Source organism: Dama dama, chromosome 1, assembly GCF_033118175.1.
Source record: "Dama dama isolate Ldn47 chromosome 1, ASM3311817v1, whole genome shotgun sequence".
NCBI classification, from domain to species: domain Eukaryota; kingdom Metazoa; phylum Chordata; class Mammalia; order Artiodactyla; family Cervidae; genus Dama; species Dama dama.
In genome coordinates this window covers 34632653-34921010 of record NC_083681.1, presented here as the reverse complement: position 1 = coordinate 34921010, position 288358 = coordinate 34632653, and the positions used below count along the sequence as shown (strand labels likewise).

At 47.0% G+C, this 288358-nt stretch overlaps 2 protein-coding genes and 1 long non-coding RNA gene across 13 annotated transcripts; 2 read left to right on the top strand and 1 right to left on the bottom strand.

Moving 5' to 3' along the window:
* The first annotated feature begins 45275 nt into the window (after positions 1–45275).
* SCN3B (sodium voltage-gated channel beta subunit 3) lies at positions 45276–72006 on the top strand. The gene is made up of 6 exons (XM_061146393.1): positions 45276–46112; positions 54981–55144; positions 58287–58512; positions 64413–64551; positions 67664–67743; positions 68101–72006. The coding sequence occupies exons 1-5, from the start codon at positions 46058–46060 to the stop codon at positions 67725–67727; spliced, it is 648 nt and encodes a 215-aa protein (XP_061002376.1). The 5' UTR covers positions 45276–46057; the 3' UTR covers positions 67728–67743; positions 68101–72006.
* A 1103-nt stretch (positions 72007–73109) lies between these two features.
* GRAMD1B (GRAM domain containing 1B) lies at positions 73110–269151 on the bottom strand. Of its 8 annotated transcripts, none has more exons than XM_061146327.1 (21): positions 268903–269151; positions 256150–256475; positions 209938–210015; positions 121756–121966; positions 115078–115098; positions 105390–105474; positions 104709–104812; positions 102924–103019; positions 101292–101372; positions 97577–97692; positions 95703–95859; positions 94312–94501; positions 91937–92080; positions 90864–90982; positions 90508–90650; positions 88316–88419; positions 87310–87513; positions 86017–86107; positions 82135–82242; positions 81754–81871; positions 73110–74182 (listed from the first exon to the last, which is right to left on the bottom strand). In XM_061146327.1, exons 2-21 carry the CDS (start codon positions 256389–256391, stop codon positions 73844–73846), a joined length of 2751 nt encoding a protein of 916 aa, XP_061002310.1. In that variant the 5' UTR covers positions 256392–256475; positions 268903–269151; the 3' UTR covers positions 73110–73843. The 8 variants fall into 8 exon arrangements, with proteins under 8 accessions (XP_061002310.1, XP_061002336.1, XP_061002291.1 ...); XM_061146326.1 differs by lacking the exon at positions 268903–269151 and adding an exon at positions 78173–78252 and having other exon boundaries at positions 73836–74182; positions 256150–256523; XM_061146353.1 differs by lacking the exon at positions 256150–256475.
* Positions 110758–120589, top strand: LOC133059364 (uncharacterized). 4 transcript variants are annotated; one of them, XR_009693542.1, is made up of 3 exons: positions 110758–111234; positions 111573–111776; positions 117198–120589. It is a non-coding gene; the product is annotated as an uncharacterized LOC133059364 (long non-coding RNA). The 4 variants fall into 4 exon arrangements; XR_009693538.1 differs by lacking the exon at positions 117198–120589 and adding an exon at positions 114153–115071; XR_009693540.1 differs by lacking the exon at positions 117198–120589 and adding an exon at positions 112500–115071.
* Positions 269152–288358: the final 19207 nt, after the last annotated feature.

Here is a 288358-nt window from a genome sequence, read left to right as displayed (position 1 = left end):
ATCCAACCAGTGTCCCCTGCATTGCAAGGCAGATTCTTAACCACTGGACCACCAGGGAAGCCCCCCAAATCTATTCTTCTCCCTGAACTTGACCAGCCACCATCCACCTAAATCAGAAACCTGTGATTCGTCTCAGGTTCTTTCATCTTGTCTCCTCTCTGTGTCCCATCAGTAATGCTGATCCTCACATCCTTAGTGACCCACATCTGTGCCTTGCTCTCATGTCCTCTTGCCCCCATCCCCACTGCAGTGGTGCAGGCAGGCCTTATGTGCATTGCGATGGCATTCTAACAGACTTAATTGCTTCCACTGTTCCCCCTCCATAACTCGTCTTCTACATGATTGCCGCAAAACATTCAAAATATTAAATCAGCATAAATTTGCTCAGCAGCTCCCCAGCACGTTCAGGGTGGAACACGAATGCCCTAGTATGCAAGCCCTACTCTCTTTCAGCTCCTCTGTCCATTCCCAACTCTGCCCATGGCCCACTCACCTGCTGGTTCCTTTTGATTTTGAAAACTTGTGGTTCACATCCTCCCAGAAGTTTGCTCTTCTATTCCCTTCATACACTTCTCACACAGCCCTTTTGTCATTAAACTGTGTGTCGTCATCTGCTAAGTAACTTTTCTCTTAGTTTCGTTTGCTCGACAGCATAATTTCTGATACATAGTAGGAAGTCAATAAGTGGTTACTGACTATTAATGTCATGTCTGAAAAAGTGTAGGAGAATGTGTGAAAGCTGACTGATTTAGTCATAACCACTTTTGGGAGGGCTTCCCTGGTGGCTCAGAGGTAAAGAACCTGCCTGCTAATGCAGGAGACCTGAGTTCTATCCCTGGCTCAATAAGATCCCTCCGAGAAGGAAATAGCAACCCACTCCAGTATTCTTGCCTGGGAAATCCCATGGATAGAGGAGCCTGGTGGGCTACAGTCCATGGGGTCCCAAAGAGTCAGACATAACTTAGAAACTAAACAACAGGAACTAGTATAATAGAGGATAAAAAGATGGAAACATAGACTCAGACACACCAGTTTCTTGAAGATGTTATTTTGGGAAGAGGACCAGGGAATATTTCCTTTGACCAGTTATTGCATGCCACAAGTTTCTGAAGAGAGACAGAAGCAGAGAAGAAAGTAAGACGGTTAATTGAGGACTTGGCTTCGAACCCCATCACAAAACTCGAGTTAATGTGGCCGAACCCCATGTTGTACCCTCATCCCAAAGCCCACATCTGAATCTCACCTCTAGACAGTCCAACGTGAAGAAATTATGGAATATATCTGCTCACAAGAAGTACTAGAAGAGTGCTTCCCTGGTGGCTCGTGGTAAAGAATTCACCGGCCAATGCAAGAGACGTGGGTTCAGTCCTTGTTTGGGAGGATCCCATGTGCCATGGAACAAGTGAGTCCAGCACCACATCTATTGAACCTGTGCTCTAGAGCCCAGAAGCCGCAACTACTGAAGCCGGTGCGCCCTAGCGCCCACGCTCCACAGCAAGAGAAACCACTGCAATGAGAAGCCCGCACACCACAGGTAGCCCCCTCTTACTGCAACTAGAGAAAAGCCCAAGCAGCAACAGAGACCCAGCACAATCAAAAATAAATAAGTAAATAAAATTATTTTTAAAAAAGAAGTACTAGAAGAAAGGTATGAGAGACTATGCATCCCACATCCTTAGAGTGGAGCTAGTCTAAGACACCCCCACTGGCCTTTCTCAGAAGGAGGTCACCCCCAGGCCTAAGCCATCTGACAGTGTGGACGTGTCTGAGGGCCCAGGGATACCACCACATTTATAAGCCTGACAGTTCATTGCAGTGGGTGACTGAGGAGTACCAGAATTGAGAATACCTGCCCTCCACCTTAGTAGGCTTTTTGGAAAAGTGTTTTTATCTAGGACCCTTTTAGGTTAAAAGATGTTCTATGTGGAACCCTAATAAAGGCTGGAGGACTCACGTGGCCCACTGTCTGCAGGCACTCACATTCAAGGGAAAACATATCTAAATCCAAAGCCTTGAAAAATATATTTTCACTGTAGGTTTTCTTAGGGCAGTCAGGTTTTGGAGCACACACCTTGAGTTCTCAGTGCTTATAACAGTGCCGAGCACATAGTAAGTGCTCAGTAAATATCTGCTAATGATGAATTTTCTAAACATTTTTAAAACATTTTTAACATTTTATTTTAAAACATTTATTTTTAAATAAATATTTTTAAACATTTATTAACAATACTTCACTCTGATTTTTAATATCTCCATTTTATGCCTATGAACTCCTCATCTCTTGAATATACTTTAGGGTATATGCTAGCACCTGTCACAGGGCTAGAATATGGTAAGAACTGATTGACTTGTTTATGAATATGAGACGCAGCTTTTAAAAATGTAATCACTGAAGAAGTGAAAAAGGCCTCCAAGATCTGAATAGCCTTGAAGAAATTGAATGCAGAAAAAATTCATTAATTTTTAAATTTTATTATTTATTTATTTATTCATTGGCTGAGCCACATGGCATGTGGAATCTTAGTTCCCTGACCAAGGATCGAACACATACCCCCTTGCAATGGGAGAGTGGAGTCTACACCACTGGACTGCCAGGAAAGTTCCAGAAAAAACATTTTTAAATAAAATACGCAGAGGCAATGTAAAAGATCACCTAAAAAAATTCTATGTAAGGGAAAGCTCCAGGTGGTGCAGTGGTAAAGAATCCACCTGCCAGTGCAGGAGAAGTAAGAGACTTGGGTTCGGTCCCTAGGTGGGGAAGATTCCCTAGAGTAAGAAACAGCAACCCACTCCAGTGTTCTTGCCTGGAAAATTCCATGGACAGAAGAGTCTGGCATGATATACAGTCCAGGAGGTCACAAAGAGTCGGACACGACTGAGCAAACACACACAAGGGAAAGCTCAAACAGGAAGCCTAATGAATCCATCTAGCCCGCAGACTTTGCATCCTCCACTTTTAATTCACTCTAGTGACACCAGATGGCGATATTTTATCATGATAGATCGAAAGTGAACATGAAAAGTCTCCGACTCTTTGCGACTCCATGGACTGTATAGTCCATGAATTCTCCAGGCCAGAATACTGGAGTGGGTTGCTGTTCCCTTCTCCAGGGGATCCTCCCAACCCAGGGAGTGAACCCAAGTCTCCCGCATTGCAGGCGGATTCTTTACCAGCTGAGCCACAAGGGAAGCCCATGATAGATTGAGTCATGGCCATTTATTAATTTAATCAGCAAATGTCCAGTGGGAGGACTTTGCTAGGCATAAAGAATTCATAGTGAATAACACATAGACCTTGATGTCAAAAAGTTTATAATCTGTTGGGAGAGTAGTTAGCTATGCAGATAATGAAAAAGTACAATAATGATGATACAAAATAATAGCTAACATTTTGAGGGATATAAGACCTGAATAGACACTTCATGAACAAGGATGCAAATACAAAAAGTACAAAAAAGTACTTACTAGTCATCACAAAAGTGCACTTTAAAAGGTCAATGAGGACTTCCATGGTGGTCCAGTGGTTAAGAATCTGCCTGCCAATGCAGGAGACATGAGTTTGATCCCTGGTTTGGGAAGATCCCACATACCACAGGGCAACATGCCCTGCAACATAGCCACATGCCCCAAACATTGAAGCCCACACTCACTAGAGCCCATGCTTCAGACAGGAGAAGCCGGAGAACCACAACTAGAGAGTAGCCCCCACTCACCACAACTAGACAAAAGCCTGCTTGCAGCAAGAAAGACCCAGAGCAGTCAAAAGTAATTTTTAAAAGGTCAGTGAGATATTACTACATCCCAGTAAGAACGACTAAAATGAAAAGGACTTAGAAAACCAAGACGAAGAGTCTGTGGAGCATCCAGAAACCTTACACACTGCTGTGGGGAATGTGAACTCAACAACCACTTAGAGAACTGCTTGGTCCATCCACTAAAGCTAAACTGACAAACATCCTGTGACCTAACACTTCCACCTCTGGGTATAAACCAACAGAAGTGAATGCTTACATGCACCAAAGACTTGCACAGACATATTCATAGCAGGTTATTTATGATAGCAAAAAACAGAAAGAACTCAATATCCATTAATGCATGGGTGCTAAGTCAAATCAGTCATGTACAACTCTTTGCGACCCTATGGACTGTAGCCCACCAACCTCCTCTGTCCATGGGATTCTAAGGCAAGAATATTGGAGTGGGTTGCCATGCCCTCCTCCAGAGGATCTTCCCAACAGAGGGATCGAACTTGCATCTCTTATGTTTCTGTATTGGCAGGCAAGTTTTTTACCACTAGTGCCACCTGAGAACCCCCATCCATCAAGAATACAAAGTATAAATAAAGCATAATATGTGTACAACATATGCAGTAATTGGAATATCACACAGCAAGGAAGAACAAAGTACTGCTACCTATAGCAACAAGGATGAATTTCACTAAATATAATGTTGACTGAAAGAAGCTAAACCTCAAAGAGCATATACTATGTGATTACATATAGGTGATGTTCAAGAACAGGAAAACTAATCCATGAGGTTATTTGGGGGAGCAGAGTAATATTAAGAGGAAAGGGATGAAAATGAGCCATCTGTTGTACTAGAAATATTCTGCATCTTGATCAAGGCTATATACTCAGGTATATATAGATGTAAAATTTTTTTAATGTATTTATTTGGCTGCATTGTGTCTTAGTTGCAGAATGTGAACTCTTAGTTGCTACATGTGGGATCTAGTTCCCTGACCAGGGGTGGAACCCAGATCCTTGCATAGGTAGTACAGAGTCTTAGCCACTGCACCACCAGGGAAGTTCCAGATGTAAAATTTTACTGAGCTATAAAAGATTTGTGCACTTCGTCAAATATAAGTTATTCATCAATAAATAAGAAATAAATAATTAACATCACTGAATGTTTATTAGATGCAAGGCATTTTGTCAATATATGTCTTATCTCAGTCATCATAGTAATTCTTTTTCCCAGTCCTATTGAGATATAATCGACATATAACATTGTATAAATTTAAGGTATACAAGGTAAAGATTCAATATAAGTATATATTACAAAAGGATTACCACAATAAATTAGTTAGCACATCCATCATCTCACAGAGTTATCTTGTTTGTGTGTGTGTTGAGAACTTTTAGGATCTATTCTGTTAGCAACTTTCAAGTATACAATGCAGTTTTGTTAACTACAGTCACCATACTGTGTATTAGACCCCCCAGAACTTAGTCCTCTTGTAATTGGAAGTTTTTTCTCTTTGACCATAGGCTTCCCAGGTGGCTCAGTGGTAAAGGATCCGCCTGAGAATCCAGAAAATGCAAGAGACTCGTATTTGATCCCTGGGTCTGGAAGATTCCCTGTAGGAGGAAATGACAACCCACTCCAGTATTCTTGCCTGGAGAATTCCATGGGCCGAGGAACCTGGCAGGCTACAGTCATGGGGTTTCAAAGAGTTGGACACGACTGAGCACGCATGCCATGTCCATGCCATAATTGATATCACGTAGCATGTGTCTTTGTTGGACTTATTTCACTTAGCATAATGTCCTCAAGTTTCATCCATATTGTTGCAAATGGTAGGCTTTCTTTCTTTTTATGGCTAATAATGTTGTATTGTGTTCCCTTTTCTCCATATCCTTGCTAGCACTTGTTATTTCTTGTCTTTTTAACAATATACATTCTGATAGGTAAGAAGTGATCTCTTTGTGGTTTTGATTTGCACTTCCCTGATGATTAAAGTCATCACAGTATGAGCATGCTGAGTCACTTCAGTCGTGTCTGACTCGCCACAACCCTGTGGACTGTTGTCCATCAGGCTCCTCTGTCCATGAGATTCTCTAGGCAAGAATACTGGAGTAGGTTGCCATGCCCTCCTCCAGGGGATCTTCCCAACCCAGATGTAGAACCCAGTTCTCTTATGTCTCCTGCATTGGCAGGTGGGCTCTTTACCACTAGTGCCACCTGGGGAGAGGGTTGTGCAGTTACTAATCCCAGTTTACAGATCAGGAAGCTGAGACTTAGCTCAGTAACTTGTCCACGAGTGTGTAATAAGCACGTGGCAGAGAAAGAACCTAGACAGAGCTGGTTATAAAGTCCAAGGTCTAGTCCATTACTTAATGGCTTCACCACTGTACAAGGCCCAGGAGGAGGGATGAAGTCTATCTTTGGGGATGGAGATTAGCAAAGGCTTCAAGGAAAAGGGGGAAACAATTTGAACCAAACAAGTGAAGCAAAATGTTATCAGTTTCCTTGCTTCCTACTGGAACTATGGAATCCTGGGTTTGAAAGGCATAGTAATCATCTCATGTCATGAGCTCAGTCGCTCAGTCGAGTCTGACTCTTTGCGGCCCCATGGACTGGAGCCCTCTGGGATCCTCTATCTATGGAAGTTTCCAGGCAGGAATACTGGAGTGGGTTACTATTACCTACTCCAGGGGATCTTTCTGACCCAGGGATGGAACCCGAGTCTCCTATATCTCCTGCTCTGGCAAGCAGGTTCTTTACCACTAGTGCCACCTAGGCATTCATCTAGTCTAGTCCAATCTTTCATTTTTTTTTTTTTTTCTGAAGGAAATAAAGCTCAGAGTGGCAGTGACATTCATTTAATGCTAGCAAAGAATAGAGATAAGGCAAATTGGAAAATAGCTGACCTTAACCAGAGAGATTAAATTACCGTCTACAGACCCCCAGAAGTGAGTGGTGGAGCCAGTATCTGAATCCAGACAGCGTAACCGCAGAACCTGTTCTCTTTACCACTGTGCTGTATGGGGTTCTGACTCCTAGCCCTGTTCTCCACCTACTGCCTCAGCCTGCCTCCCCACAATACACTGAAAAGTCAGCACATTCAGAGAGATTAGAGTGGTCACTGTCAGCTGGAGGTGGGGAGGTAGAGAGGGAGACTGGCATGCTTGCCATTTCCAATCAGGACAGATCCAAATGCAGACAAATCAGGCAGATGGCTGAGAATCGCTGATCAAAGTCGACTTTAAGCATTAAGAAAGCAGCATTGGGAAACCACCTAACTTAAACTGACAAATGGGACTTATCACAAACTTGGTGGATTAAAACAACAGAAATTCATCACTTCTTAGTTATGGAGACCATAATTCCACACTGCAAGTTTAAAACTTCCATCTTACAAAGACCCACTCGGATCATCCTGATAATCTCCTTATTATGAGATACTTAATTTAGTCACGTGTGTTTAGTCACGTCTGACCCTGTGACTCCATGGACTGTTGCCCACCAGGCTCCTCTCCCATGAAATTTCCCAGGCAAGAATACTAGAGTGGGTTGTCTTTCCTTCTCCAGGGGATCTTCCTGACCCAGAGATCGAACCTATGTCTCCTGTGTCTCCTGAATTGCACGCAGATTCTTAACCCGCTGAGCTACTGGAGAAGCCCAATTTAGTCACGTTACCATATAAAATAGTATTCACTCTTTTTCCAAATAAAGTAATACATAAAAGTTCCAGAGATTCGAGTTTGATCTCTTTGGGTGGGCATTATTCAGCCTACTACTTTTCAAGCCCTAGAACTAGAGAAAGATAGATTTAAAAATAAAAAACCCTCTCTAACAACTCACTAAAAATATCACCACCATCAAGAAGAATTCCTCTTTTAAACTCTGTTCAATCTGGCTTTTTTCCTCACCATCTTCTGAAAATACCCTTATTTAGGCTACCAGATCCAGCAATGATGTGTCAGTTCTTTATGCTATTGCAGTAGCACTTGACACAGTTGAGCACTTCCTCCTGGAAACGGTACTCCTTCATTTCCTCCTGCTCTACTGGCTACTTCTTTTCCGTCTTCTCTCCTGTATCATCAGCTTCATACACCTCCTGAGCATCAGAGTGCCCGAGGCTCAGTCCTTGCACCTCTCTCTGTCTGTATCTATTCTTATTCCCTGAATGATATAATCCAGCCCTCCAGCTTTAAAGCCTCTGATACACTGATAATTCCCAAGCTTAAATCTCCATCGTAGTCTCCCCTCTAAACATCCAACATTAGAAGAGAATAGCTACTTGAATGTCTAACAAGGATCTCAGTCCTAGCACACCCCAAACTGACCTCTATTCTGCTCCCCTCCCCAAACCAGCTGTTCCCTCAAATGTTCCCAACCCCAGTAGAATATACGACCCATTCACTCAACCTAAGAAACTCAGGGTCATCCCTGACCTCTCTTTTCTCGTATCCTAAAGCCAATCTACCTGCAAATGTTACTGTCTCTATCGTTTTAAAAATTCTGACTCCTATTACTTCTGTCCACCTTGACCACCATCATCTCATCTAAGCCACCATCCCTTCTTGCCTGGACTGTCACAACTGGTCTCCCTGCTTTTACCAGACCTCTTGCAATCTAAATAACCACAGAGACTATTTTCAACACAAACCTCATCATGTATTTCCTTTCTCTTCTCCACATGTTCCAGTAGTCTCCCATCATATTTAAAATAAAATCCCCAATCCTTCCCATGGTCCATGATGTGTCTCCAACTTCATTCCTTGTTATTTCTGAGCTTGGCTTCCTGCTGTTCTTTGAATTTGCTGTTCCCATCCCCGCCTCTTGGCCGTGTTCTTCCTGTTCCTCTCCTGGATCACTCTTCCCCACATGTTTCCTCAGCCGTTCCTCGACTACATCCAAGTCTGTCCAGTTGTCATTTCCTCGGGGAGACCTCTCCTGACACCCTACTTAATAGCATTTCTGTCACCTCTTGCCTCATCTTATAATTTATTTTCTCTAACAAATAATATGTATAATATTAATATGTATTTCTTTGTTATAGTATGTATTATAATTACAAGACATATATGTCCTTATAATATGTATTAATTGTTACATGTATTTATTTGTCTAATTGATCTCTTTCTATCTCCCCCGCTATAATATTGGTTTTCTTAAAGCGCGGACTGTGCCTCTCTTTGTACACCACCAAATTTTCTAGTGCCTAGAACAAACCCTGACAGGATAGGAACAAGTGAGCCATTTTTAAATGAATGACTGAATGAATGAGTGAGTGAGTGATTTCAAGATTTCAGAGGGTGCCAGTTTGAACTCTCCCACCACCTTGGCTGAATGTCAGCTCTGCCCAATGGGGCAAGAGCTTCCACCCCCTACCTGAGCTTTCCAGCCAGCCTCCCGGGGAATTGGGCAGGGGGTCCTTGAAATAAAAAAAGCTACTGGAAGAGCAGAGCTAATAATGGACTGTTCTGTTACAGCAACTGCTGTGACATGCAAATGCTATGTTGTTTTTTTAAAAAAAGTAACCTATTGGTTACTTACTTTTCTTTCTTACCTATTCTTTGTAAGTTCTTTGCTTGCAAAGTTTTATTTAACGCCCACTCCAGGCAGCAGTTGAGAAAGAGCTCAGCCTCAGGGTCAGTGCTGTCTGAGTCCCTTCTAGGGGCCTCCGTGGTTCACAGGGCCAAACCTAGTGCCTTCCTTCCACTTCAGACACTACTTTGCCATCACCACCACCCCCAAAGAAATTCGGTGCTGGCCTGGGGGCCAGGAGAAACCCACAGAAAACACAGAAGCAGCTAATAAACAACCGAGCTCCCCCAGGCTGGTGAGGGGTAGCCAGAGCCCCTCCCGCTGAAGCCTGAGGGTGGGTTATGGCCCTAAGCTCAGAGTTGGGAGAGGAGGACAGAAATCTCCCACCTTGAACTGCAGCGCCCCAATTGTGCTCGCTTGGCAACCCTGGTGGGCCTCATAGATATAAAGATCACTGGACTTCAGGAAAAAAAACACCACCAAAAATTTCAAGGCAAGCCTCAATTTGAATTCCCAAAATACACTGTTGTTGTTGTTCGGTTGCTCAGTTATGTCTGACTCTCTGAGATCGCATGGACTGCAGCACGCCAGGCTTCCCTGTCCATCACCAGTTCCTGGAGCTTGCTCAAACTCATGTCCATTGAGTCGGTGATGCCATCCAACCATCTTAACCTCTGTCATCCCCTTCTCCTCCTGCCTTCAACCTTTCCCAGAATCAGTGTCTTTTCTAATGATTCAGCTCTTTGCATCAGGTGGCCAAAGTATTGGAGCTTCAGCTTCAGTATCAGTCCTTCCAATGAATATTCAGGATTGATTTCCAAAGTACATTGCTAGCTATGTATTCTTGGCAAAGTCACTTACTGAGCCTCAGATTCCCTGTCTGAAAAGTTAAGGTAATATCTGTCTCAGGCCTGTTTTGAGGTTGGAATCCTGGGATCTGGAAGATTCCCTGGAGAAGGAATTGGCAACTGACTCCAGTATTCTTACCTGGAGAATTCCATGGACAGAGGAGCCTGGTGAGTTACAGTCCATGAGGTCACAAAAGAGTCGGACACGACTGACTTGACTTAGCGAGCTTGACTTGACTTGACTTGACTTGACGGCTGACTTGACTTAGCAAGCACATGCTCTAGCCCAGCACAGTGTCTCAATGACTAGTACTCAGCACTATTACCCTTAGGCAGCCTACAGTCATGGCTGGGACACGGGACAGCCCATGACATGATTGGCACTGGAGTGTAACCAGCCCGCTCTCTCAAAGCCACAGAATCAGAGGATGATAGAGTCATAAAAGGCTTCGGAGACACTAAAGAAACAAACAGAAAACCTTACATTTTACAAAAGAAGAAATGGGCCCAGAAACATGAGCTGATTTGGGAACTTCCCTGGTGGTCCAGTGGCTAAGACTTCACCTTTCAGTGCAGGGAATGTAGGCTCCATCCTTGGTAGAGGAGCTAGGATTCCGCATGCCTTGCAGCCAAAAAATCAAAACATAAAACAAGCAATATTGTACCAAATTCAATAAAGACTTTAAAAAGGGTCCTGTTCTCCACCTCAGTCCCTTCCCTCATCCCTGTTCTCTAATTTTCCTTCCTGTATCCATTATGCTTGGGACCCCGAAGCGCCCAGCTCTCCACCCTCTCCCCACAGAACAGCTCAGCCGAGTGGTCCGTGGACCTGTCGCAGCAAATCACGTTTCCTGGAGGTGATTACAAACTGGATCTGAGGAGCCCTGTGCTTGTGTTTCCAGGTGAGACCTTTGCAGGGCCTCTGACTCCTTTCCTATCCTCTGAAGTCCTTATTTAAGCTCGTTTGTGATGCCATATAGACAAAGTATCCATAAATTGAAAACAAAAGCATACCACCCGAGATCTCTTAGGTCAAAGGCCACATGCCTGAAATTGCCTGTATACCCCTTTCATCTCTCTGCTCCTTCTCCTTTAAATGTATTTTTTTTTTTAATATCATCTCTGCTGAGCCCTTCAAATGGAGGAATCATTCTGAAGTGGGACTTAAATCCTTTGTTGACCCTCATTGGCAATGTGACCCCTCTGTGCCTCAGTTTTCTCATCTGTAAAATGGGAACCATCATATTATCTTTTCCATAGAGTTATTGTATGAGATAGTGAATTGATAAATGCAAAGTACTTATACACACATCTGGAAAAAAATAAACCCTCAGTAAATATTGTCTATTGTTATGAAGATGAAGATGGACTTCTCCCATTTTAAACATGAATCTACCATGGTACTCCAACTGTCCCACAAGTTGTATTTCTCCTTCTTTCTGTCCATAACTAAGTATATTTTAATGCATTATCTAATATAATCATCATCACTGTTGGTTCTCTTGACTAGGGGTCAATGTCTGATTTAGAGAGCAGATCCCAGCTGGGCAGGAATCAGCCCTGGTTAACTCTCTGAGCCTTTCTCCTCTCCTCTGTCTAATGGATCTAATCCCATGTGACTTGCTTAAAAGACCAATCAAAAAGCATCATAAAATAAATGATAAATAATACTGTCACTCTTATTCCTGATTATCTGTCTGTGTAACCTGACTAGTATGAGGTTCATTCTAAGAAATTGTCCTTGGACTTCCCTGGTGGTTCAGGAGTTAGGACTCCATGCCCTCACTGCTGAGGACCTGGAATGAAGATTCCACAAGCCAAGTGGTATAGCAGGAAAAAAAAGAAAGAAATTGTCCTTTTTATAGATAAAAACATTCAAATATCAGCAATTTTATGTGACTCAATCTTATAATAGTAACATTGATTGTAATGAAACCAACAATAGCAGCCAACATTTATTTAATGCTTCTGTATGCCAGGTACTGTCCTGACATGATGTGTTCACATGGATTATATCATTTAATGTCTATGACCCAGTGAGGTATACACCCTGATGTCATCCCCATACATCAAATGAGAAAGCATCCAAGGCATCTAGAATTTTAGAAAATGTTCAAAGGTAACACAGCTTGTAATGGGGCACAAGCCTAGGGTGTTAAATTCCGAGTTCACACACCCATAGATACCCTATACTGGTAGGTTTTCTGCACCCAAGACTTTACCTTGTCTTTTTCTTTTTTGGCTGAAGTATAGTTGATTTACAATGTTGCAGTGTATAATAAAGTGATTTAGTTACATTTATATATACATATATATTATTTTTCAGATTTTTTTCCATTATAAGTTATTACAAGTAGCTTGTTGTTTATTTATTTAATATATTATTATATATATTATAATTATAATATATTATTAATATATTTAATATCTCTTTAATATATAGTAGCATGAATCTGTTAATCCCAAACTCCTAATTTATCCCTCTCACTGACCTTTCTCCTTCCTTTGGTTACCATAAATTTGTTTTCTGTGTTTGTGAGTCTGTTCCTGTTTTATAAATAAGTTCATTTGTACCCTTATTTTTAGATTCCACATTAAGTGATATCGTATGGTATTTATCTTTATCTGCTTACTGCACTTAGTTATGGCCATCTCTAGGGCCATCCATGTTGCTGCCATGATTTCATCCTTTTTTTTGTGACTGGGTAATATTCCACTGTAGGTGTAGACCATGTCTTCTTTATTCATTCATCTATCAGTGGACATTTAGGTTGCTTCCATGTCTTGACTATTGTAAATTGCGCTGCTGTGAACATTGAGGTACATGTATCTTTTTGAATTACAGTTTTCTCTGAGAATATGCCCAGGAGTGGGATTACTGGGTCATATGGTCACTCTATTTTTAGTCTTTTTAAGAAACTTCCATAACTGCCCTCCACTGTGGCTGCATCAATTTACATTCCTGCCAGCAATGTTGGAGGCTTCCCTTTTCTCCACACCCTCTCCTTGTTCCCTTAGATCCATCCTTTGCTCTTCAAGGATTGGAAACCTGTCCTTTACACCCAGGTGGTGGCTAGGCTTCTGCCATCTGATGAGAAAATGCCCTGCTTCTGCCTTCTGTCTGCTGAGACCCTGAATGTGGCTTACTCCCAGATTCTCTACCACTGTGTTCTGTCTGTCCAGGGATCACTCCCCCATTGCTCCTATTGAGTCTCCCTGATGGAAACTGCTTTACAGAATTGCTCCCCATCGTATGTGCTGTCCTCTTAATTCTATGCCATGATCTGCTTACCAAATAGTACTTGCTCTTTCAGCTTCAGCTAAGTCTCCCCCATTCTAGGAGGGGCTAGTGTCAGATCCATGCCCATCCCCTCTGGCCTTCCCTGCTGTCTTAAGCAGATCATGCCTAGCCCTGCTCACGCATATGGTGCTATGGGGAGATTCCTAGAGATGGCAAGAGTTTGAGACCTGGTCTCTGCATGCGAAGGGCTTGCAATATCATCGGCAGACGGAATACAGAAAAAGCAATGCAAGCTAGTGCATGCTATGCAATGATTGAGTGGCACGGACATTCATTACGCACTAAAGACTTAGCATTAGGAAGACAGTGAAGAACTGTGGTCAGAATACAGTCCAAACAGTTCCTGTTGGCCCTCTGCACCAAGCCCAGCATCCTAGTGTTAACGGGAGCCCCATGGGATATAGGGGGAGCTCATCTAAGAGAGCCAGGTGGCAAAGCAGCTCTATGGCATGCCCCCTCACCTCCAGCTCCACGTCACTGCAGAAGTTGAATCCCACTTCTGTGCTTCACCATACAGGATCCTGAACCTCTCGTTTTCGATGAGGAGTCCAGCACCATAATTTAAATTCCTCCCAGGACCTAGTCTGACTGGGTCACAGTAAATTGCAGCCTAAAAAGCCACATTTACTTTTGTTTGTGCTCATGCGTGCTTAGTTGATCAGTCGTGTATGACTCTTTGAGACCTTATGGACCGTAGCCCACCAGGCTCCTCTGTCCATGTGATTTTCCAGGCAAGAATACTGGAGTGGGTTGCCATTTCCTCCTCCAGGGGATCTTCCCCATCCAGGGATTGAACCCGAGTCTCCTGCATTGGAGGCAGATTCTTTACCACTGCACCATCTGGGAAGCCCTTACTTTTGTTTAGAGCCACACAAACCAAGCATTTGCAGGCGATTTTTTTTTTTTTTTTTCCATTCTCCCTTCTGCTAGCTGAACAAGCTTCATTTATCTGCAGCCATTAAGTCTGTTCACAGGCAGATATGAGGCATGACCAGGAAATCAATACGAGCCAGCGAAACAAGATATTTCCTTCCTCTTTCACGCATCTAATGAGGAAAGCTTCCAATGATGCTCCGAGAACAGCTAGCTGCCCATCATCCTTTTCTCTCTGCCTTCATGGCAAACACAGGAATTATTTTCTGCCAAGGATATGGGCCAAGGCTAAATTCAAAGATTTTATTTTTATGATGAAGCCAGTCTAAAATCTCCTTCACATCTTGGAAGCTGTTATAGAATCTATTCTGGGAAAGAATGGGGAGGAGAGATCAGATATTCACCGAGTGGAGATGCATGAAATGTTCAAGCCCTCTATTTCCAGGCAGAACGACATGAGAGCCATCCATGTTTACCTCTCAAATTCTCAGGAAACTTTACTTCCAAGTCTCATTCTAAAGGTTCACATGGCGTCCAGTGGTTAAGACATTGCCTTCCAATGCAGGGGGTGAGGGTTCAAGCCCTGGTCTGGAAGCTAAGATCTCACATGCCTCACAGGTAAAAAGCCAAAATATAAAACAGAAACACTGTAGTAACAATTCAATAACAACAAAAAAAATAAAAAAGAAATTGTGTACATCGGGACTTTCTTCCCCCCTACATCCGGCTTTTATCCATCTAAGATAATTTACCACTGATGATAGCATTTTTCCTGAGCCTCTGTTGTTCAATAAGCTTTTGGAACCTGGCAGCTTTGTGACTACAGAGCAGGCTGAATTCACCATCACTGGAAGAAGTGCACGCTGGATAAAGCTGAGGAGGAAAGTGATGGGCAAGACTTAGTCGGCTTGGGCTGTCATAAAATACCATAGGCTGAGCAGCTTAAACAAGACATTTATTTTCTCACAGTTCTAGAGCCTAGAAGTCCAAGATGAAAATTCCAGCATTGTTTATTTCTGGTGAGAGCTTTCTGCCTGAGTTGGTGATGGTCACCTCCTCACTGTGAGGGCACAAATACCTCTTATCTGTGTGAGAAGAGTTCTGGCATCTCTCCTTTTAAAAATATTTATTTATTTTTGGCTGCGTGGGGTGTTAGTATGTGGCTTGCAGGTTTAGTTGGCCTGGGTCATGTAGGATCTTAGTTCCCCAACCAGGGATCAAACATGCATCCCTTGCATTAGAAGGTGGATTCTTAACCTCTGGACAACAAGGGAAATCTGTGGGGTCATTTCTTATAAGGACCTTAATCTCATCCTGAGGGCCCCAACCTCATTACCTCATCTAAATCTATTACCTCCCATTGACCTCACCTCTAAAACCATCATATGGGGGATTAGGGCTTTATGACAGGAATTGTGGGCAGAGGGGGAGTTACACTACAGGTCTGTGCTATAAAATTCAGTACAAAGCAGAGTTGTACTCTAGATACTGTCTGTTACTGTATGAACCATCCTCACCAGGGACAGAAGGGGCCATGAGGTGCAGGACCACATATTTCTGTGATGGTTTCTCCTCTGTTTTCTTAGGCAGTTGTGGTCACTGGGATGTGGTATAGTTGCTTTGTTGTGGTGTCACCTACACTGGATTTGCAGTTGCAAGAAAAGGTTTCAATCACCTCATGCCCATTAGGATGGCTACTATCAAAAACAGAAAATAGTAAGTATTGGCAAGGGTGTGTGACAATTGAAATACTCATGCAGTGTTGGTGGAATTGTTAAATGGTGCAACCACTATAGAAAACAGTGTGGTGGCTCCTCAAAAAATTAAATCTAGAATTACCACATGATTCAGAAATTCTACTTCTGGGTATATACCCAAAAGAATTGGAAGCAGGGTATTGAAGAGATATTTCTATACACTCATGTCCGTTGCAGCATTATTCGTCATAGCCAAGAGGCAGAAGCAACCCAAATGTTCATTAATGGATGAATAGATAAACAAAATATTTATTTATATACATAAAATGGAATGTCATTATGCCTTACAAGGGAAGAAAATCTTTAACATATGCTATAACATGGAAATAGCAACCCACTTCAGTATTCTTACCTGGGAAATCCCATGGACAGAAGAGCCTGGAAAGCTATAGTCCATGGAGTTGCAAGAATTGGTCACAACTTAGTGACTGAAAAAAAAAATAACACAACATGGATGCACCTTGAAAACATCATGTTAAGGGAAATAAGCCAGTCACAAAAGTCAAACACTGCATGATTCCACTTACATGAGCAATCTAAGGTAGTAAAATTCATAGAAACAAAAAGTAGAATATTGGGTCACCAGGGGCTGGGAGAGGAGAAACAGGGATGTTCTTATTTAATGGGTAAAGAATTTCAGTTTTGCAAGATGAAAAAATTCTGGAGATGTGTCACATAGCAGTGTGGATACACTTAACAGTTACTGAACTGTGCTCTTTAGAAGTGGTTAAGATGGTAAATTTGTGTTTTGTGGGGTTTTCTAAACCACATACACAAAAAAAGGTTTTAAGTCCAAACTCAAGCTGGTGCTAGCAATGAAAGAGTCACTTAAACTAAGTTTCAGTTCCTTTATCTGTGAAAAGGGGGTAATAACATTTATCTCTCAGAGTTACAGTACAACTTACATAAGATACAATGTGTGGGACAGTTGTAGGCAATCAAGTACAAGACGTGAGTTCACTAGTATTGTTGCTAGAAATTGCTCTGCCACAATTTCAATTCCAAATGCATTAGTTACCTGAAAGTATTTTAATTCTGGCCTCTATAAGAAACCTTATGCAATGTAGGAAAGGAATGGCCTCCCAATTCAATTCCCAGTTTGGGAGGTTGGTATAAGTTTTAACTGAAGTTTTGAGACTGACAATATAGCACCTTGGCAGCAGAAAACAGAACAGGTGACCTGGATCTAAAAGCATTGAGCTAGGAGTTTTCAATAGTAATATGGACTCATTAGTGATTTCTGGTTTTTAGAGAACAGTCATGAAGACTGATTCTATGTGATTCACTCCCCAGCTGCTATTCAGCAAAAGCAAGCCAGTAAAATCCATTTGTGGGCTGTGAAATACTTAATGCTCATTTGCACTGATATTTTCTCATGAGAAAAATTCATTTATAAAAAGAACACTAGGCATCAGGAAGGAGCACATATTCACACTAGCCTGCCCGTCTGTCTTCAGGAAGCTTTGCTGCCAGGTCCCTGGGTTCCGGGTAAAGACGGAGACAGAACATACACTCCCTGCTACCCACTCAGACTGGAAAGCCAAGGTTTTTCTTTTGCTAAAAAAAAAAAAAAAAAAAAAAAAACTGTTGCACTATATTAAAAAAAATTTTTTTGGCTATGCTGAGCAGCAAACAGGATCTTAGTTCCCCAACCAGGGATTGAACCCATGACAACTGCAGTGTAAGGGCAAAGTCCTAACCACTGGACTATCAGGGAATTGACCCAAGGTCCTTTTTTTTGGTTGATTTTCCTACTAAAGAACAGCCCAAACCAGAACCCATTTCCCCTTTGGACATCTTCAAAAGAGGCTAGAAAAGTATTTCAAGAGACAATCTGTGTTCCTTTATTCATAGATTGTTCCCAGAAGGGAATGGACATCAAACCACAGAGGGCCTGGTCAGCCCATACCGCTGTCCACTGTAGGTCTGTAAAGAGGGATGGGATCAGAATCAGGGTGGGCTAGATGTTAGGGACAAGGGGACAGCATATCTATAATGCATTTAACTCTCACTGATTTTGACCTCATAAAGGAGCAGAGAGAAGAGATAGGCTAAGCCCTATCAGTAGGTAATAGTCTTCAAAATTTGGGTTTGATTTTTGAATGTTGTTATTTCTTCCTTCCTTTCTTTTCTTCACAAGATCTTAGTTCCCTGACCAACAGTCAATTCTGGTGCAGTGGAAGTACAGAGTCTTAACCACTGGACTACCAGGGAAGTCGCTGATTGTTATTTCTTTTAGAAAGTTGATATAGTGGATGAAACTTAAGGGAACATTTCTCTTTAAGACCATATGGCTGGGTGTCTGACAAGCCAAATCAAAAGTATTTTTGCTGTTTCTCTAAGAAAGTCTTCGGTTTTCATTCCAGTTCATATCCTAGTAGTCTGCTTGTTATGTCAAGAATCCCAAAGTAGACAGGCAAAGGGGTATCCTGCCAACATATTGTTACAAACACACACCAACACCAAGGCCTCATTAGAATATAAATGATGAAAGGAAATTTTACTATTTTTTTTCACTGCTTTATTCCCATCACTTGGAGGCACTGGGAGCACAGGGTGGGTGTTGAATCACTATTTTCCAGATGAGCAAATGCATACTTGCTGAACATGCACTCACACACACACTTACACAACCAAGAACAATGCAACCAGTTTCGCATGCAGGGAAACACATGCATCACATAGGACAGAATATGCGATGCAGAAGGAACCTGATTCTCTCAGTAGGATGATGATGTCTAACAACGTGCAGGTGGAGAGAAGACATTTATGCCTTCTACCCAAGCACCACGTCACAGCACTGTGTGTGTGCTTAGCTGCCTGGCAATGTTTGACTCTTTGCGATCCCAGGGACTGAAGTCCTCAGGCTCCTCTGTCCATGGGATGTTTCAGGCAAGAATATTGGAGTGGGTTGCCATTTCCTCCTCCAGGGGATCTTCCCGACCCAGGGATCAAACTGCCATCTCCTGTGTCTCCTGTATTGCAGGTGGATTTTTTTACCCACTGGGCCATTGGGGAAGCGCTGTCACAACACTAAGACTATATTTGGTTCAGGGAATCTTAAAATTTGAGAAAACCAGCATGTAAGTAATGAGAACTATAGGGGACTTCCCTGGTGGTCCAGTGGTTAAGACGCCAAGCTTCCATTGGCAGGGCAAGGGTTCAATTTCTGGTCGAGAAATTAAGACCCTGCATGTTACACTGTGAGGCCAAAAAAAAGGGGAACTATAAAAACAGCTTATGTGATCTTCAGACTGAGCAAAGAATGCTAAAATCTTAAAAATTAATCATATTAAGTCAGAATAAATATTATAATTAAAAGAATAAACTATTAATTAAGTAATTAAGGCAATAAATTTAATCATATGACTGTGGACATGCCATCATCTGGTCTCTATGTATAGTTAAATGATTGTTTTATCAAATTTTCTTTCTTAGAATTAATTACAAAGATTTTACCTGACTCATTGACCTGACTCTTAATTTCTGACTTTGTTGTGAGTCCTTGCAAAATTACCCACTTTAGATTTTTAAAAAACAGTTCCAGGCACATTACACTTTCCAAAGGATCTTAAATGCATTATCAAATTAAAAACATCTTTGCAAAGACTGGGGAAGATCAAATTTCTAAAGTCCAGAAACTGGAAGCAATGATCTAGTTAAAATTTTTTCTTTCCATCCACAGCCTGCCTGTTTAGCTACTAATTGCAACATTCTGAGGCTTCCTTTTAGCACAGAGTGAAGTAAATAGAAGAGGACAGGTGGAACTGAGACTTCTTATCCTACAGGTAACTGAAATCAGGGTTCTGGATGCACATGTCCCCTCGAGTTTTTGAGGTCAGTAATGGTTCGGAATAGAACAGAAAAGTGAAAGTCAGGGCAGGTTCCAGCAGTTCCAAAGGCCTCATTCCCAAAGCTAAGCAGGGACCACCACGCATAAGAAGCTGATGAGAAAGTGTGTGTGCACGCGAGAGAAAGGGGTTGGGGGATATATTTTGTAAGTGTTATCAGACTTTGGAAGCAACACTGTTGCCCCAGCACCTCCGCATCCCCAGCGGCCACATTACTGATTCTCAGCCCTGGCTCCACACTGGAAAAATCTATTATTTACTGTTTGTGCCCATTTCAGAGATTCTGATTATTTTGACCTAGGGTAGGGTCTAGGAAGGGCTTCCCTGCTGGCTCAGTGGTAAAGATTCTACCTGCCAATACAAGAGACCTGGGTTCAACCTCCGGGTCTGGAAGGGCCCCTGGAGGAAGAAATGGCAACCCACTCTAGTATTGTTGCCTGGGAAATCCCAAGGACGGAGGAGCCTGGCAGGCTACATACGGTCCACAGGGGCAAAGAGTCGGACATGACTGAGTGACTAACACACACACACACACACAAAGAAGATTCTTGTATATAACCAGTGTTGCGAACCACTGGGTTGTGCATTCCACCAGCTTAGATGAAGTCAGATAGAATTTATCATTGATGAGTTTGTTTGGTCTTGCTTAGGAAATTTACAAGTATCATCTTCTGAGCTTTAGAAAGGAAAAAAGTCTTCAAGTAATGTATAGTGGATTAAACATGAGTTCATCTACACTCTCTCCTGGGTTCCCACTAAACTAAGAGTAAATATTTGAAACCTGTAAGGACACGCAGTACAGAGAGGAGAAACCAATAGATAAATGGTACCAGCCAAGTTTTGGAAAACAGAATGCAAACAGAGGAATAGAAGCTGAGCTCATCAAGCTAGAAAAGCTAAAACCTAAGTGTTTGCAGAGGGTAGAGTGGATGAGAGTCAAGCTGATTTGTGCTGAAGAATACTTGAAAAGGCTCAGAAATTGCTGGCACTAGATATTAAGAAAGGAAGAGGGGTGGGAGTACAAATGAGAGGATTTGGCTGAAGGTCTGTATAATAGGCAGTTAGCCCTCAGGTCCCCTCTGCCAGTGTGAGAAGTCAGGTGACTCCTCACAGTATGAGAAGTCAGGTGACTCCCTCCCTCGATCATACAAAGTCTAGGATGTGCTCAGTCACTCAGTCCTGTGACCCCATGGACTGTAGCCCGCCAGGGTCATCTGTCCATGGGATTTTCCAGAGAAGAATACTGGGGCTGGTTGCCATTTCCTACTTCAGGGGGTCTTCCCCACCTGGGGATTGAACCCATGTCTCTTGCATCTCCTGCATTGGCAGGCAAATTCTCTACCACTAGCACCACCTGGGAAGCTCCAATGTATTTTCCTGACCAAGAATCGAACCTTGGCCTCAGCGGTAAGAGCACTGAATCCTAACCACTAAACTAGCCTCCAAAGACAGACCCCAGTGAACCATGCTTCTCAGTATCCATGCCCTTTCCCACATGGAGTCTGTTGTGTCCCTGTGACTCACTCTGACCAATAAATAAGGTGGATCAGACATGATGCTGGGCCAGCTTTTGGTCTAAGCCTACAGGATACCTGCCAGCTTCTGCTTTTGGAAGACCTGAGCTTCCACGTAAAAATTCTCGGTACTCCTCTGGGGAAAGCATGGATACATCATTGGTAGAGAGAAAGGTCCTGAGACTACATGGAGAACAAGAGATCAGCCCTCCCCATGTCCTAGCTGAGCCGTCTTTCTGCCATCTGGCCAAGGCAGATGTATGGAAGAAACCAGACTGGCTATTCCAGCCCCATCTGCCCTCTGACTGAGAGGGAGAGCACATGCGAGGCTCCAAGTGAGACAGATGAACCCTAGTCAATCCATGGAATTGCGAAAAGTAATAAAATGTTCACTGCTTTAAATCATTAAGTTACAGATGGTGTGTTATGCAGCAAATATAAAATAATTGCCAAAATTTCAAAATGATTCTGAATAGCATCACACTTAACAACAACCCTGAAAGCCAAAAAATAGTTGAGTGATAGCTTGAAAAGCCAAGGAGGCGGACGTGGGTGCATGATTTCAATCTACAGTTTTACACTTAGTAAAATTAGCAATCAAGCACAAGGTTGGGTTGAAGATTTCATGCAACGCCTCAAAAATTTATATCCTATGCAACCCTTCTTAGCAAGTTATTATCAGATGTGAGTCAGTTGCATGAAGTTCTCAACTGGAGACAATTTTTGCCCTCCAGGGACTTTGAGTGACGTCTGGAGACAATCTGGGTTGTCGCAAGTGGAAGGGGACATGGCTGTGGGCATCTTGTGGGTAGAGGCCATGGATATTGCTAGATATCTTATAAAGGCAGGATAGTCTTCTACAACAAAGATTATCTGGCCCCAAGTATCAGTAGTGCAGAGGCTGATAAATCCTGGATTAAACCAAGAAAGAAGATATTTTATTAAGGGATAAGATTTAGAAAATGGTAGATTTGCAAAGGGAAGTTCTAGGCCTGCAGTTGTATTGCAAGTTTAGAGGACTGCCAGTCCAAATTGGAAAGGGGTCCAGTAGGATTAAATCAGGATATAAAGGATTTCAGTAGGAATCTACCAGGAGTAGGAAAAAAAAGAAAGATGGAACTGGAATAATACCTGATTATTTGACTATATAGAAACAGTTTATATATGTGTGCTCAGTCACGTCTTAACTCTTTTTTGACCCCATAGATTGTGGCCCACCAGGCTCCTCTGTCCATGGGAATTGTCCAGGCAAGAATACAACTGGGTTGTCGTTTCCTCCTCCAGGGGATCTTCCTGACCCAGGGATCGAACCTGAGTCCCCTGCACTGGCAGGTGGATTCTTCACCACTGAATCACCTGGAAAGCCATATCAAAACAGTATTTGAGGGGAATTGATGGTTTTGTTTTTTTGGCTGCACTGTGAGGCATGCAGAATTTCCCTGACCAAGGATAGAACCCAGGCCCCTGCAGTGGAAGTACAGAGTCTTAACCACTGAATCACCTGGGAAGTCTGATAGTTCTTTGGAAGAATGGAAAGATTCAGTGTAGGGTCATAAAAAAGTAAACAAATTCATCACATTTTCTTGACTCAGTATGAGGTTCTAACATATTAGTGACAATATAAAGACAAAGTAATGCTAATAGCGAGCAGGTACATGGCTTAGTAGAGCTTTGATCTAAGTGCTTTATCTGCATTTACTCATTTAACCCCCACAAAAATTTTACAAGCTAGTCACTATTATGATCCCTGGTAAAGGCACAGATTAATGAAGCAATTTGCCTGAGGTTGTACAGTCACCAGTAGCAGAAGTAGACTTTGAACCCAGGCAGTCTGGGTCCAGAATTTGAGCATTTTTCTACTGTCTTAGGCTGCTTCCTAATTTAGACAAACAAACAATGTAATATATATCTGATATGCACTGGTATGGCCAGGCAGGCAATGATTGTTCTGCGTGTTCTCCAGCAATTACTCTATGCCTGGAATATTATTCCTGGAACCAGAGAGAGAGGACAGAGAAGGGGAAATCTCAGGACAACCACTCAAATCTCCTTTCCCCACCCACTGTAATAGGAAATGCATATATGTATGTGTGTGTGTTTATATGTGTATTACGTAATCAGTAGTGTTTGATTCTTTGCAACCTCATGGACTGTTGCCCACCAGGCTCCTCTGTTCATGGGATTTCCCAGGCAAGAATACTGGAGCAGGTTGCCATTTCCTTCTCCAGGGGAATCTTCCTGACCTAGGGATGGAACCCTTGTCTCTTGCATCTTTGCATTGACAGGCGGATTCTTTACCACAGCACCACCTGGGAAGCCCCGTGTGTTTAAATATATATATGTCTACAATTCAGACCTAAAGGTATAGCAGCACAACCATATTGTTTTGCTATATAGAGGAAAACATCAGAAGAAACCGCTAAAGGAGATTTGAGTGGCTGCCCTGAGAGACTGGAACTTAAGAGTGGAGAGGGTGGAAAGCAGGGAAGACTCATTATTATAAGCCTTGTGGTGCTATTTGGCTTTAAAATTATGTATATTTATTACTTTGGTAAAAGAATACAACTTAATTAAAAATTTAATAAACACTTTTCGGTATAGGGTTGTAGATATTTGTCCTGCCTGAAAACAGAGGCATGATCCAGTGACTCTTAAGGTTGTTTCTGAGAATTCCCTGGCAGTCCAGTGGTTAGGACTCTGCACTTTCACTGCTGATGGCGTCAGTTCAATCCCTGGCTGGGGAACTAAGATCCAGTGGTGCAGCCAGAGGGGGAAAAGAAATGATGGCTCCTAGGCTAAGGATCGTGGAAATGGGAATATTTTGTCTCAGGGAATGGCCTAAGCTCCCCTTTAATATGTAAGACAGGAATGAAGGCAGTTGTCTTGAGCCACTTAAGACTGTAGATGATCCATTTGGGTCTGGAAGCCTCTCTACTTCCTCCACATGTGGCACTTTCATGACAGAGCTTCTGTGACATCCACGTGACCTCCTCTACAGAAAGAAAACATGGACTCACTCAGGTGGGAAGCAGTTCTTGCTGAGGAAAGTGGAAGATGGATAAACTCCGCTCTTGGATACAAAAGATGAAGGTAAATTGTACCAGAGGGAGAAAGACTGTATGAGAAAGTCAGGCTTAACTCTACTTATATTTCAAGTGAAGATTAAGTACAAAACTTAGGAGACTATTTTTGAGATTTCTTGAAACTTACCCAATGATTGGCTTATTTTTAAACTCTTTGCTCTTGCTTTCCACCAGCCCCATGCTTTGAATAGGCTCTCAGCTTCACCATCTTGGAGGCCTTGGATCACCTGTTCTAGGTCTACTCACTGTAACAACCACCTCTACCAAACAGACCGGCTTCGTGCAGCACAATGAGACAGTACTTTGCTTCAGGCCTGAGCTGGTACCACTTAGCTCTCGTCCAGGAGATTCGCTGTTGACATGGAGGTGAGAAACCACGGGACCAGTTGGGTGCTTACACTTGAGCTGCTCAGAGCACAGGAGAAAGTAATGCCGTGATAAACTCTAACCAGTGCAAGATGGGCTCCAGTGGATAAATTTTCTCTTCCTTCCCCAGAGAAAGTGAAAGTTGCTCAGTCGTGTCTGACTCTTTGTGCCTCCACGGACTATACAACCCATGGAATTCTCTAGGCCAGAATACTGGACTGGGTAGCCTTTCCCTTCTCAAGGGGATCTTTCCAACCCAGGAATCGAACCCAGGTCTCCTGCATTGCAGGCGGGTTTTTAACCAACTGAGCTATCAGGGAAGCCCCCAGAGAAACTTTCCTGAAATAGAGTTATGTACAGCTTGGGAGATCCAGTGAAATCAAACATCTAGTCCTGCTCTGTGTTAGCTGATGATCAAGTCAGTAACATGCTCTGGTGTTGCTTCATCCTCCTCCTTCTCAACTCCCCTTTCCCTCTCTCCCATTTTCTGATATTTCACCCTAACCAAATAATAGCCCATAAATTTATATCTCCAGTTCTACTTTCTAGGAAATCCAGATTTCAAACTTAAAAAACATTAAAGATATCACCTAATATAAAATAGATCATCTGAACATTATTAGAGAAATGACATTACCTGTAATTATTAAAAACATTGAAAACTTCCAGGAAGGAACTCCTCAGGCCCAGATAGTTCACTGGAGAATTCTACCAAACATTTGGAAAAAAAATTAGCATAAGTTCTACAAAATCTTTTTCAGAAACTACAAGAGGGGAAGGCATTACCCAGCTCATTTTATGAGGCTAATGTTATTCTAATACCCAAACCAGACAATTTTTCTAAAAACCATAAAACTTCGGGCTTATATTTCTCATGAGCTTAGATGCAAACATACTTTTTAAAGCTCCTAGCAGTGACTTCCCTGGTGGTCCAGTGGTTAAGAATCTGTCTTGCAATGCAAGGGCTGTGAGTTCAATCCCTCATCAGGGAACTAAGATCCCATGTGCCGCAGAGCAACTAAGCCTGCAGTTGCCACAGTTACAGAGCCTGCCCACTCCAGAGCCTGCAGGCCACAACTAGAGTCCATGCACCACATGACATAATGAAGATCCTGTGTGCTGCAACTAAGATCTGATGTAACCAAATAAATAAATACTAAAATTTAAAACTCTGCTAAAAATAAGATTTATTTTTTAAAAACCTGAAAGAGCATCAAATCCAGCAATATATTAAAAGAATTATATACCGTGACCAGTGGGGTAAGGACTGGAATAATTCAGCTAGACTGAACAATATTTAAAAATCAATTAATATAGAAAAGACATTTGACAAAATTCAACATCCATTCATGATAAAACTTCTCAGTAGATTAGGGACAAAAGGAAACTTCCTCAACTTAGCAAAGATCATCTATAAAAATCAGAAGTTAACATCATATTTAACAGTGAAATGTTATGCTTTCAAAATTTCACAGTGAAGTGAATGCTTTCCTCCTAAGATTAGGAACACAGGAATGATGTCCACACTCATTCTCCTATTCAACATAGTAGTGGAGGCCCTGGTCAAAGCAATAAGGCAACAAAAGGAAATAAGAGGTATACCAATTGGAAAAAGGGCTTCCCAAGTGGTTCAGTGGTAAAGAATCTGCCTGTCAATACAGGAGACCCTGCTTCGATTCCTGGGTCAGGAAAATCCACTGGAGAAGGGATAGACTACACATTCCAGTATTCTTGGGCTTCCCTTGTGGCTCAGCTGGTAAAGAATCCGCCTGCAAGGCGGGAGACCTGGGTTCAGTCCCTGGGTTGGGAAGATCCCCTGGAGAAGGGAAAAGCTACCCACTCCAGTATTCTGGCCTGGAGGATTCCACGAACTGTATAGCCCATGGACTTGCAAAGAGTCGGACATGACTGAGCCACTTACACTTTCACTTAAAGCACTTTTGGGGACACACAGTTTTGAGGGCATTAGCCCTCTGTGGTCCCCTTAGCCTGGCAAAGCAATAAAGCTATTCTTCAAAATCAATCAAGCAAGCAAGCAATTTCTGTCAAAATCCAAGCAAGAAATTTTGTAGACTTGGACAAGCTTCGCATACAATTTATGCGAAAAAAGCAAAGGAGTAGAATAGCTTAAATAATTTTGGAAAAAAATAAAGTAGGAAGAATCACTGTGCCTGTAATTAAATTTATTTTGTAGATGGTGTAATCCAGATGATGTGATACTGGTGAATGAATAATTATTTAAACCAGTGGAACAGAATGAAGAATTCAGAAACAGACCCACACAAACACACCCAACTAATATTTGACAAGATACAAAAGTAATTCAGTGGAGGAGGGATAGTCTTTTTGACAAATGGTGATTGAACAGTTAGACAAAATAATGTAGGCAAAATAATGAACCCTGACATAAACCTCATATCATATACAAAAATTAAATGTACATATTTAATTTTATATAATTATAAGTTAGTTATATAAATCAATTTTACATTATATACAAAATATAATTAGATTTTATATAATTACAAATTAACTTAAATAGTATATATAAGATATAATATTAAATTTTATATAATTATAAATTAATTTTAATATTATATAAACAATTACATGTATCAAAATGTATCACAGATTTAAATGTAATGTGGGGGACTCCCCTGGCTGTCCAGTGGTTAAGACTCCACCTCCATACTTCTACTGCAGCAGGCGTGGTTTTCATTCCTGGTCAGAGTACTAAGATCCCACATGCTGCGCAGCATGGCCAAATAAAGAAATAAATATAAATATAAAAATACAATATTAAAAAAATAAAAATAAATACATGAAATTTTAAAAATAAATTAAATATAATGTGAAACTAGAAAATTTTGCAAGAAACCATAGGAGACAATCTTGAGCTAGGTGAAGGCATAATTAGATATGATACCGAAAGCACAACACATAAAAGGAAAAAAATGATAAATTGGACTTCATCAGAATTAAAAACTTTTGCCTGGTGAAAAATATTTAAGAGGATGAAAGTAAAAACTACAGATCAGGAGGAAATATTTATAAACCACATATCTGACAAAGGCCTTATATCTAGATCATAGAAGAAACTCTAAAAAATAAACAATTTAAAAAAAGAACAATTATAAAATTCACAGAAGAAATGAGCAGATGTTTTACCAAGAAGAAGATATAGGTGGCAAATAAGCACATGAAAAGATGTTCAACATCACAGCAATGAACAAAATCATAAGATATCACAAGACAATTTAAAGAACATTTGTTTTTAATTGAAGGATAATTGCTTTATTGTTTGGTTTCTGTCATACGAAAATGTGAATCAGCCATAGGTATACATAGAGGCTCCCTCTAGAGCCTCCCTCCCACTCCCCACCCCATCCCACCCCTCTGGGTTAAAAAACATTTTTAAGAAGAGTCAAAATTTAAAAAAAAAATAGTGGCAGCATCAAAGCTGGCAGGGATGTAGAAAAACTGGATCACTCATAGATTGCTGGTGGGAGTGCAAGTGTTACAGCCACTCTGGGAAACCATTTGGCAGTTTCTTATAAGAGTAAACATGCAACTACCATATGATCCAGCAATTTCTGGGTCATATGACTCTTGGGCATTTATCCCAGAGAAATAAAAACTTAGGTTCACACAAAAATCTATGCACAAATGTTAATAACAACTTTATTTATGAGAACAAAATACTGGTAACAACCGGAAAGTTTTCTTTGAATAAATGATAGAACAAACTCTCATATATCCATATCACTGGAGTAGTTAGTTAGTTAAGTCGCTCAGTCGTGTCCGACTCTTTGCAACCCCGTGGACTGTACCCCACCAGGCTCCTCCGTCCATGGGATTCTCCAGACAAGAATACTGGAGTGGGTTGCCTATCACTGGAAAGTGCTTATTAATAAAAAGAAATTTGATACTTAAAATAGCCTGAACAGAATTCATGGACCGTATACTTACTGAAAAAAAGTCAATCTCAAAACGTCACCTTAATAGAGCATTCTAAAAATGACCAAAAAAAAAAAAAAAGAGAGAGAGAGATGGAGAACAGATTAACAGTTGCTAGGAAACAGGGATGGGACTGAAGTGGAGTGGGGGTGGGCATTCATACGAAGATGCAGCATAAGGGTGTTCTTTCATGGTGATGGAAGAGTTCTGGATCTTAATTGTAGGGATGGTTATACAAATCTTTACATGGGATAAAGTTGCACAGAACTATACACACACACAACCACAGAAATGAATGTAGGTTTTTAAAATGGTAAACAGTGAATAAGATCTGTAGTCTAGTTAACATTAATGTACCAATGCCAACTTGGCCGGTTTCGATATCATACTACAGCTATATACGATGTCACCATGGGAAGCTGGCTGAAGACTGACATGAGACTATTTGTACTATTTATTTTTCTTTTTAGCCCCACCACTCAGCTTTTGGGATCTAAGTTCCCTAACCAGGGATTGAACCTGTGCCCTCGGCAGTGAAAGCCCAGAGTCCTAAGCATTGGACCACCAGGAAATTCCCTATTTGTACTATTTTTGCAACTCCTGCTGAATCTATAATTGCTTCGAAATAAAACCGTTTGTTTTAAAAAAAATAGGGAAATTAAAAAATAAAAATACATTTTAGAAAATGACCTATCTCCTCAAATTTTCAAAGGCCTCTTAGTCTTCTGAAGCAGGCTAACCTGACTTCAGAGATTCTCTTCCTTATGCTGAAGGTAAGAGGCGAGTATGGAAAGAAAGCCCAAAAGGGAAGCAGCCGCTAAAGAGAATAAAGGTTGTTGTTCAGTTGCTAAGTTGTGTCCAACTCTTCGTGATTCCCAAAGGACTGCAGCCCGCCAGGCTCCTCTGTCCATGGGATTTCCCAGGCAAGAATACAGGAGTGGGTGGCCATTTCCTTCTCCAGGGGATCTTCCCGACCCAGGGATTGAACCCGCATCTCTTGCATTGGCAGGCAGATTCTTTACCACTGAGCCAACTGGGAAGCCCAAAGAGAACAGAGGTAAGGAGGTCAAATTTCTGGAATTTACGGGAGAAAAATAATATGCCTTAAGCAAGGATGTGGGCTATAATTTTAGTAGAAGGAGGCTGTGTCTTCATGTACATCCAAACATGGAGAGAATAACAGGGTCAGACAGGCTGGTGCAAATCTGGGTTTGGGGAGTCGGAATGGGAGGAGGGAACACCTCTGTGAGGGTGGATGGAGTGACACTAGAAGGAAATCATTGTGAAATGAGAACACAGAGTCTGCAGTTCGGGTGTTGCAGGGATGAACATTCAGCCTTATGAGCACTGACTGGCTCAATCATTTGATCCCTGGCTGATGAGGACTTTGCCCCCTCCTGCCCCCATAGCATGAGCTCTTCCTGCTCCCTCAGCGTCCCCCTCACCCAAACCCAAGCCATAATAATAATAGCCATCATCACAGCCTACATTAGCACAGAACCTTCTCATTTTTCTCAAAATCGTTTCACATCTATGACCTCATTTGAGCCTCACTGTTCATTTGTAAGGTTGTCAGGGAAGGTGTTTCTGAAGGTAAGAGATTTAAGAAATCTAGAAATTTCACTGACTCATGATATATGGAGTTTCATTTCAGGTCTCTGGACTGTGGCAATCAACTCTGAAATAGAAATTGTGGTCACTAGTTTCCTACTGGGTCATATCAGCTCTCAGTTTATAGCTTCCTTTGCCACCTGACATACAGGGAATAAGAAATTCAGAGAGAAAAGCTACCAGTGAAATCCTGCCTCAGAGAAAGGGATCTGCTTTTCAAGCAGCCATAATGATAAAGAAAAAGCATCAGTTCATTTGTTTGTGGGTTTTACTTTTCTTAAGAAAGGAAAAGAAAATACGCAGATTTCACTCTGACCAGTGGTTTTATGTTTTCAGGTGATTCCTGAACCTTAATCATACATGGGTCCTGGATTAATCAGAATTTATTTTTATCTCCTAACCTTTCGGCTGAAGCTTAATGTGCTGTTCTTTGCCTGCTGGGTGAGGTTGCCATAGAAACTCTTTCAGGGGAAGCAGTGTCTCCCTTTATAATGTTGTGACTGCAAGCAGGGACTAACGCAGACCAGCCACTCTGAGACTGGAGTAAGAATTCTGGAAGTGGGAAAGCGCTCATCTCCTCTACTCCAAAGATTTCCTGTGCCCTACGATGTGAAGTGTTTCCCAAACAGGTGAGTGTCTAAGCACACAAAAGGAAGTACCTTTTGTCTCTCGAGCCTGATCTTCATTGGCCACTCACCAGAGGTTGGCTGGGAAGCCCAGATTAGAATTAAGAGGAGCACTGCTATCCTGCTGTTGGTTTGTATTGGTTCACAAGACCCATGTGTCCATTTCTTCCTGATTCTATGCTCCGGGATGTCACATCAGTAGCTTGAAATTAGTCCTGAGGACTTTAGTGGTCCAGTGGTAGAGAATCCAGCTTCCAAAGCAGGGCACATGGGTTTGATCCCTGATCAGAGAACTGAGATGCCACATGCTGCAGGGCAATTAAGCTCAAGCCCCCAAACTAGAGAGTCTGTGTGCCACAACTACTGAGCCCTAGCACCAGCAGAAGATCCCGTGTGCCACAACCAAGACCCGAAGCAACCAAATAAATAAATGTATTTTAAAAAAGAAATTGGTCCCGGTAGGAGTATTTACAGAAACTGATAAACTAGGGCTTTTTACTCTTCCCAGCTCACTACCAAGAACTTATTTTTCTCAAGAACTTTAAATAGATTTAATGTCTGCCTCTGGGTATTTTGTCTTCCAAATATTCCTGGTTTATAGGTATCTCTAAAGAGACAAAGTAACTCAGTGTTAAAAAAAAAAAAAGGCAGAAAAATAAGTTTATTTAAAGAAACTGTTCTAGGATATGGTTGTTTTCACTCAGGAAGGGTTAAGTTCCTTTTTTTTAAATGACCTTAGATTCAAATGCTTTTATATTATGTCTGATCTCAGACTCTTGGAATTTGTGTTCCCTTTCTTCCTGCTCTGGGCTATCTGAAGACAACAAACATTTCTGAACCACTCTTCTCTGTCTCTGAGTGGAGGTCTACTTTTGAACTTTGGCTTCCTGGATGTGTCTCTTTCTATTAGTTGAAAGAGGAGCATGACACCATCCCGGGGTGCGGAATGGAGGAGCTGGGCAAAGACCAATGGCCAGCGGGTGCCTGGGTCAAGTGCCAGGTGAGGCGTCGTCAGGCCATCCCCTAAGGAGCATGGAGGCTTTGGTGCTGTTACGCACTCCACCTGCACAGGCAGCTCTAGCCCAGGGGAGTCTTCAGCGCCAGCCTCGTCTCGCTGGGAGCAGAGTCAGATTGAGAGCGGAGGTAACTTTGGAAGAGAGTCTAAATAAAGCTCCCCAGTCGGCAGCTGTTGCGAACGCTCATTCTTACCTCACTGGGTTGGAATGAACTCTGTGTTGCCGGGACAGGAACTTCTAGGAAAGCCATGGAAGTGCTGCCCTTCATTCCACTGGGGGCTGTCGGGTCAGCTGAGCCTGGGAGCGGACGAGTGGGGGTCGGCGCTTCTCAATTCCACGAATGAAACATCAACAGATCCTGTCAGCTGGAAAAGAGTCGTAGCTGTGGCTCTGCCTCCTTGCTGCCAGCAAAGAGAAAGAAAAGAAAAGGGAGGGAAAGAAAGAAAAGGGGGGAAAGAAAGAAAAACAAAGGAAAATGAAAATGAGACATAAATGGAAATGAAAATGGAGTGGGAGGTGGAGGGAAGTTCAAGAGAAAAGTGACATGTATATACCTATGGCTGATTCATGGTGATATACGGCAGAAACCAACATAACGTTTTAATTATCCTCCAATTAAAATTAAATAAATTTAAATTTTAAAAAAGGATATCAAAAAGAGCTGAAATCCTCCTCTCACCTTTCCATCTGGTCCTGAAGATTAAGACCCAAACAGTAGATGGTTGGTGATGAGACTGATTTTATTTAATTTTTTTTTTTTAATTTGGCTGCACAGGGTCTTAGTTGTAACATACAGGATCTTTAGTTGCGGCATTTGAACTGTTAGTTCTGGTATGTGGGATCTAGCTCCCTAACCAGGGATTGAACCCAGGCCCCCTGCATTGGCAGCTTGGAGTCTTAGCCACTGGACCACCAGGGCTAAGGAAGTCGCAGTCACCAGGAAGTCGCAGTGATGAGATTTAAAGAAAAAATAGTTTCCTTACTCCTAGTTTCTACTTCAGTTCAGTCAGTTCAGTCACTCAGTCGTGTCCGACTCTTTGCGACCCCATGGACTGCAGCACGCCATGCCTCCATGTCCATCACCAGCTCCCGGAGCTTGCTCAAACTCATGTCCATTGAGATGGTGATGCCATTCAACCATCTCATCCTCTGTCATCCCCTTTTCTTCCTGCCTTCAATCTTTCCCAGCATCAGGGTCTTTTCCAATGAGCCAGTTCTTCGCATCAGGTGACCAAACTATTGAAGTTTCAGCTTCAGTATCAGTCTTTCCAATGAATATTGAGGACTGATTTTCTTTAGGATTGACTGGTTTGATCTCCTTGCACTCCAAGGGACTCTCAAGAGTCTTCTCCAATACCACAGTTCAAAAGCATCAATTCTTTGGCACTCAGCTTTCTTTATAGTCCAACTCTCACATCCATACATGACTACTGGAAAAACCATAGCTTTGATGAGATGCATCTTTGTTGACAAAGTAATGTCTCTGCTTTTTAATATGTTTTCTAGGTTGGTCATACCTTTTCTTCCAAGGAGCAAGCATCTTTTAATTTCATGGCTGCAGTCACCATCTGCAGTGATTTTGGAGACCCCCAAAATAAAGTCTCTCACTGTTTCCATTGTTTCCCCATCTATTTGCCATGAAGTGATGGGACCGGATGCCATAATCTTAGTTTTCTGAATGTTGAGTTTTAAGCCAACTTTTTCAGTCTCTTCTTTCACTTTCATCAAGAGACTCTAGTTCTCCTTCGCTTTCTGCCATAAGGGTGGCGTTATCTGCGTAAATGAAGTTATTGATATTTCTCCTGGCAATCTTGACTCCAGCTTGTGCTTTATCCAGCCTGGTATTTCACATGATGTACTCTGCATATAAGTTAAATAACCAGGGTGACAATATTCAGCCTTGACATACTCCTTTCCTGATTTTGAACCAGTCAGTTGTTCCATGTCCAGTTCTAAGTGTTGCTTCTTGACCTGCATACAGGAGGCAGGTAAGGTGGTCTGGTATTCCCATTTCTTGGAGAATTTTCCAGTTTGTTGTGATCCACATAGTCAAAGGCTTTGGCATAATCAATAAAGCAAAAGTCGATGTTTTTCTAGAACTCTCTTGCTTTTTCGATGATCCAACGGATGTTGGCAATTTGATCTCTGGTTCCTCTGCCTTTTCTAAATCCAGCTTGAACATCTGGAAGTTCATGGTTCACATACTGTTGAAGCCTGGCTTGGAGAATTTTGAGCATTACTTTGCTAGCATGTGAGATGAATGCAATTGTGTGGTAGTTTGAACATTCTTTGGCATTGTCTTTCTTTGGGATTGGAATGAAAACTGACCTTTTCCAGTCCTGTGGCCACTGCTGAATTTTCCAAATTTGCTGGCATATTGAGTGCAGCACTTTCACAGCATCATCTTTTAAGATTTGAAATAGCTCAGCTGGAGTTTATCACCTCTACTAGCTATGTTCATAGTGATGCTTCCTAAAGCCCACCTGACTTTGCATTTCAGGATGTCTGGCTCTAGTTGAGTGATCACACCATCTTGGTTATCTGGGTCATGAAGATCTTTTTTGTATAGTTCTTCTGTGTATTCTTGCCACCTCTTCTTAGTATCCTCTGCTTCTGTTAGGTCCAAACCATTTCTGTCCTTCATTGAGCCCATCTTTGTCTGAAATGCTCCCTTGGTATCTCTGATTTTCTTGAAGAGGTCTCTAGTCTTTCCCATTCTATTGTTTATTTTTATTTCTTTGCATTGATCACTTCAGCCATTTCTCCTACACACAAAAACAAGACCAAGGGTGGGTCTCTTCTCTCCCTCATAAAAACAAAAGGCATCTTCTCTTCCCTCTGAGATCTGACTCCACCCTCAAGGCCTTTAAGGCCCTCAGAGATTGCTGGCAAGGCACAGATGCTTAATTATTTGAGTTGTATTTGGGCACCATAAGTTCCAGTGTATGCAGGAGGAATACGTTGTTATTAGAATTCATAGACTATGTTTTTATTTGTCCTTTTAGGAACAAACTTCCCCCCAATTTTGACTGTTATGTCTTTCATTTCTATTCACTGAATCTTTTCTCACTTTCTCCCTTGGCTCTCATCAGTACCAATCCTCCTGGAATCCTTTGGAAGGAGGCTGTGTGCTCCACTTACTTCTATTACCCTGGAAGAGAAGAATTCACTATCCAGGCTCCCAGTTGCCATAATGAGACCATAGTTTTATACAAATGACTCAATACAGCTCCTCCTTTATGGGGCTCATACAAGTCACTATGTCACTCTTGCAGCCTCTTCAAAGTTCTCTGCTGACTTCTTTAGTAATCATCCATCTTCCTCAGTGACCTCTCCATCTGAGAAAGGCTGTTCTCTTTTCTTGTACCACTGTTGCCTTCACAAATGTCAATAATCCATGCTGATAACTCTTCTTATATTTTGGCCTCACACATTTTCTTTCTTTTAAATTCCAGAGATCTGCAAACATCCACCAGTTTTCAATCCAGTCCAGCTGACCATTTAGTGAATTTAGTCAAGAATTGTTGATTTACTGACCTGCATATAAACTTGAAATCTCTTCCTCTGTTTCATTCCTTTGAATGCCATGACTATTGGTTTTGATTTTTTTTTTTTCTTCTGCTTTGCAGTAATGTTTGCTTGTTGGAAAAATAGTTCAAATTTGTAAATTAAAAAATCCATTATCCTGATCACCTTAACTCCAATGTCCTCTATCTACAATGTACCCTGATCGCTTAGCAGGATGCCCACCATACAGACTTGCTTATTCCTCCATGTGGCTCCATCCCAAAGAGTCCAACCCCCAGGATATCTTCTCTGGCAGTTATCTCCTGCTCTCCCTTTTCTCTCAGCTGCTTGCAACCCCTAAAATTGCTTCTTATTCTTACTGTCATCACAAGGCATTCTATGATCCTTTTTAATATTCATTTATTTGACTGTGTCGGGTCTTAGTAGCTGTGGAGCGCAGGCTTAGTTGCCCTGCGGCCAGTGGGATCTTAGTTCCCAGCCCAGGGCTTGAACTGAGTCTCCTGCATTGCAAGTTGGATTCTTAATGACTGGACCACCAGGGAAGTCCCCTTCTATGACTCCTTATTGTCCTTTTCTACTCATCTGTTTGACTTGGCATATAATTAACCATTTCACAAACATACTTACTACCACTCTAGAATGCCTCAACACTTTCAACTTCTGTTCCATCTTGTCCCTCCCAGTCTTTGGGAATAGTTGTCTATTGTTTCTGGAAAAAGCCTTGAAGTCACTGGAACTGCATCCATCACAAATCCATTATATATATATATATATATATATATATATATATATATATATATATATATATATATAAAATTTATTAATGGCCGCACTGGGTCTTCATTGCTTTGCCCGGGCTTTTCTCTAGTTGTGACGAGCAGGGGCTACTCTAGTTGCAGTGCGAGGCCTTCTCACTGTGGCGGCTTCTCTTGTTGCAGAGCACAGGCTCTAGGCGCACAGGCTTCAGTAGTTGCAGCAGAGCCCAGGCCCAGTAGTTGTACCACAAGGGCTTAATTGCTCCGAGGCGTGTGGAATACTCCCTGACCAGGAATCTCCCCTAAATCACTCCTGTTATCGTCTCTATAACTTCTAATGACATAAAAATTTTCCCCACCATTTCCACCGGTGGTCCAGTGGCTAAGACTTTGTGATCCCAATGCAGGGACCAGAGTTCAATCCTTGGTCAAAGAACTAGATCCTACATGCCACAACTAAGATGTGGCGCAGTTAAAAAAAGATATACATATAAAGTTTCCCCATTGACCATGACAAGAATGACTTTTTTCCCTTGCCCCCTATCTGTGTGTGTTAGTTGCTCACTTTAGCCCACCAGGCTCCTCTGTTCATGGGTTCTTCAGGCAAGAATACTGGAGTGAGTAGCTGTTCCCTTCTCCAGGGGATCTTCCCAACCTAGGGATTGAACCCTGGTCTCCCGCATTGGAGACAGATTCTTTAGTGTCTGAGCCACCAGGGAAGCCCAACCTCACATCTGGTCATTTGCCAAATCCAGTGTCTTTTACCTTCATATTTTCTCCAGGATCAGACCTCTCCCCCCTCACTCCCTCTTACTCCATCTTATAGCAGCCCCTCCTTCCCTCTTACTACATCTACTACAATCATTTTGCCCATTTTTCCCACTCCATGTCTCCTATTCTGCCAGATTAATTTGCCTAAACTCATTTCATATCACCTTACTCATATGCTTTGAAATCTCCAGTGACTCCCAATTACCTATCAAATTAAGTCTAGACTTTTTAAAAGGGCATTAAAGACTATTTACTTAACTTACTGTTCCAGCATTACCCACCATCATTTCTTTAAATGTGTCCAGTGTTCAGATAAACTAAATCGTTCATTTTCCTCATCTCAGATCTGAAACTTTCCTGCCTCTGAGCTTGTCCTCCATTTTGTTTTCCCATCAAGAATGTCTTGCTTTCCAATTACCTCCTGTTGAAGTCCTATCTTTGCTTTAGGAAGGTTTCAAATGTACCTCCTTCATGTTCCTTTTACTGCTTGAGATGTAAACTACCTTGCGTCTCTATATTTTACCTTTTTTTGGCCTCACATCATGGCTTGCAGAACTTCCTCACCAGGGATCAAACCCTTGCCCCCTGTAGAGGAAGCTTGGAGTCTTAACCACAGGACTGCCAGGGAGAGTACTTACTTGATCCTCTATATTTTACTCTTAAAATACTTGGTATCACAATCATTTGTGAACCTACCATGTTCTCACCACTGATGTCTTATCCTCACTCTAGATTGTGTCTTTAGTACTACTTACCAAGTACTTTGCTAGTTTCTGCAGATTCAAAGATAAATAAAAAATTTTCCTAATATCCCTGGGAAATTCAAAATGTCCTTACCCAAAAGACACTTGTATTTATGTTTCTCATCTCCCATTTCCCAGTGCAGGTTTCTCATTCAGCCAGAATTTGAGTGAGTTCCTACTTTTTCTCACACACATATACACACACAACATTTATCTAAGACCTTTCCATTGCACAATGAGTCATTACCTTTCTGACTGATCTGCACATAAAAGTGCCTTTTGATGGTGAATTTCTCATAGGAGAAGTTGAGTCCTTAAAGTTTTGGAGACAAAGAACCTTATGTTTGGGTTACAGTTCTACCATCTACAAGTTGAGTGAGCAAGTCAATTCCTCTTGTTTTTATTTCCCGCAAAAAAGAGAGAGAGAATTATAACAGTATCTACTTCTTAAGATTGTTGTGAGGATTAAATGAATTAATCCATATGAATTACAGTAGCATGGCTCTGGGCCAAAGCATGCCTTCCAATACCATCATGATAAGATACTAATGCTGATGATGGTAATGATAACCAAAGTGGTGATAATCATGAGAAGCAGATTATTCCTCATCCTGCTGCTGAAGTTAACAGCTAAGCACATCTCTGTAAGGATTAAAGAAATCATCTAAATAGGAGCCTAATACCTCTTGGTTTTATAGGACTTTACAAGATCCAAAACACATCCACACACATGATTTCATTTGTGCTCCCAGTAAATCTGAGAGGCAGACAATTAGAGACAATCAGTTCAGAGAGGTTAAATGAAAATGTCAGAACTATTCAGAGTACAACTAGGCATGCAACAGGCCTGTGTCCCAGACCTGGGCCTCATTTTGTGGTTTCTTTCTATTGTTTTTCAATAGTGTTTCTGATGCGTTCTGTCCCAAATATCAGAACAACAGTAGTATTTAGAAAAGCAGCAAAGGTGGTAATGATACTTATTTCTCCAAGAGACTTTTCTTTCCTACTTAGCTTGAGAGTTCCAGACACATGCCTGACAGAAATGCATAAAAAGTTATGCCAGGCTAACAGAAATAATTGAAAATATATTATAGGGACTTCCCTGGTAGTTCAGTGGCTAAGAATCCGCCTGCTAACGTGTGGGCACAGTGGGGGAAGGAGAAGGTGGGACAAATGGAGACAGTATCTTGGAAACATATATATTATCATATGTAAAATAGATAGCTATTGGAAATTTGCTATATAATGCAGGGAGCTCAAATCGGTGCTCTGTGACAACCTTAAGGGGTGGGGTAGGGTGGGAGGTGGGAAGGAAGTTTAAGAGGGAGGTGAGATATGTATACCTATGGCTGATTCCTGTTGGTGCATGCCAGAAACCAACACAGTATTGTAAAGCAATTATCTTTCAGTTAAAAATAACTAAAATAAAAAGAGAGAGAGAATCCACCTGCCATTGTAGGGGACATGGATTCAGTCCTTGGTCTGAGAAGATTCCACATGCCACTGGCCAACTAAGCCCATGTGCCACACCTACAGAGCTAGTACTCTGCAATAAGAGAAGCCACTGCAATAAGAAGCCCGTGCCCTGCAATTAGAGAGCAGCCCTGTATAGCTGCAACTAGAGGAAAAAAATCTGCACACAGCAACAAAAACTCAACATAACCAAAAATAAAATAAAAAGATAATTTTTTTAAGTTGGGACATAGCACTTTGAAAAAAAAAAAAAAACAACAGAAAAGAAAATACGACTTCTCTCTTCTGAGGTGAAGTACCTAATCACCAATTATATTTTCTTTTTCCCCATTCAGACGTTTGGATTACCTTAACTAATTACTGACAGCTTTCTCACTGATGTGCAACCATGGGTTTCCTGGAGATTGGTTAAGAACCGTGTGTGCATGCATACTAAGTTGCTTCAGTCCTGTCTGACTCTTTGTGATCCCATGGACTGTAGCCCACCAGGCTGCTCTGTCCATGGGATTCTCCAGGCAAGAATACTGGTGTGGGTTGCCATGTGTTCCTCCAGGGGATCTTTTTTGTACATATGGTGTATTATGAGTGGTGGAGGGAGGGGTCCTGCCGGGCATCAGGAAAGTTCTGGCTTCCCTAATGATTCAGATGAAATTCAATTCTACTTAAAAAGAAAAAATAGTTTTGACCCCATCTTACCTGCCAGGTTCTCTGCCATGCACAGTCCCAGAAAGAGATTGCATAGTCTGGTCACCATGTCACTGTTTCCTGTTCTAATCCCAAACATCCCTTGGCTGGTGACAGTAACCACACAGCTGGCAAGCTGGATAAGGGAAAGATTTGGGGAAGCGTGATATCTCTCAGTCCCATATGTGCTCTTTGGCCACAGTTTAAAATAAACAGGTTTCTCCCTCTCATCCCATGGGGTGTGCACTATTTTTCAAAATCCACTTAGAATAGCAGAAGCAGGTCACTTGACTTGCCTACACTGGGCTCTGATTTCCACATCTTGACTCTTAAGTTCAGGTATGTGTAGATCTCAAAATGCTTCCCTTGGCGTCTCTGGGTCAAGAAGGCTCCCACGGTGATTCCACACTGGCTCTTTTGTCCCCAGTTCCCCTGTCCCTCCCCACTCCCTACTCTCCTGTTTTATCAAGATTTATATGTGATATATTTGGAGAAGGAAATGGCAACCCACTCCAGTATCCTTGCCTGGAAAATCTCGTGGACAGAGGAACCTGGTGGGCTGCAGTCCATGCGGTTTCAAAGAGTCGGACACGACTGAGCGACTAACACGTGTGTGTGTGTGTGTGTGTGTATGTGTGTGTATGCATCTATTAAGATCTCAGGACTTTCCTGGTGGTCCAGCGATTAACACTCCACCTTTCCAGGGCAGGGAACCCAGGTTCGATTCCTGGTCAGGAAACTAGATCCCACATGCTGCGACTAAAGATCCCACATGCGGCAACAAAGATCCTGTGTGCTGCAACTAAAACATAATAAATGTTAAAATAATAATAATTAAACATTTTTAATTAAAAAAAGATCTCATACTCATCTTTACTCACAGGATCACTGCCACTACTGTTATTAACTCTTCCCCCATAATCTTAGTGAAATGGGTTTCTTTCCTCAGGAAGACTTAACTTCTCCATGCATATCTCAGATGTCATTTTTTTCCCGCTATCAGAATCATTCCTTCCCTCCATCTCAAAATCTCTGAAAACCTCAGGCTCGATCCGCCCCGCTCCACCTCCCCAGTCTGAGCACAGTTAGCTGAAGCCCCCTCTGTGGAGGAGTGTCTCCCAAGTCTATTAATAGAGAGCCTCTCTTCCCTCTTCTAGTGTGGCACTGTATTTTTCTGCACCTTCTCCCATTCCTTTGACTATTTATCTGTTCCCTCTATTGAGTATGGCTTCCGCTCTTCACTCTTTGCACTATCCTCTTATTCCTCCATCCACTTATTCATTCATTCAGGATTCCCAGAAGATGGAACATCCTCCTGGTACCAGTCTAGGCATAGGGATCCCACAGCAAAAAGGACAAAGTTGCTTTCATAGAATTTTGAGTTGGAAACAGAAAATAAGCAAGTACATAAATTTAAAATAAGATATATTTGGATAGTGAGAGAAGATGGGAGGAATAAGGTACAGGGTCATGAGATGAGAGTAGCTTCAGGTGGGGGTGATGGGTAGGAAGCCAGTTTAGACAGTGTGTCCAGGGAGTGTTACTCAAGAAGTCATCTGAGGCAAGAGCGGAATGATAAGAAACCAGCCACAGAATGAAGAGCGTTCTGGGTAGAGGGGACAGCTCATGCAAAGGCTCTATTATGGGAAAGAGCTTGATAAGTTTGAGGTACATATTTAAAAAGTCAAGTGTAACTGGAACACTGTGGACAAGCAAAGAATGGTAGACCTGAGTGTGAAGAGACAGGCACAGTTCAGGGCAGGGCTTGCTAGACCATGGAGAGGAGTCTAGATTTTAATTATTGTATTATCCAGTGAAATGCAACTGAAGGGCTTCAAGCAAGAAATGTGCATGGTCTCATAGGATACAAAGTGCTCTGGCTTCTGTCTGCTCTGGCTTCACCCTCAACTATCACAGGAAGATAATCATCAAGTTGGAAAAAGGTAAAAATAAATAAATAAATAAACAATACCACCAACAACAAAAAATAAAAATAGCAAAAAGGGATTGAAGCCAAAATGGCAGAAAGGAGGAAGGGATACCTTAATTTAAATGAATTGAAAACTCTTAGAACAAAGCCAGATGTACTTTAGGGAAGTAAAGGTACTTGTGAAAGTGACTGAGGCCTACTGCCAAAAATCAAAGGAAATGTCAGAAGGCTGAAAAAACCAAATGCTCCTGTTTTCAATAGAGGGGAGACAGGGGAAGTGGCTTGTGCAAACTAGAGGCAAGTACATCGTTCTTAAAATCTCATGTAAAATTCTCAACATGACTATTTAAAATGAGATTGGAAAATATTTTAAAAAGGACATTGTGATAATTAGGAATCAGCACAAACAAACATGAGACAAACTTATGTAAAATTAAGCCAATTCGTGCTGCAGTGGTGGTGATGGCTGTAGTGTAGTGGTTGATAGGATTATCAGACTGAAAACATTTCAATCACTCTATATAGTTGGGTGAGACTTTCAATAAAATCATTGAATCTCAAAGATGGTTGGAAAAATTTTCTTTAATATTTTGTTTATTTGGCTGCACTGGGTCTTAGTTGTGGCATGTGGGATCTTAGTTCCCTGATGAGGGCTCAAACCCAGGGGCCCTGTATTGAGAGGATGGAGTCTTAACCACTGGACCACCAGGAAAGTCTCTGATTGGAACTTCATCAACAATCCATACCAAATTTCTAACTTATAGAAGACTTTTTTCTACAACATCCCAGTAACTCTTTGCATAACAACTGCTTGAACATAACAAAAGGTAATTCATTTCACTCTGGAATGGTTTGAAATATATTGCTGAAAATCTGTTTCTATGTAAATGTAAACCTCTCTTATCTGGATCATTATAAGTCTGATTCCTCCCACATATACCCTTTGTTTTTTGATTGATTGATTAATTTTTTGCCTGTACCTCAAGGCATGTGGGATCTTAGTTCCCTGATTATCATTGAGATGGAACCTGTGCCCCCTGCAGTGGAAGCACAGAGTCTTAACCACCAGACCTCCAGGGAAGTCCCATATACCCTTTGTTTTAAATTTTCAGAATGTGTTATGATACAAATATGGAAAATTTGGAGATACATTTGTGTATTTGTGATTGAGCTATAATCACAATACCAATGTAATACCAAAGAAGCCTAATTAGTCAAACTAGAGTAAGGTCTCTCAAATCATGCCAAAGAACTCTTTTTTGTTTTTTCCAATCCATTAAAAAAAGTCTATATTTGGATCAAGTGATTGTCAAGCCTAAAGATGAAACAAAGCTAAAGAAAAGAGATGTTGGATACTTAAATCTGGATTCAATACAAGTATTAATAGCATGGGATAATAAACTGATAAATTTTAATAGCAATAAATACAGAAGTTTTTTTTCCCTAAGATACCCTGTATTAGTCCAAGATAACTCTGCAACAGGCTGAGTGAAAAATACTTATGAGAATTTAATTGACCATAGCTCATTATAAGTGAGATATGTGTGTTAGTCACTCAGTCATGTCCGACTCTTTGCAACCCACCAGGCTCCTCTGTCCATGAGATTTTCCAGGCAAGGATACTGGAGTGGGTTGCCATTTCCTTCTCAAGGGGAATCTTCCCAACCCAGGGATTGAACCCGGGTCTCCTGCACTGCAGGCAGATCCTTTACCGACTGAGCTACAAGGGAAGCCAACTGTAAATATAACTGGACAGACAGACACACCATCTGAAGCAAATGTGGCCATTATTCTCCTGGATTTACACTGCCCAGACCCCACAGAAAACATCAGTTCCTCTTCTGAATGTCACTTTGAGAATCATGCCGACAAACTAAAAATCCTCCTGAGACAGTGACGAGGGTAATTAAGGGCTGGAAACCGACCAGAAAATACACTGAAAGAAACTTATAAAGCTTAACCCCGAACAAAAGAGTCAGGGATGGAGTGTGGGGAAGCATAACTTTCTATTTAGGAAAACAGTTTGTGGACCACTTAATGCAGTTTGGGGAGGAAGGAAGAGTGTACAGAATTGAATAGAATATAAAAGAGAACTTTCTTAAACATTCAAAGGAACCAACTTGTGAAGTAGTAAGCTTTGGCCACTGACAAAGGCCAAGACTGTTCATCAGGAATGTCCTTGAGGGATTCAAGAATTAGAAAGGAAGTTGAATTAAGTCAACTTTAACTTCTCATCCAAGCCTAACACACTGATTCAGGGCAGGTCTTCAAAGCAAGATAGAGTTTATGGCCCGGTGGCTCCCTGCCCAGGAAGGACACTCTGTTGCTCTGTGATACGTTAGGAGGGAGAATTTCCTGCATGTGGTTCACTTACAGTCAGCTGTTACCCCGCCATTCTGTTTCGGAATATCAATGTCAAGCTTCCCCTTTTGGAAAGGGAGCAGTAGGGAATGAGAAGGGGGTGGGGTGGACGGTTCTTGTATTAACCTTTCACTGGGTTCCAAGCATTCCTAATCTATTATGTCAATTTGAGTTTATAACTAAATTTGAAGGTTCAGGTTTCCCTTCCAGAGATGGGGCGGGGCATTGAAACAGCTGCTAGGACTAGGGTAAGGCTAATAGTTGGGAGACGCCAAGCCATAATATATCTGCTTTTAAACTGGGGAGGAGGGAGTGATTAGAGCTAGAGGGCGTTACCCCACCCCCAACAGTACTGTTGAACCGACATCTGGATCACCTCCCTGGGTGAGGAGGTGAATATGGGAACAGGTGCGCCTCACTCTTACCCCATTTCTAAGCAGCGATTATTTTGCTGCGTTCGGTGTGTCCGGAGCCAACTGATCAAGTCTAGACAAAGAACACACCGGGAGAGAAGGAGGGGATGGGGTCGCGAGAGAGAAGCCCGAGTCATGTACAGGGTACATTGCAGATGACGTCACTGATCATTGCCTGCGAGAGATTTGGCCCTCCTCTTCCCGGAGCTGCAGGCTAGCACGTCTGTGCAGGAAGCCCGAGTGGGGTTGCCTGGGGGCTGTGAATGGGTGGGAGGAGGCGTGCCCCTGCTGGGGAGACGTGTGGCGATGTGAAAGGGAAACCTGGAGACAGCCGGCGAGCAGCGAAATCGCGGGGGCTGAGGTGTTTGCGCAGCTCCGAGCTCCGCCCCCGCGCCAGGCAGCCGAGATCGGCCCTGGGAGGGGCACGCCTGTTTGGGGGTGGGGAGTGTTGCACGAGGGGGTGGGTCCGTGGTGGCAGTGAGGGTGGAGAGCCGCCTGCGCATGTCAAGGCTGACTGAGCACACACGGTCTAGGGGGCCTTGGAGAAGGGCAGCTGGTCACCTGCTACCCAGGGTCGGGGCCCTTGCACGATCTTGTGGGCGAGCTCCCGGGAAGGGGTCCATCCCCCTCCCCTGCCGCCCCGCCTCTGAGATCGCCGGCCAAGCAGAAGGTTCCGCCTTCTTCTTTCTAGCCCCTTCGGATCTCCCCGGGGAGCCTCGGCGGGTGTGGACGGTACCGAGGTGGGACGAATTTTGTAGCTCAGACGGCAGCTCCTTGTTGGTTTTGGGTGTATGGGCACGCCCAGTTGGAGAAGCCGCCAGGGCGGATGAAGCCGGCGCTCCTGGGTCTGGGTGGATCCTAGTTGGAGCGTAACTGTTCGTAAGGAGGTGAGCGGTGGATTAACATGGATCCCTTCGACAGCCCAACCGCCTAGAGCCTGCCGGCTGCTCGGTTCCGAGCCAAGCTTTCCGCGACGCGCAAACACAGGAGACTGGAAGTTCCGGGGTGGGCGGGGAAGGCACTGTCCGTGGTGCTGATCCGGATCCCAGCAACGGGCTCTGGAGAGAGCGCGCCGAGCTGCAGATCCGCACCCTCGAACTGGGGCGGTCCGCTACGGTGGCTTGGAGCTGAAACCCCCGCTTGGTTCCAAAACCCCGCAGAGCCTCCTCGGTCACCGGAGCTTGGCCTTTATTTCAGTCAGAAAGTCGCTTCCTTGGGCCAGTTCGTCCCAGAGGGTTTCCTCGAAAGTCTCTGAGAGGGAGCGGTTGTTGACCCAGGGAATCTCTGTTTAGCCCCGGAAGCCACCCGCTGAAAAAAAAGATGCCTGCCTTCAACAGATTGTTTCCCCTGGCTTCCCTTCTGCTCATCTTGTGGGGTAAGTACCAGCACCCTGCCATGCGAGATGCAGATAACAGTAATAATGTTAACAATAATAACACATTGATATCGTTGGTGACAACAAGGAGCCCTGGTTGGCTTTCCTCTGTACATGTCTGCCAGACATGGGATCCAGAGGGATTCCATGAGAGCTAGGATTTTGAGATTGGCAAAAGGCCTCCCTATTCCTCTGCTGCTTTATTCCCGAACCTCCCTTGGTGGTTTCCCCACCCTTCTTCTCGTTTCCTGCTAATTACAAAGTATTTTTTTTTCCCCTTTCCTATTGCTGAAAGAGAATGCTATCACGTTCATTATAAAAAAAAAAAAAATCTTGGTTGTAGTTGCATTTCATTTCTCAATGAGTTCTTCAAATTAATTTTTATACATTAAAAAATCTGAATGTGTGCATTTTGGGAGTGAAAATACTTTAGTTGTTGATCCTGTTTAATTTTAATAAGTAAAACAAGCTTCATCCATTTGCGGTAATATATTAGATGAATAGGCACCTGGGAATTGCATCTTTTTTCTTTTTCATGAACATGGGGAACTAAGGTGCTTTGGTGTTTGGGGAGCTGGATTTTTTTGCCTTCAAGGATAAATAGGTTCTTGTTTATCTATTGTGAAGCAGTGAGGTGACCTTCTCTCTCCAAATAAAGGAGTCCTATACTTGCAACAGTAAAGCTGAGCAGAGTGGTGTTAGAGATGGGCTTGAAGTGGGGTGCCTGCGTGTGTATGGCAGAAGTTAATGAGTCTACATGATAATGTCTGCATGTGCGACTGAGTGAATGCTTTACGGTATTGATGTATATGCCTCAGCATCTGAATGTGTGTGCTAGTTTGTGTTGGAGCATGTTAGCATGGGCATCTGAATGGATTGATGAGGATGTAGTAGTCTGTGTGTGTGTGTGTGTGTGTGTGTGTGTGTGTGCATGTAGTTGTGTGTAGTTGTGTAGTTATGGGCATTCAGTCTTGCCAACTTAGATCCTCAGGTCAAATATACGTGCTCTGCTGTTGATATATTGCTTGCCATCATCTTAGCTACCTTCGTCCATGCTAAAAATCAATAACCAGGATAATTAGATGTGAGCAAGCCCACTTACCTTACTGAAACTAGGTATGTGGGATTATGCTCTATGATTGGCATGGAACTCATTCTGCCGGTGCAGTGGCAGGTATGCTGATGGGAATTGCCTCTTTACCTTATTATCTCTTTATTAAGCCTCCAGGACTAACTCTGGCTGCCAGTGTTATCTGGATTTTGCATGTGACCAGAAGCAGAGCCAAGCTTCCTGTTGAACAAAATGCCTGATGAGACAGGCTGGGAAGGACAAAGAAGGAGAGTAATGCCAGTCCCAAGGGCAGACTCACCGCCATCCATTCCCAGTAGAGTAGACCAGATCTGAACATGAAGCAGACATAATAGGTTGCCAATGATCTCACCTGTCTTGAAGACTAAAGGCTGAGATTTCCTCAGGGGAGGTGAAGACTAGGGACATGAGGCTTAGGAGAGGTTCTTCGGGCTGCGTAAGAAAGAACACGAGTAAAGCAATGACAGGTAAGGTTGTAGAGGAGCTTGGGGTGATATTCTACAAAGCCTTTCTTCCCAAACCCTAATTTAAGTTTCTAATGTCTTTGCCTGAATTATAGTGGAGGGGAGAGTATGCTATAGTCTAGGATGTTTTGACTAGGACTTACAAAGCCTGGATCAGAGTCTTAGCTCTGCCACTAGCTTTTCGTGTCATAACCTGAGAATATTTGGTTCCTCATATACGTGTATTTGGAAATATGTAAGTCTGAAAGTTAGGACAGATATCTAACATCCTAGCTAACATTTTAGCTACACAGTTGAATGGTAGGGAAATGATTTACAGAATATTGCTAAAATGGCAGAGTACCCATCTTCCTCTCCACCCCTCAATTCTCCTGCAAAAAAGAAAAAAAACCTTTGGAAGACATATATGTGTTACACCTATCCTTGTCCATCCTCAGCTTCTGAGCATGGTTCACCAAGTTGAGAAGCTACAAAAGGGAAAGAGTCACCTCACACCAGTCAGAATGGCCATCATCAAAAAATCTACAAACAATAAGTGCTGGAGAGAATATGGAGAAAGGAGAACCCTCTTGCACTGTTGGTGGGAATGTAAATTGATACAGCCACTATGGAGAACAGTGTGTGTGTGTTAGTCGCTCAGCTGTGCCTGACTCTTTGCAACCTCGTGGACTGTAGCCCGCCAGGCTGCTCTGTCCATGGGATTTTCCAGGCAAGAATACTGGAGTGGGTTGCCGTTTCCTTCTCCAAGAACAGTATGGAGATTCCTTTAAAAACTAGGAATAAAACTACCATATGATCCAGCAATCCCTCTAGTGGGCATATACCCTGGGAAAACCATTCTTGAAAATGATGCATGTACCCCACTGTTCATAGCGGTGCTGTTTACAATAGCTAGGACATGGAAGCAACCTAGATGTACATCGACAGATGAATGGATACAGGAGATATGGTACATATATTCAATGGAATATTACTCAGCCATAAAAAGAACACATTTGAGTCAGTTCCAGTGAAGTGGAAGAACCTTGAACCTTGAACAGAGTGAAGTTAAGTCAGAAAGTGAAAAACAAATATCATAGATTAATGCATATATATGGAATCTAGAAAAATGGTATTGATGAACCTATTTGCAGGGAAGGAATGGAGACTCAGATATAGAGAATGGACTTGTGGACACAGTAGGGGAAGGAGAAGGTGAGACTAATGGAGAAAATAGCATCAACATATATACAGTACCATGTTTAAAATAGATAGCTGGTGAGAAGTTACTATGTAGCACAGGGAGCCTAGTCTGGCAGTCTGTAGTGACCAGGAAGGATGGGATGGGGGAAGGGAATGAGGCTAGGGAGGGAGGGCATGTGTGTATAATTATGGCTGATTTGCATTGTTGTATGGCAGGAACCAAAACAACATTGTAAAGCAATTTCCCCCCAATTAAAAATAAATTTTAAAAAACAAATTAATTTAAAAAAGCCACACACACCTAAAAAGAGAAAGAGATAGTTCAGGAAACCTTGCCATTAAATGTTAGAGAGAAGGCCTCACTTCACAGATGCAGTCTCATTTTATTTGCATGCAATTCCAGTATTGGAAAACACTTAGCTTAGATGCAGTCACCCTTCCCAAACTGATTTGTCACATGATGCAAATGTGAATGGAATTTTCCCATTCTTTTATTTTCTGCATGAATTGAGCAAAATTCCACATTTCCTTCATTAAAGTAAATAATAATAAATCCACACTTTCCTAGTGCTTTACAGTTTACAAAGCAGTTTTCAAATGAAGATTTGGTCCCCATAGCAATCCAGTGGTGTTAGTCAGGGAAAGTAGTGTTGTTTCCAGTTTAGAGATAAGAAAATAACTGCAAGGAAGGAGAAAGGACTTGTAGAGAACTCTTATCTCATGAGTTTGGTCTTCTGGTGCTTGTTGTAGTTCTTACGGTCACACCTGCTGCTATCTATACAGGATTGCAAGGTGGGCATCTGTCCTCTCATTTCTCTTTGGAGCCACCCTTCCACCCCTCTCCCAAGCCTAGGGCCTTACTCATCACCTCCTGGTATCTTCTCAGCTCTTCCTCTCCAGGTCTAGTCTCCCAGAGTAGAGTCTGTTGTGCTGGGGAATGTTCTCCTCTTTTCCCCCAGCAACCCATTTTCATCCCATTCTCTCAAGACTTTGCTAAGTGACTGGCTAGATCTGATAGACCAAGTCATTTCAGGGTGTTCATATCTACAAATAACATCATTTATTACCACTTTCTGGAAAGTTTTACTTTCTAATCAAAGGCTTTATTTTCTTAGTACAAAGGAAAGCATTGTAGAGCAAAGTCAAGAGGGGCAATATAACCAAATAAAGAAGAGAAAGATTAGAGGAGTTGGTTACATACACATTACTATCCACTGCTTAATATAGGTGCTGCTAAGTTACTTCAGTCGTGTCCGACTCTGTGCGATCCCATAGATGGCAGCCCCCATTCCTGGGATTCTTCATTCCTGGGAGCCCCCAGGCTCCCCCATTCCTGGGATTCTCCAGGCAAAAACACTGGAGTGGGTTGCCATTTCTTTCTCCAATGCGCGAAAGTGAAAAGTGAAAGTGAAGTCTCTCAGTCGTGTCCGACTCTTCATGACCCCATGGACTGCAGCCTACCAGGCTCCTCCATCCATGGGATTTTCCAGGCAAGGGTACTGGAGTGGGGTGCCATTGCCTCCTCTGATATAGATAGATTAATGCTATTCCTTAGTTAAATATAATCATAGCCAATCTACTCTTCCTTCTCATGTTTCCATATTATTACTATGGAAACAGAAGAGAAGACCAAATGTCAAATAATTTGGCCAAGATTATTCCAGGAGTTTCTTATTTATAGTCAGCAGGGTGGGTTGAATGTCTACCATATGTATAGTCTTTTCTAGAAATCTAGAGGATTTCATGGAAAGAGAGGAAGTGATATACTGGAGACTCACAGGGTGGAGAAATATACTTTACTCTGGATGGAAGGAGTTGTTCAGTCACTAAGTTGTGTCCAACTCTTTGCGACCACATAAACTGCAGCACACCAGACTTCCTTGTCCTTCACTGTCTCCCAGAGTTTGCTCAAACTCATGTCCATTGAGTTGACGATGCCATCCAACCATCTTATCCTCTGTTACCCCCTTCTCCTCTTGCTCTCAATCTTTCCTAGCATTAGGGTCTTTTCCAAGAAGCAAGTCTTATTGCAAAGGGCAAGCGAATAAGGATGAGCGGATTTTGTGGCCATTTTTCAATGTCTTTTCTGGGACCTCATGAATTTAATTGACTTCATGAGCAGAGTTCTTTCTTAGGACTTCAGACTGGACTTTGGCAAAGAGAAGGTGATCAGTGGGACTTACTCTCTGATAATTGGATTACTCAGGGGCATCTCAGAACAAAGAGGGGCTGCTGTGCCCTGCTGACCATCCTGACTACATATATTTTGCCTTCCCCCCTTTTACTGTAAATGAACCAACAGTGTTTATAGTTAAGGCCAACTCATCCACTTGTTCCCTGGAGGACATCTCCTCACACCTATTCAAGGATGTCAGTCCAGCAAACTGCATTTTCAAGCCCAGCAGCTCTATTGCTGTCCTCATCCAAGCAGAACCATTGAACCATCTCTCAGCCTGACCCCTGTACCAGCCTTTTAAGTGTTCTGTTTGCTTCCACCCTGTCCTTCCTCACCTCTTCAGTTTATTCTTAACAGAGCAGTCAGATCGTGTCGTGCCGTCCTTCCACTCAGAACCCTCCAGCACTCACATGTCATTCAAAGCAGAAGCCAAAGTTCGAGTCATAGTCTACAAGGGCAGCCCTGATCCAGTCCTGGTTTATTTCTTCTACCTTGTCTCCTTTTATGCTCACTTGATTCCCTGTACTTTATTATTTTTAAAAAAAAAATATCTTGGGACTTCCCTGGTGGTATGGTGGATAGGAGTCCGCCTGCCCCCAATGCGGGTAATACAGGTTCCATCCCTGGTCTGGGAGGACCCCACGTGCCTCAGAGCAACTAGGCCCATGCACCACAACTACTGATCTCTCATGCAGCAACTACTGAAGCCCGCGCACCTGGAGCCTGTGCTCCGCAAGAAGAGAAACCACCGAAACAAGAAGCCCAAGCACCACAACAAAGAGCAGGCCCTGCTCACCACAACTAGAGAAAGTCCACACGCAGCAATGAAGACCCTGCGCAGCCCCCCAAAACCTTATTTTTGGCTGCATCTGGTCTTAGTTGTAGCACAAACCCGAGGCATGTGGGATCTTAGTCCCCAGACCACGGATTGAACCTGTATTCCTGGCATTGGAAAGCAGATTCTTAATCACTGGCCCCCAGGGAAGTTCCTGTTCTCTGTCGTTTATTCTGCTCCTTGCTTTTGCCAACACACTCCCATCCTCAGACTCTCGAGTTGCTTTCTCTGCACACTGTCACGCAGATATTCATAGAGCTTGCTCCCTGCCTTCTTTCCTTCGGTGCCTGCTCCTTGTCATCTTCCCAGTGAGGCACTAATGATCCTTTGTACAGAACACGTTTGTAGAAATTGTCCCATAGAGTTTTCATGGCAAATTTATTAGATATTATTTCCAGCATTTTGTTGATGAATAAACTGACCCTCAGAGAGATTAAACCGTCTATCAAACTGGGAATTCCCTAGCAGTCTAGTGGTTAGGACTTGGTGCTTTCTGGAGGGACCTGTGGTCCATCTCTGGTCGGGGATCTAAGATCCCACAAGCCACTCGGTACAGCCGGAAAAGCAAAAACACAAACAAAACAAGTCTATCAAACCCTAGCCTTCAGTTGCCCAATACATCTCCCTCCTGCCTCTATAAGTCTAACTGTACTTTACTTGGAACATTTTCCTATTTTGCTCTGAAGTCATCTTCATTGAACTAACTCATCTTTACCACATCTCATTAAATATACATGTGCCTCAAGACTCCCTGCTACGTGGGGTTTTCAATGCATATTCCCTACACCTCTATCCACTCAAAAACTTTTGCATAGACTAGGATTTCTTTAAAAAAGCAAAAACAAAAACAGGCCTATGCTCAAGACTTCAAATTCAGCACATTCTGAAAATGTTTCTGATCAGTTCTTTCTGGATAAGGACCCTCCCCCCTGTTAAAGAGATGACCCATATGCAGAAACATGTGAAATGAATTTGAAATGGCATGGATTTGAGCAAACTCCAGGAGATAGTGAAGGACAGGGTAGCCTGGAGTGCTGCGATCCATGGGGTTGCAGTCAGACACGACTGAGTGACTGAACAACAATAGATATGCAAAAGCAGGAGAGCCTCTTGCAGGCTGCCCAATAAATGCAGTCCCAGCTTGCTAAGAGTTTTAAAACTAAACCAATGAAATTTATTTTATCTCAATATGTTAAACTTTATCATAGTGCCTCTAATTTTTAAACTCTATGTCTAAAAATTAAATTTGTTCCCTTATAAGTCAGATATTTCATTTTCACTCTTAATTAATTGGTCAGTCTCATTTTAAGCTCTGAATAAAGCTTTCCTCTGCTTTTAGAAAGAACTGTTTGCCTATAGAAGAACAGACTGACCATTCACAGTGGACCAATTTTTTAAATGACAGTGTATATTATTTCATTTTCAGGGGCTCTGTTTTTATCATTAATGAGGATGAAGCCTCAGGAGGGGTTAAAAGTTCTAATATAAAAATCCTTGATGCTCATCTCACTTTTGAACCTTCTGTATAAGATGTAAACTGTCTTACCAAAGAGTCTTTTGCATTCATTAACAGCTTTAGCACCAGAAAAATATATATATTTTTAATTGAGCAGGCCTTACTTTCATGTAACTTTTGGACTGGTCAGAATCTATTTTCTCTTCCACAGAAATCTATTTTCTCGTCCTTCAAATATTTGAAGACAGATGTGTTAGTGTCCAAGCTAAGCACCCCCAGCCACCCTGCTTTGTTCTTACCAGACTTTGCCCCAGACCCTCACCATCTTGCTTTCCTCTGCACATGCAAACTTCCTTTTGTACACTGTGACACCCCGAACTGATCCTCATAGTCCAGATTTGTTCTGAGCAGCACAGAGGAACTGTTCCTCCTTTGTTCTGCAGTTACATCTGTTAACACAGCCCACATTTGCACTTGCTTTGTTGGCAGCCACATCCCACTTTTGATTCATTCTGAATTTGCAGTCTGATGGACTTACCATCTTTAATGGGCCAAAGTTTCTAGTGGGCAGGAACTATAGGTCCAGACCTCTGGGTGGTATGCAAGGCGCCCTCCAATCTGAACCCCCCTGCAGTGTTTTTCACTTCTACCACTCTGCATTTATTTTTCTGTTTTGTTTTGTATGTTTTTTGATATAGAAATAACTTACATTTAAAAATTCTCTCCCTTTAAGAAATTTGAACATGTTTGTTACTACTCTCTTCTAATTTTTTGGATGTCTTTTCTCATGTGATTCTTTTATATATTTTTGTGTGTGGTGTGAGATTTTATTGTTTCCTTTTTCATTGGGGTATAATTGCTTTACAATGTTGTGTTAGTTTCCCCCTCCTGATTTTTAATTGTGTCTCTTCTTCTGCATGAAGCATCGCCCCAGTCCCACGGTCAGCTCACCGTTCTCCTTGCCGCTCTACCCTCCACCACGCCTCAGAATTACCTACATTTCCCGTAAAACACAGATATGCTTACATCGCTCCGTGGCTTTGAAGCATATGACCCCCTCCTACTGTGCAGTGCATATAGAGGTCCCCACAACATGGGTCCCATCTCCCTTTCTGGCCTCAAGTCTCACCATCCCTGTCTTCCTCTCTCCCCAGCTCAGCCAGGAATAACTGCCCCTCCTCTGGGAACAGAGCACATTGCTAGTATGTCAGTCACTAGTCTGGTTTCATGACACTTAGGAGTATGCATTCCCTGCTAGACTATAAATGCCTTTGGGTCGTGGTGAGTGTTTTGTGCAACTTTGTATCTCAGCATCAGGCCTGTCATAGGGTAGATTTCAGCGGACGCTGGTTCACTGAAGGGGTGCATGCAGTCAATGGGTGGATGCAGAGGTACCCTGTTTCGCACCTACATGCTGAGTCTTTGAGGGCAGGGCCAGCTATGTGCTGCCCGCATCCCCACTGTTTCCGGTGAGCCTCTCGGTCAATGCCAGCTCATCCCTGCCGGTCGGGAGAGTGGGAACTTGGGGAGCTACTTACATGTGCATGCTATTTTCCAGTGTGTCTCATGATTCTTCCTTCTCTGTCTCTCCTCCCTCCCTCCTTGCTCTCCCTTCCCCCTGCCCAACACCTCCTGTCCCCTCCCTGTCTCCTGGCCTCTCTCCAGTCGGCGTCTGCTTCCCTGTGTGTGTGGAAGTGCCCTCGGAGACCGAGGCGGTTCAGGGCAACCCCATGAAGCTGCGCTGCATCTCCTGCATGAAGAGGGAGGAGGTGGAGGCCACCACGGTGGTGGAATGGTTCTACAGGCCCGAGGGCGGTAAAGATTTCCTTGTATGTCTGACTGCTGACTCTGGCCTTTCCTTTGCTGGCCTCTGCCGTTTTGCGCCTGGCTCCCGACAGTCTAGGGGAATGACGATCTGACAAACACTGGCTCTTTCTTTCCAAAGAGAGACAGCTCCTCTGCAGATAACTGACAGCCTTAGTGTAGCCCAGCCTCTGGGGAAGGGAGGGAGCCCGGCCAGCTCGGAGTACTCCTGGTTATAAACAGAATAAGGGGGGGAAAGACATAAATAGTATTTAGAGCCCACTGTGCGTCAGCCATCCCACTAGACAGGTGTTTTCATTTAATCTCTGCACCATCCTACTGGATTGATTAAATGAGTAGAAAAACTAAAGGACTTCCCTGGTGGTCTGGTGGTTAATCCACCTGCCAATCCCTGGTCTGGGAAAACCCCACATGCTGCCGGGCAGCTCAGCCCGTGCACCACATCCCCTGAAGCCCTCGAGCCCTAGAGCCTGGGCTCTACAACAAGAGAAGCCACTGCAGTGAGAAGCCGTCCTCCGCAGAGAAGAGAAGGCCCCTGTGCAGCAACGAAGACCCAACACAGCCAGAAATAATACATTTATTCTAAAAATTAAAGTAACGCTGTTATTAAATGGAATGACATAGGTTTAACTCATTTCAGTCTCACCATCTCTTCTTCTCACCCCTGAAGTAAGAATGTCAGGGGTGATCAAGGCTGATGGTCAACTGGTACACATACACCAGTGGGTAAAGTGTTTGAGTCATCCCGTAGTGGTTACTTGTGCTAAACCCCTCTAGTGGCTTCACCACCATCCTTCCCACGAGGAACCTCTGACCTCCTTGTGATCTGGGAACTGAGGGATCAGCCATGACCAATGTTAGTCTGATTGGTTGGTGCCAGTGCCAAAGCAGTGGTTATGTAATCTGAGTACCAACTTGGGGATGACAGTTATTCACACTTTCATTCTCTCTGGGGTCAGGCTGCGTGGGATTGATTCTTGACTCCACAACTTATTAACTTGTGTCCTTGGACAAATTGCTTAACCTCTCTGTGCCTCACTTTCCTCATGTCTAAAAGGGGATATAAACTACAGCTCCTTCATAGACTTGTTACCAGGACTCTTGAGCTGTAATTTTTATTTCATTTTTGGCTGTACTGTGTGGCATGTGGGATCTTAATTCCTTGAAAGTGAAAGTTGTTCAGTCGTGTCCAACCCTTTGCAACTCCATGGACTATACAGTCCATTGAATTCTCCAGGCTAGATTACTGGAGTGGGTAGCTTTTCCCTTCTCCAGGGGATCTTCCCAACCCAGGGATTGAACCCAGGTCTCCTGCATTGCAGGCAGATTCTTTATCAGCTGAGCTGCAAGGGAAGCCTCTTAATTCCCTGACCAGAGGTCAAAATCATTCCCCGTGCAGTGAAAGCGCTGAGTCTTAACTACTGGACCACCAAGGAAGCCCCATGAACTACAATTTTTAACACATTTAGAATAGTTCTGATATAGGAAACACTATGTAAGTGTTTGATTGAGAACACACACAAGCACACATACACATGTGCACATACACTCTTTGGGATCCTATGTACTGTAGCCTGACAGGCTCCTCTATCCATGGGATTCTCCAGGCAAGAATACTGGAGTGGGTTGCCATTTCCTCCTCCAGGGGATCTTTCCAACCCAGGGACTGAACCCCTGTCTCACGTGTCTCCTGCATTGGCTGGTGGATTCTTTACTGCTGAGCCACCTGGAAAGCCCAATACACATGCACACATACACACAAATGGGGCAACTGATCAAAGAAGTTTAGTTAGTAAAGAGAGCTTAGATACGAAACAGGTTGTCTGAGAGCAGATACAAAGCCTTTTTACTGTACTGTACTCATCATCTTCCTGGAGGCAAGTTTTTTCTCCACAAAGACCTAATGGAGACAACATTAGGATGAAATTGAATTTTACTTGCTTTTGTCTCTAGCTCTGTTAAAGCTGGGCTCATTTCTAATTCTAGGCTGGACATGTCATTCTGAAGTGTCTTTGCTCCAGTCAGGTGCCAGGCCTGGGACAATAGCCTTCCCAGTGCCCAGCTCAGGGCTGACCTTGACCAAGGCTAATGACCAGGAGCTAGTGTTACAGGAGCCTGGACATCTTAATCAGTGGAGAGGTCCCCATGAACCTCAAGCCTGGTTATATGCCAGCCACGTGCTCTGCTTCCAGGCCTGCCCAGAGTAAAAAGATGGCTCAGATGGAAGAAAAGAAGCTTTAAAAAATTGTGCTGGAGATACAGAGTAATGGTAATAGAAATTTTTGTGAGGATGAAAACATTCCATATTTGTGCTATCCAACTCAGTAGCCACCAGGTACAGGTGGCCCTGAACATTTGACATGGGGCTAGTGCAACTGAAAAAACAGAATTTTACATTTTATTTAATTCCTAGTAATTTGAATTTTAATGTAAGTAGCCACATGTGGCCAATAGAGATTAGATGAACTACACAGCTGTAGAGGGAAAAAAATAGGTATGTCAGAAGGTGGAAGTGTTGGAGAAAAGAAATATGGAGATCAAATCTAACTCCTCCCTCAGTGGAAGAGCTGATACGTGCATGTCACTGGCAGCTCTCTGCTCATCTGGGCCACTCGAGCAGCCTGGGTCCCCTTCTTGTGGCCTGGCCACGACTGCCCATGTCCCCTCAATGGGGATCACCTGTGAGAGTCACATTTGGAGGCCTGACCTCTCAGCTCCTTCATGACAAGTGAAGCTGCCTCTCTGCCTCCATCTCTCTCTGGTGGCCCCAGGGCACATCTTTCTCTCTTGTTCTTTTTCCTGTATCCTTCCAGCCCTTCCTTTCTATCAGTCTCCTGTATCCGTCACTCATCTTCCTCCATTCTCTTTCTTTCCACCCCCTTTCCTGCCTACCCTTTCCTTCCACGTCCATGTGCCCTGACCCCCCTGTGTGCCTTTGCCCGCCCTGCCTTTGCTCTCTTCCCCGCTCCGCCTTTGCTCTCTTCCCCGCTCCCCTCTGAGCCTCCACCCCCCTCCCACATTTTGGGAGCTCCTGGTAACATCATCCCCTTCCCCATGTCCATGCACTATCTAGTCCTTTTCTCTGCCCTGTCCTCATCTCTCCCCGTCTTTTCTCATGGCCCTCCTCCACTGCTTCTCCACGTACAGATCTACGAGTATCGGAACGGCCACCAGGAGGTGGAGAGCCCCTTCCAGGGGCGTCTGCAGTGGAACGGGAGCAAAGACTTGCAGGACGTTTCCATCACTGTGCTCAACGTCACCCTGAACGACTCCGGCCTCTACACCTGCAACGTGTCCCGGGAGTTTGAGTTCGAGGCACATCGCCCCTTCGTGAAGACCACCCGGCTGATCCCCCTCCGTGTTACCGAGGAGGGTAAGGCTAGGGCACAGGCTCTCTTAGGGGAGGGAAGACAGTGGGTCTCCACACAAATGAGCCCCTTGAAGAACGCAAACCCCCATGTATTTGGAGTGGTGAGATCTAAAGTTGCCACCACTGGCATGTCTTCCTGGAGTGGCCAGCTTCCAGCAAGCTGCCCGAGAGCTTGCCTCTTTCTGTGTCTTTCCTCAAAGCAGATAGGCTTGGAGATGATAATGCAGGAGTCTTTACCTGGTCCGTGGACTTGCACCCTCAGAGAAAAAGGACAGCCTCCGTGAAGCCTGAAACTGCCAAGTCAGCTCCATCTTCTCTGGCCTGTGTTGAATCTCTGATTCCATGGGCTTAGAGAAATCTCCTGAGGTTCCCTAGAGGTCATCTACCCTCCTATCTGTGATCCATACGAACCTCTAAACAGGTGGTGCTCAAACTTCAGCCAGCCTCAGATTTCCCTGCAAGACTTCTTAAACCCAACCTTTCTGATTCCATACACAGAGCCTGAGAATTTATGTGACTAACAAATTGTCAGGCGATACTGATGCTGCCGGGGACCACACTTTGAGAAGCAGTGCTCCAAACCAAAGTCTGACAGTCTTTGTCATCTGTCTCCCTCCACAGTAATCATATGAGCAGCCCCTTCTCCATGTGTGGTGTTCTCACTTCATGTTCAACTGGGAGAAAGGGAAAGGTGTTCAGCTCTCTAGTCTTTGCACTTTTTCATATCTCCCCCAGGTAGTATCTTGTTAGGCTGGGAAGTCCTTTCATCACTTTAACCCAAATGTTTGTTGCGATTGAGTCCAGAATCATGAAGGTGAACTTAGAACTGTTCTTGTTCTGCTTTTAATAGACTCGTGTTTGGGGCGCCGTGGCTCCTCGCCCCTCGCAAATTTTCCTTCAGGTGTCAGAAGAGTGGTATATGCATTTCCCTCTGTGTTTTGTCACCCAGGCAAAAGGATGATGCCATTGTACCTAGCTTTTCCTAGACCATCTATTTTCAGCATGTTCTCAGCACTTTGGCTGCACCCAAGATGCAGGACGGTGAACAGATGAAAGCTGTGAGGCAGGAGGGGTAGGAGAGGTCACATTAAAGCCAGGCTCTTCCTAGAAAAGAATGCCAGGAATCCTGACTTCCAGGCCACAAGCATATCATGTTATGGTGATAAAATCCATGAAGCAAAAGAGAGTGAACTGCAAGAGTGAGCGATGTCATGATTTAGCCATGATTTAGACTGGACTAAAGTGGAAGGTAGGTCAATCCTGGTGGTGCACAGAGATGCTCAGGGCACTTGGCTCAGACTTGATGAACCACTTCCTGTCTGCAAGCCCATCTCTTCTGTGTGCATGGAAGGGCTTGGGCTGAGACCTCCCTAAGGGACCCTCTTCTGTTTACACAACCTGTGCTCCCTGGGGGAAGGGAGCCTGGCGCCCTCTGCTGTTCACCATCGGGACTGTCGGCTGGTGGCTGCCAGATGCTTGGAAGCTGTCTCTGTCTCTACCTCCTGTTCTCAAAGGTTTTGCCTCCAGAGTGGTGCAGCCAGTGGAAAGTGTGGCGAAGTGGAGCCAGTCCGCCTGCCGGGCACCAGAGCCAGGCTTGGGTAGGAAGAGAAGCAGAGTAAGTTTGTTATCAGAGCCACCGAGCCCCTCGGGCTCTCTTAGGGCTGGAAGGAAGCTTGGCTTTCTTTCAATGCAGGGCTTCTAGCCAAAGAACAAGCATCGAAATCCCCCAGGGGGCTTTCCTTCGGTGTAGATGGCTCTGCACCACTGCTGCGTGTGAGTGTGAGTTCAGCTGGCGTCTGTGAGTTGGCGTATGTGAGTTGGAATGACTACCCCGGTGACTGGAGGGTGCAGCTGTGGTCCCCCATGTTGTGGCTGGGGGACAGAGCTCTGAAGAGGAAGGCTTGCCTGCACATGAAGGACCTTAGCGCCAGAAGCAGGACTGCAGTCCAGGTCTTTGCCTCCATTTGCTTTATTTCCACTGTGTCTTTCCACCCCCAGCACCATCCCATTCTCTGCCACTTTTGCTTTCTTCCCCACCCGCTGTGGCCCCTTGGCAGCCCCCTCCACTCCTCCCCCAGATATTTGCTGCTCTCATGCTTACCCCGCTCCACCATGATACACCTCCATGTCTGCTCCACCCCCGTGGCCCCAGACCCTCTCCCTTCTCTCTGCTCAAGCTGGACTGACCCTCATCTCCCAGCTCTAAGATAGAAATTTTTCTCTTCACCTAAAGGCTAATGAAGCTACTAAGGACAGCTTCCTACAGTACAACTGCTGGCTATTGCATTTTAAAAAATTATGTATTTTTCACACAGACTCAGAGGCCGCACAAAATGTGGGACCTTAGTTTCCCGACCAGGATCCAAACCTGCTTCCTCTGCCTTAGAAGGCAGATTCTTCACCACTGGACCACCAGGGAAGTCCCTGATTTCTGCACTTAAACAGAGACTGGGGACTTCCCTGGTGGTCCAGTGGTGAAGAATCTGCCTGCCAATGCAGGGACACAGGTTCCATCCTTGGACTGGGAAGGTTCCACATGCTGAGGAGCAACTAAGCCTGTGCACCAACAACTACCGAGCCCACGCTCTAGAACACTCGAGTCACAACTACTGAGTCCGAGTGCTTCAACTCCTGAAGCCTGTGCACGCTAGAGCCCATGCTATGCAAGAGAAACCACCTCAAGAAGCCTATGCACTGCAACTGAAGAGTAGTGAAGAGTAGCTCAGTTCAGTTCAGTCGCTCAGTCGTGTCTGACTCTCTGCGACCCCATGGACTGGAGCACGCCAGGCCTCCCTGTCCATCACCAATTCCTGCAGCTTACTCAAACTCATGTCCATCGAGTCAGTGATGCCATCCAACCATCTCATCCTCTGTTGTCCCCTTCTCCCACCTTCAATCTTTCCCAGCATCAGGGTCTTTTCCAGTGAGTCAGAAGTCAGGTCTTCACATCAGGTGGCCAAACTATTGGAGCTTCAGTTTCAGCATCAGTCCTTCCAATGGATATTCAGGACTGATTTCCTTTAGGATGGACCGGTTGGATCTCCTTGCAGTCCAAGGGACTCTCAAGAGTCTTCTCCAACACCACAGTTCAAAAGCATCAATTCTTCGGTGCTCAGCTTGCTTTATAGTCCAACTCTCACATCCATACATGACTACTGGAAAAACCATAGCTTTGACTAGATGGACCTTTGTTGGCAAAGTAATGTCCCTGCTTATGTTTTCTAGGTTGGTCATAGCTTTTCTTCCAAGGAGCAAGCGTCTTTTAATTTCATGGCTGCAGTTACCATCTGCACTGATTTTGGAGCCCCCCCCCCCCCAAAAAAAAAATAAGTCTCTCACTGTTTCCACTGTTTCCCCATCTATTTGCCATGAAATGGTGGGACCAGATGCCATGATCTTAGTTTTCTGAATGTTGAATTTTAAGCCAACTTTTTCACTATCCTGTTTCACTTTCATCAAGAGTAGCCCTGGCTTACCGCAACTAGAGAAAGTCCATTCGCAGCAAGGAAGACCCAGCGCAGCCAAGAAAGAGAGAGAGAGATCGGGTGCTTTAAGTTGAGCACATTGCAAATCGGGCTATAGCCAGCCCATGAGAGGACATTTGATGTGTATGGCATTCTCCTGTGCCTCCAGCTCCAGTTAGAAAACCTGGGCGCTCCTATAACACTTGGACGGCTTCTCTGAGCTGAAGGTCATGGCTGTGGCTGTGTGTGCTTTTAACGCGCAAGGCCTTGGGGATGACTTGGGTCCTACGAATAACTGAGGACTGTGAATCTAATTTGCTGCCAAGAGCTAGCAAAGGGAGATCTGAGTGCAGCCTTCCTTCCCACTAGGAAGGAATACATATCAGGACATTTGGCATGTATCATGTTTTATTTATTTTTTATTAAAAAATTTTTTTGACTGTGGCTCACAATTGTGGAATCTTAGTTCCCCAATCAGGAATTGAATGCCAGGCTATGGCATTGAATAGGCTGAGTCTTAACTGGACCACTAGGGAACCCCTGATCATGTTTTAATTGTCATTTTTGTTGGTTAGGAAACATGGAAGATCAATATTTATTTATATTCTTTCATTCAACAGATACTTATTAAATAATTCAAGTATTCCAGGATTAGACAACAGGCTGATAATTCAGAAATAAATATATTCTTAATAAGCACACAGTCAGTACAGAAGAGTGATAAATACATCACAAAACAACCTGGGAAGTGTTGTAATGGATGGAAAAGTGCCTGGAGAAGGACATGAGTGATAATTCTGCACGAGAAGTTGAGGAAGGCTTCACAGAGGTGATGGCTTCTGTGGAGCCTAGAAGAATTTTTGGGAGATTGAAAAACAGGAGGCGATGTTGACACAGAGGTAGCAGTGGGCCTTAAGATACAATCTAGGAAGAGGGAAGAGGAAGAAGAAATGTTCACAGATTCCAGAAGACCACAGCCTGTATGAGTAGAGAGGTTTTTCTGGCCAAGAGAATGGAAATGAGGCAAGGAAGTCTTCATGGTAAGTGGTCTTGAGCGCCCCTTGAGCGTTAATTGAGTCAGATCTCTGTCCTGAGGGAGATGTAGAACGCTGAACAGTTTTCAACAGGGATACAGCGGAATCAGATCTTTGTTCTGAGGTCTTCCCTGGTGGTCCAGTGGCTAAGACGCCACACTTCCAATGCAGGGGGCCCGGGGTCTGATCCCTAGTCAGGGAACAAGATCCCACATGCTGCAATGAAGACTGAAGAGCTCACATGTTGCAACTAAGACCCAGCACAGCCATGTAAATAAATAAACATTAAAAAATAATAATAAATCTGTGTTCCAGAAGTAGAACTCTGAGGACAGCCTGGTTAATACACAGAATTCTCCAATCCTCATTTCTGTTTGGATTTGGGATGACCTGAAAGGAAGCTGAACTGGGGGCGTCCTTGTTTCTAATCCAGACTTGCAGAGAGCATGGCCAGACTTGCAGATTTGGGTTGATGGCACTGGCCTTGTCCCCATTTTCTGATGCCCTGTGTCTCAGGATAAGACACTCTGCCACCCCAAGTTCAGAGGACAGAGTCCGTAGACCTAGGACCTGCACAGACCTCACGCCTGTGCAGACTTTCACATCACCCAAGATATTATTTTTAAAAATTTTATTTGTTTACTTATTTTTGTCTGTGCTGGGTCTTTGTTGCTGTGGGCTTTTCTCTAGTTGTGGTGAGCTGGGGCTACTCTCTAGTTGCAGTGCACAGGCTTCTCTTTGCAGTGGCTTTTCTTGTTGCGGAGCACAGGCTTTAGGGTATGCGGGCTTCAGTAGTTGAGCACATGGGCTCAGTAGTTGCAGCTCCCGGGCTCTAGAGCACAGGCTCAGTACTTGTGGAACATGGGTTTAGTTGGTCCAAGGCATGTGGGATCTTCCCGGACCAGGGATCAAACCCGTGTCTCCTGCATTGGCAGGCGTATTCTTTACCACTGAGCCACTAGGGAAACCCCTACATCTATCAGATATTCTTAAATACTTTAGACGATGTATGGTGTGAATTCTTATCCTTACTTTACAAATTGAGAAGCCGAGACTTAAATCAGGGAAATGACTATTCACACACCAAGAAGGAGGAAAATGGGGACTCAGCTGTGTGGTGTATGTCATCCAGTTCTAGGGTTCCTTCCACTGCTCTGCGACTTCTTCCCCAACCCATCCTTCTTCTCTCTCATCTCTCCCTCCAGAGCATATGAAGAAAGTTAGTGAGAAAGCTGACAGACACAGGAGCTGGAGGATATTAAACCTCTTTGATAACTTCTCAAGTTCCTTTAGACCATTGCTTATTTAAGACGCACCTAAAAATAGGCCTCACACATCTCGAAACTCAGTGACAGCTCTGGGTTTGTTGGATTGCGTATTCTGAGTCTCATTCTCCCCCTTGCAGCTGGAGAGGACTTCACCTCTGTGGTCTCAGAAATCATGATGTACATCCTCCTGGTCTTCCTTACTCTGTGGCTGCTTATTGAGATGATATATTGCTACAGGAAGGTCTCGAAGGCTGAAGAGGCGGCCCAAGAAAATGCGTAAGTCCAAAGATGCCAAAATAGGGATAACCTGCACCTTCAGAGTGCTTGCTGTCACGGGTGAGGTGGTGAGCGATTTACACAGTCCTCTAGTTTCCCTCACAACAACTTTTAAGGTAGGCAGCATGCATATACCCATTTTACAGATGTGAAAGTTGAGCCTGAGACCATTTGCCCCAGACCATTATAAGAAGCAAAGTAAAGTTTGACTTCATGCCTTTCACTCTTAGCCACCAAGTAAAGCCCATCAGCTGCCACCACAATCCCATAAAACTGCATTTTTATGACCATTTTCTAGATGCTGAAGCAGCTCACAGAGCCTAAGTGGTTTGCTGAGGCTGCACCTCAGCTTGAGGTGGAGAGGAGAGGCTGGAATTTGAACCAAAGCCTGTCTCATGTCCATGCTCTTCCCATCACATTCAGCTGTTTGCTGTAAACCACAGAGCTCATCAGGCTACCTGGGCACTGCCCTTTATTAGCTAAGGAGCTCCAAACATGTTCTTCCCCCTGGAGCTTGGCAGCGACCGAATATCCAGAGAAGGACTCTGCCGCTTCAGTGTTCAGAGGGTGCCCTGGCCATTTTCACCAAGGCTCCAGTATATGGAGCAAGTGATGGGATCTGAGGGGTCACGTTGGCCTGTCATTTGGAGAGAGAAAAGAGGGAAAATAAACCTCACAGATGTACATAGTTGAGGTGATAATCAAAACTATAGGCTACTGTCACCTGGAAATGCTTGATAAGATAAAGTACCATTTTTCATGATATCTATCATCTCGGGAAAGTAAAAAATTACAACTGACCAAGATATAAAGATGGAAAGAAATGATATGCTGGGGAGGTTGTCATTCCTGGTGACCTAGGCGATCAGATTTTAGTGCTTGAGCATAGTTAAGTGGCCAAACCTGGACAGGAAGTCCCACACTTGGGCAGGAAGTGGCCACCCTTGGACAGGAGGTGCCCACAGTTGGGCTGGCACAAGAAGCAGTTGGAACTGAGGTCACCAGAAGAGCTAGGATCCTCAGAGGGTTACAACTCGTGCAAAGTATTGATCACAAAATAATCAGTGCACCAGCCCAGGAAAAGCCAAGGAAACATATCTACTTGGCTTGACTCCAAGTACAATCATAAAAGATTCTTGAGAATTGACAACCACGAACCTGCTCTCACAGTGTTTGGGATTTAAATTTATACTGCCCACATGAGCCAGAAGCCTCTAAGCCGAGAAAGTCAATAAAAAAATTAGTCCCCAGACAGTGATAACTGTGTAAAAACAAATGAAAAACTATCCTGAAGGGACTCACTTTCAGTTGAGGCTTAATAGTGCTCTTCAGATAAAGCACTGCTGAATCTGATTCTACAATCTGATCCAAAACTAAAAGACACAGCAGGAAACGATTTAGCATGAGCAAGAGAAATAACAAATGGCAGGATTAAATCCCAGGAACTTCAGACACAAGAAGGATCTGGTAAAATACAGAAAATAAGTTTGTTTGAACGAATTAAAACAAAAAGAGGAGGAACCAAAGCGTAAGATTAGAATCAGTTGCTAAGAAAAAGGATCAAGCAGTTCTCTCCCAGATTAATCTGCAAATGCAGTAAAATTCCAATCACAATACCCACTGGATTGTTCAAGGAACTTGATAAGCTGATCTTAAAAGTCATACAGAGGCCCAAAGGCTAAAACTAGTTTTAAGCCAGAGGATGGCCAGGTAGTAAACATTTTAGGCTTTGCAGCCTACTGAGGGTCTCTCCACCTACTATTCTTTCATTTTGTTTGTGTACAACCCTTTAAACAAGTAACAACCATTATTAGCTCATGGGCTATCGTTTGCCTATTTCAAAGAGAAAGTTTTGGGGAAGGATAGGACTCTTCCTATCAGATACAAAGGTTACTTACAGAGTTGGACTGACATAGACATACAACACGGACAAACAGAAAAGGCAGAGAGCCCCCAAAAGGTTAATGCCTATATAATAATAATAAAACCCCATTGGAGCTTCCTTGGTGGTCCAGTGGCTAAGACTCCACGCTCCCAATGCAGGGGGCCTGGGTTCTATCCTTAGTCAGGGAAGCCACAACTAAGACCTGGTGCAGCCAAATAAATAAAGAAAATAAATAAATAAATAAATATTTTTTAAAAACTGAAGGAAGAATGAACTGCCCAGTAAATGGTATAAGGACAATTCTTTATCCATATAGAAAATAAAACAGACTAAACAAAAATAAGTTGTGAGGGGATTTCAAGACAAAATAAAATGTAAAACTATAAAATTCTATTAGGGAATGTAAGTGCCTGCATGCTATGCTGCTTCAGTTATGTCTGGCTCTTTGTGACCCCATGGACCATAGCCTGCCAGGCTCCTCTGTCTGGGATTTTCCAGGCAAGTGCAGTGGGTTGCCAAGCCCTCCTCCAGGGGTCTTCCCCACCCAAGGATCAAACTTACATCTCTTATGTCTCCTGCATTGGCAGGTGGGTTCTTTACTACTAGTGCCATCTGGGAAGCCAGAAGGGGATATAAGAAAGTTATCTTTATTACCTTAGAAGGTAGAATTTCTTAAAATACAAAAGACACAAATCAGAGAGGGGGAAAATGATAATTTTTATTATACTATAAGTAAAGACAATCAACAGACTGGGAGAAGATATTTTCAGGACATGAAACCATCAAGAAAAAAAGATAAATATCTCAGAAGAAAGCCTGGTAAAGCAAATGAACAGTCATATCATGGAAGTACACACCCACATTGCTTATAAACTTATGAAAAAGATGCTCAACATCACCAGTAGTCAGGAAAATGAAAACATCTATAAAATACAGTTTCCCATCCATCAGTTTGGCTGGTTTAATCTAACAGTACTAAGTCTTGAGAACAGTGTGGGTAAATGAGAAGACTCGTGCATTGCTTGTGGAAGGAAAAAAACAAAACTCTTGATTCTGCTCTGCTGAAAGGGCCATTCTTCTTTTCTCTTGGGTAACATGGTCAGAAGGAGATGCAGAGACCTCCTGTTCTAGAGGCATCCTTGTTTCTAGGCCCTCACTCCTTTTTCCTGTGTTTCCACCTCTGAATACATAATGCACTGATATTCTTCCCTGTCTGTCCTCCAATAGGTCTGACTACCTGGCCATCCCCTCGGAGAACAAAGAGAACTCTGCAGTCCCTGTGGAGGAATAGAAGGGGTCAACTTGAGGTGATGTATAGGGGAAGAAGGGGTAGATAAGGAGGCAGGTGCACAAGTGACCTTGTTGCGCACAAACCAAGGTGACTTGAGATTTGGTCCTTTAGATTTCTACTCTACATAGAGTCCCCATCCTCAGGGTCTATCTTAAAGTTGATGCCCAAGTCATAAAGCTCTGTGCGAGGTTCAAGTCCTTCAAACGGTGAATTGCTTTGGCCTGAGTGTTGGGGGCAACTTGAATTCCTTACACACAGTGACAGAAAGTAATTCCCCTTCTCTCTCCTATGTAAGGATCGTGGATTAGGTCAAAGTCTTTGGCTGGTATAGACTAGGCTGGCAATTCTCAGTGAGCTGTTTTATCACTGGTAGGTGGCCTGAACACCGAAGGGCTGGCTGTCCCAGGTCCAGTGATGTCAACTGCATCAGGAGGGTGCCCCAGGGACCACATCGCTTCCCTTCGTGCATCCATCCTTTCAGTTCATTCTTCATACATCCTCTCACCTCTGAACGTTCACCTCTGCCTTGCTAACTCCCTCAGACCTCTACACACCTCAAGACTTTGCCAGAACTGAGAAGCCAACATTTCTACATGACTCAATCTCAGCCTGCCCTCATTTTCAAGCAAGCGGCTCCCATGCCAACTGGACCCCTCTCCTGTGCTCCATTCAGCTTAGAACATGTGCTGGAGGTAGACATGTGCATCGGCTCCCTCTGGCTAGAGCCAGCTTACTCTCCCATTGCTGCAAGTGAATAGATGTCTTCATGGAAGGAAGCGGGAGTGATGGATTTGGGTTAAAGCAAGAGTGTCATGAAGTGGGATTTCTTGAAGGAGACTTGGGAAGTCATACAATGTGTTCATGACCCTCCTGGGGGATAACATGTGTGTGTCTTCCCAGGTGAGCACACCAACTGAGACGGCTGGGTGGTAGTGGGCACTGGGAGTGAAATCTCAAAGTTCCTCTCAAAATTTCTGTGGATCAGTATTATCACGCATTTTAGAGGAGGCACCCGAGACTCAAGATAAGACTCAACTCTAAGGGACCTTAATGGATAAACTGAAGCAGATGTAAGCCCAAGGCACTGCCCACTTTACGCTTCCCGAGATGGGATAATTTTGTGAAAAGACTTCGAAATTGAATGTGGCCATGGCCTTGTTTCTTTCATAAGCACAGAACTGGGTGGATTACCTGGCTGAGGTGAATTCTGATTCAGGTAACTAGAAACTGGCCAGAAAGGCAGAGAGGACGTGAAGTAGACTTGAAAATTCCTTTAGTGAAAAGATTTGTGAATCTGAGACATCTTCCTGAAGGACAGTGGCTCTGGGAATGGTATTGAACTAAGAAACGTGTTTTTAGTCTGAAATGGATGATGGCAAATGAGTGAAGTGAGAGGAGGCGGGCTAACCTGGGAATTCATAATGTCCAGGGTTTGTTTTTTTTTTTTCCCCTAGGTGTTAGGAGAACAGATGAACACTGCAGAAATCTTAGTCAATATCTCATATTTCACGTTGAATGACTGGTTACGTGTGATGTCCTTCGGCACTCTGTGATGGGAGGGGGAAGGATGCTTTATGGCGGTGGGGGTGAGAAGATGCAATGACTGGGATCTGATGAACAAGATATCCCCCAGATCAGGGGGAACTTCTTGGGGGGAAGATCCTGCTCCCTTGGCCTTGGGTCTCACCTGAGAAACTCAGTTCATCTCTCCCATCCCAGGGAAGAGTACCTGAAATAAGTCCTTGTTCACATATTTGAGTGTTGGATTTGATTGAAGAAAACATGTTCCATAAATTCAAGGCCCTTCTCATTGGTAATTTCCCACACAATCCCTCTGAAATAGGGGACAGAATATAGATTTTCCTTACTTTATAGTGAGGAAAATAGGCCTGGATTACTGTGAGGTTTTCCTAGTCATGTGGCTGGTGCATAGAAGCTCCTTTCGACCATGCATCTAAACTGTGATCTAGAGCGCACATTTGCCTTTTTTCCTTTTTAAAAGCCCAATTCAGTTATTCCCTGAGTGAATTTTAATGAAGTTGAATGGTACCTCTTTTTTTCTTATTTGTCCTTGCAAGTAATCTTCTCCTAATTTCTCAACTCTTCTCATCTTTAATATTTTATTAGGTTATATGATTTACCAAGCATTTTAATTTCAGTTATCTTATTTCTCCTCCATAACTAGCTCTGTGAGGTGGATACTGCAAGTACATTAACAAATGAAAGAATGGGCTGCCTGAGGCTGACAAGCTTTACCAAATCATAAATTCATACAGGTGGTAATGAACTAGTATCTGGAGAATGAATGAACCTGGAGAACTAGAATCCAGGTCTTCTGAGCTCCCTGCCCCACTCTCTTTCCATGGAGACCACAGCTGCTTCCTTTCCTCTCATCTCTTTACTTCCACCTAATCTTTGCCTCTCCCGCATGTCCTGTGATATTAAACATCTCTAATCCCTAGGCCCACTCAAGCGCTCCTCTACCACTTGGTTTCTTGAGCCATGCTAGAAACGTGTTTTCACAGCCTATCTCATTTTGCTTTTCCCCTTTTCGTTGGTTTGTACCCCATTATTTCTTCTGAGTTGCAATTTAACTCCTTCCTGGGAGACTTGATCATGACTGTATATCCACAAGATACTGTGATCACCAGCCTACTTCAAATCCTCACCCACTTCCCGTTTCACCACATATCCCTACAAAGGACTCAGATAAATGTGCACTGCTCTGAAAGTTTTACCTGGCATGCTGTTCTTACTAAAGGGCTTAGAAATGTTCTCAAGGGCTATCATTACTCTAGGAACCCCATCTGTTGTGTTGGTGCTGGATATTTCCCATGACTGATCCTTAATACCGTTCACTCATGGCCAGTTAGGCTTGGTCTGGTTTTCCCTTTCCCTAACAGCCAATGAAATTCACTGCTCCACTTGGTTGGCACTATAAGCACCTCGCCCTACTGACTTTTACCAACAGCTCAGCCTTGCCTCACAGCCCCAACTCCTGTGTGAAAATAAGCTTGACGGTCTGTTCCCATATCAGCCTTTATTTTCAGTCCATTTAAAAGCATTATCCTTCAGTGTCACCACCCCTCCAAACACACACACACACCCAGATTTCTGATTCTCTGAGTTTCCGGTTTCTCCTTAGAGGCCAAACTAGAAATGTTAGTAGGAATTTTTCAAAGCAGGAATAGGCTGGAAATATGTTATCGAGCTAAGAATGGTTAACAGGAGAGATAGCTCCTTTTCTTCCCCCCAAATTACTACATCAAAAAGGAAAATATACCCATCTCAGAATGTGACAAAAATCAGAGAGGAAAGACCATATAACTATACCTTGGCAGGAAGAAGCAAGGAGCTAGATGTGTTTCAGAATATATCTTGGTTCCCCTTCCCTTGGGGACCTTGGGCTTCCCTAGTAGCTCAGATGGTGAAGAATCTGTGTACAATGCAGGAGACCACGGTTCAATCGCTGGGTCAGGAAGATCCCTTGGAGAACATAATGGCAACCAACTCCAGTATTCTTGCCTGAGAATTCCATGGACAGACCATGGGGTTGCAGAGTCAGACATGACTGAGTGCCTAACACACCCCTTCCCAAGTTAAGTGGAAATGGAAAAATAAAAAAGCACCGTCTTCTCCCCTCCTTTTGTAAATGAAAAACCCCTCACCCTGTGAATCTTCCTAGTTACTGCAAATGTATCCACATAGTATAGTACCTGGGGCATCGTTATGCCCATCATCCATTCATTCTGCATTTCAGCACCCACTCTGCGTCGAGTACCAAGAGAGACCCTGAGTGTGCCCTGTGCTGTTAGGTTAAAAAAAAAAAAAAAATCATCACTCAGGCCTCTCCTAATCTCTAAAACTCCACCGTGGTAGATGATTCATGTCTAGCTCCCCCTCCCTCTCCTTGAGTCTGCGGTAGGACCCAGTAGATGAGCACCTGAAGCAAGTCTGAGTTGTAGATCAGACTTAACCCCTATCATGGCCCAGCTAAGCCTCAAAGCTGGTGCTATTCTTTTCTTCTCTGTTTGGCAAGAGATGCGGATGACCGGCAGTGTGTGTGACAGGGAGGGAGGCGCTGAAGGACCAGTGCTCGTAGGTTTGTGAAGCAGCCTCGGACACCATCAGCAAACACGTGTAGCCGTGGACCTGATGGAACTTGTTACCACGTTATCAGCTTTGCGTGGCTTTTTCTTGATTTTCCACAGCCAATCTTTCCCCGAACTCCAGAAATGTTGCTCCTGACCACTCAAGATTTCAACAACCTAATGCCTGTTGGTGGTGTTTTTCAGTAAACTCCTTGTTCGTCAATAAAGTGTCTCTAAACACAGCTTGCTTTGGTTTTGCTTCACGGTGTCTGCTACACACATTCTGGCTTCTACCTGCTTTCCCAGGCTGCATCAATTCTTGAACTCAAAATCACTGGATACAAGCCCAGAGAATGAAAAATACATTGAATAGTCTAAAGTTAAAAGCATCATCTCCCCATCTCCCTTCCTTCCTTATCTACCCAAATACACAGGAATTCAAGAGTCTCTGTGTTCTCACCTAAATGACATCACGCACGTTTCCTGCCAGGTGGTGGAGGGGTTCCCAGAAAGGAAGACCTAGTAAAAGGAGGGGCCCCCCCTTACCAGGTTATCTAACATAAAGAAATAAAGTTGTCTGCCAATGTCCATCTTCCTAGAAGGGCCAAGGCCCCCAAAGGGATAAGTTACACAAGAACTTGTCATTGGTATTCAGTCTATCATATGCTTCTGTAATAACAATAGTACTGATTAATAATGAAATCAATATCAAATTATCTTAGTAAAGTACTAGCCACTATACTAAGAAACATATATACATATACACCAATGTATTTTATATTATCTCTAAAATAAACTTAGGCTTGGAGTAATGGTTGGGGCCTAAGAACAAGCCTGATAAATAGTGATGCTTCAATCTGGACTCAGATCTGATTCCCAGACTTCTTCTCCATTCCACTTCATGAGGCTGCCACCCTCCCCTTGGAAGGAGGTCTTAGATGTTGAGTGGCTGGCAGTGCATCTGTGTCTGAATGAAGTGGTTCCCCAACCTTTTTGGCACCAGGGATCTGTTTCATTGAAGACAATTCTGCCATGGACTGGGTGGGGGTGATTTCAGGATGACTCAAATGCACTACATTTATTGTGCACTTTATATCTATTATTATTACATCAGCTCCATCTCAGTTCATCAAGCATTAGATCCCAGAGGCTGGGAGCCCCTGTCTGAGCTTGTCTGTAAACAGATGCCTTCCAGGCTTGCGGTGAGACCTGGGAAGACCAAAAACATCTGGGACAACGAGCACTGATGAATCAAGCAATGAACACACACACCATTTATGATTTGTAGTTCAGTATTTTTTTCTTTTAATTCATACTGTACTTCCATGGCTCTAGCTACTTTACATTAAGATTGGACCAGGAAGCCTTGAATGTTTCTAGGTACTAGCAGTAAGTTTTCAGACCTTGCGCACAGCGCCAGGCAAAGTACAGTTACAGATCCAAATGCAGATGGCCAGACAACTCGACTGCAATCAACCTGCATTCCTTCCCTTGTATGGCCCAGTGCAGGTGTCGGGGACTGGCTGCTCCCTCTGCCTCACCCCACTCCACCCCAGGTCAGGATTATCCAGGGGCCGCAGTGGCCTCTGACCCATCCCTCCCCACCTTGGAGTCCAGGTTGAGTCAGGGGGAAAGCACCATGGGTTTGGGAAGATGATATGGTCCATGCAGAGAGTGGTCTGGCCCTAGAGTGCAGGACAGAGCAATGTGGGAGCCACACACTGTTGTTGGCAACGATGGCTGCTTTTATTCAGCAATCTCGGCGCATGGCACCCCAGCCTAGGGCCTACTCCGCAGACGGAGTCAGCTGTTCCCGCCTGGAGCAGAGGCCCCCGTTTTGCTTCTGCAGCGTCTCCTCGTGTTGAGAGAAGCAGGCAGGGCCGAGGGGCAGAGGTGAAAACGTCCTTTACGCCTTCACATGTCGGGTACATCATCCGGCATCAAACTCCTCCTGGCAGGCAAGGTGCTTCTCCGCCAGCAGCCAAGGCTCCAATCCGGGCTCCCAGGCCTGCTGAGGGCCTCAAGTCACAACAGAAAACAATGCCCAAGACCCCTGAGCTTCGCACAGAACATCGGAACTGGGAGCTGGCTGGGCCCGTCACAGCCATGGCCGGAGCAGGAGTGAGGTAACGAGGTGGGCAGAGAGGTGCAGGGGGAGCTCTCTACACCGTGTGCAAGTTCCTGCTCCACGTCAGGAAAGCAGGGGCGTGAAAAGATGGGCTTCCAGAAAAATGCTCCTCCTGGACCCAAAATCGCATCTTCTGGAAGAAAACTAGAGATGGAGGGGAGTGCGGCCAGCCCTGCTGGAAGTTGGGGGATGAGGGCAGAGGATGCAAGTGGTGGATGGAGTGATTGTCCCACTGCCTAGAGACAAAGGTTGGAGGAGGACAGGGTCAGGAAGAGAGGTTCTCAAGCTTCCTAGTGGAGTGGGCAGATGCAGTCAGGGGATGCCCTGCAACCTGAGGGGAGAGAGGAGAGTGCTAGTTCTCCTGGGGCCCCTGGGAGGATGGGCTGGCCTTGGCCGCTCTGCAGAGTTAAAGATGAAGCATAGAGGGCACAGGAAAGATCCTACTGAGACCACACAGTCCAGAAAGATCCTTCCCCTAAGCCGGCCTCTAAGAGTTCACTCTAGAGATGATGCCTGCAAACTTATGGACACGGTCAAGCTTGTGTCACGGATACGGCAATGAAGAGAATCCACTTCTCTCAAAGCATTCCTCTAGGTTTCTTGGTCCTCCGCCTTCCTGGTAATCCTAGGTTCTTAGTGTCCGTGTTCCAAGACAACTCCTTACTTTAGCCAAAGCTCCATACTTAATCCAAACCCCAATGAGGTTGGAGACAAAACAGAGGTGGTCAAATCAGGAATGACTTCTCCCCACCTTTTGCTCTAGCAAAGAGAAGGAAGGATGGACAGATGAAAGGCTTCCCGGCCCAGGGATGGAAGACAAAGGTAGTCCAAGATGGTGTCCTTCTTGCCACCCTCCTCCTCTTCCCAGCTTAGAAAAGTTCAAAGGAAGGAACCCTCCGAAACTAAGACTAGGCCGACAGAGGAAGAAACACCCTCCCAGGTTAACACTGAACAACACAGCAAGCTTGAGCTCTCTTTCTCCTCTCCCTCTCCCACCCATTCATTGGACCTCCCTAGTCCTCTTAGCCCTTAGAATAAAGTTTTACTACCCTGGATTTCCTGGGAACCCAGACACTACCCTATGACTCATCTAAACACCAGAGAAGCTCTTGTCCAGAAGGTCCGTCCTCTCTTGGCAGGGCACCGTCCAAGTTTGAGAAAGCCCAGACTGGCCAGGCTCTGACTCAGCTGCCGCCAAGACCAGGTGAAAGCTAGAGCTGACCTTAGGACAGTCTAGGTCAAGCCCTGAAGCTCAGAGGGCGGGTGTGAGTGTGTGTGTGTGTGTGACTTGTCCAATGGCAGGACCAGGACTCAGGCCCAGGTCTCCCGACCCTCTGAGACCAGTGCTGTTACCGAGAGCTCCAAACTGCTGATCCTACTATCCTGCAATGTTACCCCTTTGCCCCAGGATGGGGACGGGGCAGGAGAGAGTCACAGACATGGCTGGCCTCGCCAACACCAGTCTTGTCAATTCCCCCACAGTCAGTGGGAGTGGACTGCAAACCTTACTATTCTCACCTGCCTAGAAACTGCAAAACCTTTTGCAGAAAGTGCAAGCTCTCAAATGTCTCACCACACGATGCAGAAAAACTCCTCTAAGACTGAGTTCTTATGTAGAAGAAAAAAGGCAGTTTTAATGCTCCCTTACAAGGCAGGCTGCCAGCCACGAGTTACCATGTCATTTATGTGTTTCACTCCCAGACTGATCTGCAAGGGTGAGGTCCCTTCTCTTTGACAGGTTACTGAGTAAAAGCGAACAGCTTTTGTCTGGGAGTGAGCAGAGGTGTTGGTTTTCTCCTGGTTTGAGAAAATGCCATAAATGATCCAAGAGTCTTAGAAATGAGGCAAGTCAAGAGATGCTTCCCATGGGTACACACTGTCTCCTGTGCAAATCCCCAGAAATCCAGAGGGTTCCTTGCACAGTTCCCTGTCACTGCTTCTGCCTGAGAGGGGCCTGTGTGCTGAAGCCAAAGTAAAACAATCCTGCAGAGTCAGGCCTACCTCCACCACTTTATTGCCAGCAAATAGCCCTTTTAAAGTCACCCTGAAGGTCCCAACACACTACTTTTAATAACTGAATAATTTAAATAAATAAATATGCATGGAATAAATTAGAGAATTTACCATTTGTCCTTTCAAAAGTTTCTGAGAATACTTTTGACTTCTAGCTACTCCAGCAAGAAAGTTCCTACAACCTGCACTCTTCCTTCTCCTTTGGCTTGGGTCCCATAAGCCTTGATGCTCATCAGGGTCTCCCATTCAAAGTCCTGCTCAGGGCTGATCTTGACCTGCTGGCCTGTGGGCACATGCACCCTTCACAAGGATTCCATGCAACTCCATTTCCTCGTATCTCCTTTTCTAAACGAGGGCTATCAGTTCCAGATGACACTCATGGAACCTTCTCACCCTATCTGGTTGCGGCATCTTTTGGTCTTCTCTTCCTACCCTTAGGGCAATAACAAGAACCTCTTTTTCAGACAGAATGAAAAGTTAAAAACTCTTTTAATTGCCAAAGTGGGATGCTCAGGCCAGTCCAAGAGAATATAATATAGCTCTTCTTTTTGGCTAGGTGAGTGATCAACTCTCCCTTCCCTCTGCCTGTTCCATTAAAGAGGTCTGCTAGAACAAGAAATCTGGAAGAGCTCTCCTTGCCAAATTGGTATAATCCTTTCCTGATCAAGAATATCTATAAGCTCTGCCCAGGGCTGGCAGGATTCCTTGGGTCATCACAGGAAGAAACAGCAGTTAGTGTGAAGGAGGCTAAGCATGTGCAGCAGGGCCCCATGAGGTCAGATGAATCACGGGTTCTGTAAGCCAGCCCCCCAAGGCCCTCGACGACTCACTTTCCTAACCCATGGCCTTCTGCCTACTCCTTAGGGATCTCACACCTCTCTGGGGCCAGAGGCCAGTGAAGGCTTTGCTCTTCCTGCTAGAACTTCCACTCCTAGCCCTGAGAAACAGGGTCTGGAATGGCCCACAGTGGGGCAGACTCAATTGGCTTTTTCCTGCCTAAACCCATGTACCAATGCCAAATTCATTCCCTCCAAGGCTTAGGTCTTCTTTCATGGGCAAAGTATCTCAGATAGTCGTCTCCCTTGACTAAGTTGGTTCCTCACACCGAGAGGAAATGATGCTGGCAGCCAGAAAGTGTGTGGATGTTGGTGCTCACGACTCAGAGGAGCTCTGTGGTTAGACCCTCCAATCCGTCTGTGGCTAATACATTCACCCTCTCAAACCCTGGAGGTCCTAGAACACCCTGATTCACCCTAGAAATCAAATGACAGCTCAAAGGGAAGGGGTTAGAGCCACAGACCTGACTTGCTTACAATCACTAAAAGAGAAGTTTAACAAGATCAAAAACGCTCCACCCTGACTAATAAACAATGTGCTCTTAGGGCACAGAGGAAAAATAGGGCTTTAGGCACTAAAAAGTGACACTTCACCCAGATCCAGCCTGGGAAAAGACCAGAGAGAAGGGGGTGGGGTGGGAAAGGAAGAAACCCCCACCCTTATTGGGTCCACACCCCATGCAGGTTAGAGGAAGGGGCAGGGGTAATGGAGGAGGATGCCCTTCGTCAGAACACCAGCCCTTAGGAGCCTGCAGCCACAAAGCCCAAACCCTTCAGAGACGCCTGCCCAGCCAGCCTGTGGGACCCCTCCACCGGATTCGTGGTGCGCAGTCCACGTACATGGGGTGGCCTTGTACGGTGGAGCTCAGATCGGGCTCCTGCCCTGGACGCTTCCTCATGCCCAAGAGAACACCTTGGGGGAAGCGTGGGGTAGGGAAGAAAAGATTCTCTTCTATTTTGGAAACAAACCAAAAGGGGATTCAGGAATGAAGCACCTTAAGCAATGCCCCCCTTGAGACCTCTTCTCGCGACCCCAGGGTCTTCACAGGCATAACTTTGGCTCGACATCTCCCTTCTCAGAGCCGAGAGTGGTCAGCAAGGGAAAGGGTGGGGACGACAGGATGGGGAGCAGGAGGGTCGGGGGAGGTCGGTGCTGAGAGGCGGTCCCTGCCCTCCTCGGCGCTCCGCCGGCCAGTGCAGGGGGTGGCCCTGCTCCTTCTCCCTGGTACATAGGCATTAGCTCTTTTTAAAATCTGTATATAATATATATTTATCTGTATATATATATATATATTTATATATATATTTATATGGTCTCTGTACACGTATTGCACAGGCCTCCTGCAGCCACCCCAGCTCCTGCCTTGTCAGTGGTACCGGTTTCTCTTCTCCTCGCTTTCTGACATGTAGTCTCGGGACCTGATGCCATTCTGAAGATTGATGAGTGAGTCCTTCATCTGTAAGACAAGGAAGTGCACCCCAGCCCCGGTTTGTGCCCTCAACTGGGCTTCTCCAGCCAGCAGCACCCACCGCACCTGAGCATGGGAGGTCCCCTGTCACGCCAGGGAGCTGCAGGGGGTAGGCTCCTAAAGCAGGGTGGTTCTCCAGGGACACAGTCTCAGGGCAAAGGGGGACAGCTGAACTATTAATAGCACCAGCACCCCCAGGGTAAGGGTTGCTGTGTCATTGAGACCCCAGATACCCCCATGGTCCTCGTTGCTCTGAATTAAGAATTCTCTCAAAGTTTCCATTGCTATTGGGACCTGCATACAAGGCCACAGGCTCGGTCTTCTCCTCACTCAGCTTGGCTTCCCGCTGATCCCTGGAACAGTTGCCACACTGCCACCCCAGTTTAGACACTTCTTTCTTGCCCGTCAATCTTATGCATCTACTATTTTTTTAATAAAGCTTTTTTTTTTTTCTTTGGATATGGACCACTTTAAAAGTCTTTATTGAATTTGTGACAATATTGCTTCTGGGGACTTCCCTGGTTGTCCAGTAGCTAAGACTCTGCACTCCCCATGCAGGCAGCCTGGGCTCAATCCCTGGTCAGAGAACTAGATCCTGCATGCCCCAACTAAGACCCAGCAGGGCCAAATAATTAAACAAACAAAAGTAAATATTTAAAAAAAATACATTGCTTCTGTTTTTTTTTCTTGGTTTCTGTGCCATGAGGCATGTGGGATCTTACCTCCCTGACCAGAGATCGAACCCTGTACCCCCCTGCGCTGAAAGGAAGAGTCTTAACCATTGGGCCACCAGCGAGGTCCTTCACCCATCTACTGTGAAGGCCCAGAACAAACCCAAACTCTCTCTGGCTCACAGCCATCTCTCTCTCTCCTGGCCTTTCACGTACCGCTCCCTAGGGTTCTGCACTGCAGTCATCTTTAATGCCTTTGTTTCAGGCGTGTTGAGACTACACTGTCCTATCCTTCTTTTATTCACCACGGGCGCTAAGCAGGGAGCTGAGGAGGCTCCTAGCTGTACCCATAAATCCCAACTGAATTTCTTAACTGCCTGTAAGAAACACATGCATCCCACATCATGTGATGGAGTCTACATGGGGCAATTCCAGCTAGAGGACCCTAAAATGAGGTCCACCACAATACAACATGTTTAAGCCCTGGCTCTGGATAAGTTGCTTTGTTACAGCCCAGGACAGAGAACATTTCACAGGTAAATAGTTAAGGATTTTGAGAATCTCTGATTTCTCTGCTTAATCCACCACTTTCTTCTCTTTAGTTCTCCTGTATCCTCTGCTCAGTAGGGATGAGGGGCTCCTTAATGTTCTTTTAAAGGGAATAGAATGTTGGGAATTCCCTGGCGGTCCAGTGGTTAGGATTTGGTGCTATCACTGCCAGGACCTGAGTTCAGTCCCTGGCTGGGGAACTAAGATCCTGCAAGCCACAAAGAGTGGCTAAAAAAAAGGAAAAAAAAAAAAAAAAGAGGGGAACAGAACAAGACACTGATTTTTTTTTGAAGATTTTTTGATGTGGATCATTTCTAAAGTCTTTATTGAGTTTGTTATAATATTGCTTCTGTTCTATGTCTTGGATTTTTGCCCGCAAGGCATATGGGATCTTAGTTCCTTGACCAGGAATGAAACCCATAGCCTCTGCATTTGAAGGTGAAGCCTTAACCACTGAACCTCCAGGGAATTTCCAAAACATCAACCTTACTGGTTGTAGAGTCCAGTCTGCACACATACTAAGTCGCTCAGTCATGTCCGACTCTGCAACCCCATGGATGGCAGCCCTCCAACCTCCTCTGTCTATGGGATTCTCCAGGCAAGAATAGTGGAGTGGGTTGCCATTTCCTCCTCCAGGGGATCTTCCTGACCCAGGGACTGAACCTGCATCTCTTATGTCTCCTGCACTGGAAGGCGGGTTCTTTACCACTAGCGCCACCAGGGAAGACCACAGAGTCGAGTCTACCAAGCTACAGATCTGACAGCCCCAAGCTCCTCCTGAAGGAGACCTGCCCTGAACAGGATCCACAGCTGAAGAGGATCAGGTCATCCAGTAACTTCCCCCACCCCTTTAATTCCTAAGTCCCTCACCCCATGCATCACCTCATCACCCTGGGAGCAACTTTCAGAGACGGAATCGCAGTCCTTCGAAGCAGTCCATTCCATTTCTGGGCTGCTCGAACCATAAGGAGTCTGATTCTAGTTGATGACTCAAAAATTCGATACCCTGTAGCTTCTGGCCCTAGTTCAGTCCCCTGGAGGCTCACAAGCAGTCTAACCCTTCTAGCTGTTAGACCCCAATGTTTGAAGACTATCCTCTTCTGCTCACTGAGCACATCTTTAATTCTATCAATCTTCCTGATGTGCCAGAGTTCCAGACTCCTTGCTATGCTGTCTACCCTCTTTTGATTAAAAAAACGCCCTCCTTAAATGTGGCTCCAGTGTCCTATCTAATATGTGATACTTTAAACCCACTGAGGCTTCCCAGGTGACGCAGTGGTAAAGAATTTGCCTGCCAATGCAGGAGATGCAGAAGACTCGGGTTCAATCCCCAGATGGGGAAGATCCTCTGGAGAATGAAATGGCAACCCACTCCAGCATTCTTGCATGGAAAATTCCATGGACAGAGGAGCCTGGTGGGCTACAGTCCATGGGGTCACAAAGAGTCAGACACAACTGAGCACAAGCTAAACCCATTAAACTGGATCCTGGTAGTTGAATTAAAATTCTCTCTCCTTAATTGAGAACTAAGAGACCAAACCATGAAGGAGAAAGAAAATTTAATATTAATGAGTGCCTATGTGGCATAAGAGCAAATGTGACAGCAATTTCATGAAGCAATGATTACAATTTCCATTTTATAGATGAAAAAATGGAAGGTCACTGTTACTAAATCCTTTGCTTAAGGTCAAAAAGCTAGTTAGTGGCATGGGCAGGATTCCACCTCTGTCTGATGAAATGAAATTAATGATTTCGCCCTAGGAGGACTTTCTTAAATAGATGCATCTAGTTTTCAGACAGCAGGAGGCTCTCAGAACAACCTCTGAGGAAAAGCCACATCCTGAATGCTGTGTGTTGCGTCTGTCTTGAGGGCAGTAGGTGGTGAAGGATGGATGGAACACATCCAAAGGACCAGAAAGACACGCCCTCTGGGAAGGTAAATCTCTGTAAGAAGGGAGCTATCTCTTTAAATGCCTGTCAGATGGCTATGGCTTAGCCAGAAAAAAAAAAATAGCTCTCCTTCCATCTAACCTATAGTTTTTTCCTCTTGCAAATCCACTGTGTTATTTCACTGATGTAACTTTGGGGAACCCGGGTGTTTCCAACCGCGCACTCAAGGATGGCTCTAAAATGAGACCCATGGCTGGCCTGGAGAAGAACGGATGGAGGAGAAAGTTTGGGGGATGGAGACAGTGCTCCTCTCAGAGTGCAGGGAAGATGGTCCACGTCTAGCAAACCAGGGCAAGGAGGGCACGTAGGGGCGTCTCACCTGGTCAAGAAGCATCACTGAGGATTTGATGATCTCCCTCCATTTCTGGAGCTCCGTATCATGGTACTTTTGCTGGGACTCTAAGAGCTGGGCCCACTCTGTCTGGGACTGGGGTAACCTGTGGGGTAGGAGAAGGGGTACCCCATCAGCTGGAGTTACGTCCTGTGAGCCCAGACCCCACATCAGAGCACTCTGTCCTGCAGAGGGTCTCCTGTGCCCCAAATCAGAAACAGACTAAACGACAGGGACAACTGCCAGAGCTCAGCCATGGACTCACTCCCAAGGGTTACCCAACCCCCAACAAGGGCAGCAGGGCCATCCCAGAGACTGAGAGGCAGGAGCTGAGACACGGAGGGGAGCAAGGGAAGAGGCTGGGGTTACCTTTCTTGGAGCCGGAGGCCCTGCCAGGTGGTGAGGGTCTGGGTGGTGTACTCCAGCATCCAGAGTTTGTAGAAGAGCATCATGTTGAGGATGACCAGCAGCACCAGACTGGAGGAGATTGGGGCGGGGGGCGGAAACAGCAGCCATGAGATGGAGTCCAGGAGGGCCCCCTCCCTCTCAGAGGCAGGGATGCACCCCACCCCAGAGGCCACCGTCCTTGACCACTGGGTCACCTGAAGCATCGCAGCGAGTGAGTAAGTGAGCTGGGGGAGGTGCGGGGAGGAATGCAGCAAGGGGCAGAGAGAGACAGACAGAGAGAGACACGCACTCTCGCCTGGAGGGGCCGGGGCACGGCAGGAGGACGTGGAGGGGTGTGTGGGGTGAAGGCCTCAGAAGGAGAACACATAATCACCCCGAAGTGGGTGCTGGGGGAAGAGAGGAGGATGGAGAGGAAAAGAGATGGTGAAAGAAGCGATCAGAGAGTCAGTACCTGAAACAGATCCTAATGGGAGCAAGGAAGAAAAGTGGGGAGGAGGCAGAGGTTAGAAATAGACTCGTGTGGGAAAGGGGAGGCTGTGCTTAATTTGAGCCAGAGAGACAGTGAGAAAGAAACACCAGGAGCAGAGGAAACAGAAGATGAGGACAGCGAGCGAGGAAGGGATGGGGCGGCTGTAAGTGGACCCTTGGTATCTCAAGGGAGATCAATTGAGACAAGTTTCCTCCTACCAACCCAAACCCCGGGAGGAATTTCAGGGGGGTTCCCAGCTCTGACCCCCGACACCTAACTTAGAAGTCCTATAACATCCCAGGTCTATAACATCCCAGGTGTTAGCACAGCTGCCCAAGGGCTCCCGGCTCCTCTGTGCATCTGCCAGAGCCCCGCCGGGGGCACGGGGACCAGCCGAGGCTTCGCAGGGGTAGGCCGGAGCTAGGAGGATAACTGGGGTTGGACCCAGTGGGAAATGGAGAGTCACCGAGGGCCTGAGAATTCTCTCCTCTAGGCCTCAGTGGCCTTAAGGTTCACGAGATAGAGAGATGAAGACTCTGGGACAGACAGGACGTAGACATGCAGAACTGGGCACAAAGCCTGGCTCCCGGCTTTGAGGCCTCTTAACTTCCTATCAAGTTTCCCAATGATACCCACTCTACTGGGGTGACTCTGAGCACAGAGGATGTGTACGTGAAGCCCCCCATGGAAGGGATGTATGTGAAACCCCTCATGAGGGGTGTGGTTACGTTCATTAAAGGAGGAGGTCCAGACACACAGGAAAAGGAATGACAAAAATGGGGAGATAAATAGATGGAAAAAAGACCAACAAAGAAAAGAAAATCTATGCCACGTCTCTGACCTTTCAAAATGTGTGGTACAGGTGGCATGTGTTTCCGTGTTTCTCACCCCAGCTTCCAGCACTCTGGAAGGCTGTCTTCCTTAAAGGGGCGGCTACAAATCCCTGGGGCTACTCAGCTGTGTTCTTGGGGCTCTCTGAGCTCTCCAACAAGGACTTCTAAGTGATGTACTGCATCTCAATGATACCACCTTTAATTGCACCAGACACCTGGATCTTCTGAAAGCCACCTCTTCAAGGTGTCCTACAACCACTTCAGCACCTGCATTTGGGATTGTGCTTACAGTCTGGTCTGTGCTCAGCGGAGGCCAAGGGACACCCCTCAATGTGGCTCAAGGGAAGGCCTGAGGGTGGTCTAAACAGAGAAAAGATGCGAGGGCTGGATGGCCATAGGGCATGCTTACGGTGGCCTGGGCCACTTAGACAGACACCCTGCACTATTCTCGAAGGTTCCACTTGCACGCTGGGAGCAGACCCACTGCCTGGACGCTCTAGGGTTGAAAGATGAGGTCTGAATATCCTAAACTATCAGCGCTCCAACGTGACTTAATACACTATACAATTTACTCAGGCCACCTGATCTTCTCTACTTACAATAAGACACAGAAGGAGCTGCAAGAGAGCTAACCCAAGGTTAGAGTTTTCTGTTAAGCAAACCCAACATCAGAGATTCAGTTTTAATAGTGGTAGGAACGACATTAAAATGCTGCTGCTGAATGTGGATTTTTACTGGTCTTACAGTTGTCTTTGTACTTACTTTTGTAAAAGTATGTGGGCTGCTTATGCCATAGTCATAGTCAGAAGATCTGCATCTATTTTTATGTTACATATTTAGGTACAGTGAACAAGACAGCCCCGCTCCTGACACTCACAGTCCTGCTACCTGGTCCCCAGGTCTGTCCTCAGCCCATTTCCCCTCTCACACTCCACACTCTCCGCCATGATGGTCTCGTGCACACCATGGCTTTGATGCTACTGACAAATGAGTCAGCAACTGCAGCCTAAACTCCCCCTCTAGGCTCCAGGTCCACACTGACAACTATCTATCTGTCACGTCCATTTGGACAACCTCAGAAACACGGGACTGATAGTACCTTCTGCAACATCTTTTCACTAAGTTCCAGGTTTCTGTCCACGACACAACCTTCACGGGCATGTGGACCCGAAAGTCCTCATGCTTCGCTACATAACCAGGTGGCACAAGCCTTAACCTCTGGGCCCTCATCTCAGCCTGACCAGCCCCTCTCGCTGAGATCACTGCCATCTACTCCACTGGCCTCCCTGCCTCCCATCTGTTCTTGTCTATTCTATACACAATGCTGCCATCAGGGTGATTTTTTTGATAGTGCAAATCCAGCCCTGTCAGTCCAGGGCTTCTTTCCCAGTTTCCTGGTGGGCAGAGCTGTTTGCCTGCTTCCGTGCTTCTGAAAACGCCTCAGTGAAGGCATGAAGGCTGGGCGTGGGGTGGGCGTCAAAGAGCAGGACAGGGTTGCGGACGGCCTAGTGCCCGGGGCACACCTGAGAGGCCAGCATCTGGGCAGCTCCCGAGTCCCCAGCTCCCTCCGCCGTGCCCCCACATCCCCCAGCACAGCCCCAGGCAGGAAGGGCCAGGCTGCCGGGCAGTGGCCCAACCAAAATGGGGAGCGGTCGGCACGCAGCAGCCTAAGTTGCTCCTGCCCAGGGCGGATGAGAGTCCTCAGAGCAGGCTCTGGGCTGACACTCCAGAGAGCTGTGTCCCCCCACTTTGTGAGTTAGTTACTCAGTCATGCCCGACTCTTTGCGACCCCATGGACTGTAACCGCCAGGATCCTCTGTCCATGGGATCTCCCAGGAGTGGGTAGCCATTCCCTTCTCCAGGGGATCTTCCCTACCCAGGGATCAAACCTAGGTCTCCTGCACTGCAGGCAGATTCTTTACCATCTGAGCCCCCAGGGAAGCCCTCCCACCTTACATTCTCATTTCTCTCAATGAACTTCCTGTGCAAGTTACTGAGTCCACAGTTTTATAGCTTATGGCAATGATTATACATTGCTTAAAATAAAATAAGCACACACTTCTCCTGGACTCCAGTCATCGATTGTGTCTGGCCATCCAGTCAAAGGGTGGGCCCCTAAGTGCACACTCCCAACGCCTAGCACAGAGCAGACACTCAGAACACCTATCACAAACAAAAGAATGGGCTCCTAAAATGTCTGTAGCATCTCTGTATTAGCATTTATCCGACACTGCAGTAAGCATCAATTGCTGCCCGTCTGACCCACTTGAAATTGAGTTCCTGTCATGGATGCTGTAAGCAGCGTTTTCTTCTGAGTCCTGAAGGCCTAGCACAGTAAGCACTGACTAAAACAGAAAAAAGCAGCAAAGAGGCAAGAAGTGACAGACAGAGCAACCAATCTGGAGAGAGACCAGAGGCGAAGGCAAAAACCAGGGCAGCAGCGGGGGTGTTTGGACGCCTGAGGAAGACAGATGGGGAGGAGGGGGCAGGCGAGAAAGGAAGGGGTGGGGGCGGGACTGGGGGAGAGCTGGGGTCCCTTACACACAGCTGATAACCAGCAGCAGCTTGGACACGCTCTGCAGGTGGAAACCGTTGGGGCTGTCCTCGGGGATGTGCCGCGTCTGCGTGGAACCTGTGGGGAGAAGGAAGAGGCCGTCATCACGTGGCCCGCGAGCCCGCCACCAGCCAACACGAGGCCGGTCCTGCACAGAGCTGTCCATGATGCTGCTGTCTCGGAAACCACGTGCTTCGTGGATAGCCCTCAGCCCTCTGAAACTAGAAGGGAAGTGACTGAACGGCTGAGAAAACCACCTGACTCCTGTAGCTGGGACCTGCAGATGCAGGACAAAGAGACCTGCAGCCGTGGAAGGCAAGCAGCACTGGGCTGGGCCAGAGGCAGCTTTCAGCACTGGCTTTATCCCCAACCGGCCACGTGATGCTGAGAAAGTCACGTGAATGCTGAGGGCCAGTTTATTCAAATGAGAAGTTAGTCAGAAGTTCTGTATGTAAAACACATGAATAAGATGGGAGTGTTCCAGCTGAAGCCGGTCGAGGGACACGGAAGGCTGACACCCTCCTCCTTCCCCTGCCTCTTCTCCTGCCCCAACCAGCTCTGATCAACACCCCAATATCCGGGGAGGGGGGAGCAGAGCATAGTCTGAAAAACCCCCGCTGCAGGTTTCCATGACTGAGCAAAGAAAGGAGGGTGTGAACAGCTCCATGGGAGGAGGGAGACACCTTGGGAGGAGGCGGCCACCTTGGACCCCCAGGCCTTTGTGTTACAAAGTAACACTGGGGTCTGAGCTTCAGCTTCTCCTGGAACCTTTCCTGAGAACTTGGAGCTTCAGGCTCAAGCTCATTCAGGGAGCCATGGAGCTCAGGGAACATGGAAGCAAAAACGCAAAGATACTTTTTGTTCAACAGAGCACGTACAGGGGTACAGGAGGGACTGGGGAGCTAAAGGGCAAAAGGAAATAGCAGAGCAGGAGTCCCCAACCTCTGAGATCTAATGCCTGATGATCTGAGATGGAGCTGATGTAATAACAGTAGAAATAAAGTGCACAATAACTGTAATGAGCTTGAATCATTCTGAAACCACCCCACCCTCCACCCCAGTCCATGGAAAAATTGCCTTCCACGAAACCGGTCCCTGGTACCAAAAAGGTTGAAGACCACTGCAGTACAGCATCCCGAGCCTCAGACTTCATGAGTCGTGAGCCAGGCATACCCAGTCCATCCCAGGCTGCAAGGTGAGTGTGCACGTGTGCCTGGTTCAGGCGGGGAGCTCTGCCCACAGCCCCGAGACATCCACCCCTGCCCCCACCTGGCACGCACCGGCCACGTGTTTGATCCTGTGGCCCACGTCCTCATCAGTGGGCGTGGTGACGGGGCTCATCACCTCCTCCAGGTGTGGTACCCGCAGGTGGGCATGGGGCCGTTTTCTCCTCCGCACCGTCGGGGGCTTGCTGGCCTTCTCTTTGGGAGACTGTCTGTGCATCTCCGCCAGGTAGGCGCTCTCTGTCTTGGTCAGCTCACTCTCTGTCCGGGTCAAAAGACCACGTTAAGAGGCCACGTGCCCTTGCCTCCAACCTAACATACTGCCCTCCGGAGCAGCTCTGTCCACTCCTAGCTGAATGTCCTCCAAAAGTACCATGTTCCCATACCGGACTCTGGGGCATTGCCTGGAAGGCGGGGGTCCCTCAGGGATGCCCCTGAGCCCTAGAAAGTTCTCTTGGGACCCAGCCCAGCCCAAAGCCCTCTTTCTGGGTCACTCAACAGTGTGTAGGCAAAGGCTTCCAACACACCCTCACACATGCAACTCGGGGCACGTCACACTTCCCAGTGGATGCCTTCGATGGCTATTTCCTCCTCATAACAGTATTACCACCAGTGCGTCTACATCTCAGGCTCATTCTGGGGGGGTTTCACAGATCCTTTCAATTGTGGTTTAGTCGCTAAGTTGTGTGCGACTCTTCTGTGACCCCATGGACTACAGCCCTTCAGGCTCCTTTGTCCATGGGATTTCCCAGGCAAGAATACCAAAGTGGCTTGTCATTTTCTCCTCCAGGGGATCTTCCTGACCAAGGGATCGAACCCATGTCTCCTGCATTGGCGGGTGGATTCTTTACCACTGCGCCACTAGGGAAGCCCCCCCGTCACAATTACAATCTCATAAAGGCTGCAGTCAGAGTCTCTTGAACATGCACATGTTCACATACATGGACCCATTTCTGGGCAGACTCAGGGGCCCCGTGAAGCCCCCCTCCCCCCTGCCCCCGCCTCCCACTCCCTGAACGGGGACAGAGGGACGGTTCACCCAGCAGCATCAGCAGGTGCTCACCCAGGTGGCGGAAGTAGTCCTCCAGCCCACTCCAGAAGTTCTTCTCGATGAACGTTTTCACCAGCCCCCAGGGCTGTTTCCGATAGCGCAGCTCTGTGGAGACCCTGAGGAGCAAGCCAGAACTAAGATCAGCCCCTTCCTGGGTGGACCCTCCTCTGCTGGGAACAGGAAACTTCAGGTTTAAGGTCAAAGCAGCCTCACGCTGCCCTTTACAGGTTTGCATCCATGACATCATGTGATTTCCCTGGGCATCCCGGGAGGCAGGTGAAGCTAGTGGGGTTATCCTTATTTTAGGGGTGGGAAAACTTGAGTCTGAGAATTTGTAAGCGGACCAAAGATTAAGATGAAGGGCCCTGACTCCCAGCTCAGAGCTCGCCCGTGACACCATGGGGTCTCCTCCTGGGAGGGCCCAGGGCCCTTCTCTCTGTCTCCAGAGACTTCGAGCCCAAGGCAGAGTCTTGGGCTTCATGCCTTCCACCTTTAAGAGTTTCATTGGCTGCCACCTGCCTCCTGCTTTCCACCTCCCCAGCACTTTGCCAGCTCCTGCTCTGCCCGTGGGCCTCTTGCCGCCTGGCCTCCTGAAGCATCAGCTCCTGCTCAGCCGCTGCTCTGCTCTCCTGAAGGTTCACTCTTACTGCCGACACTCCCCACATCTAAGGCTGCCGGCTCTGCCCTCACGAGGAAGAAGGGACTCCACCCAGTCCGATGTGTGCACGCCCATGGCCCCTCACCCCGCTCCCAGCAACCACTTCCTGGACTAAGGGTGGGCTCTGTGGGGGTCTAGCTGGACAAGCAGCTACCTCCAAGGGAGCTGGGCAGAAAGGACATCCAGGTGGATGACCCTCCAAGGAATCTGGAAGTGAGGAACACAGACCCTGCAGGAGAGGGAGAGAGGGGCGAGAGGGAGAGAGGGGCCAGAGGGAGGAGAAGGAAGGGAGAGGGTGGGGAGAGGGAGGAAAAAAGGAGAAGGAAGGAAGGAGAGAAGGGAGAAGAGAGGGAGGGAAAAGAGAAGAGTGGGATGGGAGGGGCTGCTCTCACAGAAGCCAAAAAGGATTTTTCTTTTTTAATTAGAAGACGAGAAAGATTCAGACCCTTTTCTGAGGTGTGGGCATTCATTTAATCTTCCTGACTCCCCAAAGACCCCTCTGCAGCCTTTTACCAAACTCCTATTCTATTTGAATGACAAGAGTGAATTTCTGCTCCTTAAAAAGATTTTGGTCTAAGATACAGGTACACGACCCAGTTATTCTCAGATGGGTGTGTGTCTTGGCTTTTCAATCCAACTACAAGCTTCTTAAAATGTCAGAGTCTAAATTTTTTCCATCCTCGAAACGCACATCACAGTGCCCCAGACAGCCATAAACAGCATCGGGCTAATCATTCAATCAACACCTTCTAACTCTGCTGTGTGCAGGCCCCATCCTGGGTGCTGGGAATAGAGTGATGGGTGGGCTGCTGCTGGCCTGGATGGCTGCCCATCAGGAAGATGCCTGGAAACTCAAAATATTCCCAGCATTCAGCAGGACAGGAGGGGCAGAGATTCGCTTCTCTGAGACCTGGGTTTCAGTGCTTTTGACTCTTGGAAAAGTTACTCATCTTGTAATGACCCTCAGTTTTCTTACCTGAAAAGTGAGGACAAACTCACCTCCTTGGGTTACTCTGAAGAATCTAGTTCATGGAGGTCAAGTAACTACACAATACTTATAAACTGCAAACAGCCACTAAATAGCAGTGGTTCTGACCCTTTTACTAAAGAGAGACACAGAGACTTCCCTGGTGGCCCAGTGGCCAAGACTCTTCCCTCTCAGTACAGGGGCCCGGGTTTGATCCCTGGTCAGGGAACTAGATCCCACATGCTGCACTTAAGAAAAGATCTTGCCTGCCACAGCTAATGATGGTGCATGATGCAACTAAGGCCTGGTGCAGCCAAATAAATATTTTAAAACAAAAGAGAGAGAGATACACAGAGGGGTTGAAGGAAACATGTGGTGGAGAAGTATGAGTTGTCAGGTTGGGGGAAGGGCGTGGGGTGGGTCTTGAAGTATTCAGAGAAAAGACAGAATAAAGAATGAGCTCACAGCCAACACACCCTGCCTCCCTCCTCCTCAGGAGCACATCAGTGCTGTCTGATGCAGGGTCCCCCAGGTGCACCAGGGGCTTGCTCTGAACCTGCCCGCCCGCAGAGACAGCACCTGAGTCGACTCTTGTTGCGGGCCACGCGGGTGAGAGTGTAGCGGTTGATGGTGTAGAAGTAGTCGTGATACGGGACGTCATGCGTGAGGACCTCGGCGTCGATCACGTAGCACTCGCTCTCCTGGCTCGCCTTGTACATGGTCTACGGGGAAGAAAGGGCGGGGGGCCAGGGCTGAAGAGGAGCAAGACTGGACAGACCCCTCCTTCCCGACGACCTCCCCCAGCCCGCTCCTGATTTGAACGGGGACCCAGGTCCGAGGCTGAACATCACTCGTGCCCAGACATTCACCCTGACGTCTCTCTCCCGAATCCTTTACAGCAAGACAGAGGCCATCCCCGCCCGACCTCAGCTCACCTGTGTCTCCCTGACAGTGGCAGTTTTGGGAGCCAGAGGGTTGGTGAGGGTGATGGTGTAAAGGATCACTCGGCTCTGGTTTCCATTCTCCTCCTTCTTCCACGGATGGAAGATGATATCTGAGGGGAGAGGGGAGCCGGGGGATGAGGGAGGGAAAAAGGCCTGCTGTTCCCACCTCTCAGTGTCTCCCTCCAGTGACCTTCTCTCGGCTGCACTGCTTGCCGACTGGCATCCCCCAAAGGAAGTCAAAGGGCCGGGGGAGGAGGCAGAGAGGAGGGGGCGTGCGAGCAGAAAGAGGCTCATTGTAGACTGGCCGAGGACCTACACAGGCTCCGGAATGCGGATTGTTCTGGGCTAGGGCAGGAGGTCCTGGGGGCCACCTACGGGGGTGCTGGCAACACTGGTGCTACTGTGATGGGGGCCTGGGATCCTTGGGAAGAAGCCCTCTCCTCTGAGGCGCGACCTCCCATTGCCCTCGGCACGCCCCTCTTCCTGGCAGAGGGCTGCGCTGGTGCCCAAGGGCTCCTCCACAGGCTCGGATGCTGAGCAGCCTTACTGGTCCCCGGGGTGCGGCAGCACAGGAGCAAGGAGATTCCGAGGTTTGAATCCTGGCTGGGCCTCTTCTCAGCTGCATGATCTTGGGCAGGTAACAGGGGTCTGAGTTCCAGGCCCCTCCCTGGTATCATGGCAACCACAATACCAGCACCCAGGGCAGACTGGAGGATTGAATGAGACAATACAGGGTCACGTGCCTGGTGGACGGCACGTGCCAACCAGGACATGGTAGCTGCTTCTCTCAGCTAGGTGGTGAGCCCTGGGGTTCCTGTTCGCTGCTGAGCCTTTGGGGTCTGACACTGAAGGTCCGGGTGCAGAGGACAAGTACAGCCACAGTGTTGTGGGGAGGAGTAGCTGGCAGGGCCCCGGGGAGCTCCAGAACTGCGTGCAGACAGAGAGGGGGCACCCTGGGCCATCAGGTGGCCGGGAAAAGGAGGGCACATGGGAGGGGAGGAGAGGAAAGCAGAGCAGACAGGGAGGGAAGGGGTGGGGGCACCAGCCTGGGGAGGCGGACAGACCTGAGAAGCGTCGCTGCTCCATGAAGTCCCGCTGGAAGGGTGAGTCGGTGAACAGGAGGTCATAGAGCTTGTCCACGCTGAAGTTGAAGACTTCGTTCACGTACTGCCGGCCACTCAAGTCCTCGTAGAAGGCCTGGACCTCCCCTGCACAGAGAGGATGAGGAGGGTAGGCAGGGAAGGTGAGGGACACCCCAGGGACACCCCCAGGGCACTTATGTCTCTGTGGCTAATATGGGAATAGCTACCAAGGCTCAAAGGAGGCCTCAGATGGGGCGGGGGAGCCCTGGCTCCACTGTTTGTGGCTTCGTGTCAATCAGCCTCCTTCCTCGGCCGGCGTGCACACTGGATGCCAATGGGACTAGCGCAATGGGACTCTAGTTGCATCCCATTCACTCATCATTTACAAAGAGCTCATGAATCCGCTATTTGCCCTTATACTTTCAAACCTTCCAAATTAAAGTGGTCTTTTAGACTAAAGTTTAAATATAATATAAATGACTACTCCCTGGGCCTGCTGGTCGGAACCCAGAGGATCAGTTATCAACTGTCTATAAGTTAAACCACAAGTGACAGCAAATGTCATCACAGCCCAGGGCACAGGTGTGTCCAGGGATGCTGATGAGTCTGTTTATATAAAAGCTTCTAGGTTGGACTACAGGGCGGAGATCTGTGATATGTGAGGTCTGCTCTCCTTCCATAAAGCAGTCTCTACCCCCATGACTCCAATAAATTTAATTTTCTACAGGAAGAAAGTTTCAGAGTACAGGTGTGTGCATACTCAGTCATGTCTGACTCTGCAATCCCATGTAGACAGAGACTATAGCCAGCCAGGCTCTTCTGTCCATGGGATTTCCCAGGCAAGAATACTGGAGTGGGTTGCCATTTCCTTCTCCAGGGGATCTTCCCGACCCAGGGATTGAACCCATGTATCTTGCATAGGCCGGCAGATTCTTTACCGCTGAGCCATGCAGGAAGCCCCTCAGAGCACAGGAGAGTTGCTCAAACCTCAGCACTCCTCCTGAGCCCTCAGCACCGCACAGGCCCTGAATGAGGGACCCGAAAGGGCTGGAGTCTGATCTCAAGCAGGACGCTGACATTTCTGGCATCCCTGTGACCCGGAGAAGTTCAGAGCATCCTGGAGGGTCCGTGCCCACGACCGTGCAGGATGAGGACTGTGGGGCACAGTTGGGAGGGACACTCACTTCTCAGTTTACAAGGGTGGCACCCCTGTTATCACACAGCGGCCACCAGTGCAGCCCGAGACGGCAGTGGCAAGCCAACCACAGGTGAGATACTGCTGTAGGTGACTCACAGGAGAGACCGTCCACAGACGGCTAAGTGAGCACTGCTGGCACAGGCTCACGTCAGACCCCGCCACCAACTCAGAGTGCTCGTCAACCACACTCACGAACACTGAGCATCTGGCCTCTCGCCCTGGAATGTAAGAGGCAGCGCGTTCCTGGGAGAGGGTGAGATGCAAACCCTCTGCAGGAGGGAAGTAAGAAGCCACCTACTTAGAAACGTCAGAGAAGCACCATCTCCACAGTCTATCTGACAGCAACAGACTAGGTCTGATACCCTCATGCTGGAGTCAAAGCAAGTGTCTATTAAAACCTAACTATTTTCCAGGGGCTTCCCTGGTGGTTCAGGTAATAAAGAATCCGCCTGCCAATGCAGGAGGTGCCAGTTTGATCCTTGGGTCCGGAAGAACCCCTGGAGGAGGAAATGGCAACCCACTCCAGTATTCTTGCCTGGGAAATCCCACGGACAGAGGAGACTGGGGGGCTACAGTCCACAGGGTCGCAAAAGAGTCGGTCATGACTGAGTGACTAACTTTCTCCATTGAGAGTGTTTTTTTTCAAGGCTGCCACCAAATCCCACAGTCAGCTCCTATGGTTGATCAGCTCTTCCTGTTTGAACGCTTTCTATTCTTAGTCTCTGGGAAAACAAGCTCTTAGGTCACAGCTGCTGCTTCTCCATCTCTTTGTTGGTCGGACACGACTTAGTGACTAAACAACAACGACGAATTTCCAGGGACAGAGGGCTGGTAGTTTGCTGGTGGCATAAGCACTGATGGGCAGAGCTGCAGGGAAGCCAGTGCCCACGTGCAGTGACAAGACTAAAGGGCCAGGATAAAGCACTAGCTGCTTAGCAAAGACAGACAAACACGAAATGACAAGGATCCTACAGTGAGTTCCCCCCAAAAGGGATATTTGCTAATAACAAGAGTATCTTTTTTGAAAAAGAGCTGTTACCCACCCACCCTTCTGCCGGAAAGTCAGACTGACTCCCGTCTCCAATATGGCAACATCTGTTAAGCCTTCAAAATGTCTGGAGAGAGGGAGGGCCACTCTGCCCCCACTGTGGACGCCCACCTTCATCGTGGGTGTCGGAAGAGTCACTGAGCTCGGTGGGGATGTCCTCGTTGTCGTTGAAGTCCAGCGAAGGGGAGTTCACGGGTGCAATGATCTCAATCTTCTCCCCGATGATGTTGTCAATGGCGAGCTCCTTCTCCAGGGACCCATCGCCCTCCAGCACCTCCTCCTCCAGGGGCAGTCCGTCAAACTGGGGTGGAGACAGAGAAGGGGCCTGCACGTTCAGAATGCTCGGGACCCGGGATGTGGGGGACAGGGTTCTCCCCAGTTCTGCTGTGGAAGACAGAACCCAGCAGGAGGCCCTGTCCTTCTCCTGACCCCAAGCCCCACATGTGGGCATAGCCAGATCCTTTAGTCCAGCTCCTCTTCTGGGCCCAGGCCTCTACCATCCTATCACCACGTGAGCCTGTCTCCACTACTGCCCTGTTTCCTGAGAGGTTCAAAAGGCTTCTTAAGCACTATTTGATTCATTCTCCCTTTAGCCCTGGGAGGGAACAGGTACACCTCTTTACATGTTAAAGTTAACCTCAGGGACTTTCCTGGTGCGCCAGTGTTAAGAATCTGCCTTCTAGTGCAGAGAATGTGGGTTCAATCCCTGGTCAGGATACTAAGCTACCACATGCCTCCTTGGAGCAGCTAAGCCCACACGCTGAAACGAGAGAGCTCCCACGCCACAACTACAGAGCCTGTAGGCTGCAACAAAGACCAGTGCAAAAAAAAAAAACAAAAAAACAAAAAAAAAAACCTCAGACACAATAACTTAAAAAACAAGTTAACTTCAAAGACAGAAAATGGAAACTAGGCATTGAATGGATGTTTTCATTCTAAGGCCAAGTGGTCTGACTCCTAAACCACTAGAACACAAGGCTCCCTTTTCTGGGAACCCTTTCTTCTACCTGCCAACTCATACCCGGACACTTCCTTCATCCAGCTTCTACTCACTCCATTACCAAGTCCCAGAGGACAGACTCCTTCTTCCACATTGCTATGTCTTTTGCAAAGTCAGCAAAGCAGGAAGGTAACCTTGAGTGTCTATACCAAGGGCTCCATCAGGATTTACGGAATGAATGAGCAGAGAGCAGTATTGCAGTCCTGTACTCATGACTTTGACTTTGGATCAAGGCAGTGAAAAGAAGACCTGGAAGAGTTCTCCACCAGCGGGCTGATCACGGCAGGCCACCAAGGGCAAAGCCATACAATGGATTTGAAATGATTCTCATCTGCTCAGAAGCCAAACAAAATCTGGTACCCGCCGCACTGAGAACCCAGCTCTGGATTCTACACTCATTTATGTGGAACCCCTCTGCATAAGCTGACCATGGTATAACCAGCCTCCCCTCTGCCTGCTCCCCGGGCTGGGGTGGCAGCAAGGCAGGGCTCCATGCCCGTACCGAGACGGGGGCCTCACTGCTCCCCGTGGACGTCAGGGTGCTGTTGGTGATGGATTTCTTGGGCAGCTGTGGACTGGCATCTGGCTTGGTCTCTATGCTGCTTTTGGATGAGCTGTCATTCACTTCATTCTCCTCTACGGGGATCTCCTCACAGTAGCTGAAAAGAGAGATAACATGCACCTATGTTAACCTTGGTGGCCAAGACGGCCAGCTCATGAGAAACTCACACTCCTAAAATTCTACGGGCTTGTCTGTTTCTCTGCTGTGTCCATGACCTTCCTCTAGCCACTACTTGCCTCTGAACTGCCCTTCTAAAACCTCCTTCTCACCTTAGCCCTCCTTCCCATGGTAAAATCTCCATCTGCAAATTCACCTTTTCCAGGCATTCTCTTAAATACGACCATTATTTGTCTTAAAATTCCTTTTTTGCCCATTGGCATCCCATCCCACCCCAACCTGACCATCTTAATCAAACATCTGTGCTCTGAACATACATGTGACTTCCCATAGTGACTAGGACAGGACTCTGAACGAGTGCCCTTTGCTGGTGCTGCCCAGATTCTGGGCAAACTTCTCTGCATCACACACTGAGGAAAAACCCTCCTTGAGATAAAGGCGGGCACCCTTCTGCGGACACCGCAGGTATGCCATTGTAGCTTCTCCCAAGGGAGAGGCCATCATCACGGTTCTCATCGGCATCTAACCTCTACACGTTACCACATCTGGATGCGTTACAACTCTGCGTAAATCATGATATGCATTTTAGAGACAATCAAGGAGATACAGAGTGAAGTGATGATACTCTTCAGTGTGAGAAGCGCTACCTGAGCGCAGGCCTAGGCACTGCACATCTGATGCTCTTTCCTTGCCGTCTATTCTTCTATGCCTCTGACACGACCACCACACCTCTCCCTCAGGCCTGCCTGCACCGCTCTAACCCATCAACAGCATGTGGTACAGCGGTAGCCCCCTCTCTTCACAACATCCTTCCCTTGGCTTCCAGGACACCAAACTCTGCGAGCATCCTCCCACCTCACTGGATGTTCTTTTGTGACTTCTTTTGCTGCCTCTTTCCCAGGCCCAGTCCCTGAGCTGCTTCTTATGTTAATTCAGTCACCTGGTGATATCAGCCACTAATTAACCTCCGAGGTTATGGCCCGAGCCCAGACCTCACCACACTCACACACATAAATACCCACGTGACATCTCCACATGGCTAACAGTCATCCCAAACTCAACTTGCCTAACATCAAGCTCCCAATTTTCCCTCACAGCTGCTCTGCTTCTAGTATTGTCCATCTCAGATCAGAACAACTCTATCCTTCCAGATGGTGGATCCTTAAAGCCACTTGTGGGTCCTTTCTGACTCATCAGCAAATCCTCCAAAATATGTCTGGCTCTATCTTCCAAATATACTCAGAAACTAACCACTTACTGCTGTTTCTACAGCTACCCTCCTGGTCCAAACCACCATCACCTCTCATCTACAGGATCTAAATTATTCAGCAGCCTCTTAGCCAGTCTGCCCTGGTTCCCCTTCAGTCTATCTTCAACCCAGGAGCCACAGTGATGTTAAAATGTTAAGTCAGGTCTCATCAATTATCTATTTGAAGCCTTCCCTGGCTTCTCATCCTCCTCTGAGGAAATCATGCTGGCCCAGTGGCCCTCAGACTCCAGCCTGACCTCCCACTTCCCACCTGGCCTTGGCTGGCTGGCCCAGCCACCCACTTCCTCCATCTGGGAGGGGCTTCCCACAGCCCCCTCCCGGGTGCCCCCCTCGCCTCCCTCAGGGCCTGACTTAGATGCCCTTCTCTGGCCATCCTCGCCCCTCTGGAAAGGCTCCCCGCAGGCAGCCGGCCCCCTGCCTCGCTCACCCCATCGTGTTGAAGTCGTCATCGGGGGGCACGTAGTCCTCGTCGTCGCTGGTCAGGCCCAGCTCGTTCCCGTAGCACTGGTGGACGAAGTGCCAGAGCTCCTTGGGGCACAGCGGCTGAGGGGACAGCGGCGAGGCTCGGGCCCGCTCTCCTCAGGGGCCCTGAGGTCAGCTGGACCCCCTCGGGGGACGAGAGGCCAAACTCCACCCTCCCTGGCTGGATAAGTGGAGAGCGGCAGCTCCACGACAATCCCACCCCTGCCTCGCCCTCTGCTCCAGATCTCAGTTTTCCCCCTAAGAACACAGCTTTTAGCAAAGCCAGGAAATTTGACCTGTTCCCTCAACTCAGGTCTGCATAGCAGGACCGATGGGCCCTTGGACTGCCTGCCTCCTGCTCCTGCAGGTGAAGCCCGGCATTAAGCAGCATAAACCAAGGTACTCTGGGGCCAAAATGATCACAGAGCTTTTGAGCTGGACTCATAATGAGTCACCTTTGAGTCAGTCTCCCCGACTCAGCAGGAATCTCCTGATAGTAACAGTGGCCTCACAGGCCCCAATGGATCAGATCCAGGAATGAGGTGTGACACCTCCAAGGTGGCCCATTCCTCAGCTGGGCAGTTCCTGTGCTTGGAAAGAAGCTGACATTCTCACAGCTTCAGGGGCCTCAAAGGTCACTGTATCCAACTCTCACTTCACTGCCTGTGATTTATCCTTAATCACAATCAGTTCGCCTACAGGTCTATGTAATAGTTCCATATATAGTTTTTCTCATTTCACTGGATGTCTACATATTCTTCTCAAAAGCACTGTCCTAAGAAAGGTTAAATCTCACTGAGGTTCAGAGTTTCAGGCAAGAGGCAACAGAATGTCAAAGAATGAAGGTCAAAGGTGGAGACCATGGATGAGTCCTGGGTTGGGGGGAGGGAGAGACATTGGGAAGGATACATATGTGAAAAAGAGAAATGTGAAGAAAAACAGAAGCAGTAAAAAATGTTCCCACCAATAGACCTGATAAGGAATTTGAGCTTTCTTTTGATGCCACCCTTCTAAGGTATGGGCTTCCCTCATAGCTCAGTAGGTGAAGAATCCACCTGCAATGCAGGAGACCCAGGTTCAATTCCTGGGTTGGGAAGATCCCCTGGAGAAGGAAATGGTAACCAACTCCAGTATTCTTGCCTGGAGAATCCCATGGACAAAGAAGCCTGGAAGGTTACAGTCCGTGGGGTCACAAGAGTCGGACACGACTTAGTAACTAAACCACCACCAGTTTTAAGGTACAGTTTAAGAAGCAGGCAGCGGGCAGGATGCCATGAGCCAGGGTTTCAGGTTTCCAGTGGAGAAATGCTCAGAATAGCAGAGTCGGAGTTCTCTCTGAGCCAGCAAGATCCAGGGTGTGTGTGTGTGTGTGTGTGTATGTGCAAGGTCCAGGGTGTGTGTGTGTGTGTGTGTGTGTGTCGGGGGGCAGCTCTCTGTGGTGTGTGTGTGTGTCGGGGGTCAGGTCTCAGGTCCAGGGTGTGTGTGTGTGTGTGTGTGTGTGTGTGTGTGTGTGTGTGTGTCGGGGGGCAGCTCTCTGTGGTGTGTGTGTGTGTCGGGGGTCAGCTCTCAGGTCCAGGGTGTGTGTGTGTGTGTGTGTGTGTGTGTGTGTGTGTGTGTGTGTGTGTGTGTGTCGGGGGGCAGCTCTCTGTGGTGTGTGTGTGTGTCGGGGGTCAGCTCTCAGTATTCGCTCTCCCGATCCCAGAGGAAGGCATTTGCTTCTCCTGTATCTGGACCTCCTCCCTCCAGCTGTCATGGACACCATCCGCCGTGCCGGGGACACACCTGCCTCGCTGCGGGACCATGCCCTCCCCTTCCTCACAGATCGCCTTCCCCACGCAGCCTTCCCTGCCTGAGTCCACCAGGCTCCACTCGTCTGACCACAGCCGGGACAGGCACAGTTGGCAGACTCTGCACATCAGGCGGAATTCTTGATTATTTTGTGAGAGTTTTTGCAAACCACATGGATGACCCTGTCTTAGAAATGACAGTGGTTGTGAGCTGAAAACTCAAACCTGCCAGTGGAGACCCAAACGCATTATCATTTTGCCACTATCTGTGGCTGATAAAGGTTGATGATCAACTCCAGTTATCAGGATTTACACGAGGGCTACAGACTTTCAGGTTAGAAGAAGCTCTAAATAACACATCTGTTCAATTTCCTTTAGATGATGGTAAGTTTGGGCTAGAGTCAAGGTAGATACACACATTATACCTAACTATATACATGTCATATATATAATTGGAATTATTATATAATCATATAACTTCCCCTCTAAGTCTCTTTCTCTGGCAGGGAGGCTGTTTCTTAACCCCCCACTTTGGCATCTGCATGGGAATTCTCTGTCACCTTCAGCCATGTCTCCTTCATCTGCATCTCCCACAAAGTCCCCTTCACTCAGGTGGTCAACTGGTGGCTGTATTAACTCTACTTTCCTACTTTCTGTATTTTTTAAAAAAGGCTTATTTTATTGAAGTATAGTTGACTCATAATATTGTGTTAATTTCCGCTGTTCAGCAAAGTGATTCACATATACATATATATCAATATATTCTTTTTCATATTCTTTTCCGGTTTGGTTTATCAGAGGATATTCAATAGAGTTCCCTGTGCTATACAGTAGGACCTTGTTGTTGATCCATTCTATATATATGATACTTTGCATTTGCTAATCATAAACTCCCAATCCTATTTTCTGTGTTTTCATGTTCTGACATCTAAGGCCTTGCTGACTGTGGAGGGCCTGACCCTTGCAGGATTAGCTAATTTCTACAGATAAAAATCACCCCACGAGGAAAAACACCTTTTCTAGGTAAAGCCTCCAAGCCAAAGCCCACACCCCCAAGGACCTCCCTTTTCTAGCTCTTACATTCCAGGCCAGTTCTCTCTTGCACTAATTATCCCTGGACGGTCTCTCTGGAGAGAAGTCTCTCTATCCTGAAGCCTGATGAAACATTCAAACTAGCCCGTCCTAAACCTGCTTAGGCTTCCCAGGTGGCTCGGCCGTAAAGAATCCACCTGCCAATGCAGGAGATGCACATTCGATCCCTGGATCAAGACGAGCCCCTGGAAAGGGAAGTGGCAAACCACTCCAAGATTCTTGCCTGGGAAACTCCATGGACAGAGGGGCCTGGTGGGCTACAGTCCATGGGGCTGCAAAAGAGTCAGATACAACTGGGCGACTAAGCAACAGCAACACTCATTCGTTCCTGTGAAATGAAGGCTCTTACTCTGCTGTCCCCTTGCTCTCTCTGCCTCCTGACTAACCTGGAGCTTCCTGTATGGTATATGCTGGGCCTCTGCTCGAGAGATCTGTGAGTATAAAAACCTCTTCCTCATGACAGTTATTCCTGTGTTTGTGTGTTTTACCACGCCTGATTGAAACCCCAGTACATTTTAAAACAGCAGAACTGAGTGTCCTAAGTCAACAGGGCCTCGCTCCAGGCAGCCAGGAGGTTGTTCACTTAAGAGGACATGCTAGTCTCGGCACCTGAGTCACCAGCAGCGGAGAACGCGTTATTGCATACTTGGAGGAATTCCGGAACCAGGGGGGAGCAGGGGTTTCCTAAGAGTAGGGCAATGCTGCAGCAACAGCAGTCACCTCAGTGGCCCCCACCAAGCGGCAGGGACATTCTAGTGCGCGTGCATCCTGAGGCCGAGGAAGGAGCCAGGCAGGACTTACCTTTTCCAGGAGGGCATTCTGCCAGAGCCGGAACATCATCATGTACGTCCTATCCCGGGCCCCGAATGAAGTGAAAAAGTGCTGGATTGAAAGAGAAAATGGCAAGAAATGTCTGTGAAGACTTACGAAATAATGGATGGAGACATGGGACTCCTTCCTTTAAAAAAGCTACTGAGGGATCTTCCTGGTGGTCCAGTGGTTAAGACTTGATGCTTCCATCACAGGGGATGTGGGTTTGATTCCTGGTCAGGGAACTAAGATCCCACATGCTGCGTGACATGGCCAAAAATTAAAAAAAAAAAAAAAAAGAAAATGTTTAAAAGCTACTTATTCCATCCTCTACTGCACCCATGAGGACAGCACAGGGCTCTGCAGTGAAAGGGGTCAGCTTGCTGAGCTACCCACTGTCTTCAAGTCCTTTGCCGTGGCCCAGGCACCCGAGACCTCTGAGTCACCTACTGTCTCTGAGTCCTTCAATGTTCATCCAACCCTGCTCAGTGCTTCTCTTTCTGGTTTGAAGTTTTCACCTCCATAAAAAGCTTCCTTTGCCTCTGTACATAGACTGGTAAGCGGTGAGCTGGGAACCAGCCCAATGGAAGGAGAAGGTAAACCCACTAGTCACCCTTTGATTCATTAATTCAGCAAACACTTGAATATCAGTGTGTGCCCTCTTCTGCATGAACATACACTAATGCACGTGCAAACACTTTTCTACATATTTTGAGCTCAACAACAAAACAGAAAGAAACTGCTGCTCTCAAGAAGCCTACACATTTGTGGGAGTCTTTTATAATATGCGGGAAGAATGCGACAGAAAACCAGATTTTACTGAAGACATTCTAGGTGCTTCACAAATACTACTTCATTTAAACCACACTAAAACCTTGGAAAATAAACTCAACTGCTAATATTCAATAAAGAGAAATAGGGTGGTGATGGTAGGTGATCCCTGTAATCACAAAGCTGCTTCATGCCAGAAGCAGAACTTGAAGCAAAGACTATCGGACCTTGAGGTCTCAGGGGGCTTGATCCTGAGGTGCCTGAGCCAAAGGGCATTGTAGACCTGTGTTCAGTCCATCTTTAGCCCTGAAAGTATCAGTCTTCAGGGCCTGGTTAAAGGTCAAAGATCACAGGGCTTTCTCCACTCTAGCTTTTATCTACTACATCTTCCCCATGGCAACAATATAGACAATCTGTTTCCTATCAGACTCCTCACTTCTTTTGATGAGCTGTCCGGATACATAATAACACAACTTAACGTTGTTTAGACCTTTACAATTTTCTGTTTTCAAATGTGGGAGGTCATTCCAAGATTCTGACAAATAGGCATCACTGGCTCCATTTCACACGTAAGAAAACTGAGGCTCAGATTACATAATGTACCTACAGCCACGGGACTCTATTTCAGGTGTTCTGGCTCTAAGTTCAACGTCCTAGCACTCCGCTCTCACGACCCTGCTAGACTCTAAGCACCTGCCCACCAGAGAGGTGGTTTCCACAACCCACATCACTTTACCACTTCTCACCCTAATCATACCGGCCTCTTCATTAATGCAACTAAAGGGTAGGAAGCCAGAAGTACGGGGACTAGGGTTTGGGGGAGTATTAAGTCCAAGGTCAGACCCTACTTACCTTTTCTGAGTCAGTGCAAACTTGGATGGCGTTGGGGATGAGGCGAGCTGTCTTTTCTTTAGTCATGGAGCAGATGTCTTTCAAACGCACAGTCAGCTGGCATCCACACAGAGACAGAGAAGGAAAACAAGCAAGAGGCAGCATTAAGAGAGTTAATTAACAGGTGAAGCGTGTTCTTCAGGCACGAGTTCACACAGAGGAAGTAGACCACAGGCTATGTGCTTCTCAACTGCTACGGAACTTCCTCAGAGATCACTTGGTTGAGTCCCTTATTTCAGAGGCTGTAGAGCAAGCCTCATTGGAAGCTCAAGGGTTTCTTGATTCTTGGTCCAGGGAGCTTGCTTTCTCATTTGTATACAGCCTGATAAACATGCACAGATCACATCACCATCTGCCACTTACAGAAACACAGAACCCTGGCACTGGATGGGACCTTATAGTCACCTGTCTAGTCATCATTTCTCACTTTATTTTGTAAGACTAGGAAACAGGCAAATGAAGAATAAAGGACTAGCTTAAAATTGCACGGCTAACTGGTTGCAGAACCCAGAGAGTACAAGCCAGTTCTGCCGAGTTGCAAGGTCAAGGTTCCTCTGACTCTACTATTCTGCTTCTGTGGTGGTGAAGAAGGAATTCATGGGGCCTGGACTCCATCTGAGGCCTGTCCGTGCTGATCGTGCTCGGCCACCTCTCCGGTGGACTCTGAACTCCCTGCTTAGTGCCTGTGGGAACGACAATGGAAGGATGAGACCCCCTCCCCCTCCAGACAGGGGAACCTCAAAGATCGTATCCAGGTTACTCATCACCTAAAGGAAACAGACACTAATCACCCCTGCCCCTGGACAGTATCTATCGGCATGTAACCACAGGCTGATAGGTTATTAACTGGTTGGAATGTAACCGTGAGCTTATTGATTATTAACTGTTTGAACACATAACACGTGAATGATGGGGTTATTGTAGTTGTATTTACCCTTCCTTTGTTTATGTAAGTTTCAAGGAATTTGGGGTGGTGGGTTTGGACACGTACACATGGGGTATAAAAGATTTTCACAAATGCTGGTCGGGGTCCTTGGCTAAGAGGAGACTCTGCCTTGGGCCCGCCGGTGTAATAAACTGCATTCCACTATCTGCATTGTCCTTCTGAGTGAGTTTGTTTCCCGGAAAGCGTGGCTATGACAGTGGTGGTGGTGGTTTAGTCACTCAGTCATGCCCAACTCTTGTGACCCCATGGACTGTATAGCCTGCCAGGCTCCTCCATCCGTGAGACTTCCCAGGCAAGAATACTGGAGTGGGTTGTCATTTCCTTCTCTTGGGGATCTTTCCTATCCAGGGATCAAATCCACGTTTCTTGTATTTCAGGTGTATTTTTTTTTTTTTTAACCACTGAGCCACCAGGGAAGCACAAATATTTACCTGCACTTGCCCAAAATCAAATGGTCTTCACACTCTCTACCATACCCAAGGAGGAGGGAAGAGGGGAAGGCATGGTAGAGAAACCTATCCTTCAAGACTCCAGCATGTGCTTTTGTGAATTATGCAAAGGCTTGGGTAGAGCACAAAGTCAACCAGAGAACAAAAGTGGAGGCCGCTTCCTCAGCCACAGCCCAGGGGACAGCCTCGGGGAGCAAGTCTCAGGTTTGTTTGTTTGTTTTCTTTATTTAGTTTTTGGCCATGCAGCTAGTGGGGAGCTTAGTTCCCTGACCAGGGATCGAACCCATTCACCCCAGCAATGGAGGCTCGGAGTCCTAACCACTGGACCACCAGGGAAGCCCCAATGTTTACCAGAGTTTCCCAGCGGAAGATGTTGCTGTAGAAGCAGATCCAGTTTTCGGAGAGGTAGAGTCGGCCCTGAAGAAGAATGTCTCTTTGGAGTGCACACGAGTAGTCTGCAGCAGAATGGGGGATGGAGCTCAGGGACTGGGAGCCTTCTCAGTAAACCGCTACAATTAAACAAGGCACTGCCCCGCCCCCCACCCCCGCCCCCTGCCCCCCCCTCCCGCACCCCCCCTCCCCCCCCCCGCCTCCCGCACCCCACCCCCCCAGCCCCAGGGAGCCCAGCTGCCCACCACAGACGAGGTGTGAGAGATACCAGCCTAGTGGCCCAGGGGGTCCCTAGCAGCTCCAATTGGGAACTTGAAGGGTGTGAAACACCCTACTGCCTGGAGGCAGAGGCATGGATGAAACCGCAGAGGAAGCAAGAATATTAGAGGCAGAAAGGCCAATACAATTCAGCTAATGCCACTCCCCCTCCGGTCCCCCGCTGGGCCATCTGCAGACACAAGAGTGGCAGCTCTGGAGGCCATCACACACATGGGGCTCAGCCCTGAGCCCCCATTACTGGGTCAGCACTCTGGATGTTTCCTCTCCCGGTTCCCAGACAGACGCTCTCACTTGGGAACCCTCTAGTCAGAGAAGCAGCCTTCCTTCCTTCCTGCCCCCACACACCCAGGTCACCCCGCTCACCAACAATGAGGCGCTCCGTGTCTGGAAGTTGCTTAAAGAGCTTTCTGAAGTCTTCATTTCTCTGCTTGTACGTGGGGCTTAACACCTGAGTGACAATGGCCAAGGTTAGTGGGATGCTGCTAGGTTCATGGGCTGGGGAGGAAGGTGCAGGAGGAGAGCCTGCTTGCATATTTCAAGGCAAAGCTGAGGTTCCAGTTAAGGCAGAGACCCTAGGAGGCCAGGCTAGGCAAAGGGGGCTCAGTGCGGAAAAACATGGTGGAGAGAATTTGAAGCTGCCAAGGGCTTTGTACCCAGTGTTACCCACTGTCCATCAGTGAGAAAATGTCAACCCTACTAAGCAGGGCTCACATAACCACATCCCAAGTGGAGAAAGGAAGAGGGGGACTGCTCCGGGCTATTGCTGTCCTGCCTTCTGCCAGCAGGAAGCACCAGCTGACAGTGAAGTAGGGGCCCAAGGGGACCCCCGATCCCCACAGCAGGACCCAGGATACATGATGGTGCCCAGTTCAGCTCTCAGAAGCTGTCATCATGAGTAATATAAGCACTTGGCTGTGTCTGAAATTTACGACAGAAGAAAAAAAAAAATCACAGAACGTAAGACCAGTACAATGTTATGTCAATTATATTGCAATAAAACTGGTGTGGGGAGGGGAAGAATTGGCCTGGATTTTTAAAAACCCATACAACTAGTACAGATAAAAGCACACAAATTGAGAATTAAAAGCCTAACTGGCAACTTGAGGTACTCAAACTTCATTTGCTCGCCATCGCTTACAAGACCATCTAATCCAACTCTTTTACATTACCATTAAGGAAACCAAGCGCAGACAGCGGTTCCTGCCCAAGGTCCCCTGGCTGCTCAGGAGCCAATCTCTGGATCCCTGGTTCCGAGCTCACCTCCCGCCACCACCTGAGCTGCCAGACATCCCTGCATCCACCAACCTTTTTGGTGCCTCAATGCAAACTCCTAATGATATACTGCCTCGGCAAATCCTTCTAGGAAATCCCATAAACCAGTTGATCAGACAGGAATTCTGCTCTTTCCAAGCTTATAATCGTGTGCCCGTAGATGAAAGGAACCCAAGGATGATACACGAAGACAAGTGCACAACCCGGGAAGGGTCAGGTATCATGATACAGACCATCTGAACTCCACTCAGGTGACCTGTTGACCTACTTATGTCAGGAGCACATACAGGTAGGCAGACTGTCCCGGTATCGCTGACGGACGCATCTTGGCCATGTACGCTTTCTCACCCACTTCCCTGGGAATCCACTAGCTGTGGCAACAATGGAGTGAGCTTCACAGCTAGTTTTTTGGCTTTTTGCAGAACTAACAGCCTGTAGCCAGGCCACCCTGGCAGCAGGTTCTGACTACCTCAGCTCAGCTGACCACCTGTGCCAGAGAGAAGAGGAGGATTTTAGGAAGCTGGAGGAGAGAACAGCACGACTTCAGTTTGGGAAGGTTTTCCACGTGAGAGAAGACAGTGCTTTCAACCACTTTGCCCATAGTTCATTTGAAATTTAAACTTCTGTTTTGGCTCATTATTAAAATGAGTTGTATTTCCAGGGGGATCCTCTGTTACTTTCCCCAAAGTAATGACATGCTGTAGAATCCCAAACTTCCGAGAATCAGGATCACTCACTGGGAGGGAAAGTCTGGAAGCCAGCCCGCCCCGTGACTTCGACAGCTAGAAAAGACTTCAGAAGACAACACTCCTCTGACCTACATGTTAGTTTCAAAACGATACAGAGATATCCAACCTCAGTGTGAGGCTCCCTGGCCTCACAGAACAAAGAGTCCACACGTTGAAAACCCTTGCCTGACCACCTGTCTAGAAGTTCCTGACCAACCTCATGGAGCTAACACGGAGTGAGGAATGACCACGCATCAAGCACTGTCCTAAGCCCTTTCACATCTTTTCGTCTGACTACAGGGTCGTTTTTATTATCCCATTTTAGACTCGAGGAAATTGAGGCACAGAGTTTAAGCAACTTGCCCGAGGCACATGGTTACAAACGAGAGTGTAACCATGTTATTAGCGTAGTGTGGTCCACAGCTCCTGGTCTGAGCCGTCACTCGGCACGGGCTTGGGGTCCTTGAGCCAAGAAGGGAGCCACCGGGAAGCCCCAGCAGAGAACAACCTTTTGGTGATGAGATAGTAACTTATGTGGAGGTCCCCACTAGCCTTCCACGCCTGCAAGTGGATCTTTTTTTGGGGGGTATAGTTTCAATTTTGCAAGTTCCAGAAATTTTACGTACAACAATGTGAACCTACTTAACACTACTGCAATATACATTTAGAAATACCTAAGATGGTAAACTTTGTGTTACATGTATTTTACCACAATTTATTTGTGTGTGTGTGTGTGTTTGCCACACCGTGAAGCCTGCAGGATCTCAGTCCTGACCAGGGATCGAACCTGGAGCCCTGGCAGTGAAAGCACTGTCTCTAACCACTGGACTGCCAGGGAACTCTCACAATTAAAAAAAAAAAACCAAAAACTAAAGTCAGTCTTTATATTTACAAAGTTCCGATATAGCCTGAGGATGAGCCTACCAGGTGGCCCCAAATCCCCCTCAGTTGAAACTGAACATCAGACATGCAGTTACCCCAGCCTGGAAGTCCTCTCGTTTCTAACGCTCTCTCCACGATGCTCTGTCACCCCTGCTTCTTTCACATCCAGTGAGGACTCAGATATCAACAGAGATGCAGGTGCAGGGAGCCGGGCCCTAATCTCCAAACCAGAGGCAAATTGAGGGAGACACCCTCTCCCCTCCTCTCCTCAAACACAGCCCTGGCTGTCAGGAGGGGAGGGCCCATCCAGCCCTGATCTTGGAGGTCAGCCAGTTCTGCGAGGGCTTCCTGGGGTGTAGGAACCCCTTAACCCAGGCCTGCAAATCAGTGGCCTGATCAGAGCAGGCTGCCAGCGTGGAAGGCAGGCCAGCTAGCCTCCCAGGGTCTAAAGTACAGAGATATTAGTCGGCTGCCACCAGCTACCTTACTGACGTGGGAGACGATGACCCACTCTCCCTGGCGTCCTTGTGCCCTTAAAGCCATCTCCTCCCACAGAAGGAGAAGCAAGGCTCATGCGTTTTCATTTTAAACGGCCAAAGAATTTTGGTCCAAGGATTGTCAAACCCGGGGCCCCCAGAGCACAGAGAAGCGAGGACATGCACTCACGGCGGGGATCTCCTCAGACCCGGGCCGGCAGCAGAATTCTGCACCAGCAGGTCCCTCCGTCAGCTTCTCCAGGTGCTGCTGCAAAGGCTGGCTGTCCTGCTCCAGCAGGAGGCTCCAGAGGACCCCCGATTCCGTCAGAGATTCCATCGCTCCCACAGGCTACCTCCCCACGGAACGCTGATCCTTGGGCTCAGATCCCTCACCGTGCCCCCAGGATGCAAACAGTCAGTCTCGCCCAGGCTGGACCTGGACGGGCGGCTTCGGGCTCCTCGGCAGAGGGTCTGTGTGACCCTCAATACCTCCTTGGCTCCCCTTGAGCCTGGTTCCCAGCGCCAAGCTTCACAGCGGGGCGGGTGTGGTCAGCATGGTTCTCGGGACAGGCTGGCCGGCCAGCTTCCCGGGGCCGGGCTCTGTTTCACCCCACTTGGCTCCCAGTGCGGCAGGTCTCTGGGCTGAGGGTGACCCAGAGGGGACGTGATGAAGCCCCTTCTCCAGGTCGTGTGGACAGCTGCTCCGAGCGGCCAGGACGCAGACGACGGGGCAGGTGCACGGGGCCGCCGGAGGCCCGCCCTGCCGCGGCTCACTCACAGCCCGGTGGCTCGTGGCAGGTCTCAAGCTCCCAGGAGGACGGATGCCCAACACCCCAGCGCTGTCTGGCCAGTCCCACAAGGCAGCCTGTTCGACATGCAATCGCTCCCCTGGGCGGGCGCTGGTGGCTGTGACTCACGGTCCTCACCCAGGCAGCGTGGCCACCGCTGGCCGAGGCACCGGGGCCTGCTCCCACCCCTACCCGTACACACCCCCTTTCCTCCCAGGCCGAGCTCCTCTCGGCTGACCAGCAAACAACTTCTTTGTTAAGAGTCATCCGTGGCAGGAGGGAGGGGGGCGGCTGGGCGGGTGAGCGGGCAGGGCCAGAGCCCTACACATGCCTCAAGTTACAGGACCTGGGTGACGGTACCGGCCAACGTCCTGCAGTAACCCCCGGCCGAGCCTGGCCTCCCCAGCAGATGTTTCCTGCAATGGAAAGTAGCTGGCCAAGGCTCCGAGTGGGGGAAGGGCCAGGAGGAGGTGCCAGGGGCACTGCTGTTATGCTGAAATCGAAAATTGAAGACGCAAAACAGCCAGGGACTTCTTGGAGACACACTCGGCCCTCACTGATCCATCCATCCATCGACCTCCCCAGAGTAGCAGCAGGAGGCTGGAAGTTGAACTCATCCCATTTCAGAGGTGCAGGTGGGGAGAAGTTGAGGTCAGCAGTTTCCAGGTCCGTCTGAGACATCTCCTTCCTTCCCGGGGACGCTGTCCTGCCTCCAGTTCTAGCAGGATGGGGATCAAGGCCAGGATGAGGATTCCCAGACAGCCGCTCAGACCTTGGCGGCCAAGGAGCCATGCTCTGAGCAGAGAGACTGGGCCAGGTCAAAAGGAGCAGGGAAGCTGAGATCTTTGGTGAGGACGGGAGCCAGGCTGATGGGAACAAGCAGGCCTCCAGAAAGAGAAGCTGGGGGCAGAGGTCAGACAGCACTGGGGCCGGGAAGGTTGGATTCCCAGGAAACGTCAGAACTTTGAGACAAACTGGGCACCTTCCTCGACCTTCCCAGCTACGTCCACCCTGCCAGGAGGGTCTCCAGGCTGCACACGATGGAGAACATTGCCTTTGTCCTATTTGGAGCAGTAACACTCAGACCTGACTATACTTAAAAATGATCTAAGAAATGTATGCAAGATACAGATTCTTGCCTCTAGATCCCCAAATTCTGATTCAGAGGAACTTGGCGTCTCCCAGTTATATGGTGCTGGAGGAAGCAGAGGAAGATTCTGAGTCCTTTCCAGGACTTGTGTTCCTATCTGTCTCTGTCCACACCCCGGATGCAGCCACCACCTCCACCCATCATATCACAGAGACTACCACTGTCTCCAGGAACATGCTACGCCTCAAACGATCTCCTCCAGCACTCAGTAGGGTGAATTTCAAGTATCAGCTGCTCAATACCTATTTACCAAATGAACGCATTCCTTATACACCTCTGACACTGTCCCTGTTGACATGGCATCTCGTGTGCACACATCCTTACACGTCCTCACTCCTATAGGCATGGCACCCCAGCGCCTAGTCTATGCCAACACTCTTCAAGCCACATATCCTAGCTTCTCTCCATGCTATCATTAGCAGTGGGACAGGAGAACCTAGCAATTCCACTTCACAGGGTGATGGGAATGCCCCTCTCCTGGGCCACCCCAGATCCGACGATCTCAGTAACCAGGACCCATGAGGGCTGAATCCTGGAAACACTTGAGTATCTCTGGAGCCAGATGAGGGGATGACTGGGCTCCAGCGGGGTGACTCAGGGACAGGACACACCCAGAAAGATAAGTCCTGGGACCCTTTGTCTCCTACACCCCCCCGCACAACTGCCACGGGGAGAGGCTCTGCCAGCTTCCAGCCTGAGGAGAGGGAAGTGACCTGGGCTAAACATTAACTCGACGGCAAACACTGGGAGCTGGGACAAAGTGGTACCCGCTCCCTGGGCAGAGCAGCAGGAGGGAGAGGGTGGAGGAGCCCAGGAGAAAAACAGATGGATTTTGGTAGAATGTTGGCCTCAGCGAGGAAGAAAGCCAATAAAGACCCTCAGAGGAAACTCTGGACTTTCAACCAAATCCAGGTAGGGAGGAGCCGGATGTGGGCTACGGGGCAGTGGCGATGGGGGAGGTGGCTGAGCAAAGGAAGGAGGGGGAGGGCGAAGGTGTAACAGAGACACAGAGGAGCAGGACTGGGAGAGGTCTCAGTTGGAGACAGGTCACTCCGCAGAGTCAAGACGGCTACTGGGGATGCGGGGGTCAGTGGGTAGATAACAGTGGGGAGATGAATGCAGGTGGAGGAAGTGGAGTCCATCTCCCCCGGAAAAAAATACCAGGCTGCCAAGGGGTCCTTGGGGATGCCTTCAGCTCTCACTCCCACTTTTCTCACCAACGCCCTAATCCAAGTTTCATTCCTACAAAGCTCTGTCCTCTTGCTCAGTCATATGTCTGCCAGACCTGCCCAGTCACTTCACAGGACCGGTGCCATCCCTCCCCCCAGACAGCCAGCATCGCCCCCACCTGGACCAGCAGGCAACTTGGGCCCCAAAGCCTGAGGGCAGCCACCAGAGGTCTGGGCTCCTTCCCTGGGTTTCCTGGAGACAACTGATCCCAGGAAACAGGCAAGGTAGGTAAGGAAACATCTCTGTCCGCCTGGAGCACCAGGAAGAGACTTCTGTGACTTGGCTTCCTCCAAGATCTGAGTCTGCTGCGTCCAACAGGGCCATCTTTGGAGGGGGGGGGGGGGGGGCAGATTATTCCCCCTCCTGCCCCCAACTCTCCCCTTTGCTCCCTGTTCAGCTTATCCCTCCGTGAACTTATCCCCCAAACTAGGCGCCTTGACTAATAAAACTGGGGTGGTCAATGGTGGGGCTGGGGGGTGGGGAGGAGAAGGGGGGAACTCAGGGGCAGTAGATGTGATCAGCCCTGGGAGGGACTCAGGGCAGCTGCTGACAGCCTCCCGCTTCAAGCCCCACTCTTTTTGGCCATGTTGCACCCCATGTGGGATCTTAGTTCCCTGACCAGGTATTGAACCCACACCCCCTTGTACTGGGAAGTGCAGAGGTCTCATCACTGGACAGCCAGAGAAGTCCCTCAAACCCCACTCTTGATCAGAAGAGCCCTTGCTGGAGACCAGAGGCTCTTGTCTCAGCCTTTCCATGTCTCCCTGGGGTCCAAACACCTCCTTCCACGGAACCCACTCTTCATAAATGCCAAGCTGGTTTGTCACCATGGTGACAGTTCCTCCCTAGCTAAATAGATAGATGAAGAAATGCAGAAGAGAAGCAGGTAGAGGCGGAGGCTGGGGCAGGGGGCAGGGAGGCATTGGGCGTGCTTCCTCTCATATCAGACCCAGGCCACACCAACGGGCTACAGACGTTCTTGCAGCAGTCAGCCCTGTCCTGTATCCGGCCAGGCACTTCTAACTGTCTCCAGGGCCGAGGACGACAAGATCTTTGCTCATCCCAAGGACTTCCAGAGCCAACGATGGAGCCTTGGGCAGCACAGCAGCTGGAGAATCACCACCGGTGTCAGGAGAGGGGCCAGGGAGGGCTGAGGGCAGACCTGAGGAGGAGACCTCGCCTCCTTCCTGATGGTCCAAGTCCCGCCGCCTCAGGGCAACGCAGAGGGGACGTGGGAGGACTGGGTAGATGGAGGAAAAAGAGCACTGGGTCAGAGCAACAGGGATGCGGCAAGGGCCTCCTGAGAAACCAGGAATGGAATGCCGGGGGGCAGTGCTGGGGAGCGGGTGTTGAAGGGAAGCTTCCTGGTGGGGCCTTGGCACGCAGGCAGGGGGACGGGGCCTGGCACGCCCGTATGCATGGGCTCAGCAGGCTGAGCTCAGGCTCCAGTGGGGGAAGCCCCCAGGACCCAGCTTCCTGATGGAGCCAGACCATCCGGCCTGGGAGCACAGCCACGCTCAGGCCGTGCCCGTGGATAAGCACACTGGTACATCGGAGTGGGCTTCCCAGGTGGCTCAATGGTGAAGAATCTACCTGCTCAGCTCTGCAATCTCTTGCTCATCTGCCAGCAGAACCCCCTGACCTCCGGGCCCCACAGGGCAGCTGGCCCGCCTCCATCATGCAGCCAAGTGGCAGCATCTATTTCTAGCCTCTCGCTCTGCTGAGGGTTCGGACACCAGGTCTTCTGAGCGGGGCGGAGGGAGAGATTAGAGGTGTAAGGGTGGGAGGGAGGAAAACCTGCTAGGATCAGGGAGAAAAGAGCCAGCTAGTCGGGATAACCTAGCCAGAAAGGAGCGGCAAGCGGAGGTGGAGAAACGAAAATGGGGGAGTTAGCCAGGAAAGGGGAGGGAAGGACTCTAGGGAAGGCAACGCAAGAAAGAATGGAAAAGCCTGCTGGAAAGAAAAGAGAGGAGCAGGGGAGAGGGAGAGCAACAGGGATGAGGCCCTGCATGTCCAAATCCGGTCGTTTGAACTGTCTCGTGGGTCTGCAAGCCACTTGTGTTTCCTGGTCCCCTGTGAGGCACTAATTTTACAATAGCCCCCCACCCCCCACCCCCGGTGGTGGAAGATTCCATGAGGGAAAGGGTGCTGGAGGTCCCACCGACTCCCAGGAAAGCATTCTCCAGCCTCAGCTCCTCCCACAGACAGCGAGCTCCCTTCTCCCCCGGGATGTCAGCCCTAAGCCACAGGGTGGCCACGAGCCCAGGTGAAGACCACAGGGGGCCCAGGGGCTGAGGGGCTGCAGCCTCAGGCAGCCTTCTCCCCCAGGTGGGCCATCTCAGCCCTCCACTCCCCTCCCACCCGCACAGCCTACCAACTTCCCCCTTGTCTGTGCCGCCGTGATGCCAAGGTGGGGATCCAATAGTCCTATCTCAGGGCCAGTCCCCTGAGCAGCAGCAGGTCGGAAGCTACAGGGCTGACTGCTGGCTGCTTGATTCTGGGGGAACTGCTGAGCCGTGTGGGAAAACACACCCACCACACACAGTGACTGACCGGAGCGTCTACATTAACCCAAGCCTCTCCCCTCCCCCCTGCACCAGAGCATCCTCCAAGTCTGCCTCCTAGCCGCCTGCTCCCACAGCTTCCCCAGGTCCACCGTGCAACCTGCCTTGGTGTCAGGGGAGCGGGGAAGATGCGTCCACATGACCGTCGGGGTCAAGCTCGGGCAAGAGCGGGCTCCGGGATGGAAGACAGTGACTGGAGACCAGTTGACGGCTGCAAACCGCCTGTCCGTCCGTCCACAGGGCAGGAGTGTGGAGTAGGACGGGGCAGGCGGCTGAGACTTCAGCCTGGGGCTCTTCAGGGGCAAGTTCGAGACCCTCGGCCCCAGCTCTGTGACCCAGAGGATGCGGCCTCTGAAGGGGCTGCTTACTCCATAATTGGCCTCCCGGCAGGAGCTCCTGGCTGGAGCCTCCCCAGGGACAGGGGATGTGTTCTGGGGGGAGCATGCTGGGGGTCAACTGAGGCGGCCCTGGGGCAGAAGTCACATCCTATTACAGAAGCCAGCCTCTGCTAAACGAAAAGGTTTCTGGCTGCTTGTTTTTTCCTCCAAATGTCTTGGTAAAAGGAAGGAAAACTTGGCCTTAAGATCAGGCCCCAGGATGGTGGTCCCCGTCCCAAGTCCTGTCTGCCCTTTGAGGGGGGGGTCTCCCCAGCCTGGTCTCCTGTCAGGGCTGGAGGGCCCTTGTCCAAGGTCCTGGGGGTCCAGGAGGTCGGGTCGGGGAGACAGTCCATCCCTGCGTGGTCTCTGGGAATTGCACCCCCCACCCCGCTTCACCAGCAGTCCTGCCCTGCTACAGAAGGTAACTGTGGTCTGGTTTTTGTGGGAGGGGTCTGGTCAGGGGTGAAGCCCACCGTTTGAGGCTCCAAGCCCACAGGAAGACCACAGTGTACCCCCATAACTCCATCCTCTAAGCAAGCCATCCCCACCAGCGTGCCCAACAAGAAGAGAAAAGGGATACTTACATTATACCAGCTCTGGCTTTTCTGAAAGAACAAAGTAAAAGAAAAGCAGTGTTAGTCGGGGGAGAGGTGACAGGAACGGCCGGAGTACTCCTGGCTCCAGGGGGAAGGTACACAGACAGCGGGCGGGGAAGAGGAATCCCAAGGCAGCTCAAGGCCCCCCATGTTGCTGCTCGGGGTGGGAGGCAGGGGTCCTCCTTTCTCAAGACAGCTCCCGAAAGGAGGCCCGGGGAGCAGTCCATGCTGGAAGCCCCCGTGGCTGGGGTGGCAGGCAGCGCAGCACCAGCGAGAGCTGGGAGGGAGTCGACCCCATCACAAGGCTCTTCGGATGGGGGCAGGGTGTGGGGGGGATGCGCTGCAGGCATCCGAGACCCAGTCCCCAATGGTCCCTGATCAGAAGCAAAGTACCCACGGAGACTCACACAGCCGTCTGCTCCACGTCAGCCCCTCGGAAAGACTGGGCGGGACCCTCTGGGGTCGGGGAGCCAAGGGATCGCTAGAAACTTCCCTCCAACTGGGCAGATTCCTCCTTCCGCCCCACTGGCTGATCGGCAAAGAGATAGTGGCCAAGGAGTGGTTGGGGCTCTGCCTTGGGAGGACGGGTGAAGCACGTAATTGCTAAAGGTCCTTCCTGACTTCATGAGACTCTAAGTCAATACCGACACGGCGGGTCTGACCCAACTCCACCATGCAGGTGCCCTCCATTCCCAGCCCTGCTAGAAGGCTGCTCAGCTTCGCAGTAATGGGAAGTTTTTTAGGGAAAGAGGAAGGATGAGTAAGATTGTGCCTGGTCCATCTTCCATCTCACAGGCCAGGACTCCCTCACACACGTCCCACTTGAAGACAGACAGACAGGCAGACAGAGATAGACAGACACACACCTGCCTAGAGGGGCTGATCCGACAGGTTCAGCTTGGGTAGACAGGAGTATTTTCAGTTTTAAAAGCTTTGCCAAGGGTGTGGTTCAGGAGGAGGATGGCTGGGTGCAAAGAAGCTTTGCCTATGGGTCCACATCTTAACTTTATACACATCTTGTTTTATTGCACTTTGAAGATATTGCATTTTTTTTTAAACAAATTGAAGGTTTATGGCAGTCCCATGTCAAGCAAGTCTATTGATGTTATTTTGCCTACAGCATTACATTTTAATTAACATTTTATTTTAAATTATAATTTAATTAAATGTACACTGCTATTTTAAACAGAATGCTATTGTATACCCGACAGACTGAAGTCCAGGGTAAACATAACTTTTATACGCACTGGGAAATGAAAAAAGCCACATGACTTGCTGCACTGTAACCTCTGCTTCACTGTGATGGTCCCTCCCCGGTACGGCTGTGCATGCAGAGGTGTGGACCCTGGGTACAGTCAGCAACCTTTATCCCATCCACCTCGTCCTATGGGGTCTGACTCATAAGGGAAAGAGGAGGCAGCCACTGTCCCAGGAGGTCTGTTGTCCAGTGTCTGGTGGAGCCCAGGGGTGAGTGTGACTGCAGAGATGAAGCCTGGTCATGCCATCGCCCCCTTTGCTGGCGACCCCATCCTGCCAGAAGAACCCCCTAGAGCCCTTCACCTTCACTCTGAAGAGTGTCAGCAGGGGAAGGAGAGGCACTGTGGGGGTGCTGCCTCTCAGGGGCTCTGCTCATCCCCACACCCTATCTCACTGGCCAGGGGGCAGGCGGCAGGGCAGGATCTCAACCCTCTTCTCTCTGCAGGATGCTCTCTGTGGTCATTTTCCAACAAAAGTTGTCCCCATGGTCCCATCTGGGAGTCACATATTCCCACTACAGCCTTGCCTTCTCCTCCAACCCAAGTCCAAATGTTCAAAACCAATGATTCCATCATTGAGGGCGTTATTGCCACAAGGGAACTGTGGACTGAAAATTAGCCTCTAGTCATCCTGGAGGAGAGAGGATGGGGCAAGGAGGCTGTGTCAGACTTTACCTTGTTGTTGCCTAGTTGCTAAGTCACGCCCAACTCTTCGTGACCCCACGGACTGGAGCTCACCAGGCTCCTCTGTCCATGGGATTTCCCAGGCAAGAATACTGGAGTGGGTTGCCATTTCCTTCTCCAGGGGATCTTCCAGACCCAGGGACTGAACCCACATTTTCTGCATTGCAGGCGGATTCTTTACCACTGAGCCACCAGGGAAGCCCTACCTGCACCTTAGGGCACCGAAATTCCTGGGTCCTGATTCTGAGCTCACACAACATGCGGCTGTGCAGTGTCCATGAGAACGCCTCTCAACAGTGGAAAGGCACACTCTAGGAGCCGCTGGCCTCAACCGCCCACAGTGTGTCCGCGTTTCACCAAACCAACCCTTCTGAATCTGTCTAAAACAACTGAGTTCAGGACAACTGAGAGCCTGCACCAGGGAAGCTGGGCCCCTCTCTTGCCTCGCTGGGTGGTACCTCTGTATGTGTTACCTGCTTGTGTAAATTGGGGTTAAGAATATGGGTTTGCAGGTACTGCCAGGTCAGATACACAGAGCAAGGACTTTTGTCCCTCTGTCTAAACCTCTGCCCCCATCCAGCACGCTCTGGGCAGCTGGTTACCCGTCACCACTGAGGGTGTCCACCCCTCTGGCCAAATCCACAGCAGCCCCTGAGAACAAGCCACATGGGCGTGAGTCCCTGAACTCCAATCAGCCTCGCAGAGGCAAGTTCAATCCCTGTGGCTGTGCTTTTGAGGACCGAGTCTTAAAGGAGCTGCTGGGCCAGGAGGGCCTGACTCACAGGGGCTGGTGGACCCGGAGGGTGTCCTCTGGAACCCAAGAGGCCACTGGCCAGCAGGTTCTCAGCCCCCCTGTCCTCCTGTGCAGAGAAGGCTGGGGGCGGGGGAAGAACAGAATGAGGGAGTGGGCAAGGGCTTTCTAACAGGTTACCTATTAGTGGATTTAGCCAGAAGGGGAGGAGGGGACATCAGGAGAACTGCCCAAAGACAGCTGCTGGGTGAGGGCTGAGCTGAGCAGGCTTCTAGGCTTTTCCTAGAAGTCTGCAGAGCAAGCCCCTCGGGGACACCAAGGCCCCTGGAAACAGCGACTTCCTTACACATCTCCCCAGTGCAAAGGCCCGGGAGTCTGGAGATGGGATGAGGGCAGGGGAGGGACAGAGGAGCGCTACAGTTCTAGGAGTAGGGAGGAAAGAACAATTTCTTACTTTGATCAGGTAAAGTCTGTCGTACTGGAAAGGAAACCACGAAAATTAGGATCGAAAAACACGGCAAGAGTCAAAAGGTTAAAGGCACACCAGAGCCACAGAGGCCGTGACACTGCACGCCCAGCGCAGGGAGCCAAGCAGGGCCGGCCTGGGTCCTACCAGACAGCCCGGTGCCCAGTTCAGGAGCTGGTGGGGCGGCGACGGCTGTGGGGCTCCCCCTGGTGGCTGCAAGCCAGCACTACAGCGTGGAAGCTGGGCGGTGGCGCCAACTAAGGGGTCCTGGATCAGAACTGGGCCCTGATGTCCAGCCCCGGGCTCTGGGCAGGGCTGCCCCAGCCAGGGTCAGACGCAGCAGGATAGCCACAGAGTCACAGGAGCGAGACCTCCCCGGCTACCTAGTCCAACTGCAACGTATTAACACACAAGGAAATGGGGGTGCGGAGAAGGGGAGACAGACACTGTGAGTGAGGTCTGGCTCCAGCAAAAAGTGGACTATCCGGCCCGTCTGAAGAACATATGAGGTCATCTCCCCGAAGAGGTGCAGGGGACACAGGGAGCGAGGTGGCCTGGCTGTGAGGACAGTGACCACAGCTCTGGCCGCCAGACCCCTCCCTGTGGACACATGTGGTCAACCTGAGAAAATGCTCCACGGGGGGAGGGGGTGTTCCCACCACCAGACCCTCCTCCTCTCTTTCTCTCCCCCTTGTAGCTTTCCCTCGCTCTCTACTCCAGGCCCTGACCTGTGCAGGACCTAATTTCTATACCGGTGTCATCTTCGAAGTCTGGCCCAGACCGACCATGGCTGCAACCACGTCCCCCTGGGGTGGCAGGGAGCCCTCTCCCCACAAGTCAGTCCTTGTTAACGGCTGGGGTGTCGGTGATGGAATGGGGTGGGGAGGCGGGGAACTCGCTCCTTCCCCCTTCAGCTCCTCAGCAGGAAAGGGGCCGGGATGCACTCTGGGTCCATGCTCAGGTCCCGGTCCCTTCCAAGGCCCCACTGTGCCCCTCCACAATCCCACTGGGAGTTCCAGCCCAGCTCTGGGCACCAGATCTCCATCTCAGACGTGAACTCTCCCCTGCCTTTGAATTCACGGAGCATCCCAACCACTCCTGTGGTCCTTAAGGTCAGGTTTGGTTTGTGGATAATCTGGGAACAAACAATGTGGATAATCTGTGTTTCTTATCTCTCTTCTCAGACTGGACACTGCCTGGGGGTGGGAATCTGGTCTTCATACTCCTTTTTGAAAGAAGATCTACCACTTACAAGTTTTAAAAATCCTCATTACTGGATGCTCCTTTCAACCCCATCACCTGACCAGGAGGCACTCTGTGAGTGCTATCGACCATAAGTGCGTGCTCTGCTCGCTGAGTGCCTTGGCAGAGGGGTAAGAGGGTGAGGAAGCTCGGAGCTTGAGCTTAGGATGGCAAAGGTGCACACCCTGTGGGCAGAGGCAGAGGAACAATAACCAGACGCCTTGTCCAGCAACATCTGCCCTCTCCCCAGCCAGCGGGGTGAGGCATTCCAGAGGGGTGGACAGAGGTCATCGCCAGACCCCGTCCGTCCCCACACAGCCCTGCCACCACTAAGCTCCCAAACCCACAGCAGACTCCTGGGGGCCTCCCCAATTCAGGCACAGTTTCCCCCTCCTGCCCACAGCCAGCAGCCATCGTTCAAAATCCTCACAGCTAAGATGAGCTTTTACCCTCAGGGTCACAGACTGCAGGATTAGCCCTGTGACCTCTTGTTCACCCCTCAGGAAGGGGAACAGCTGTTCATCCTGCTGCTCCCCAAAACAGAGGCTTTAGACTATGATGAAGTTCACCTCTCAGCTCTCTCTTCTCCAGGCAGTAGCCACCCGCTTCCCCTGTGGGTATCATTTCCTGAGTCCTGCTGTTCTGAAACACCTACTATTCACCCTCTACTCCCTCTAAGTTCTCCTCAGGCCTCTCAAATCTTGGGGTCCTGGGTAGACTCTTGGCATGGGGTCCCTGACCTGGTCCTATCTATGCAGGACCTGGCAGGGGCTGTCTATGTCCACGAGCTTCCAGTGTTGGCACCATACCCTCTGGGAGACAGTCCCCTCTGATCACGAGCCAGGATCCTAAGAACACGATGAGCCGCAGGCTGGACTGTGGGTGGAAGCAGTAAGGGGCGCTCAGGCTGAGCAAGCAGAAGGAAGGTGTGGCTAAGGTGAGCTCCTAGGGTCACTCTACTGCATCAGGGAACTCATGTAGGGGAAGCTGTGAGCCTCAATCAACTCACCTGAGCAGCGGGGATCAGGTCCCACTGCTCCACCAGATCCGGAGCCTCCCTTCCCCAAAGGAATGAAACTAAGCCCCGGCAGGACTCTGCTTCTCAACGGCACCATGTAAGGAGGGGACAGACTCCCCGCCGAGGCAGTGTTTGGGGAGCAGGCAGAGACGGGGTTAGGGGTGCGGTGGGGAGGGTGGGGGCGGGTCTGTTCTCCGACTCCGGGTGCAGTGGGAATGGTCCCTTGGTGACCTCAGCCAGCCTGCCAGGGGCAGTGGGGCCGGCCCTTCTGGGAAAGGGACCAAGCAAGACACATGGGCCAAACTAGGCGGGGGTGGGGGGCGGGGTGCGGAGCACTACAGACAGTTCAACACCAGAGGGGAGACTGAAGACAGAGACAAAAGATGGCTTACTTTTGAGAGGCGCTTGTGAGACTAAGACCATGCATGCAAAGAAGGTATTTGGGGGATGGTGGGGAAGAAGAGGAAGAACAAGAAATCAAAAGACAAATTCAGGTGGGATGCCAGCTCCCGAGCCTCCCAGAGTCTCCTCCCCTCCCCAGGGCCTGTGAGTCAAGAGGGAAGGAGAAGCTCTTTTAAGGAGCATAGAGGCAGAGACACTGTCTGCCTCCCAAAGGACTAAAGGCCGAGGCGGACGACTCTTTGTGGAAGCATAAATAGCCCAGGACCCCTTAGGCAAACGGGGGCTCGGGTGTAACAAGGACATACTCGGGAGGGGTGGACAGCCCTGTCGCTCTCTTCTTGGCCATGTGGGTACCAGGGGGGTTATTACCAAAGGTAAGGCTGGGTGATGGCCAGGGCCGAGGTTAATACAGCATTCTGCAACGGTCCCTGAGGACTCCCTTCCCGGCACTATATTTGTCCCAAATAATGTTCCCCTCTACGCCAAATTTGGAAAACGTAGCAGGCCTGAAGAGACGACCCCTCCTGATCCCCAGAGCTCCCCTCCTCCAAATCTCAAGGCTTGTGAGCCTCCCTCACCCCTAATGAGAGACAGTGGTCATGGTGGAATCCTTTTACTAGCTCCTGGGGCCTCTCTGAGGGCTAAGCTAAGATCAAGATTTAATAGGGGTTCTCCCCTGCCTCCCATTCTCACCTCACAGAACAGAGGCTCTCTCTAGGACACTAGGGCTGGTCAATCACATCAGGTCCCTCCACGAAGGGGTTCTCTACCTCACGGTTCCCCAACGCCAGCCTCCCTGCAGCCAGCTAATGAGCAAGGACAGAGTGGCAGGCGGGGTCAGGCTCACCTTGGAGTTTTTGCCACCACTGCGGCCGGACTGCGAGGAGCAGCTGCGCTGCACGCCCTGCTCCGGGGTGGACGGCGACTTGTCCGAGGAGTGATCTGAGCCCTTCTCCACCATGGTGTCTCCGTCTACGTTCTGCGGGGTTGGCGAGCGAGACCGCTTCCGGAGGATGGGGGAGCAGGCTGGCGTGCTGCGGTTGGAGTTACTGGCAGTGCTGCAGGGGCGGACGGAGAGAGGGAGTGGGGTGGACAGGGAAGGGCAGGAAAGACAAGCCGTCAGTAATTGAGGGCCAAAGACAGGTCCCAAGGAGCCAGCTCAGGGAGCCAGGGTTCTGGGCTGGGGAGAAACAGGGGCGAAGGGCCCAGCTATGGCCCACCTATGGACTGCACCGTAATACTGCTGCTGGCCAGGAGGGGGCGGTGGTGCCCACGTGAGATGGAAATAGCAGTAGGAAGGGGGTAAATAGGGCGATTAGACATTTAGAGATTCGTTCATCCAGCCATCCATCTGTCTGTCCATCCACCAAATTTTGTTAGGACCCACCCTCTCCCCCCATTAGATGCCAAGAATTGTCTAGGTAAAACGGAATATAAGAGCTGAGAGACTCATTAGAGATCATATCAATACTACCAGCTCATTTTACACATGCTGCAAAATTCAGGTTCTACATTTTCCCGCAGAGATATCCGCCCATAAAAATAACAAAAATCCCACTTTCCAAAGCATTTAAGGAATCATTTCACCAAGGTAGTAATGACAAGTGCCACAATTCCTATTTTTAAAATAAAGATCAGTGCATGGCAAAGAGGACCAAGTGTCCTCTGATCACAGAGGGCTTAGAAACGAAATCTGGGTCTTCTGACTTGTAACTCGCCCACACTTCTATTTCCTTGCAAGCTATGTTATTCCTGCTCCCCTTGCCCAGGGCAAAGGTAAACACAGCGCAAGTTCTCACATGCCATGTCCCCTCCCCCAAATTCATTTCCAACAACTACCTTATACATTCACCAAATCCCCTCATTCCAAGGCTTGCGCACTTTATAAATATTTATCTTGTGTCCTTAAAGGACTAGAGGAGATGAAGGAAGGAAGAGGAGAGGAAAACTCGATGCAGCCAAGTTCTAACAGGTGTTTGCTTTGCTCTGAGAAAATGGAGAAAGGAAAGAGATGGGGAAAGGAAAGGTTATGTAGGGAAGAGAAGGAAAACATAAAGGAGACAGACAGGAAGGCCAAAGAAGCACCAAGGGGAGGGGCTGAGAAGAAGTGGGCAGTCAGGGCAGCGTTGGGCTTTGGGCACAGCCAGATCCAGGGCCATCAGGGTCCCAGGAAACACTCTGGGCGGCTATGCCGCCCCGCCCCCGGCCACCACTCCCTAAGCAAGTGGAGTGCAGGCTGGGGAACTCTGCCATTTGCATCAAGATCCAGCTGCAACCTCAGATGGCCCACTGGACCCATTTGCAATGAAAACCATCCCCCTTGGGCAGAACCTTCCACCTGGGGATCCTTGGCAGAGAGGACAGGAAGTGAGCCCCAAAGCCCAAACCAGCAAGTGTGGGAGGAGGGCAGCAGGGGGCGAGAGCCAGCCTCTGACTCCTGGAAGGAAGCTGGTGCAGAGAAGAAACAAAAGGAAAAACAAACCACGAGAGGATGTGTGGACACACACGTGGCCCAATGTTGTGCTTTATCCCCAAAGAGAATTAGAAACTTGTTACAGTACCGACAACAACAACAAGATTTACAACAAGCGGCTCTTCCAGGTCTCACCACAGTCCCAACATCCTTACCCTCTACTTCTAAACTCATCCACTACGACAAAACCTGGAGAAAGGAAATTACGTTCCTTTCCCTCAGCTGGAAAAGCTGAACATTAAAATGGTGGCAAGTGGATTCCCGGACCCATCCAAAGAGCGGACTCAGGCGCTCATCTTCCTGGGGCAGCCCCCTTTCCCTCAAGCCAATTTTCAACCCATGGCCAAGTACTCCAGGGCTGACACCATCTCCTAGGACTGCTCTGCTTGAAGAACAGCCAGGAACTCCGCCCCTAACCTCAACCAGTGTGTTCAGAGAAGGACCTAACTAGACAGTGGATGACACCTTGCGCATGCCCATCTCAGACATGTGAACCCACAGGTGGGCGCCTGTCCTTTCCTGAGATAAGGGACATCCTCACACACAGCCATTCCAGCCTTGGGAACAGAAAGGAGATCCCTTGATCCTTCCTCAAACTCTGCATCCCTGCTGATAAGTGGCTGTTGAGGAAAGATTCAAACAATGGGTGGGCAAAAAATCCCAACCTGGAGGAAACGTACGCCAACTATCCAAAAACCTCATGACGCTCAGGCACCCAGGATGGACATGTCCATGAGATGTCCTCCACCCTTAGCGATCCCATGTCAGCTGACCCTCCATATGCCACCCAAAGATGTCACTTTCAACATGTCAATCAACAGACAATTTACATGCTCATGTGCCACTTCCGTCTCTGCGCTTATAAGGCTGCTGATCATTTGTGCTGCTCTTGAAAATCTCTCCCCTTCTTCCTGATGACACCCACCTGTCTCTTCTAGTCCTCTTCCTGTGTCAGCAATGAGTTCCACTCCTGCCTTTTTGCCGATAATTGAGTCCCTCCCCAAAGGTGGGCTCTTCACTGCCCAAGCCATTTCCTGTTTTCTGTGACTTCAACTATGCCTGGAATCAAAGGACTCTTCTACCTGCTTCTGACCCAAATCATACCTGTTAGCTTCAGCCCAACAACCTGCTGCCAGCATGACAGTTCCTGTAAACAGGTATCTCACGAGCAGCTCAGATTCAGAACTGGGCAGGTCATCTCTCCTCCCACTGCCCGTGCTCAATGGCATCACTATTTCCTAGTCTCTCAGGCTGCAAATTCACCCCTTCCATGTCCCCCCCACAAAAGTGAGTCACTGAATCCCATCAATTCCATTTCCTTAGAGTTCTGTAATGCATCCTTTCCTTCTATTCCCACGGCCCTAGTTCAAGTTCTCAATGCTTTTGCCCTAGAGTTTTGTAATAACCTTCTAAGTGGTTTTCTCCTCGCCTTCCCTCTTTTGTGACCATTCATACCTTTGTCCTTAAAAGTCTTTCTAAATAAAAGCTTGATACTATCTATCTGCCCTCTTACTGACATTCATATTAAAGTCCTAAATCCTCAGAATGGCATTCAAAGTTCTACCAAAAATCCTTTGACAGTTACCTAGACCTCAATACTTTCTCTTTGTACTCACTTAACGAGTCCCCATTGGACTTCCCTGGTGGTCCAGTGGTTAAGAATCCACCTGCCAATGCAGGGGACGTGGATTTGATCTCTGGGCTAGGAAGATTCCACGTGCCTCGAGGCCACTAAGCCCGAGAGCGGCAACTATTGAAACCCGAGCACCTAGAGCCGTGCCCTGCACCAAGAGAAGCCAGAGCGATGAGAAGCCTGCACATCACAGTAGAGAAGAGCCCCTGCTCAGGGCAACTAGAGAAAGCCTGAGTGCAGCAACAAAGACCCAGTGCAGCCAGAAAAAAACAAGAGTTCCTACCTTCCAGGCCTGCTCATCCCCGCCCAGCATGCATCCTCTTTCTGACTCCCCAAGTGTTCACCACTTGTGTGGGAAGCACACTCTCCCTTCACATCTACCCAACGGAGTCCCATTCATCCTTTCGGACCCAATTCAGCTCCACCCTCTCCAAAAGGCTTTTCTAAATCTCCCCCACTGGACTGACCAAAGCTGATGACACTCTGCCTGGTGTTAAAGTGAAGACCTGCCCACTCCTGGGGGCACGTGCCTCTGCACCTCCCTCACCGTTCACCAGGATGCTCTCCAAGTATTAACAGCCTGAGCTCAGCGAACATCTGCACCGAGTCTCCTTCCGGGGCCGGTCTCCACACCACCCACGGCTTTAACAACCCCCAGGATCACGACAGCTCCCACATTTGTACCGCCAACCTGCTACTATGAACACAAATAGCTAGGTTTATGAACGTTTATGAGCTCCTGGCATAATGGCAAGCACTTATTAAGCATTATCTAATTTAATCTTCCCAACCACCCTGCCAAGTATTCAGGGGTATTACTAGTCCTACTTCTCAGGTGCTAAATCGAACGACTGACAGAGTAAGTAGTCTGCCCAGCGTCACACAGATGGGTAAGGGGCAGGAGAGGCCTAATCAAATGTGGGCCTACTGATTACAGAGCTTGTTCTCAGAACCAAGCATTCAATAATGCTTGTTTGCTGAGTAAAGCGATAGAAGCATAGCTCACAAGGACTGATGGTGAGCTGGGTGAATGGAAAGAAAGAAGAATCAACTTTCTGCCTCCAGGCTTCCATCCATTCTCTATGTTGCTGTCAAAATGAACTTTTTACAAAAAGCAAAGCTGTCATTTTTAGCCACCCTCCCCTCTCTGGTTAAAGCCCTCTCTGGTTTTCTACCCTTCTTGGAATAACGTGAACTTCAAACTATGGTCAGAAATTCCCCAACTATCACCTCCAAGCTACCCTTGAGAGCCCCTGCTTGGCCGCTCTTCTCCGCACATGCTCTGACTCAGCCATCGAGGCCAGTCCCCAGATCCCTCCCTCACTCATCCACACTACACCAGATCTTCCCACAATGCTCACACTCAAGACAAGCCCCAAAACCATTCTTACCCCCTACCCTACGCTCCTCCTCCACTCTGATCCCTCCCTAAATGAGAAGAAAATATTTGGAGCTACTAGAGTCCTAATTCAGCAAAATCACCACTAGATTTGCTAGATTGGAAGGACTGATGCTGAAGCTGAAGCTCCAATACTTTGGCCACCTGATGCGAAGAACTGACTCATTGAAAAAGACCCTGATGCTGGGAAAGATTGAAGGCAGGAGGAGAAGGGGACGACAGAGAACAAGATGGTTGGATGGCATCACCAACTCAGTGGACATTAGTTTGAGCAATCTCCAGGAGATGGTGAAGGACAGGGAAGCCTGGCGTGCTGCAGTCCATGGGGTCACAAAGAGTCAGACACAGCTGAGCAACTGAACAGCAACAAGAAAACTCTTCTACTAAGCTCCCCTACCCCCAACTTTGGACACACTGTGCGGCTTGTAGGATCTTAGTTCCCTGACCAGAGATTGAACCCAGGCCATTCTTTACATTTGCATCTTTATTCCTGCTCTGCAAATAGGTTCTTCAGTACCATTTTTCTAGATTCCACATACATGAGTTAATACATGATATTTGTTTTTCTCTTTCTGACTTACTTCACTCTGGATGACAGACTCTAGGCTCATCCACATCATTACAAATGACCCAATTTCATTCTTTTTTTATGGCTGAGTAATATTCCAAAATCACTGCAGATGGTGATTGCAGCCATGAAACTAAAAGACGCTTACTCCTTGGAAGGAAAGTTATGACCAACCTAGATAGCAAATTAAAAAGCAGAGACATTACTTTGCCAACAAAGATCCGTCTAGTCAAAGGTATGGTTTTTCCAGTAGTCATGTATGGATGTGAGAGTTGAACTATAAAGAAAGCTGAGTGCCAAAGAATTGATGCTTTTGAACTGTGGTGTTGGAGAAGACTCTTGAGAGTCCCTTGGTCTGCAAGGAGATCCAACCAGTCCATCCTAAAGGAGATCAGTCCTGGGTGTTCATTGGAAGGACTGATGCTGAAGCTGAAACTCCAGTACTTTGGCCACCTCATGCCAAGAGTTGACTCTTTGGAAAAGACCCTGATGCTGGGAGGGATTGGGCACAGGAGGAGAAGGGGACGACAGAGGATGAGATGGTTGGATGGCATCACTGACTCGATGGACATGAGTTTGCGTAAACTCTGGGAGTTGGTGACGGACAGGGAGGCGTGGCGTGCTGCGATTCATGAGGTTGCAGAGTCGGACATGACTGAGCGACTGAACTGAACTGAATACATTATATTTCAAAACCTACAGGTTTTAAAGCTAAACATGACGTTAGAATTGCTGTAGAAAAAGAGGAAGACAAGGATTGGAGGGGCTAGTGGACTAAGAACTCCCCTTGTAGATTGTAGAATGAATATAACCAACTCTTACTTTCATGTAAGAAACCTGAGAAATAGAGGTTAAATGCCTGGCCTAGGAGACAGAACTTCTCATCTGGGTCTTCTGTTCTACAAACATACACTGAGCACCTGGCATAATCCCAGGCATTCAAGTTCAAGTTCACACTGGTGAGTGAGAAAGGGTCTTTATGCTTGGGATACTATCATCAGGAAGAGCTAGACACATGTTCCTCTCATTTTAATAAAAGCGACAAGCACTGTGACAGGAGAGAGGAAAGGAGTCTTAGACGGCGGTCCAGAAACGCTGCCTTGAAGATATGGTCCTTGGGACTTAAGCTGGGTCCTGAAAATGTGTCAGAGTGAGCCAGGTGAAGGGCATGGTAGTAGGAAGGAAGAGAATGTGCCTGAAAAATCGAAACATGTAAATAAATAAGCCAAAACATCAGCAAGAACAAAGGTATGCAAGCCTAAAATATAAAAAGAACATGGAGTACATAGCACATTACAAGAAATTCTGTGCCTCTGAAGCATGATGGACGTAAGTGAATATTTAAAAAAAGATTCTTGTCATCATCAGCTTTCCCCAATTATAGGTCAGCTGAGACGACCTCCCCTAGTCACTTTCAACCCATTACAAGGGGCCCAGAGGTGATTCACTCACTTCCCATCTCTTCTGTTTTAAAACCTCCAACAAGACTATGTCACTCCTCTCCCGGTTACCTTGCTAACAAACAGTGCTTCCTAAAGTCTGACCACAGTCCCACATGCTACAGTTTGGTCCCGGCTTCCCACAGTTAGGTCTGCCTGAAGTCCCTGAGAAACAGGGGCCCAGGGAAAGAGGACCAAGGCCCTTGGCTTTCTGTGGCGACTTTCCTGACTGCATCTCCCACTCCCACTGGAGACACAGGAGCCACAGCCCCCGTCCGCTTGGCATCCTGTTCCCATTCTCCTGCCCTGCGTGGTCGTGTGGGCCCGGGTAGACAGTGCCAGCAAGTCAGCTTCCTGATCAGCTACCCACACAGTCTCAGATCCCCGAGCAGAACAGGCCCGGTGCTCCTCATCTAGGTTCACTTGTTTGCTCGCAGTGAAGTCAACTGTTTCTACCCCAGAGATTTCAAGGTATGTACTGGCCGCCCCACCCCCAGCAGCTCCATCTGGGCTCTCTGGCCACAGAGCCTTCCAGCCCTGGCTCATCCTCAGTCAGACCCCTCCTCCCAAGCCCCAGATTCTTCATGTTCACTTTCTGGTTCCCCCTGGGCCCAGCTCTGCAAATACCTGGCTGATCAAACTTAATGGTTGTCATAGTTACAATGTGCTGTATAGGCAATTTTTTAAAAGACTGCCCGACACATTCCAGGGCACCCTAGCCTGACGCAGCGTTGGATTAGAAATTTAGAAAGCCAGTTTCAACTGAAACAGTTTGCTGAAGGCCTGCCTGGGCCCTGCAGGGTCGGGATTAATGCCAGTGTGTGGAGTCAGCAGGCTCAGGGTTGACGTCCAGCTCTACAACTTGCCGTACAAACCTGGCCCCTAAGCCTTACTCTCCTCATGGGACAAATGAAAACCATGGATACCCATCTCAGAGGACTCCTGTGTTAAATGAAATAACCCAAGTGACACAGATCTTTAGTGCAGTGCCTGATACGTAAGGAAGACTCAATAAATATTTCTGAGCTGATAGTATCAAGAAGGTTTTTGATCCTCTCTGTAAAAACTGGAATAAATTATTCTCGCCCCTTTCCCTCAGAGTGGTCTATGAACATGCTTTGAATGATCCCAAACATTACTTCCCATCAAAGTGTTAACTGCTCAATCGCGTCCAACTCTTTGCGACCCCATGGAGTGCAGCCCTCCAGGCTCCCCTGTCCATGGGATTCTTCAGGCAAAAATACTGGAGTAGGTAGCCATTCCCTTCTGCAGGGGATCTTCCTGACCCAGGGATTGAACCCAGGTCTTCTACATTGCAGGCAGATTCTTTACCGTCTGAGCCACTATGGAAGCCCTATTACTTCCCAGTGAAAGTCGTTCAGTCATGCCAGATTCTTTGTGACCCCACGGACTATACAGTCTATGGAATTCTCCAGGCCAGAATACTGGAGTGGGTAGCCTTTCCCTTCTCCAAGGGATCTTCCTAGAGTGGGGACCAAATCCAACTGGGATGTTTCCTTGAAGTGCAAAATTCCAACCGCACCCCATTCAATAAGTGACAGTTTCCAGGAAACCATCTTGTGAATCTGCATTGGAAACAAGCACCATAGCTCATTTTGACGCGCTCCAAAATTTGAGAACCAGTGTTCCCAAGGACTAATCATGTAAGTATCAAGGGCTAAATCTGCTTATAACTCTCTTTAGTATATTAGCTGTTCAGTGTCTACGGGGTGGGTGGACTCGCTGGAATAGAAAATCAGTTGAGCTTGTCAGAGGAACTGCCAGTGGAGAAGACCCCAGGGTTGCCGGGGAGTGGGCATGAAGGTGTGGTTCTCAAAATTATGGACCTCCGCAGTGGCTCAGCGGTAAAGAATCTGCCTGTCAATACAGGAGACACAGGTAAGGTCCCTGGGTTGGGAAGATCCCCTAGAAAAGAAAATGGCAATGCCTTCCAGTATTCTTGCCTGGGAAATTCCATGGACGGAGAAGCGTGGTGGGCTACAGTCCATGGAGTCACAAAGCGTCAGACACAACGTAGCGACTAACCAATAACATGACACAACACACCTTTTGGTGCAGGAGCTTGATAATTAATCATGAGATCCCCCGCCCACAGCCATACTACAAGCACCTCATCCCTCCCTGCCTTCAGGATCGAGTTAAAGCTGATTCTGATATCCAGTTGTCCCTAATTCCCAACGGCTGACTATTCTGTTAACCAGCCACGCACCTCCCATCACCACGACAAGTCGGAAGTCTCATCAGTAATCCTCCTCACTTCTTTATAATAGCACTGCAAATATCCATGCAAATTAGCCAGCTCCACTTTGAATTTTCCTATAGCACATGTTAGAGTGTCTGAGACAGGAAGGCCCACAGGTGTACTTGCATAACATTTGCACGAGATTTCCATGCTACCTGCAAATGCCTCCATTAGATCTGTCCACCTAAACTGGATCCAAATTCAGAGTTTACGAGAATTCCCTGAAGATGGTTGATTTTCGATTCTTCTCTGTGTTCCTGCTTGTCACGCAGTGGCTCTGTACCCATAAATGCACACAGCGCGGAAGATGGGAAGGGCAGACCCAATCAGAACTTTGTGGAGGAAGAAAAATGGCCCAAATCACAAATCCTAATTGGGCTCCAAGCTCCCCTTGGGCTCTCCTCCCTGGAGAGCAAAGTACCAAGTCATTTAGGAAAAAAAACCAAAAAACTTCCCAGGCCTGCTCAGTTCTTGTTACAATGTCCTGGAGCTCCTGGTCTTGGCCTCCTTTTACCCATGAAAACAAAACCACAGTCTCTGGGATGACTGTTCCAGAGAAAGAGTCAGAAGGGCTCATTTGATCCAGTCCTCTCTCTGTTATGGATGAAGCACAGAGATGTGCCTGTCCACCAAGGGGTTAACAGGAAGCTGGATGGGGTGCTCAGTAGGGGAAGTCTCCCTGGCATTCCCCCCTCCCCATGATTTTTAGGATAGCACATGCGGTGGGGTTTTGAAAGGACAGAGAATGTAGTACAGTTCCCCTAAGAGGACCGCCTGGTGACCGTGTACAGAGCTCACTCTTTGAGAGCCTAGCACTTAGAACCTAGACCTGGCGGCAGCTTTGCCACTGGGTCCAATTCCTTCTCTAAGGGAGAAAAAGCCAACGGTGCCTTGAGTGTCACACTGTGATTACCTGGTTGAAGAGAGGGGCCAGACAGCCTCCAAAGAGACGCCCTTCTGTTGCTGTTGGCACTTTTTGCTGGTCTGTTTTATTCTTGCCTGGAGAATCCCATGCACAGAAGGAGCCTGGCGGGCTACAGTCCATGGGTCACAGAGTGGGACACAACGGAAGCGACTCAGCATATACAGCATGCATTGTCTATGGCACAGAGGCTCTCTTCCCAGCTTACACTAAAGCAGGTCTCTCTCAGCCTGGTTCCAGCACACCACACTTTGGCCGGAATGTAGCATCACGCTACATTTCAGCAAGGTTAAGGATAATGCTCTTCCTTCCTATCACAGTTCATACAATGCAGCTTCAGAGCATGACACAGAACGGGTCTCCCCCCACTGCCGGAAGACCAAGGTTCTGACAGAGATGAACAGCTCGTTCCCTCTTTTCTGTTCTAGTAACTTGCTGAAATGTCCTGGGGGCTTTCCAAGTTGGGCCTTTGGGTGAAATAGACACAGTGTTCAAGGACAGGTTCTGTTTGAAATTTGGAACCAAGAACGCAGAACTAGATTGTTGCCAGATCAGACCAAGGGCAAGGACACTTTACAAACGGAAGCTCGACAATTCTCCAGACTCACAATCTGGCCAGTGGTTACCCCAATATTGGCTCAAAGGGTCCACATGGCCCAGCCCCCACCCCCTCTCTGCACTCTGTCCCTCACTGGTCCCCATCTCTGTAGCTACTGTGTAGATAATTCAGGGCACTTTTTATGGCCAACAATTTCCACTGACTCATTCTTCCATCCCTATCTTGTTCAAGTACCTATGGAAAGTTTTTTTTTTTTTTTTTTTAACCTTACAAAAGGAATGAAAGATAGCAGAGCCCATCCAAAACATCTGCAGCCAGCTGTCTAATTTAATGCCTTCTAGGTACACACTTGGAGAAGGCAATGGCACCCCACTCCAGTACTCTTGCCTGGAAAATCCCATGGACGGAGGAACCTGGTGGGCTGCCATCTATCGGGTCACTGAGAGTCGGACACGACTGAGCAACTTTACTTTCAGTTTTCACTTTCATGCACTGGAGAAGGAAATGGCAGCCCACTCCAGTGTTCTTGCCTGGAGAATCCCAGGGATGGCGGAGCCTGGTGGGCTGCCGTCTATGGGGTCGCACAGAGCCGGACACGACTGAAGTGACTTAGCAGCAGGTACACACTAGATGGGGGCCTCCCAGGTGATGCATGGTAAAGAATCCACCTGCACATGCAGGAGACTTGGGTTTGATCCCTGGATCAGGAAGGTCCCCTGGAGGAGGAAATGGCAACCCACTTCAGTATTCTTGCTGGGAAGTCCCAAGGACAGAGGAGCCTGGTGGGCTACAGTCTATGGGGTTGCAAAGAGTAGGACATGACTGAGCATGCACAGCAGGTACATATTAGATACATTCTCATTAGGGAGTTAACTTAAGTCTGGAAGAAATTACTTGTGGAGAAGATCTTAACAGTGACTTCAGTTGTTGATGAATTTATTAATTGACCAATTAATGAAAAGGCAAGGTCCATGGAAAGTCTTTGGCCAAGGAGAAAGGCCAAAGGGCCAAAGGCCAAAGAGAAAGGGTATCAGTTACCCTTTTACTGGTATTTCTGGTCCAGAGAGGTGATGGGTGAAGAAAGGGCCAGAGACTGGGCAAAGGTTGCCTGCTTTTTCCAACACAAGCCAAGGAGGACAGATTTCTCATCACAGTGGCCACAGGCTCCATCCACCCCACTCCCCCACTCCCTGGCTTTCCTGAAGCTTCTGTTCAGCTCAGAGTTTGGAATTCAATCCAGGAACAGGCATGACAAACACTATTTTTCATTTCCATGGAGACCAGGGCCTGCAATAGAACCAGGACTCCATGCCTGAAATGCCAAAACAGCCTGACCCACTTTCCCCCTTCCTACAAAAACAAAGTAAGTTCATTTGAGTCCTGCCAGAGCTGAGGGACAAGCCAGAGCTCCAGCGACTCTACAGATGTTTCAGAGGAACAAATGATGATAACCTTTGAAAACTGATGACGCTACAGAAACAGTGGACATGAATTGTTTTGCCCAAAGGGTGCACAGGATTCACCAAATTCATTCTGTGCCCTTTTCCTCACCTTCTGGAGGGATGGACTTGATGACCAGCAATCCACTCCTGGGAGCCACACTCAGGGATCTATCTACTCCCTCAACTTCTCTTGTACCACTTTCTCCTTCCCTCTGTTCTGGCCTCCTTGGACCTTTCTGTTCCTCAAACACACCAAGTTCATCCCTGCCCCAGAACTCTCACCTTACAGTTCTGAACTTTGATTCCTTTTCAGTGTTTAAGTCAAAATTCAAATGTCCCCTCCCTAGAGTAGCCTGTCTTGAAAACCACTGCATCTACTGTGCCCTCCCTGTTGCCAGGCGGTCATCCTTGCATCGTTCCATTTCCCCAGTCCATGGCACTTATCAAGAGTGGAAGTTGTCTTATTTGTTGTTGTCGTTCAGATGCTTACACTAGACTGAACACCCCATGGCGGCCGGGGCCTTGTCTATTGTGTGGTTCCCCAGTGCCTCTAGCTCAATGGGATCACAGATATGTAATGCACGAATAAAGGAATGAGCTCATTCAACAACCACTGTTCAGCTACTCCGTTAAGAGATTTCTTTCTCAAGCTTGCCCCAGATCTGCCTTCTGAGAACACCAGCCCATTGGTTCTTATTCTGATTTCTGGATCCATGAAAACTAAAATGTGACATCACTTCCAGACTTTGCTGGCCTGGTCACTTTGTCTAGACATAAGTGTACATGTCTGAGTTCAAATTCTGTGCTGTTTCGTGTACCCTTGAGAAAAGTCTCTTTATCTTTCTGTGTATCTGTGTTCCTTGCCTATTGGATGATCACAACCTAGCTTACTAGGATGGGGGACAGAAGCTTAAAAGAAAGCACATCCCCAAAGTAAAGGGGTCCCTATAATCTGTTTACAGAGGGAAAAAGGGGGTTAGAAGTAGGGAGTGAATTTCCAGCTAAGGAATTACATCCTGTTTCTACAATTCTGTCCTGTCCATGAAGCAAAGACAAGGAGTAAAAACAGAAACTGCCGCTATTCACATCTTCAGCTAGCGCCCACTTCCACAGGGCTACGAGGATAAAGGTTTAACATGAAGCAGAAAATGCTGAAATGAAACACAGGCACTTACTTGATGATGGACAATTTCCCTTCTGAGGCTATTCACAGCAGGACAAACCTAAAGTCTGGGAGACAGTCCTGCGGGTTTGCAGGCAGTGCTGGCTGAATTGATCTATAATGACAGTCTGCAGTCTGAAAGCGGCCTTAGTGGTCATGCAATCCCACCTCCCACTGGATGCAGGAGTTCCCTCTTCGAGGCCCTGACAACAGCCACCCAATCCCCACTTCAGGTTTCCAAGGAGAGAGCACCCACTAGGTGGCTGCATACATGTTAGAACAGCTCCAAAGTTTTAAGCACCATGGTCCTTAGTTCTCCACGATTCCTGGTGATCATTCTCCATCCAGCTATCTCTGAGCTTTACAGTCTTTAGAAATTAAGCTAACTTTGCTGACTGGATGTCATTAAACAAGTAATTACTGAACACCTACTGTATGTGTCTCCTACTGTGTTTTACATATTCACCCTGAGGGCCCCATGGGACAGCAACTGTGTTGTGGTTCTTTGTAGATACATAAGGATTAAATACACATTATTAAACACGATACTGAATACACAAGAGAAACTTAATACATTTACATTTGACCATCAATCTCAATCAAATATAAGTACAATCAACTCAAAATATTTCTGAAGCCTCAATACCACAAACCACTGGGACAAGGCAGGGAATTCAAATGAACAGAACTTCTAGCTTCTTCTAAGTTTGATCCACAAGGGCCCCACCCCCAACCTCTGCAAGAGAAATGCTGCTTCTAAAACTACAAGGAGCTTGTGCAGAATTCATTCGTTCCTTCATCTGTTCATCCATCCATCCATCCAATTAACAGCTGAAGAGACACACTCCAAGCCAGATAATGCTCTAGGCATGAGGGACTCAGGCTTTGCCTCTAAGGAATCCACCACCTGTGAGAGAGACAAACGTGTAATTAACTAACCCTGTGGTAAAAACTACATGGAGTCAACCAAAACAGTTCCCCCAGTCACCTGTCAAGGAAGCCAGGCAGTCCTGGTTCGGCTCCTTCCCTGTGTGTGAAGTGAAGCTCGCTCAGTCGTTGTGTCTGACTTGTTGCGACCCCATGGACTATATAGTCCATGGAATTCTCCAGGCCAGAATACTGGAGTGGGTAGCCTATCCTTTCTCCAGCGGATCTTCCTGACCCAGGAATTGAACTGGGGTCTTCTGCATTGCAGGCAGATTCTTTACCAACTTACCTATCAGGGCAGCCCTCCCTGTGCATGATCTGGGAGCAAATCCCTCCTCTCTGTACTTCGGCTTCAGCCTGTGAGAAGACTGAGTGTGAATGTGGCCTAGCCCCCCAAAGAGAAGTGGGGTGGGGGTGACAAAAAGCATATACAGGACACACTGTGAACTCCTGAGAGCAGAGTGTTCTCTGAGACAGAGGAACCCAGATCTAAATCCAGCAAAGGATCCAGAAACAGGATCCAGGCAGTCTGGTGTGTGTGTGTTAGTCCTGTCTTGACTCTTTGCAAACCTGTGGACTATAGTCCGCTAGGCTCCTCTGTCCACGAGATTTTCCAGGCCAGAATATTGGAGTGGGTTGCCAGTTCCTTCTTCAGGGGATCTTCCCAACCCAGGGATCGAACCCAGGTCTCCCACATTGCAGGCAGATTCTTTACCATCTGAGCCACCAAGCAGTCTAGGCCCCTAGTTAATTCAGCATCACCAGCTTTCCCTCTGGTCAGGGCCACACCATGGTAGGGACCAGAGGCCGGGGCTGTCTGTCAGAAGGAAGTCCCAACCAGGCAGGCAGTCCAGGGGGTGTGCAAAGTGTAGGTCCACAGGGGTACAGAGCAGCCGTCGGCACATCTTTCCCTCCTGCGGCTCCTCCCTCACGTCGCTGTCAGAGCTAAGCAAGTGGCTAAACCCCTCCAGACCCTGTGGATTCAAACCCAGTTCTGACTCACTCTCTGCTAGAGAACAAACAAAAACATAGCTGAAGAAGAATCATTACGTTGGGCTTCTCAAATGGCTCAGCGGGTGAAGAACGTGCCTGCAATGCAGGAGACACAAGAGATGCAGGTTCGATCCCTGGCTTTGGGACAATCCCCTGGAGAAAGGCATGGCAACCCACTCTAGTATCCTTGCCTGGAGAATCCCGTGGACAGAGGAGCCCAGCGGGCTGGAGTCCATCGGGTTGCAAAGAGTCAGACACAACTAAAAAGGCTGAAGCAAGTAAGATCATAGAAATTTTAGAACCAAGAGGTCTGTAGGAGGCTCAGCCAATCTGCCCATTTGCAGGCAGACATCTATGTCACACAGAGAGGCTGTACCCTCATATAAATATATTCAGAAGGGGAGTGGGAGGGGCTTCTCAGATGTTCACAATAGCTTTCTATCCTGGGGCTTGCCTGGTGGTCCAATGATGAGGACTTTGCCTTCCAATGCAGGGGGCGCAGGTTTGATCCCTGGTCAGGGAGCTAAGATCCCAGAGGCCTCATGGCCCCAAAAAACCAAAACATAAACAACAGAAGCAATGTGGCAACAGACTTTAAAAAGGGTCCACATTAAAAAAAAAAAAAATCTTAAATAAAATCTTGAGCTGGTGCTGGTTACACAGGTGTGTTTAGTTTGCAAAAATTTATCAAGCTCTATGCTTGTGATATGTGCAATTTTCTGCATATATGTGTGTGTCTATTATACTTCAATAAAAAGTTTTAAGCACACAAAATTTTAATAAAAAAATTTTTTTTTTTTTTTTGGCTGAGCCATGTGGCTTGCAAGATCTTGGCTCCTTGACCAGGGATCAAACCTGAACCATGGCAGTAGAAGTGCAGAGTCCTGATCACTGGACTGTCAAGGAATCCCAATTTAAAAAATTTTTAAAGAACATAGAAACTGAGAGATGAATGTCTGCTCTTATCAGTAGCCTTCTTTAAAATAAAATACATTTAGAGTACAAAATTCCAGGGCTTTCCTCTATGATCCTTCTCATTGTCTCCTGCAACCATCAGGAAGTTCTTTGTGATTAAAAAAAAAAAAAAAAAAAACCTTGTTATAATGCACTCAACGCCATTTTCTTTTATTCCAGCTTTCCCAGACTCGAGGTCGGTTCATTAACTACAGCACCACCTCTGTTCCTATTCTCCCTCCTTTGGATGGAATGAATCTAAGGCCTCAAACCTATTTTTAGAAGTTTAAAATCATTTCTCCTACATCTCCACCTAATCTTTGTTTAGAGTCTACCTCAAGTGACAGGGAGAGAATTAACTGATGATGTAACTCATTTCACCTTTGGACAACTGTTCTTATTTTAGGCTCAATCTGTTTCCTGTGGCTTCCCACCAAAGGTCCCATATATCTACCCCCTTGGCAGGTGTAGAATAAATCACATTTCTCTTCCAAATGCACTTTTAAAGTGGCTTTTGTGCTCCCTCAGCCTTTTCTCCTCAGACTTGCTAGTCTCTCCAGCCCACCCCTCAGCCAAGGGGTTCACTCTCCTCTGAATGAATTCCAGTTTATCTCAATCCCCCTTTAACTATGGAGCCCAGAAATGGTTGTAGAACAGCAAAGAAGTTTTCTGATGAGCTCAGAATAGAGCAGAACCATCACTCCATGTGCTCTGGAAATGAGACTGCAAACATATATTTTTGGAGTCATCTTCTGAATCAGAGGAATCTAGAATTAGTCACTAGTCTCTTATGTATCTCTGGCTACAGCCTTGGGGCTACAGAGAGTGCATGTATGCACAAAGTATGCTTGTATCCCTACAAGAGACACTCCCCATGCCCTCCATTCCTTCCCCCTACTGGACAAACTCAAGTTCTGGTGGGATGATAAAGAATCCACCCAGCTCTCAGCCCAACTCAGGTTATACTCCAATTCTGAACTGAACCTTTTACGAGCATCTCCAGGTAGGATATGAAACCACAGCAATGCTCTCAAGTGCAATGCTTGCCGCCTTTTAGTCCAAACACTTGCTCCTTGGACCCTACCTGCCTGACTTTCAGAAAAGCTGAGGTTTCGCCTGGCTGGCCAAGAGCAAAACGGTGAAGTTCCGTCTGAGGTCACTAGGAAAACTGAATTCATTCAGCCCTCTCGTCTGCTACCATATAGAAGGGGGTGTGTGTGTGTACAAACATGAGCAAGGTGAAGGCTGCTCTTTCACACTTTCCCAGCGAGGGCTCAGGTGATCATCAGGCCATTCTAATCAGGACTAATTCACAGGTTAGCAAATCATGACCCAAGGACCAAATCCAGCCCACCACTCATTTTTTGTGACCCATGAGCTAAAAATGGTTCTTAACATCTTTAAATGGTTGGGGAAAAAAAAAAAGAATAGCTTGTGATGTGTGAAAATTATATGAAATGGAAATTTCAGAGTCCATAAATGAAGCTTTATTGGGAACACAGCCATGTGCGTTTGTCCTTCTATGTCTGTGGCTGCCACTGCTGTACAAAGTACTGTTGAGTCATCGCAACGGAGCCGGCCTGGGTCACAACGCCTGAAGTATCTATGCTCCAGCGGCTTACAGAAACGGCAACCCCTGGCCGAACAGTGTGTGACCTTGAAAGATCTGTGCGGTGCATCTGCCTCTCCTCTGTCAAGCTGGGGAGGAGGCTGTGTCTGTGTCCCACCAACAAGGCACCTGTGTTTGACAACTCCGAGGCCGAGGAAGGGGGCTGCAAGGGCCAAGAAAGGGAGGAGCTTTTCTCCCAGGTAGGATGACAGAAGCTCCCACGCCTTCATTCTCTCCCAGAGGGGTACCACCGTCCACGGCCTCGACACTGACATACCACACTGACAGCCACAGCAGCTCCCTGAAACACCCCTTTCTCATCCCTTCCTCCAAGGCCAGCTCCTTCCACCCAGGTCCTAAACTTCTCCAACCCACAGAGTGTTATCCAAGGCAAAGGCGGAAGGCATGCCCACCTCCAGGCTAGCTGGGAGACAGAAGCGGAGGAGCCAGGGGGTGTCCACAGAAGCAGTTAGCTGCAAAGTGTCAGAGAAGGTAAAGAAGCGAAGATCCCTTCCCCCCAGCCCTGGCTGAGCGCCTGGCTGAGTCTCCGAGGAGACAGAGCTTCAAGTCCTCCCCCACCCTCCACTTGCCTAAATCAAGCAAATAACTAACAATGCAAGGAGGTGTGGGGGAGTAAGGCCCAGCCACTGGGTATCTATTTTCTGAAAACACATGGCAAATCTCTGAGCCAAATGCCGGCTAAGCCAAAGAATAAACAAATCCCTTTATTTCCCTGAGACTGGAGCTATCAACTTGCCCTCTCCTCCTCTCCTCCCGTTAGCCAGAGCCACCCACTGGAGAAGCAGGATCTGTCTGTATGCGAGAAGGCAGCCTCACCACTGCTCTGGTCACCTCTCCCCCACCAGGGGCACCCCAGAGTTAAGTTGGTGCCTGGAGACCTGGAGAAGCACATGGCCTGTCCACACCTCCCCCAGAAGCTCTGGCCGGGTCGCCCCAGAATGCAATCCTCTGCCCTCTTTTCTCCAAGTTACAGGACCTTGAATAAGTCTCTCTGGCCAAGGGGACTCCATCAGCCTGAACCCCACCCCTCCCTCCAGCCGCCCTGGGCCCACCCCTCCAGGCTCTACAGCTCAGCTCAGGCAGCGCTACTCTGAGGAAGGTGAGGAAGGGGGAGAGAAAAGGGCCAGGGAGGAAAAAGAATGAGGCATCTCTGCAGCATGATGTCACACCGGCTGCTTTTGGATCCCCCCCGCCATAGAACAGAAGCAAACAACATGGACTCCGGAGTTACTGTGCCTGCAAAGGTTTGTGTTCTCGGCGGTTCCGGCGGCCTGCGCCAGCTGGAATCAGCACGGCAGCCAGAGAGGCAGGCCCTCGCTCCAGCTCCCGGGGCCCACATCCGATTCCTGGGCATAGGCGCCCCCCTTCCAAAAAAAAAAAAAAAAAGCGCGGAGGAAACAAAGATGGACTGACACACACACACGCACACACACGCGTCCGCACGGGCGAGCACTAACCTGGCAGCCATTGGGAAGGTAGTGGAGCCAGTGCAGAGCTCATTCATTCATGCACTGGGCAGTGGGGGGCGGGGGCGGGGAGCGGGGGCCCTGGGGGCGCCGGAGGGCACGCACCTCCATGGCCATCCCACGGCCCTGGGGCTAACGGCGGGGGGCAGGGCGCTCACAAGCTGGGGGAGCTTCCTTTCTCTGCTGTTGCCAACCGCTCTGGAATGGTAAGCATGACTCCCCGTCAATTTCTACCCGCCCGCCTCCCCTGCGGCCGGTATTTGGCGTGGTCTTGCAGTCGAACCAGAACCACCGCCGAGCCCCTCTCTCCCGGCCCTCACTCCCCTTTCTCTCTCTCCTTCGGACTCCCTCCCAAGACAGCTGTTCCCGGATCCTGCACGCACGCGCACAGCGCACAGACACACTCAGCCACGCACCCCTCCGGCGCGCGGACACACTCGCACACACGCACGCAGACACGCGCGCGCACACACCCCGCCGCCGCCTGCCGCTTTACATAAGCAACTCTCCGGTGCAGTCAGCTTGCTCGCTCTCAATTATTCATGCCGCCCTGGAGGACGGAGCCGCTGGGGCGGCGAGCGCCGTTATTTCCTCTCCATCCCCCAATCTGACAAAACACAGGATGATGCTCCCGAGAGATTCTGCTCCCTTTGCTGCCACCAATTATTTCCCAGGTGTTGCCTATTAGGTCAACCTGTATCAAGGAGGTGATACTAAATCAAAACACAAGTGCCTGGCTCAAAATAGAGCCTTGCATCTTTCAAAGGATGACAGCTGCGCTTATTGCCCGAGCCTTGGGAACAGAGGAAGGGAAGGCAGGGCACTGGAGACCACAGAAAATGGCAGGGACTCTTCAGGGAAGCCTACCCCGGACTTCCAAGGCAGCAGGCTGTGATACCTGTGGGTCAGAGCCTTAACAGGTAAAACAGTTACATCCACGACAAAGCAGGGTCATCTCAAACTCTAAGCGGCACCTCCAAGAAAAAAAAAATTTTTTTTCTCCTGTCCATTCACTGGAATGGGGCTTCCCTGGTGGCTCAGTGGTAAAGAATCCGCCTGCCAATGCAGGAGAGATGGGTTCAATACCTGGGTTAGGAAGATCCCGCAGAGAAGCAACCCACTCTAGTATTCTTGCCTGGAGAATTCCGTGGACAGAGTAGCCTGGTGGCCTACAGTGTAGCCTGGTGGCCTCGTGGGGTCACGAGGAGCTGGACACAACTGAGTGAAGGAACAACATTCACCAGAACGCAGCACTGGTACTGAACCAGTCCAGGTGAATATTCTTTCCGATGAGAGGTACTCTATTCAGCAACGACTTTGATATTGTGAAAGTCATTTACGACTTACAAAGCACTTTCATTCACATTAATTCATTTGATTTCCACAAGAATCACCTACATAGGCTTTGTTAGGATCACAGCTAACAGGAGGATGCTGAGCCCTGGAAAGGTGGGAGGTCTCACGGCAACAAAGGCTGAGCTGGGAATCCAGGCCACCTGACCTGAAATCCCATAAAACCCCAAGGATGACTGTCAGAATTCAGAGTACCACCAGTATTTTTTGAGGGGAGGAGCAAAGGGATCCAAAACCTGGACCAAAACAAACAACAAAAGCAATGGTGACAAGCACCTCATTGTTTCTCAAACTTTAAGGATCTTCTTAAACCACAGATTTTGATGTACTAAGTCTAGGGGAGGGCCCAGGAGTCAACCGTTCTAACCAACTCCCAGATGATGTCCATGTTGCTATTCCATGGGTCACACTTTTGAGTAGCAAAGGATTGGTTTATGCATTTTCATTCTTCAGGTGTCCCTAAAGGGCAGAGTTTTGTCTGCCTGCTGCAGCTGCACAGGATGACATGCTGAAGGTGAGTAATAATTATGATCCATCGATGCCACCTGTGTCCTCACCAGACTCAATACTTCTTGGGCATCTGTTGGCAAAAAGTCTCATTCTGGGACTGCCAAGCCCTATCAGCTCATCAAGAAAGGTCTTTCTGGGATTGTTTCTACCTGCAACCTGTCGAGAGAACAGCAGCCTCACAGCATCGAGGAAACACCTAGATGTTGGACCATCTGGCCCCCACCTCATTTACCTAGAGGAATTTCACTGCCAAAGAAAGGCGTGCTGGCAATGCCTTGGGCCTCAAGCACTGCCCCAGTTCTACCTGCCTGCACTTGTCTGGTCAAGTCTGGCTTCTTCTGAAATGCTGACCACCTACCCGCCTCCCCTTCTGTTACTCCAGAAAAAGACCTCAGACTCTGGGGTCCAGTCTGCATTCAGAGCTGTGTTTTGCTGCTTTCTGGCTCTGTGACTCTCGGTTGCCCAGCTACCCTCTTCTCAGACTCATTTTCTTCATCTGCAAAAGCCAAAAACAGGTATGTCCTCTTGTACATGGTTGAAAAAAAATGATAGAATAAAGGTACGAGGAGGCTGGTTATGTCCCCCATCTCTGACTTTATAACTGTAGTACAGAATATAGAATTTAATTGTAGCTTTTGTTGTTCATGCTGTTGGTTTTATATCCCTAAGCTTGTAGGCGACTTCTTTCATGTCCCTCCAACTCGTAGGAGTACTGGGTACAAGGTATCAGTAAATATATTTGCACTGACTGTCCCATCCTCCATTAAGATAGGCAACAAAAGGGTTAGTGAGGCCAAGCTGCCCACACCCTGGTCTTACCTTCTCCACTTATTATGTGACTCTGGACAAATCATACTTTCTGGAGACTTTGCTTCTTCCACTATGAAATGCACAGATTTCGCCTTTCTTCTGAAACAGCTCTACATAGCCCAACAGTGTTAGTATCTACATGATTCAGATCAACAGCAGTGGGTTAAAAAGGCAGATGCAGAGATCAGACAAAGGTCCGTCTAGTCAAAGCTATGGTTTTTCCACTAGTCATGTAAGGGTTGGACTGTAGAGAAGGCTGAGAGCTGAAGCACTGATGCTTTCTAACTGTGTTTTTGGAGAAAACTCTTGAGAGTCCCTTGGACTGCAAAGAGATCAAACCAGTCAATCTTAAAGGAAACAAACCCTGAATACTCATTGGAGGGACTGATGCTGAAGCTCCAATACTCTGGCTAAGTGATGCAAAGAGCCAAGTCATTGGAAAAGACCCCGATGCTGGGAAAGACTGAAGACAAAAGAAGAGGATGACAGAGAATGAGATGGTTAGATAGCATCACCGACTCAATGCACATGAATCTGAGCAACTCCAGGAGACAGTGGTGGACAGAGGAGCCTGCAGTCTATGGGGTCACAAAGAGTCAGACACAACTTAGCAACTGAACAACAGTATAAGGTTAATGAACATTAGAGCATGTTTCTGAAACCTAGGCCCCCTCAGCGGAGTCCTATTCTCAACCATTAATGGTGTATGAATAGACAGCTACTGATCTGTCATGAGGCGGGAAGGGGCCTTTTCATACTCATAGTGTTTACAGATTTGCACTGCTCTGCTCATCCTTCCTGAAGTCACAGTACAAACTCCAAAGAGGCCAGCTGAACCTCAGAGAGTCATCAGTAACCTGAACAAAGCTGACCGGGCTTCCCCAGATGGAATTCCTGCCCCTGACTCAAATCTCCACATTTCAAGGGCTGAACAATTTGTTCCCTAAATTCCCAAACTGCTTTTTTGTAAATGAATTTAGGAAATTGAGGTAAGAGTAAGGTATCTTTTTCTGAATTAAACCTTTCCCTCAGAGATATGGAAAACTCACATGAGTTTCTATTTTTGAAAGGAAAAGCGGTTTCTGAGAGCCTTGTGCAGCGTCAAAAGCACTTTCCAGAGAGCACCCTGGAGGGATCGGGGGAAGAAAAAGAAGTTAAGGCATATCTGCAAATCCAACTGAACCAAGTGGTTCCATTCAATCCAGTCCCATTCAATCACATGCTATAAAAAGAAGGTCGGTGCCTACACGGTATCTGGTTCACCTCAAGTGCTTAACAGCTGTTTCAGATAGGAATGAAAGGTAGGGATGATAAAGATAAGGTCTTATCTCTGAATCCTATGCCCACCCCCAAGGAAAACAAAGAATTTTTAACATAGCAAATACTTCAAAGATTTTAACTAAATCTGAATTTATTGAATAATGGGCCATGCATGCATGCTCAGTCCCCTGAGTCCTGTCTGACTCTCTGCAATCCTATGGACTGTAGCCTGCCAGGCTCCTCTGTCCATGGAATTTTCCAGGCAAGAATACTGGAATGGGTTGCCATTTCCTCCTCCAGGGGATCTTCCCGACCCAGGGATTGAACCTGCAGCTCCTGCATTGGCAGATGGGATTCACTAGTGCTCCCCAGCCCCCGGAAGCCCCTTAATTACGGGAAGTGATAGGCTAAAGGGAGTCTGACTCTTACATCCAAAGCACATGTGCTTTTCTAAAGCATAAACAGCTAGGAGATTCTGAAATGTGTGGGGGTAAGTCAAGAAAGGAAAAGGAACAAAGATCTATAATGTTTACTGAGAATCGACCATGCACTGGTCACATATTTTATTTTATATTTTCTTATGAAACTTTAATCAAACAGATGAAGAAACTGAGTACAGAAACCCATCCTTACCCAAGATCACACAAATATTTCTAAAATCCACGTTTTCAAGCCACACCATGCTACTTCCATAAATAAACCCCTTACCATAGAAAAGGCACTTTTAAGTTCCCTGCATTTAATCATAAATGGTTATTATCACAATATTGCATTTAGTCCTCAACACAACCCTGCAAGGTAAGTTCTATTCTTCCTACTTAGGCGAGTTGTCGGTTTATTGCTCCTCAGCTCCAAATCCACCCTTCTTTGCCTCGCCTTGTGATGCTGGATCTGTACCCGCTTTGCCAGCCGCCCTGTAAGCCTCCCTGGCACCCCAGCCTGCAGTCTCTCAGGAACTTTCTGTGTCTTACGCTGGGTGACAGCCACACCCATCCAATGAGCTCTGAATCCTACTCCTGTGTTGGGGCACACTTACAAATCTGTTCCTTTGTTGGGTGTTCTGCCTCAGTCCTAGAGGCCATGCCTGCTCCCTATCTCTGTTATTCCTGCATTCGTTAGAGTCTGCTCTACTCATTTACCCATTAATGATTCTTCATATTAAATTTTCGCTGTTCAGCGTATTGGTGTGGTTTCAGTCTCCTGACTTCTCACTGCTCTTTAGGGATGAGCAAACAGCAGCTCAGAGGAGTAAGACACTGCCCTTGTCAATAATAATAAAATGGCTAAAAGCTTATAGAGCAAGGGTCCTCAGCCTCTGGGATCTAATGCCTGATGATCTGATGTGGAGCTGATATTTTATAGTAATACACGCAAAGTGCACAGTAAATGTAATTGACATGTGCTGTGCTATATGATAAATTGTTTCAGTCGTGTCCAACTCTTTGAGACCCCGTGGACTGTAGCCCACCAGGCTCCTCTGTCCATGGGATTCTCCAGGCAGGAATACTGGAGTGGGTTGCTGTGCCCTCCTCCAGGGGATCTTCCTGACCCAGGGATTGAACCGGTGTCTCTTATGGCTCCTGCATTGGCAGGCGTGTTCTTTACCACTAGTGCCACGTGGGAAGTCCCAGATATCAGTAACTGGCTGTGATCAATTATTTGCAAACACCACGGCCCTCGGACCAGCTTGAATGCATTTAAATCATCCCCAAACCATCCCCCCCACATCCCCTCCCCTGCATCTGTCCGTGGAAAAGCGGTTTTCCACGAAACCAGTCCCTGGCGTCAAAAATGTTGGGGACCATGGCTCTAGGGCATTCTAGGAGCCAAATCATTTTTATACATTTAATGTGTACTCCCTCATTTACATCACATCAACCCTCCTTTACAGATGAGGGAACTGAGGTATCTTGGAGATTAAATAATTTCCCTGGATCACACAGCAGACAGAGACCAGAGTTTCTGACCCCACCGTCCATTCTTGGCCACGCTGCCATCAGCTGGCTGTGGTCAGAGAGAAAGGGGGTCAAGGAAGCACAAGTGGGACATAGAAACACAAGAGTCTTCCACAAAGTTTGGAAGAGAAAAAGAAACTAAACTGTCAGCTGGAGAGGTCCACGTATTCTCTGAAGAATTCAAAATATGAGGAAGGACCATTAAAGGTCTTTTAAGTCAGCCTCTTAGTGTAAAAGACTTGGTGTACCCTGGTCATCAGATACCCGGGAGACCCTATTAGATATCTCTTTTGGAATGAAGGCTTGTCCATGTTTTATGAACCATTAATGTAGGAGAACGGATGATTCACAGGTCCCCACTCTGCCCTCCCTGAGGTCCCAAACTCAGACTTTAATCCAGGGAAGCTGGGTTGGGGGTTCTGAATGAGTAGATGGATTGCCTGTGACCCAGCTGTAACCCAAGACCTCTCATGAATACTGCATCTCTCACATGAGGGGCAGTGATGTCTATATAATTAAAACCTGAAGCAAGAAATGGCCAGAAGGGTGGGGAGAGGGGGATGAGGATTCAGATAGATCCAGCACCACTCACCCTACACGGCACACCAACACCTCCACTAAAACAGTGCTCACCGGTCAGACAGACTTCAGCAGGATAAAAGCTTTCCTGATAGTCAAACACACTTCAGTAGGACAAAAAGATCCATCCCCTGGCCCACTGGGAAGAGAACTTGCTGGGGATGGGGCTCCCTCTACAATGTTAGTCAAAGCCCATGTCACCACGCCTGCTGACACTACCACTTTTCTAGGTGTGTGCTCAGTCACTCAGCGGTGTCCAGCTCTTTGCAACCCCATGAACTGTAGCCTGCCAGGCTCCTCTGTCAATAGGATTCTCCAGGCAAGAATACTGAAGTGGATTGCTATGTCCTTCTTCAAGGGGATCTTCCCGACCCAGGGATTGAACCCCCACCTCCTACATTGGCAGCCAAATTCTTTACCAAGTTGCCACCAATTTTCTTGTAACTCTATCTAAATAAAATAACTGACTCCTGAGTATCACTTTCTCCTCTTCTAAATGATCCTGACCATCACTCCTAGATTTTCAGCCAGGATCAAATATAAATCCACAGAATGATCTATACCAGTGACTCCCGAACTTTACTACACCTTGTAGTTTTTACACATCCCAATGCCCAGTCCCAGTCTGTACCAATTAAATCAGCGAGTCTGGGGAGTTAAAACTGGGTTTCTGTATTTTTTTTATGATCCAAATGTGCAGCAAAGTTTAAGAATCACTGGTATATAAAATTTTAATCTCAATTCACTTTTAATGTAGTACAGACATTCTTCTGAAAGTATAGTCTAGTGATCTGTATTTTCCAAAAGTCAAACTTTTTTTTTTAAACCAAGAAATTTTCCCCTCTCTTTTTAGAATCTTCAAAATTAGAGTGGGTGCTTGGTGGTCATGGCAAAAATCTACACAAGAGAACAGTCCTTGTGTCCTGCCCCAGACAGAAAGAAAGCCCAGACCCCCACATTACACCTCACATGTGGAAAGGATTGGGGGCAAGGAACTGGAGTTGATTCCTGGGGAGAGAAAAAATGGGATTAAGGCCAATGAAGATAATCTATGATCATGATTCAATGGGAAGCAGTTGGTAAGAAGAGTCTGTGTGGATCCCAGGAAGCATTGGGAAGTGAAAGTAGAAAAAGTGAGGAGGCTAACAGATCTGATCTGCAACTCAGGGGAAGGACTTGGTCTCGCAGAAGAGGGACCATCCTTAGGCAAGTGTCCTCTTTCCTGGCGAGCTGAACTGCCCAAGCAGGAAGGCCTGCGAGGAAGAAACTGCCAGGAGGGTGGCTGGAAGTGGGGTTGGAGACCTTCAAAACACAGGCCCAGAGATAAGCTAATTATTTGATTATGCAAATGAAAGTTTAACTTGCCCACAAACCCCAGGGTTAACATGGGAGAGGATTAAATAATAATACACCTGCTCTATAAGAAGGCGATTATGAGGAAGAAGAGACTTAAGGCCAAGTGCAACATCCTCGACTACGAGACACATGTAATGACACTACAGTGCAGTGGTTATCTGCACACGGCTTCCCTTTCAGACCCAGGCACTCGTTTCCTGGCTGCCTGCCTGCAAGAAGCGCTGCCAATGGGCCACACCTGAGCTCCTCCAGGGGCCCTGCCCTTGAGAAGGCTTAAGTAAGAGGGTGGCCCCCTTCCTAAGAATGTGCTCAGTTGTTCAGTCGTGTCTGACTCTTTGCAACCCCATGACTTGTAGCTCATCAGGCTCCTCTGTCCATAGAATTTCCTAGGCAAGAACACTGGAGTGAGTTGCCATGCCCTCCTTCAGGGGATCTTCCTGACCCAGAGACTGAACCCTCATCTCCTGCTTGGCAGGTGGATTCTTTACCACCGAGTCACCAGGGAAGCCTCCCTGAGAACAGACAGAACCAAACGGCTGGTCCACTGGCAGGAGAGGGAAGCCTTCCCTTTGCCTCGGTTTGGGATGATTCAGAAGGGGCATCCAGAACCAGAGCTGTCCCTGGGACTGGCCCAGGTGCGTCAACCTTGAACTTCTCCGTCTACCCAATCTCGAGTCCCTTACCCACTTACAGGCTTGCTCCCAAGAGCACTTTCCAATAAACCTCCTGCAGGGAAATCTGTCTCTATATCTCTTCCAAGGTCTCTTTTCCACCTAAGACACATATACCAATTACCATGAAGGAATGTGCAAGTAGCGAGGTCACAGTCCTGTCACAGGACTGTCCACGGAAGTGTAAGAAAAATGCCAAATTTCAGGCTCAAGAATTCAGTACCAGTCTAGAATTTAGAGAGAGAGAGAGAGAGAGACGGACCTGGCCACTTGGGACAAACAGAAGACCATGCTATGGTTTCTACCTCTGTCCGACTCCGGGGAGACTAAGCCCCCTTCCAAACCACCTCTTTGTGGCAGTAACTGACCTCTCCTTAATCCTGGATTAAGGTCTTAGAGAGGGACGCCTGTTTGCTGGTGCCCCAGTTAAGATGTTGACACGTGGTACTTAAGGACGGATCTCGAGTCCTTCTGGCCGCTGGCCTGAGGCTAAAGTCGCATGACCAGCCCCTCCGTCTCCCTCTCCCTCCTGCCCACTCCTCCTTTAACCTAGAGAGAACCAGCCAGCTTTGGCAGCTAATAGAGCTCACACCATGGTTAGGCGCCTACACAGCACTGGGGCGGTAGGGAAGAGACGGGAGGAGCTCTGGGCTGGGGCGGGGTGTGGGGGGATGTCGGGGGATGGTGACGGAAGGATCTTAGTCACAACAACAACCCTGCCCTAGCTCGGGGTCCCTGGTGTGTGCCAGGGAGGCTGCAGTTGCCTCCTGGCCCCACTCCACACATCGTGTCTCAGGAGTTTGGTTGGTCAGTGGAATTGGGACAGAAGAAGCAAGTGGAAAGAAAGCCCAAGGGCTCACTGGTCACGCCCCCCTGACCCAGCTCCTCCTGAATTCACTGCAGACTCTCCTTTGGAGGGTAACTTCTGGAGGGTAACAGGGCGGGCTCTCACAGGGGCGCTGAGAACCCGTCCTCCATCTCCCTTTCCTTGGACCCTGGAGGTGCCACCTCCATCCAGTCTAGCTTCTGCAGGTCTGTCCAAGCAGCTCTGCAAGGCTGCAAGACCCTGCCTGGGCTCCCCGATGATGTGAGTTGCTCCCATCTGTGGACATCTTTTCCATTCACTTCTCCATACACGTCCGGCCCCGGCAGCCAGTCTGCTCAGCCACCCTCCCCAAGGGCAGCACTTGGGCTGCCCTTTTGGCCATTGTTCCCAAGACAGGCCTCCTCCTGGTTAGGGACACAGTGTATACTTGACTCTCACTGAGGACGATGCAGGCTGAGGAAGGAATTACTGACCAGCCCCAATCCCCAAACTCACTTTATGAGACAGCACTCACCTTCACCAGGTACAGGCGCCCAGAGGACACACCTTCAATGTATCCTACCTTTTCTCCAGGACTCGGGTTCCCAATTTGTTATAAGAAGCAGTTGGTCTAGGGACTTCCCTGGTGGTCCAGTGGTTAAGAATCCACCTTCCAATGCAGGAGACATGGGTCCCATCCCCAGTTGGGGAACTAAGACCCTCCATGCCTTGGAGCAACTAGGCCTATGGGCCACAGCTAAGACCCAATGCAGCCAAATAAATAAACAAATGAATATTTTTTTTTTTTTTTTTTAAAAGAAGGGGCTGGTCTAGACAACCCCCTAAGTTATTTCCTGTTCTAGAGGCCTATGACTATTCTTTACCCTCACACATCTCCAAGTGTTAATAATTTCCAAGAGAAAGAAAAAAACAAAAGAGCCCTGTGGCCACAGACTGAGGCAGAACAAGGCAGCAAGGCTGACCAGAGCAGCCAGGGCCCGTGACCAGCCATGGGGTCTGTTCTCTGTATACTTTGTCTCTTCTGAGCACATCATTGCTTCAAACCATCTGCCTCTCCGCTCCCTTCCCCTGCGTCTCCTGTCTCTCCAGAGAAGAAGAGCTAAAACGCCGTGAGGGCGGCTGTGTCTGGCAGCTGGGAGCCAAGCCTCATTAAAGAGTTTGGACCTGGCCTTGACCCTCCAGTCAAAACCTGATGAGAGCTGGAAAGGAACAGGTAAGGACCAAACTGAGAAAGTGAACAGCCACGGGGCAAGCTGGGGATGCTGACTCACCACACAGGCATATGCTGTGACATCCCGGCGTTACCATGTGATCCAACCAAAATCAAATCCAACCAACACCAGCTTCCTTTCTCACGATCCACATGCTGTTATTCATTCAGCCATGCACCCCAGGTGCTGGAGAGTCCTTGATGTCAGGCATACTGCAGAATAAGCCCTGACATACGCTAAGAGCCTTTTTCTACAAAGTCTGAAGAATATACAAGGAGAGTGGGTGAAGATCACAATGCTCAGCATGGACCAAAACGATTGGGTTGGCCAAAATGTTCATTCGGATGTTACAGGAAAACCTGAATGAACATGTTGGCCAACCCAATACAATGTGGCTGTGAGAGTAACTCAGGAGACATGGGTTCGGTCCCTGAGTCAGGAAGATCCCCTGGAGGAGGGCACAGCAACCCACTCCAGTATTCTTGCCTGGAGAACCCCACGGACAGAGGAGCCTGGCAGCTACAGTCCATGGGGTCACAAAGAGTCAGACATGACTGAAGGGACTTAGCATGTAGAGCATGCATGTGAGAGTAACTACAATACACCTGGGCTTCATCCACAGAAGCAAGTGAAGGGAGGTAACAAACCCCCTGCAAATAATACCTAGAAAGAGGACGCCTCTTTACTAGGTCCATTGTTCAGATAAGATAAATAAGACAGCGTGGGTCTTGACAGCCAGCCCTATGACAAACTGTAGAGGAACTGGGAATGTTTAGACTAAAGGAGAAATGCCTTAAAGCAAGCAGGACAGCAAATATTTGACAAAAGGAAGAGACAGAAAAAGCCAAAGGAGAGAAGAGTACTATGTTTTGTTTCTCTAGAGAGAAGTTACTAGATTGCATAACTGGGTTTGAAGGAATAGGGAGCTTTTGAAAAGTAGAGGGTGTGCTTCCAGGCAAGAGGTTGATTTCATATCCTGATCTCCATGTTGGTCCAGAAGATCTTATGAAAACTCCCAACTCTGAGACATCATCTGTGGCTGAGCAATGCCCCATCGCAGATGACACCCAGTGAGCCTACAGGGTAGGGATGAGCACAGGGCCTTCTGATTTCATCCTGGAGACCAGTAGGGAATCTCCATCTGCTCTTATTCTATCGATCCTTCTCCAGATTGAGAGGGAAGGTCGCCTCTCTCTTATAGGGGCCAGAGACATATCCACAGATTCCAAGAATCTCCAAAGCAGAAAGGCCTTTTGATCTCACTCAGCCAGATTTTTCACCCAAAGCACTGATTTCCTCTGCAGCTTCCCCGGAAGAGAAGAAAAAGAAACCAAAGGATCATTTCCATAAGCCTCCAAAATAATGAATCAATCTTGTTAACTAATGGGGTAGGTAGCCAAATCCTTCTCTCAAGAGAGGTTGATAATATGTCTCCCACAATCCCCCGAGCCCCTCCTCCTGCCCATCACTGTGGGTCTCAAGAATCATCAGAGGTACCAGAATCCCCACCAAGAACAGAAATGCGCCTGTGAAGCTTCCTGGAAACCTTGTGAGATATGCTCAAGTGGGAGTGAGTGGGCAATAGGAAAGCTCTGCCCACTGCTGGGTTCCCTGTATGCTGACATTTGTGATCAAGATGGAAAACATCCATGAGACGTGCCCCAGAGACTGGCTTGTTTTCTTCTAAATAATCTAGCATTTGACTCACCAAAAACCTTTGTATCAGGATCTATAAAATACCACCGCCTGGGTGTACAGCATTAGAATTCTCTACTAGACCAATGGCCTTTTGTCCAGCCTTGGTTATTTCCCAGAACTCCCTGGGACGGTGGGGGTGCGGGGGAGCTGGCGCAAGGTAGAAAGCAACTGCTCAATCCTGCCAGGTTGAGTGTCTCTCTCCCACCCTCCTTCAACCGCATGCCAGGCCCATAAGCAGTTGGATAAATGTGACTCCTGGATAATGAATGCAAAGAGAAATTAAAGAGCACAGGAAGAAAAAGAAGCCTTGAGCTGGATACTAAACATGGAAAAACGTAGTCCAACAGAATCGTTTTCACAAAAGTAAGGGTTGAGCAAAACCAGAAAGTTATAATAAAATCTTGGATGCGTGCTGAACGGTCCATTCTGGCTCCGTAGCACTCTGCTCCTGAGGGTGGGGCCACCCACACACCCACTACACACCCCTCCCCCCTTCGATCCCCCACGGATGCTTGTGTGTGTGTGTCCGTTCCCCCTCCTTGAGGTCAGGAAGGCTCTGCGGAGGGCTCCATTTAACTCAGGGCACAGTGCTGGGTGTGGGTAGTAATTAGCATACCTTGTATTTATGTCTAGCTATTCCTGGCCTGCAGCTTGCTTTCTCCTCCTCCAATTCCCTCTGAAGAGGTCAGTCAGCCTTACACATGTGGCTTCTGGCCTTCCTGTGCCAGGGTTCCAGTGCTCAGCAGCATCACTTTGCCCAGAGGTAGAAATCAGGCCAGGATTTTTCTCCTCACTCCACTGGCCAAGGGACAGTGAGAGCAGCTGGCAGGGCCACCTTCTCAGAGCGAGTCACACAGATGCACCTGAGAATTGCTGGTCATTTACGAAAGCATGTAAGGCTCCCTTTCCCTAGGCTAGCTTTAGCCAGGGCACGCTACCACTAAAAGACTATTCAGATCACAATCTCCTGTATGAAACTTGGATAACCAGTTTACCAACAGGAAAGATTTCACAAAAAAGTCTACTATATGGATGTGCTAGTTCTACTGTGCTATCTTTATAAATGGGCTTCTTGGTGGCTCAGTGGTAAAGAATCTGCCTGCAATGCAGGAGACAACGCAGAAGAAATGTGTTCAATCGCTGGGTTCGGAAGATCCCCTGGAGAAGGGAATGGCAACCCACTCCAGTATTCTTGCCTGGGAAATTCCATGGACAGAGAAGTGTGGAGAGCTACAGTCTGTGCGGTTGCAAAGAGTTGGACATGAGTTTGTGACTGAATCACCATCACCATTTTTGCAAATATCATTCCTTCCATCCTGTAACCACCCTATTCAGTAGGTTCTAAACTGTCCCTATTTTCACAGGTGAGAAAACCAAAGCACACAGAGGTTGAGAAACTTACCCAAGATCACAGAGATAATAGCTGGTGGGTCCCAGAGTCAAGGCCAGTGGGCCATGCCCAGGGTATCCACCCTTAACCATTAAAGAGAAGCACCCTTGCTTCAGCCCGTGGGCCTCCCGCAGATACTCTGATTCAGTGTGTTCCCACATGATCCTGAGGACCAGGCAGGTGTGGAGCTCACTAATGAAGTTAGCGGTTCTCAAACCACGGTGTGCACGTGGATATTCAGATTCCTGGGCCCCGGAAGTTCTGGAATCGGAACCAAGAACCTGCAGTTTTAACAGGCGCTTAAGACAAGGCCAGTGCAGGCGGCTCACAAAAGGCCCGTGGGCAGAACTAGTCCTGTCACCTCACTCGGCTCACCTGGGACAAGGACACGGCGCCCTGGGCCCCTCAGCGGCGCCCACGTCGATGGGTCCTTCTCCCCCAGAGCAGCCCCGGGGGAGGGGAGCAGGCGGCCGGTGAGGGATGCTCTGTTCTTTGGCCTTGGTGACGGGCTGCGTTCAGATGGTGGAGGAGCTCAGGAGGGCACTGAAGGGACCTCACCGTCCCTCTGACTTCGACAAGCTGCACATCAGAGGGGCACACGCAGTGGGGGACGGGAAAGGGAGAGAGGACTGGGCGGCCTGGGCTCCCATCTCCCGTCACCAGAACAATGGCTTCTTCAAATCCCTGGCATCTGAGCTGGCAGCTGGCCACCAGGGAAGAAAAGAGCCCGCTGTCCCTTTAAGGACGCCCTCTCTCCACAAAGGTCAGACATGCCAGCTCAGCCTGCCCGGCGGCTGCCTTTTTTACCACTTTGGTGCCCTGAGGCCCTGGGCCATGCGCCCCATTCCAGCTGGTTCTCCGGGCACCCGCTGTCTTTGGGAGAAGGCAGACCACCTGCTTGACAGCCGTGGCTCCAGGCGAGGCTCAGTGATGGAGCAGGAAGTGTCAATGCAGAGGAAACTCAAGACCTCATTTGTTTCTCAAACTCATCCTCCAGGGAGAGTTGGCCCCAAGGAAAGGGGACTTGGGGAGCCAGGTCATGGACAACTGCTGGCAGGGCGGGGGTGGGGGTGTCCAAAAAGAAAATGGATGAGGAATGGATGCTCTAAGAATATTTCATCCAAGAGAAGAAAGGCTGACAGACGACTGATCCAGAAATCAAACAGAAGCGGGATGGGGAGTGGAGGCTGGCAGGACATGCAGCGGAGTGGTTGGGGCTTCCTCCTACACTTGCCACGTGTTTAGTTGCTCGGTTATGTCCAACTCTTTGCCACTCCGTGGACTGTAGCCCACCAGGCTCCTCTGTCCATGGGATTCTCCAGGCAAGAATACTGGAGTGGGTTGCCATTTCCTATCCCAAGGGATCTTCCCGACCCAGGGATCGAATCTATGGCTCCTGCATCTACCTGCACTGGCATGTGGATTCTTTACCACTGTGCCACCATATCGAGCAATAAATAAATGTTAGAAATTAATCATGTCTGTTTTCAGAGTACTAGCCACTCAGTGTATCCTCAAGCGGCCTGAATCCCAGACCACACCACTGGTTCCAGTAAATCATCCTGCAAATGTGTACCATGAGGAAAGGGGGCCTCATTTAGGAAACTGTGTGGGCTGATGCAAATCATGACTCGCATTGGAAAACGACTCAAAATTAGTCATCTATTCATCATATAATGCCAGGGTCGGTGAACTCTTTCTGTAAGCAGCCAGAGAGTAAGACCAGACAGTCTGACAATACTACTGAACTCTGCTGCTGCAGGTTAAAGCAGCCATAGACAACATGAATGTGAGAGAACATGGCTGCGTCCCAATAAAACTTTATTTAAAATACAGAACAGGCAGCAGGCTGAAGCTGGCTGACCCCAGAAATAAAGGATGGCATTAACAGAGGAAATGATGAATGCTTATGGAGGCAGAAACCCATTTCTTGCTCTTCTCTTGGGACTGAGAGTACTGTACCCATTTACTTGATATCCAAGAACAGTTTTTAGTCAACTGCAATGACTCCCATATGCTGCTTTCCTCAGCTTCTATGCCCAGAGTTTGCCAAGTAGCTCTCTGCACGTCAGAGGTTTCTTTCCCTTGTTCTTCTGCATTTCCTCTAATGCCTGAGACTGGGAGGTCCCAGGACAGCATCTCATCCTCCGCCAGCAGATGTGGTGGGCCTGGCTGAACGGCCACCCTTCAAGGTGTCCTCTTAGGAATCCCTCATCACCAAGACACCCGCCCCTCACCCAGTTTCCCAAGCCACAGCCAGCTGGATCCTTCAAGTCTGTTCTTCATCAGCTTCCTGAACAATTGTGCATTTTAGGGAACCCATGCAGATTTTCACTCTTTCACTGATTTATTTAAATTGGGGAGCGCCCAGCATGTGCTAGGTAAATCTTGGAAAACACAAATTGCCCCTCCACTTTGACTGGAGTTGGAGAGAGGCTGTTAGGGCTGGAATCTTCTCAAAAGGCTGCTCTGAGATGTATTTATTTCCTGCTCCCCGGTGTCTTTCTACCCGAGAGCTCAAGTGCTTCAAAAATAACTTTCTCAACTGTACTAACAACTTTTAACATGAGATTTCTAAATGGCACTAAAAGCAGGAAGGGTAAGAAAAGCTGAGAACAGGGAAACAGTGAGATCCAAAGCAAAGAAGGTAGAAAGGAAAGAAGAGGGTAAAAAAATCACTATTTCAAAAAAAAAAAAAATACTGCTTGCTTACTTATATCATTTTCTCTGCATCAAATGACCTCATCCCACAAATCCAACCTATATGTTCCTAGCTTTCCTTCAAAGCTCTGCTCCCAGTGCATCTTCCCCAATTAGATTTTCCTGATAAACTACCCCCAAATCTCAAACTTTCCAGCATCCGTTGGAATTCTCCAACACTCTGTGGAATTCTCCAGCACACCTCCCACTTGCTTATATACCTTAAGTGTGGTGTATGAGAGCCTATGGACTCTGCCCTAACCCGTGGACTGTCACCTCAAAACCCCTATCAGGAGTCCTCCTCCTTCCACATTCCCCAGGGCACACTGTCAATGGCAAATGCTCTTCCTACATTGTTGCTTGGCCAAGGTCCCGCTTCAGTGGAGGAGCTGCTGCTACCTCACGGTATTCTCAGCAACCTGTCATCACTGCTCAAACCACCACAATGAATGAATGCTCATTCATTCCACAAATCTGATGTGAACTGCTCATGTGCCAAGCAGTGTGCTGTAGCTTGTCATAAATCTCATTTGCAAATTTATTTAATCCTCAAACCAGCCTACTGAGATAGGTATTATTGACATGAAACTGGCACATAATAACAGGTGATTTCAGAAAGGATGATGGAAAATGTGAGTGACGGATGGGAAGGAGGAGACTGTCATACTCTGGCAAAGAGGTCCCATCTGCCAGGGCTGGTGCTCCGATGCTAGGAAAATGAATGTGACTTATGATAGTCCCTTCTAGTCCCATGACTGAAAAATGTAGTCAGAAGTACAGTGTCAGTTTTATAGAAGCAGATACAATGTTACATGAAATGGACCAATGTATTAAATTTAAAAACAAACCACAGAAGAACTCAAAGACAGCACACATGCATATGTATATTCTAAAGGTTGGAGGGACCTTCTATGAATAATACCAAACAGGGGAAGAGAGAAGGACTTGATCACATTTGAACAAACAAACTTTAATATGCTGAAAATCAGCCTGATGTGAAAAGGCAGAAATTCCAGGGAAAGTACTGAAAACATGTATGATAAAGGGTTAATAGCCTTATTATGTTAAAGAGTTGTAAGCAAGGAGAAAGACAAATGCCTCAACAGGAAGGCGGGCAAAGAACAAAAAAGGCAATTCATAGAAGAAATATACATGGTAATAAGGAAATTAACAGCGTATCACCAATGATCAAAGAAATGCAAGTTCATGCAACCCTGAGATACCACTCGTGGAGTATCAGATTGGCAAAGACTGAAAAGAATGGTAAGGCCAGGCAGGCAAGGACAAGGGGAACAAAAGCTCTCATAACTTGGGGGCGTGGGTTGTATATTGGAACAACCTTTCCAAGGGCAACTTGGCACATGTGTTATACAGGCTGTTGACCTAGAAATCTGGCTTCTAAACTTTTATCTGAGGAATGTTAGTATGACATTATGTTTAATCCTGAAGAATTAGAAACAGGCTAAATGTCAAGTAAGAGGAGAATGGACAAATACTTGCATATTTGTAATAATACCCTTAAAAGGAATTAGGTAAATCAATGTTCATGATTACAGAGAGATCAGAAATTAAAGAACTTAAGAACAGTATATAGAATGAGCTATAAATTTCATCTATATATCTTTCTATGAAAAAGAGCTCAAAGCATATAAAGTAAAATGTTAACAGTGATTATCTCTGAGGGGTGGTACTATGAATGATATTTTTCATTTTATATTTTAAATTTTTCTACAATATCCAAAATATTTGTTCCAAGAAATAATCTAACAAGTTAAAAGGACTCATCATTTTTTCTTAAAAAATTTCTTTAATTTTGATTTTCAAAAGAGAAGACATCTATAAAAGAACTTTGAAAAGCAAATTGTAAATACAGGAATACAATCAATTATCCAGCAAGTATTTTTTTGAGCACCATGTGTAAAGCCCTGTAGAAAGTACAATGACAATCAACAAGGACCTACTGTATAGCACAAGGAACTCTACTCCGTACCCTGTAGTAACCTATATGGGAAAAGAATATGAAAAAGAATAGATATATGTATATAAAAACGATTTGCTATACACCTGAAACTAACACAATACGGTAAATCAACTATACTCCAATGTAAAATAAAAATTAAATTTAAAAAGTACAATGAAAAAATAAAACAAAAATTAGAATAATTCTCTGCTTTCAGAGAAGACAATATTATAAAGATGTCCAACCCAACACAATGTGATTATGGGAATCCTAGCAAAGTACTCAGAGAACGGAAAAGGACTAATTAACTCCTATTTGAGGATAAGATAAATCTGGGAAAGGCTTTTTTCAAGGAGGTGATGGTAAACCTGAATTTTGAAGGATGAATAGGATTTCCACATGCAGGGAGGAAAGGAGCATGATCAAAGGAGCAGTACAATCAAGACTGTAGTTCTAGGAAAAGGTATTTGAGATCTCTGTAGAGGGTAGGTATGTTAGGCTGGCAGGGACAGCAGTGATCTTGGAAGGATGGAGTGGATGACAAGGTTGGGCAGTCAGGATGGAGCCAGATTGAGAAGGCCCTGAGCGACACACCAGGGTGTCAACTGCATTCTGTAGGCAACACGGAGCCAAATTCAGCTTTTGAAGAAGAGTTGGAAATCTGACCTGCATGATAGCTGAATGAAAAATGGATCCCAGAGTTACAAAAGAGATTAGACTATTCAGCCATAAGAAAGGAATGAAGTACTGATACACGCTACAACTTGGATGAACCTTAAAAATATAATACTAAGTGGAAGAAGTCAGTCACCAAAGTATATGCATGTGAGTATATATATATATATATATATATATATATTTCACAAATGGAAAATATGTATACACATATATGTGTATACATGTACATATGCATATATGTTGTTATTGTTGTTTAGTCACGAAGTTGTGTCCAGCTTTTCTGTGACCCCATGGACTGTAGTCTATCAGGCTCCTCTGTCCATGGGATTTTCCAGGCAAGAATACTGGAGTGGTTTGCCATTTCCTTCTCCAGGGGAGCTTCCCAAGCCAGGAATCAAACTCGAGTCTTCTCCATCACAGGCGGGTTCTTTACAGCTGAGCCACTGGGGAAGCCCTGTATGTATATATACATATACCTATACTACATAAAATCCAGAACAGGGCAATCTATAGAGATAGAAAGTAGATCAGTAGTTGCCCAGGACTGGGCTGGGAGGGCTGGGGTATGCCAGCTAAAATGTATGGGGTCTCTTTTTGATGTCACGAAAATGTTCTAAAATTGGCTGTTGTGATGGTTGCACATATCTGTGAATATACTGAAAACTGAATGATACATTTTAAATGAATAAACTGTATGGTATGTGAATTACATCTCAATAAAACTGTAAAAAAAGAAGAAGAAGAAGAAGAAGAAGATCAACCAGATGGCTACTGCAACAGGCCAAGCAAGATATTCAAAGGTTCTGAATTAAGTCAGTGGCAGTAGTCACGGGAAAGACTGGAGGATGATCAGAGAGACACTACAAAGACGGAAGTAACCGTGTGGGGAGTGAGGAAGAACAAGTGAAAAAATAGCTCAGAAGTTTCCAATGCGAATGACTAAGAGAGGATGTGAGGGGAAGGCTGGATGGGAGACTGTTTTAAATTTGCTTTGCATGTTGCGAGTTTGTGGAGCTGAGCCCATTTCCAGAAGTGAGGGAACAGAAAGGGAGATGCAGATCCAGAGTTGACAGTCCTCCTCCCAGCAATGGTGGCTAAGGAAGGGTCTTTTGTGACCGGTAATGAAAATTATTAATTATATTTAGCACTGGTGGGTGGTGTGTACGAGCTCAGTTGTGTTTGACTCTTTGCAACCCCATGGACTGTAGCCTGCCAGGCTCCTCTGTCCATGGGATTTTCCAGGCAAGAGTACTGGAGAGGGTTGTCATTTCCTACTCAAGGGGATTTTCCTGACCCAGGGATTGAACTTGTGTCTCTTGAGTTTTCTGCATTGGCAGGCAAATTCTTTACCACTGAGCCACCTGGGAAGCCCATATTTAGCACTACTGACCAACTAACTTAAAAGTGGTCCTAACATGCCTACAAATATACTTAGGAGAATTCAGCCGGAGAAAGACGTTAAGATCACAGCAAGCAAGAAAAACCAATTCTATAGCTACACATACAATATTCCAAGCATTTAACAAAGCTGAGTATTTACTGCTCCACGTACAGACTTTTGTAAAAGGGAGTATAATCATTGCAGTTATAAATGTAATGGTTTATACAAAGACTACTCAAAAGCTGAATGGCAGTAGTTAGCTCCTGTTACTAATGGGCCTCACAAGGGCACAAATCTATTTTTTTGTTTGTTTGTATCAAAGAAGGCAAGACCCTGGAGTAGAAACCTAGGTTCAAAAAATCAGAGGGTTAAAAAAAATATCATTTGAACATGCCAGAGTCAACAGATGCAAAATATATAAAAATGGCCCATTTTAGACCAAAAAGATGACTAAGGAAAAATGAAGTGCAATGAGCAAAGCAAATCACCTTCTAAAGCCCAATGGTCCAGAGTTTCTATCCCCAGGCTTGTCAAGTTAAGCTGTGGAAAAACAAAGAGGTTTTGCATATCAGGTCATAATGCCACCGGATATAAACCATGGCCATTCAGTTAAGATAAAAAGTTGAGATCGCTGCAGAGAGGCTATTATGAAACAATGAGGCTCCCAGTCTCAGGAGAAAGGGTCCAAAAAAAGATCTTAACTGGAAGATAAATCTATTTGCACTACAGCAGGAGAGGCGTCTGAGTCCCTCTGTGGAATTTTCCTATAATATGCAGCGTTGGCGAGACCCTACAGGGCAGAGAGTCCAGTGCCAGCTCCCCCTCTATTTTGAGCTCCACTCCCCTGGTGGCTCAGACGGTAAAGAATCTGCCTGCAGTGTGGGAGACCTGGGTTCGATCCCTGGGTCAGGGAGATCCCCTGGAGAAGGGAACGGGCTACCTGCTCCAGTATTCTTGCCTGGAGAATTCCATGGACAGAGGAGCCTGGTGGACTACAGACCCTGGGGTCACAGAGAGTCAGACATGACTGAGCAAATCACACACACTCACACACACACACATGCTCTCCAGGGCCAGGACCCGTTCTTACTGCTCTTGTGCTCCTACCACCTAGCCCAGTGAAATGGTCATTGAGTCAACAAATGAATAAATGAATTCAAGAGAAGATAGGAAGAATCCAGTGGGAACCTGGCAAGAATTTTTTTTTTTTTAATGTGGACCACTTTTAAGGTCTTTATTGAATTTGTTATAATACTGCTTATGGTTTTCTAGATTTTGGTTTTTTTGGCCCCAAAGCATGTGGGATCCCATCTCCCTGAACAGGGATTGAACCTGTGCCCCTTGCATGGGAAGGCAAAGTCTTAACCACTACTGGACCACCAGACAACTCCCATGGGAAGAATATTAAAAGGTCCTGTACTCTAGAGATCCTGGCCTGTAGTCCATGGGGATCCAAAAGAGATAAAATCTGCTGCTCTCATCTCACCTACTGTCTTAGGCATGACGGCACTGGTGCCTTGCTGCAGGCCACACACCCAGCGAGTAGCAGAACAAGTTCCAGCCCTCGGTTAAGTATCCAAGTGACCATATCCCACCTGGCACAATAGACAGAAGAGCTCCAGCAATGAGACTAAAACACATGATTTAGGAGGTTGTTAAGTTGAAAGGAGGGGTGAAACTGACCAACAGTGGCCTAAGCAGTAGCTCCTGGGTACCCAGGGAAGATAAGGATCAGAGTTCTCTCTGTCCGTCCAAGGCATGAAAACAATCTTGGACTTTAGGTGTGGAAAGCAAAGACCATGACCAGGCTCTCTTTGAATGATGCCAAACATAGAACAAAGGAGATTTTAACAGCAGCTTAACATTTATAAGGTGGTTACAATGTGCCAGGTTTCCTTCTGAATGCATTAACAGGAATGATCTCGTGTAATCCTCCCAGTCTTTACAACAGACCTCCAAGGCAGCTATGATAAGTCCATTTTGCAAATGAGAAAACCAAGGCTTAGGGAGAGTAAGACGTTGCCTAGAATCACACAACTAGAAAACAGCAGAACCATCTGTATCTGTCCTTGGGGTCCACATTATACCCAAGTGCTTACGTTGTCCAACTCTTTGCAGCCCCATGGACTGTAACTCGCCAGGATCTTCTGTCCATGGGATTCTCCAGGCAAGAGTACTAGAATGGGTTGCCATGCCCTCCTTCTGGGGATCTTCCTAACCCAGGGATCAAACCCGAGTCTCCCACATCTCCTGCACTGCAAGCAGATTCTTTACCAACTGAGCCACCGGGAAGCCCAATGGAGCAGCCATTTATGCCAGTGTTAGAACAAAGAGGTGCCAGGTGGAAAGCAGTGCCTGGCTCCTCTGGGAAGCAAAGTCCCAAATCCAGATTCAGGAAAGCAGTCAGTGCTCCATTCCCAAGATTTGCATTTGGCTTGCCCTCCCTGCCTATGAGTATCTCCATAAATCTTACAAAAGAAACAAAATCTGAATGGCTTTCAAAGGTTTACACAATGTCCTCATGGTTAACTGGATGGTGACAAGGTTTTAAGTACTCTTCTTTGTCTTTGCGACCCACGGACTGCAGCCTGCCAGGCTCCTCTGTCCAGGGAATTCTCCAGGTAAGAATACTGCAGTGGGTAACATTCCCTTCTCCAGCAGATCTTCCCAACCCAGGGATGGAACCCATGTCTCCTGCGTTGCAGGTAGATTCTTTACTGTCTGAGCCACCAGAAAAGCCCAATGTTCTAATGGGTAACTGGCTGCTGACAACGTTTAAGTATTCTTCCTTAAGTTGTACAAATATATTAATATACTTTTTTTCACATGCATGATATACTTTATAAATAAAGAAGAAAAAAAAAATTTTTTTAAGTAAACCCTGACCTAGCCCTGAAGTGACAGCCACCAGAACAGATGATAGGATTACAGCTCACCCTGCGGGGGTGAGTGCACTGGAAAAAACTATTCTACTGCATGACAGAAGGACAGAGGGAGCACCACCACCAAGAAAGGCTGTCCCACCTGCTCTGCAAACCTCTGCTGAAATGCAAAGTGTAAAGCATTTCTACCAAATAAACACTTTTCATACCATCCTCAAGCAGTAAAGTATGGAGGTTAAGGGCACAGGCTTTAGAGCTAAGCATCTTTCATTTTATTCCAGTTCTGCCGCTTACCACGTGGTCTCAGGCCTGTGATTTAAACCTCTCTGAGATTCAGTTTCCTCACCTGTAAAATGGGATGAGTATCACCTTTCCTGTAGGGCTACGTGAAGCTTATTATGAGAATTGTTTAATGGAAAGTTCAGAGCAGTACTCTTGCTGTAATTTCTCACGCTATTCTTCACACACGCTACCAAACTTATTCCAGTTCTTGGCCCCGGAGCAGCTCACCCTCCAAGTTGGAAAATGCATTCCCATGCTTGGGTCACCCCGAGCCTGAGGGCTTCTAACAAAGTGAGACAGCAAGCCCGCAGCCTCGGCCTCTCTTTGGAGGCGGTCGGCAGGTGAGCCCCGACTTGCCTCTGAACCTTCAGCTCTGTTCTGATCTCTTCATCCATCAGGCCCTCATTCTGGTTCTGTGACCCACTTCTTGCTTCTTCCCTGCCTGAGAGACCTGCCACACCCGCTTGAGATCTCAGCGGCCTCCATCCTTCAAAGATCAACTCACATCCCACCTGCTCCATTCAGCCGTTCTCCACTGATTTTGCCCATGACTACTCTTCCCCATCTCTGTTCCTGCACATCATTAGTGCTTATAATTCATATCATTAAATGTCTTCATAAATTACCTTGTAATATTTCTCTACCTTTTCATAGGTATTAGTCTTCTTTCTTCTTATGGACAAAGACCTGTCTTCCAACTGCTTTGTAACTGGGCTCTGGAGTCAGACCGCTATCTTGAACAATTTTGGGCTGTGTGATCTTGGAACAATCATTTTACCTCTCTGTGCCTTAGTTACTCATTTGTAAAACCTACATAATAATAGTACAAAGCCCACATAACGGCCATGAGTTAATATACAGATAACACTTAGGCTCCTCTGTCCATGGGATTCTCCAGGCAAGAATACTGGAGTGAGTTGCAGTGCCCTCCTCCAGGGGATCTTCCTGATCCAGGGATCGAACCTGCATCTCTTACATCTCCTGCATTGCCAGTAGGTTCTTTACCACTAGCGCCACTTGGGAAGAATTATTATATAAGTACTAGCTATTATTCGGAGAAGGCAATGGTACCCCACTCCAGTACTCTTGCCTGGAAAATCCCATGGATAGAGGAGCCTGGTAGGCTGCAGTCCATGGGGTTGCTAAGAGTCAGACACGACTGAGCGACTTCACTTTCACTTTTCACTTTCATGCATTGGAGAAGGAAATGGCAACCCACTCCAGTGTTCTTGCCTGGAGAATCCCAGGGATGGGGGAGCCTGGTGGGCTGCCGTCTATGGGGTCGCATGGAGTCGGACACGACTGAAGCGACTTAGCAGCGGCAGCAGCAGCAGCTATTATCATTAACATCTTTACCATCATCACTATTACTATTAATGTGCTTAGAACAAGACGGCTAGCTAGGACGGAGCCAGTAAAAACATCACTTCATTGAACTTGAGTGGCATCTCTTTTTGCCTAAACTAGGGGCAAACTTTGTGTCAAGGGCCAGGTGATAATTATTTCAGTTTTGGGGGTCACAGATCTTTGTTACAACCCCTTATCTCTGATGCTAAGGCATGAAAGCAGCCACAGACAATGCATAAACAAAGCTTTATTCATGAACACTGAAATCTGAATTTCATAATTTTTACATGTCATGAAACATGACTCTTCTCTTTATTTTTTTCAACCATTTAAAAACAATTTTATGAACACCAAAAACATTCTTAGCTTGCCATCTGTGTAAAAACAGGCAGCAAGCTGAATGCAGCTCTTGGCATTCACACAAGGTCACACAGGGTCCTCCATGGTATCGCAAATTAAGGCCCTTGTTCTACAGGCGGTAAGAATACATTGTGAGGTTTTGAGCAAGCGTGCGCCCACACCCACACTCTCATAAAAACAGCTGCGGTGGGCATCACTGGTGTCAAAATACCTCTCTTGCTACCATCAGAGGCCTACATCTCCCAGCTTTCCTGCAGCCAGGCCGGGCCACGTGACCAGATCTGGCCAATGCACCAGAAGGGCAACGACAATGTATTAGCTTCCAAGGGGAAGCATTCCAGAGGCATGCTCCCTTCCCTTGCAGTGCTTGCGGAGGAGGTGCCAAGAGATTCTACAGCCTGGATCACGGAGCTAACCACACGGAGGATGGATCCCTACAGAGTTTTCCAGAATCTCCGGAGGACATGGACAGTCAAAAACTAACTTACAATGAGAGCTGAGGTGCTGAGTTTGCGGGTCGGGGGTGGGGTGGTGGTTGTCATCACGGCATAACCTAGACAATCCAGTTTAATTCGACAGCTTTCTGCAAATACCCACGGAAGAACAGCACTAAGGATAAGTAAACACAAAAACATCTAGCCAATACCTCACTTATCATATGCTTTCTTCTTGATGGCTCATTGAGGAGACCAATGCCCAGACTTCTGGACAACTGAGCAAGAGATCAGAAGTATTCTCTTCCTCAAGTTCTGTCATGAGAAACCCTAAATCATCTCTTCCAGCAGTAAGAGTCAATGATGACAAGTCTCGGAATAGCCAAGAAGAAGAGTTTCTAGCCAGCAGCAAAGACTCTCGAGTGCTCGTCATCTGATTTGTTTGACATAATCTCTGCCATCCAGAGGCTTTCATTTTAATATAGTGAATCTCTTTCTTCCTAACTAATAATGATGACAACAACAATGAAAAACCAAAACCAAAACAAACACAAGGCAAATAATGTTTGGTGCTGCTTATTTCAAGCCAGATGCAGTTTCCCAAAGTAGAAAAAAAAAAAAAAAAAACCTGGGTAAGAAGAGGTAGGAAAGGCCTATCCTTTTAGGAAATCTGCAGAGTCAGAAGATTTGGTCCTTGCCCTAAGCTCTCCTGATCACTCAAGGGATTTAATGTTTCTATGGCCAGTACTCAGTGCCCCGGAGTTACCAGACCATGGGAAAACACCAATTCTCCCATCTCACCAAGTAATAAGTAACTCTCACGCTGTTAGCAAGAGGTGTACCTGCTGGGGGATGTTTGTAAATGAATATTTAATATTTTCAAGTGCAGGTTTATTTTCAGTGTCTCCTGCTGGCTAAAGAAGTGCGCCAATGGCCCATATCACAAGTGACCTGCTCTGTGAGGACTGTGGCTGTTTTTTTAAGCCATTGGTCAAAGAAAGCTGAGAGACCCTCTAATCTGCCCCACACTGTTACTTAATCCCGCTTTCATGACGGCTACACCGGGGGCAAATGGAAGTCACCTACCAAGGTCACACAGCAGATCAAAAGGTGATGACAAGGACTTCCCTGGTGGTACAGTGGATAAGAATCTGCCTGCCAACACAGGGGACACGGGTTTGATCCCTGGTCTGGGAAGATCCAACAGTCCCATGAGCAACTAAGCCCACGCTCTAGAGCCCAGGAGCCACAACTATGCGAGCCTGCGTGCTGTAATTACTGAAGCCTGGGCGCCCAGAGCCTGTGCTCTGCAACAGGAGAAACCAAAGCAATGAGAAGCCCATGCACTGCCAGAACAGTGGCCCCCACTAACTGCAACTAGAGAAAGCCCTGTACCAGCAAAGACCTATCACAACCAAAAAATACACTAATTAAAAAAAAATTTTAAGGTGGTGACGAGATTCAGACTTCTGAGTTGGCTTTCCAGAATCTCCAGTCACTAAGCGACCCCAATCTTGACGGCAGCTCACCTCCTGGTAAACTTGAGAAGAGCTGGGAAGCTCAGTTCTAGAGGGAGTATGTCGAGGCCATGCCCAGGGTCCTCCTCCTCTACAGCAGACCTCACAGAAAAGACCTTGAAAGATAAATACACATCCTGATCATAACACTCCAGAAATTCCAAACTTTCCCTTACATCTAATTTAAATCCTCCTTGTTTCAAGCCAGCCATTTCTTCTTTCCTGGGTCTAAACCAGAGCTGAAGAAGGAACAAGGCTCTATGTGTTAAGAGATATGAAGAGAAGGCACTGGACCAGTGACCTTGTATCAAATAAAATATGGCTGGCCATGCATCGCCACGAAAGATGGAGGCATGCAAAACAGACTCCCTTCTCAGTTACCCGGTAAGAACATAAGTGACTGGATTCTCTCACATTCCTAAATAAACAGTGTGAAGCCACGTGACTGCTTGCTCACCCAACTCAAACACAGAGATGAACTTGAAGCTTCTCTCCACTGTGGACTAAGACCTGGCCACAGAAATGCTTCCCCCAGTTACACGTCAAGACCTAGGCTCTGTCTCAGCTCTGTTTTTTTTTTCACTGAATGTGATTCTTCCAGCGCACTGACTTTTCTGAAGGTCTGTCACAGCCCCTAACAGATGTGAGGACCAGGAATGTGAGGACAGAGAATCGAGACAGATGTCACTTCAGGCTGCCAAGTCCTGTGGAGGCCAAAACAATCTGTACAGAGAGCAGCCCCACCAAACTGGAGACTTTTTTTAGTGACTGAGCTCCTAAAGCTCTGCAGGAATTAGGAACAGCTTTACATCACACATAATACAAAAAAAATTAACCACCACATAGAAGCTAAGGAGGACTGGTGAAGTGGTCTTTAAATAACTTCCTTAGTTTCCAAATTGCATGTGCTGCAGTTCTGCTTGGGCACAGCCCTATCTATTTGTGTGTATACCTCCTCTCCTGGGGGGCTTCCCTGGTGGCTCAGATGGTAAAGAACCTGCCTGCAATATAGGAGACCCCGGGTTTGATCACTGGGTTCGGGAATATCACCTGGAGAAGGGAATGGCAACTCACTCCAGTATTCTTGCTGGAGAATTCCATGGACAGAGGATGCCGGCGGGCTACATTCCATGGGGCTGCAAAGAGTCAGACACAACTGAACGACTAACACACACTCCGCTCCCAATCTCCTCCATGCCAGCTTTACCTTGCTCACCAAGTTAACAGGAGATGGAATCACAGAATCATCCTTCAAGAGAGCCTAAAGCCCCTGGCCCAGGGAGAAGGAGGTTGAACTGCGGGGAGATTTCTAGCTCACGATCCAGCCACTTATCAATCACAGACATGTATCTTGATCAGCTTTGTCCAAAAGCACCCCCTGTGATAACCTCATAACTCCAATAGGTGCAGTGTCAACGTGTACAAAGGACAACATCCACTCACCTAACACTGTCTGGCCTTCACACCACCAAGCGCCAATTACTCCAAGAAGTGTCTCTGCCACCCCAGATGAAGTCAATTCCAACCTCCTCTGAGTTTCCAGAGTGCTTGATGTGCACTGCCTTAGTATTTACTGACTTGCTCTGTAGGTTGTGTGTGTGTGCATGTGTTTGTGTTGAGGGGCATCAGGTCTCATTCTACCGGTGAGGCTAAGCCACAGGAAACGTCCTTTCATTTTTTCATCCCCCACAGTACCTGGGCACAGGGCCGTGAAAACAATAATCACTTGATCAGCATTTGTAGAATGAAGGGATGGATGAATTATGAACTTACAGACCTCGGACCCTGCTCTCTAGAGAAGTGGGTCTAGCCAGATACACTGTGCTGTTGCTGTGATAGCTGCAAAACTGAAATAATGGTCAAGTAAAAAGAGCTTTCGTTCTGGCTTTTCACCAACTAGCTGCAAGAACTTAGTCCAAACCCTTTATCGCTCTGTAGCTTAGTTTCCCTAGCTTGAAAATGGAGATGCCAGCCACTTCATGGCATTATAGTAAGGACTGGATGGGATAATGCATTTCCACACACTTTTAAAAGACTAATAAACTAACAACAACAACAACACAAAAGTAAGGCAAAGAGACAGCAAAATAGAAAAAAAAAAAAACCAGCCAGTATGTGCATGCTCAGTAGCTCTCAGTCATACCCGACTCTTTGAGACCCTATGAACTGTAGGCTGCCAGGCTCCTCTGTCCATGGGATTCTCCAGGCAAGAATATGGGAGTGGGTTGCCATGCCCTCCTCCAGGGGATCTTCCTGACCCAAGGACTGAACTGGTGTCTTCTGCACCTGCTGCAATGCAGGCGGATCCTTTACCCACTGAGCCACCTGGGGAGCTCATATATTCACGTGTATATACATATAAAACAGAAGAAAGAACAAGTGAATCACTGGGGAAAATTCCTGCAAATCCAGAGCCAGACTCGTATCTGTGCATCTTGAAGCAGGTTACTTAACCTCTCTGTGTCTATTTCCCTGCTCTGTGAAGTGCGGGCCTTAATTATAATTCTACATGACTTAATACATGTAAAGTGCTTAATATGGTGCTTGACACATGGTAAGCACTCAATACGTGTTAGTTAAATCACTAACACATAGCAGGCATTTCAGAAATGTGTCGAGAAATGGTTCAAACATTAGAGAGTTAATTCATTCCATCCTCTTCCATAGACAGAGAGTGTTACCCAAAACAAGGCAGCAAAGGCATCTATCCCCTTGTTTCCGCCAAGTCCTGCCATTGGCAGAGCAGAGAGTACCCTGACACGGGATCCTACCAAAGGGAGCTGCATCTCCAGCCTAGACATCCACAGCAGAACTACAGGGTCTGGCCCCAGGGCCAAAACGGACCGATAAATCTGTACCTAATGAGATGGTGAATCACGGGGTCTGAGAGTCCCCGGGGCAGATACACACACACATGCACACCATTTCCCTATCCTGCTAACATTATACTTGGCTGAAAAGGACAAGGTTACCCCAATTATAGTTCCCAGACTAACACTGCACTCTGGTTGAAATGCATCAAAAGATACTGGAGGCAGATTTTTAAAGGCAAACATTTCTGCATGTCCCCAAGGGACCAGCCCGGGCTGGGCAGAGAAGCACTCTGTGTTAAAGTGATGTCTCATCTTGAATGACAGCCAAGCACCCCTTGGCCCCGACCCTGGCGTGCTGACAGCAGGGATGCAGGGGAGGCTGAGTGACCTCCGTGACGAGCCAGCGTCCCTGCTCTCCGGGCAGCACCCAGGCTCGCCTTGGAGGCCTCATGCAAGTCATGGGCCCAGCTCGGCTCTGCAGAGGAATACGGGGCCAGCTCTGGATGCTGACTGGGCCTGCTAACCCTGCCAACCCAGGAGGAACAGGGAACCTGGCCCCAAGAAAGCCAGGGCAGGAGAGGCACCATGGTACCCCCACCTCCCTTTCTCAAACTCAGAGGGGGCTTTCCTTGCACACAGAAGCCAATACACGAGCAAGTGAAACCAAACGCTGAGGAGCAGAAGCTACAGGCTGGGTGGTCATTGCTGTGTACCACTGCTCCAGACCTCACAGTTATGAAGGATTAAGCTGGCAGAAACTAAGATCCTCCACTTCCCTTCCACAAAGTATCTTTTCTAAAGTATCTTTTCACTGAAGGACCCTCTTGCCTAAAGGAGGAGGGCTAGCCTAGACCGACTCTTTTGGGGTTTAAGCTGGGGTAGTGGTGGTGTTGGGAGAGGGGGTGGTTCTGCAAGGCCAGATGTGGCCAAGAGCCAGACCAGGACTCTGCACTAAATAGCTCAATACCCACCCCAACTCTGACACTCACCCTCCATTCCAGAGAGGTGACCCAACACCACCCCACCCAGGACCTCTGGCCACAGGGAGCACTCCCAAGCCTTCTTCTCCTCCCACCTCCACAGCCTTCAAGGAGAAGCTCCATCTCCAGCCAGGGAGTCTTCTTCCTCGGAGCTGCACACGCCACCTTTCAGGGAATGGCGAAGTTTTCCAAGCAAAATCTCCAGTTGCTCAACCAGAGAAAAAGCCAATTCACCCACCCATCTGATTCAAAGGAGAAGAGGGAGAAGTAAGGGTTTTATTTTTAAAATGGAAGGCAAAAATATTCTGAGGACTTTGGTGGCTATAATACAGATCCCCACACCCCAAGCAAGAGGAAGAAGGGCTTGCAAAGCCCCAAGGTGTGTCCACGGTGGGCAGCAGGCACATCAGAGGTTAGAACCTGCAGCGTCCCCCTGCCCCCTGACTCTCTTCTCAGAGAGAAGCCTCTAAGAGGTCAGAGACTGCTCACCAGGGGTGAGGGTGCCCAAGGAGCAGGGGGATAAGGGCCCCCTTTCTTTACCTGTCGGGTAAAGAAAGTCTGCACCACCAGCTTAATGCGGACATACGGGATCCTGTGAAAGCTTTCTTTCTTTATCCAGTTCCCTCAGCGTTCGCCAGCCCTCGGCCCCCTCGAAGTTGGAGCCTCTTTTTTCAGCTGTAGTTTGATTCTCTCCACAGCCCCTCAACTTCCACCAAACGCCTCCCCCAGGAGGAGGCTGGCAGAAAATACTGCAGCGGTGCAGAAGCTGGGGGGTGCGCGAGAGGGCAACCCAACTTCGCAGAGTGTATGGACCCCACCTTCACCCCTCGATACCCAGCTCCAGCTCGGAAGAGGGGGCCTATCTGAAGGAGACCTCTCTTGAGGACACTGAGATGCTGGGGGAGAGCAGGGAGCTGGGGGGGGGGGGGCAGGAAACACTGGGGTGAAGAAAGACAGCGGCAGGGGGAGCTGCCTGTCCCTGCTCTACTCACCAGGACAGCTTGAATCCTTTCATTAGTACAGTCACGATAATCCACTGACCGTGTCCTTAGCATCCCGGGCACAGCTCCGAAGGTCCCAGGACATATTTGAAAAGATGACGAAGTCCCAAAAGAACAGAATCCCATGAAATGTGACTTGAACCCAGAAAGAGAAAGGCGAGAGAGAGAAACAGACACAGAGAGAGAGAGAGAGAGAGAGAGAGAGAGAGAGAGAGAGGCAGCACCAGCCAGAAGAAGTATTCCACTGTTTTCTCTCCCTCCCTGTTCCCAGCTAAAAGCTGGGCGAAAAGGCAAAGGACAGCTTCTGCAAACCCAGCCCGGGGCTGGAGCTGCCTGCCCGCCCGCCCGAGCGGCCGCTGCCACTGCCAGTTTCTGATGAGGATGGGCACGGCTGGCAAGGCTGCAAAACAAACCCTGGAGTTGCTGTCAACAGGCAGGCTGGCCAGCTACCCTCCCGCCCTCTCCTCAAGCCGGCTAGGAACAGCCTAGGGAAAGGACCCCAAGCAGAGCCCCGGGAGGAGAGCAAAAACAAGTAGAACCTGCACCTCTCTTCCCCCAGGCGGCAGCTCCCGTAGCTCCATATAATCTCCTAATCAATGCAGTACCCAAGCAAAGCCCTGCCAGCCACTTCCGCCCATTTAAAGACACAGCACACGTTTTGTCCCAGGATGGCAGGATGGGACAGAAAGTCAGGGAGAGGGTGAGGGAGAGATGTGGGTGCCGGAGAAGGAAGAGGGGAGGGCAGAAACGTCTGAGGACAAGTGCTTCCCTGGGCATCCGTCAAAGGGTTAAAATGCCCCACGCCCGGAGTGGGAGGGGGGCACGGCACCCAGGCTCTCATAAGCGCCCCGAAGCTGAAGCTGAGCCAACTTAAGAGGCCAGGTGCCTTGGTGTCCTAAGGCAGGTGAGCTGCCCAGGACCACCTTAAATATAGTCCTCACCCTTCCCCAGCAAGGCGGGGCAGGCACAGCGCTGCGAGCTCCCAGCAGTTCACAGCACTCAGAACTCTTAGTTCTCTTTCCTGCTGGGGACTTTGCCTCTCCAGGCTCAGGATGAGGCAGCTCCCTGTGGTGGCCCAGCAGCGCCCCCAGTCACCTGGGGCCAGGAAACCTTTTAAGGTGGCCACAGAGGCCTGGTGCAGGATTTAAATATTTTATCATCATACAGGGCCCCATGAAGATTCAGACAAGACCCAGCATCAAGTGAGGAGGGACTGAGATTTTTCAACATCAACTCGAACACTGGACTCCCAGGAAAAGGAGACAGAGCTCTTCTTACAATCCTCCAAGCTGAGGTCCAGGAGTTCCAGCCCCAGCAACTCCTCTGACCATGCCATTCCTTTTTGTCCTCCCCTAGATTACTGACTATCTGGGTCAGTAATGCGGATGGGTGAGAATGAACAAAGAGGAGATTAATTATGGCATAGCAACCGTCAACTGAACCATAATAAGGCTTTACCCTGTAACTTGCCCCAAAGCAATCAGGATATCCATTTGTGCTATAGGCACACCATCTACACTTGACCCTCTAAGGTGACACTTCAGAAAAACGAGAGTGCACATAATTACTTGTTCATGACCTGCCTTCCTGCTTTTGGATGATCAGCTCCATGAAGGCAGGGGAAGTATATGGGTCCAGTTGAGTAGGAATGCTTGCCCAGTAGGGGTCTGATCAGCCAATGTTTAATTGAAGTGACCTCATTCAAACCTAACTCAAGCCCTGTTGTCTCTCTCAAGCGTCCAGATGGTTCTGCAGAAATACTGGTAAAGATATCCTTGGGTGATGGAATTTCTCTCCATCCATAGTCCCCATATGGGACACCACACTGAAACACTTACAAGACTTCTGAAGACATCTGCGGTTATATTTCTTAAGCTCCTTGAGCTTGTCCCTCAGCCATACTGTCAGCCTAGATATTATAGGGATGCAGAAGATTCCAGAAGTGTATATAGTTCTCCTTTACAACCGAGATAATTATTCTGTCAAAGGACTTCCCAGGACCTGTGACCCAGTCCTTAGGCTAATGTCACTTAGAGTACTCCACGAAGATAAGAATACTCTCATTCTGCCCATCAACTGCTCTGATCGCAGGTGACACATAAAACCTGGATCAAAGCTTTCCAAGTATTACATTAGAAACACTATTGCAACATTCAAATTTTTTAGCTTTTACCCTTTACCTATTATCTTTTAAACTCCCCTTTGCTTCACAATTATTAAGTAAGACTTTATTGAGGGCAAGTATTATCTCACTGAAACCTCATACAAATTATGAAGTAGTTAACTCTCATTATTTTCCAGGTAATACAGCTAATGGAGAGGTGCAAGACAAGACCTGGTAAACTAGAGTGTAGTGTCTTGATTTGTCTAATGCCAACCAACAAGCTGCAACCTTGGGATTTGAATGCAGGCATGGCCAACTCCAACATCCAGTCTCTCGATCATAATGTATGTTGATGAAAGAAAAATCTTCTCCATCATCGGACAAGCTGATGATAAGGGCTAACGTGCTCCCAGAACAAAAAGAATCCAGGCCACAGGTAAAAAGAAGACTAAATCAAGCTAGCTTCCTCTTCCTTTAACTGGTGAGTTAGCTGGCTTGCATGTCACTGTGTGTATGTGATGTGAGGAGCACCCTGAGCTTCCTCATTCAGTATATGTTCCCTTACCTTCTCATAGAGGACAGTCTGTTTTGTATGTTTTGAAAAGTTCCCTGACAGGTAAATTGTCAGCACCAACGTAATTCTATATTAATCTGTGTATGATCAGGCAGATGCGTTAGACTCTCCTGTTTCTGCCTGACTGCAATCTGGCTGGCCACTCCTTGATATCCCATATTTCAAGAAGGGCAAGAATTAAAAAAAAAAAAAACTAAACTCAGAAGATTTCTATTTCTGGCAATATGGTAGACTAGATATCCTGATGGTCCTTCCCACTAACAACTAAAAAATGCTGCATAAAATAAAACACTAACAAAGAGAGAAAAATTCTTTTAAAAAAGCTTGATGAGCTATCAAAACAGGAATATTCAGAGGCACAAATGTAGTGAGTGCAGAAACCCATAAAATCAAGGGACGCCTTGAGGATACATTTTTAGAACCTGTGAAACTGGGCTTCAGTTCTGATGGCCTCACAGAGCACGTTGGACAAGGGACAAAGTCAAAAGCCCACTTGTGTGAGGCCATTTCCTTCTCCAGAGGCTCTTCCCGATCAGGGATCGAAGCTGGGTCTCCTGCACTGCAGGCAGATTCTTTACCACTGAGCCACCAGGGAAGCCCTACGTGAGGCCAAAAGCCTGCTAATGTGAGAGGTGCAAGAGAAGACCCAGTAAAGCAGGTCCTGCTAACTAAACTCTCACCACAAGGGTGAACTTGAAAGACACGGTGCTGCTGAGGATATAAGAGGAAAACTGTCTTCAACCTTGACAGTGAGTGAATGAGGAAGGAAAAACAATCTCCTCTGATAAGTCATCATTACAAACAGATCCTCACACAGATTGTTGCCTAAGAATTTCCTAAGCAACTCAGTAAAAAAAAAAAAAAAAAAGAAAGAAAGAAAGTCCAGAAAAGGAAGGCTGTAACCACAGTAAGATTAAGAACATATGATCATCAGCATTGACCACAGAAAAGACAAGATTTTTCAGAGGAAGACTGCATAACATATGTAATTGGACTGTGTAATAACTGGACTTAATCAGAGTTTATTTTAAAAATTCTATAAATTAATAAGAAAAAAACACAATGAGAAAAATAGACAAACGATTTGAATAAGCACTTTCAGAAGAGGAAATGATCAATAAATATATGAAATGGTGCTCAAGTTTATGAGTACTTAGGAAAATGCAAATTTAAACTTCAGTGAGATACCATCTCATACCCAGATGATTGGTAAAATTTTAAAAATCTAACAGGGACTTTCATGGTGGTCCAGAGGTTAGGACTTCACCTTCGAATGCAGAGGATGAGGATTCGATCCCTGGTTGGGGAGCTAAGATCACACATGCTTCATGACCAAAAAACCAAAACATAGAAACACTATTGAAACAAATTCAATGAAGACTTCAAAAAATGGTCCACATTAAAAAAAAAAAAAATGATCTTAATAAAATAAAAAGTCTAAGTCTAACAATATCAAGGTTGGAATATCAAGGTTGGAATAATATCAAGGTTAGTCTGATTACCTAAGACTCATACTTCACACAGCACTGAATGTGACCACATGGTTTGCAAGGACCGACCAAAACACTGGGGAAAAGTATCTATCAACAACAGGAGGGAAAATTAACTGCTGTTTTCTTGATCTGGGATAGTATAACATGCCTGCATGCTCAGCTGCATCCAACTCTTTGCAACCCCATGGACTGTATGTAGCTCGCCAGGCTCCTCTGTCCATGGAATTCTCCAGGCAAGAATACTGGAATGGGTAGCCATTCCTTTCTCCAGGAGATCTTCCCAACTGAAGGATCAAATCTGCATCTCCTGTGTCTCCTGCATTGGCAAGTGGGTTCTTTACCACTGAGTCACCTGGGAAGCCCTAGTATATAGCAATAGCATACATAAAATGTATAAATTACTGTCACATGCAAAAAAAGGGATGAATCTCAGAAACAATGTTGAACAGAGGAAGTAAATCAATGAAAAATGCCTACAGGATGATTTTATATATATAAACACATAATAGATAGATAAAAGTGAAAGTGTTAGTTTTGCCCAAGTAACACTCAGTTTTGTCCAACTCTTTGTGATCCCACGGACTGTAGCCTGCCAGGATCCTCTGTCCATGGAATTCTTCAGGCAAGAATACTAGAGTGGGTTGCCATTCCCTTCTCCAGGGGATCTTCCCAACCCAGGGTGTCTTCTGCATTGCACCAGGTCTCCTGCATTGCAGGCAGACTCTCTACCATCTGAACCACCAGGGAAGCCTGAGATAGACAGATTGAAGCCAGACATTTTATAGCCATATAGATAGAGAATTTGTATAGAGAGATACTCTGTACCCATAAAATGAAAAGTCAAGGGGATGACACGGCCAACATTTAGGGAGGTGGTCACCTCTGGAGGGTGAGAGGACAGTGTGGTCAGCAGGATGGGTAAGAGGTACCGCTGTGTTCACCTGGCACCAGCCTTCACCTATTTTTGTGAGCAGACTTGATGAAAGGGCAGGACAGTGGTGGGGGAAGGGCTGACAAAGACAACCTTTTATGTTATATGCATTTTCCAAAATCTCAGTTCAAAAAATTGATCTCCCCAGTCACAAATATTCACAAGTTGGCTGCATGCCCAAGGTTCGGTTCACAGAAGAAGAAGGTTGGTTTACATGATTCTAAGCTTCTTGCTGCCAGTGGTTCCTTCCAAATATTACTGGGTTTGGAATGAAGGCTGGAAAAAAGTTCCTTTCTGATTTCAGCTGCCCTGGCTCCCTCCTGACCCCCAGGAGCCTGAGGTCTCACCCACCCTGGTGCTGTTCCTCTGCTAACCCGACAATATCACAACTGGACTTTCTGCCTCTTCTGTGAGTCGGGACCAGAATGGTGAGAGGGGCCTTTCAACCAGAGCACACAGCTGGTGACCAATAACCGGACACCCAAGGCCCCCAGCCAAGGGACGCTTTGCATCTGTGAGCGAGAACTCAGCCCCGTGACTCCCACCTCCCCACCGGAGGCTCTTTCCTCTTTCCGGCAGCAGACGCACATGCCTCCTCACGACCTTGGGAAGTCACCGGGAGTGGAGCGTATCTGGAGCAGAAAACAGATGGACAACGTGGTCCCCGCAGGCCCGCCTTCTCTCTTGCTCTCGGATCTGCACTGCCCTCGCTCTGCCCCTGCTCCTGAGGAGTGCCGCAGTTGCAGGGTAGAGCCGCATGCCTCCAGGAGCTGGCAAAAACTGGGGCAGAGCAGTGCTGCAGTCACACGCTGGGGAAACAGAGAGCTCCGCGCTCAGGCGCCCAGAGTGTTATATTTAAGGAGCATTTTGGAGGTCAGGAAGCTAGTGGAGAGGAGCACTGGGGGGAGGGGGAGCCTCCTGAGCACTTCGACAACTAGCCTCCACACCTCTCCCTCCAGCCAGAATTCCACACTGCGGTCAACAGAGGCTGTGTGAGGGGACGGCAGATGGCCAGAGCTGCGCCCATCAGGTGCTCCCCACCACTTCCCCGTCCCTCCTCCCTTCCGCCCCGCCCCCCTCCTCCACTCCCCCCACCTCTGCCACTATTAGTCACAGGCTCTGGGGTGACGACGGTGTGGGCTGCAGGCATTGGCCTCGGCTTCTGTCTGGTCTGTCGGCACCCAGCCTGGAGCCTCTTGAGCCCGCCCCACCCCTCCGGTGCACGGACCTCTGTCCTCAAGCCCCGCGGGCCACTCTAGGGAGGGGCGGCTCAGGCCAAGGAGTAACTGGGGTGGAGAGGCTCTTGGGGAAGGTCAGCCAGGCTCTGTTTGTTTGAAGGATGCTTCCTTCTGCCTCTGCACCCCAGGGATTTGCTTAGGGTGCTGGACAGACAGACTCACCTCCCCCCACCAACCCCAGCCTTCTTTGCCCCTCCTTCACAATCTGCTAATCCAGAAGGTTCCTCCAGGCAAACAACAAGATGGACAAGGTCAAAGCCAAGCTCTGGTAGGCTTCATCCCACCCCCTCTTCATCCGGACCAGAGAGGAGGGAGGGAGACGGGATGGAGGCGGGCGGCCAGGGCTTCCACACAGGGGTGTCAGTCCATGCGAGTTTCGGACGGCCTCCCGTGCGTTAGGTCTGGGGTTCTCACAACAAGCCAGTGAGGTGTGACTAAACCACGCGGGATGGAAGGAGAAACTGAGGCCCTGGGAGGCCCTGGGAGGCCTCGTTCTCATCCTACTCCCAACCCTGAGATCAGGTGGGGGTTGGTGAAGAGAGCAAAAGCTAGGGAGCAAAGCCCTGTGCCCAGGAATCACGAAGGCCACTCTCCAGCCCAGGCCCCGCTCCCTCTCATCCAGGCCAGGACGGGAACTGCCTCCCCTGCTCTCCTGGGCAGGGAGGCCAGTTAAGCCCTCCCTCCCCGTCTGCTGAAGCAGCTCTTGACATCCCCTCTCTGTGATTACTTCCCGGCTTGATGAAAGGAGACAGGACCATCCTGGGCCCCGCTCTGTATGGCAGTGAAAAAACCCCAAAGGGGACTGGCCTCCTGCTCTTTATCCTGCCTTCCACTTTTCCTCCGAAGTCCCTCCCTGCTTCCCAAATACCTGACTGCCTGACTCGGTGCTGCTTCACCTGTACGGCTCCTTCATTAGGGGCTTCCATGGTGGCTCTACGGTAAAGAATCCACCTGCTAATGCAGGAGTCGCCAGTTCGATCCCTGGGTCGGGAAGATCTCCTGGAGAAGGAAACGGCAACCCACTCCAGGATTTTTGACTGGAGAATCCCATGGACAGAGGAGTCTGGTGGGCTTCAGTCCACGGGGTCACAAAAGAGTAGGACACAATTGAACGACTAAACAACAACTCTTTCATTAGCGGGTCCTGGATCACAACTCCTTCTGCTGCTAGACAGAAGGGCGGCCCCTAGGAGGTAAACGCCTTCCTATCGCACCTTGGAGAAACCCCACCCCCCAGGAGAGGGGAACGTGGCCTCATTTCACTCCTCATTCTAATTACACTCATAACAAAAGGAAACATGTCTGCTCCCAGATGGAAGAAACAAGGCAGATTTCTATTTACCCCCGCTGCTCCTTCCTGGTTTATTCTCTGGAGAAATTCGGGGTGACTGATGGTGTCAGGGACCCTGGAGGATGCACATAAACTCAGATTTTCTCAAGGAGGGAGCCTGAGCACCCATACACCCACAGCCAGCTGCTTCCTGCTCTCCTCCCACCAAATGGAGATTTCTCCTTTCTCAACTAAGTGACATATGAGAATTGCCATTAACAGACAGCTGAATCAAGTGTTAACTCATTTTCACAGTGGAAGTCTCCAGGCCAAGGACAAGACAAGAATCTCTTGCTGGCAGAGAAACTGCTTGCTTGCTGAGAAGGACCAGCAGAGAAAAGTTGCATTCTTAACTGACACGGGCCTGACACCAGTCCTGGAGATATGCTTTGTGGTTCAGCCCAAGGATTCTGAAACTGGGACTTGAGTTCAAATCCGTATTGAACAAGCCGCGTGACCCTGAGCAAGTTGCTTACGCCTCGGCTCTATCTATAAAAAAGCGATGATGTCAACAATCCATGACAGTGACACAACGAGTGATATAATATAGAGTAAGTGCTCAATACTTTTTAACCCTTCTTTTGATTATTCTCAACCAGGGACCGCAGACCACCACTACCCACTGCAAAAGAACCACAGGTTCCATTTCTGTGCTTCCTGATCTACTTTTTCTCCTTTGCCACAGTTTCTCACGTTTCCTATTTTTTTGGAGATGTTTGGGTTGTTTTATTTTGTGATATTTCTGTTAGGTCAGTCAGCTATTTATTTATTCAACAATAACTATACTCATTGAGTGGCTAATGTGTTCATAACCCAGGCAAACCAAGATGATATTTCAATGATCAATCCAATATCATTCTTGAGCTCTAAAAGCTCATAAGCTAGTATGGAACACAAGGCATGGGCATTAAGTAGTTATATTAAATCTAACATAAAGTTTAAAGCAATAAGTCCCATTAGAGAGACACAGCTAATCAGAATGGCAGAGTACTTCTGTTTTTCAAAATGAAGATAGGTTTGTAATCATTATGCCAATTTTTCAATCAACTAATGAGTAACGGTGAATGTTCTCAGCTAAACCTATATTAAATCTGTGATAATTATTTCTTGATTAGTATGGCCTTAAGTCAAAAGAGTTAGCCAGAAAAAGGATCCAATATTTGTCATCATCCTCTACGGAGACCAGAACTTCCTCTTTGCATGACAGGTGTCTAGAAATAGTGCTTTCGGAACATATTGCTACGATCGCTGCCAATAAATACAGGTTTATTTAGATGGAGCAGGCTGTGTCTAAAAGGATGCATTCTGAAGTTTCACTTCCTACATCAGGATATTTTCTCATTAGCATCTTAAAGTTGAAAATTAAATGTTCAAAGATGATTCAGGCCGCTATACCTACGATATTCTCGTAAGATCACGATAGACAGGAGACTGGCATAATCATGAGTGAACCTAAGAGCCCAGGTTGCAGAGGTCCTCAGGAAATGCACCTGTGTCCTCCTGTAACTCAGCCCCGAGCTATCTGTGCTGCTTCAGGAGCGCCCAAGTGCTGGTCCGCACCATGATGTATCCACGCAGATCCACAGACAAGTGAGAAAAATAAAGGCAACGTGGTTAAGCTCCCCAAAACTAAATATACTGAATTTTTAATTTTTAATAATTCATCCTTTTAAATTTTGTGTTTAAATCCTCACTAAATACTGGGTTGGCAAAAAGTTCATCTGGGTTTTTCCATAAGCTGGTACAGAAAATCCCAAACCAACCTTTTGGCCAACCCATCACAAATGGCGGTAGTGGTAGTTTCTACTTTTTAGTTCCATTTAGTCCTGTTGTTACCTTTTATGGGTTAAAAAAAAAAAAATATGTGGCAATTCTGGGTCAGTCCATCGACACTTTTCAGTTTCTCTACAAACCCCACAAAGCTCAGACTATCCTATGAAGAAGGCCTTCTCAGTTCCAAAATCTCACACTGCACTTGAAAGAGAGCCTCTGCCTCGTAACTGCTGAAAAGCTTCTCCAGTTCAATCTCCAGTCCCAGGGGGCTGTCTGGGTCACAGAGGTTCCTAATCTAGTCTTTTTTTTTTTTTTTAATTGAGATATAATTGACATATAACATTATGGTAATTTCAGAAATACAACATAATGGTTCCATGTATGTAGGTACTAAAAAAGATCATCACAGTAACTCCAGTTAACATCCATCCCCAGCCACATAGCTACAACTGTTCTTATAGGACCTAATCCAGGTCTGACTGTTTGAACAATGCCTTGGAGATAAGACTGTGCCTCCCAAATATACATGTATAAAAACTATAACCGCTCCCCTGGGCTCTCATACAAATTCCCAATTGTTCTTGAATACCTTCACCTCGATGTCCCATGGACACCTCAGAGCCAGCACCAACAAATGAAACTCCACACCATCCTTCTACATCTCCCCCTGACCATGACCTCCTGAGCCTATTGCACTAGAAGGCACCACCCAGTCAGAGACTTGGAATTCATCCCACATGGCTTCTGTCCTGCCTCCCATTTAATTAGGCATAAAGTCACATCAGTTCTGGGGCTTCCCAGGTGGTGCTAGCGGTAAAGGACCCACCTGCCAATGCAGAAGATGTCAGAGATGCGGGTTCGATACCTGGGTCGGGAAGATCCCCTGGAGGAGGGCATGGCAACCCACTCCAGCATTCTCCCCTGGAAGATCCCATGGACAGAGGAGCCTGACAGGCTATAGTCCATGGGGTCACAAAGAACTGGACCCGACTAAAACAACTTAGCATATATGAGTGGGGGAAGACAGATGTGGAAAACATAAGTGTCAGAGACAGCACAAAATGAGGAAAATTCTAATGATCTGTCTAGCTTGCAGTCAAAGAATACTTTTTCAAAAGCAGATCTGAGGCTATCTTAAATAAAGTCCTTCAACTGCTCCCAGTATTTACACAGGGCTAAGGCGGTCCTGATGGGTCAACTCCCACTTCCTTCTCCAGTTTCATCATCTGCCTCCCATCTTCCACCCTCATCCTATGCTCCGATCAGGCACAACTACTTGCGGTGACCTGGGCTTTGCCACATGCTTCTGCCTCACGACTGTTCAGTGAACATCTCTGACGTGCAGGCATTTTACTGAAAGTATTTAATCCTCACAACAGTCCTGTAGGGGGGACGATACCACCCTCATTTACAAAGGGAGAGACTGAGACTAGGAAAAGTCAGGATAACTCGCTCACGTTCACTGAGCCAGAAAGCATGGACTGCCAGCATTTGAACTCAGGCCTGTCCAGCTCCAAATTATAACCAGACCATCTCTCTCCCCTTGTCCATGCAATAAACTCCCACCCATGCCTCAGATCAAATGTCACTTCCTTTAGAAAGCTCTGATGCCTGCACAGGCAACATCCAATAGTTCTTTTGTGCTTTCCTGGTGACTTGAGCTTCTATTACAACCCTTACTACCTTTGTGCCATCATAATCTGTCTATTCATCTGTCCTCCCCAAGAACCCATGAGGAACAAAGTGCTCACAGTGATCCTGTGTTATTCATCAAAAACTTCCACATATTGAATCTCTGCGGGTGCATAATCGGCATTTAATAAACATTTGTTGAGTGAATGGATTAATGAATGCTTACCAACCTGTTTTCTCAAGGCTGAAATGGAAACTCTTAGGACACAATTTATCATCTACTTATGTTAACAGTCATGTCAGGACATCCGCTGACCCCAGTCTGAAACTGCAACCTTAGAAAAAGAGTAGCACCATCTCAATGCAATAATGCAGATTCCGAGAGATGAAGTCACACCTCTAAAAGCCTGCCTCCAGGAACTGAATATAGTCTAAACAGGCAGGGCTCTCATCAAAAGTGACCACACCTTCTACTAAAAGTTATTTCAGTGGCGGGTAATTGAACCCAAGTGTGGAGGACAGAGGAGCGTGGTGGGCTATAGACCATGGGATTGCAAAGGGTCGGACACGATTTAGCAACTTGACAACAACAATAAACTGAATCCAATATACTGGGAGCTGAAGGGATCCAGGGAACAGGATATCAGATATTACAGAGGAAAGGTAAGGGAGATGGATTTACAGCTATTTAGACATTTTAAGGTCTTCCCAGGTGGCTCAGAGGGTAAAGAACCTGCCTGCCAATCCAGGAGATGCAAGAGACTTGGGTTTGATCTCTAGGTAGGGAAGATCCCTGGAGAAGGAAATGGCTATGCACTCCAGTATTCTTGCCTGGGAAATCCATGGACAAAGGAGCCTGGTGGGCTACACTCCACGGGGTTGCAAAAGAGTTGGACACAACTTAGTGACTAAACAATAACAAGACATTTAAGAATGACATCCACATCATATTAAATCAGTTACCAGTGAGTCACATCATGAAATTTTACTCCAGGGTTCCTGCATGTGCACAACATCCTCCAGTGTCAGCGTGTCAACCACAACGTACAGGTTTTCTTTGTAGCTGGGTTGCAAAATGCAAGCAGACTCTTTATGGGAGTTAAAAGAGTTTTAAACTTTCCTGAGTTATGAGCCCTCTGAGATCTGATGAGAGCTGTGGAGATTCTTTCCAGAAAAATACAGAGATAGGAAATTCTGTCTACAAATGATTGAGGCTCCTGGACCCTCTCCTAAAGTCCATCCAAGGACCTTAATGGTTCAGGGACCCAGACTGAAAACACTTGAACTACACTCCCCCCGAAAGATTCGGGTTAGAAAAGGTTAAAGAAAAAGAATCAACGCTAGGGTTAAATGTTGTCTGTTTCCTTGACCAATCAGATTCCCTCTTGTGGTCAAGGTCTTGAACACAAATGTTAGCCTCAGGAACCGTTCGGCTCCAAGGTCTGTTTTTTCTTTTTTTTGCCTGATTAGATAATCCACAATCTAGACAAAGGAAGGACAAGAACCCGAGAAAAATGAATCCTATTCCTATTTCGTTTCTACCTCCATAGGCAAATGCAAACACAAATCTCCAAACTAACTGTGGAATCACTCCCCCACCCCCGCAAACCACACCTTTCCCAGAGCACTCACCACCACAGCCCCTTGAGAGCCGGCTGAGTGATCCCAAACCACTTACAACTGGAAGAGGTAGTTGACTAGCAGGTTTCTAAGAGGTAAGCCTGACGAGAGATGACACTTGACATCAGAGAGAGCAGCCAGACAGCAAACTGCTTGGAGCACGCTGTTTTGGATCCAAACACAGTTGCAGATGCCTGCTCCCGCGGCTGCCACAGCACACAGCTAAGGGGGTATAGCACCTTGCACTATGCATGCTCAGTGTGGCTGCTCAAATGTTTGTGGAAGGAAGGAAAGAGACAGGAAGGGTGGGGGGACTGAGGGGGGCAATGTGGTCCAGGAATCCAGGGAGGCCTGTTCTCATTCAGTTTTGCTCTTCCTAGCTCCTGTCTGCAAGAAAAAGGAAGTTTTTGACAGAATCTAAGCTCATTAAAACAACACATGCATGTCATTTTCACCATTATGCAGATGAGGAGATGAAAGCCCAGAGAGGTTAAGTAACCTGGATCAGAGCACACAGCATGTGGAAGTGGGAGGAAAAGGCTGAGAACTCAGCGGAGCTGAGACGCATCCTAGCTGCTTTAACACATTACTGCCCTCAGCATCGTTGCTGGCTGGAGCTCCTATCTCCCTCTCTCTTCCATATGCACATGGGGTACCCAACCTGCTCCAGAAGTCTGAGCCTCGTCCAATCTTCCATCTCGGAGAGAAAGGAGACCCTGCCATCGGCCAAAGAGGAAAGGCCCCCAAACCAAGCCCTGAGATGTTCTGGAAGGATCACAGGGGCTTACACACTCAGCCTCCTTAGCCCCCCATCCACCCTTAATGGCTCAAGCTCCTTGTTTGGGAAAAAAACACACAGGAAAAACAAATTGCAAATTGCAAGCAGGAGTCAGGAGAGATTAGAAAGCAATCTCAGGGACGCCCTCTAGCGCCGACAGCGTCCCCACGACACAGCAGCGGGCGTGATTCCCTAGATGCCCAGGCCCGCACTTCCATTGGGGCATCAGACGAATGGTGGGAGGGGCAGCCGCCACCTCCACCACTCAGAGCCAAACCCCTCGCCAATCCCAAGGCCAACGTTTGCTGCAGGATGACAGGCAGTCTCTGCTCTCAAGACTGTCCAGCCCACGCCGACCCCACCCGGGCCTTATACAGCAGGCCGAGGGAAGAGAGGAGCAAAGGAAGGTGAAACGAGAGAGTCGAGGTGGCACAGATGGGCTGAGACAGCACTGCGGTGCGGGGAGGAGGCAGGGAGAACCAGGGAGAAGGGTGACAGAAAAGACACAGGATAAAGGTCAAGCAAAACCGAGGCAAAGCTAACAAGATAGACAACACGCACACACACGGGTCAGCCCAATCACAGCTACAGGTCACCGCCCCCACCCGCCAGGCTTCCAGGCACACAGAGGTGGGGCGAGTGCCCTGGAGCGCCCGGCCTTCCCCCCGTCCCCAGGTCCTCACTCTCGCACCATTTCCCTCCGCTCTGATGCGGCCCCTGGATGCTCTCCCGGAGGGATGGGCTGAAGGACAGGAGGGGAGAGAAAAGTGAACCGAAGGTAGAACTCGCCAAGCGAAGCCACTTACGCACAGTGCGGCCGGCAGCATTTCCATCCTACCTTTGCTGTCGCCATATCAGCCGGCTCCATGATCGCGGCTTGGCCTAAGGGGCAGCGGCGCCGTCCAGAGAGAAAAGGCAGAGTCACAAAGGTCCACCCGGAAAGAACAGACTGCCCCTCTGAAGGTCAGGGGAAATGAGAGGCCTGTTTCCAAGCTTTGGCCCCGGGACCTCCTCCGCTGGGGGCGGAGAGCAAAGAGCCTTGGGGTACCCCCCCCCCCCCGCACGTTGGGGGCCTGCCCCTGTTCCCACAGACGCCCACTTCGGGCTGAGTCAGGGGGCCCTTCTTCCCAGGAGTTAAGTGCAGGTCTCGCCAGGGCTCCCCCTGCTGGGGGAGAGCTCACAAAGATGAAGGCCCTGCCCTCCCATCACCGGGCCGAGTGGTACCCACAGGTCAGGGCGAGGGGAGCTCGTGGAAGAGGCCAGCTGGCGGGTGCTGAGCAAGTGCTGGGGGCAGCAGGAGGGGAGAAGGCTGGGGGGGCAATGGGGCGCGGGTGTGAGAACCTCAAGAAGAAGGGACAGGCCCTCAGATGGAAGCAGAAGGTGCTGTGCAAGGAGGTGCCAGAGCCACAAAGCCAGAGCCCGGCAGGCAAGGCCGAGAATGCAGAGGGAGAGGAATACGCCCGGTGAAGCCACTCACCTTGCAATAACATTCAGACTGACTGAGGCCTACACAGGAGCCGGAGCAGGCGGCTCACACCCCCCCACTCCACTCCCAGAGACTCACAGCCTCTGTCTAAAGGTACATGAGAGCAGCCGGCAGCCGGCTGGATCTGCAGAGGCCCCTGGCTCTCTCTGGAGCAGCCTGATTGGAGGAGCAGGATGACTTCATCCGGCCCCATTCATCACTCTAGGTTTCCTGCCCAGCAGGGACAGGCCGCTCCGCTGGCAGTGACTACCGCTTCCTCTCTGGCCCATTTCACCCGGGCAACCTGGGATAGGCTGTGGCAGTCAGGACAGCCTCGGGGAGAGGGATCAGAGCGCCCCGGGCCCTAGGGGGAAAGGGGCACGGGCTTCTCGAATTTGTGGGGAAATGCAGAGCCTCTACTTAAAGCACAGTACACGTATCCATTCCTCCGAGTCTGCCAGGTGTCAGCAGCAGCAAGAATGCAAAAGAGCAGCTCCGCTTCTCGGAACCAGCAAGGAAACAAGCTTGTGTGCTCTGGTGAAGCTCCAGTCTTCCTGCTAGAGTTCAACCTAACACACTGGCATCTTTAGATCTTTCTCCCAATCAGAGAGAACCACCTACGGACAAGCAGGTCAATATCCCGGGGCATCCCTAAGTACCTCCTTCCATTATTCTACAGCAGCGCTTCTAATGCGCTAACCTGGGCTTGCTGTTAGGGACACGGATTCCTTCAAGCCTGTAATTTCAGACCTGCAAAAAGTTATAGGTGGATGAGACCTTAAAGTTTCAGCTTCTTTTTACAGAGAAGAAAACCAAGATCCAGCAAAAAAGCGAAAGGATCCAAGAAAGTTCTCCCAGCACTTGTTCCCCAATTCCACACAGATTTTCCCCCAGGGGTGGTGAGATCCTGAGAGAATTGATGCCCTCATTCCCCAACTTCTGCAACCCAGCCCCCAGAGCACAGAAAACCCAGCAAACCAAGGGTTAAAGGGAGAGATTAAAATATAGCAAATAAAAGAAGGCGGCAGTGACCCGAGGTCTCAACCCTTACCACCTGCACCTGCCCTCATTCTTTCTAGTACCTGCTTCTGTTCAAGCCTGACTTCACAAGGAATCCAAGCAGTCAGGTAACCAGCACATCAAGGAAAGAGTTTTCCAAAAGAATGATTACATCAACAATTGCCTAGTTTATTTTACCAGCATCTGTGGGTCTGGCAGGAATAATAACAGTAGCAATTCCCATTGGTACAGTGCTCCATAATTTACATGTTTGCAAATTCATTACTTCATCTGACACTTTCAGGCATCCAGTGAGGCAATATTGTTTTCCCCATTTCACAGATAATGAAACTGAGATTCAGAGGCTTTAAGTGACTTGCCCAAGGTCACACAGACAGCACAGCAGAGACTCAAACCCATGTTCACTGACTCCAAATCCCCTTCCACTAAACATTATTCTATCAAATTTCTCACCCCTCAATCTGTCCCCAACTCCTGCTTCCCAGGACTACAAACTCACATAAAACCTCAGTTAATCTGCAACTTCCCTTTGAGACTCCACCTTTCCATTGAAGATGGCAAATTAGAAAATACACTATCAAACATTAGAAGAAAAAAAATCCTGGACCCATCTAGAGGGTACTGTATAAATTTAGCAAATCTCCTGTGTCTGATGGAAACTGCTTTTAAAAAGAACCATTAATAAGGGCTTCCCTGGTGGTGCAGTGGATAAGAATCTGCCTGCCAATACAGGGGACAAGGGTTCTATTCCTGGTCCGGGAAGATTCCACATGGCTCGGGCTACTAAGCCCATGCTCTAGAGCCCTTGAGCTGCAACTACTGAGCCCATGTCCTGTAACTACTGAAGCCTGCCTGCTCTAAGGCCCTCGACCCACAACGAATGAGCCCCTGTGCTGCAACTACTGAAGCCCAACCACCATAGAGACAGCAAGTTACAACTACTGAGCCTGAGTGCTGCAATTACTGAAGACCGTTCGCCTAGCGCCTACGCTCTGCAACAAGAGAAGCCACCGCAATGAGAAGACCACCACAGCGAGAGAGTAGCCCCTGCTCTACAGAACAACAACAAAAAAAGAATCATCAAAGATTCATTCATATATAAGCAGAAAAGTAGACCAAGACACCTGACCAAATTGATTAACCATCAAGATTAAAATTAAGGAGGGAAAAAAGATGCATATCCTGGTTCCTGGAGGTACATTCTTTTCCAGCCATCATCAACACCAGACAGATCACTGCTCCCTTCCCTTTCCCATTTTAACTCTATCAGCCAAGGGCCACCAAGTTCCATAAACCTAAATGAAAAAGGACAAGGATGAGAGTAACAGAAAATCATGCAGGCCAATGAATTGTTTTTCATTAACTCATTGCCTGGTTTCCACAAGCCCTAGACTATTGTCACAGATACCTATTCAACCTGAAGTGAGAAAGAGACTTGGTCAGTATCACAGTGGTGAAATTCCATCATACTCCCACAAAAATAGCAAAGGTGTGGGGCGTGCCAGACCCACATCTGTCAGCTCTGCTCAGAGGCCAGGAATATGCCTTCTGACTCTTGCTGTGGCCCACAGGCCTTTCTGTTCCTGGGCTGACAGTCAGATGTACAAACAGATGGAGAGCAGAAGGTTGGTACCCACAAATGAGGATATTCTGTTTCATAAGAATCACACAAAAACCAGACCATGTTAATGGGACTTCACCCAGTCTCCCCAGGGACCAAACACATTCACCCACTCAGTTCTTAAAAGCATCCACTTCACACAGCCCTGGATAATGAGCTTGGAGACGGCGTTTAGAAGGTGTGCTTCACCAGAAACATTCATGTGTATTTTATAAAACAATTCACATGTCCTTAACTCAGAGGAGGGCAGAGGAGAGTGCTACTAGCTACAGAACAGACAACCTAGAAGCTGGGGCAGCAGGAGGAGATAGGGGATAGTGCTAAGCTTTAACGAGAGAGAAGAGAAGGATTGTGTCCCTGAGTCCAAAGACACCTCCCAAAAAAAAAACAAGACAGAAAAGAGAATGACAGGGAAGGGAAAAAAGGAAAGAGAAGTTAATGCAGAGTATCTAATTAAGAAGCCACTGAGTCTGCACCTCTGCTACTTAACAGCAAGAAATTGATCTGGATGATTCCTTATAGGATAAATAACTCCTCTATTCCATGCATTTGCTTTCTGAACTAGAAATCAGAAGCCCTCCGACAGCTTCATCTCCTTACATTTTGCCTAACGTTTACTGAAAATATAGACAGACCAACAGATAGATAGACAGACCGATAGGTAGACAGACAGATAGATAGGCAGAGAAAGGTTGGGGGGGAGCTCTTTATAACATCACTACAACATTTTCTCTCCAGGGCAATTACTCAAACTAATTACGTGCATGCTGCCTGCTCAGTCGCTCAGTCATATCCGACTCTTTGCAGCGCTATGGACTGTAGCCCACCAGGCTCCTCTGTCCATGGGATTCTCCAGGCAAGAATGCTGGAGTGGGTTGCCATGCCCTCCTCCAGGGGATCTTCCCAACCCAGGGATCGAACTTGCATCTCCTTCATCTCCTGCATTGGCAGGCAGGTTCTTTACCACCAGAGCCACCGGGGAGGCCCAATTACTTTACCCTAGATATTATATTCTAACTACTTAATCACCGTACTTATGTACCAAGTTAAGGAGGGAAAAACAACAACCCAGACGCTTGAAAAGAGGCAACAGCGACTCTGGGCAGGGGCTGGTTAGGGCGTTGGGTGGGGTTCCAAGCACCCAGTCTTAGAGGACAGCTCAGAGGCTGGTACTGCACCCGCTTTTTCGGAAGCACCTCCTTGGGCACCTGCCTTTGGGAGGAGGCACTGCCCGGAAGAAGCAGGACTGGCTGTTTCAGACCCTGGTCAGATGAGCCGCGCCTGCTGCACCGTGCGGTTATGGTTCCCTGAGTGAAGGGCGGCGGGGCAGCCTTGTCTGCACTGCTTATTAATGTGCAGCTGGATCACTGTGCCGTCCTGAGACCACAAGTACAGATCAGGTGCCTGTGCCAAAGAGGTGAAATCCCTTCTCTCTAGAGTCTGACTGTGAACGCAAGACGGCGAAGAAACAGGGAGAGTCTCCCAGCATGACAGACCTTGAGAGGTCGCTTGATGTGTGTTCTTCTCGTATACAGAAAACAGCAGCTTCTCTTAAGAGAAGAAGAGACAGAACAGGAAAGGGGGAGACAGAGCGCCAGTGAAAGGGGGCAGAGTGTGTGAGCTCCCACGATGGTGACTGTGTGTGTCTGATGGTTTGGAAGGTGCCAGCGCCTCTCTATCAGCTCTTCAGAGGCAGCTGAGCCTCACGGCAAGCCTGCCTCTCAAATCCTCCTCCTCAGGTCTGAATTCTGACTCAACCGCCCACCCCGCTGTGTCACCCTGGGGAAGTTACTGCCTCTCTGTGCCCCATTTCCTCATCTGTGAGACAGGGGTCACACTATCCCTCAACTCACTGGCTGCTATGAGGATTAAATGAGATAACATACGGAAGGGGATCAGAAGTGCGGGAGACCTGGGTTCTATCCCTGGGTTGGGAAGATCCCCTGGAGAAGGGAAAGGCTACCCACTCCACTATTCTGGCCTGGAGAACTCCATGGACTTTATAGTACATGGGGTCGCAAAGAGCCGGACACCACTAAGACTTTCACTTCACAGGAAACTTAAGTAAAACGTTAAGAGCTTTTAAAAAAAGGAACATTTCAGTGGTTCATTTCCTGTCTCCCTCCATCCAAACGACCTCTCCTCACCAAAGCAAACATTTTAAGACCCCTGCTGGGGTAACGATGGTGGAAGTAGACTGGACAGAAAACAACCCCCGGCTCCTACTGCTTTTTCAGTAGAATGAAGGCATTAGAGCTGTGGGGTGAGACAGTCACTAGAACAAAGGCAGAAAAGTAACAAGAAAAGACCACCCGGAGACATGTGCACGTATCGCTGAAGGGTCATGGACACTGTGGGGACACAAAGGGGAGTTCAGGGGAGAAAGCCATCAAAGAACAAGGAAAGACTCCACATGAAAATAAGAAGGGAAAGAAAGATTCATGAAGAAAATCCAGGGCTTCCCCGGCGGCTCAGTAGTCAAGAATCCACCTGTTAATGCAGAAGACATGGGTTTGATCCCTGGTCCGGGAGGATCCCACATGCCACAGAGCAATTAAGTCCATGCACGACAACTATTGAGCCTGTGATTTAGAACCTGGGAGCCGAACTACTGCACCCGCACACCCCAACTACTGAAGCCCGTGAGCCCTAGAGCCCGTGCTCTGCAACAAGAGAAGCCACCACAATGAGAAGCTGGCGCACCGCAATTAGAGAAAAGCCCATACAGCCATGGAGACTCAGCACAGCGAAAAACAACAAACAAATAAATAAAATTAGAAAAAAAGAAATAAGAAAATCAGGAAACCAATCAGACTGGAAGTGGGAGGAGAAAGGAGACTAAGCAATTCCAAACTCAAAGCGGAAATTTCCACGAGAGGGTTTAACTGAAGTGTCCGGAGGAGCCATGGCTGGAGAGAAACTGCCCAGCAAGAGGGAAACTAGGGAGCCGGCAGCTAATCCTGCCAAGTGCAAGTCTGACTTGGTCTCGTGAAGCTGAGCTGCTCCCTGGACGGCACCCTCCACTGGCTGGATGAGGGGCCATGCCAGGCCACCCACCTCCCATGGGGGCTCACTTAGGGAAACCCATAGCTCAGGCCAGACTCCGAGGTCTTTGCTAGGACCACTGTGGCTTCACATCAAAGCACGTCAGGGTACCAGACATCCAAAGGGAAGACCCACATGCCTCACCCACCAGCACTCCCCAGGACCTCACAAGCAACAGGAATATCAACAATACTGCCTGGACATCAGCCTCTAGAAGTGGACAGGGTACTGTTGCATAGTGATTAAAAACTAGAGTCAAATTATCTGGATTTCAGCCCACCACTTAGCAGTGGTGTGTTCCTATGCAAGTTCTGACACTTCCCCAAGCCTCAGTTTTCCTATCTGTATAATGGAGGCAATAGTTAATACTATTTCATAGAAAAATGGGGAACCTGACAAGAGCACAGTGACTGACACATAATAGGCACTTCCCACAAACGTCAACTAAAATAATGTCGCCTGTATGATGACTGTTTTAAGGACACTCAGGAGTTGGGAACAGCGGGAACTCCCCAAGTTCCCTCAAATCCCTAGGCCATCTGCACTTGGTGCCAACGCAAAGCTGGCACTGTCTGATCACACCACTGCTGCCCTGACTCACCATCCCCAGCGGAGTCACTCTACTTCCAGTCAGCAGCTAGTCCCTGAGCGAGACTTCCACTTGACAGATTTGTGCAAGTGCTTCAGAAAGAGGAAGGGTCAAAAATGCCTAAGGTGGGTAGTCCTCCCACTCCTCTCGCTGGAGGTTGACGCCTATGCCTGTATCCATTTTCACAAAAGGCTTCCAGCCAGCCAGGTAGCAGAGGACCTCAGAGCCCTTCCCACCAGGGTTCAGGGTGAGAGGAGATGAGAAGCCATGGGACTATCTGAGCAGGGGGGGTCAGCAGCCAGGGGAGAGGGGAGAAGGCCAATCACACTGCCTGACCTTTTTACGGTACATGTTAACGGGAGCTGCGCACGTTGCCATTGTACAACCACACACTCCACTGAGGACGGAGGCGGTGATGGTGGAAGTCAGGGTGGGAGAGCCGGGGGCCTGCCAAAGGTCACTAGGACATCCACTGGACCTGGATGCGGTACCCTCCAGCGACTACTGCTGAAACCAAGAGGAAAACAAGATAAGGAGACAGACGGAGGTCACAGATCCCTGGGAGGGCCTACTGAACAAGAGTGGCTCACTCCCCCGTTGTTGCTCTCTGCAGCTGCCAGACCAGGCCAGCGGGAGAGTTAAGGAGAAACGAGGGCAGGTCCCCAAGTCTGAGTATCCTCCTCTGGGTCCCAGGTTTCTCCTAAGGGACCGGGGTGCAGGGTGCAGACAGAGGGAGGGCTTCAAGATAGTGGAGGGGTGGGAGGCGGGGATCACCTTCCTCCCTGCAAATACATCTCCTAAGAGACTCCGAACGCAATTGAAAGTGCATATACAGAACCGCGCCAGTTCTTGGACCAGGGGCAGGGGAAGAGATGTGAGCCAGCAGCACCCGAGGGCAAACATGGAGAGCATGCCTCCGGAGCCGACCACCCGCTCCAGACTGTCCTTGGCTTTTCTTCTGAAGGTAACTGGCTCCAGTGCATCCTTGGAGCTGCCGCTGCAGCGCTTACATCCAGAAAACACACAGACCATTAAGCTATGGAAGCTGGGTAGGGTGGGAAAAGAACAACCACGGAACCATGCTATTTAAAACTCGGAGGAAGAACTCATGGGCCCCAGAGGGATCCGAGCTGAGGGTCTAAGAAGAACATACAAACCCATTTGCACAGCAACACCAACCAGCAATTCTTCCTTGGCATTGGCCGTTCCCGTCCCCAGTGTCCTCTCTCAGCTACGAGGTGGAAGGTGTCCTGCCAGGCAGACACCCCAGCCCTCCACAACTGAAGGAGTGGAGTCCAGGCCACACCCTTTGCCGTCTCTGCCTGCTGACTCACCACTGATCTCAGCCACCATTGAGGGAATCAGATGGCCACTCCCTCCTCTCCTGGGAAGTCACCACCAGCAGGGGGTGCTGGCAAGCCCAAAGGGACGTGAACTTTTGCAGGTCCTGCAGATGACCACAGGCGCTTCACCTGGTACCTGCTGGGAGGTAAGAGTAACAACAGTTCTGTTCTGCAGTTGAGGCATAATGGTGAAATGGAGAGAAAGCTGTATAAAAAGATACTGTCAGAGATGTACCGAAACTTTTGTGCATATAACTTGTTAGTTAAAATCCTAAGGCACTATGCAAAATCAGCATGGCATAGGAAGCATAGGATTCCCAGATGGCTCAGTGATGAAAAATCTGCCTGCCAGCACAAGAGAGGCAGGAGATGTATGGTTTGATCGTGGGTCGGGAAGACCTCCTGGAGGAGGAAATAGCACCCACTCAGGGAAGATCCTTTGGAGGAGGAAAAAGAAACCCACTCCGGTATTCTCAGCTTCCCTGGTGGCTCAGATGGTAAAGAGTCTGCCTGCAGTTCGGGAGACCAGGGTTCGATCCCTGGGTTGGAAGATTCCCCTGGAGAAGGAAATGGCAACCCACTCCAGTATTCTTGCCTGGAAAATCCCATGGATGGAGAAGCCTGGTGGGCTGCAGTCCATGGGGTTGCTAAGAGTTGGACACGGCTGAGCGACTTCACTTTCACTTTCCAGTATTCTTACCTGGAGAATATCATGGACAGAGGAGCCTGGTGGGCTACAGTCCACGGGGTCACAGACATGACTGTGTTGGGCATGACTGAGCATGCACGCATAGGAAGTATACTCAAAAAAAGATAAAAAAACCAAAAATCTATTTGGCCTCTGGGCATATTTAACTATTATTCAGAATTACTGTGGTCTTTTCTCTCCCTGTTTCTTGTTCTGTCTGATTTTGAAGGTTTCTGAGAGATAAACTTCATTAAAAGACTAGCTCATAACACTTCCACATCTGATTCTTCAATTCTAGGAAGTTGATAACGATAGGCCCACTAGATATAAGGAAAAGCAGAGGTCCAGAGGTTCCCTGGGCCCCCATGTGTATCCTCTTTTAAGAGGAAGTCATAAAGTGGTGCAAATAAAACTTGAGCTTTGAAGTCAAGTGGTCAGCTCTGCCACTGACAAAGAAAGACAATGGACCTTGTCTTATCTAGAAAATGGGTAGAATAGTAACTTCCCTTCCTGGTCACTATTATGATTAAATAAGAACAGCAAATGAAAAGCACAGCATTGAGCACATAATAAGCTCTCAAAATAGGAGCTATTATTAGTGATAACAAATAATACCTCAGATATTGTGCCCACAAACGAAGCACACAGACACTCTGTTGTCTTGCATTTGTTCTTCTCATTTGTAGATTTGCAGTAATTTCTTATAATTATATATTTCTTTACTGAAAAAGACCCCAATGAATGTACTTAGCCGATTTCCCATTATGGAAGTGATTCATAGAGAGGCAGATAACCACTTGACATAGATAGTGAAGAAGAAATTCATGAATTAGTAAAAAATAGAGAGTTTCTGGCCCCTCAAATTCCTTGTTAAGGGCTCTGAGGAGGTCTCTGTTCTGTACCCTTATTTACAGGGACAACTGATGTCAACTCTCAGCCAGAAGGGAATCCACCCATTGTTTAAGATGCCAGGAAAAGGAAATGTGGGTAATAGCTGCTGCACTTCCAGAGGGAAAGGAGTTGAGAAGGTGAAGTGTTCACTTTGTGGATCCCAAAGCAAGTGTGGCATGGAGCCAAACCAATAAACTAAAGAGTTTCAAAAGTCAACCCAGAATTCTACTTACTAACTCACCCATCACGCTCACACAAAGAATGACAAAGGGAGCTTTTGTGTTTGTGTGTGTGTGTGTGAGGGGGGATACTCAGACTTCGTCCACTCCCCCAGCTCCCCCAACCCCCAGGACCGGTTCCAACCAGGGCAGCAATGGGATTCTCTGCATCTCAGTGGATGAGCTGCCTCTTTTGGATTAAAGAGGACTGGCAAAGAGAGGGAGAGAGCTCAGCACTTAACTGCTTGTGGCTCCTGTATCTGAAGATAAGAAGAGGCACTGAGCAACCCGAAAAGTGATGACAGATAAGATTATGATTATGACTTCATAATCAGAATTATTCATAATTATTCCTGAATTATTCATAATTCATATTCATAATTATTTCAAATAATAATTATAAGATTATGATTTCTTATGACAGATAAGAAAATGATTAATTACACATCCCAACCCACCCTTGCTGCACAAGGGTGATTCTTGGGCTATGTAGAAGGTAAGGGAAAAACACAAGACAGACACTGACCCAGCATTCCAGGTAAAAAGGGACCAAGGGTCTGCCAGAGATTCCCTAAAACTGATGTCACCAGTCAGGACAGACACCTAGGTCCTCCCTGTTCCAGCCACACTAAATCGGATTTTTGTTTGTTTTGGCTCCTCTGGGTCTTCCTTGCAGTGCATGGGCTTTCTCTACTTTCAGAGAGCGTGGGCTCTAGGGTGTTCTAGCTTCAGTAGTTGCAGCCTACGGGCTCCACAGCCCAGCCCACAGGCTTAGTTGCCCTGCAGCATGTGAGATCTTAGCTCCCAGACAGGGGACTGAACCCATGTTCCCTGCATTGGCAGGTGTATCCTTAACCTCTGGACCACCAGGGAAGTCCCTTAAATTGGATTCTTGATACAGCTCGAAGGTTGCAAGCTACAGAGTGTGTTCTCAGAGACACTGGCATGGAAACCACTTGGGAACTATGTTATCTGTGCAAATTCCTAGGGGCTCAGAATTGGAGAGAAGGACCCAGGCATGTGAATACTGAATTAGCTCTGCAAGTGATTCTGAAACCTGTTAAAAGGATGAGGACCACTGCCTTAGAACCTGGGCTCCCAAGCTGGCTGCTCTTTATCAAGCAGATATAAACACTTCCCATGCAGTGAAGGAAGGAGATATTAGAACTTATATTTATACTTTTTAGCTCATCCTTTTAAAATGTCCACTTACTTATATAATATACAGAATACTTCAAACAGTAGTGCAAGCATACAACTTCTGTACATACATATATTCACACATGACATTGGTGATACCACTCAAAAATGTTTTACTGATGGGGTTTGCCACCAAGCTGGAGTATCAAATAATTCTAGAAACATATTGCTTCAAAACAAGTAGTGGCCTCTGCAAATAGCTGCTCTGAGCTTACAGTATTCATCAGTGTCATGTTGAGAAGAGAACCCAGGGGTTTGGGCGTCCAACTGCATTTCAGCTCTGGAGTAGAGAGGAAGACAAAGAATGCACCTCAGAGCAGGACAAGCCTGAAGGTGGGGTTCTGGCCTGAGCCCCGAGCTTCACCCACTCATATTCCTTCTTAACCCCGGCTGATAGGAGAATACCATTTTTCCCAGCAGGAGGTGGAGATGCTGGGGAACGAAATTTACTAGCCAACCTGCCAGTGGTCCAAATCTAAACCCCAGCGATGGTATCCACAGAGAGGGAGTGGTATGCTGAGCTATAATTAATAACCCCTCTTTCTCAGGCAGGAAAGGAGAAATGCTGGAGTAGGAGAAACAAGGAGCAGGTGATGGCTACACCTGCAGACAGTTCTGCTGACAGCAACAGAAGCCGCGAGAGAGGAGCTACAAACTGGGAACTTGGGCGGGGATGGGCGGTGGGGGGTGGTGCAGGCAAGCTGGAGAGCCCTGCCCCCAAAGTCAGGGCTGAGCCCAGACCTAAAATAAGGTTCCCCTTTGTGAGCCAAACGCCTCTGTGCTATCTGCCCCAGCACATCCTCTGAGTATACGCGTCTGAGGATCAGAGAAAGGGGCATGTGTGAGAGGCAGTCACAGATCAAAGCATTTTCAGGACGCCGAAACTATCACAAAGGTTAACAGATGTTAAGGGCTACAGCGGCCCTCTGTCTGGGCCACAGTCACAGAATCCCACGATCACAGAACATTAGAGCTCGCAAAAAGCTTCAGACAGGTATTCAAATTCCAGGTAGTCACGTCACAATTATTTATTGGGCACTGACCATGTGTCAGGGCTTCCCAGGTGGCGCTAGTGGTAAAGAATCTGCCTGCCAATGCAGGAGATGTAACAGACCTGAGTTCGATCCCCTGAAGGAGGAGGGCATAGCAACACACTCAGTATTCTTGCCTGGAGAATCCCATGGACAGAGGAGCCTGGTGGGCTACAGTCCATGGGGTTGCACAATGTTGGACACGACTGAAGTGACTTGGCACATAATCACATATCATGTTTCAGGCATAACACCAAGAGTTGGGTACAACTAACAAATAAAACAAACGCGGTCCCTGCTCTCATGAAGGTTAGGACAAGCTGGGGAGACAAACAACCAAGTAAACAAGTAAATACAATTATGACACCATTAGTGCCAAGATGTAAAGGAAGCTGAGCTTCACTGGCTCAGCGGTAAAGAATCTGCCTGTAATGCCGGAGATATGGGGTTCAATCCCTGAGTCAGGAAGATGCCCTGGAGAAGGGAATGGCAACCCACTCCAGTATTCTTGCCTGGAAAACCCCATGGTCAGAGAAGCCTGGAAGGCTGCAGTCCATGGGGCTGCAGAGTCAGACACACACACACATAAAGGAAGCTGGGAGGCTGAGGACTGGAATTGACTTGACTGGCTTCCCTGGGTGACTAAGGAGTCATCAAACACCACCTCTCCTAGACTCACTCTGACCAAGTCTCCAGCAACGGTTCTCTGAGCGCCAAACTGACCTTCCTGTCGGCCAAACTGTTGGCCTGAGCCGACAGCAATTCCAACAGAAGCTACCATTTCCTGCATGCTGGACACAGTACCAAGTGTTTCTCCCATTTTATTTCATTTTGATCTCCACAACCTCCATAAAGCAGGTACAGTTATCTCCATTTTCAGACAAGGAAGCAGATGCAGAGTGGATAAGATGATGCTGTAAAAGTGCCACAGTCAGTAAGTGGCAGAGTCCAGATTTAATCTGAGGTCATCCCTTCGTCTTCAAAGTGCAGTCCTGAGTCCCATGTGACCACTGGACAGAGACTGCTGTCCCTGCCACCAACACCACAGGGTTCTGCCATGGCCCACTGGGGGTCTGCCGTGCACCCACAGCACTGGGTCCTTGGTACCCGGGGAGCCTCCACCTTAGAGTGAGGACTGGGTCTCTGTTCCCCAGCCTCAAACCTCCACCTGAAAGCTCCCTGGGGAAAGCACCCTTGTCAACAGACGGCTGAACACGCGTGGGCGTCCACGCCTGAGTGCAAGTGCGTGTGGGAAAGAATCCAGACCATCACTGACCACTTCCAGCCTGTACCTACCTCCAAGACCCACTGTGCCTCTTCCTACCTTTCTTCTCCCTGTCCTCCCCTCACCCCATCTGTGCTGTCTTTCCTAGCCCTGTGCTTCTCTTCACAATTCACAACTGCCCATAAGCTTACATGACAACTCCCCTCTCTCTCCAATGCCCACCAGCCCCTGAATTTAACTCTGATCCTACAAGTTGGGACCTCTCTCCCCTCCAGAAAACCTCTCCCATCTTCCTGTCACAAAGCCCAAGGTGCAGTGTGTTTGGCAATGAGGTATCTACCTCATTGGTAGATAGGGTATCTACCTATCTACATTGGTAGATGGGGTATCTACCACCCCACGATTCTGCCAGGTTCAGGGCCCACATTAGCAAAATGAGCCACACACCTGGTTTAGGCTCGGACCTCCTCGGCAGTTTCGCAAGTGAAGTCCCCGGTGAGCAGATCTGAGGTGGGAACACACAAAGGTCCCTATGCACAGGTCCCTATCACTGGACGGAAATTAATACCCTGAAGATCCCAGAGATCGCCCCGAAATCAGGCAGAACACACCATTCTCTTTCTCACCTTTCTTTCTCTTGGGAACCCCTAGTTCTTTACCAAGTGAAGTAATTTACCATGAAAAATAACGATCCCCAGCCGGTCATGAAGAACCCAGAGAGCCAAGGAAGATCCCTGGAGACAAGGTCCACTCAAGCAACACACCCTCCGAGAAGCGCACAGCCTCATTCATTGCATCCCACATCCTTCACCTTCAGCCTCTGCCAACACACCTCACTCCTTCTTGGGGACCTGTCACCCGGCAAGGAACTGCAACATCCCCAAACACGGCAGACAACCCCACAGCGCTCCCGCCTCTGCGACGAGCCCCGGGTCACCCCAAACCAGCCAAGGGCCACGTCCATCCAGGGGCCCTGCACCTACTTGGCTCGTAGAAAGGACAGCTTCTTCCTCAAGGAGGAGACGTGGTGGTGGCAGGCCTGCTTCACAGCCGTGCTGCAGGACACCGTCTGGGAGCGCAGGTTCTGTACCATGCTGGGCTCAGGGCGGAGCCCACCACATGACCACAAGGACCTCTCGGGCTGGGGGCTCGCTCTAGGGCCGCAGCTCCTGCAGCTCCTGCAGCTGTCGACCTGGACCCTGGACCCGAGCTCTCCCCGCCCTGAGGTTCCACACAGAACACAGGCGGGTGGAGGGCCCGGGCTGGGAGGGCCTCAGGCTCCGACTTAACCAGGATGCCCCCTGCCCGCGGCCCTAGCCACAGCTCCACACCGAGCCTCCTCCACCCTCCCACATCTGGCAGCGCTCCGGGCACTTGGTGAGTCTCCTCTCCTCCTTTGTCCTCAGACAGAGAGGATGGAGCTGTACCTGCATGTGATGTCAGCTGCTGGAAGTGGGGTGGGGTGGGGGGAGCACGGGCACTGCTCCCAGAGGGCTTGTTACTCCTGGCTCTTTCCTCCCAGTGAGGGAGCTGACCGGGGAGATCACCTGAGTGTCCACGGGGCCGTGGGGAATTCGGCAGCCAGGCAGGTAGATGGGGCTAGACTGCCCTGGAGATACAGGATTTGGGAACAATTTCTGGGACAGAAACTGAAAACATCTTTCCTTTTAATAGGAGGCTAGCTATTCCGATGGCCAGACCTGAGCTGGAAGAAATGGGCTTGCTTTCTGGCCTTGCTCCAACTCCAGGGGCGCCAACTCCACCTGTGTTGGTTTCTCGTTGGTTCATTCATCCATTCCACAGACATCTGCTGCTGAGCACTTATCCTGTGCCACATATGAGATACCGTTTCTGGCCTCCAGGGTCTCCCAGGCTAGAGGGGAGATGGATAAGTGAACCAAAGAGTGCACAGCACAGGGCAAGTGTCGGGCAGAATTAACCACAGCCTGCTCAGTACCATGCCTAGAAAACAGACGTGATGAAACCTGCCTTCCCTACCTTAACTGGGAGAAGTGAGGGCAAGTTCTAGTAAGACATGCACATCTTTGAAGCTCATCAGAGAAGAAGTGATATAAGAAATCCACAAATTAACGACACCCAAGCCTCATACTACTCCCACTCCACCTTCCTTGATCGTAGGAGCTGATCTTTTTTTCCTATTACACACAGGAAAGGGGTGCTGCTGCAAGTAACCTCCTCACCTTCCTATCACATCACCTGTGAACTGGCCTGCACCCACATCCACTATCCTCTCACCTATCATCTGGTGAGATCATCCACCTATCATGGATGCGGGGCACCACTAGCCCTCTATCTATCTCACCACTAGTCCTCTCACCTCTGACCTAGATCGATCTCTTCTCACCTCCTCCAAACCCATTTCCTTATCTCTCAGCAGGGGCACCACCCAGCAGAGCACAATAGAATCCTAGGACCAACTCTGAAGACCTCCCCTCTCTCACACCCCTTGTCCAGGGCATCACAAGTTGAGGACATTTTATCCCCTAAATGTATCTAGAACTCACCTACTTTTCTCCCCCCAACAACCAGCATCCCACATCCAAGCCACCAATATCCAGTCCTTTGCCTGAACTATTCTAACAGCCTTCTAAACAGTACATCCTTTTCCCAACTTGCAATCTATCTAGATCTGACCCCGTCGGCTCCCTTCTTAAAACTTTGATGGCTTCCTAGTACTCTGAGCGTAAAGACTCAAGTCCTTGTCATGGCCAACCAAGCTCCTCTCATCTCGTCTTCTCTGCCTCCTCTCACTGCTTCTCTCCCATCTCAGACTCATCCTTCTGGCCTTAGTTCATCCACCATGCTCTTTCACCACCCCCACTTTGGTCCTGGCCCTATTTATTTGATATGCTCCCTCACGAAGCCATGTTCCCCTCCTCCAGTACACACATACAAGCTTGTATTTTCTCTGCCACACATGCACTTTGCCGACAGAGGTTCATAGAGTCAAAGGTATGATCTTTCCAGTAGTCATGTATAGTGTAAGAGCTGGATCAGAAAGAAGGCTGAGCAGTGAAGAAATGATGCTTTTGAACTGTGGTGCTGGGGAAGACTCCTGAGAGTCCCTTGGATTGCAAGGAGATCAAAGGAGTCAATCCTAAAGATAATCAACCTTGAATATTCACTGGAAGGACTGATGCTGAAGCTGAAGCTCCAGTACTTTGGCCACCTGATGGTAAGAGCCAACTCACTGGAAAAGACCCTGATGCTAGGAAAGACTGAGGTCAGGAAAAGAGAGCAGCAGAGGATGAGACGACTGGATAACATCATTGAATCAATCAGACATGAGTTTGAGCAAACTCTGGGAGATGGTGAAGGACAGGGAAGCCCGGCGTGCTGCAGTCCATGGGGTCACAAAGAGTCAGACACGACTGAGTGGCTGAGCACAATCACCTTCCTTGTCTCTCTGCTTCCAGTGTTTGTTCCTTGAATCCATCTCTCACACAAGGACCAAAAGGATTTTTCTCATAAGAATACCTGGGAGAGACCTGGGTAGCCCTTTCTCGAAGTCCCTCACTCCCTTCCCTCTTCTATAAATACAGTCCACTCCATCCTGGCAGGATGATACATGATCAGGCACCTGCCTACCTGTACAAAGATGATCTCCAGCCACTAGCTAGCTACCCCCATTCCTGGGCCATTGTTGGCATCCATACTGAAGTATTCGCCATTCCTGAGCACGCCTTGCTTTCCCACACCTCCGGCTTATGTACATCGTGTTCCCACGCCTAGGAACGCTGCCATGTGACAGACTCCTACTCCCCTTGCAGCTCTCAGCTGAAGCACAGCCCCCTCCGTGGAGTCTTTCTGGATACCACCGCCCTCTCCCTCCTTCCTCCCCCATCCTACCCTATGCGGAGGACCTACCTTATTCTATTTGGGCAAATTTCTTAACTCTACCGAGCCTAAGTTCTCTAAACTCCAATATAAAGATAATAATAGCATCTTCTGAAAGGGCTGTTGAGAGGTTTATATTTAAAAGTGTACGTAAGAGTCTCTCCACAGGTTAGGGGCATTAGTAAACAAATTCTTTAGTTCTATTACAATGAAATTCTATTAGACAAAGTGCCATCTATCAATTATTACATTATACTTTCTTTCTTACAGATATGTGTCACCGAAAGATAAGAAGGCTCCTGAGAGCAAACGTCATGCCTTATTCTATTTATCCTGAGGATCAGTGTCTGATATCTTGTAGATGATCAATACTCGACACATTCTTTCTGTCTCTGTTTCTTCAAAGACAGAAGAGCACAGATCTGCGAAGAAAGTGACAATGCTGGTGGTCCAGTGACCGAGGCTCCGTGCTCCCAGTGCAGGGGGCCTGGGTTTGATCCCTGGTCAGAGAACTAGATCCAACAAGCCAAAACTAAGACCCAGCACAGCCAAACAAATAATATTAAGAGAAAAAAACTGACAGTAAAAACTGACAATAGCCAAAACCATCAGAGTACTGGCAGCTGCCACTTACTAAGCACCTACTAAGCACCAGGCACTGAACACATAGTATCTCGTGTACTCTTTACAAGAAAAGACTTTTACAAGTGACGAAACTAAGGTTCAGAAAAGCTGAGTAAAATGCTTTTAAAAATGCACAGTCAACACAGAAGACAAAACTAGGTCTGCTGACTGAGGCTCTTGCTCTTTGCCTGCCCCTCCCAGGGCCAAGCGGCAGAGGGCCGGCATCTATTTATCCAGCAGCCTGACTATGGCAGGCTCCAGCCTCTTGTAGACACTTCACATTGGTTTGTGGCAAACAGGCCAGCATGCAGCATGGAAGGGGTACCTGAACGCATGCAACCCTGCCATGGTCCTCAGTTGCCCTCCAGCCCTGTCCACGTCTCATTTCCCTACTATGAAAAGGCTTCCTGGTTCAACTGAGATCACGTTCTGTTGAAACTAACATCCTGTACATAAACAGTCCTTAGTGAAACATCTCTTTTTTCTATGCTTGTGGCTTTGTATGAAAGGTCCTGCCACTGGGTGAAATGTACTATAAAGACTTAGTGGGGACTTCCCTGGTGGTCCAGTGGCTAAGATTCTGTGCGTCCAATGCAGGGGGCCCAGGTTCCATCCCTGGTCAGGAAACTAGATCCCATATGCTGCAATGAAAGATCTCACACGCTCTATCTAAAAGATCCTGTGTGCTGCAACTAAGACCTAGTACCAAAAAAAAAAAAGACCTAGTACACCCAAGTAAATAAATATAGCAAAAAAAATTTTTTTAAATCAATGGTGTAGTTTGAATAAGTAAACAAATAGAGAGGATTGAAAAAAAAAACAAAACAAAACTAATGACCTGGGAAACCTTTACCAACTGGTCGAGTTCGGACCTGGGAACTACTGTTTTGTAAATGCACCCCTGGCTTCTCCTTGAAGCATGAAGCTGGATCAGCATCCCAAATTCCATGGTACATATACTTTGAGGAAGCTAGATCTAGTTTTCGTTCAACCAGAAACCTAAGGGGATTATTCTTATCTCTGAGACAACCTCTGTTTCCAACAAACTGATTCTTTCCCTAAAATCAACATTTCTCCCTGCTGCATACCTGCCCAGGAAGTGACTGTCTCCCTGCAGTTACTTCCTGGCCTCGGGACTCCGCCCCCATCATGGTTCCAAAGGCTTTTTTCCTTTCTGGATAGAAGCTGATGTGAATGAGGAAAATAAATTATCAGAAGCCCTTCAGTTTGGATGCCTTATTAAGGCATTTCCGTCTTTGCAGTACACAGACTTTAAAAAAAATATTTTTATTTACCTGCTTGTTTGGCTACGCTGGGTCTTAGTTGAGGCATACGAGATCTTCAGTTGAGGCGTGTGGGATCTAGTTCCCCGACCACGGATCAAACCCAGGCCCCCTGCACTGGGAGGTTGGAGTCTTAGTCACTGGACCACCAGGCAAGTTTCATGTGGATTTTTTAAAGACTACAGTACAGTAGCTACTTTTATCTCTAAATATGATATCCATTCTAAACCTTTTACAAGAAAAAAGAAAAACCAATGTTATATTTAACCAGTGGAAAGTTATTTCATACTGAAGGATTGTAATTTTGATCCTTAAAACAGAAGAAATCAATTTTTTTTTTTTTGTCTGCTCTATGAAACAATCCTTCATTCTGCAACTGACAATGTGGTTTGCAGAATTAGGAGCAGCCACAGGAAAGGGTCCATATTACCCACTACACTGGCCAGGCAGTACACTGGCCGGTGTGGGAAACGCCATCGTAACCAGCAGGGTGCGCTGTCTATCAAACTGGGCCTAGAGCAATGAGCACAAGTCAGATTCCCTCTCCCCAGGGTTCAGATCTCACACTAGCTCTAGGCCAGCATACTACAGGCCAACATCTGAAACGCCCCAGAGAGTCTCTTAATTGGTCAGAAACCTGCTGGAGGAAGGATTAGGTGCAGGGTGTAAAGGTTTGTTCCGAGCTGCGGCTGAGTGATTAATTAGCACTCTGAAGACTTGTTCTCTCCAGGAGAACCCACTGACTGCGAAGGAAAAACCGAATTCATTCAGAAGGACCGTGGTGAGCACACGCCAGTCCTGAGTTTCCAGGGCAGGAGTCCATAGGAACCACCACAGAAGCATCTTTCAGCTCACGGCCTTCTCTGTTTCCCATCGTGCCCACAATGTGAGCTAGTGCAAAAGTATATCCAACATCCACCATGAAGAGCTCAAGGGGCTGTCAGTGGGCCAGGGATGAGGAAGAAAGGACCAGGGAAGGCATTTAGAGGATTTTTCTGAGCAGAGGTTTGGAGGAGAGATCGTCCATAACATTTCATTTGGGTTGTGGGAGGGAGCAGAGAAACAGCTAAAATATCACTTTTATCAGCGTACAATCCGAAGTACTGAACAAAAGTCAAGGCTGACTCTAGTTAGCAAGGAGCCTTGGGGAAAATGTGCTGTAGAGTCTGTGCAAGTCGGCACCTATTCATCTCTCCCAGGAACAACGCAAGCGGCAGAGATTAAAACAGAAGACTGAGGAGTTGCCGGTCAACTGAAGGCATGATCATCAGAAATGGACAGCTTCCGGAGATGCTCAGCACACAACACGGGGGAGTTGTGCTGGGGAACTCTACAGACCCTTCCAATTTTGGAAGCATGGGTTGTCGAAATCCAGAGAGCACTAAAAAGAGGGCGAAGGCCACTCTAGATGATTTCAGATGCACAAAGCAGTGAGCAGCGGCTGGAAGCGAGACCTTAATTCCCTGGTCAGGAATCAAAGCCTGGTCACCTGGGTGGAAACCAGGAATCTTAACTGATAGACCACAGGGACCAGTGGCTAGAATCTAAGTCCCCAGTCCTTGTCTACCTTGAAAGGAGAAATCAGGCAAGGAGGGAGAGGAAGTAAAGTATGTATTAGAAAGGCAGAGCACATGGGCAAACTCTAGACAGTTGCTAGAGTTGTGCCTTTGGGAGGTTTAAATCCTTTGTAAGGGGCCAGTCTTCCCGGTTTTTGTCTGCTTCTTAGGCAATCTTCTTGTTTTGACCACCCCCCACCCCCGCAGCTAATTTGTCTAGGGACCCTCCCCTAGGTGGGATCATATCGCTCAGTGAAGATGGATTTCACCCAGAGGCGTATGGGAGGCAGATGGCAAGATTTCCTATAGCCTGGCATCCCCTGCCTTTTTGGCCTGTTACACCTTTTGTGCAAGTGTAGTTTCTCCCTTGAAATGTATGACCTCTTGATCTTCTAATAGGGCTTAGTTCTGTTCCTACCATAAAAGTGTCCAATGTCACGTTATTCACCCCATTCCTGTTGTTTCTCTTATCGAGGTGTAGATCTCAACATGTAGACAGGAGCCTGGTCATAAACATGTAGCCTGGAGCCCATTTGTCTCTTGGCTCAGACAATGTAAACAGGGGACTGGGAATGAGTGTTGGACCTGCAGCCCATCTTTTTGTCACCCAGGGAAGTGTGAACAGGGGGCCAGTTGTAAATGTCTAACCTGGAGCCCATCTAATATCTCCTGCCTCATAGAGACTGAGGGAACTGCCATCAGATCATAACTGACCAAGCATCTTGCTGAGAGTGATTCGTCTTTGTCCCTTGGAGACTCCATGAAGAAAACGAAAGTGTTAGTCGCTCAGTCGTGTCCAACTCTTTGCGACCCCGTGGACTGTAGCCCATTAGGCTCCTCTGTCCATTAAACTTTCCAGGCAAGAATACTGGCGTGGGTTGCCATTTACATCTCCAGGGGAACTTTCCAACCCAGGGAGTGAACCCAGGTCTCCTGCATTACAGGCAGATTCTTTACCATCCGAGCCAGCAGGGATGCCCCATGCCTCCACCTAAATTGAGGAGCTGAACTATCAATCATGGTTAGTAATAAGCACAGAACTGAGAACTATAGCAAGAGACACAAAGCTTTATAAATCTAAAGCGAAGGTCCCAGCCTCTTAAGCATGCATGTCCTGTTGTATCTTGACTCTTTTTGTGACCCCATGGACTGTATGTAGCCTTCCAGGCTCCTCTGTTCCTGGAATTTTCCAGGCAAGAATATGGGAGTGAGTTGCCATTTTCTCCTCCAGGGGATCTTCCCACCCCAGGGATCAAACCTGAATCTCCTGTGCCTCCTGCACTGTAGGTGGATTCTTTACCACGGAGCACCCTGGGGTCCCAGGAATGGCTTTCTTGACATTAAGAGAAGCCATTCTGTGATCTAAGAAGCTTAAGAGAAGTAAGAGAAGACAGGGACAAAGGAAAATCAGTCAGGAAACAAAGCCCTAGTTCCTCCCTGTCAAGGACTACACATACTAATCTGATACAAGTCTGCAAGCTCTGCAGGAACTGAGCCCCCACCCAGGTGGAGGACGGAAGGACGATGCTGACCTTCCTGACTTCGTTCAACTAGAGCCTGAACTCTGTTGAGCTTTGTCCCAATACTGTGCTGAATTCTCCTCCGTTCAAGCGCCTTCATGAATATGCATGTATCCCTAGCTTTAGCATAAATCCCCTTCTCTGGATCTTTGGCTTGGCCCTATCTTTTGGTTGACACCCAGGAAAAGGCAAACCCAGCTTTCAGGTAGCACTCTGATGACACACACACACACCATCCCAGGCCACAACTTTTTCCTCGGGCGTGGAAACACCCTTTCCCTCCCCGGATTCACACCATTCCCAACCTTTACAGGGAACCTCAGGTCCCACTCCGACATCTTCCCAACAGACTTGGTTTCCACACACTGACTTCTCCCTCTGCTGAGCACCAAAAGCCTTTAGAACCAATCCCCTCTCAGGTCGAGGGGGTAGAGTTCTCTTTCTGACCCGTGTTGGAGCACAGAGGTCAGGCCAGCCTCTGTTTCTTTGCAGTTTATCATGGTTCTCGCTGCTGGCAGAAACTTGATCTTCCTCAAACATCTTCCCCATCCCGTCATCACTGGCCTCCCGTCCTCCCCTAGCCATGGGATCTTACCTTTCTTCCCGCACGCGAGGACTCAGGAACCTGCTGGAGTCATCGTCATGGCTGCTCTGCTGGCTGCTCTGCTGGCTGCTGAGGAAAGACAGGATGTGAACCGTTAACGTTCGCCTCCTTTCTCAACCCTGGGGGAGAGCGCGGAGACTCCAGCTCGACAGGAAAACAGGGTTACAACATTTTAAAGGTACACGTTCCCTCCCCCTGCCGTGGAAGTTGACACAGAGGGCAAAACTGGCAGGCAGTGGAATTGAGACCTTCTGAAAACCCCAACCCACGCTACCTAAAGCTCCTGGGAAGATCCTGACCTATTACCTGGCTCTTCCCAGGCCAGTGTCCTGGAGCAAGGGCCTCTGGCATTCTCTGTCCCTGGGCCTCTAGATCTGCAGGAGAGGGTAACAGTCCCATTGTTCAGCTGAGACGCACAGGTACAGGCACAGCCAATGGGGCAGGAAGGGGAGGGGTGGCAGGGGGAGAGGGGAATTCCAGCAGGAGAAAGACTTGAGACCTGATGGGGCCTGGGGCCACCTGGCAGGATTCTTTGCCTCCTGGGAGGGCCAGCAGAGGAGCAGAGGGATTAGAAGGTGAAGTCTCTCCACTACTTAAAGCCCTGGAGGCACGATGATTATGGAGCTTCAGTTCACAGAGTTCTTAAAGTGCTTACTGTGGAGCCCTATACTAAGGTCACAAGATAAAAATCTCCAGAATTACCCAAGCCCCATAGCAACTGTTGCCAGGAGCCTCCAGATCTAAACCTGCTAGTTCCTTGACCCGTAACAGGTAAAATACCCACCCTATTACCCACCCTTCCAGTAGGAATATTCTCTGCCTTATTGTTGTTCAGTTGCTAAGCTGTGTTGACTCTTTGCAGTCCTGTGACCTGCAGCACGCCAGGCCTCCCTGTCCTTCACTGTCTCTCAGAGTTTGCTCAAATTCACGTCCATTGAGTTGGTGATGCTATCTAACCATCTCAGCCTCTGACCCCCCCTTCTCCTGTCCTCAATCTTTCCCAGCTTCAGGGTCTTTTCCAATAAGTTGGCTCTTTGCTTCAGGTCAGCAAAGTCCTGGAACTTCAGCTTCAGCATCAGTCCTTCCAACGACTATTCAGGGTTGATTTCCTTTAGGATTGACTGGTTTGATCTCCTTGCTGTCCAGGGGACTCAAGTCTTTTCCACCACCACAATTCGAAAGCATCAAGGCTATAAAAACTGGCTACTAGCCTGTGAAAGGGGTCAGTTCTCCCATGAGCTGGTCGGCTGTTCAGGAGCAGTAAACTCTATTCTCTCATTATGCCTCTGTCTAGAAATTCTCTTCCAAACAGTGCACATACCATGACACTTACTTTAAAGTTATGTGGAATTCAACAGTCATTTATCTTACGCAAGAGAAAGAAAAGTTGTTTGGACATCTTATGATACTAGTCGAACCCAAAGCTGGTGATCAGTTATTTGTATTAAGTACTCCAGGTATCTAATCAAGAGTCCTTAAGCCATAGCCCCCTGGCCAAATCTGGAGCCCCTGCAGGCTAAAAATGGTGCTTGCTTTTTTAAATGGTTGGGAATTAAAAAAAAAAAAAAATTTAATGATAATAATATTTCATGACACATGAAAATTACATGAAATTCAAAATTATATTTCATAAATACAGGTTTACTGGAACACAGCCACCCTCATTCATTTACATAGTAATCAGGACTGTTCTTGCTACAAGGGCGGAGCTGTGTAGTTAAGGTATGTAGTTAAGCTGTGTAGTTAAACTGCTGAATTAAGTACAGCAAGGAGGCCATTAGTCCCACAAAGCCTAAATATTTACTGTATGACCCCTTACAGAAAATGTTAGCAAACCCCTGTTTTGTATAAATTCTAGTAATAGTAAATTGTTATTACCATACATGTCACTATAACCCAGGCCCAGGAGGACCAAAATTGTTCCCTTGTTCTGCTGGATAGTCTACAGCCATAAAAAGCACTGATCTCTACACCGCATATTCCTTAGACTAGATCCCCAGCAGACAGCAAACTCTGAGTGATCTTACAGGTAAGTGCTTGTTGTAGTGCCCGCACACTTTCCATCAAAGAAGCAAGTGATGTTATAACCATGCTCTCAAGATCCCATCTTTCAGCAAGAAGCAAATGAACTCAGAAGCAATTTACAACACATTTTCAAATACACACACATGCACACAAACACACACACAGGCCAGAAATCAGAAAAGCACCACACTAAAAAGAAAAGCACCACATAGAAGCTTCCAGTTGCCTGGCAGAACGAAATGTGTACACAGAGCACTGTTTTGGCCACTCGTTCCCTATGGAACTCGTTGAACTCGTCATTCAACTTGCCTTTTGAAAACATATACTCCACCATATATAAAATAGATAGCCAGTGGGAACTTGATGTATGACTTAGGGAGCTGAAAAAAGTGCTCTGTAACAACCTAGAGGGGTGGGATGGGGTAGGAGGTAGGAGAGGGGGACATATGTATATCTATGGCTGATTCATATTGATGTATGGCAGAAACAAACACAATACTATAAAGCAGTTATCCTTCAATTAAAAATAAGTGAATTAAAAAAAAAACATAACAAATTATACTATCATGTTGCTGACCCACTGGCCTTTTTTACATTGGGACTGATCTGTCATATGGATCAAGTATCTTCCTCTATACAACCTAGGATAGGTGTTAAGATTACAGCAGGCAACCCACAGATGACTAGAACTCAAATTCCAAAACAGACCCATTATCAAGAGAGGAATACCAAAATAATATTAAAAAGAGAGAGAGAGGAATATCAGCCTACATTTCTGGCAGTACACGTGAGGAGAAGGAGGAAGGAGGGGTGTCTGGAGCCCAGTGTTTTACACCATCTGAAACCCAAAGGGGCTCCACCAACCCAATGACCACGTCAGCACTACAGCCTCTTCATGGAAGAAATTAAACTTGACTCCATTTAAACTATAGTGGGCTGTTCCTCCTTCTCACCCTACCTTCCCTTGGGCTATCAAAACTGCTCAGTCACGTCTGATCCTTTGTGATCCCATGGACTATAACCTGCCAGGCTCCTCTGTCCATGGGATTTTCCAGGCAAGAACAGTGGAGCGGATGGCCATTTTCTCTTCCGGGGGATCTTCCTGAACCTTCCTTTCTGGCATTGGCAGATGGATTCTTTACCACTGCACCACCTGAGAAGCCCAAAAAAGGAGCTCCCAGAACTAAATGACAAGAACCAGGGTTTCAGAAAAATAATTCTGAGCTGATATTAACAAGTTATCCCACTAGATGGCACTGCCGTCTTCCAAACCAGAACCTGAAGGCAGCCAACCCATCCAGCTTCTGAAACCAAAACTAGAACCAACCTTCTGGCGCCCCCTTCCGGCCTTCCCATTGCTTAGAAAACAGTTCAGAAAGTGGAGATAAAAGCAACCATGGATCACCTTCAAACTATTTATTGGTTCTAAGCAACTAAGAAATATCAACTGCATGCATTCAACAAGTATTTATAATGCCCTCTATGTGCACATATATGAAGAAGAGGCAACATCAAGGTTAAGTGAATACCTTAGAATATTCTGCCTCAGATTATCTTTCACTTCCTACTATCACGACTCTGAGCAACTTATTGAACGGTGTTTTCCTTACCTACAAAATGAAGACAGATGTTATGACAGTTCTTAACAATCATAAGGATTAAAGAATACAAAGCTATTCTAAGAATTAAAGAAATATCAAGAACGGTGTTTGGCACACATTAACGGCTGTGTGTGTGTGTGTGTGTGTGTGTGTCGTGTCCAACTCCTTGTTACCTCATGGACTGTAGCTCACCAGGCTCCTCTGTCTGTGGGATTTTCCAGGCAAGAATACTGGAGTGAGTTGCCATTTCCTTCTCCAGGGGATCTTCCCAACCCAAGAATCAAACCCTTGTTTCTTGCATCTCCTGCGTTGGCAGCCAGGTTCTTTACTAGTCAGGCAACACTAGAAGCCCATTGACTGCTGTAAAAATGCTATTATTATGTGTAAGGCATCATTTTGTGGGTCATGGAAAATAAAGACATGAATCAGACAAGGATCTCTGTCTGATCTCAAACATCTCTCAACATGTTTACAATGTGGAAAGTAAGAGTCAATATAAACTACATTTAAAAGTAGAAAATGATAGCTCTTAGAAGTCAATATTAAATGCTACAGAAACAAAGCCCAGAGAAAGAGCATTTCCTTCGGGGGCTGGTAAGAGAAAACTGACTCAACAGCAAGGGCTTTTTGCTGACACTTGAAATTCAAACAGATTCAGGATGAGCAGAAGAGAGGGTTCTGGTTCAGTTCAACTCATCAAACGTGGACCACATATTAATTAACCCTCACTGAGTACTGCGATGCATCAATGGCCATAGGATGAAAGGACACAGGTCACAGACACTTGTGCTGGGGAATTTGAGGTGAACGTGAAATAGGAGGACAACAGGTAAATCCATGGCAACAACCACTGCAGGGTGCACAGGCTCCTTCCCCCAACAGGAGGAGCCTGGTCCTCTCTCCTCCCATTTTCAGAACATGTTTTTCCCCCACCATCTTTAAAGGTGAGATAGAGGCCAACCACTCCCATCCTCTACTCAACTCCATAAAATGATCTTTCTTGAGCAGAATTTCCAGAGATTCAGATATGGCCTCTCTCTCAAACAAAACAAAACACCTCTCAGCTCCTCTCTTATATGAGCCTTTTCAAATGATACAGGCCACCTGGACACTGGGCAGCTTGCCCTGGCCTCTACATCAATCTGCCAGGCTCCTGAGGTCATGAAGAAAAGCTACCACCACGCAGGGTGTTTACAGAGGCGTGTGGGAGGCCTGGGGCTTCCCTGGTGGCTCAGCGGTCCGTCTGCCAATGCAGGAGACGCAAAAGACAGGGGTTTGATCCCTGGGTGGGAAAGATCCCCTGGAGGAGGAAACAGCAACCCACTCCAGCATTTTTAGCCCACTACAGTCCACGGGGTCACACAGAGTCAGAAAATGACTGAAGTGACTTAGCAGGCATGCATGCACGTGGGAGGCTGGAAGGTCAAGGGCTATATCCACAGTGACTCCATTTCAGTCAAGGCCTTGGAGGGGGAGGTGACCAGTGTGGGTTCTGCCGCGTAAAGAAGGTGAGAAGAACTTGGAGGAAGGCCAGCAGAGAGTGCTCACAGATAAAAATGTTTTGTCAGAAAGCCTGATTTGGGGTGACTTAGCCTGGGCACCAGATGACCCAAAGTCAGCTTAACAATGCAAGGAAGCAAAGTTGTATAAGCAACCGCTTTTTGCCTTTTCCTCAGAAGAGCCAGAAAAGGCAGGAGGAAGACTAAAAGTCTCTCCTGTTATAAATTCAAGCTGCTGATAAAATTCACTATAGAAATTCAATTTTGAAACACCAGACGGAGTTACCAAATAAGGTGGGGGAAATGCTTCTTTACATTCCAGAATGTTCCTAAGGGAAACTAGCTGAAGTGAATCGAATCCAGAGTCCTGGTTTTGTTTCTCTGCCAGCAAGTCAGTGCTGGGAGCTTATCCTAGAAGGTCACCCTAAACCAGGAACGTTGGCTGGAAAAAATCCATTCCATCTGAGGCAGTGTACACCCCAGAGGCAGAAATTCCCAGGCTAGAGCAGGAAGCTCCTCAGTGCAGTCTGGGTAAATTCCCATGATTCCACTGGTCCCCCTTCCCCACCCATCTTCATCCCTGGGCACTGGCAGAAAGGAAGTTCAGCCTAAACACACAAGCTACCAGGAAGGTGTGCTTTTGTCCTCTACAAAGTACCGCTTCACTCTGAGGGAAATTAAATTTGGCACCTTTTTTGAGCCGGTGCTTCCTAAGTAGAAACAGCTCTTTCTTACCCAGATAACACTACTGTGACTCCTAAACCCAGAAGGGGTTTGAGAAATTCTGGAGATTCCAAGCAGTTATGGGGATGTGTGAGCTGTCATTTATTATTTCCAAAGCCTGGTGGAATCTGTACATTTACCCACACTAAGGCTGTGCCTCATTTTTTGCATTTGTTTTGGACTGTAATCAGAGCAATTTAGTGTGTTGGTACCAATTATCTTATGCTAATTAGAAGCTCTGAAAAGCTCAGAGTGGCTTTGATTGATGTATGTCTTTGATTAATAAAAGTGGGGGAAGAAATTATTTGAAGCAGTGGATGTAACAGAATTACTCTGAAAGTGAAAGTATTAGTCGCTCAGTCATGTCTCACTCTTTGCAACCCCAGACTGTAGCCTGCCAGGCTCCACTGTCCATGGGACTTCCCAGGCAAGAATACTGGAATGGGTTGTCATTCCCTTCTCCAGAGGATCTTCCCAACCCAGGGATTGAACCTGGGTCTCCCGCAGTGGCAGGCAGATTCTTTGCCATCTGAGCTACCAGGGAAGTCCAATATATATATACTATAGAGACAGACAAACCTAGGTTCACCCCCAGCTTTGTTTCTTATTGGCCCTTTAAGTTTGACAAGTCATTTACCCTCTCTCAGCCTTTTTCCCTGGAAAATAAGAATAACACACCACTTGTAGAACTGTACTGAGGATTAAGTTATGAGTAATGCAATCACAATATCTGACTTCAGGATTTGGAGTCTGGAAGATTCACGTTTTGCCACTTGGCACAGTGACGTTGGGCAAATTACTTTACTTTCCCAAGTGTCAGTCGTGGATATGACACATGACTTTAAAGACTGTAATGAGGATTAGAAATGGTAGAAACCATCTACCATTTGTAAGCATCTAGGGCCATGTTGGGCTTCTCAGGTGGCTCAGTGGTAAAGAATTCCCCTGCCAATGCAGGAGACTCAAAAGACTCGGATTCGATGGGGAAGTGGGGAAGATCCCCTGGAGTAGGAAATGACAACTCATTCCAGTATTGTTGCCTGGAAAATTCCAGTGAGGCCACAGTCCACAGGGTTGCAATGAGTCAGACACAACTGAGCACACGCATAGGTCCATGTTGGGGCCTTGGTAGGTGTACCTGAAATGTTGGACATTCACTGGACTTAATATTCACAGTTACTTTGGCAGATAAATACTTTGAAACATCCAATACATGGAAGGGAAACAGCAGAAGAGAACTTTATGGTAAAAATGTTGAGAACCACGGACTTGAAAAGTAGACTCACACCATCACTGACAAAAGACTGAGTTTTCATGTTGAATTATATGCACCTGTGAAATGACTCTGGCATCTACCATTTTAGTTTAAGCAAGAAGGGTGTCTGGGGGGAGAAAGGCAGGTAGCAAATAAGTGGAGGATAAAAGGGAATAGTTTCTGTTTGTCATCTGGCAAGCAGCTATAAGAAAGTCTAATAATAGAAAGAAAGTAAACAGATGTGATTTGAGACACTGCCAAGGACTGCCAGCTTTTTACACAACATACCTGAATATTCTCAAATATTACTTAGAAAATTACATGCTATGCATGAAAATTAATGATATGTCTGCAAAGAAAGCAGGGACTGAAAAAAAAAAAAAAAAGAAAGCAGGGACTGCTTCTGCTTAATGGCTCCCCTGGGAACAAGTAGCAAGGTGGGTAGCTGGTCAAAGATTCAGGGATTCAGAACCCAGCTAAATGTCTTTTAACTCATTACAACTCACTATACTTCTCTATTTAGGTTTTGCTGTCGCTTTTGGATGTGCTGCCCTGCTTATGAGATTTTTAATTCCCCAACCAGGGATCCAAGACTCTTGAGAGTCTCTTGGACAGCAAGGAGATCAAATCAGTCAATCTTAAAGGAAATCAACACTGAATACTCATAGGAAGGACGGATGCTAAAGTTGAAGCTCCAATACTTTGGCCACCTGATGCGAACAGCTGACTCATTGGAAAAAGACCCTGAGGCTGAGAAAGATTGAAGGCAGAAGGAGAAGAAAGCAAAAAGGATGAGGTGGTTGGATGGCATCACCGATGCAATGGACATGAACTCGAGCAAACTCTGGGGGATGCAGAGGGACAGGGAACCATGGTGGGGTGCAGTGCACGGGGTCGCAAACAGTTGGACATGACTGGGCGACTGAACAACAACCAAACCAGGGATCGAACCCACGCCCTCGGCAGTGAAAGCTCAGTCTAACCCCTGGACAGCCAGGGAATTCCCAATACTTCTCTATTTAATAGCTTTTTTGCCTCTAAACATACCCATGTCTCTAACTTTAAAAAAAAAACTCTCCCTATCTCCATTATGCTTCCTTCCTTTCCTTCAGGGCCATTTTTTAATTGAACGAACACATTATTTGGTGATTGCCGAACTTCGTCAAAACCGTCTCCCAGATTAACATCTAACATGTTGTGGTGATTAAGTAGTTATTAATAAACAAAGAAAAGATCTTTATTTCCCTATTTCAAGCATATCTCATTTATTCTGATTCTTCCAGGTAATTTAAAATTCTTCATCTTAAAACATTCAAAATATTATCACATCTAATAATGCTCCTTCGTGTGTGTGCATGTGTGCTCAGTCGTGTTCGACTCTGTGCAACTCTATGGATTGTAGCCCGCCAGCTCTTCTGTCCATGGGCTTTTCAGGCAAGAAGTCTGGAATGGGTTGTCATTTCTTCCTCCAGGGGATCTTCCCCATCCTGGGATCAAACCTGTGTCTCCTGCGTCTCCTGCATTGGCAGGTGGATTCTTTACCACTGAGTGGGAAGTTTCCATGGCCATCAATAAACTTTAAATTACTTTAAAAAAAAAATACTATCAGGATAAGCTGGGAGCTTTACTATGCAGATTCTTTGGCCCCCTCCTCCAAGTTACGAAGTCAAAGTCTGAGACTGCTCAAGCATACATATTTGTTAAAAGCTGTCCAGTGATTCTGGGGGGCAACCAAGATTGAGACCTCTGCCTCTACTTCTTCAGCACTGACTCGTGAATTAGTTGTTGCAACCTGCACCCGTACCCCGCCTTGCCATCAACCAGGACCTCTGTTACTGCCAGCCAATGACAATAGTTATTTATCTATCCTAATCTCACTTGCAGAGAAGGCAAGGGCACCCCATTCCAGTGTTCTTGCCTGGAAAATCCCATGGACAGAGGAGCCTGGTGGGCTGCCGTTTATGGGGTCGCACAGAGTCAGACACGACTGAAGTGACTTAGCAGCAGCAGCAGCAGCAACCTCACTTGACCACCTAGGCAGTTCTGCCGCTGATGATTATTCCCATTCTTTAAACTTCACCGTTCTTGCCTTCTAGGACACAACCATCTGCTGGTTCTTGGATTTTATCCTATTTATGGGTTTCTCTTCTTTTTTTAGCAAACTTCGTGGACTCTTCTGTTTGGTCCTAAAATGTTTCCAAGGACTCATTAAGCCTCTCATTTAATAAATTATCTGATACCTGCTAGGAAAGCGTTAGTGGCTCAGCTGTGTCCGACTCTTTGTGCCAGGTTCCTCTGTCCATGGAATTCTCCAGGCAAGAATACTGGAATGGGTAGCCATTCCCTTCTCCAGGGGATCTTCCTGACCCAAGGATTGAACCTGGGTCTCCTGCATTGCAGGTAGATTCTTAACCGTCAGAGCCACCAGAGAAGCCCATAATACCAACTAAAGACCAGGCATTGTTCTAGAATTTAGATACGAAATACAGAGTAGTAAACAAAACAATAGAAACCTCCATGCCTCAGTTCAATTCAGTTCAGCCGCTCAACTCTTTGCAACCCCATGGACTGCAGCACACCAGGCCTCCCTGTCCATCACCAACTCCTGGAGTTTACTCAAACTCATGTCCATTGAGTCAGTGATGCCATCTAACCATCTCATCCTCTGTCATCCCCTTCTCCTCCCGCCTTCAATCTTTCCCAGCATCAGGGTCTTTTCAAATGAGTCAGTTCTTCACATCAGGTGGCCAAAGTACTGGAGTTTCAGCTTCAGCATTAACTGATGCTTAAGCTGAAACTCCACGCCTCAAGGAGTTCACATTTTATTGGGCATCTTGCTCTTCCAAGCTTTATACCCAGGAGCCTAGGTTTTGTGGATCTATGAAATTGTTATATTACACATTCATGGGAGAGGATTTATAGCTCTCATCTGATTCTCAAATAGAGAATGTAATCCACAGGAGATTAAAATCTACTGCAATATATCTCTGGGGAAATCATATCCACATGCAAGGCTTCAATCATGATGGACACATTAATGACGCCCAAAGACAGCAGAGAGCTGAGCAGTCACTAGTCACATGTGGTTACTTCAATTCAGTAAAAATGCAGTTCCTTGGGATTCCCCTGGTGGTTCAGTGGCTGGGAGTCCATGTTCCCAGTGCTGGAGGCCCAGGTTCAATCCTTGGTCAGGAAGCTAGATCCGATATGTTGCAACCAAAGACCCTGCATGTCACAACCAAGACCCGTGAAGCCAAAGAAATAAATCAATAAATAAAATATATTTGTAAATTCAGTTCTTTAGTTGTACTAGTTACATTTCGAGAACTTGATAACTACATGTGGCTACCAATTTCCATATTAGTACAACTAGAAAGCTTTATTACACAGCTTAGAGGTTTCCAGATCAAACCTAGGATTTGAGTTCCAGCTCTGCCTCTTGTAATCTGAGTAACTCAGAGCAGCTTGTTAACCTCTCTTTACATTCTTGCCCTCTTGTCTTTTAAAATGTAAGTCACTTCACAGACCTATTGGGAGGACTGTGCAAGTTGACTGACATAAAGCACTTAACAGAAGTCTTGGCAAGTAATAAGTACCATAAAAATGTTAATAATACTTTTTAAAAATATATGTATATGTTTGTTTATGTATTTGGCCAGCATGTGGGATCTCTGATCTTCGATGTAGCCCTATGGGATTTTTAGCTGTGGCATGTGGGATCTAGCTCTCTGATCAGGGATTGAACCTAGGCCCCTGCATTGGGAGGGTGGACTCTTGGCCACTGGACCACAAGGGAAGTCCTCAGTAATACTTATTTTATTATCATACATTTGCCATGGGGCATCCCTGGTAGCTCAGCTGGTCAAGAATCCACTGCAATGCAGGAGACCCCAGTTCTTTTCCTGGGTGGGAAAGATCCCCCGGAGAAGGGATAGGCTACCCACCCCAGTTTTCTTGGGTTTCCCTTGTGGCTCAGATGGTAAAGAATCCACCTGCAATGTGGGAGACTTGGGTTCAATCCCTGGGCTGGGAAGATCCCCTAGAGGAGGGCATGGCAACCCACTCCATTATTCTTAGAGCCTGGAGAATCCCATGGTCAGAGGAGCCTGGTGGGCTGCAGTCCATGGGGTCACCAAGAGTCAGACACAACTAAGCAACGAGGCACAGCACAGCACATTTGCCGTGGTACCGGACTCTCTTGGATGCAACAGGAATCTCAAACTGAGCACGGCCAAAATGAATTCACCGTCTTTTTGTCTTCTCCCTTTGACTCCACAACTAAGGGTGCAGTCAAATTAGAAATGCACGTCCTCACCAACTTCACACCAGGTCCTGCAGATGCTACCTTACTATCCCTCAAAGGGGCTTCCCTCATAGCTTAGTTGGTAAAGAATCTGCCTGCAATGCAGGAGACCCTGGTTCGATTCCTGGGTCAGAAAGATCCCCTGGAGAAGGGATAGGCTATCCACTCCAGTATTTTTAGACTTTCCTTGTGGCTCAGCTGGTAAAGAATCATCCTGCAATGCAGGAGACCTGGGTTCGATCCCTAGGTTGGGAAGATCCCCTGGAGAAGGGAAAGGCTACCCACTCCAGTATTCTGGCCTGGAGAATTCCATGGACTGTACAGTCCATGGGGTCGAAAAGAGTCGGACACGACTGAGGGAACTACACTATCCCTCAAAGGCATCCCATCCTCCTTTCATCACTGTCACTGCATGGCCTGAGGTCAAGCTCTCATCACTCCTGGCGGGGATTACTTTACTAGGCTCCTGACTGCTTTGCCCATTGCCAACCTGGCCCTACTCCAGACTATCCTTGACACTGATACAACAGTGTTCTTCTTGAAATGCAGATTTGATCATGGCTCTTCCCAGCTTAAAATCCTTCAGGCGTCCCCTAATTTCAGAACAAAGTTCAAACTCCTTACTTCAGGCTTAAAACTAAGCTACAAAAGCCCAGTAAGCTGACTGCCATCTTCTTCCCAGTGCCCACATCTCCTGCACGCACTCCAGAATCTCACTCCCCACGCTGGTCCTTCCAGTTCTCTCTGGCTTTGCCTGTGCTCTTCCCCGGCCTAATATCAATACATCCTTTTCTTCACTCCCCTCTTGTGTCACTCATTCCTATCACTGAGGCAGCATCTTCAGGAATTAAGACTGAGGGCTCTAGTTTTATATGGTCAATGTACGGATGTGAAAGTTGGTCCATAAGGAAGGCTGAGCGCCGAAGGATGGATGCTTTTGAATTGTGGTGCTGGAGAAGACTCGAGAGTCCCGTGGACTGCAAGGAGATCAAACCAGTCCATCCTAAAGGAAATCAGTCCTGAACATTCACTGGAAGGACTGATGCTGAAGCTCCAAGTACTTTGGCCACCTGATGCAAAGAGCCGACTCATTGGAAAAGACTCTGAGGCTGGGAAAGATTGAAGGCCAGAGGAGAAAGGAGCAGTAGAGGATGAGATGTTTAGCTAGCATCACTGAGACTCAACGGACTTGAATCTGAGCAGACTCTGGGAAATAGAGGAAAGAGGAGCCTGGTGTGCTGCAGTCCATGGGGTCGCAAAGAGTTGGACATGATTTAGCAACTGAACAACAACATCCAAATCTCAACTTTTCCACCTGCTCAATTTCACCCTCTATAAAATGGGGATGATACAGGCATTACATATTCTGTTCCTGAATTTACAGTGTGGTTTGGGGTAAGTAATTTATCTTCTCCATCTCTCCCAACACACTCACTTGTTTGTGAAGTACTTTGTACTCCTTAAATAAAAGATGCTCCAAATAAAAAAAAAAAATGGGGATGATAAAAATATCTTTTTTATCGGGGTGTTATGAAAATTAAATAAATTAGTACCTACAAAATACTTAGAAAGGTATCTGGCTTTGAGTGATACTCAATATTAAAGCTATTATCATCCTCCAAAAGTAGTACCTTCCCAGGGCAAACTTCCCTGCTGGCCACCGCCCGTACAGTGGTCCTGTACCACACTGTACTTCCCTTTATCATGACACTTCTCATCCTCCCTGGGATACAGGAATTACTGATTCCGTGCCCTATACCTTCCACCACCCTGTTAGTTATTTGAGAGCAAAGATCCTATTTCATATGTTGTTTCTTTCCATCCCCAGGGCCCAGCACTGTGCTTAGCACATATTAGATGTACACCATGTGTATGATAAATTAACATGCAAGGGCTTCCCTGGTGGTACAGTGGATAGGAATCCACCGGTCAATACAGGAGACATGGATTGAGCCCTGGTCCAGGAAGATCCTACATGCCTTGGAGCAACTACGTCTGTGTGACACAACTACTGAAACCCATGGGCCTATAGCCTGTGCTCTGAAACAACAGAAGCCGTCGCAATGAGAAGCCCATGAGCCACAACTAGAGAGTATCTCCCACATGACCGAACTAGAGAAAGCCCATGCACAGCAATGGAGACCCAGCATAGCCAAAAATAAACAAATCTTTTTAAAAAATTAGCACACAAATATCTAGGCTTGTCCTTCCTTTGACATCTCCACTTCCGATGAATACTCCCCAGCCAGTCCAGAAAACACTTTGCTGAGTACAGTATTACCCACTTCCTCCACATTACAATGTGCTTCCACACGTTCATCAACCTTTCCTCAACACCAGTATTCAAAGTATCCTGCTAGGCCTTACTGGATGTGTAAGGCTCAGCCTGTGACCTCCAGAAGCCCACCAACCTATACAAATTCCTCAAGGGTCACTCATTCATTCATGCTTACAGCAGACCAAGCTTCAGGCTTTGGTGCCCTGGAGACACCAACTTGAATTAGATGCATTCGAACCTTCCACATAAAGCTGCCCCTATAAGAAAACACACGGGCGCTGGCATGGGCCTCCTAACACCAGCCCCACCTTTGTGCCAGAGCTGTGACCCAGCTCTCAGATATGTGATGTGAAGAAGCCCTATCTCATGCTTGACAGAGCTTCCATCAGAGGACAAACAGGAAAGAACATGCCCCTCCAATTAGACATCACAGGTAAACATCAGTGTGAAAAGATTTTAGAGTCCAAGCCTCCAAATTTTTGTTAACTTCTTTCCTTCTAAGATGCCATGAGTATTAAATTTTCTCTTTTTATTCAAAAATTTTACAATTTTTATATATTTTACTGAGGTATAATTGACATAAATCACTATATTAATTTCAGGTATACAACATTCGGTTTTATATGTATTGCAAAACAATCAACACAGTAAGTCTAATTAATATCCATCACCTATGTAATTACAATTCTTTTCCTGTGATAAGAACTGAACTTTTATGATTTACTCTCTCAGCACTTGCAAATACACAATATAATATTAACTACAGTCATCATGCTGTAACTTACACCCCTGTGACTTATTCATTTATAACTGAACATTAGTGCCTTTTTGGGGGGCTGACATTGGTATTCCTTTTTTTTTTTAATTGTTATTGAAGCATAGTTGATTTACAATGTTGTGTTGGTGTCTGGTATACAACAAAGTGATTCAGTTACACATATGTATATAAGTGTATCACATATATGTGTACACATATGTATTCAGTTGCATATATGTATATAAGTACATTATTTTTCTTTTCAATTATGCACATATGTACAAAAGTACATATTATTTTCCATTATAGTTTATTACACGATATTGAATATAGTTCCCTGTGCTATACGGTAGGACTGTGTTATTTACCTATTTCATATACAGTAGTTTGTACTTGCTAATCCCAAACAGTGAGTTTTAAATTTTCATGCTCATATCCAGCCCTCATGTATATAGAAAATCAAGCTTTGGTTGCAAAAAAAGTTTCTTCTCTTGAAAGCCCTGCTCGGAGATAGTTTTCACAAAGAGTAAAGAATCCCTCACCTGTGATAGAATTCTAGGCCTCTGGTCTCACATAATTAAAAGAACTACACTCACCCCATTACATCCCTCGGATGGGGCCTGAAGAGACGGGGCAAGGAGAACTTGGGTCAGCTTAAACTCTCTTCGGTTGCTCTCAGCTAAAGGAATATACTGCCTTTTTCCAGTTTCCCACATTCCAGTAGTATCTTTGGCTTCAATCACTACTTAGCTTCACAGTGAAATCTTAGGTCCTCTGAAGAGAGTAAACACAACTTCACCAGGTCTCCTAGTGGTAAACTCAGGAGGTCCCAAGGCCGACGAGTTGTTTTCCAGGACTTGAAGTCTCTGAGAATTCACTAAGACCTTGGGCAGCAGAGTCTCAAAAGCCAGCCAGCCCTCTGTGGCCCCTCCCGCCTTTAGAAAATCCCCTCCTTCCCAATCCAGTTTCAGGAAGCTGCAGAGGGCTCTCAAGCCCCAGGAGAGCCAGAAGCCATTTCGTCCACAGATAACTCCCAAATCTGATCTTCAAAAAAAATTTTTTTGCCACACCGCACAGCTTGTGGGATCTTAGTTCCCCAACAAGGGATCAAATCCAGGCCCCTGGCTATGGAAGCGTGGAGTCCTAACCACTGGACCACCAAGGAAGTCCCTTGGACAATCCTCTTGATCCTGGTCTTTTTATCTAAAGTGCTCAAAATGAGAAGCTAAAGTTCCCTCTCTGATGTCAGAGGGGTAAGTCAGATTTGTTCTGCAGATATCCCTACTTCCTCCTCACCAAGAGCCCTTACCCCACATTCTCAACTATCACATTTTGAAAGAGATAACTGATAAGAGACTATCTGTCTCCTGGCTAATTTGCATGTGTGTTTTTAGTGAAAGATACTCAACTGTCATTCAGGTCAGCACCCAATAACATGCCTCAATACCCTGGGTTGACAGAATTTGAATCAGACAATGTGTGGTTTCTATTAAGCCTCTGGATATTTTGTAGATGCCTAAAGGAATCCCACCCTCCAAGGAACCACTGACTTTGGTCATCAATATATAAACTGGGTTTGCTGGATCGCCTCTGGCTTCTCTTCTGTTGTTATTCAGTCATTCAGTTGTGTCCGACTCTTTGCGACCCCATGGACTGCAGCACTCCAGGCTTCCCCATCCTTCCCTATCTCCCAGAGTTTGCTCAAATTCATGTCCATTAAGTCAATAATGCCATTCAACCATCTCATCCTCTGTCACCCCCTTCTGCTCCTAGTCTCAATCTTACCCAGCATCAGGGTCTTTCCCAGTGAGTCAGCTCTTCACATCAGGTAGCCAAAGTACTGGAGCTTCAGCTTCAGCATCAGTCCTTTCAATGAATACTCAGGGTTGATTTCCTTCAGGATTGACAGAGTTTTGTACAGTTCCCTTCTCATCTCTACAAATTCTCTCTCAGTGATCTCATGTAAGTCCATGGCCTCAACAACCCACATGTTGATTCCCAAACCTGTACCGCCAGCTTGGATCATTACACCAAGCATCAATTCCCTGGATCCAGCTCTTTACAGAACATGACCAAAACCCTGCCTCCATGGACTCCTCAAGCAGCATGTTCAAAACTACCCTCTCCTTTCCTCACTCTCACCTCTTCTACCAAATAACTCACATCTGCCTTCCTTCACTCAGCCACCTGTACCATGATCCATCCACTTAGTTGTACAAAGAAGAAACTCAGAAATAGTTCTGGTAGTTCCCTCTCCTCCACACCCCACCTCCAAGCTGTCACTGAGTTATGCTGCTCCTACCTTTGAAACACCTACTATATCCATCCCCTCCTCCCTCTCTGTCCTGTCCTTGCCCTGGTCATACCAGACTGGTTGCATAAGAACTGACTGCAAACATTTTAAAAAATAGGTTCCCACTCCCTCACTTGCCAGGATTCTGATGCTGGGGGTCTGGGTGGAGCTTGAAGGATTTTTAAGGCACATCTTAAGTCTGCAAACCACTTAAGTCCTATCCTACTGAAATGGTTTCTTAACTGTGCTAAAAAAAATTTTTTTAACAACCAATCGGAAAAGAGACTGATTTGTATCATCTGCTGAGTTTTGTGCTGTAAATACTCCCACAGTGGCTGATTTCAAGCACCAACGTGATGTCACTAAAAAAACAAAAAATCACAATGGGGAAGCTAAGTGCACAGTTGGTAGAGGCAAGCTCATCCCGCAAAGAATGCACCTAGACCATCACCTTTATCTTCTAAAACAACCTCTTCCCAGGTTAAAGTCTTGTGAAGGTTTCCCCTAATGTCACAGATGACAGTCCAAAAATCTTTGTCACAAACAAGGTCTTACAAGACGAAACCAACTTCTTCTCAACTTACCCAACAGGAAGTTCTGCCTAAGCCCCAAAGTTCTGTTGACACAGAGTTTGTTGTGCCCCCCAAATACACCACGTCCACTTACTCCTCCAAGCTCTGTCCACATTGTCCTCTAAAGGTCTATTCTACATGAACCCACAGTGCGTTAGTCACTTGGTCATGTCCAACTCTTTGCGACCCCATGGACCACAGCACACCAGGCTCCCCTGTCCATGGAACTCTCCAGGCAAGAATACTGGAGTGGGTTGCCATTTCCTTCTCCACATGAACCCACAGACTCCACCTCAAAACTGCATTTCCCAATACTTCCTTGGTGGTCCAGTGGTTAGGACTCTGCACTTGCAACGCAAGGGGAGTAGCTTCAATCCCCAGCTCGGTAACTATGATCCCACATGCCTCGAGACATGGCCAAAAAATAAAAAATAACAATAACATTGCTGTCTCTCCAGGGTCTAGCTTGGTTTTCTCTTCTTACCTGACCCAAAGCTCTGTTCCCTTTGAGCCAAGGAGCTATGACAAGTCCAAGCCTTAGCAGTTATCGCCAGTGATAATGGTGGCCCTGCCCTAGCCTTGGAGACAATCCTTTGGCTGCATCAGAGAAACCCTTCTTTAGCACAGACACGCGGTGTTTACTCCAGTGTATTCAAGCTATTGCACACTAACATGTTGTGTGTAATACTAACGGTAATCCGTAACATTTAAACAGTGCTTTCCAGTCTACAAAGTGCTTTTTTGCACATTTTTTCATCTGACCTTTCCAACCTTATAAAGTAGATACAGTATATATATATTATATACACACACTCCGATCCTCATTTTAAAGATGAAGGGGACTTCCTTGGTGGTCCAGTAGCCAAGACTTCACACTCCCAGTGTAAGGGGCCCGGTTTGATCCCTGGTCAGGGAACTAGATCCCACAGGCTGCAACTTAGAGTTGGCATGTCACAACTAAGACAAATAAATAAATAGTTAGAAAATGCAGCCAAATAAATAAAATAATAAAATGAGTATTTTTTAAAATAAATAAAGATGATGAAAATAAGGACTCAAGGGAATATATAGATATGTCTAAGTGTAAAGAGTTGGTAAGTCAAACAGTGAAGATTTCAATCCAGGTTCTCTAACCCTGAACTCCTTATTATTTCACCTTGAGTTGGGCCATAGCTTTCACTTAAAACAGGGAAGGGGGTGGGTGGCAGGAATGACTTCAGTGATGAGACCGGGGAAGATATGAACTTGGGAGTCAGTTTGCTGGGAAGGGCCTGAATGTTCATTCTGCTGAAACTGTCCACTGTTTCTGTTCTGCAGGAGGCAGCCCTCAGCCAGAAAGCAAGGCCATCTGGGAAGTCCAATACCGCAAAAGCCTTGAAATGAGAAGTGACAAGAGTTAGCCCTAACCAGTCAATGGGCAGTGACGTGAGATGGGACAGATAACACAACTTGCCACAAGGTCTCAAGGCCACAAGTGAAACCAAAGAAATAAACAAGTGTTTGACGATACCTGAAAAATACAACTTATGCTTCAGAGTCGAGCTGTTTCATCAACCAGCTGGTGAAAAAGTCACAGGCATGCCAAATAAGCCAGAGCAACGTGCCTGGAGAAAGAGTAAGACTTCCTAGAGCCAAAGCCTGGCCCAAAGACACTTCTAGGAAGCCAGTGGAAGGTTGGCCTGAGCCCAGGGGGGAGGCTTGTAAGACCAGAAAGGCCAGGACTATCCCATTTAGGTCTGAGAGCAGGACTCAGGAGAGGCAGGCCAGCCACAGACCAGAAATGCAGGTGCCCTGAGGGCCTCTGCACAGAAATAAGCACAGAAAACGTGCCAGGGCTGCCTTGAGTCTACTGCCAGCCAAGGTAGAGAAGCTGGATTCAGGAGCCAATGTGGAGTAGACCGGGCAGCTGACGTTCCAGAAACAACTGGTGAATTCCTACAGGAATATTTCAGATTCTGCCCCCTCCCAAAAACGGAAAAGGTGGCCAGGGTTTATTTTACAGCTGATTAAAGAGCCAACTGAATTAAAAATAAATATGTTTTCAAGGCATTTTATTACTGTGGCTTCCCAACTGGCAGTTAATTTTGTCACCACCTGTTTCCCTCTAGTTAACAGAATTCAAACCCCCGAAGCTGAAAGTGTTGGGAGTCCTAAAGGTTACAGTAGGCAAGATACAGAAGCCTCGGGTTCTGCCCCAGGGACTGAGGACAGAGGCACCCAAGGGGATAAAGGACAAGGCATCTGGAAAGAAGGTCAAATTCTTGAGTCCTACAGGACAAAGGACACACGGGGGAGGAGGGGTGTTTATGCAGAAACCCTACTGCAAACAAGCGGTCAGATGCCACGTAGGGACCATGGCCTTTAAGGACAGAGGGAGGGTGTGCTCTATTCCAGATCAGTCCTTCCACTCTCCTTGTCTCCCCCTCCCTGACCCACCTCCACTACCATCCCCAATTTCATTTGTCCTTAGCTCCAGGAAAAATTGGTTCAAGGTATAACTGTCATCGTGGTTTTTTATTTTTTTATTTTTATTTTTCCAATTAGAAGAAATAAAAACAATCCTGTTTTTATTTCAGTTGTTCAGTTGTGTCCAACTCTTTGCAACCTAAGGACTGTAACCTACCAGGCTCCTCTGTTCATGGAATTCTCCAGGCAAGAATACCACCTGATGCAAAGAGCCAACTCATTGGAAAAGACCCTGAGGCTGGGAAAGATTGAGGGCAAGAGGAGAAGGGGGTGACAGAGGATGAGATGGTTGGATGGCATCACCGACTCAATGAACATGAGTCCAGGAGATAGTAGTGAAGGACAGGGAAGCCTGGTGTGCTGCAGTTCATCGAGTCACAAAGAGTCAGGACACAAATTAGCAAATGAACAACAACAACAAAAAACAGTCCTAACCAAGAACTCTTGTCATTTACCAACTCAGAGAGCCCCTCAGGGGCCTGGGAAGAAACAGCATTGACTGGACCTGGACTGGGGACACCTGGGTGGACTGGAGACGCCTGATCTGTTTGCACAAACGATTTTCCACCCAGGAGGTAATGTATATCTTTTCAGCTAAGCAGTCTTGACAACTTTCTGATAAGGTATATGCCACTCATTGCTCACTTTTTACTAGCAAGAAGGCAACAGGTACTGGAACACCTGTTATGAGAATAGTGAACAAAAAATAACAGAAGTTGAATAAATCATAAATCATTAAGTTTTCGTATAAGGATGTTAATGAAACAACCTCCCACCCCACCCATCACATCCTATCCTATATTCAATTAACCCTCTTTATTTCTGTTCACATACATAGACAAAGGCATAAAATAGATTTTGATGATCTACAAAGTGGATAATTCATTCACTCAAAATTTATTTAAAGAACTCTTTAAATGGCAGCTTGTAAACCGGGAAAAGATGAGAAAGCAGACTTTAGATGGACCAGGTACTGTGCTGAAAAGTATGGGACACAAAGTACCCTAAGACCTTACCCTCAAAAATCTTAATGTGTGCTGGGAAATGGAGCAGAAAAGTTAATGATAACTATTTATGAGACCAAAAGTTTGTCTCATAGAGGAAGGGGAAACTAACGTGTACTGAGTGTCCACTATATGCATTTTTCACATGATCTCACTTAAAAGACAGTATTTGAAGAAAATGTGTTTTAATTCAAATTCCAATCTATTCATCTTATTTATAGCAAGAAAACAAGTGTACCATTTTATGTTACCAAGTATCCCCATCTGTCCTAACTCCATTGTAACTATAACCCACCTATGACTTTTTTTATTATCCAGATTCTATTTGTGTTTCCTGGGAATTTTCATTTTTAACTTTTTATTTATTGGAGTGCAGCCAATTACCAATGTTGTAATAGTTTCAGTCGGACAGCGAAGGGACTCAGCCACACATATACATGTATCCATTCTCCCCCAAAGTCTCCTCACATCTAGGCTGCCACATATTGAACATAGTTCCATGTGCTATCCTGTAGGTCCTTGTTGGTTATCTACTTTAAATATAGCAGAGGTGGCGCAATGGTGAAGAATCTCCCTACCAATGGAGGAGCTAAGGGTTCAATCCCTGGGTTGGGAAGATCCCCTGGAGGAGGAAATGGCAACCCACTCCAGTATTCTTGCCTGGAGAATCCCACGGACAGAGGAGCCTGGCAGGCTACAGTCCATGGGGTCGCAAAGAGTCAGACATGACTGAAGCAACTTAGCAGGTACACTGACACATAAATATTTTAAGTTGGTTCTTTTCTGAGAAACAGCAGTCCTGGGAAGGACTCTAAAAACCAACTAGAAGTTGCCCTTTTGAAAGAGACACTGACATCTGTAAGAGATTTCTCCATCTACAAGGTTATCTCTGTCATCACCTGGAAGAGAAGTAGAGCAAATCTCTAGAAACTCTTACTAGCGGAGAAGAAAACAACTTAAATCTACACCACCATTACCCTTGTTCACTGTGCCTTTCTTTCCTGGTTACCTCCCAGAACTGACTCTCCCACCCTCAGCATCTTCTGTCTTTAGATGAGGGTAGTATTTATGGAGAGGCCTTGGGGCCACTGAGGCAAATTACTGTTTTCCTGAATCTCTCCCATGTGTACATGCTATTAAACTTTTGTTTGATTTTTCTCTTGGTTTAGCCTTTTTTTCTTTTTGGCTGTGCCACACAGCTTGTGGGATCCTAGTTCCCCGACCAGGGATCAAACCTGGGCCATGACAGTGAAAGCACGAAGTCCTAACCACTGGACCACCAAGGAAGTCCCTAATTTTCTCCTATTATTCTGTCTCATGTCCGTTTCATGCTTAGACCAGTCAGAAGAACCTAGAAAGATATAGGAAGTTTTTCTTCCTTCCCCAACAATGCACATCACTAGTTAAGGAGATCTGACTCAGAGATGGGGAAAAGTTACAGGAGCCCAGAGGGCTAGTCCAGAAGTTCTGCTTTCATTTTGTAATCACCCATCTGCAGAGCTGACACCTTAAAGTATCCCACCTGTACATACACACCCTATACACTCATCACTCAAAATGCTCCTATTAATTTCTGTCTTTTCTGCTCATCACCCACATTTCAGCAATAAATAGTGTGTGACGGCGGCGGGGGGCGGCTTTCCTTGTTTCATTAGCTAGGCTCCTTTAGAGCAAAAAAGCCACCTGGGGACTTCTGTGGTGGTCCAGTGGTTAAGAATCCAGCTGACAATGCAAGGGACACAAGTTTGATCCCTGGTCCAGGAAGATCCCACATGCCACAGAATAACCAAGTCCATGCATCACAACCACTGAACTAGCGTGCCACAGGTACTTAAGCCCGAATGCCTAGAGCCTGAGCTCTGCAACAAGAGAAGCCACCACAATAAGAAGCCCGCGTACAACTAGAGAGTAGTCACAACTAGAGAAAGCCCGCACACAGCAATGAAGACCCAGTATGGCTATAAATAAATAAAGTAAGTAAGTAAAAGGCCACCTGCTCCAGACTCTGTTTTATGTCCAGTTTCTTCTTCAGGCAATTTTAGTAAGAAGGTAATGAGTGATACTGCATGGGCAGGCTCCATTCCTGACTCAACTAAGAGAGTCTCATTTGCATAAGTTGGTATCCCGTTGCCCCCAAGAAGGCCAATATTCACCCCGAATGGCTCAGACTATTTTGGTTTCATCATACTTTTTGAAGTTACCACATTTTCCCTTTGATTATCCCCCTCTCCTAATTGGTGGTCTCTACCAGCTGTATTCACTTCCTCTCTATTCACTTCACCCCACTATCAAGCTTCTAATTCTACCGCTTGATACAAACTGTTCTCTTATCAAAGGTCACCAATGACTGCCTCGTGGCCTTTTTTCCTATCTCAATTCTTTCTGACATTTTTACAACATCTGGAATCACTATTCCTTCCTGGGGTAAAAAGTATCCTTGGCTTCATTTCAGTATTTAGTGAAATAACATTGTGCATTCAAAGTGGCATTTCCAGGGCACCTACTATGTGCCAGGCTCCATTTGAGGGAGAACACCAAAATTAAAAAGGAAAAAGATACAGTCCATCCTTAAGGAATTTACCACCTAATAGAGAAACAGACAGTCCACCAGATACTGAGATCACACACAATAACTGTTGCAAGCAGGCAGGGTGCGGGAAGTGTGTGTTCAAAGTTCAGGACCCACAACCACACAAAGAACACCTGGGGTGGCATGGGAACATGAACAGCGCTTCACAAAGAAGGAAGCATTTGAGCTGACATTTGACAGACGAGTAAAATTTTACGAGCAGACCATACTCCAAATGGAGAGGTTGGCACGGGGCAAGAAATTGATGCAAGCTCAGTCAAGGACCTTGACTTCATCACGAGCTCCATACTGGTGGAGATGGAAGAGGAGATGGGAATGGCCAGAGATGAACATGACCAAGTAAGCGGGGTCTGCATCATGAGGGGCCTTGTCTGTCCCAGAAACAGGATGAAATTTCATCTTGTAGGTCGGGAGTCCCCAACCTCCAGAATCTAATGCCTAAAGATATACGGAAGAGCTGATGTGATAATCATAGAAATAACATGCACAATAAATGGAATGTGCTTCAATCATTCCAAAATCATCCTTCTCTAACCCCCATCTGTGGAAAAATTGTCTTCCACAAAACCAGTCCCCTGGCTAGTGAAAGTGTTAGACTCTCAGTCGTGTCCAACTCTTTGTGACCCCATGGACTGTAGCTGCCAAGCTCCTCAGTCCATGGGATTCTCCAGGCAAGAATACTGGAGTGGATTGCCATTTCCTTTTCCAGGAGATCTTCCTGACTCAGGGATCAAACCTGGGTCTCCTGAATTCCAGGCGGATTCTTTACCGTTTGAGCTGCATGGGAAGCCCCCATGGGTCCCTGGTGCCTAAAATGTTGGGAACCATTGCTGTAGGTGACAAAGGGCACTGAAGGGATCTGAAGAGGGGAGAGATTTGTTTATTAGAGGAAAAGTAGAGGGTTACACGGGAGGCCTATAAAGAAGCCCTCTCGGAGTTCCCTGGTGGACAGCGGTTAAGACTCCATGCTTCCAATGCAAGGAGTGTGGGTTCAATCCCTGGTTGGGTAAGTAAGATCCCACATGCTGCATAGCTCAGCAAAAAATAAAAATAAAAAAGGAAGCCCTCTCAAAAAAGCAGAGGGGATGAAGGCTCAAGCTAAAGAGATGATGATGGAGAGAACTGATGAGCAGGGAGAGATGCAGGAGGTGCCTGACTGCAGGTGATGGGAGCAGGAGTGGGAGAAATCTAGGAGGCCTTGTTTCCTCTGCCTGTCAGACCTTGGGGGCACTTCTAGCTTCTTCTGGGGCATTCCCACCACTTTAGCACAGGGCAAAACAAATGTGAGGCAAGCAATACATACCTGCTGACTAGTTCACTACTACCACCTTCATCAACTAAAGGTAAGGTAAAGTGAAAAAGTCTAAGTGAAAGTTGTTCAGTTGTGTCCAACTCTTTGCAATCCCATGAACTATACAGTCCATGGAATTCTCCAGGCCAGAATATTGGAATGGGTAGCCTTTCCCTTCTCCAGGGGAATCTTCCCACCCCAGGGATTGAATCCAGCTCTCCCGCATTGCGGGCAGATTCTTTATCAGCTGAGCCACAAGAAAAGCCCAAAGGTAAGGTAAGTCTGTAGCAAATCTTCGGTGATCCTTGTAGCAAGGGTGAGAGCAGGATGACTGCTAAAGTGGATTATAAAAAGACTTCAGAGCACCTGACTGGGTTCTCTAGAGCATCCACATATACTCATCTTGAAGTCATGTGTAAAGAAACACTCACCTCTCAAAAATAAAAACACATGGAAGACACTGCAAGCAGAGTGGAGCAACAGCTCTGGAGCTGGTCTCAGAAGTCTGGGTCCAGCTCAGGCTCCCTGACTCGGCAGCACACACAGCAAGGAGCATCACTGTTCTGAACCTTGATTTGCTGACTGTGTTGGGTGACCACCATGGACCCTTCTGGCCTTAAACATGCAATGAAGCTAAAGTTGGGCTTCCCTAGTAGCTCAGCTGGCAAAGAATCTGCCTGCAATGCAGGAGACCCCAGTTCAATTCTTGGATAGGGAAGATCCCCTGGAGAAGGGATAGGCTACCCACTCCAATATTCTTGGGCTTCCCCGGTAGCTCAGGTGGTAAATCTGCCTGCAATGTGGGAGATGTGGGTTCGATCTCTGGGTTGGGAAGATCCTCTAGAGAAGGCTAAGGTTTAAGTAAGGAAGGAAATGTGCAGGGAAAATCAGCTTGAAAGCTCAGTGAATGGCAGAGAAGGGAGCTGCATGAACTGAACCAGGAGGGCGAGGCGGCCTAGGCTATACAGCAGGGAGCCGAGGACCAGAGTCACTCAGATACCTGGAGTGGCAATTCCCAGGCAGAGAGAGAAACCTGCCATCCTGGCTCACTTCTGCGGACTTCTATTAAGCCCCGCTTCCTTTCACTGTCTCTCTGTCTCCAGCTTATCATTTTATCATCGTCTATAATTCTATTAATAAACCCATGGACCAATTCTTACAGCAAGAAGAGGCCGAAAAGATGATCTTGCCTCCTCCTTTCCCCTTCAGGATAGGAAACCAAAGGCCAAAGAAGTTAAGGGACGTGTATAAAGCCACAGAGCTATCTAATAGCATTGCAAAAAATAACACTCCAGTTGGTCTAAGAGCAGAGTTCTGCCCACAGCTGCCCTTCAAGTCTGAGAGTATAAACTCCTGGAGCAAAGAGGAGGTATTTTACTTTTTTTCTTCACCCTTCAGTGTTCTCACTCATAATGAGGATTAACTTACTAACCGCTGTTCGTTCCATAAAATGTGGGCACTGTGCGCTCTTTGAGTGTTTTCTTGGTACCAGCTCAGTTCTAACCAGAGACATAACCCTGCTCCTAAACACCTTAGATTCTAATGGTTCAGCAGCAGGGATGCTGAGATGGGATACAGATCACCAACAAAGAGACAAATTTTAAAAAATAAGACAATTTAAAAAGTGAAAATATTATGAAGATAATAAAGCTGAGTGATGAGAGGTCTCAAAAAAGAAAAAAAATACGTCCAGGTCACATCATTATTAAGTGACAAAATTTACCAGATCAGACTTAAACGTTTGCTTTCCTACTTTCCTAAATATTAAACATCTCTCTTTTTTTTTGTGTGTGTGTAATAAAGTTTTATTAAAGTATAAAGGAGATAGAGAAAGCTTCTGACATAGGCATCAGAAGGGGGCAGAAAGAGTACCCCTAAACATCTCTCTTACACGGTACATATTCAAACAATATTTACCATTGTTGTTGATGAGGACAAAACAGATCTCAATATTCCTACTAATATAAGACTAAGTGCTCATAAAACATTCAGATATAACAAGTTACGGTGTTTCTTGAAATACAAGTTCTATAAATAAGTCTGATGAAAGATGGCACAAGCACCACAAAACCAATTCTAATCTCACAAACGCCTCATATCTTTTTTAATTTAATTTTTTTTACTTTTTATATGATTTTTAAAGGTTGCCTTCCATTTACAATTATTACAAAATATTGGCTGCATTCCCCATGTTGTACAATCCATCCTTGAGCCTATCTTACACCCGGTAGACTGTACCCACTCCATCCAAATCTCTTTTAAAAGCTGTCTTTAAATCTTACCTTGGCTCCTTCTTACAAGTTCTTCTCATTTTGCTAAGAGTTTTCTCTCTGCATCGTCTCCCTAGAACCAAAAACATCTTCTCTCCTTATTATACTTCATATCAAAGACTGTCACTCATCTCAAACTCAGAAGACAATCCTGCCCTCCATCATCTAGAGTCCTCCAGCAGAGCCCTATGGCAGCACTGATTAAGCTGAAATCACAGGTTCACGAAGCCACATCACAGGAAATTCAGTGCTGGGAAAAATACACGCAACACCTTCAGGGCTGGTTACCCGGTCCCCTCCCTTTCCTATGAGAAAGGGGATCAGGTTTCAGAAGTATACCGGGAAGTAGTGACACGGGACAGGCTGCCTGAACTGATCACACAACAGTCCAAATCACCTTCTGGACCACTATTTTTTCCAGGTCCACCACCCCAAGTGACTCAGCAAATATGCCGCAGTGACGAACAACCACAAGTCCCAGGGCCTGTCCTTCATATCAGATAGAGCTGGCCCCAAAGGACACAATAGGAAAACACCTCTTTCCCCGGAAATGAAACGGGAGGGAGATAAAGAGAAAATAATCAGAAAGTGAGCATGTACTGTGCACAGAGAGATGCTTACCTTTCTTAGTTCATCCTCAAACCCACCTTACAAGGTGGGCATTACCAGGATCCTCCATTTACAGAGGAGGAAACACAGAGCAATCTGAGGGAGGATAATTTGCTGTGGGCTGGAATTTTACCCCTTAGAAGCAGGCTGGAAATTACTCCTGGGATAAAAGTCAAAGGGAATCCCTGGAAAGCCATTTGTGTAGACACTGAGAGGAACGGTGTAGGCCTGGGAAGTTAGCAACAGTGTTTTGCAAAGAGATGACACATGCTCTTCCTCAGCTGCCCCCATCACTCTCTAATTCACAATCAGTGGCCACCCTGTGACTCCAGATGCACCATCACTCAGCTGCAGGTGGGCTTACCTGTCCTCACTCAGAACAGAGCAGGCCAAGTCTCTAAGTCTCTCTGAGGTGGATGGAACTAACTTGAATGCTGACATCAAGGCAAGGATAGTATTCAATAGGCAAATTAATTTTGTTATGTTTTGTTTTGCTGGTCAAAGCTGAGTCACCACCCCACAGACAATGAGGATTTCACTTGTTCTAGGGCAGCGGTCCCCAACTTTCTTGGCACCAGCGACCGGTTTTGTGGAAGACAATTTTTCCAAGAACGGGGGATGGGGATGGTTTTGGGATAATTCAAGTATACTACATTTATGGTGCATTTGACTTCTGTTATTATTATATTGTGAAATTTGTTGTTCAGTTACTAAATATCTGACTCTTTATGACCCCAAGGACAGCAGCATGCCAGGCTTCCCTGTCCTTCACTATCTCCTGGAGTTTTCGCAAACTCATGTCTATTGAGTCAGTGATGCTATCCAACCATCTCATCCTCTGTCACCCGCTTCTCCCGCCTTCAATCCTTCCCAGCATCAGGGTCTCTTCCTATGAGTCAGCTCTTTGCATCAGGTGGCCAGACTATTGGAGCTTCAGTTTCAGCATCAGTTCTTCCAATGAATATTCAGGGTTGATTTCCTTTAACGATTGACTGGTTTGATCTCCTTGCAGTCCAAAGGACTCTCAAGAGTCTTCTCCAGCACCACCATTTGAAAGCAACAATTCTTTAGCGCTCAGCCTTCTTTATATAACTCACCATAATGAAAATCAGGGGGAGCCCTCAGCTTGCATCCTGCAACTAGACAGTCCATCTGGGGGTGATGGGAGACAGTAACACCTCAAGTGTATTGCTAATGTCCAGCCTACTCTGTAATCTCATTTTGGTTTGCACCTCTATGAGAATCTAACACCCTCAGGTGTAATGTAAGTGATGAGGAGAGGCTGTAAAAAAAAAAAAAAAAAACTACAGATGAAGCTTCACTTGCTCACCCACTGCTCACCTCCTGCTGTGCGGCCTGGTTTCAAACAGGCCATGGACCAGTTGGGGACCCCTGCCCTAGGGAACACCCAGGGTTTAAAATTATATGTATAAAAAATAAAATAAAATTATATGTATATACAGGGAATTCCCTGTAGCTCCGATGGTAAAGAATCTGCCTGCAATGTAGGAGACTCAGGTTCGATCCCTGGGTCAGGAAGATCTTCTGGAGAAGGAAATGGCAACTCACTCCAGCATTCTTGCTGGGAGAATCCCATGGACAGAGGGGCCTGGCAGGCTATGGTCTGTGGGGTTGCAAAGAGTCAGACATGACTGAGCAACTAACACTACTACTATATAATATGTATAATTTAAAATTATAAGCAAAATTATATGTATATGTATATATTGAGTTGTTCAGTCATGTCCAGCTCTTTTGAGGCCCCATGGACTGCAGCCCACCAGGCTCCTCTGTCCATGGGATTTTCCCAGGCAAGAATCCTAGAGCGGGTTGCCATTTCCTTCTCCAGGGGATCTTCCCAACCCCAGGATTGAACCCCCGTTTCCTACATTGGCAGGTGGGTTTTTTTTTTACCACTGAGCCACCAGGGAAGCCCCTGTGTATATATACATACATACATATGTAATGTTTATATCTATTAAACATACATTTATTTTTAAAGGCTCAGTCATTCATTCATCCTCCAGTACTGATCCCACTTAACCTGGAGGAGTGAGGTTTGCAGTTTACTGCATTGTGCCAACTATTTCTTAGTAAGAAATACTAAGGACACAACTGAGCTGGTTAAGAAGTGAAAGTGACTTAACAGCACCTGTCACCCACAGGGGCCTTAATCTAGTGGAAAATGGGAGGTAGAGGCTCTAGGACTCCAGATTCTCTGTGGCTATAAGGGAGAGAAATGCATAGTTAATTAAGCCCCAAATGCCTAAGTTCTGAATCATTGCATCAATGATGCTTGTGAGAAACAGAATTTTTAGTTTTCCGTGCCCACCCTCTGCTGTAGAAACCAAATCATCAGTGGTTCCACGTCCAGTACAAAGAGGGAGGAGCAGAAAAACCCCTGGTTACCCCATGTCCACAGCCAGAATTCTCCAGCCAACAAAACACGGGCCACCTTCGCCTACTCTGAGATGGATGAGCTAGGTCCTTCGCTGAGCGGAAACCGCTTCTGCTCGCCTAAAATAAAACGCCCACTTCCTCAGGAAGACTGTCCACAGGGAGGACGTCCTTCACAGCAAGGGCTGGCCAATAACCAGGACTAACAATGGAACAGCTACTGCTGCCCCTCTGTGGAGGCACCAGTCACATTCTTAAATTTTACGTTTATTTCTATGATTGGCATTGACTGCCTAATAGATGCCCAATTAAAACCTGCTGTTGAACAAATGAGGGGACGAATAATAAATATACTAGACTGAACCCTTCAAGGGCAGAGGCCAGTCAGAGTTCAGTGGCAGGTACTCTGCAGCCAAGCTGTCAGATTTCTGCAGAATTTGGACTCTTCTCACTGTGCCAGCCTAAAGGAGGTTTAATGTGTATGTGTGTGAGTCACTCAGTTGTGTCTGCTGACCCACACCGTCAGCACATGAACATCAGCCTGGGTACAATGCCAGATGCACTTATGTTTGTACAAAATGAAAAAGGCCTGAATTAAAGGTGCCAGGACACAGCCTTTCTGAGTCAGGCTTCCATCATTACTCAACTGTACGGACGTGGGCACGTTTCAGAGCTTCAATTCCCTTAAGTCCAAGTGGGCATACTCGTTACACCCACCCCATAGGACCTGGGGACAAATGAAGTGGTAAGTTGTCATGCCAAAAGCATATTACTGAAAGGCTCGGTGTGTGCCAGGCACCGTGGCAGGTGCAGCAAATACAAAGAATAATTATATTCTGTGCCACCTCTCAGAGCTCAGGGCCTTGTAAATCACACTGAAAAGGATCAAATGCTCCCCCAGATTAAGAGATGATTACATCTCTATGACGAGCACTGTGTTCCTTCATATCCGAGTGGGCACCACTGTCTGCCGCTCTGACCGGAATCTCCCAACAGCAGGCATCAGCACCCCTTCTTTCCTCTGCACCACCCTCCTCCCCAGCTCCCAGTTCAAGGCTCCACACTCTAGGGTGCCCCAATCCATGGTATCCCTGACCTGCCTTCAAGGCTGTCAGAACTTGGCATAAAGAAGGGCCATGTGTTATATTGACCCTGCTGAAAAATAGAATATAGAATCTTTCATATGATAGGAACCAACAAGGAAACTTTCCTTTAACTCCCTTTTTACACTTTATGGTAAGGAGCAGGGGGGAAAAGGCACTTATAGATCATTTCTAGGCAAAATTGTGAAGCTAACAACCAACCTATTTCTACCTATGTGCAGTCTCTTTTGGAGAAGGCAATGGCACCCCACTCCAGTACTCTTGCCTGGAAAATCCCATGGATGGAGCAGCCTGGTGGGCTGCAGTCCGTGGGGTCCCTACGAGTCGGACACGACTGAGCGACTTCACTTTCACTTTTCACTTTCATGCATTGGAGGAGGCAATGGCAACCCACTCCAGTGTTCTTGCCTGGAGAATCCCGGGGACAGATTCTAAGTTCTGCCTGGTGGGCTGCCATCTATGGGGTCGCACAGAGTCAGACACGACTGAAGCGACTTAGCAGCAGCAGCAGTCTCTTTTATTTTACTAGAAATGGGAATCAAGGCCTCTTGAAAAGGAAAAAAAGTCACCATTCTGCATTTAGCTGTATTCATATATTGCATTTCTGTATTTTTTTTGTTTGTATCATAAAAAATTCACGTAATAAACAATGTTGTGATATAAAAAAATAAAAAAGAAGGGCCATGTGTATTGGCAGCCCTTTGGCTCTTGGCTTCCATTAACACTGAGAGGAGGAAAGAAGCAAAACACCAGGAGGACAACTGCTCTGGCAGCTAGCAGCTGCAGAGAGAGGCCCAGCTTCACAGCATGCCTCCCGAGGTTTCGGGAGAGGTCAGAGCAGCAGGTGCATCTGCATTCTAGAATTGAATGAAGTTGCACTATCACGGGCCCCAGCTCAACCCCATCATCTCTCTCTCCCAAGTGGGGTGGAAGACGCTCCTTTCATAGCTCCTGATTTTCCAGTTTTAGGAAACACGCGGATTCTTCCCCGGTGGTCCAGTGGTTAAGATCCGCCTGCCAATGCAGGCGTCATGGGTTTGACCCCTGGTCCGGAAGGATTTCACTTGCCGTGGAGCCACCAAGCCCTTGCACCACAACTACTGAGCCGCTCACAACTACTGAGCCCAAGTGGCAACCACGGGGCCCACGTGCTGCAGCTACGGAATCCGGCGCACCCAGAGCCCGAACTCTGCAGCAAGAGGAGCCGCCGCAATGAGGAGCCCGTGCAACTAGAGTAGATTCCGCTTGCCGCAGCTAGGGAAAATGGAGGCAGCAATGACAACTCAGCACAGCCAAAAATAAAGAAACTAATTAAATAACAATAATAAATAGGGATCAATGTTGTTAACAAACACATTGCTTGTTAAATTAACAAACAAATTTTTAATCTGTTTATTGCCTCTCCCTCCCCTCCCTAGGATGCCTACTCTGCTAGGGCAGAAACTGTTTCGTTCTCTATTGTTTCTGGCGTCTAGAACAGTACTTGGCATGTCCTATGTGTTCAATAAACACTGACTGAATTAAGTAGGGTCAAAAAAGGGGTAGACGGAAGGGTGCATCTGTCACAAAATCCTCCCCTCCTGCAAGTGGAACAACTGTTGTCCCGACCTGGAATTGTCCTGAGTTGTCTTGAGTCCTCTAGGACTCAGAGAAAATTAGGAAAAGGAGTATTGTATTTTCATGGCAACCACAGATCCAAAAAAAAACGAGCCTTCAAAGCTGCCACAGGTCCTCACTGGGAAAAGCCGAGTCACTATTTGTAGACTACCCGGGCCCCAGGTTGACCACAAGCCAAAACATTGTTCCCAACGTGCCCTTGCACTCTGGAGCCTTGTTTTGGGAGAGGTCGACCACTCTCCACCTCATGATGCCAAGTCTGTCTCCTGGAATAGAGACCACCCTTACAATAGCAGCCGTGTCCGGTCTGTGAGCACTTACAGTCTGAGGGAAGGCACAGCACAAAGGCAAAACCGTGAAAGAAATCAACAGGCTTAAAACAGACCCACAACACGCAGTGACCCAGATTTACATAAATGGCATACGAGGGCATAATTATTCAACTTCAAGAGGACTTCTAGCTCTATAACACGATTTCCAATAGAATTTCATGAAAACCAAATTTCCTTACAGCTCTTCATCCGTTTGACTATTCACTCTATAAGTATATGTTTACTGGGCTCCTACTAGGATCCATGCAAAGAGTTTAGCAGGCACTGCATAAAACAAGCACTGAACAAAATTAACTCAACCTTCACAGCTTCTGATCCAGTGAAGGATACAATGAGACCAAACAGTCACAACTTAAGAACACAGATTTGTAATAAATACCCCAGTAAGGAAATAATTCCCAGAGGAGAGGGTAACTGAGCTAAGATCCAAAGGAGAAGAAGGGCAGGACAGCCAAGCAGGTCAGTGTTACAAGGGAGGAATTTCGTGTGGAGGAACGATGTCTGTGAAGACCTGGAAATAAAAGGAAGCATCCTTGGGACTTCCTTGGTGATCCAGTGCTTAAGAATCTGCCTGGCCATGCAGGGGACAAGGGTTCGATCCCTGGTCAGGGAACTAAGATCCCACATGACCTGGAGCAACTAAGCCCCTGCACTAAGCACTAAGCAACTAAGCCGTTGCACTACAACGAGAAAGTTCATATACCTCAACAAAAGATCCTGCGTGATACAACTAAGAGCCGACGCAGCCAAATAAGTAAATTAATAATAAACAGGAGATAAAAGGAAGATCTCATCCACGGCACTGAATGGTTACTCTGGCTGGAGGCCGAGGACTGGGAGTGGCAATGAAGGAAGCAGGAGGGGGAGCAGAAGTGAAGTCATGAGGACCACTCTGGCTGCAGATGCCTGAAAAATCTATGTGAGAGACGGTGGTGGCCTAGGGAGCTCCAACGGTGGTAGAGATCAGAAGACAGACTTCCTTCCAGGGAAGGAAACCTGGTGAAACTGAAGGGTACCAACCCCTACCTCAAGCAACAGAGGGGAACTGGTTTGGAGGGAAAGATGAAGAGTTAAGTTATGGACTGCTTCGAAGAACATTCCAGTGGACACGTCCATCAGCCAGTTGGAGGGCTGAGCCTAAGGCTCAGGAAAGAAATGAGGTCTGAGATGTGTATGTGAGACTGGCCATTATGAGGGAAAAACTAAATTCAAAAGAGTGAATAAAATAGCCGAAGGAGAGTATGTAGATTTAGGAGGAGGAAAGAAGCAGAAGAATGAGGGGAGATAGAGGAGAAATAAACCTAGATTCAAAACCTCAAGCAGACCAACACTGAGGAGACAAGACAGCCAAGACCAGACACAAATTATAAAATCGTAAACTCATTTTCAGCACTTATTAATAGATCAGAAAAGTGACATCTCATCAAAGAAACAACAAACCACTGTTCCAGCTTACCCTAACCAGAGGAGCAGACTCAGAAGCCTCACAGACCACCAAAGAAATCTCTGTTATTAACTAATGACAAAAACAGCAACCATGATCCTTCAGACACATGTACTTAATTCTGTCTCATAAGATGAAGAAGAAACACATGCTCCATATTACGAACAAGGAAAGACACTGAGGCCCAGAGAGACTGAGTAACCTGTCTAGGCTCACACAGTAAAAAAAACAAAAATAAAAGCAGAGCCTCCACCTGCATGGTGCCTCAGACAATCCCTTGGACTGATGTGAGCGAGGGCAGTCGTCTAGGACAAACCATCATGCTGCCCCTAACAAAAGACGAGGCCAGCCAGAGCTTCCTGGATTCACTGATGAAAATATGGCTCCAACCGGAGCAAAGATGAGCTCCTTGGGACATGGAGTGGGGGGAACACACAGTAAGGTTGCAGGAGATTTCTACCCTAGAGCTATCTCTGCCACTTACCAGCCTCCTGGCCTTGGACTTTCCCAGTCTGCTCAAAGTTGAAATGACTGGAGACTTCCCTGATGGCCCAGTGGTTAAGAATCCACTTTGCAATGCAGAGGATAAGGGTTCGATCCCTGGTGGGGGAACTAAGATCCCACATGCCACAAGGCAACTACTGAGCCCATGAACTCTGGAGTCCATGTGCCACAACTACTGAGCCTGTGCACTGCAACAAAATATCCTGCATGACTCAACAAAGATTCCAAGTGTTACAGCTAAGATCTGATGCAACCATGTAAGTAAATAAATATTTTTTTAAAAAATAGATAAAATGACTGAACAAATCCCACCCACCATGAAGACTAGATTCTCTGACAGGGAAGGAGAACCACAGCTGCAGGTACTAATAGGTGGCAGCTGAGAAAAGTCTAAGCAGGAGTGAAATCTAGGTCCCAGGACCCTCCTCCCTTATCCCTCCCAGCAAATCTTTTCCTCAGACCTACTTTTCATGTTTTAGTCAGAATTCCATATCCTACTGAAATTACTTTTTGCACATTGGTCTCCCCCAAAGGCTACGAACTCCACAAGGAAGGGCCACGTGTCTCCATCTTTGTGCCCCAAGCATACAGGACGGCAGCTGATTCTCTGCACGTGTCCAAAAGTGTTTGTTGAACTTGAGAATTACTTCTCCTGAATTATCTAGTTTTTCAGCCTGAACTCCTGAACTCTCTGGTGTCGACAAACAGAGGCATCTTGGAAAGCAGTCCAGGCATGGAGTAGGCACTTCAGAGGACTATCCAGTGTTCCTAAGAACTTTCTGAATGGGCAGGCCACTTCCTGCCTTGTTCCATCTGATTCTGGCTCCGTCTTTTAACACATGTGGCCACCAGTCCCCCCACTGCACCTGCAGGGTTTCACAGCCCCCACCGGAGAATCAGTGAGGACCAAGTCACTGGTAGTGTAAACCAAGCTTCTCTTAGAATCTGCAAGCAACAGCCCGAGCTGCTAATAACAAATCTCTGAAAGAATATTCTCAAAGGACACTGACCAGATAGTCTTCTCACCTTCCCTGAGGACAAAACAAGAGAGAACGTGTTTAGGTTATACCATGGAGGATTTCAGTTAGATCTCGGCCTCGAAAACACAGAAAGAAGTAACCAAGAGAGGAGAGATGTACAACCCTCTTTCCTGGAGCTTTTTTTTTTTTAATGGGATCTTCACATGTCAGGAAGACGTGCTTCAATGCAGACACAGGGAAAATGCATGGTTATCACCCAAGCTAAGGGCAAACTGTTCTCTGGAGAAGCTCCACCCTGTTCAGGGTAACCTTTATTACTGCCATTCCATCTAATCTTGAGAATCAACAGAAAGGTCAGGAAGAGCTCTGGAGTACAATGACCCAGCTGGGAGACAAATGGTTGCCGGATCAAGGCAGATTGCTCAGAGGGGTCAGACTGGCACTCACACCAAGCCTGGGTCATGAAGAACAGGAGGACGAGATTAAACAGCATCTTTTCGATGAGAGGGCTCACATCCCCCCACTTTGGAGAAATATCTCATCCTGATGATACCTCCAGAAACAAATGCTTCAGAAATTCTTCTTTTTCCTTATTTCACAGACTTACTTGTCCTTGACCTATGGGTTTATATTCTCCCTTAACCTCCCACCAGTACAAGATACAGAAGAGCTGGTGAAAAAGAAAAGTCTCTCAGTTAAAAAGAAACTCTGAGAACTTCCCTGGTGGTCCAGCAGTTGGGAATCCACCTTCCAACGCAGGAGATATGGGTTCGATCCCTGGTCGGGGAACTAAGATCCCTCGTGCCTTGGGGCAGCTGAGCACACGAGCCACAGTGAAGAGACCACGTGCCACAACAAGGACCCAGCACAGTCAAGGATAAAATAAATAAAATTAAATCAAAAAAAAAAAAAAAAGAAACTATGAGTGAGAGAAAATACTGGGAAATAATACACCAAGCATGCTACCATTGGTTGCTTTAGCATAGTATTAATAAAATGATGAGCTCCTTTCCTTTTCCCTACTATCCAAAAGTTTTATATTAACTAGCTATTTGACTACACACAACAATCACTAACTTTTCTTCTTTCAATCTTTTGGCCAAACCATGGGGCATATGGGATATTAGTTCCTCCATGCATTGGGAGCATGAAGTCTTAACCACTGGACCACCAGGGAAATCCCTCGTTGAGTTTTATATTTAATTCACTTAATTTTGGTTGTGCTGGGTCTTCGTTGCAGCGCGAGGGCTTTCTCAAGTTGCAGCGCGAGGGCTTCTCGTTGCAGCGGCTCATTTCTAGAGCACACGGGCTTCAGCAGTGGTGGCGCACAGCTGCCCCACGGCTTGTGGAATCTTCCTGGACCAGGGCTTGAACCTGTGCCTCCTGCGTTGGCAGATTCTTAGCCACTGGACCACCAGGAAAGTCCCTAAATGACTTTAATAATGTAAAAATTCCTTTTAAGACAACAAGCTGTTAAGACGCTTAGATTCAAAAATGTATTGCTAAACTAACCGTCCATTGTCTTTCTCTATGTCCCAAGTTGCTGGAACAAACAATAAAGGGTTAACACACTCACCCCTGCCCAAATGGGGCCCCAAGGCAAATTATTTCTGCATAGTGGCAAAAGAAAAGGGAAAAACCAAGTAGGTTGTGGATTATTTTTTTCAGCCCCCTCATTTCCTGACTAAACCTGTGAAACAGAAAGAGAAAGACCAAGAAATCTCTGTGGTCAGACCATGGAGGAAGGAGGCACCAGGCTGGAAGAAGTTCCAGAGATGTGACAGATAGAAAGCAGCCCAAACTTGAGAGGTTAAAGTCAGAGGCCTGAGTTCCAGGCTGTAACCCAGATCTGCCACTGAGATGTGCCTAATCACCAGATTTCTTTATCTCATCTACAAAATCAGGGTGGAAAACCACGTTAGAGTCCGTGCAAAGGATGCAGAAGAAAGCGCTTCACAACCATCTGACCCAAAAGATGTATCAGGGCCTCAAATGAAAAAGCCATGGGTTTCCTCCCTCTCCTCTTCACCACTGGTCATAGTGAAGGCACAGCCGCATCTTCCTGGTGATGATTTTGATCAGATTATCGAAATCGAAAATTCAGACACAGGGTCTGAAAACAGGGGGGGAATATTGACACCAGGACTTTCTTTTTTTCCAAATTTTTATCTATTTACTTTTGGCCATGCTAGGTCTTAGTTGCTGCATGGGCTTTCCTCTTTGCGACAAGCAGGGGCTTGCAGTGCGTGGGCTTCTCATCTCGGGGGCTCCTTTAGTTGCGGGGCAGGAGCTCTGGGGCACTCGGGCTTCAGCAGGAGCTCCTCCTGGGCTCCAGAGCACGGGCTCAAGAGTTGTGGCGCCCAGGCTTAGTTGCTCCGAGGCATGTGGGATCTTCCTGGACCGGGGATCGAACCCGTGTCTCCTGGATGGGCAGGCAGACTCTTCACCACTGGGCCACCAGGACTTCCTCCAGGAAGTGGCATGCAGCTGTCCACTCTGTGTCCAAGTGGACAGGGTGGGGGTGTGGGCGGGCCAGGCCTGCATCTCTGTGCACCAGCTTGAAGCCTCTCCCATCCTGCCTTCCTTCCACATTTGATCTTCCACCCTGCATCCTTCATCCCTGAGAACCCTCACCATCTCCTCTGAGAGAAATAAGGTTCCTCAGGCTCCAAAGTCACAGGATGAGGGCTCATTAACCTCCTCCCATGCTGAAAAGCATCTCTCTTCACATGAGGTACCAACCACCCCTTGGCAAGTCACCACACTGATCTGGGCTTCAGAGGGAAGAACCCCAAGAGGGCTGTGGCTCCAGGAAAAGCCTGCAGAGATTGTAAAGCTCTGGTACACACTCGGGCCAGCTTGGCCCTGTATCTGAACACCTGCTTCAGGGCCCAGTGGTTCACTCATTGGAGTCAGGAAGGAAATTCCCCACTGGCAGCTCTGCCCTTCAAGCGCCTTAAGGAAAACTCCAGAGTTACCCCAGAAGCAATGATCAGAGACCAGCATAGCAACTGCTGTTGCTGGGAGAGACTAACCAAGCCGGGCAGAATTATCACCTGTTAGTCTACCCCATGGAAATCCCAGTCTCTCGCCTTATATGGAACTGGCACCCCTTGAGTGTATAACCACCACGGAAACTCTCAAGATATCAACTGCCGTGGAGGAAACTGGCCAGTGTGAATCAGCCCACAAGGCTTAGATCTACCGTCTCAGTTTCTGCTGAATCCGGAAACCACATCTACAGCCCAAGGCCAGCTGTTTCTCACGGAGCAATTCACCTACACCAGGTAGCACCACACTCACACATCCCCATGCTGACCTCCGACCCCTGGCCCCTATACACGTCTCAGCATCCTTTCCATCCTTCAAAACCTCCTTCCCACTTCCCCCTCCATGTGATGTGCGTGTGTGCCTGATAAGTCGCTTCAGTCGTGTTGACTCTTCACCACCCCAGGGCTGTAGCCCTCCAGGCTCCTCTGTCCACAGGATTCTCTAGGCAAGAATACTGGAGTGGGTTGCCATGCTCTCCTCCAGGGGATATTTCCCGACTCAGGGATGGAACACATGTCTCCTGCATCTCCTGCTTTGCAGATGGATTCTTTACCACTGAGCCACCAGGGAAATCCCCTCCACGTGGATGGGATCTCAAATACGCAAGGGCCAACCATTCCCAGGCCCTGGGGAGATGGTGCTGCATAGCTGCAAAGAGCGTGGGTCTCTGGAATTAGAACATGACTCATATCTCACCCCTGCTTCTGTGTGACCAGAGCAAACTCTCTGAATTTCAGGTTCCTTGGCTGTAAAACCCACCTGGGGCTTTATTGGGAGGATTAAATGCATATTTAAGGCGCTTAGCAGAGAGTAAGATGCAGTCCCCGCCCTCAAGGAATTAAGGGTCTGGGTGAGGTTTAGTTTAACCTTATCCAGCACCAATTACTTTATTTAATCTGCTGACAAATCACAGGTCTCCTCTTTGATGCTCTGTGCGAAGAAAGACATGAATTCTCTCCTTCTCACACTCTCTGTGCTTCTCCCATATGGCGGGGTCCTCACCGAGGTGATGGGTGTGGCATCTGGATGCACTCATCAGATTGCTCCCTAGAAATTGAGCTGAAACTGGAAGGAAGACTCCCTCCGAAGGTCAGGGGAAGGGGATGAAGACTCAAAATGAATAAACCAAGGAGAAACTTCCCAGGTGGTCCAATGGCCGGGACTCCACGCTCCCAATGCAGGGGGCCCAGGTGCAAGAGAGTCCACACGCCACAACTAAGACCCGACAGAGCCAAATAAATAAATGAATGTTTTAAAACAGACACATTAATAAATACACCAGTGATGGGTAATCATTACCTACACACACGCATGTCAGGTAGGCTGGCAACAGACAGATAACCAGGCCCACCAGGCCTGCAGAGTCAGTGAGGGGTACCTGAGATCAGACATGCAGCGGGGCAGAAGACGACAGGGTCACTATGTCACAGAGAAGAGGGGACAGAAATGCCAGGGGAAAGCGGTGCAAGAGGTAGTACTAAGGAGGGTGTCCTGGGGAGACAGAGAGATGCTCTGTGTCCCCCAGAAAGACAGCCCAAAGTCAGCCAGCCACACCTACTCACCCGCTCCTTGGCACTCTCCCACCCCTCTCTGCAGAATGCCATCAGAAAAGTTATATTTCTGTCCAATTCTGACCTCTTGCTGTATTCCAGCAGGTGAGAGGGACTCTGGTGCTCAATTTGGGCTTTTTTGGGTTTTTTTGTATTTAATTTATTAACTGCACTGGATCTTCTTTGCTGCTCTTGGGCTTTCTCTAGTTGCGGCGAGCGGGGCTTACTGTTTATTGTGGTCCCTGGGCTCTTCAGCGCAGGCTCAGCAGTTGTGATGCATGGGCTGAGTTGTTCTGGGGCATGTGGGATCTTCCCAGACCAGGGATTGAACCTGTGTCCCCTTCGTTGACAGGTGGATTCTTATCCACTTCGCCAGCAGAGAGAGCTCTCAATTTGGGTTTTAAACAATCACCACAACCAGTTATGGCCAAGGGATCTGGGGAGACATGCAGGTACTCGTTCTAAGAGCTTTCCCCATCAACTTCAGACTTCATTATTCACAGTGCTCAGAGGGCAACACAGCCAGCAAAAAACTGTGCCACCTTATGCCAAACAGTGGCCAAGATGACAATCCCCAGCTGTAACAGTAACTGCTAGAAGAGTTGTGCAAGGCTCCAGCCTACACCTCACACTCGGTTCACACAGAACAGCAAGAATTCACTGCCTCCGATACCACTCTGCTCATGTCTCTCCCAGATTCCAGAACCTACAATGGCTCCCCATTGAGTTAAATCCCCTCTGCAGACAAAGCATACTGTCCATAGGATCTCAATACATCTTTGTTGACTGACTGATTAATTGAAATTCAAACTCTTCAGCACACATCATAGTCTGTCAGCCCATCACATCACTACCCTCATTTTCCCACATCCCTCATCAAGACCATCCCCATCTTCAAGCCAACACATCCAAACTGTCTTCACTAAGAGGCATCTGGTTCCCATTCAAAACTCAGCTCCCCATAGAAAAGATTTGTGATTGCCTAGTCTGGAGGGAAGAGGATGGAGGACAAGGGGATTGAAGGTGATATATAAAGGGTATGGGTTTCTTTTCAAGGTCATGAAAATGTTCTAAAATTGGGGTGATGACTGCACATATTTGTAAATATACTAAAATATACACTGAATTGTGTACTTTAAAGCTGACCAAATTGTATGGCATGTAGATTATGTGTGTGCCAAGTCACTTCAGTTGTGTCTGACTCTTTGCAACCACATGGACTATAGCCCCCAGGCTCCTCCGTCTGTGGGATTCTCCAGGCAAGAATAATCCTCCAGGGGATCTTCTCCACCCAGGGATCAAACCAGAGTCTCTTACGTCTCTTGCATTGGCAGGCAGGTTCTTTACCACTAGGATACCTGGGAAGATAATGTCTCAATAAAACTATTATACAGCAAAAAACTCAGTTCTGGACTCATCTCCTGTAGGATATTTTCCCTGACTCATGAATAAGGATACTTTCATTATAAAGAGTAGAGTTAAAGTAATCATTCATTCACTCGTTATTAATTTATCCATCAATGAACATCTATTGATCATAACAAAAGGCAAGTACAGTGCTAGACAGTGAAAATACAAAGATGAACCAGAAAAAATCAGACTTGGAGAACTCCAAGGTCCTTGCTAACTTCATCATTTTCTCTACTTCTATCTTCCCTGGGTTAAGGAGAGGAAAGAGGTCTCCTGATTATATTTTTATCTCTGTGCAGTTAAAACCCACAAGCTGGGACTTCCCTGGCAGACCAGTGGTTAAGAATCTGCCTTCCAAAGCAGGGGACGTGGATTCAACCCCCGGTCATGGAACCAAGATCCTGCATGCTGCAAGGGAACTAAGCCCATGCACTCTGGAGCCTGTGTGCTGCAACTAGAGAAGTCCAGTGCGGCCAAAAAAAATAAAAAATCCACAAGTCGAGGCCCTCTCAGCCCCGTGCCCTCTACCATATGGGATAGAATGGCATCGAAGGCCTGAAAAGGGTCTTTTCTTTGCTGTGGAGAGGTAGACCTGGGGTGCAGATCACGAAAAGGAAGGATGCCCTGCAGGGCGTGCTGTGCTCACCCCCTTATCCGAGCCAGAGCTGGGTCACTTCCCCATCAGCATCCCCGAATCCTGTAACATGTGAGGAGCCCCAGGCTGCTGCTCCAGGACACGCGGGGATGTAACCTATACTCTCACGCACACATCCCCTCCATGTAAGCCACTCACAGCAAGAGGACAATACTTCCTCCCCCTTGCACAGCAAAGGGACGTTTACAAAACATGTCCATACAGATCACTCTTGAGACCTGCCATTAATCCACAGATAGAGAAGATGAAAGGAGTTGTGCAGGTTCCACAGCTAAGAAAGGACAGAACTTAAATTTAAACCCAGGTCTCCTGACATGGGGCTTCCCTGGTGGCTCAGATGGTAAAGAACCTGCGTGCAATGTGGGAGACCCAGCCTTGAGCTAAGCTGGGAAGATTCCCTGGAGAAGGGAAAGGCATCCCACTTTAGTATTCTTGCCTGGAGAACCCCAAGGACAGAGGAGCCTGACGGGCTACAGTCCATGGAGTCACAAAGAGTGACTAAGCGACAAACACTTCACTTTTTCCTGGTATGAGATCCAACGCTCTTTGGGCCCTATTGCCTCTAAACGCCAGTTCCTCCTCAGGGAACCATCCTAGCCATCTACAATCACTCATTCACTTAACTGCTTTTCTTTCCCAGAAACCTTCTAATTCCAAGGCCTAAAATGGATGGGCTTTTGTTTTAGCCACAGTCGAGACAGATTCCAACAGGAGGCACTTCCGGAGTCTGACAAATCTAGGTTTGAATCCAGAGATTGCCTTTTTCTACATATATACCAACATTCTTCTAACCCAACAAGTCACCACAGAAAACAACCGCCAGCTTTTAAACTATTCCTAGAAGGTGAAAAACCCTTCCTGTTTTAAAAGTATATTCCCTGGGACTTCCCGGTGGTCCAGTGGCTAAGACTCCACGCTTCAAATGAAGGGGTCCGGGGTTCGAATCCTGGTCAGGGAACTGGATCCCAGAACTGGATCTTGTGACACAACAAGAGTTGGATGCTGCAACTAAAGACCCCGCATCTCACATCAAAGATTGAGGATCCCGCATGCCAAGACCTGGTGCACCCAAATAAATAAATACTTTTAAAAATAAATAAATAAAAGTTTGTTCCCTGCTCCAACAAAAATGAAGATTCCACTGAACCTTTTTTGGGGGGGTCAGGGGCAGGCCGTGCTTTGGGGCTTGGAGGATCTTAGTTCCCTGACCAGGGATCAAACCTGCACCCTCTGCAGTGAAATCGCTGAACTGCCAGGAAATTCCCTGCACTGCACCTTCAGACAACTCTCAGAACCAAGACAGATCTTCCTGAATCTAACCAAATCCACCCTATCCCCACCCTGACTACCAATGGAAGACTCTCCTCAGTATACATGGCAGAATCTCAGGGTCAAAACAGGGCCTCTTTTAGGGTCTCTTACATTTGAGGGGAAGCTGACAAACCGAGATGAACTATTTAAGTTCAAGATTAGCTCCCATCAGGCTTCCCTGCTGGCTCAGCGACAGAGAATCTGCCTGCAAATGTAGGAGGTACTGGTTTGATCCCTGATCGGGGAAGGTCCCAAATGCTGTGGAGTAACTAAGCCCATGTGCCACAACTACTGAGCCTGTGCTCTGGAGCCCGGGAGCCGCAGCTACTAAAACCTACACGCCCTAGCGCCTGTGCTCTGCAATGAGAAGCCCGCACACCACAACTAGAGAGTAGGCCCCCGCTCGCTGCAACTAGGGAAAAGCCCACACAGCAGTGAAGATCCAGCACAGCCAAAAATAAATAAATAAACAAACAAAATTACAATTTTTTTAAGTCCAGCCTTAATCCTTTTAAAAAGAAAAAATTTAAAAATTAGCTCCCACCAAGTTTGTCCCATTTCCCTCCACTCTCTGGGAAAGGCGGCAGGATGATGGACAAGTACAGAAAGAACTGTTATCCTCAGGTTCCCAAAAAGCCCCAGAACGAAGCTTTACATCTTCGCCTGCAGAGATAACCACATCCAGTCATTACAACCAAAAAAAGAGAAAGAGAGCCTGGCAGGCTGAGAACGCTCATCATCCATATAACCCGGCCCAGTTTCTCAGCGTCCTCTCAAAGACGCACCTCATCCTGTTCTTATGTTCGTAGGTACTGTTCCCCTTTCCCGATCTCATGTCCCTCAGATCATACTCTTTCTGCTGTTTTCTACTACCTGTCTGTACATGTCATGGTTTGAGCCTCTTCCTTCCAGAAGTCTTCCTCCTCTCTTTGCTGCACGGTCAGTACCACGTGGCATGTGTGCCTGCTCTGTTGCTAAGTCATGTCTGACCATTTGAGACCCCACAGACTGTGGTCTACCAGGCTCCTCTGTCCATGGGATTTCTCAGGCAAGAACACTGGAATGTGTTGCCATTTCCCCCTCCAGGGGATCCCTCAGATGTAGGGATTGAACCCTTCTCTCCTGCGTCTCCTGCACTGCCTGGCTGATTCTTTACCACTGCACCACCTGGGAAGCCTCCACCACATGACTTCTAAAGATTCCATCTCCTCAATACCAGGGAAACTCACATGCCTGAAGTTCTAATCCGAGTCTCCTCCCATCCTCCTTCTTAACTACCACATCCCCACCCTCTACCCAGCCCCCCACCTCCTGCCTCCTGGCCACAGCACCATCAGCTAGCATCAGACAACTCCTAAGAACATTCAGTCAATACTTGTTGAACTGAAATGAATGGAATTGAGGAGACTGGGAGGAGGTGTCCAGGAAAAGGTGGCCGATCGCTCAGCTGACTCACACAAAGGCACGGAACATCCTTAAGATACAGGGCCTCAGAGTCTGAGAGTGAGTGAGCAGGGTACAAGATATAAATGAGCCAGTAAGGACAGCCCCCTGTCCTCCACCAGGGACCCGGCTTGGCTCAAACCTACCTCCCTTCTCCCCCCAAGGCTGTGTGGAGCTGCCCTGCCTGGCTCTTATACAAATTCTCCGCCTAGGGAAAGCTAACTTCCCAACTACTCAGACGCCACATCTAACCAGGCAAAAAGTAGCCGGCACACACTACAATGGTGTGGACCCGGCCTAGGTGTCCAAAGATTCTCTGTGGTAGGAATCCTGACTCACTCAATGTGAATACACCTCCTCTACACGTGGGGGGCCAGGAGAAACCACCTGGGGTGGCCAAAAATAAAATAATCAACATTAAAATGGAGCTTAGAAACTGACGTCTGAGTGGAGGAACCACTTAATTCCTCTTGCCTTCTTACGATCTCCCTCAGTGAGACTCACAGTACCTACCTCAAAGAGGTTCTGTGGGGATTAAGTGTGAAGTGCGCATCCTCCTGACCCGAGTTTCCTAAGGGCTCAGTAAACACTAGCTGCTATGGTTTCTACTACTCATGTCGCTGTGAGGATCCGGTGGGCTGGAACGCAGCGTGAAGCCCCGTGTACACGTGTACTGTAAAGTCACCGGGCCCCGCCGGGGCTGGGAAGATGGGTGACACGTGGGCAAGCCGTCCACTCGGGCGAAGGGCTCCTGCAATCCTCCGCGAAGTTTCCCGGGTGCCCTGGGACCTCCCGCTTCCCCCCACCGCGGCGGCTCTGGGGAGGCCGGAGGAAGAAAGGGGAAGAAGGCGGGAACAGGACGGCACGTACCTGCTTTCGCTGCACTCCTTCCGCTCGCTCACCCGCAGCCACTTGCGCAGGAGGAAGCGTTTGCGGCGTGGGGAAGCGCTGGGCGTGGAGCAGTTGGACCACGGGGTGTCCTCGTCGCTGGAGGGCGTGATCTCGATGGATGGCAGCTGCAGGAACTCCTTGCCCGGCGCCAAGACACCGGGCAGGTCCCCGCTCAGCCCGGCCTCCAGGGTCGGCTCCTGAACGTTCTTGGTGCGGCGCATCTTGAAGCGCCGGCGGCGAAGCGTGGGGGTCGACGAGCTGGACCAGACCGGGCTGCCCTCGGGCGCGCCCCGCGGCTCGGGCACCTGCAGGGCGGGCGGCTGCAGACTCTCCATCATGTTGGCCGCCGGCATGGGACCCGCTGCCTCCGCGCTGCCCCGGCGACTCGCCGCCCGCTGGCCCGGCTCCCCGGCCCTCGCCCGCGGCGCCTGGCCTCTCACGTTAGGAAACGCTCGCCGCTCGAGCCGCGAGCGGAGCCAGCTCGTCCCCCGGAGCGCCGCGCGGGAGAAGGGGGCGCGGGGGCTGGGGGCGCGGCCGCCCGGATTCGAACTCGGCTGCCCGCCGCCGCCCGGCCGCCCTCTCCGGGGCTCCCCTCGCGCGCCCGCTTGTTTTCCTTCGGCGGCGCTCCCTCGCCGGCTGGCGGCAGTGCCCGAGCGGGACTCGGCGGCCCGCGCCCCCGGGGGAGGCTCGGCAAACTCTCAGGGGTTTGCGTTCGGCGGACTAGGCTGGGGAGCCGGCTTGGCGCTGCAGGGAGGCAGAGAGCGGGAGGAAGAGGCAGAGGGAGGAGGAAGACGGGGGGAGAGAGAGAGAGAGAGAGGAAGCAGACGCTGGATAAAAACAAAAGAGGAGGAGCAGGGGGCGAGGAGCGGGCAAGGGGGCGGGGGTCACGTCTGTCCAGAGGGGCGTGCACGGGCGGCGACAGCTAGTGTAACTGTACCCGGGATCCCTGGGGAGGGACTCTACCTTCGAGTCCCGGCTGCTCCAATCAGCCTAATGAAACAGGATCACTGCCCAAACTTTCTCAAAGCGACGATTGGCCAGGCAGCTCTCATCAGTCTTAACTCCCTGCTTTTTCCAGGAGGGGGAGGGGGGGGGGGGGGCAGGGTGGTGGGGGTGGGGGGGTAGAACCCGAGGAATTCAGTCCGGAATCGCCAGGGCCACCCAAGGATACAGAGTTGAGGCGGGGAAACTAGGGGACTCTTCGGGCCAGATCTCATCTTCTGAGAAAGGTGCTTTCTTTGAATCACTTGGGGGTGCGGGTGGGGGCACAGGAAGCCCGGACACAGTCAGAGGGGGGTCAGTAAGGTTCCTAGAGGCTGCTTCCAAAATGGCAAGCTGAGATGAGAGGACAGCTCTGTGGAAGAAGCTGAGGACAGCAGACATGACATATGAAGGAAGGACAGACAACAGGACCTGAGAGACACCAGGCACAATGGGACCAGTCAGGAAAAGGGGGGGTGGTCTCTACATCTTGAGTGACCCCCCATATCAGAGCTCCATCCCATGCACAGAATAAAATTAGAGGAAGGTGAGCGTGAAGCAAAGGGTGTCCCAGGGAATTGAGGGTACTCCCTTCACATTAATGGGGGTTGGGTCAATTCTGCTTCCACTTGCATGGACTGGGTCACAAAACATCTATATGTCCCCAGGTCATGGAACCTAGAAAGTCTGGGTCAGTCCTGTAGTTCCCAAGCTGTGCTGAACCCCTCACTCTCCAGACCCAGGTTCTACCCTAAGAGACTGGCCCTAGAACTGATCCACCTTACTGAGGAGTCCTCTGTCAAGATTGAGTCTAAAGAGCCCAGCTCCTCTAGCAAAGAAGTTAACACCCACCCTCCCTCTCAGCCCAGCCCATCTGCCTCTCCAGTAAGTCTTACATGTAAGAACCAAAGTAGAGATGTGTGTATGTGTGTGCTCAGTTACTTAGTCACGTCTGACTCTGTGTGACCCCATGGACTGTAGCCCACTAGGATCCTCTGTCCATGGGACTTACCAGGCAAGAATACTGGAGTGGGTTGCCATTTCCTCCTCCAGGGGATCTTCCCAACCCAGGGACGGAACCCATGTCTCCTGCGTCTCCTGCACTGGCAGGTGGATCCTTTACCACTGAGCCACTGGGAAAGCCCCAAGTAGAGATGGGAGCTTTCGGACAGACCAGGAGGAACACAAATAATGCACCTTTAAGTCCAAGATGCGGTTCACCTTGTCCTCTCTGCCCTTTCAATGAGTCCAGGAGGGAACCGATGCCTTATTTCTGTGCCAGGATGAAGGTCACAAAAGCATGTCACAAATGTCCTAACGCTGAGGTGAAACCACACTCCTAAAGACCACCAGAGCTCACTGCAAGAAAACACATCCCTTCAGTTCGTGTGACAGCTGGCCCTGGGTCCACCATGCCCTGCAGTGACATCTGGGGAGGGGTCATGGCTCAAGGCATCCTGACATTGCACAACCTCCCCAAGGCCAGGAATCTGGGGGAAGTACATTTTGCTTGGGGCGAGAGAGACCGTAGCCAAAAAAACTAGAGCCAGTTGTTCAATCGCTAAGTTGTGTCCAACTCTTTGCGACCCCATGGACTGCAGCATGCCAAGTTTCTCTGTCCACTGTCTCCCGGAGTTGGCTCAAGTTCATGTTCATTCAGTTGACGATGCCATCCAACCATCTCATCCTCTGTTGTTCTCGTCTCCTCCTGCCTTCAACCTTTCCCAGCGTCAGGATCTTTTCCAATTCCTGGCCAGAGCCAGACCACCCATAAACGTCTCCCTGGAAGAGTGGCCTGTCTTGTTTCTGACTCTTTTCCATATCCAGTCACTGGCTCTCTCAAGGGGGCTCAGTATCACTCTATTTTCACTCCTGGATGTGTCACAGAAAGGAGAAACCCCTTGCCATCAGGTGTCAGGCCGGGCAAGCAGCTGGACACTGCATCCGGCTCTGGGAATGCCAAGGAGGCCGGGCTGTCACTCCACTCTTCAGGCTCCGGAACTAAGCCATGGAGTTGCTCACTGCCTTGGATTTCCTCCAAGGAGCAGCGCTCTGCCGGAGATCTGATAACTTCTCAGTTCAAGGAACCTCCTTGTTGAGGGGCTGTTGAAGTCAGAGAGCAGGGTCTCAGGTGTTTAGGGGGCAACAGGAGGGTGAGTCACTACCATTCACCAGGAAGCCACAAAACAAGACAAAACAGCAGGGGCCAGACAGGCGCCCAGAGAGCCCATGGGTACTTGGGGGACAGGGAGATTCGCCAAGAAGGGCAGCCTTCTCTGACGTTGACCTGAGCCCTCTGAATTTAAATGTACGCCTTTTAAAAGGAAGAAAACTCAGCAGTTTCCTCTTCCCACACACCTCAGCCACTTTTCCACCCACGAGAGATTCTGGATCTAAAATCTAAACTCCTGTGAGATTTAATTCAAGCCTTGTGCCCAGCAGTCCCTGAGAATGATCACTTACGTCTCTTCTGGCCTGAGGGAAAACCTCCTCCACACTCAATCTGCGAGGGTTTCACATGGCTGGAAAGCAGATACGTGAAGCCCTCGACCACTGCCTTGGCTCACCTCCACCTGCACTCTTGGCTTCAAGAAAAGAAAGCACTCATCACCCAATGAAGCCCTATTTTTTTTTAGGTCCAATAGTTAAGCCTTTGCCTTCTAATGCTGGAGGTGAGGGTTCAATCCCTGGTGGGGGAGCTAGGATCTCACATGCCTTGCGGCCAAAACTACCGAAATATACAACAGAAGCAGTATTGTAACGAAGTCAATAAAGACTTTAAAAATGGTCCACATCTAAAAAGTAAAAATTAAAAAAAAACTTTTCTCAAAACACATCCACCAGAAACTAACACAATACTGTAAATCAACTCTACCTGCTAAGTCGCTTCAGTCATGTCCGACTCCGTGCGACCCTATGGACGGTAATCCTCCAAGCTCCTCTGTCCGTGGGATGCTCCAGGCAAGAATACTCGAGTGGGTTGCCATGCCCTCCTCCAGGGGATCTTCCCGGCCCAGAGATGGAACCCATGTCTCTTACGTCTCCTGCACTGACAGGCGGGTTCTTTACCACTATCGCCACCTAGGAAGCCCCAAAATCAAATCTCCTTCAATTAAAAAAAAAAATTTTTTTTTAAAAACACATTCCTCATTCCATCACCCTCAGCTGTTTACTTGTCCCTATCAAGTAAGATGATAAATGGGATATTGGTTTGAAAATGAAATGCCCCCCAGCTACCAGTCATCATTACAGTGAAAACTCTAGGCACATTAAGGGAAGAATTAAGTTTGTCCTTCTTTGGATTCTGTCCAGTGTCCTGTGTGTTCTGTTTGTAGAGTAACCTTTACACTTTCATAAAGAGCTTTCATACATAATATTTTATCTTCCAGTGACCCTAGCAGATGTTATTACCTTCATTTTGTAATTTATTGAAGTGAGACACAGAAAGAGATCCAAGGTTGCAGATAAAAACACAATAACCGATGCATGACAAAGCCCGAACTTGAGCCAGGGTCATCTGAAGCTAGTTAGAGGCCACCCAAATCTCATCAAATGCATCAGCTCTGGACATCAGGTCCCTTGGAAGCAACATAATTTTACCAGCCCCGATCTTAGTTGGATATATCACTAAACAACATGAAGCCATTCAGTTCCAACCGTTATTTTACAAGTGAGGAAATGGAAATACAAAGTTTTGAAAAACAATTTCTCAGAGGAGCTGGGGTCAGGGGGTCATCACTAAAGAGCTTCAGTCACTGCACTTTTCTCCAAGTCCCCCCTACCCACCCCACCCCACCCCTCCCCTCATCACTTCTCTCCCATATTTGGCTCTCAGCTGGCTCTGAGGTGCCTTCACCTCCGGCCCTCCAGACAGGTGGTGCCGGAACACCCAGGCTTCCCTTCCCCCAGCTCACAGCCGGGCCTCTGACTTTAATGAAAGGAGCTCGTATTACCAAGCAACTGTTGTTTATTCTCAACTGTTCAGGCTCCCTTTTCCTGCAGACACAAGACACCCAACACCTGTCTTATTACTTTGGGAGACCCACAAACTCCAGAGTCCATTATTGAGCAGGAAATTTCCAGGAGGGAACTTAAGTGAAACATAGCAGCTATGAAGCTAGATTCCTCCAGGATGCACATCCAGGTGAGCGGGGAATGGAAGGAGCAGGCCCCCACAGACCCACATCCCTCCAGCCCCAAGGATGCCAAGGGCAGGCAACTCCCAAGGGCACGTACAGGTGTGTCCCCTCCAACACGGCTGCCACAAGACAGTCAGTCCCCGCCCTCAAGGAGAGGACACAGAATCTCCCGCACGGCATCAGAGTAGCCAGACCCAAGGGCTCCCATGGAGTGGAGAAAGAAGCAGGAAGTGGGCATTCACGAAGAGGAACTTGCTGCCATCAGAGAAACTGGAAATTCTGATAGAACTATGGATGCGGCTGTGAGAGCAGGGTAATGAACTGTTTTCAAATACAAAATGAAGCACGGCTGAGTGGGACACGGAAACTCTCCTTCTGTTACCGAGCAAGCAAAAATGAGCTTGGGACTTTCCCTGTGGCTCCAGCGGCTAAGACCCTGTGCTCCCATGGCAGAGATCCGGGTTCAGTCCCTGGTCAGGGAACTAGATCCCACACGCCACAACTAAGAGTTCACATGCCACAACTAAAGATCCGACATGCTAAAACTAAGAAATCACATAAATAAACAAAGGAGACTACGCGCTTGTGTAGCACTCAGGGTGGGAGATTCATGTTAGATGATAAACATTTCCCGAGAGAGGAGGGCCAGGTAAGGGCTGGAGTGGATGATCAAAGATGGTAACAGGGCAGCTTTCTCTGCACGCCTCCAAAGGTAACTGGAACCTGATTAGAGGCAGAGGCAAGGAAGAATTTTCTGGTAAAGGCCCAACCATCGTGGATCTGTGGAGCCCGGATTCTCTCTCTTTTAAATAAAAGCAATTCACTTATACCGAAAACAAAGTCCATCTGGACTGATACATTTCTGACTCCAGGCATTCTGATTACCAGATACTAAACACCTCTCTGAAACTCACAGAAAGCTTTTGTATCTTGCACCGTGAAACAGAAATACAGGGACCAATGACCAGGGTGGTGAGGGACAAGGAGCTGGCAGTAGGGACTGGGTAGACAGGTGGAACTGGAGACGGTAAGTGTCAAGCTGGCCCCTGGTGGCTTGAGTCTCTTCCTTCCTCTAATCCCTACCTCATCCATCGCCCCATGCACCAGCTCCCTACTGAAGCCATTGGTGCGGTTTCCACATTCAATCTATGTAGTTAGACGGGGTTGGAGGATGCTGGCTAAACACAACCTAAATAAAACCACAGTAGACCAGCCTCACCTCTGGCTTCCCCTTCTGAAGAAAAGAAAGAGCTTCAGGACTTTCCCCAAGTTTCAGTTCCCAAGGACTGTACTGGCAAGGCCTCTCAGCCCTGGGAAATGCACAAGGTTGACGGCGTGCTTCCGCCAGCCTTCGTGGGGGTCAGGGTGAGCAATGACGTCACCCCAGGAGGACTGTCACCGGATAAGCCTCCCTGGTTTAACTGCTCATCAAAAGACTTAGGAGTCAAACCAGACTCTTTTGCACAACACTTGGCTGACCCTGTTTTTTCAGACAGGCATCATCACTTGTCCTCTGAATCTTCCAAGGACATCAGGGCTGGAAAAGACTTCCTGTGGTCACTCCACCCATCCATTCCAGGGGAGGCAGCTGGCCTGCTTTGGGTGGTCTGCTGCTTTCCTCAGAAGGGTCCTCAAATACTGTGGGCCCTATAAACTAGTGACCGTGCACAGGCTCACATGGCTGCTCTCTGCTCTTCTAAGCCCTTCCCCCACTTACCAGCTATTAGATTGGGGGTGAGTTATTTAATTTCTCTGTGTCTCTGTTTCCTATCTAAAAAAAAAAAAAAATCAAGATAATTAACAATGTCTCCCTCCTACAGCTGTGGTGAGCCTCTGAACAGCCTAGGGCACTTAGAATAGTGCTTGGCACATAGTAAGCGTGCCATAAAAGTTGGCCTTCTTGTACCTAATTAAGTCTCTGTTATAAGACCTGTATTAGGAAACATGACTACTCCTGTTGATTTTCCATTCAGTTTAATTCTGAGAGTCCTTGTTAAGCTAGAGAACCACATGAGGTTCCCTGGTAAGCCCTGGGGAGACAGCAAGACAAGGAGGACAAAGTGTGTGCATTGGAGCATACAGCCTAGCGAGGCAGAATTAATGAAGTGCAAAATATAAGTGCAAACAGGTGTGAGCAGAAAATCAATTTTAACGAGAGGGAAAAAGGTGCTCTAGGCAGGCTCCATGGAGGCATTAGTACTTAAGACTTAAAGTATGAATTTCACTAGAAAAGATGAATGGAGCACGCTGGAATAAAGGAACTGTTTGAGTAAGGGAACTGAAAAGAAGAAAAAGAAAACCCATGGAGAGTTTTGGAAAATAGATGTCAGGGCTAATGGAAGGGGGGCACATAGAGGAGTTAAGGCAGGACAAACAAGAGGGTCAGAATGGTGAGTATTTAAAGTTTAGTGATATTCTTTATTTTTTTTAATATTTATGTATTTATTTGGCTGCGTCAGGTCTTAGCTGTGGTGTTCAGATTCTCCAGCTGTGGAGTGGGGGCTTAGCTGCCCTATGGCATGTGGGATCTTAGTTCCCCGACCAGAGATGGAATCCATGTCCCCTGCATTGCAAGGCAGATTCTCAACCATTGGGCCACCAGGGAAGTCCCTAGTTCTATTCTTTAAACAAAGGGATGCTATTCAAGTTTTGCTGGGTTTTTTTTTGGGGGGGGGTGTGACATTATGGACCTGTGTTTGAGGAAAATCAATTCTGGTGACAGTGTGAAATACATACCGGAGAAGCCAAAGACGGGACACACAGAGGCCAATTCAGAGACTGTCATTCAATCAGTCTGTATTTTTGGAGTATCGACTACATGCATGCATGGCAAATATTGTAGGTAAGAGATGGAGAAAATCTGAAACAGGCTGGGAGAAAAATGTGGAATGAGAGGAGATGGGCAAGGAAAAGAAGAGTTCTACAAAGATTTATTCAGAGACGTAGACTGGAAGAAAACCAAGAATGCGGGATGAATCAGAAGTCAAGAAAGGGAAGGAGCCAGAGTTTGTTGAATGACTACTACAAGCCTGGCACCAGGCTAAGTGCTTCACACACAAAATCCCATTCGACCCTCCCAACCACCCCCAGAAACAGACATCAGAAGCTCCATGGTAGGAGGAGGAGAGATTTGAAAAGGTGCCTGACTTGCCCAAGTTCATACAGGGAACAAATGGAAGAGGAGCACAAATTTCAACCAGGGTCTCTGTGCTTTAAAACTCATGCTTTTTCAATTACACCACATTTCAGAAAGGTAAGTGATCCCAAATGCCATCACGAAATCAGGCAGGAGGAAGACGGAGAGAATCCCGTTAGATTTTGTAATGGGTTGTTGGTGTTCTCTGTGGGAACAGTGGTGCTGAGAGCAGGAGATGAAACGTGCCTGCTACAGGTGGCAGGGTGTGGAGTGAGGCAATACACAGAGGCTGCCAAACGAGACCACGCGTCCCAGAAACCAGGCAGTGAAAGGAATGTCTTTCATTCCCATTCATTTTTAAATAGTTATTGAGCATTTTCTATGTGTTCAAATCTCTTCTAAGGATCTGGAATTAGACTGGGAAAAATTGTGTGTGTGTGTGCTATTGTTGGTAGATGTTATGTTTCAGAGGAACAAAATGTGACTGTATGATTATGCCATTTAAAATGGAGTTCTAAAATAATAATAATAATAATAACATAAAATGGAGTTCTGCCTATATCTAAGAAACTGAAGCCTGGGGGTGTACCTGGTAATCTAACAAATCAATCAAAAAATATTTAATATGCCCAGATTCTAAGTATACCATAATATTGGGTACTGTGAAACGGTTCTGAAAAGTTTCTGTAACACTATTCATTTATTCCTCAAAATAATTCTTAAATGTTTATCAAAGATGGCCCTGGTTTCAAATCTTGAGGTGGCGGTGCAGGGAGAGCAGAAAACCAATCTAATAACTACAGTTTAGTAAGAAAACCTACTTTGATAGAGCCATGTATCAAATGCAGTGTGAGCCCAGAGGAGAGAGAGCTTGATCCAGAAAGAACTTCATGAAGGAGACAGTATCTACCCAAGGTAGGTGGTTAGCAGAGGAGTTTTCTAGCTACAGGGGCGGGGGCGTGCTTCCAGGCAGAAGGACCACCTACACAAAGGCACAGAGGTATAAAAGGGAGCAGGATATATTCTTGGAATCACACAAAGAACAGTCTGGATCATAATGTTAAGTGATGGATGAGAGCAAGAGATTACATCTACTATAAATCTTCCTTCTTGCCCATTTAAACACAGATTAATTGAGCACGCTATGTTCTAAGTGCTGGGAAATGGGGTAGGGGAATTTGGGTATGCACATAACCAAGTCTGTGCCCTGGAGGAGTTTACGTCCTGGTGATTACAAAATTCCAGAATGATGGAACAGAGATTTCAAAGATCTGACCCAACCATCACTTTACCCCCACTGTTCATTCTGTTTTAGAGATGAGAGAAGGAGGCACAGGAAGGTTACAGACAGTTAATAAAGTTGTGCAGCCAGGCAGGTGAAGTTTCACAGGTGATAAAGGGCTTTGCGTGCAAAGGCCAAGACAAAGACTTGGAGGCTGAACTCACTCAAAGAGAAGGGCCCCAAAGGTCTAGGAAACAATCCGGTTCAAGCACTAAAGGAACCACTAAGGCTTTTATTTCCAACGGGAACTCGGCATTTTCACCTCCGTTACATCAGAAAATTAGCCCCCTTTTACAGACAACCCTGGATCCCATGGACAGAGGAGCCTGGCGGGCCACAGTCCATCCAGCTGCAAACCAGTCAGACATGATTTAGCGACTAAACAAAAACCATACACCCAGATCCAGAGCAGCAGAGATGTTAGAGCAGCTCATGTGTGCTCCATTGCTTGGTCATGTCTGACCCTTTGTGACCCCATGGGCTGTAGCCCACCAGGCTCCTCTCTGTCCAAGGGATTCTCCAGGCAAGATACTGGAGTGGGTTGCCATTTCCTTCTCCAAGGGATCTTCCTGACCCAGGGATAGAACCAGCGTCTCCTGCATTGGCAGGTGGGTTCTTTCCCACTGAGCTACTTGGGAAGCCCAGATATTAGAGCAGTGGGCTCCAAATCACTTCCAGCGTTGAGCAGAACCTTGGTAACTTCTCATGCTGGGGTATGATGCTGAAACCGTAAGAACTGCCCAGTTTGTTCTGATGGGACATAATAGCATGTTTTCCAAGCATGACAGAGACACTAGCCTTTACATACCACTTTAAACAAAAAATTGAATTATTTTGTTGTGACACAGGAAGGCTTTTCAGCCATGGCTCCTATAATCCAAGTACATAGAGATAGCCATTCCCACTGCAGCCCAAGTCGTTTATGCTTTTGCAAGGAGGGAGCAAGTGTTAACAATTCATTCCCGTAAAATTCTGCATTTAGCGGGAGCTGTTACCTTGAAATGAAAGTCACACTTTCTAGTATTCCCACTTTTCATGAATGGCCCACCAGCCTGGACCCTGACTGTACGCTGCCCCCAACTGCCCCCTGGTGGCAATTCCATTGCTCACATTCCCCCCACTCCAATTCTAGGAGCTGAGATGCTGGACCACTGCCCTTCCGATTCACCTCAATTCAGTGACTGCACAGTATTTTAAAAACCCTGAAATTGGAACTGGGGAATTGGTTATGCTGGGTAATCTCTGAAGTCTCTCACAGTCTATGAACTGAAAAGGTTTACTTCACCTTAAGCAATCCTGGTATATGAAAACACAGATTTTAAAAACATGAGTTGGGGCAACTCCCAACTAGTTGGGGCAACTAGTTGGACTAGTTAGGTTAGGACTCCAGACTCTCACTTCCCAGGGGTCAGGTTCAATCCCTGGTTGGGGAACTAACATCCCTTATACACTGAATGGCACAGTCAAAAAGAAAAAAAAATATATATATATATATACACATACATATACATATATATACATATACATATATATATATTTATGAGTTGGAATGATCATCATTAATAAAATCATTTGTTTTACCAAAAGAATTCATTAAAATAGACTGTTTCCTTACGGGTAAGAACATTTTTATCCTTAAATTAAGTGACTCGAATAAGGCACATTCAACAAGGAAACCTCCCGCTGAATATCAGATGTCCACATGAACATAAAACATCACTGAATGCTGAGTGACCTCATTTCTTTATATTTCTAGGAAAAGAAAGAGCTCCGTTTCTCATAACCTCAACCACTCCCATGATGTAAGTTAGTACTTTGAGAAGACATATTAATTCTGTCTGACAGTTGTAAAGTTTTATGAGCAATAGACCTTCCTTAGGCAATAGAATTATAAGCCTGAAAGAAACATCAGATACTTAGTCCAATCTCATTAACTATCTGGCCCATTCTTCCTCTGCCCTGTCCCACCCAGGGTCACAGATGAGAAACTAAGGCATTGGTAAGATCAACCCTGGACCAAGGTCATAGAGCTGAAATGGAAACTGCCTTCTGTAAGTCAAATATCTTTCGGTCAAATTCTACCTTAGTTGCTTTCAGTGTTATTCTCGAGGTCATATTTTGACCTCAAAGAATAATTAAAATACAAATGGTACTAAGGAGTCCAAACACTCATTCTGCTTTTGTCCACACACATTCTGTGTGCATCTAATTCTCTCATAAGCCCACAGAGAGCAAGAAGTTAAACACAAATACCTCACTAGAACTGATCCCAACACATGAATGATCAGATTTGCACAAAAGATATAACAATGTTTATTTACTTTTGGAAAAGCCTTTATGCTTTACACAAATAGAATCCCTTTATGTGGGAAATTCCCCTCATGCATTTTAAATATTACTTGATGTATACACAACTTTGCAACAACACTACTACTTAATAAGTTTGTGTATAAATAATCAATGTACATGCTCATATCCTTTCATTTCAAAGCAAAGATATGATAACAATGGCTTGAACCATATGAAAAATCTGTTTTGGCTGAGTGTAGATTAGAAATGTCCCAATGTCCTAAAAATCTGAAGATTGATCTAAAACTTCTTGAGCCAGGCACTCTGTTTTCTCAATTAAGCCTCACAAAAATCCTGAGGTTGTGCCAATTTTCCCATTTTAGAGATGTGGAAAACAAAGCCCAGAAAAATTAACTTTTAGGTATTAAGCTAAGATTCAAACCCAAGTAGTCTGAATCCCAAACCTGTGTTTTCTCCACTCCTCTATATTACTCTATTTCAACTTCCTGTAAAAAAATATACTTTCAGCCACTATTCAAACTGTTTCTCTCTGCCATTTTTTGTGATGGCTTTCATTTGATTTGCAATCTGGTAAATAAATTGACATCTGGGGTTGAAATTCTGCAAACTGAGACACACTGCTTTCCTAACTCAGGCAGCTTCTATTTGTTCCCTATCTAAAACACACCACAAAGCTAATACCAATTTCCTTGGGCCTTCCTACTGAATTCTAAATATTTTAAAAAGAAACTCTATCCCCAGTATTTGTCAGAACCTGCTTTGCTAGAAGTGCTTGTAAGAAATACTTTTCTTTGGCATGTTCAGGCCACCTAAGCAGATTCTTATTTGCAGCGAACGATATCCTAATTCCTAATTGGTACCCAAGTGTCTCTAACACCCCTTACCTGTTACAAAGTCCACCTGTAGATCTCAGGTGGGTCAGCAGGGCTGTACAGCTGCCTGGAGGCGTCCATCACTGAGACCTGTCTACCCAACACTTTAAGTGGGACCTGCGCACAACAGCTCCAGGCTCCAAGTTAGTTTGCTTAAAATGAGGCTGGCCACTGCCTGCTGAAATGGTAGCTTAGCAAACACTAAAGGCTTTTAAAAGTAAGTTCTCTGTGATCTTCGTGTTCTAACTTAGCTTTCAAAGGTAGATCTAACTTGTTTTCAGGACTTTGGAAGGTAATGGTTTCAATCTTGTCAGCCAGGGCAAAGTCTAGGTTCTTGAAGGCTGGCTCACATGATCTTGTTCTGTGCAAGTTCACCCCTGCATCCTTGGACCTTGGAACCAGGACAGTAGGTTTCATCCCCACCAAAATAAAATCTCTCCCCAGCTTAACCAAAGAACAAACAGTCCGGGCTCATGGTCCCACTGTCCTACAGGAAGGGTCCCACCAGGATACTGAAAACCTAGGTTCCTTCCCTGCTTCTTTCTCATTCTCCCCTTTTCTTTCTTCTCTCTCTGTCCTTCTTTCTCTTTCTGTGTCTCTCTTTTGCATGCACGTGCACACACATACACACGAGCAATTCTCCCCACTTCCTTAAGTAACCAGACACTGCGCAACCAAAAACAAACGGTGAGTTTCCCATCAGGGGAGGTAAGCAAGCAGAGACTGACCACGTTCTTGCACTGAGGTTGAGACCAGATGAGACTGGAGGGCATTTCCAGGTTGAAGCCTGATAGTCTCCCAGAGGTCTGAGGTTCTGAAAAAAGCCCATACATGTTCTTCTAATTGTTCTTTTATGACTTCTCCTTTTCTTTTTTGAGAATATCCTCCACACTCATTTAAATCAATCCTTACTTGTATATGGGCTTCCCGTGTGGCTCAGCTGGTAAAGAATCTGCCTGCAGTGCGGGAGACCTGGTTTCGGTCCCTGGGTTGAGAAGACCCCCTGGAGAAGGGAAAGGCTACCCACTCCAGTATTCTGGCCTGGAGAATTCCATGGACTATATAGTCCAGGGGGTCGCAAAGAGTCAGATACGACTGAACGACCTTCACTTCACTTACTTGTATATATATATATTAAAAAAAACCCTTGGTGCACTTTACCCACACTGTTTTGCAACACCTCTTTTTCCACGCTGTGTCATAATTACTGGCATGCATGTTCCACATCCCACATCCCCTCAGACTGTATCGTCATCAAGGCAAGATTTCTGCCCCGTCCATTTCTGTCATCCTGTTAGGAAGCTCACTGCTCCACATGGTGTATCTGCTCAGTGAACGTCTGAGAGTGAAGACATGGTGGTGGGGCAGTGGTGGGGGTGTAGGGGGAGTGGTCTGAAGAAGCACCCAGTTAGCTTCCCTCACATGCTCTCTGGGGATTGCCTGCCCTTCTGGAGAAACAGAGGCTGAAGAACACGGTCCGTTGCAGCCCTGCAGTGTCCCTTGGGACAGCTCTGACCATGATCATTCCTTCCCTGAGATCAGCACTACACTCAGCCTGCATCACATAAGAGAGCTCAGAAGTCACCTTGGAGGATAACACTCTCCACCCAGAACATTCATTCCTGACTAACTAAAAGCTCAGGTTTCTTAGGCAAGGGTGTTTGGACTGTGGATCTCTGGAGAGCCATTAAAGGAAGGAACCAGAAAGTGTTTGGAAACAGCTGCTTACCTATCTGCCCTTAAGAAAACACCCTGAAGTGGAGTTTAATCAGTTCTTCCTCAGTTACTGGTGAGGGCCTCAGTTTAACCATTCCTGCAAGAAAGGAATTCATCCTACTCTCTTCCAAAGATCTGCAGACAGGCCAGCTTCCCCATGTGGGAAGGCCAGGCCCTCCTGAGCTCTGGAGCTGCCCTGCGCTCCAGAAAATAACCATCCTCTGCCATGGTTTCCTGTCCAAAGGATGTCTGCCCGTCTTGATTATAAGGCCAATGTTAAGTCACAATTTAATTCCCCTTAAATGACTTCCCCTTAAATGACTACTCATTCCATTTGAGTTGCAAATCAGAAAAAATACTTAGAAGAAACCAACCCCCACATTTTATAGATAAGGAACTTGGTTCAAGAAGTGCCTCTCTCTGTTGGCTGCCTTTGATAGCCTGTTTATTGTGGTATGAAAACGAACTTAACCTATTAATTACTGAGCAGGTGAGTTCAGAAACACAGTAACACGTATTTTGTAAAATACATCAACTTTATTTTAAGAACAGTTTTAGATTTACAGAAGTTATCACATGCTTGTAAATGCTAAACTACTTCATCCTTCCTGTTACTGTTTTACTAACAGTGCTCTCTAGAGCACATTGTCAAAATAGCTTGTTTTCCATTTTATGGGCACAAAGTGCCTTATACGGGTAAGGGTTTGGCCCAGGTTCCAGGAACAATGTGCCTGTTTTCTGAGGGAGAAATGCTACAAAGAGCAATTTATGTACACCAGTTGTATGCTGAAGGTGGGGAGGGAATTTTATTTAATTGTATCAATCCAAGCACAATCACAGTAAGGCTAGCTAATATTTACTGCACACTTACTGTAAATCAGGCATGATCTCAAATCACTCCAATGAGGAAACTGTTATCCCCATTTTCAAATAAGAAAAGAATGAGGCTTGGAAAGGTTGTGTAAGAGACACACGGGGATTTCCCTTGTGGCTCAGTGGTTAAGAATCTGCCTGTCAATGCAGGGGACGTGGATTTCATCCCTGGGCCAGGAAGACCCCACATGCCTCGGAGCAACTAAGCCAGAGAGCCCAAACTACTGAAGGCCACTCACCCGTGCTCTGCCACAAGAGAAGCCACCTTGATGAGAAGCCTGCACGTCGCAACTAGAGAGTAGTCCCTATTCGCTGCAACTAGAGAAAGCCCTCCTGCAGTGAGGAGCTAGAGCAGTCAAAAATGAAACAAACAAACAAACAAAAAAGACACCCAGCTAATCAGCAGCTGGACTGGGTTCAAACTGCCAAACTGAAGCCAAGCATGACTGCGTGGGACTCCTGGGTACAGAAGCCTTTCTGTGTCCCTCCTTTCTTGTTCGCAGGAAACAGACTCCAACTTCCGTGACCTTCTCTGAGTTCCAAAGGGCAGACTCAACAGTTGCTGATCAGGGAAAGTGGGAGTGATGCAGAGACAAGGGAGGAGACCATCTGAAGCCAGTTAAAGGAGTGCAGGCCATGCACATATCCCGATCCTTTTTTTTTTTTTTAGTGCCTCAGTGACACAGATTTTTTTTTTTTTAGTGCCTCAGTGACACTGATTTTTTTTTTAGTGCCTCAGTGACACTGATTTTTTTTTTTTTAGTGCCTCAGTGACACTGATTTTTTTTTTTTTTTTTTTAATTTACTGGGGTATAGCTGCTTCTCAACACTGTGCTCATTTCTGCAGTATAGCAAAGTGAATCAGCCAGCCATATGTATACACACATCCCCTCCCTTCTGGACTTCCCTTCCACCTAGATCACCACCGAGCCCTGAGTAGTTTCTCGAGCTGCACAGCAGGCCTGCACTAGTTCTCTCTTCCATGCAGAGCAGTGTATATGGGTCAGTCCCAATCTCCCAGTTCATCCCTCCCTGCCTTTCCCTGCCTGATGTCCATACATGTGTTCTCTACTCTGCTTTCTCTATTTCTATTCACACTTTATTAGCAACTCCACCCTTGAACCATTGCTATAAAAACTCCTCACCGAATCAAACCCAGGGTTGGGATGCACAGTTTCTGAGGGGCAGGAGCCCACTGTATCCCCCTTTGCCTGACAAAGCAATAAAGCTATTCTTTCCTACTTCACCCAAAACACTGTTTCAGAGATTTGATTCAGTACCGGTGCACAAAGGCCAAGTTTTTGGCATCACGATCTGATGTCAGAGTTTGTGCTCTCCCCTGGTTAGCTCCGTCTCTCCTCTGTTGTGGAATAATCTCCATCTCTGATGTCGGCATCTTGGTTCTAAATTGGTACCTGATTTGATAACTCATTCATAAGCCTATACTACACAATTACGGCACCTGCCCTGTAAAAATATGCATTTTTAATATCCATCACATGACCTGTTTGAGATAAATGTCAACATTGGTATGTGCAGACATGAATTCTCAAAGCTGGCAGACATATCTGCATATCCTTGACAATTACAGCATACTTTCCAGTTATATTAAGCTTCTAGTACTCGGACTTGCCTGGTGGTCCAATGGTTAAGAATCTGCCTGCCAATGCAGGGGACACAGGTTCTACCCTGGTCGGGGAAGATTCCACATGCCACAGGGAAACTACTGAAGCCTGAGCACCTAGAGCCCGAAATCCATAAGAAAAGCCACTGCAACGAGAAGCCCATGCACCGCCAGAGTAGCCTCTGCTCACAGCAACTAGAGAAAGCCTGCGTGCAACAATGAAGACCCAGCGCAGCCAATAAATCAATAATTTTTTTTTTTAACTTACAATACTCCCTGATTTCCTCATGCATCGTTGATGGTATGATCTAGCAGTTAAGTGCAAGGGTCCTGGAATCAGAATGGCTGGGTTCAAAGTTTGGATCCACCATTTATTGACAAGGTTTAACTAATGTCTCAGTGCCTCGGTTAGCCCCCGTGAAAGATCAGACTGTCAACAACAGCGCCTGTATTACGGGCTTGTGGTAGCAGATCAACAGGGTTATATACATTAAGCCCTTGGCACAGTCCCTACCACACAGTAAATGCTAAGAGAAGTCCAAGGATGTATCAGTTTAGCACTTGCAATCATGTGTATAAGCATTGATACTAATCACTAATGTAATAAAGTGCACTGAGCATCAAGGGATATCTGGTTGCACAAATATACCAGGGAACCTGATAAAAATCCACTTCACACAGTGCTACACAGGCTGCATGTATGAAATCCACCTGTCATTTGAGCACCTCCCCACTTACCAAAAAAGACGTGAATAAAGATGAAGTCAACTTAATAGCTTAAAATACAGGTCTGTTTCTCTTAAGGCCTGTAGAGAAGGGGAGGGGGTGGAAAATGGTAACAATTGGTACAATTATGATCACGATCATTACTATTATCACTAGTGTGAATAGAACTCTCAGCTTCCAGCATTTCAGATTTCTGTGCTTGCCTTTTCTAAGGGAACTAGAGAATGCTTGATTGCTTCCTTACAATGGGAATGGTTTTACCCTTTCAATTACCATCTCCATCACACTCCAGAGAAGTTAAAAGATGGCATTTGGGTCTCCTATTCAAGCAGGTGATCTTTTTGTCCTTTTCATTACAGGAGAGACAACTGGTAAAGCTAATGCAATGTACTGTAACTAATGCCTTGGAAGTGCCCGAAGCACGACAATCTTAATCCACTTTGAAGGCTAACTGTGTTCAGAATGTGAGGCTTTATATTAAGCTATATGTTAAAGCAAAATCAGCTGCAGGGGAAAATCCTCTTTGAATCAGAGTGAAACCATTTATATTTATTTCTAAAACTTCGAAGAGTCTGATGACAGAGAAAAAACCCAAGCAAACATCAGCAGTAAGATACTAATTTAACCCTTGGCTGGGCTATAGCAATGGCAGCTTTGTGAATTCTGCACAGAGTCCATGTATGTGTGCCTGACATGTGGAACCTTTACAGGCATCACGGAGCCAACAATTAAGAGGGACTCAATAGAAAACAAATTTAAGTCTCAAAGTCTACTGTTTTACCAAGAAAGCAAAATGGCAAAAGTCAGTGATTAAACGGTGACTAACAAGGACTCTCGGACGTCCCTGTGGGCTCAGTGGATAAGAGTTCACCTGCTAATGCAGGGGACATGGGTTCGATCCCTGGTCTGGGAAGATTCCACATGCTGCGGAGCAACTAAGCCCGTGCACCCCAACTACCGAAGCCCACGTGCCTAGCGCCTGCACTCAGCAACAAGACAAGCCACCGCAATGAGACGCCTGCACACCACAGCCAAGAGCAGCCTCCACTTCCGCAACTAGAGAAAGTTCTTGAAAAACAACAAAGACCCAGCACAGACAAGGAAAAAAAAAAAAAAGCTGAAAAAAAAGAAGGTCTCTTTCTCACCATGCAGGTTCTCAGCTCCTCAAAGAGGAACCAGCAGAGGAGGAGCCCCAAGTTTCCCCTCTGATTTCTCCTCACTGGAATATTCCATTCACTCTTGAAGTTTAAAGGACAAAACGGGATGTGCAAGTGACTCTTGAGCTCTTGTGGAAGCTTTCCAATGCCCCTCCACCCCATAATTACATATTCCCCATGCTGGCGGATCAGTTCTCCCTTCCAGACAGGTTCCCCCAGCACAGCCATGAGTGCGATGAGGGAGAGGAAGGAGAGATCCCAGCAGAGTGCCCCATAGCTCTCATTTTGACAGTATATGATGTGCTGCATTTCTCAATGGTAGAGAGGAGTGATATTGGATAAAGAAGTGGAATCTCTCTCCTTTACTGGTCTGGAGGGCAGGAAACCACGTGTGCCCCGCCTTCCAGTAAAGGAGAGAGCCCTGACCCTTAGGTGAACTCAGGGCACAGTGTGATATAATCAGTGCTCTTTTCCAGGCAGATAATACTCAGACTCAAGGTGAACTCTGTCTAAAAACTTCTAAGGTGAAAAAGAGAATATAAATAAAAGAGTGGACGTACATGTATGTATAACTGACTCACTTTGCACACAGTACAAACTAACCCAGCACTATAAATCGACTATACTCCAGTAAAAATTAATTTTTAAAAAAAGGTAAGAAAGAGAGTAGAAACAGGTCTTTGAGTGTCTTAGCTTAGAAAATGAAGTTGGGGACATCCCTGGTGGTCCAGTGGTTAAGACTCTGTGTTCCCAGTACAAAGGATGAGGGTTTGATCCCTGGTGGGGAAACTAAGATCTCACATGCTACATGGTGTGGGAAAAAAAAAAAAACAAGTCAGACAAGTTATGGGGAAAATAGTACACTCAGGGAGTGGGGCTTTATCTGATAGCACCAAGATTTTGTAAAGTAACATGGAAAAACAGAGGTAAGAGCCATCAGCTATTAATATTCCTGCATCTAGGAGTTTTGTGATTTGGAGGAATGGGGTTTAGGAGTCAGGGAGACCTGAATATAAAGAGGCTTGAATTTCTGCTGGTCTTAGAGTCATGCAGATGGAGCATCTCAGGAACATCTGGGCACAGTTGATTTTGTTCTAGAATATTTGTTTCTGCTCTGTCTCAGTAGGAGACTGGAGCAAAGAAGTCTTCTCCTAGACCCTCATCTTCCTCCTTTACTCCATACTGATACCCTCACTCCCCTTTTCCTCCTCCATTTCTTTCTTCTCTCCTTTTCTCAGTAAGATTTCTCCCCCTGCCTTTTTACCCATTTCTGCTTCTGCTTCTATAAACTCCTTTTCTCCTTGTCCTCAAAGTTCGCTAAAGGTCTGGTCCCTGTCTTCATAATCACCACCCTCCACCTGCCCACTGGCCTCCCTGAGTTTATTAGAATCAGAAATGTCTGGTGGGCAGTGGACATGGAGAACCCATTTCTAAAATCTCATCTTGAGACTCAATAATTCTAACTCCACCATAGCTTGAAACTAATTGGAACCCAGTAAGGCTAGGTCACACACCTGTTATTGACCTCGAAATACAGCTAACTACCTTTAAAGAAAGAAGACTGTACACACCCTAAAAGTCTGTTCTGAGTTTTGCTGCTGTTATTAATTTGCTCCTGGTGAACAACATTTTTCAGGCACCTAAGTCACCAACTTTTTTTTTCCATTTTAGCTTTTCATTTCATATTGGAGTAAAGCCAATTAACCACGCTGTGATAGTTTGAGGTGGACAGCAAAGGGATTCAGTCACACATATAATGTACATATACATATACATTCTCCCCAAACTCCCCTGCCATCAGGCTGCCACATAACATTGAGCACAGTTCCTGGTAAGTCACTAACTCTGAAGGCAGAAATAAGACCCATTTCTCACAAGTAGATATTTACAGGAAGCCATGTGAACTGCAGGCAAAGGTCCTAGAGTTTCAAGCCAGCAGGTAAACAGGCTGTGTTATGGTAACTGAGCACACGAGCCTGGACAAAGGGCGTATTCTATAAAACAAAGAAAATGAACAATTGACCGTCTCAGAAACTCCCATTTGGATGTCCAGGCAAGAAAGGGCAGGCCAAACTAATAAAATCAGAATTGCTTCAGGTGTCAAGATAAGATCCTGAGAGACCCCCAAAATAAAAACTCACATAGCACTTTGAAGTGAAACACTTCTACACCAATGAGCCATATGATTTTTACAACCCCCCAATAAAGGAAGTAAAATAGGCATACTGTTACTTAATAGACGAGAAAGCAGGGTCAGAGAAATTACGGGACTTGTGTGAGTCCCACAGTAAGAGGCAAAGGTGGAATTTTCAGCCAGGTGTGCCCCTTCCAATTACCATAATTATGGAAAGTGCTTACCTGGTAGTTACGTGGTAAGACAATGACATGTTGGGTCTTCTTAATTCCCCTTCCAAGGGCTGTTCACTACCTAAAAATGCCTAAGTCATCAAATTATGTAATCAAATGTCTTTTTCTCTGGCTTTTGGTAAAAATTACTCCACGCAAACACCAGAAAAAATTAAAACAAGGGCAAACGTTATAATCTAAGTGTGAAAAAAAGAAAAAAGAATCTAAATGTGACCAGCCAGATCAGCATTAGTATTAGAGGCAGGGTTATCCTGTAGAAATTCATGCTCGACCATTTAGAGATGGTCCGAATCACCCTAGCAGATTCCCTATACATTCCAATTATTGCACTTAATTATATTATTATATTATATAATAAATATAACATTTATTATATAATTATGGTTATATTTAAAATATATAATCATAATAGACTATTATATAATTATATATGTTTAGGCGCTCAGTTGTGTCTGACTCTTCTGTGACCCCAAGGACTGTAGCCCTCCAGGCTCCTCGGTCCATGGGATTTCCCAGGCAAGAATTCTGGAGAGGGTTGCCATTTCCTTTCCTAGAGGATCTTTCCAACCCAGGGATCAAACCCTACATTGGCAGGAGGATTCTTTACCACTGAGCCACCAGGGAAGCCAATATAATTAATTACATAATTATAAATCCATCAATCCCATGTTGCATAGGGAATCCTGCCAAACTTTTTCAACATGACCTATAGGCAATACCCACCCAAGAAAGTTTGGGGTGGGATAAGTGTGTCCCAGAATTCTTCTCTCATTTCATCCTATCTTTAAGAAAGCAGTGAGCTATGTCATCCATTTACACACTCAATTCATTCAAGTTGTGAAAAATAAAAGAAAATCTGATCCCTTGGTTGGATAATTATTGACTTCTGTGTTCCAATACTATAGCTTTTTAAAAAAAAATTTTTTTCTGCAAAACATTTTATTTAATCAGTATATGACCATGTATTACATTTTTTCTTTTGCATTTTTAAAAATTTACTTTTAATTGGAATATAATTGCTTTACAATGTTGTGTGAAGGTTCTGCTGTACAACATTAATCAGCTATAAGTGTATATATACACACACACGCTCTCTTGAGCCTCCCTCACTTCCCCGTTCCACCTTTCTAGGTCATCACAGAGCACCAAGCTGAGCTCCATGTGCTAGAAAGCAGCTTCCTACGAGCTATCTATTTTACACGTGATAGTGTATATATGTCAATACTACTGTCTCAGTTTGTTCCACCCTCTCCTTCCACCACTGTGCCAACAAGTCCATTCTTCACATTTGCATCTTTATTCCTGCCCTGCAAATAGGTTCATCAGTACCATTTTTCTAGATTCCACATACATGAGTTAATATATGATATTTGTTTTTCTCTTTCTGACTTACTTCACTCTGGATGACAGACTCTAGGCTCATCCACATCATTACAAATGACCTAATTTCATTCTTTTTTATGGCTGAGCAATATTCCAAAATCACTGCAGATGGTGATTGCAGCCATGAAACTAAAAGATGCTTACTCCTTGGAAGGAAAGTTATGACCAACCTAGATAGCATATTAAAAAGCAGAGACATTACTTTGCCAACAAAGATCCATCTAGTCAAGGCTATGGTTTTTCCAGTGGTCATGAATGGATGTGAGAGTTGGACTGTGAAGAAAGCTGAGCACCGAAAAATTGATGCTTTTCAACTGTGGTGTTGGAGAAGACTCTTGAGAGTCCCTTGGATTGCAAGGAGATCCAACCAGTCCATCCTAAAGGAGATCAGTCCTGGGTGTTCATTGGAAGGACTGATGCTAAAGCTGAAACTCCAGTACTTTGGCCACCTCATGCGAAGAGTTGACTCATTAGAAAAGACCCTGATGCTGGGAGGGATTGGGGGCAGGAGGAGAAGGGGGCGACAGAGGATGAGATGGCTGGATGGCATCACTGACTCGATGGACATGATTTTGAGTAAACTCCGGGAGTTGATGATGGACAGGGAGGCCTGGTATGCTGCGATTCATGGGGTCGCAAAGAGTAGGACACGACTAAGCGACTGAACTGAACCGAATATTCCATTTATATATGTTCCACATTTTGTTTATCCATTCATTTGTCAGTGGACATTTAGGTTGCTTCCATGTCCTGGCTATTGTAAATAGTGCTGCAGGGAACATTGGGATACAAGTGTCTTTTTGAATTATGGTTTTCTCAGGGCATATACCCAGTGGGATTGCTGGGTCATATGGTAGTTTTTAGTTCTTTAAGGAACCTCCATACTACCCTCCAATACTACAGTTCTAACATAATCTAGACCTTGTATCTAAATCAATTAAAAGAAATGGCAGGGGGAGCTACCAGTTATACAACTAAATAATCAGCTGTAAACACATAGCAAAAGGGCAGGCAAAATCCCCATTGAGTTTTTATATTGGGGTAATGCCCACATTCTCTTCTGTCTCAGAGAGTTTTCTATTAGTGTCCTGGCCTTTTCTGAAAGCAGCTAGGAAAATCTGGGTCCAGAAAGATTGATCAGTCCTGCAAGGTTACCCAGCAAAACAGTGATTCTTCGCTTGAGATTCATGATGAGGCTCTACAGTCAGCTCCAACTCATGTTCCAAAGTTTAGTTATAATACCAAAGGCAGTTCCTAAACCTCATTCACAGAGATGTACATTCTTTCATTTGAAATTGTCAAGATTATGATCCTAACACCTAGAACCTTCCCCTCACTATAAGAAAGCAGCCTTAGAACCTTGGATTCAGGACCATGTGAAACCACCTTGGGGGCAGCAAGCCCTTGTCTCTCATTCATGGAAAAACATAGACTGTGAGTCCCGCAGATCAGAGGTTTTGCCTTGATGAAGGCTGGATTGGCAGAGTCTAGCGCAGTACTAGATACATAAATGGATTCCATAGATACCTTTTGAATCAGTGAATGGACCTGCATGTTCAATTTTGGGAGACGAGAGACAGGAGCGTCAGCCAAATGACTGATTATAGCCCTGGTGTTCAGGGGCTCTGACTTGGCCGGGTATATTTTGAAAAGATCATTTTGCCAGCCTGTAACTTCAGGCTAAAGTAGACAGGAATGGCAGTCATTGGTGGTGTGGAAAAACTAAGTTCTTACTGCCCCCTGGTGGTCAAGATGATTTCGGATTCTAAAGTTCCTAGCACTTCTAATCAATGAATTTAAAGCATCCTGGTCGTCAGGAGTCTGCAGGTTTTACCCAACCCCTTCTCCAAACAGTAGAGTTTTGGCTTAAGGGCCAGAAAGATGTCTCCCCAATCCCAAAGTCCTCAGAGGAGGCTTTTCACCTCTATACTGAGAGATGAATATGTCAAGGAGCTGAAATGGAAACTTTTAAAATGAATTATCTTTCAGTAAATGATCTGTGGTTTCAAGAGCTCCTAGGAAAAAGGAAAAGCATTCAAGGAAAATAATAACTTCCTGTCTGGAACACAGATTTCTATCTATTCGAGATTATCAGGTCAGGTCGCCCTTCGAAACAAACAAAAAACATATCCAGGAACTCTTTTGGACTTTGAATTCCTAGCATTTCATGATTGCATTCCCACTTCACGGAGGGAGAAGCTGAGGGTCCAAACCAATTACTGGAAAAACTCTAATTATCCTCTCAAGTCTAAAGAAAGGTTTTCAGTTTTGTTTTATTTTAATATATGGTAAGTGAAAAAAAAATAACTGCTACAAAGGTTTCCTTTTAAAAAAATATTTTTTTGATGTGGACCATTTTTAAAGACTTTATTGAATTTGTTACAATATCGCTTCTGTTTTTTTTTTTTTAATGTTTTGATTTTTAGGCCTCAAGGTATATGGGATCTTAGTTCCTCACCCTCTGCATTGGAAGGCAAAGTCTTAACCATTACACTGCCAGGGAAGTTTCTGCTACAGAGGTTTCTAAGGAAATATCACATGTATAGGGTTTTTTGTGTTTTATCCCACGTGGTGGCTCTCCAGGATCTAGAGCAGTGTCTGCCATATCAATACATAACTGGTGAATGAATGAAGCCTAAAGAGAAGGAGCTGCTTTTTAATGGAAATTATTGCTTACTGGAGAGGAGACCATCTCCTTCCTTGAGAATCGTTAAAGACAAGTTAAATTCTCATTTATCTTAAAAATTATAGAATCTTAAAAAAAATTATAGAATGGGACGCTGGAAGGAACCATAGAGATCATCAATTTAATCTTTTCATTTGGTTTCTTTCATTTACATCACAGATGAGGCAAATGAAGATCAGAGAGGTTAAACAACTCACCACAGGTCACACAGCAACTTTCTGGCAGACCCTACAGTGAATCCAAGTCTTCACTCCTGACACTTTCTAAAAGAACAATGATGTTCCAAGTTTTCGGTTGTGATTTACTGTAAGAAATACATCATGACCCAGTACATATCCACACAATTACACACATAACACTAAAAAGAATTTCATGAAACAATAACCACCTTCTCCATGTAATTAATGTACCCTGGACTATTGTCTACTCCATTTCATTTTTTTATATATTATTCTGATCACAACTCACTAAATTAATTTCACAACTAACAATTTTAAAAACATTCTGCTATGGGGAATACATGTAAATCCATGGCTGATTCATGTCAATGTATGGCAAAAACCACTACAATATTTTAAAGTAATTAGCCTCCAACTAATAAAAATAAATGGGAAAAAAAATAAAAATAAAAAAAATAATAAAAACATTCTGCTATAGCATCTTGCCTATTATGACTTCTCAGGCTGAAGTCCTCCAGAATCTTCTTCCAAGCAGAAAAGAACTAGAGTGAGTAGGTTCCTGCTCACTTGGCCCAAAGAGCCCAGTTTTATGACTCAGTAGAAGCAGTGATATCTCCCACTGTCAAGTTTCATTTCAGTTTCAAGAATGCAGTCCCAGTGACCCTGCTCTCCAGCCAAAAGTGAGTAACCACACCAGTGTGTTTCAGGACACAGACCAGGGCCATGGGCGGCAGCCTTGTCCTTGGCCTTGACTGGCTCTCTAACCCACAAGTTAGCAGGGCTTTTGGATCCTTACATAAAACAGCACGTCCTTATCTCTGCTGCTGTCATTCCTGGGGGGAGGGGGCGGGGGCAACCGGAAGAAGAGCAGGGAAGGGGTAGAGCAGGACAAGTAGGTGTGTCTGAGGTCATCAGCTACATGAGTGGGTGTGAACAGATGGAGTGCTTAGCAGTCTTCAGGAGCCAGGCAGCCTCCACCTCCCTCGCACACAGGGTTACACATCATCTTCCTTCTCCTAACCCCATGTGATCACCTCCCCTCCCTCCATCTCTTCCCCTGACCTCCTCTACCAAATAGTCTTTCTTTATCCCTCTCTCTCATGCTGAGATCATTAACATGATGGGGAGATGGTTTCTCAGCTATTTCCCTTCTGACAGGTTGGAACCTTCTCCTCTGACTTCCCACTTCCCCGCTGAGAATCAGCAAGACAGGATTTGGCAGGGGGCTGCCTTGCGGCAGCCGCGGCTGAAAGCTTCCCCATAGCAACCTGGGCACATTCCCACGACACCAGGCGGGATTTCCAGAGCTGGCAGCTCACCCTCTCAGAAGCCGTGCACAAACTGCAGGCTGCCCCAGTCTCTTTCCAGTGAGACTCAAGCTGGCTGCGGGGCTGTGTACTGAAGGCAAAGAGCCAGGAGGGGAGCCGGACAATGCTTTGAATATATATTTGCACTTTCAGATATTCTCAGACAGCTTTGGAGCCTAGGGCTCCAGGTCTCAGGTTCTGCTCATGAAAGGGGAAGATTAGAATGAATTGGGAGACAGGACAGAACTGCCAGCTCTACCACCAATGTGCCGTGAGATGTTAAGTCAGTTACTTAACGTCTAGTTCTCAGTTACCTCATTTTTAACATAAGAGTTTTTTTTTTTAATGACTTCTCAATATTTATTATATCTCTAGTAAAGCAATATAATAGTGATATATACTATCACTATATATATGTGTATATATATATATATGTGTATATATATATATATATATATATATATATATATATATATATATATATACTCTGGCAAAGAATATTTAGTAAAGAATCTGCTTTCAATGCAGGAGACCCCAGTTCAATTCCTGGGTCAGGAAGATCCCCTGGAGAAGGAATACGCTACCCTTTCCAGTATTCCTGGGCTGCCCTTGTGGCTCAGCCGGTAAACAATCCGCCTGCAATTCAGGAGACCTGGGTTCAATCCCTGGGTTGGGAAGATCCCCTGGAGAAGGGAAAGGCTACCCACTCCAGTATTCTGGCCTGGAGAATTCCATGGACTATATACAGTTCATGGAGTTACAAAGAGTTGGACACGACTGAGCAACTTTCACTTTCACACGCTTAAGTAAAATTGTAGTATCATTCTGATATACAAATCCCAGATTCACAATGAAGACACACATCTTTACCAAATGAGTGAAAGTTGCTCAGTTGTGTCTGACTCTTTGCGACCCCATGGTATGTCCACAAAATTCTCCAAGTGAGAATACTAGAGTGGATTGCCATTCCCTTCTCCAGGGGATCTTCCTGACCCAAGGATCGAACCCAGGTCTCCTTCACTGCAGGCAGATTCTTCACTGTCTGAGCTGCCAGGGAAGGCACCAAACTAAGTACAACATAATTAAAAGTTTCCTGCTGGAATTAGGCATTTCCCCCATAACAAGATTTTAATTTAACCATTTTTTAAAACTAAAGTATAGGTAATATACAATGCTGTGTTAATTTCAGGGGTATAGCAAAGTGATTCATATATATACATATATAATATACATATGAGATATATATATATATATATATATATATATATGCTTTTTCAGATTCTTTTCCATTATAGGTTGTTACAAGATATTGAGTATAGTTTCCTGTGCTATAAGTAGGTCCTTGTTGTCTATTGTATATATAATAGTATGCATATGTTAATTCCAAACTCCTAACAGGTAGATTCAGTTTTTAAAACAACAAAAATTAACTGATCGCCTTCAGTGGTCCTCTTCAGTAGTTCAAGGAATTAACTGTCTTGAAAGTTGGCAAAATAAATGAAGACACAATATTTATTCTTTTTTTTCTATCTAAAATATCAACTACAACACTAATCAAATAGTCACCAAAGGAAAGCACCTCTTTTTAAAATATTTCAACAAACACATAAAAAGTAAATAATGAGACATCAGCATTTTACAACATCCAATGAATTGATGAATCTAGACAATGAACATCAACGACGACTAAGATCACAAAAAGATGACAGATGTCATGTGCTCTCTGCGGTTGAAACTGCCAACAAGATCTACTCAGATTAAACCTGCTCAGGTTAAACTTCTGGGTCCAGCAAGCAATTTGCAGGCAATAAAGTGGACAGGACTACTGAACAGTATTATGAGTGTGCAGCCAGCACCATCCAGATTGAGGAACTCCAAGGCTGTGTGCCCCGAGTTCCCCACAAAATCAAATGTAAGGAGGGGAAAGTGATGACAAGTGAACCTGGAGAGGAACAGACGTGTCGACTTATTAAGCGAAAAAGACTACACTAGAATGTTGGGAGAGTTGCAGTCAAAAGAAAAAACTACACGGAAACACCAGGAAGTGATCACAGCAAGAGTCGGCAGGGCGTTACTCAGGGTGGAGAGAGTCCGTGGTTGGATCAGGAGACAGAGGAGAGGTAGCCAATCGAGATCTATTGCTTGTGTATCATTCCCTGTAGTTGTATTTTAATTCAAAATAAGGTGGTCTTTACTTTTTAAAGCAGAAAATAAATTTACTGATTCAAGTTTGCAAGTATCATGATATCAGGTGCAGCTCGATCAAGGGGATAGAAATGATGTCATCAGGGCTCACTTTCCTGTACCTTCTGCTGTCTGGTTCATGCTTAGACAGGTAGGTAACTCTCAGGATTTCATCCTTACAGTTCCGAGTTCAGGGAAAAAAAAAAAAAAAAGCAAGTGTCTGCCCCAGGCAGAGTTCTTTTTCTGTTTGTTTTTTAATTTTTAATAGAGTATAGTTGCTTTGGGTCTCCCCGGGTACCTCAGATGGTAAAGAATCTGCCTGCAGTGCAGGAGATGTGGGTTCCATCTCTGGGTCAGGAAGATCTCTGGAGAACGGAATAGCAACCCACTCCAGTATTCTTGCCTAGAGCATCCCATGGACAGAGGAGCCTGGTGAGCTACAGCCCAAAGGGTCACAAACAAATGGACATGACTGAGCAACTAACACACACACACACACACACACAGTTGCTTTACAACGTTAGTTTCTACTATACAGAGAAGTGAATCAGCTATACGTATACATACATCCTGTCTATTCTGAATTTCCTAAGGTTTTTTGTTTTTTTTTTTTTTTTTAACGAACGAGGAGAAAAATCACCTTCACTTCCTGACAGAGATAGAAGGGTGGGTTCTGGAATTCTAAATCTGCAAAGTGACAGGGGTTGTGATGACAAGGATGGTTGTGGGACCACAAGTGGCAGGAAGTGGGGGGAGGAGGCAGAAAGGCCAAGGCTGTTCTGGCTGCAGAGCTTTGGAGACTTGGCCCTGAATCTTGACTGCCACATCCTGGCTGGGATGCCAGGAAACTCGGCTAACGTCTCTCATTTAATTTTCCTCATCTACTAAGTAGAAATAACATTTCCTGCCTTGTCATTGTGAGAATCAAGTAAGAGTTCACAGCACAGAATCTGGCACACAGTAAGTACTCAATACAAGCAACCTATTGTTATTATCATTACTGCTATTTTTACTATTATCTATCTGATTATTGTGTTCAGTGTGCTCAGGTGCCCCTCAGTCAGGTGCTCCTCTTTGCAACCCTTCGGACTGTAGCCCACCAAGTTCCTCCATTCATGGTTTTTTTTTTTTCAGGCAAGAATACTGCAGTGGGGTTGCCATTTCCTCCTCCTGGGAATCTTCTCAACCCAGGGATTGAGCCCAAGTCTCCTGCATCTCCTACAATGGCAGGCAGATTCTTTACCTACTGAGCCATCGAAGAAGCCCATCTGATTATTAGGATGCCCCTAACATCGTGACCCATGAGTGGGCTGGAAAATAATTTCCAGACATGGGGCAGAATGAGAGGAGAATAAAGTCAGGTGTGGGGCCCTGCGACCTTGGTACAGGGCTCCACATCTAATATGGATAGAAGTAAACCAGAAGGTGGATTTCTCCTTCAGAAAGGGAAAACAAGGGACTTTCCTGGTGGTCCAGTGGCTAAGACTCTGAGCTCGCACTGCAGGGGGCACAGGTTTGATCCCTGGTCGGGGAATTAACATTCCACCCATAGGACACTAGGCCAAAAAAAAAAAATGAATACAAGGACATGGTCCCATAGGGACACTAGTGACGGGGGCGGTTATAGCAATAGAAAGTGCAGCTTCTCAAACCTTCCACTGGCTCTCCCCAATGTGATGTGTCCCCAGCGCACACACTGCCTACTTGATCCACTCTTTCTCTTCCCTATCAAGCAAGCAACCAGGATTCCACTCTAAGCCACTCTCATCAGAAGCCACGCTCATCGGTCTGACGACTTCATGTTCTTGGTTCTTCTGGTCCCTGCAGGGTGGAATCCTCGGGGCACCACTCACCGTGTCCGTTGGCCACTGGAGCCACTGTGCGTGAGGAAACCTCCAGGACAAACACACACCATGGGAGACAGCAGAGCCCGGTGCTTCCAGGTCGCCTTAAGGACAAAGCCGTTGGAAACTGGGAAGCACTAGACAGGAATGGGCTGTGACGCCTCCAGCATCAAAATGGCCAGCTGTCTTCTGCTCTCCTTACTTTCATGTTTTGGGCATGAAAGTAAGAGTCTCCTGTGCCATCTGGGGCTAAGCTTAGTCAGTACTCCTTCAAGTTATTAGTCAATTTCCCCTCATCCATGAGACCATAGGCAAGTTACTTAACCTCAACGTGCCCTCTTTTCTTCATCTATAAAATTTATGTAAGAGAATCTGCTTCATATGGTTGTCATAGAGATTAATTGAATTAGGAAAAACAGATTGCTTTAAACAATGCCTGACACACTCTCTGTTAAAAAAGGCTGTGTTTCATAGCTTTCTGGATTCGGGTACTAAACTCCATCCTTTATTAGTTCAATGATGCCAGGGAAGTTGCTTTGCCTCTCTGCATCTCTGCTTATTCATCAATCAAATGGGGATAATAATAGTGCCATGCTTGCTAGACTGACGTAGATATGAAATAGATGATGCAAAAAAAGATTCTGGTTTACACAAAATATTTAATAAACATTAGACATTATTATCCCCATAATGCCAGATTATAAGCAAAGTTTTTTTCTTTCTTTGCTATCCAAAGCAGAGCAAAATGCACAAAATATTTTGACAGGATACTGGGTAGACAGACATCCTCTAAAGCAAAGTCCTCGTCTTCAGGCACTTAGCTGTTTTCGGTTGCTAAGCTGTGTCTAACTCTTTCCAACGCCATGAACTGCAGAATGCCAGGCTTTCCTGTCTTTTACTATCTCCCTGAGTTTGCTCAAACTCATGTCCATTGAGTCAGTGATGCCATCCAACCATCTCATCCTCTGTCGCCCCCTTCTCTTGCACTGAGATACTCCCTTTTTTTTTTTTTTAATATTTATTTATTTGCCTACATCAGGTTTTAACTCCAGCATTCGGGATCGTCATTGCATCATGTGGGGTCATTGTTGTGGTGCATGGGCTCCAGAGTGGATGGGCTCAGTAGTTGTGGCCCACAGGCTTAGTAGTTCTGTGGTGTGTGGGATCTTAGTTCCCCAGCCAGGGATGGAACCCTCACTCCCTGCATTGGAAGGTGGAGTCTTAACCACTGGACCACCAGGGAATGCCCCTCCTATGGGGTTTTTTTGAGATGAAAGCTCATAATGTGTTGAGAGGAGGTTGCAATAGCTTTGAAAAGAGGTTGGAGTCAGTTGGAAGTGGAGAGGCAATTCCATTTGGAGGGAACAGTATACATGAAAACAGGAATGTGTGCAAGTCTGTGTTTGGGTATGACTGGGTATC

What these genes read in the sequence shown, in the direction of transcription:
- SCN3B (XM_061146393.1), top strand. Translation starts at nt 46,058, where the DNA reads ATGCCTGCCTTCAACAGATTGTTTCCCCTGGCTTCCCTTCTGCTCATC. An exon ending in AGGGCGGTAAAGATTTCCTT is followed by an intron (nt 55,145 to 58,286) that starts GTATGTCTGACT and finishes CTCCACGTACAG; the next exon opens with ATCTACGAGTATCGGAACGG. An exon ending in CCTCCGTGTTACCGAGGAGG is followed by an intron (nt 58,513 to 64,412) that starts GTAAGGCTAGGG and finishes TCCCCCTTGCAG; the next exon opens with CTGGAGAGGACTTCACCTCT.
- GRAMD1B (XM_061146308.1), bottom strand. Translation starts at nt 256,523, where the DNA reads ATGCCGGCGGCCAACATGATGGAGAGTCTGCAGCCGCCCGCCCTGCAG. An exon ending in GCAGTGAGGCCCCCGTCTCG is followed by an intron (nt 94,502 to 95,702) that starts GTACGGGCATGG and finishes TCTCCACCCCAG; the next exon opens with TTTGACGGACTGCCCCTGGA. An exon ending in CGCAACAAGAGTCGACTCAG is followed by an intron (nt 88,420 to 90,507) that starts GTGCTGTCTCTG and finishes CTTGCTCCTCAG; the next exon opens with GGTCTCCACAGAGCTGCGCT.